This window comes from Ammospiza nelsoni, chromosome 10, assembly GCF_027579445.1.
Source record: "Ammospiza nelsoni isolate bAmmNel1 chromosome 10, bAmmNel1.pri, whole genome shotgun sequence".
NCBI classification, from domain to species: domain Eukaryota; kingdom Metazoa; phylum Chordata; class Aves; order Passeriformes; family Passerellidae; genus Ammospiza; species Ammospiza nelsoni.
In genome coordinates, this window is record NC_080642.1 from 9,079,911 (window position 1) to 9,365,865 (window position 285,955).

Sequence of the window (285,955 nt, forward strand, 5' to 3'; positions counted from 1 at the left end):
ACCAAACTTGGCACTGCTGGCTGGCAGCTCTGGTCAGGCAGAGGGCTGGCAAAACCCAGGTGGCTGGGTGCAGCTGGGAGGAAAAATGGTGGAGACCCACATTTTGCAGTGGATTGTGCCCTGACTGGGGAGGAGGGGGCTGGGGCTGGCTTTGCTCGCTCCTGCAGGAGCTGGGTGCCCTGGGGCGTGCACCACGCGTCCCACGGGATTTATTTACAAACAGTCGGAAGCTGGCACAGGGCAGCCTGGCACCAGCGGGACCCAGAGGCCTATAATGTTAATTATCACCACGTAATTAAAAGCCCATAAAAAGCCTCACACTTCATTAAATTAAAGCTTCCCCTCACTGTGCCCATGGGCTCCAGCAGAGTTAACCTTGGCCTAGCCAGGCACCAGCACCTCTGCAGGCAGGGTCCCGGGGCTAGGGGTGCATGGGAGCCCAGGCTCAGGACCGTGCAGCCCCCACAGCGTTGCAGGGGGTGCAGCATTGCCCATGCATGAGCACTCTGCAACACCATTCATGTCACACCTGAGCCACTGTGCCTGGGCACATCCAGGGCTGCTGTCCCAGTCAGAGATGCCCACACAGAGACATGGACACGTGTGCCCATGGCACTGCTGCAGACACACTGTCACACACCCAGTGGCCCGGGCAGGGGCTGACACGGGCACGCACAGGCACAGCCAGGTGTGTCCGTGCAGCATCACGGCCGCTGCAGAGGCAGCACCACGCGCCCGCGCCGCGGCTCCGGCAAACCAGCTCCGGCACGCACCGCCCACGCGGCACACACCTACACAAACAGCAGCTTTCCTCTTTCCCAACAGCCAGAGGTGCAGACAAACAGCCAAACTGACACCCCTGAATCTCCTCCAGACTCCCACCCATTGCTGTCTGTGCCCAGAGGGGATGGACTGTGCAGAGAGCACCCATCTGTGCCTGCCCCCTCGGTGCCTTGATTTCCCCGAGTGCTGGGCTGTGCTGGGGTAGAGCCCAGTGAATGGGTGACCCCCAAACCCTCTTGGTGCTCTGCATCAGGGGTGCTATGCCAAGGTCTGGGGAGGGATACAAAGTGCCCACCAGCACATAAGCAGGGATGTGTGTATGTGTGTAGATGTTCAGGCAGGGATATGCATAAAGGAGGAGAGTGTGTGTGCGTGTGCACATGGGAGGGGTGCTGTGCTGGGGACTGTACACGTGCACAAGGGCTGTCTGTATGTGCACACATGTTGGTGTGGGTGTATATACCCACCCCTAGGTGTGACACCCTGATGTGCACACAGGGCTCCAGGAAGGGGGAGCCAGGGGGGCACGCACCCTTGTGCATTCGGGGTGTGCAAACTGACACATGCATCTGCCCAGAACTCCAGGACTCTGCTGCCAAGTGGGGCCGTGGGCAGGGGGCTGCGGGGGTGGGTGCCCATGGCCCGGCCCTGCGAGGGTGGGCAGCCAACAGGGCCTCGGCTATTTCTTGGAAATTTTGCAGCATTCATTTCAGTGCAAATAAAAGCTGTCATTGCCGGAGAAATGATACTGATCGGGGTCTGAAAAGACAGCAAATTACCCGCCTGAAAATGCACCGCTGGAAAAAAATGCATATTAAACACACAAAAAGGCACTTTGCCATCAGCCGCGCTTCCCCCGCCGCTCCAGAATAACCACACTTTACATAATTCTCCCTCTCCACCTCCGAATTAATTTCGCAGACAGAGGCAGAGGCAACCCTCTGACAATAGCGGAGGGGAGACGCGGCGGCTGCGGGGGGAGTGGGGCTGGGGGCTGCTGGGGGGTGCCGTGCTCTGAGCTGGGGGCACGGCACTAAAGGGATGCCAGGTTTGGAGCTGGGGGAAACCGAGGGGTTTTGGGGGGGAAGGGGACAATGACGACGACTGAGGGGTTTGGGAAAGGTGAGTCCACGGGTGAGGGTTGTGCGTAATGGGTGGATGCACCCAGCTGTGGGGCGGAGCACTCTCCTACTCCCGCCTTGGGTGCTGGGGATGGGCCTCCTTGGGGTGGGACTTGTGGGGTGATGCCCACCCCAAACAGGCAAGTCTTGGGCCAGGTGTTTCCTATAAGGGACAGCCCCTCACTGGTGCAAACCTCCGCCAGCATGTGGATGCACCAAAAGGCCGTATTGCCCACCCAGGCTGACACTCCCAAGCTAGCATCCCTCTAAGAAACCCCCGGGAACCTGCCCTGCTTTATTGGGCGTGAAGGCACCATCCCTGCGCCCCAGCGCTGCCGAGGGAGCACAGCGGGGCTCTGGAGGTGATGGTGGGGGGTTCATCTGGCTGGGTGCTCAGCGCTGAGGGGCTGACAGAGGTGAGAGCGGGTGGCGGAGGTTGGCACCGCGCTGCTTTGCATTTTCAATGACAGACCCATGCCGGGTGCTCGGGAGAGTGGAAAAATCTTATTTGTCACCTGCTGGCGATGCGCGGAAGCTCCCGCGCCGCGGCTAATCTTGGGGAAAATGAGGATGCCGGCGGGGTGGCCCGCGGGATGGGCAAGGCGGAGCGGGGCTGGCGGGCTGGGTGATGATGAGCGCCGGGCCACGGGATGCTCACACCCACCTGGAGATCTCTGGGTGTGTTGGCCCCATGGCACGGATCCTGCTGTTGGGTGTGTGTGGGCTGGGCAGCGCTTGGCATCCATAAGCAGGTGCCCTGTCCCCCAGGCCAGTCTGCAAAGGGGTAAATTCTTTTCTTCCATTCCAGCTCCAGCAGCAGCTGCTTGCCTTGCAGTGCCAGTTCCACAGGTTGGCACTGCCTGCACATCCTCTCAGGGCACTCAGTGGACCTTTTTAGGGAAAGTCAGGGTGCAGGCACTGCCTGATGCCCCATATTTACCCACAGGTGCCCACCCCACACCTGCTGTACCCTGGCTTTTTGAGATGCCAACACCTGCGGGACACCGCAGCGCTCTGCGGCCAGCTCAGATTTATCCATTATTTTATATCCACACGCCTTTAATTTTTACAGCCCTGTTGGAGCAATACCCAGGGCTGTTAATAACACCAGGCCCTCCACGCCCCCATGTGCATCCATCATGCTCCAACCAAGGCACCAAGCACATCTCAGAGCTGGGTAAGTGCAGGCATGGGGAGTTCCATGCTCCTATCTCCCTCATGAACAGCAGGGTGGATTCCCTGTGCCCAGCCTGATGGGGTGCTCTTGCATCCCACTGGGGTTGGTGATACCTGGCTGCTTAGGGTGCCTGAGCCTGAGCTGCCTCTCTTGTGGGACTCATGATTCTCTCTGCTTTGGTGTGTGCCCCATGAAAGCTGAGCTGCAACACCTGAGCTTGTGTTTAGTGTGCCAGGGTACACGTGGAAGGCAGTGAGTCCTTGAGTGTGAGAGCGTGTGTGAAGGCACAGAGGGTGTGTCTGTGCTGGTGCATGTCAGTGTGTGTGAGTGTACACGTGATGTACATGTGTGCCACTGCCTGTGCAGGTGATGCTGGGCCTGGCTGCTGCAGAAGGTGCTGTGCCCGGGCCATGCCCAGCAGCCCAGCACAGACAGAGCAGCCTCAGCAGCCCCAGGCACCGAGAGCTGTGCCTGGGGCCAGCCCACAGTACCCACAGGACGAGAGAGCAAGTCCCACAACACTGAGCCACCTGTGCCATGACAAGCAGGGCCCCATGCCACAGCACAGCACATGCTGTCCCTCCCCAGCACCCAGGAGACTCAGAGTCCCCTCTGAGCACCCAGGGATGCACTGGCACAGGAGGGTGAGGGTAGCAGGGCACCCCTGAGCACGACAGGCAGGGTGGCCACAGGGGGCCAGAGTACCCAGGCACTGCAGGGGGCCACCGTGGGAATCACTGGGCTATAAATCTCCTTGCTGGGCCCCCCCGTGGCAGAGCAGCTCACGATATTTATGTTGGGGATTTATCTGCAATGCAGTTTAATATTCCCGGACCTTTGCCTGTGTGCTCAATGCACGGCTTCCTCCTCGTGCCACCCCTGCCACCCCCGTGCCTGCCATCTCACCCGGAGCCTTTCAGGCTCTGTCTCCTGCCCACCCGCAGTTCTGTCCCCCTGCACCCACTGTGGCAGAACGGGGCCGGGCCGGGCTGGGCCCCCGGGGTGCCCGGGCAGGGAGGGGGTGCCAGGATGCCCCTGGCACAGGCCGTCTGCTGTGCCCACTCGTGCCCCTCGGGGGTCCGGCTGCCGGGGGTGACGGCACGGTCCCCGCACGGGGAGTGCCAGGCGGACTGGCACTGCCAGCCCTGTGCCAGCCCCCCCCCGGGGTAAAGGGGCCCAGGGACACCCCTGCCCTACCTCCCCGCCGGCGAGGATGAGGTAAGGCTGGCGGGTGGCACAGGGCTGCTTCTTTTGCATAATAATCTCGTTAATGGAGCCTGGCCTGCGGGAGAGCCGGGCTGGAGACACCACCCCCTCCCCGCCCCGCCGCCTCCCTCCGGCCCCGCCGCTCCGCCAGCCGCGGCGCGGGGCGCGGAGCGGAGCGCGGGGCGCGCAGCCGGACGGGTGGCGCGGGGCTGGCCAGCCCCCGGCAGCCTCCTGACACCCCTTGAGAGAGCCGCTGAGCACCCCCAGGGCCCCCCGAGCATCCCGGACGGCGTCCCCGAGCATCCCGGCAGCGTCGCCACGGCATCCCGGGAGCATCCTCCAAGTATCTCGGTGAGCTAACCACGAGCGATCCCCGAGCACCCGCGTACTCCCGGGCAGCAGAACGAAGATCATCCCCCCAGCATCCCTCGAGTACCTCGGTGAGCACCCCGCGAGCAGCCCGGGGAGCAGTCCCCGAGAATCCCCCGAATATCCCGGGAATCATCCCGGGGAGCACTTCCCGAGCATCCCTCGAGCAACCCTCGAGCATGGCCCCGAGCACCAAAGGCATCATCCCGACCGGCATCTCCCTAGCACCCCCCGAGCATTTCCCTGCCATCCCGGCAGCACCTTCCCGAACATCCTGGGCAGGCGGCATCCTCCGAGCATCGCGGGCAGCATCCCCCGGGAACCCCCGAGCATCCCCTGAGCATCTCGGGCAGCGCACTGAGCAGCATCCCTCGAGCTTCCCGGACAGCCCCCTGCCCCCCCACGCTTTGTCGTGCCGGCTGCCGGCCCCGCTAACTTTCCGACGGCAGCAGCTCCCTGGCACGGGCACTGCCGGGCTGCTGCGCCGGGGCACAACTTTGCCCAAGTTGCGGAAGGACGGGGCGCGGGGCAGCCCCGCTGTGGGGATGCCGGCCACATCCCGAGCGGCTTTTTGTCCTCCCCCACCTGCAAATCCGGATACCATTCTTCACCTAGCAAGAAGCAGGGTGTCCCTTTGAAGACCCCTCCTCACACTCATCTATGTCCCTACCCTCCTTTCCCCATGGGCAGACCCCTCCTCCCAGCGTGTCACCCTGACAGACACCCCTGCCTGTCGTGCACCTCCCAGTGGAGAGGGGTTGGGTGGATGGTGGCGATGATTGTGGGGGAATGCTGTGCTGTGTCCACGGGGTGCAGGGTTCCCCCCAGACTGGAATTAACTTTGTTCACACGTCACGCACTGCTCCACAATTTGACACAATGCAATGCAACACGGCGCAGCACCACCCCACACAGCACAATGCAACACCGCCCGCCATGGCGCAGCACCACCCATGCAACCCAGTGTGGGGCCACTCAACCTGGCCCAGCCCACGGCTCCCCTCACAAATCTCCCCAAAGCCCCTCTTCCCCAGTCTGCTCACCCCATCCATACCCCACCCAGAGAGACTGGCAGCCTTCTGCTCCCCCTTGTTGCGAAGGGTTCTCATGGTGCTGAGTTTGGGTTCATGGAACACCTTGGACATCCACCCATCATGGGTGCTCTGGCTGGAGCACTGTGTGGGTGTGGAGGGTCTGAGATTAGCTGTGCCAGAGACTGAAATCTGCCATCATGCAGGTGTCCTGCATGCAGATGACCTGCCCTGTCACCAAAGGAACTGGCAGAGAGGACAGCCATGGGTAGAGGTGCCACCAAGCTCCTGGCGCTATGGACAATCTCAGTGCCAGCAGTGGGGCACACATGGGGATGGATATACAGGCAGCAATGACGACAAGAAGTAACCCCCCTACCCTTGCTCCTCCCAATCCCCCCCCATCCATCTCCTCTGCCTTTTCCAGGAGCTTCCTTACTCACCCGGACATCACCAGTTCCCCGTGGCAGGCACGGCTCCGGCATGAACTGTGGGCTGCCTGAGCCTGCCCTCTGCCTGCCCTGAGCCCCTGCACCAGCGCTGCTGGCGGGGAGCCCCATCCCCGGCCATGGAGAAGACCTACTCGCTGACAGCGCACTACGATGAGTTTCAGGAGGTGAAGTACGTGAGCAAGTACCAGAGCGGGACGCTGCCCAACGGCTTCGCGCTCCAGCTGGGCGCAGGTGCCAAGAAGCGCCGTGGGGGGCTGCCCCGCTGGAGCCGCCGGGAGGTCTGCCTGCTCTCCGGGCTGGTCTTCGCTGCGGGGCTCTGCGTCATCTTGACGTGCATGTTGGTCCTCAAGTACCTGGCGACCGAAGGGGACAGCTACTGCCTGGAGGGGTGCCAGGAGAAGAAGGCCTTCCTGAGGGCATCCCGCTTCCTAAGTGCCAACATGGATGCTACCATCGACCCCTGCCAGGACTTCTACTCGTTCGCCTGTGGCGGCTGGCTCCGGCGGCACGGCATCCCCGAGGATAAGCTGGTGTACGGCACCATCGGGGCCATCGCCGAGCAGAACGAGGCCAAGCTGCGGGCGCTGCTGAGCCGGCCCGTGCGGCGCCGGGCCCGCGCCTCGGCAGAGAGGAAGGTCAAGGAGTTCTTCCGCTCGTGCCTGGACCGGGCCGAGATCGATCGGCTCGGGCCCCGGCCCATGCTGGAGGTCATCGGGGAGTGCGGTGGCTGGGACGCCCCTCCGGAGCGCAGGGACATCAACGAGCTGCTCTACAAGACACAGGGCGTCTACAGTGCTGCCGTGCTCTTCTCCCTCACCGTCAGCCTGGACGAGAGGAACACCTCCCGCTACGTCATCCGGGTGAGGGCACCGTGCCCCTGCGGCTGCCCCTGCCCCGGGCACCCAGCAGTGCCGCTGACACCTGGCGGTGTCACTGTCCTTGCTGCAGAGGCACCTGCGCAGGGGCTGGGCTTGGCTGCAGCAGGTGGCTGGGGTGGGGACCCCTCTTGTCCCTGGGACCCTCCTGTCTTTCCAGCATGGGACCCCTGTGTCAGGGGCACCTCCAGGACAGGGTTGAGGACATGGGCAGAGGCATGCATGGAGTGAGGCAGTGACACCTGCCTGGGTGCTGAGGACAGCCCAGAGGGCACCAGGGTCTGCAGAGTGCTGGCAGCCAAGCCCTCACCTTGGCATTGTGGCTGCCACTTGTGCACGGGGACAAGCCCCAGACAGAGGCAGGGGGATGCCCACCAATCCCCCAGCACTGTGCCAGGGCATTTTCCCATGGCTTTCTCAGTCTTTCCCATCCCTGCCAGACCATGTCACTCACCCTGAGGTGCCACCAGAGTACAGGTGGGCTTTGTCTGGCTAGCCAGGTCTCCTGGTGGGTGTGGGGATGCAGTGGTGGGCATGGAGGGAGCACAGCAGTGGCACAGCAGGGATGCCGTGGTGGGCTCGGTGATGGGCACGGAGGTGGGCATAGCAGGGAAAGAGTGAGCACGGGTGGGCGTGGTGGGGACGAGGTGGTGGTGATGGCGAGGGCAGTGGGGGGACACAGCGGTGGAGCCGAGCCGCCCCGTTCCCTGTGAGGTAGTGGGGCTGTGGGATGTGAGTGTGAGTGGGTGTGCGGGGCAGGGCGGCTCGCTGCCGGCTCCGGCCGCGCGTGTGCAACACTAGAGGGAGCGTCGGTCACAGGGAAAGGATGGGAGGCTGAGCGGGACCGGGAGTGCGCGGGGTGGGATACCGGGGTGAGGGGGCAGATGGGTGTGACAGCCAGGGCTAAGGGTATCGGGGGTGTGATTGCGGTGGGTGTGCGATGGGTGTGAGTGGACAGGGTGGACAGGGTGTATGGGGGCTGGGGGGTGTGTGGGGGCTGCAGGTTTCAGCGCCCATCCAGGAAAGCAAAGGGGGCAGGGGGGATGAGAAAGATGGGGAGGAAGGCTGGAGGTGCCCGTGGGTGCGCGGGCAGTGCTGTGGCTGTGTGATGGGAGGGGGGCTGGTGCAGTGAGCTGGGGGGAGCTGAGCCAGAGAGAGAGAAGGAAGGAGTGCACGTGTGTGTGTGTGTGTGTGTGTGCGCGTGTGTGCATGGAGCAGGGGTAAAACAGAAAAATGGATGTTGCTTGTGTAGGCATGTGAACATCCATAGGTGTGTGTCCAGAGGGGTGAGTTACCTGTGTGCTTGTGTGTGTGAGTGTGCAGGCACGTGCAAGTGTGCTCAGGTGTGTGTTTGGCTTGGAGGCTGTGCCTGTGGTTGCAGCCCAGCAGGGCTGTGTGAGAAGAGCGAGGGTGTCCATGCAGCTTGCCATGCAGGCTGCAGCACAGCAGTGGGGCTGCCCATGGGGCAGGTGGGGGACACCAGGGAGCAGGGACGGGGCAGAGAGTGCTGGCAGCATAGGGCAGGCTGTGGGGCAACCCATGTGCCAGTCAGGCCATGGAGCAGGGGCCTGCTCTGTGCCCAGCACTCCCAGCCTGTTGCATGCTGCCTGCTGCAGCTCCAGCAGCCTCCAGCAGGAGGGAAACTGAGGCAGGGACGTGCCCATTCCTGGGGCTGCTCCAGCACACTGCCATCCTTGGCTCCAGGGACACCAGGGCCATTCTGTGATATGGGGAAGGTGAGGGGAGCCTGGCCCTGCACAGGGCCCTCCCTCTGCTCACCCAGTGCTCATCTCTTGCCACAGATCGACCAGGACGGGCTGACCCTGCCCGAACGGACCCTCTACCTGGGGCAGGATGAGGAGAGCGAGAAGGTGAGGGGGGCACAATGGCGGCCTAGGGACAGCAGGAGAGGGAGCAGCAGCCAGCATGGCTGGCAGACAGAGGGCACCCAGTGCCAGCAGTGCTGGGGAATGGGGTGCCACAGGACAGTGGGGGGTGGCCCTGAGCATCCCTTCCCTCTGAACAGATCCTGGCCGCATACCGAGTGTTCATGGAGCGACTGCTCACCCTCCTGGGGGCTGAGAACGTGGAGCAGAAAGCCCAGGAGATCCTGCAGCTGGAGCAGCACCTCGCCAATGTGAGACGGATACATGCCATGAGCCTTGGGGTGCCCTTGTCCAGCCCTTGGACATCCCAGTCACAGATTTTGGGGGACATCCATATCTGCTTCTGAGCAATCTCATTCCAATCCCTCCATGGGGACTTCCTCTCCCAGCCCTTGGGTACCTTCAGACCTAGAACTTGGGGATCTCATCCTCTTGACGACCTCATGGCAGAGCTTCAGGCACCCAGTCCCACATCCTGAGAACCCTCAGTCCCAGCCCTACTCCTTGTGAGGCCACTCTGGGCCCTTGTAGACTCCACATACAGGTCTTAGGGACCTTAGTCTGGACTATGGAGGAATGTGTGTGCCCATTCCTCAGATAACCCAGTTCCTTGGCACCTTCTGACTAGCCCTCAGGGTCCCTCTGGCAGCAGAGGGTTCCTGGGGCAGGGAGTGGGAAGGATATGGGTCAGTACCCACATTAGCGATGCCCAGAGCACTATCCCTGTGTCACCCCAAGGGGGGCAGTGGGGTGGTGACAGCCATGCCCACCCTGTGTAGATCACGGTGTCCGAGTACGACGACGTGCGCAGGGATGTTGGCAGCATGTACCACAAAGTGACCCTGGCCGAGCTGCAGCGCATCACTCCCACGGTGAGTGCCCCCGGTGCCAGCCTGCTCCCATCTGCCTGTGCCCCACACTTGTGCTCGTCCCCCTCCTCCATGCCCTTAATGCCCACCACCTGTCCCTGTCAAATCCATCTGAGGATAATGCACTCCTCTGGTGGGAGGCTGGAAAGGCTGAAGGGGGTCCCCTTCAGGGTGGCATGGAGTGGGGGTCCCCATGCCCCCCTGACAGTGCCTGCCCTGGTAGCTCAAGTGGAAGCGCTTGCTGGATCGCATCTTCCATGACAGCTTCTCGGAGGAGGAGGAGGTGGTGCTGCTGGCCAATGACTACATGCACAAGGTGTCCAACCTCATCCGTGTGACACCCAGCAGGTGAGGGGGGCTGGCACCCCCTGTGCCCCTGGCACCTTTCCCAGCCTGGCAGGGGGCACAGGACAGCTGTGCCTGGAACCTCCCACCATCACCCTCCTCCTGGTGCGGGAAGGCCGTGCTGGGCACAGGAAATCTGGGAAAGCTTGTGGGAAAGGCTCTGTTGTGAGCCCCACAGCATCCTGGTCGTGCCTGGACACCTGCTGAGCCACCCCCGCCAGAGGTCACCAGACTCATGGCACCTCAGGGAGGGACGTGGTGCCGGCCTGTCCCTGTGCCCCACCAGCCATGGCCCCTGTGTCCCCGATCAGGGGTGTCCCCAAGCAGAGATGTCCCCGAGCAGGGGTGTCCCCATCCTGGCACATGCTCCCACTGTCCCTGTGCCTGGGGACATGCTGAGGGCCGCCCCTGTCCCTGTCCCAGGATCCTTCACAACTACATGCTGTGGCGCATCGTGGTGGTGCTGAGCGAGCACCTCTCCACCCCCTTCCGTGATGCCATCCACGAGCTCTCCAAGGAGATGGAGGGCAATGAGAAGCAGCTGGAGCCGGGTAAGATCTGCCTGAGCCAGGCTAACAAGCACTTTGGAATGGCCCTGGGAGCTCTCTTCGTTGAGGAGCACTTCTCCTCTGCCAGCAAAGCCAAGGTAGGTGATGCTGCCTATGGGCGGAAGCCACCCCGATCTCCCATCACCTTGCCAGAGTGCCCACTGCCAAGGGCTGTCTGGCCGGTGGTGGATGGTGGGGATGCCATGCCAGCACCATGGTGACCCACCATAGGTGCAGCAGCTGGTGGAGGACATCAAATACATCCTTGACCAGCGCCTGGATGAGTTGGATTGGATGGACGAGGAGACACGGAGAGCAGCCAGGGCCAAGGTAGTGGCCCCTAGCATGCACTTGTGTCTTTGGCCCCATCACCAGCACAGAGGCACACAGGATAGGGGCCTGAATACACCACTGATTTTGCCCACAGCTCCGGTACATGATGGTGATGATTGGGTACCCTGATTTCCTCCTGAAGCCAGAGGCCATCGACAAGGAATATGAGGCAAGGGATAGCCTGGGAGCATGTGAGGACATGGGCACATGGTGGGGGAAGATGGTCCCCACATCTGCATCAGGCTCTGTGGAGATGCCACCTCAAAACAAGCCCCCTCCTGGTGCTCACTGCTGGCAGGGTGCCCCACACTGGCAGTGCCATACAGTCCCTGGAGTCTGGGATGGTGCTTCCTTCCCCACATTGCAGCTCCCAGAGCTCAGCCCCATCCTTGGCAAGGACTGGGGGTGCCAGCGTGGCCCAGGGACCTCCCAGAGCTGGCAGAGAAGCAGCTGCCCCTGTGGGCACCCAGCATGGGACATGAGAACACACTTGTGACATTTCCACACAGTCACCAAGGCTCACAGGGGTGGGAGGACACCACAGGCCTGCCCTCCACACTCTTGGGGCTGGCATGTCCTCTGATGTGGCTGTGTCCCCCCAGTTTGAGGTGAATGAGAAGACCTACTTCAAGAACATCCTCAACAGCATCGCCTTTGGCATCAGGCTCTCAGTGAAGAAGATCCGGCAGGAGGTGGATAAGTCCGCGTGGGTATCCCCTTGTCCTGGGGGGACATGGAGGGGCCCAGCATGGTGCTAGCAGCGTCCCCTGTTCCCATGCCCGGATGCAGCCCACAGGCTGTAGGCAGAAGGGCACAGGGATGCCAGGAGTGCCCCCCTGTTCCCCAGCAGTGCAGAGGGATGGCACTTCCATGTGCTTCAGTGTTGTGCAGCCCAGCACTGCTGTCTCTCCTTGCAGGTGGCTGCTGCCTCCCCAGGCACTGAACGCCTACTACCTGCCCAACAAGAACCAGATGGGTGAGCACTGTCTGCCCTTGATCTGCCCCCAGGGGGGAGTGGGGAGGATCTGGGATGGGGACAAGGCCCAGGGTCCCGTGGTGCTGGGTGATGCTGTGGGTGGGTACAGGGCAGGGTGACACCAACTGCAATGTTCTCCTGTGTCCCCAGTGTTCCCTGCTGGCATCCTGCAGCCCACGCTCTACGACCCCGAGTTCCCGCAGTGAGTGTGGGGCTGGGGGATGGCTAGGCATTGCCATGTCATGGGGTCACCCCCATCTCTGCCAGCATGGTGCTCTCCATCCTCTCACCTCTGTTCCCCATCCAACAGGTCGCTGAACTATGGTGGGATTGGTACCATTATTGGGCACGAGCTGACCCATGGCTACGATGACTGGGGTGAGTGTCCCTCCTGTATCCTGCCCGGATGTGAGGATGGGCTGGGGCAGCCAGGCAGGACGCCTGGGTCCCTTGGGACTCCTGGAGGTGGCGGTTGCCTTGGCAGGGGGACAGTATGACCGGCACGGGAACCTGGTGCACTGGTGGACGGAGAGGTCGTACAGCAAGTTCCTGAAGAAGGCGCAGTGCATCGTCAACCTCTATGACAACTTCACTGTCTACAACCAGAGGGTGAGACCCCCTATCCTGCCAGGCGATGGCCAGCAGGGCACAGCTGCCCCATGGTGGGGTCTCTGCTGCCCCATCACTTAGGGCTGGGTGCCTGCAGGAGAACTGACTCTGCCCTGCCCAGCTCTGAGACCAGCAATTCATCACCCTAAGCCTGGAAATTCCTCAGGGCATTTGGGGAGTTCTCATCCCCTCGGTGCCAGCATGGGGATGGGGACACCTCGGTTGATGCTGTCACTTCTCCTTTGGCAGGTGAATGGCAAACACACACTGGGGGAGAACATCGCTGACATGGGGGGGCTCAAACTCGCCTACTACGTGAGTGTCCCCCCACCCTGGGTGTCACAGCCATGGGCATCTGCTTTTGCCATCCCTGTTGATGGGGAGGAGATGCCCCAAACTCTCCTTACAACCTGCAGCAAGGGGTGGTCAGGATCCTGACTGCTGCTTGCTGGGGGCTTGGGGCTGGGTCCAGGGTGGGTTTGTGGGAGTACCCAGGCCATGGTATCCAGGCATCCCTTGTTCTCCAGGCCTACCAGAAGTGGGTGAGGGAGCATGGCCCCGAGCACCCCCTGCACCACATGAAATACACACACGACCAGCTCTTCTTCATCGCCTTTGCCCAGGTGAGCCCCTGTCCTCCTCACATGTAACAGCTATTGGGGCAGGAGGGTCACCTTGTGTGGGGCCAGTAGCCCAAAGGGATGAGGAGAGAGCCTTGTGGAACACATGGCCAATGGCCAGGAGCTGGGCTCAGCTGCATCAGCAGGTCCTGGGCTCAGGGTAGAGAGCTCAGCCCTGAAGGAGCACCCCCAGAGACCCTACAATAACAGACATGACTCCATGCTCTCCCAGCCCACCATGTACACAGGCTCCTGGGAAACCCTACACTAACAAATTCAATCAGGGCATCACTGCCCTCAGTCCCTAGCAGCCAGAAGGGCCACGGTGTCCTGGTGGTTGCCAGGACCCAGGGTGCCCCGTGTGGTTTGTCCATGGAACTTTTGTCCCCTGCAGAACTGGTGCATCAAGCGGAGATCCCAGTCCATCTACCTGCAGGTGCTGACAGACAAGCACGCCCCGGAGCACTACAGGTACTGGGTGCTCCCAAAATGGGGGTTTGGGGGCATGGTGGGTGCCAGCCTTCCCCACAGATGTCAGTGCTGCGCAAAGTGGGATGAGCACCCTTTGGAGTGCTGGTGCCAGCAGATTTTGGGTGATATCCCTGGGGCAGGGGTGGGGTTCTGCTGGGGCGAGCACGTGCTGTGAGTGGGGTGTGAGGCAGCAGTGCAGGGGGTGCCCAGCTCTGAGGTCCTCTCCTTTCCTGGCAGGGTCCTGGGCAGTGTCTCACAATTTGAGGAGTTTGGACGGGTCTTCCACTGCCCCAAGAACTCACCCATGAACCCAGTGCACAAGTGCTCAGTGTGGTGAGGCTGATCCCCTTCAGCAGGCTGGGACCCTCCATCCCCTCCCCTACCCAAGCGACATATTGTGCCTACTCCCCAAATTCCCATCTCCCTTCTGATTCTCCAGATAAAGGGGGCACCCTCGGGTGTCACGGGGGTCACCCCAAAGGCAGGCAGCTGCCATAGGGCTGTAGGCAGCAGAGACAATTGGGCTGGGCAGCTTCCTCCTGCCCATCCCTCTCCCATCCACTGCCCTGTTCTGTGAGGGATCCTCATTGCCCATGGAGGAACAAGGGCACACCCAGGCACACCTGTACCCCATTTTGTGTTCACCCAGCCCAAACCCTTCACCCAGGCCTACCACATCCATCCCAGCATCAGTCAAGGAAGGTGGAGAACTTCACTGTCTCCAAGGGTCTGCCCCATGCCAAAAGCCTCCCCTGCACGGTGCCCTCCCCATGCCAGCCCCCTGTCCACGCACCAGCCCTGCCCGGGGGGGCACAGCGGCGCAGCCGGGCCAGGCGATGCCGGCCTGCCTGGGAGCGCAGGCACACGGACACTGCTGTATTTTCCGCTGCTGTTTCTGGTCAATAAAGCGCTGGATATGCTGGGTGGCTGCCAGGGGCCATGGCCAGGGGATGGGAGCAGTGGGCAGCACCCCCAGCCCTGCCCACATGGCACAGGCACCCCCACTCCATGAACACGCCTGTCCCACCAGAGTCACACTGCGTGTTTATTTAAGCCCCCACTGCCCGGGATTCAATGTCCCCATGGCTGCTGCGTCCAGAGCAGCGATGCTTCAGAAAGCTGCCTGCAGGTGCCACACCGTGGGGAGGGAGGGGAACGTGAGTGTGTCCCGTGGGGTGCGCTAGGGACACGGCATCAGCGGAAGAGGGGCAGAAGGAGGGCAGGCAGGAGCAGGGCCAGGGGGCTGCCGCGGATGCCGGGGCTGGAGTTCCGCTGGCGGCAGTCAGTGTAGGGCTCGATGCAGGCGGCGTAGGCCATGGCATGGGCTACATAGGTCTGCTCCTGCACTCCGTGGAACAGGTGGGCCATGGGGCCCTTGGCTAGGATGGCCACGTCCTCACCGCCATGGGTCTCTGAACCCAGTGGCACAGCTGCCTGTGGCAGGTATTCATACTGCACTGTGGAGGGGAGAGAAGAAGGTGAGGGGGGGCAATGATGGCCTCCAGTTCCACCCCACCACCCAAGCCATGGCATCTGTGTCCTCACTGGCTGTTTCTGGGTCCACGTTAGGCCGTATACCGCCGGGATATCCTGGCCCATTCCCGTAGAGGATCGATGTGTAGTTCTTCCCATCAGTAGTTTTCTTTTGGCCCAGAGCTGGGGAAGGGGCAATGGAGGAGGAAGATGAGGAGGAGAAGAAGGAGGAGGATCATCCAAGGAACACCCATATCACCCCTCTGGCCACAGTCAGGGTGGCACAGGGCTGGCAGTACCCAGGAAAGGGCACGGCCCTACCAAAGATGGAGGAGCCACGCAGGGTGTAGCCCCCGAAGGCGAAGACGTGTGAGTGGTCAGCAGTGATGACGGTGAGGGTGTCATCCTCGTCTGTCATGGTGCCTGCCCGCTCGATGGCCCAGTCAAACTCCACTGCCTCCGTCAGTGCCTTGTGGGCTGCACCATCATGGTGGCCGTGGTCGATTCTGCCACCTGCAGATGGGCACACACGATGGGCTGGGGACCAACAGCAGCACGCACAACTCATATACCCACACCCTACAGCCCCCTGTCACTGGCCCCAGGGACAGGAGCCCCAACTTATCTTCCACAAAGAGGTAGAAGCCATTGGGGTTCCTGCTCAGGATGGTGATGGCTGCCTCTGTCATCTCGGTGAGTGACGGGTCCAGGGTGGTGTTACGCACCAGGTTGTACTTTGTGTCCGCGGGTTCAAAGAGACCTGTGAGGGAATGTGTTGGGGACAGCATCAGTGCCTGAGTGTCCCAGCGCCTCTTGGGTCCTGGCACAGGGGTCATTTGTTACCCATCAAATAATTCACGTTGGGGTCGGCAGCAGCTGCCAGCATCTCTGTCCTGTTCCAGACATAGCGGGCGCCCTGTGGGCAAATCCCCCGAGGGGTCAGTGGGTGCCTGTCCCTGTGCCAGGGCCAGTGGGCAGAGGAGCGTCCCTGACGCGTCACGCACCGGCCGCGCCTGCAGCCACATGTCGATGAGGTTGTTGCCATCCTCGCGTATCCCATTCTGGCTGCTGTCGGCGGGGTACTCAGGGTCCGGTGTCCCCACGGGGGTCATGTATTTCCGACCACCACCCAGGATCACCTGGAGGGGACGAGGTGGACAAAATGTTGTTAGTGGGGGTGCCCTGAGAGGGGTCTGTCCCTGCTCTCCTCCTGCGTGCGGCGCTCACGTTGATGTCGACGTTGTGGACCAGCTGCCAGGCGATGTCCTTGCAGCCCTGCTGCCGCGCCTCCTGGGGCATGCTGGCATCTGCGTACCACTCCCGGTTCACCACGTGTGCGTAGGTTCCCGAGGGTGATGCGTGCTGCACCCGCGTCGTGGTCACGATGCCCACTGCCTTCCCTGCCAAACCCCGCTCATCAGGCCCCACCAAGGACCCCAACACAGAGTCCCCACCACCGAGGGAAGCCCCCAGTGTGGCACCCCTTGTTCCCCCAGGGCTCTCCCGAGCTCTGCATCCCCTGTTACCAGCTCTGCGGGCTCGCTCCATCACTGAGATCACCTCGTTGCCGAACGTAGTGCTGCACTGTGAGTGGCGGGCGGCTGCGCTCACCCCTATGGTCTGGTAGTTGCCCTTCACCCCACAGAGATAGGCTGTGGCTGTCCCTGCACTGTCAGGGACCTGCCTGTCCACATTGTAGGTCTGCCAAAGATAGAGGGACTCAGGGCAGGGGTCCACAGTGGGGTGTCCCCCCAGCAACCTGTGCCACACTCATTCACTCACCCATAAATACATTTGGCATGGGGAGGTACCCCATACACAACATACGTGCAGCTCTGGGCTGCCAGCAGCCCCATGCCAGGGAAAACCTGGCCCCATGCCCAGGATCACCATGGCCCCATGCCCGGCATGATTGAATTTACCTTAGAAAGAGCCACGTAGGGAAAAGCATCCAGAGCAAGAGGGGTCTCAGGGCCGAGCTTCCCTCGCTGCTGTGCCTTGAGGATGCGGGTGGCTGTGATGGTGGGGATCCCAAATCCTGGGCAGAGAGAGGGTCCTGGTCACCCTCGGGACCAGGTGCCCTGCACACATCCCACTCAACAGAGTACTGGCCATGTCAGCCTGCTTGCTGGGGTGCAGCTGGACTCACCATCCCCAAGGAAAATGATGAGGTTTTTGGCTTTGTGTATCCTCGGCTGGAGTTCTAAGGAGGCATCAATGGCTGCAGCTGCCTGCTTGTACCAGAAGGATGGATTCTCCTCCTCCGCTGGGACAGTGCAAACACCCATCAGTCCCAGCACAACAGCACCTGCATCCCTGGGGCATCCCTGAGGGGTACCCAGAGCCCAGGGATACTTGTTCCCTGAGCACTCCCATGCTGGGGCTTCCTCTCACATGCACCAGGTGGTTTGGGGCTGTTTGGGGTGGGGAGAGACCGTGCAGGCTTGCACTGACTGCCTGGCCCTAGGGTCCTGGGGCAAGGAACAAGGGGGAACAGCAAAACCAGACATGATGGGGAGTTATCTGGTGAGGGGGACAGAGCCAAACCCATGGTAGGGAGCGGTGATAAGAGGATACAGGCGCTTCCCCCAGACCAGCCCCCAGCACAGAAGCAAGTGAAAATCTGGGGGAAAAGTGGTGCCCAAGAAGGGCAGGGGTGACAAAGCCCCATTGATTCTTGTTCAGCTGGGCAGCCCCAGCTCCCCTCCCCAGGCCCTCCTTGTGGCCAGCCTGGCTGACACCCTGCTTCCCTGGGCACCCACCGCAGCCAGCCGGGCCCCAACCCCGTCCTTGTGCCCACCTGGAATGACAGCGGTGCCGAGCCCTGCGCAGAGGCAGAGGCTGAGGGATGCCAGGAGCTGCATGCTGAGATCTGACAGGCCAACACTGCTGGCAGTGTCTGTAAATCCAACAGCTGTGGGAGGGACTTTGGACAGGGATCAGCCCTAGCAGGGTGTGTGGAGGTGTGTGTCACCACATCTCTGCCGAGTGCAAAGGCCGCGGCCTGGGCTCGTGTCACCTCCTTGGCACAAGGCCCTGTGCCTGCTGGGCACACATGGGCTTGGGGCACAGGCAGATGCAGGGACAAGAGGAAGTGCGGTGACAGCATTAAATCCTGCCCTGGGCACCCTGGCTGTGGTGCCAGGCAGGGCCACGCCCTGTCCCAGGCCGCCGTGGGCAGCTCTCAGCTGGGATAACGGTGGGGATGGGGAGCACCTGGGGTCACTCGTGCACTGAGCACCCTGCTCTCTTCCCAGGCTTTCATGGGCAATAAATCCATGGATGTGGACTACAACTCTGCTCCTTGCTCAGCCCTAGATAGGAATGTACCAACCCTTGTGTACAGTGCTCCAACCAGGCAAAGCTGGGCAGGACATTGCCTCTCCTCACCCGCATTTCATCACCTCCTGCACCCCAGTGCCTGCAGTGCTGGTGCAAGGGTAGAGCCAGGAGGCACAGCCAGCTGGGGAGGCAGGCACAGGGCAGCACCTCAGGAGGTGACGGCCCCTGAGAACTTTTGCAGGGCAGATGGAGACAAGCAACCCGTGTTTATTGCATCCCTTGGTCCTGCCCACAGTGGGACTCAGCCAGAGCCTCTCAGCCCCTCCCTGTGAGGGCAGCCATGCAGAGGGCCAGGAGGGCCAGCAGGGGCTGTGGGGAGCACCGTGGGCCATGGGAGGCCCTTCGGGCTGCCCTGCACCCGGGCTCTGTGGCATAGGGCTCGAGGCAGGCGGCGTAGGCCATGGCGTGGGCGATGTAGTGCTGCTCCTGCACCCCGTGGAACAGGTGGGCCATGGGGCCCTGGGCCAGCACCACCACGTCTTCCCCACTGTGAGACTCTGTCTCCAGGCGTAAAATTGATGTTGCTTGTGTAGGCATGTGAACATCCATAGGTGTGTGTCCAGAGGGGTGAGTTACCTGTGTGCTTGTGTGTGTGAGTGTGCAGGCACGTGCAAGTGTGCTCAGGTGTGTGTTTGGCTTGGAGGCTGTGCCTGTGGTTGCAGCCCAGCAGGGCTGTGTGAGAAGAGCGAGGGTGTCCATGCAGCTCGCCATGCAGGCTGCAGCACAGCAGTGGGGCTGCCCATGGGGCAGGTGGGGGACACCAGGGAGCAGGGACGGGGCAGAGAGTGCTGGCAGCATAGGGCAGGCTGTGGGGCAACCCATGTGCCAGTCAGGCCATGGAGCAGGGGCCTGCTCTGTGCCCAGCACTCCCAGCCTGTTGCATGCTGCCTGCTGCAGCTCCAGCAGCCTCCAGCAGGAGGGAAACTGAGGCAGGGACGTGCCCATTCCTGGGGCTGCTCCAGCACACTGCCATCCTTGGCTCCAGGGACACCAGGGCCATTCTGTGATATGGGGAAGGTGAGGGGAGCCTGGCCCTGCACAGGGCCCTCCCTCTGCTCACCCAGTGCTCATCTCTCGCCCCAGATCGACCAGGACGGGCTGACCCTGCCCGAACGGACCCTCTACCTGGGGCAGGATGAGGAGAGCGAGAAGGTGAGGGGGGCACAATGGCGGCCTGGGGACAGCAGGAGAGGGAGCAGCAGCCAGCATGGCTGGCAGACAGAGGGCACCCAGTGCCAGCAGTGCTGGGGAATGGGGTGCCACAGGACAGTGGGGGGTGGCCCTGAGCATCCCTTCCTTGCTGGTCCTGGCTGAAAAGGATGGAGGGGGTCTCCTTCAGGGTGGCATGGAGTGGGGGTCCCCATGCCCCCCTGACAGTGCCTGCCCTGGTAGCTCAAGTGGAAGCGCTTGCTGGATCGCATCTTCCATGACAGCTTCTTGGAGGAGGAGGAGGTGGTGCTGCTGGCCAATGACTACATGCACAAGGTGTCCAACCTCATCCGTGTGACACCCAGCAGGTGAGGGGGGCTGGCACCCCCTGTGCCCCTGGCACCTTTCCCAGCCTGGCAGGGGGCACAGGACAGCTGTGCCTGGAACCTCCCACCATCACCCTCCTCCTGGTGCGGGAAGGCCGTGCTGGGCACAGGAAATCTGGGAAAGCTTGTGGGAAAGGCTCTGTTGTGAGCCCCACAGCATCCTGGTCGTGCCTGGACACCTGCTGAGCCACCCCCGCCAGAGGTCACCAGACTCATGGCACCTCAGGGAGGGACGTGGTGCCGGCCTGTCCCTGTGCCCCACCAGCCATGGCCCCTGTGTCCCCGATCAGGGGTGTCCCCAAGCAGAGATGTCCCCGAGCAGGGGTGTCCCCATCCTGGCACATGCTCCCACTGTCCCTGTGCCTGGGGACATGCTGAGGGCCGCCCCTGTCCCTGTCCCAGGATCCTTCACAACTACATGCTGTGGCGCATCGTGGTGGTGCTGAGCGAGCACCTCTCCACCCCCTTCCGTGATGCCATCCACGAGCTCTCCAAGGAGATGGAGGGCAATGAGAAGCAGCTGGAGCCGGGTAAGATCTGCCTGAGCCAGGCTAACAAGCACTTTGGAATGGCCCTGGGAGCTCTCTTCACTGACATGGGGGCGCTCAAACTCGCCTACTACGTGAGTGTCCCCCCACCCTGGGTGTCACAGCCATGGGCAGCTGCTTTTGCCATCCCTGTTGATGGGGAGGAGATGCCCCAAACTCTCCTTACAACCTGCAGCAAGGGGTGGTCAGGATCCTGACTGCTGCTTGCTGGGGGCTTGGGGCTGGGTCCAGGGTGGGTTTGTGGGAGTACCCAGGCCATGGTATCCAGGCATCCCTTGTTCTCCAGGCTTACCAGAAGTGGGTGAGGGAGCATGGCCCCGAGCACCCCCTGCACCACATGAAATACACACACGACCAGCTCTTCTTCATCGCCTTTGCCCAGGTGAGCCCCTGTCCTCCTCACATGTAACAGCTATTGGGGCAGGAGGGTCACCTTGTGTGGGGCCAGTAGCCCAAAGGGATGAGGAGAGAGCCTTGTGGAACACATGGCCAATGGCCAGGAGCTGGGCTCAGCTGCATCATCAGGTCCTGAGCTCAGGGTAGAGAGCTCAGCCCTGAAGTATCACTCCACACTCTCCTGTTGTTCCCGTGGACCCTACAATAATAAATGAGTGTGTCCCTCATGACTTCCAGAGCATCAGAGTGAAAAACACACTCAATCCCAAAATTCTAGGAAAAGCTGCAGCCAGGCAGCTTACAGTCAAGGCAGGTGGAGGACTTCACAGTCTCCAAGGGGCTGCCTCATGCCAAAAGCTTCCACTGCACGGTGCCCTCCCCATGCCAGCCCCCTGTCCACGCACCAGCCCTGCCCGGGGGGGCACAGCGGCGCAGCCGGGCCAGGCGATGCCGGCCTGCCTGGGAGCGCAGGCACACGGACACTGCTGTATTTTCCGCTGCTGTTTCTGGTCAATAAAGCGCTGGATATGCTGGGTGGCTGCCAGGGGCCATGGCCAGGGGATGGGAGCAGTGGGCAGCACCCCCAGCCCTGCCCACATGGCACAGGCACCCCCACTCCATGAACACGCCTGTCCCACCAGAGTCACACTGCGTGTTTATTTAAGCCCCCACTGCCCGGGATTCAATGTCCCCATGGCTGCTGCGTCCAGAGCAGCGATGCTTCAGAAAGCTGCCTGCAGGTGCCACACCGTGGGGAGGGAGGGGAACGTGAGTGTGTCCCGTGGGGTGCGCTAGGGACACGGCATCAGCGGAAGAGGGGCAGAAGGAGGGCAGGCAGGAGCAGGGCCAGGGGGCTGCCGCGGATGCCGGGGCTGGAGTTCCGCTGGCGGCAGTCAGTGTAGGGCTCGATGCAGGCGGCGTAGGCCATGGCATGGGCTACATAGGTCTGCTCCTGCACTCCGTGGAAGAGGTGGGCCATGGGGCCCTTGGCTAGGATGGCCACGTCCTCACCGCCATGGGTCTCTGACTCCAGTGGCACAGCTGCCTGTGGCTGGTAATCGAAGTGCACTGTGGAGGGGAGAGAAGGAGGTGAGGGGGGGCAATGATGGCCCCCAGACCCACCCCACCACCCAAGCCATGGCCTCTGTGTCCTTACTGGCTGTTTCTGGGTCCACGTTGGGCCGGTCAGGGCCAGGGTATCCTGGCCCATTCCCGTAGAGGATCGATGTGTAGTTCTTCATGTCACTGGCTTTCGTAGGCGCCAGACCTGGAGAAGGGGCAATGGAGGAGAAGAAGGAGGAGGATCATCCAAGGAACACCCATATCACCCCTCTGGCCACAGTCAGGGTGGCACAGGGCTGGCAGTACCCAGGACAGGGGAAAGCCCCACCGAAGATGGAGGAGCCACGCAGGGTGTAGCCCCCAAAGGTGAAGACGTGTGAGTGGTCAGCGGTGACGACGGTGAGGGTGTCATTCTCGTCTGTCATGGTGCCTGCCCGCTCGATGGCCCAGTCAAACTCCACTGCCTCCGTCAGTGCCTTGTGGGGTGAACCTTCGTGGTGGCCACGGTCGATTCTGCCACCTGCAGATGGGCACACACGATGGGCTGGGGACCAACAGCAGCACACACAACTCATATACCCACACCCTACAGCCCCCTGTCACTGGCCCCAGGGACAGGAGCCCCAACTTATCTTCCACAAAGAGGTAGAAGCCATTGGGGTTCCTGCTCAGGATGGTGATGGCTGCCTCTGTCATCTCGGTGAGTGACGGGTCCATGGTGGTGTTACGCACCAGGTTGTACTTTGTGTCCACGGGTTCAAAGAGACCTGTGAGGGAATGTGTTGGGGACAGCATCAGTGCCTGAGTGTCCCAGCGCCTCTTGGGTCCTGGCACAGGGGTCATTTGTTACCCATCAAATAATTCACGTTGGGGTCGGCAGCAGCTGCCAGCATCTCTGTCCTGTTCCAGACATAGCGGGCGCCCTGTGGGCAAATCCCCCGAGGGGTCAGTGGGTGCCTGTCCCTGTGCCAGGGCCAGTGGGCAGAGGAGCGTCCCTGACGCGTCACGCACCGGCCGCGCCTGCAGCCACATGTCGATGAGGTTGTTGCCATCCTCGCGTATCCCATTCTGGCTGCTGTCGGCGGGGTACTCAGGGTCCGGTGTCCCCACGGGGGTCATGTATTTCCGACCACCACCCAGGATCACCTGGAGGGGACGAGGTGGACAAAGTGTTGTTAGTGGGGGTGCCCTGAGAGGGGTCTGTCCCTGCTCTCCTCCTGCGTGCGGCGCTCACGTTGATGTCGACGTTGTGGACCAGCTGCCAGGCGATGTCCTTGCAGCCCTGCTGCCGCGCCTCCTGGGGCATGCTGGCATCTGCGTACCAGTTCCTGTCCACCACGTGTGCGTAGGTTCCCGAGGGTGATGCGTGCTGCACCCGCGTCGTGGTCACAATGCCCACTGCCTTCCCTGCCAAACCCTGCTCATCAGGGCCCACCGAGGGCAACACAGGGTCCCACCACTAAGCTATGGGATCCCCACTGCAGGGGAAAGCCCCCGGTGTGGCACCCCTTGTTCCCCCAGGGCTCCCTCCAGCCCTGCATCCCCCGTTACCAGCTCTGCGGGCTCGCTCCATCACTGAGATCACCTCGTTGCCAAATGTGGTGCTGCACTCGCCGTAGCGGGCGGCCGCGCTCACCCCTATGGTCTTGTAGTTGCCCTTCACCCCACAGAGATAGGCTGTGCCTGTCCCCGCGCTGTCAGGGACATGTCTGTCCACATTGTAGGTCTGCCAAGGATAGAGGGAGGGGTCTCCAGTAGGGTGTCCTAGCAGCACCCCCTGCCACACTCCTTCACTCACACATGAACACATGTGGGATGGGGAGGGATCCCAAACACAACATACGTGCAGCTCTGGGCTGCCAGGGCAGCACATATGGGATAACCATGGTCCCATGCCCAGGATCACAACGCCCCATTTCCAGCATGCTGGAATTTACCTTAGACAGAGCCATGTAGGGGAAAGCATCCAGAGCAAGAGGGGTCTCAGGGCCGAGCTTCCCCTTCTGCTGCCCCTTAAGGATGCGGGTGGCTGTGATGGTGGAGACCCCGAATCCTGGGAAGAGAGAGGGTCCTGGTCACCCTCGGGACCAGGTGCCCTGCACACATCCCACTCAACAGAGTACTGGCCATGTCAGCCTGCTTGCTGGGGTGCAGCTGGACTCACCATCCCCAAGGAAAATGATGAGGTTTTTGGCTTTGTGTATCCTCGGCTGGAGTTCTAAGGAGGCATCAATGGCTGCAGCTGCCTGCTTGTACCAGAAGGATGGATTCTCCTCCTCCGCTGGGACAGTGCAAACACCCATCAGTCCCAGCACAACAGCACCTGCATCCCTGGGGCATCCCTGAGGGGTACCCAGAGCCCAGGGATACTTGTTCCCTGAGCACTCCCATGCTGGGGCTTCCTCTCACATGCACCAGGTGGTTTGGGGCTGTTTGGGGTGGGGAGAGACCGTGCAGGCTTGCACTGACTGCCTGGCCCTAGGGTCCTGGGGCAAGGAACAAGGGGGAACAGCAAAACCAGACATGATGGGGAGTTATCTGGTGAGGGGGACAGAGCCAAACCCATGGTAGGGAGCGGTGATAAGAGGATACAGGCGCTTCCCCCAGACCAGCCCCCAGCACAGAAGCAAGTGAAAATCTGGGGGAAAAGTGGTGCCCAAGAAGGGCAGGGGTGACAAAGCCCCATTGATTCTTGTTCAGCTGGGCAGCCCCAGCTCCCCTCCCCAGGCCCTCCTTGTGGCCAGCCTGGCTGACACCCTGCTTCCCTGGGCACCCACCGCAGCCAGCCGGGCCCCAACCCCGTCCTTGTGCCCACCTGGAATGACAGCGGTGCCGAGCCCTGCGCAGAGGCAGAGGCTGAGGGATGCCAGGAGCTGCATGCTGAGATCTGACAGGCCAACACTGCTGGCAGTGTCTGTAAATCCAACAGCTGTGGGAGGGACTTTGGACAGGGATCAGCCCTAGCAGGGTGTGTGGAGGTGTGTGTCACCACATCTCTGCCGAGTGCAAAGGCCGCGGCCTGGGCTCGTGTCACCTCCTTGGCACAAGGCCCTGTGCCTGCTGGGCACACATGGGCTTGGGGCACAGGCAGATGCAGGGACAAGAGGAAGTGCGGTGACAGCATTAAATCCTGCCCTGGGCACCCTGGCTGTGGTGCCAGGCAGGGCCACGCCCTGTCCCAGGCCGCCGTGGGCAGCTCTCAGCTGGGATAACGGTGGGGATGGGGAGCACCTGGGGTCACTCGTGCACTGAGCACCCTGCTCTCTTCCCAGGCTTTCATGGGCAATAAATCCATGGATGTGGACTACAACTCTGCTCCTTGCTCAGCCCTAGATAGGAATGTACCAACCCTTGTGTACAGTGCTCCAACCAGGCAAAGCTGGGCAGGACATTGCCTCTCCTCACCCGCATTTCATCACCTCCTGCACCCCAGTGCCTGCAGTGCTGGTGCAAGGGTAGAGCCAGGAGGCACAGCCAGCTGGGGAGGCAGGCACAGGGCAGCACCTCAGGAGGTGACGGCCACTGAGAACTTTTGCAGGGCAGATGGAGACAAGCAACCCGTGTTTATTGCATCCCTTGGTCCTGCCCACAGTGGGACTCAGCCAGAGCCTCTCAGCCCCTCCCTGTGAGGGCAGCCATGCAGAGGGCCAGGAGGGCCAGCAGGGGCTGTGGGGAGCACCGTGGGCCATGGGAGGCCCTTCGGGCTGCCCTGCACCCGGGCTCTGTGGCATAGGGCTCGAGGCAGGCGGCGTAGGCCATGGCGTGGGCGATGTAGTGCTGCTCCTGCACCCCGTGGAACAGGTGGGCCATGGGGCCCTGGGCCAGCACCACCACGTCTTCCCCACTGTGAGTCTCTGTCTCCAGGGGAACAGCTGCCTGCTGTCTGTAGTCCTTGTCCTCTGCCAGGGGAAGAGGAGAAATGAGGCTGGGGTCTGTCTTGCTGACATGTCACAGGGCTGGGGGACAGCTCCCATCACTCCTGCACCAGCCTGATTTCTGTAGTGGGGTGACTCCTGAGCCTCACAGTGGCACCAGGACTCTGTGTGGCATCCATGGCCATGCCAGTGTGATACTGTCCCCAGCCAGTCTGTGCCTCCACCCAATCCCCCCATCAGACTCACTGGGAATCTGTCCCCAGCCACCCCATGGCTCTGCCACCTCCCCAGCAGACTGGTACCTGCAGCAGGGAGGCTGGCAGCTGGACGGGCCCCATCACGGATGCTGTAGCCAGGACCGTTGCCATAGAGGATGCTGGTGTAGGCTCGCTTGTCCTTGGCTTTCTTGGGGGCCAGCCCTGGCACAGGGAAGGACATTGTCACCCCCTGTCCCAGCTGCGTACCCCTCCCCAGCTCCCTGCCTGGGCAAGCTCAACCTCCCTTTGGAGCAACAGGGTGAGGTGGAAAGAGGGATGCTCACTGCCCCTCTCCAGGACCCACCAAAGATGGAGTTGCCTCGTGGTGTGCTGCCCCCAAAAGTGAAGACATGGGAGTGATCGGCCGTCACCACGGTCAGGGTGTCAGCAGGGGACGTGAGCTCTCCTGCCCGTGCCACCGCCCGGTCCAGCATCACGGCCTCCATGAGCGCCTGCTTGGCTCGGCCACTGTGGTGGCCATGATCAATTCTGCCACCTGCACAAGGAATGTGGCTGTCACCCTCTCCCTGGTCCCCTTGCATGGCCACCTACTCCCAGGACCTACATCCCACCTCAGCCCCAGCCACACTGCCCGCCTGGAGCTACTCATCTTCCACAAAGAGGAAGAAGCCCTTGGGGTTCCTGCGCAGGATGCGGATGGCCTTTTCCGTCATCTCCACGATGGAGGGGTCTGTGGATGTGTTGCGGTTCAGCTCATACTTCATGTCCTTGGGCTCGAAAAGGCCTGGGGGAGGAGGGTGAGGGGGTCCATGCCGGGGCTGCTTTGTGCCTCTGCTGACATGTCCAGAGAGGGGAGGAGGAAGCATTGCCACTGGTGCAGCCAGTGATGCTCCTACCCATAAGGTGGCTCACAGAGTCGTCTTTGACCGCATCCAGGCCCTTCTTGTCCCAGACATAGTGGGCACCCTGCCAGCGAGAGCAGAACCAGTGCCAATGACACACACCCTGTGCCCAGGGTTCCATCTCCTCTTCCCCCACACACTACCTGCTTGGCACTCAGCCACTCAGCAATCAAGTCCCGACCGTCCTTCCTGGTGCCATTTTGATCCGGGTCCTCTGGATACTCGGGGTCCGGAGTGTGCCTGGGGGTCATGTACATCCTCCCGCCGCCCAGGATCACCTGTGGGGAGCTCAGCAGACCCTCCCAGTGTTCCATGGCCCCTCCCTCCCGCTCCCGTTCCCCAGCTCACGTTGATGTCAGTGTTGTGGACCAGCTGGAAGGCGATGTCCTTGCAGCCGTCCTGCAGGGCCTCCCTGGGCATGTTGGCATCAGCGTACCAGCTACGGCTGGCCGAGTGCGCATAGGCTGCCCCGGGGGACGCGTGCTGCACCCGCGTGGTCGTCACGATGCCCACAGACTTGCCTGCAGCGTGGCCAAGGGTTTACAGGGAGCCCATCCAGCCCTGCATGGCACTGGATGGCCATGCCCGGCTTTCCAACAGGGTTTCCTGCTGTCCCATACCCGCCAGCCTGGCCCGGTGCAGGACAGAGTCCACCTCGTTGCCAAAGGTGGTGTGGCATTTCCCATAGACGGCTGCCCCGCTCAGGCCCAGGGTCTTGGCGTTGGCCTTCACCCCACAGAGGTAGGCGGTGCCCGTGCCAGCGCTGTCGGGCACCTGCCGGTCGATGGTGTAGGTCTGGAAGCAAGATGGGTGCAGTGGGGTTTCAAGCAGGGGCAGCAGGAGTGTCCCCCCAGCCCTGCCCCACTCACCTTGGCCAGGGCCACGTGGGGAAAGGTCTCCATGGCCAAGACGCTCTCCTCGCCCGAGCCACCGGCCAGCTGCCCCTTGTAGATCCGAGCTGCTGACATGGTGGACAGCCCCATGCCTGTGGGCATGTCTGAATCACTGGGGGGCAGCGGGCCGGACCAGGGACAGCCCTGCCCTCCCCAGGCACTGCCTGAGGGCTTGCCCCAGCCCCATCTTCTCATCAGCCACATCCCCTGGCTGCTGGGGAGCCGCAGGGCCTGGCAGTGACCCGGGGCACTCACCGTCACCCATGAAGAGGATGATGTTTTTGGCCCGCTGTGCTGCTGGCTGCAAGGCCAGAGCCAACTCCAGCCTCCTCCTGGCACCTTTATTCCAGTAGCCCGGGGTCTTCTCAGCATCTGGAGGTGAGAGCAGAGCTGGGAGCCTCCAGGTGCACCCCTGGGATGTCCAGCATGCTCATCTCTACCCAAGGTGAATTTAGCTGCTGTAAGCCCACCCCATGGAGGACCAGGAAGCCCCAGGAGATCAGCATGACTTTTACAGACCAGCATTGCTCATAAACTACCTGCAGAAAGGAAACTGAGGCACAGTTTGGCAGGGAAGTCGCTTGTACCTCTTGGCAGAGTGGATGAGGAGCCTGAGGATCAGCCACAGCAAGTGTGCAATGGTGGGGTAACCACGGCTGGCTGTGGCTATTGGGCCACTTATCCAAAGTCAGGAATGGGGGTTGGGAGCAGCAGGGACAGGGCAGGGGGGGAGCAGAGCCTGCTCTGGGGGGAAGCTGAGACAAACCCATTCAAAGGTAGTGGTATCAGAGCACCCTGAGTGGCAGTGAGGGTTCCCATTTGCTGGCATCCCAAGGGGAGGTGACATGGTCCCTGGAGATTCCCAAGGAAGTGACACCAGCCCCAGCATCCCCCACCAGAGGTTCTTACCCCACTGTCCCACACGTGTCCTATCACCAGAGGCTGCAGTGGCGACCTGGGCGAGGAGGTAGAGGAGAAGGCAGAGGAGAAGGCACGTTCCAGAGGAAAGCGGCCGCCCCATGCTGCCCACCGCGGCTCCTCCTGGAATGCTGCCTTAGTCCAGGCCCAGGGACAGCCCTTTATGGCTCGTCCCCGTCCCGTGAGATGATGAGCTGATAACATTCACCGGCTATCTCCCAGCCCTCTCAGGGCCCTCCCAATGCCAGCGCCCCACCCTGGGGCCATCCCTGCCCCCACCAGCAAGGCAGGAGCTCCAGCCTGTCCCTGAGGACCAGGGCACCTCTGGGCCCCAGCTCCCATGGGGGCGGCTGCTGGGGGACCCTGGGGAGTGGGAGGGAGAGCACAGGGCAAAGGGCTGTTTTTGCAGACAGGCTGAGCTGGGCCAGGCTGGATTTGTCTGGTTTCTCCTGAGACAAACCCGAGGAGGGGGACACTGGGCTGAGGGGTAGGGAGTGGACATATTGGCTTTGGTGTCAGTGTTCTCTGGTCCCCACTCCCAGCAGAATTACACGCTGCCTACCAGCTCCTGGGACAGCTGGTGCCTGACATGCTGGTGCCCTGGGGCAGCCCATGCCAGCACACTGCACAGTGGGGTACTGCTGTGGGCAGGAACAGCCCCTGCCACCAGCATCAGGTGACATCCACCCGTGATTGCACCAGGCCATCTGGAAGGACACTGCATGAGCACAAGTCCTGGGGACTACAGGTGTCACTGATGGCTTCACCAGCTCCTAGGAAGTGTGCAGTGCCCAGCCCTGATCCCCCATCCTGACCCAGGCAGTTGAGGTTTGGCCAGCTCCTGGCTCCTGCAGATGGCTGACGTGCTGGTGCTGGCCATGGCTGTCACCACAGCAGAGGGATGCAGGGCACCCTTCCTGCCTGGCACAATGGATCCATTCCTTCTTGCCAGATGTCAATCCCTTCACCAGCCACTGCTTTGGATGATGTGGAGGCTGCCAGAACAACCCACGCCCCCAACACATGCTCAGAGTGTGGGTGGGGGACATGGGGACAGAGCAGGCAGAGGTGGCTGGAGATGGCAGAGGTTAGTTGGTCAGTGAGGCACTGGATGCAAGGACATGGTGCCATAGCACCCCTGAGCAGGGTTAGGCTCGAGGCCAAGGTGTGAGGGACTGGAGCAGACACACAGGAACTCCTGGTGAAGTCAGAGGGACTGAGGGAATACCTGCAGGATCAGGAGCTGGGAACACCTGCCCTGATCTCACATCTTCTGGCCAAGCATATCTGAGGCTGGGACAGGCAGTGAGGCCAAATTCCATAACGCCTGGGAAGTGGCAGGCATGGGAAGGCAGGGGGCTGCCCAGAGGTGAATTACTGCTGGGAACATGGAGGGCACAAAATAAAACCTGCACGAGCTCCACACACAGCTGCTGACCCGGCTTTTATTACATGACACACAACCCTGCAAGAAACCCTCCTGCACGGCCCCATAGCTGCATCCCCCTGTGTCCACATCCCACCTGGGATGGTGGAGCCAGCCCCTCTCTGCTCCTGGGGACACATATCCCCTCTGTCAGCCCTCACCACGGGCACTGAAGCTGCAGATGGACACCACTGCCTTAAAAAAAAACATTAAGAAAGCATCATGCTAAAAATACCCAAGAGTAGAAATGTTCTGCCTGGGGCAGGCTCAAGCCCTGAGCCCTGCTCCCAGGTGGAGTTAAAATCCAAACCAGAAATAAAACCACAATGGTTTTAAAACTCAAAACCCCAAAGTCCTTGTGGGTCCCTTCTGCCTCCAGCAGGTGCTGGAGCAGGGCCTGGGAGGTGAAGGAGCATCAGCAGTGGGGAGCACACAGAGCCAGGGCTCTCACTTGTCCAAGCTTGGCCTCTTGAGCAGGGCAGTGTACTTGAGGGGGCCACCATCTGCCGTCAGCACCACCTCCACCAGCGTGAAAATGGTGATCACCTTTATCAGGGGAGAGAAAGAGAGAAAAGAGGGTTTTCAGGCAGCCTGGAATCACACCAAGATTTGCTTAAAGCTGCGTTGGCTTTTGCTGCCTCCATCAGTGCACCCATGAGGAACCAAGAATTAGGGCAGGATGGATTCAGACAGCTCTGCTGGGGTCCAGGATGCTCCTAGGGCTGGAGACAGCATCCTCAAGGGCAACACCACGAACTCTGACACCACTCAGGGCATCCAAGCCAACCTGAATGAGCCTCCCAAAACATCCTCACTTATCCCAGCATGATCATGCCCCACTCTTGCTCTCTACACAGTCTGGGAAGAATTGTGGGCATTTGTGTCCTTGGCTTTGGGTCCCAATCTCCCCTCAAGGCCACCCGTGCCTCCCCTCTCCAGCCACAGAATCACATCACCCCTTAATGGAGCTTGGCCAAGAGCCAAGGCTGAGCTGTGCTGAGAAGGGTTTCCACATGACTTGAGCATTTCATCAGCATCCCACAAGGAAGGAACAATGTGCCTGTGCTCCCACAGGGAGAGGAGACCCAGGAAGGGAGCACAATAGATAAGAGAGATGCAAGGGAACGCAGACCCCAGAAAATCAATCCCTCCTGTTCAGGAACTGCACTGCTGCTGCCCTCTCCCCGCTCCTCCGAGCCCAGCTCTTCCTGTGATTGATGGATTGGAAAGTATTGATCTGGTCTGTCCTTGAGGCACAGTTAAGGGGCTGGCTGGGACATTGGGAAGGGCTGTCCTGGGGTCATGCACAGGCATTTGGGGACTTTGCTTGCTGGAGCCTGTTCCCTGTGCTGTAGCAGGGCTCACTGGGGCCATCTGCTCAGGGCTGGCCCCACCAGAAGCAGGCTCAGAGCTACTGGTGTAACCTTGTCCAACCCTTCCCAGCTCATCCAGCACCAGCTGCTCCAGATTGATCATTCAGACAAGGAAAATCTCATTGAGACTTAAATGTACCAAAGTGGCCAATGAGGAGCAACCTGCAGGAAAATCCTATCACAACTGGCTGCCAGAGAGCTGTGAATTACTGAGCATCAGCTCCCGCCCGCCCCAGCTAGCTGCAGTGCAGGGGCTGGTGTTCAGGGGAAAGCCCCCACATATGGGGGAGTCAAAGGGGGAGAATCAGGATCCTCCCTTGCAATCCTGCATTATCCCTTTGCTGAACTGCTGTGAAACAGCACAATTTCACATCAAATCCTCTGAGTCTTAGATCCACTTCTTACTCCACCCCTGAGTGATGTCCACTGAGGCCCTGGTCATCTCGTGGAGATCAGAGAGAAATGGGGGCAACATCTGCTCTCTATAGCAGGGCCAAACAAACAGCCAGACCCCAGCACACCTCCTCACTTACAGCCTTCCCTGATGCTCCCACTGCCTGGCCAGGCTCAGCTAAACCAGGAAGCAGAGACCAAGGGCTGGGGCCAGCTGGGGAGCTGGGGCGCTGTGGGGTGTCCAGGTGACATCTACCAGAGTTCAGCATGGCTTACAGGAATCTGGCTCATCCCAGGGCTAGAGATTTATAAACTCAAGGATATGCTGGCTTGGAGGGCAGCTCAGAGTCTGATCCCATGGGAGAGCTCCAGTGTTTTCTTAGGAGGTGTGGAAGGTTTGTGGAGGAGTTTCCTCTACCAACTGTTTTCTTAACCAAAATGGGCCCTGCTCATGCTGGGGCATCATTTTTCATCAGTCCCCTGCTAGGGTGTAAGTGATCCCTGCTCCTGTAGGAAAGGGGGAACTGAGGCCACTCCAGGTTGCATCCTCAGGGCTTCTCTGAGCCAAGCTGAGAGAGGAAAGCTCAGCTTCAAAGGGAGGGAAGCCTGCAGAAATGTTTGCAGAGCCAGATCCAGCTCTGATCACAACATCCACCCTGGGAAGGGAAGGACTCTCCAGCACATGCATCACCCCAGCTGGGAAGGTCAGCCCACTCTGTGTCAGGAAACCTGAGCGGGCAAGGATGGGATGTGCTGGGCTTGGATGGAACTGGGGCTCAAGTGCAGAGCCCCTGGAGCAGTGCAGGGAGAGGCTGGGATTCAGCCCTTCAGGCAGAGATAGCAGCAGTCAACACAGCTGGGGTTTTACAGCCATGCCAGACAAAAGCTGGCAAAGAAGCACCACTTAATCAAGCCAGACAAATGTGATTGCTCCCTTTGATTGAGTTACCAAGTTAATAGATGACAGGGACACAAGAGAGAGATTTCTAGATGCTGTTAAGCCTTTTGAGACTGCATCTCAGTAAGTCTGATTTAAAAAATTTCTCCTAATTGAGGCTCAACCCTGTCACAGGGATGGAAACCCCAAGAAAAAGCCATGTCAGGGACAAAGAGTGCCAGGATGGGGGAAGGGTCTAGACAAGAGCTGCCTTAAGGCTGATTTTACTTAACATCTTAATTGATGATCTGGAAGGAGGAAGTAAACAGCATGTTAATTCAATTCCTGGAAAAACCTGAACTGGGAGGCAGGGCACACAGCAGGCAGGGCAAAGACTGAAGGCTGTGGAGGGGTCAGATTGTGAGGGCAGTGATGGGACTGGAATGGATGGCACAGGAGGCTGAGGTTGAAGCTGGGCTCGCTGGGAAGGGGACACAGCAGGACTGACACCCTGCGAGGCAAGTCCTGCCTCCCAGACCTGTCCCTGCAGACATCACAGCACCCACATGTTGCCCACAGCCTCCCTGGTGTTGTGAGCCTGTCCCATGCTGTGGAGGTCTTACCTGGGGCACAGATTCCCCCTCCAGCTCCTCTGGTTCCCACAGGAGTGTCAGCTCTGGCTTCTTCCCTGCCTTCTGGTAGCGGAAGTCCACCAAGGGCAGTGCCTGCAGGCAGGGACAGTGTTGGGAATGTGCCCCCCCAACTCTCCTCCAGCTCCCCTGTGGATGGGGCTGAGGCTGCTTCTGCCCAGCACAGCCCAGCTGCCTCTGCAGCTCTTCAACAACTGGGATGCAGCAGCCTGTGAGCCTGAGCCTAGCACGTAAATCAGGGGCTGCTGCCATACACTACCAGCCCATATATCATGCTCTATGTCCTGTTTAAAGATGTCATTGCCAGACATATAACCAGGTTATTAAGAGAGGATGCTGTCACCAAGTGCAGGTGCTGGCCCACAGCACTGCTGTCACAGCCCCAGATAAACCACCTGATTAAATGAAATGAAAACCAGCCTTGCTCCCTGTCCTCACTTCAGATCCACACTTATCTCTGTTCCCCTGAATCTGGCTTTATTCCCTTTTACCCAGCATGTCACAGGGAGAAGCTGATCCCCAGAGACTGGGCTGATCCAGACCCCCCAGTCCCTTGTGCCTGCCTGGGCTGAGGGATGGAAGGCAAACTCCAGGAAGGTTCCCTCCCCTCTGGCTGGCCCAGCTAGGGCACAGCTCTGCCTGTTGCAGGGCTGGCACAAAAGGGCACCGGGACAGCCACTGCCCTCAGTGATGCCAGGCTGCTCTGGCAAGGCAGGGTTGGCACTGTCTCACACTGGTGAGGTACTTACATTGCAGTAGATGCGCTTCTGGACTCCAAACTTCAGCACCAGGACATCAAAGGCCTTGCTCAGGACACCCATGACCATGGCTTCTGACTCCAGAGGACCACATTCCTGTCAAGAGACAGAGCTGTCACTACACAGCAGATCTCATTCAGCAATCCCCAAGACAGTGTCTCAAGGTCCTGGGATCCAGCAGTGGTGGCTGCTGAGTGTGTCCTCTCACTGTTTGCTTTTCCTAAAGACAAGTGGGCAGAGACAGCCCCTGCCCATGTAGGCTGGGCCTTCACAGGGAAATCCACAGATACCTTGGGAGACAAGAGCCTTGGGTCTTACCCTGACAAAGACAGAGAAGAAGAGGTCAGCACTGAGCTCCTGCACCCTCTTGGAAGCCATCTTCCGGTCATTGCAGTGATCAGCCTGTTTCTGGATGGCCTCCTTCTCCATTGTGATGGGGGATCTGGCACCTGCAAAGGGAACAAGTGACAATAACATGCCCATGGTCCCTCCTGCTCCAGAGCCATGCATGGCCGCTGTCCCTGTCCCAGCCCAGCAGGGGAGCACACGCACCGAGCGAGGCGGAGAGCAGGCGGTGCACGACGATGTCGGCGTAGCGGCGGATGGGGGACGTGAAGTGGGTGTAGAACGGCACATTCAGGGCGTAGTGGTGAAAGAGCCTCTCGTCATCCAGGACGCCAGTGCAGAAGTAGAGAGCCATCTGAAACGGGGAGAAACCAGGCAAGGCTGTGAGCAAGGCTGGTGCCATGAGGTCGGAGGGGTCTGGCTCTGTGAGACACAGCGCCAGAAGCCAATGGCCCTCCTGTCTGCTGATGGTCCTTCACCTGCTGCTCAGTTTGGGCTGCACAGGCACTACAGAAACTGAGCACAGAATAAAAGGGGCAAAGCCACTGCCAGGAGCTGCTGGCTGCCAGCTGTCCCTGCCTGGCCCCAAGGATTGCATCAACTTTCACACCATCCATGGGTCTGAGCAGCTTCCTGCTTCTGTTCAGGCCCTAGGGCTCATTTGCCTTCCTCTCATCTTCCAGGGGAGAGCCCAGCTTGTTCTGTGCCCACATCAGGTGCTCTTTGGTTCTGAGTCTGGCTGCAGGCTTTACACACACACTGTGCATGCTTGGAGAGCACTGGGGGCAGGTATGACTGGCTTCCAAGGAGGAGAGAGAGCCCTGTTGTTATCCCTGCTGCTCCATCCCACCATGGCAGCTGGGGAGCTGAGCAGCTGAACCGCCCATCTAAACCAACACCAGGGCAACAGCGGCACCACTGCTCAGCAGCCTCTTACAGCAGGAACTGCTCCTGTGTCACCCCTGTTATCCCACAGGTTACAGCTTTTATTTTTACATCTGTGAAACACCAGCTCTTGGGGCTGGGAAAACACTGGGGGCTGGGCCCAGGCGGGGAGGGGAGGCTGTGCAGGTCAGGGGGGTGGCGGCAGGGTCACGGCACAGTGGCGATTGAATGAACTCATTTAAAAATAAGAGCAAGTGATTTAAAAAAAACAGGAGTAGCCAGCTCTGATTACAGAGCCGTCCTGGGATCCTTGGTTTGGGCAGCTGTATCCTCCACTCTCCAGGCCAGTGGCGCAGCCAGCTCCTGCTGAGCAGCAACGCACTGATCCGGGCAAGTAAATAGAGCAGGTTAAAAAAAGCAGCATCAGTTCTAGCCTTATTATGAGACCCAAGAGCTGGGATAGGAGCTGTAGTGGCTGCCAATTTCCACAACCCAGAATTAAATTGTTTCTGATGGACTCCACGAAGTATGGTCTCCACTCAATGAGCTCAGCTCCCACAGAATGAAGCTGGGCAGGGAGACACACCGAGCTCCAGAGGCTGCTGTGGGGGAGGATGAGTGCCCTTGTGCTGAGAGGCAGCACAGAATCACAGGGAGCTTCCAGCCACTTGTGCCAGGCTTCTGGGCAGAAGGCAGGAAGGTCCCTACAATGCCAGGCAGGCAGAAAGCAGAGCACCAGTCAAAATCCCTGCTCTGAGAAAGACAATGGGAAGAGCCCATCCCTGCCCTATGCCTAGCAGTGTTTCGAGTTATACCCCACCTTGTTTAAAGTCAGAAAAGATGCTGAAGGTCCTGTGCTGCTTGCTGTTGTCTTCATTGATATACTGGGGCCACTGTGGGGTCCAGCACCATTCTGGACACCCTTTTGGCAGCCCATGGCTCTCACTGACATTTGCAGCAGCTTAAGTATCCCAGCAAAAATACTGCCCTAGGCCATGGAAGGGCTGCAGCCTGCAGGGAGCCCAGTCCAGTGTGTATCTGACACCCACCCTCACCACTGACAGCACAACCCAGTGACATCAGCCTGGCATGAAGCAGATGTTTTCTCATTAACAGATTTGACTCACAAGAGGTCTCAAATCCCCAAAGTTTGCTGCAATCCCCAGAGAACTGCGAGGAGCCTGGAAATAAATCAGCCCCAGCCAACCAGGGGCAGCTTTGCTTTCATGGACAGATTGAATCCCCGAGTGACTGAGCCCCTGAAAAATGATGTGTCACTGCTCCTTCATCTGTTACAGGGCTCCTGGCATGCCAATCCAGGCATTCCCTCAGGCACACCCATTACCAGTTGCTTCCCATCTCCCTCCTCCTCCCAGAGGCTGATGTCTTGACCACCAGCACTCAGTGAAGAGCGAAGACACAGGCTTGGCACAACCAGGGGTTAAATCTGTGGACAGGTTGTTTAGGCTGATTTAGCTGCAGCCTTGTCCCTGAAGCATCAGCTTTATCACTGGGAGCTGTGACATGTGCAGGGACACAGGTGACTCCTCAGTGCCCCGACCAGACAGTCTCGCTGCACCATCTGCCAGAGCAATGGCCCAGCCCTTACCACCAGCCTGGGCCCCTCAGTGCCTGTGCTCTGCAGCTGCCAGCACTCAAATCTGTCCTCTCCCCCATAAGGGATCACGACATCCAGCAGGATGGGGCTGATTCTTCCATCTGCTCTCATGCTGGTGGCAGACAGCAAAAAATTACTCCTCTCAGGGAAAGCTCCTTCCTTCCTTGGAAGCTGTTTGCCCCCTTCCAAATGTTTTGCCTATCATGGGAGTGTGCCAGGCAGCAGGTTTGCCACGTATGGGTGGACTGAACAACACACCTGAACACACAGGCACCTTTGTCTTCTGATGATGGAATGAGACTAATTCCTGGCAAAATCACATCTTGTGGAGTATCTCCTTTAAAAGTGCCTCTTTCTCTGTCTGGTATCTACTCTGCAGAAGACTTCATCCCCAAAACCTTGACAGCTCTTTCATGTCATGAAATCTAACATATTCACAAGGCTAAATCTTAATGAGACACACTGAGTGGTATCTGAAATCACTCCCACTGCTTCTCCAACCACAGTCTCAGGAGACCATAACAGCAAGATCTCAGCAAGTCCATGGGTCCCCAAAAGCCCATCTCCTCCTTGGTGCCACTGCAGAACTTTCTCCTTGCTCATCCATCCTGGCCAGCAGCCAGGCTTGCTCCATGTGCTGCTACTGGCAAAGGCAGGCTTGTGCCACAGTCAGCAGGACCAGAGAGGGAATCAAAGGAACTCATGTCATCAGTGCACCTTCCACCAGAAAAGGAGGATGTGACAGAAGGGACAGGATAACCCAAAGCAGGATACAGGATCTGGGACAACACATCCAGCTCCAGAGGACACTTCCTGCCCTTTACAAAGCAGCCCTCCTGAGCTGGACCCATGTGAGAGGATGATTTACCAAACAGCCTCATAGCCCAGCGCCGTTTGCAAACAAGCAATAAGTCCCGGAAACACAGCAGGACTTCAGGCACTGCTAATGAGTAAATGAAGCAAATAAGCTAATTACAAGAGTGACAGTGAAATGAGTGATGTTGGGAAGATGATTCATTCCTGCAGTGATAAGCAGGCCACAGCAGAGAGATCATTTCAGGAACCTGCCCCTTCTCCCCACGGGGTAGGACTTTCCTCAGAAGAGGTTGTGCCGTGCCCAGCTGCAAATGCAGCTGATGCCTCACAAAAACTTTTCATGATGGTGATAAACACCCAAGTAAGTGTCCTGAGCTACAGATGCACTAAACATGACAACTGGTGTGAGCAGCACAAGCCTCCACAGCAGAGACTGTCAAAGAAAGCCACCTGGGCTGGAGGGAGACTGAAGGGTTTCCAGAACTTTCCTTCTTCCAAGAGCAGGTACCAGACTGTGCCTATGGCCAGCTGCACACCCCTACTCTTAATTCCTTCTTTGGACCAGTTGGGATACCATGATGTGAAGAAATGACACAAACATGAACCATGAAGGCCACCCCAGCTGTTCACAGGGCTGGGTCCTTGTGAGTCTGCTAACAGCCCTCATGCAACTTCAAGGGTGAAATATCCCAACCAGGAATAACAGGGACACTGTGGGCAGTGAGGAAAGACTCAGCCTGACCTTGCCATCCAGTGAAGCTTTGTTGCTCCAGTGCCTCCAGTTCCAGCTGCACAGGGCTGGAGGCACTAGAGGAAGCTGCTGGCAGCCCTGGAACACCACATTCAGTATTCATTCTCTCCTTCTGTGTGCAACAACCAGCCTGGTAACTCAGAAGGGACAAGGATTGAAGATAAAGCCACAGCAGAAAGCTGCAAGCAGACATGCCCAACAGCACAGCGTTGTTCTCACCTGCATGGGCCTGGAGAACATGTAGGTCAGCACTTCTTTCCTTGCTCTGGAATATTTGTCAGCACCAAATGTTTCACTTAAGCTTTTCTGGAGGAGAAAAGAGAGAGCATTCAGTGTTGACATGTTATGGTGGTAAAGGGACCCAGGCAGACCTTACTGATGGTAACAGCAGCCTGTCAAAGCCAATTTCCCCTTCTTCCTGAAAATCCCCTTGTAAGCCAAAAGGTGCACATGAAATTGGGCTTTGCTGTGGTCCCAGCAGCCCCAGGTAGGACTGCACACACAGTCCTGAGCACTGGCTCTCCTCCTGGGGTCAGTGGCAGGGAGCACCAGGGCATGGGGACTGCTGGCTCTGCCCCAGTTGTGCAGTGTGACAGAGAGGATGCAAACCCTCTCCTGACTCGTGCCTGGCTCCCATCCAGCTGCTGAGAACTTCAGCACAGGGACTAATGGGACTCTGGGGAGACATGGATATGGGAGGTCACTGCCTGGGGGTAGCAGTGAGGAAGGGCTGGAGGGTTCAAAGTGCAGGAGAGGAGCTGAGTGAGCAGCCTTGCCTCTGCTGATATAGGCTAGGCACAGCAATCAGGGAAAGCAGTCCCAGCTGCTGGAGGGGCGTGCAGGAGCCAGCAGGGATGGGATTAACAGAGGATTATCCACAGTCCAGTTGCGGTGAGTAAAGAAAATTCTGGAAGCTGCGCGGTGCTGTTCAGCTGGAGTTCAGCCTCAGGACATGCTCAGCACAGGAGTGGTTGGACACTTCTTGCCCTGGCTGCATCTGACCTTTCCCAGCACTGCTTTCTAGTGCTTCCCAGTCAGCCCACTTCCCACCCTGCCCTCTCTGAGACCTGCACCAGCCCAGACAGAAACAGCCCCATGCAGAGCTACTTTTCTTGTGCTATGGAGCAAATTCCCTGCCCACAGAAGGAAATCTGGGTGTCCCAGTGAGTGCTCCTGCACTGAAACATCCTTCCCATTGCAGGGAGGGCAGTGCAGGGGTCACTTGCAAGGTCCTTCCCACCCTGCTCTAATCTCTGTGCACAACATGGCTGACCAGGCCAGGTGGGCCACCCCTGCCCAGTGCTAATGGGATCAATAGTGGGTGAGGGAGGTGTTTTGTTTTGGCATGGCATAGCTGTCAGCTGTGCTTGGGCAGAGAGGGCCAGGGAATGAAGCACACACTGCCACGAGCATGCCATCACATAGCTGCCCACTCTTGTCCCCACAGCCCTGGGGGACTCACATGCAGGGTCCCCGCGCTGCTGAAGTCGATCTCGAGGCCGACTTGGTTGCAGAAGTCCATGAGGTCTTTCAGCAGCTTGGTTTGGGGCGGGGGGTGGCGGCGCAGGAAGGCCTGCTCGGGGAAGGAGCGGTAGATCTGATGGGCCACAGCCATGTTTGCCAGCAGCATGAACTCTTCCACCAGCCTGCGGCACGAGAAAAACAACCCCAGGCCCAGGTTAGACAGGGGAGCCCCTGGGAAGCCAAGCCAGTCCACAGTGATGGGAACTAATATGACACAGGGGACAGGGGAGCAGCTTGTAGTTGCTGACATAAGCACAGATTAGCTGTGAGATTGCAGCAAATCCCCCCCAAATTCTCACTTTCTAGTGGAGGTTTCCCCAGGGACTCAGAGTAAGCTGTCCTGCTGGCGCAGACAAGCAGAAGTCAGTGATAAATTGACAGCTTAAATTAGGATAAAATAATCTCCCTTTAGGTCATTTTATCTCCTGAAACGGTTGACAAGCAAAACAAACGCCGTGCGAGAGATAGCACAGAAAACAAACACACATCTCTGTCTTCCTGGGCCAGAGCAAACAGCGCCTCGCTTGCTCCCCATCCCCAGCTCCACATGTGTGGCCAGGCCCAGGCTCTGAGCCCTGCCCCACGCCAGGCTCCCACCCACAGCTCTGTCCCCAGGCAGGACAAGCCACCAGCGCTGCTCCAGCAGGGCTGCCTTTGGCATCCAGGGACTCCACAGGCTCCTCCATACAATCTCCAGAGTGCTGGGGTATTCCAGGCTGGGCTGAGCCCCTCACTTTCCACTCTGAATGTTCATGCATTGAATGGAAACCTCTGGGGTTGCACAGTGCTCAGGAAAGCAATCCCAGCACTGAGGATCATCTTTGGCATCTGTATGGGCTGTGCTACCAGCAGCAGGGCTGTGCCACGGGGGACTTGTTTAACTGGGCTTGATAAGCCAGAGATGTGCTTAACTGGGCTTCCTGCTATTTCCTGCACATATTCCCAGGGCTCCTAACTGGTGCTAATTGCCAAAAAAGATAATAGATTTACAGAAGCAACCTCATCCCCCCAACAATGCCTGAGTGAGCTATTGCTGGTTGTGCCAGCCCAGCCCTGTTGCTCCTGCAGGCAAAGCAGTGATTTTGCAGGGCTGGTTGGGGGACCAGGGCTGCAGCCAAGGGTTCCTGCAGCTCCCAACCCTGGCCACTGCTGGGGAGACTGGCCAGGTGAGATGTGCAAGGTGCTGCACTCCTGGGGTACTCCTACAGCAGTCATACATTCTCAGCCTGGGAGTACTTGCCAAGAACTAGAAAGAGAAAGGAAATAAAGGCAAGCCCAGAGGAGAAATAAGCACCTGAGAGTGATCATCAGCAGTAGAAATATTAGTCTTTAATGGGAAGGAGCTCCCTTATTAAGAGCCCTGTGGATTCTCACAGAGGGTTTTGTGCCAGAGGCCAACACTTGAGGCCCCACAGGGAGGGCAGGAGGGACAAGGGCAGTGTGGGCAGGGCAGGAGCAACACGGTCTAAATGGGAATGGGCTGCCTGCCCTGTCCCCTGGAACACTGGCCCATGGGGACATGCTGCCAAAGGCCAAGGGCTGGGTCGCAGGTGGGCAATGCTGAGCAGGATCAGGACAACTCCTGAGGGGCCACTTCAAGGGGGCTGAGCCAGGCTCTCGCTGCTCCTGTGCAGCAGAACCGGCAGATGGCAACCTCGGTCCCTCTACGGCCACTGGCTCCGGGGGGTCCGGGGTCCGGGACAGTGTGGGACAGCATGGCCCGAGGGCACGGGGCACCCCGGCCGTGGGACAGCTAGTGGCAGCCAGCGGGTCATGGCATGGCCATCCCCATCTCCTGAGAGTGGGGGTCACCGAGCAGCACGTGGGGAGCACGGCCTGAGGACAGGTGTGAGGCTGGGCCAGCCCATGCTCACACCTGGGAAGCCCCTTCTGCCCGAGCCAGGTCACAGCGAGGTACAGAAAACGGGGCAGGCTGCAAAAGGCTGCAGCTCTCCTTCCCATGGGCTTTGGTGCAAGCAGAGGGAGGCACTTCCAGCATCAGCCTCAGCTACACAGATGCACACTTGGGCAAAGGTTGGCCATGGAGTCCCCCTGCATCTCCCTTGAACTGCAGCCTCTACAGAAAGAAGATGCAAGCCCATTTTTAAGGACAAAGCAATAAACACCTGTGAACAAAATCTCCTCCTTGTCATAGGCAACATGTGCTCATTGCAAGTCTCAGAGAAGAACACTGTGAGCAAATGCTGCAGCAGACCCTGGTGTGTCTGTTCCTGACAAGCACGGGAGCGTAAACCCTTCATCTCCCATCTACAGTGACACTTTTGGCTGGATGCAATTTCCACCTGATTATTGACTTCTGCATTTTGTTTTATCATTCTGTGGCTTGGGCTTTTACAATTTCCAGGACATATCTTTGTTCTGATGTTGGAGGTACTAAATGGAAGCACATACCTGAGCACCCTCCTGCCAGGGATGCTTTTATTGTTGAAGTAAAACTAACAGCACATACTACCCACTCTGCTCTGCAAAATCTCTTACCCTGGGAAGCACCCAGGAGCTTTGCACCCATGACAGGGTGTGCAGGATGCAACCATGGATATTCAGAATTGAAAAGCTATTCTTGCTCTCTCACCCAAAGGCAGAGACAGGCTCTGGGAGATGCATCTGCAGCTCAGGCTTTCAAGGATCAGGTAACACGGATAAGGTTGGACACTCCTCTATCTGGGAGGAAAGGAAGCCCCAGGATCTGATGGGTTGGTTTGTGTCAGCTCAGAGTAACAAACCAGAGTGCCCTGGGAAGGCTGCAATGCCCTGGGGGCTGATGCCAAAACCCCCTGCAGGGACAGAGGGTCCTTCCCAGCTCTGGATCACTGCAGGGTCATGGAGCTGCTCCCCAAATGTACCCTGCTGCAGCATTCCTGCAAGCTTGAAAGGGAAGAAGAGTGTGGGGCTGCTCTATAATTCCTAGTCAGATTTGCTCTAAACATCAGGAGTTCAGGAAGAGAAAGCAGCTTTCAGTAGGCAAAGTCACAGCTGGGGTAATCCAGAGCATGTGAGAGCTCACCAGGGTCAGAGGGAACAGGGAACAGGAGACAGTGAAGGTGCTGGCACCTGTGATGGGAGTTAAGCCACGCTACCTGTTCCAGCAGAGCAACAGAGTCTGGGGTTCAGGACACAGACAGGAGACAAGATCTGCATGAAACAGCTAAATGTGATGACCTCAGTGCACCTGAAAGGAAAACCTTAATCCCGAGAGGAGCTCACACTGTGACTGCATGGGATGTTGGTGACTCAGGAGGATGAGCCAGGGATAGGACTGCCCATGAAGCCAGCAAGGCTTCAGGTGCTGAGGAGCTGGAGGGCACAGCAAAGCTGCTGCCTTCCTGCCCTCCCCACGTGGCCTTTCAGTTGCACTTTTAGCTCATGTTTTCACCAGGGCTTCAACTAAGCAAGCACTACACTGTGGCTTGGAGAAAAGCAATGAATGCTGGGCTGGTGGGAGCAGAGGTTGGCTGGCAGAGCATGGACCCAGCCCAGTGGCTGCTGCTGATGCTGCTGGGAGCTGTGCTGAAGCCCTGCTAACTTGTCAGCAGGTCAAACGACAAGAGGTTTTGGGGTTTCTGTGGGTTTTTTTCTTAAAACAGCCCAGCTTGGAGTCTGGCTCGGTGCAGCTGGCAGACAGGAGTACAAAGAAAAATATTTAATGGCTAAAAAAATGGAGACAGAAAGACTGGTCCATCTGAACGCGCGCTGAATGAATCCCATGTGAAATGCATTCTAACGCCATCGCTACAGTTTCCTCTGGATTAGCTGAGCTATCCTTGGCTCCTGGCTCCATAAAATCCCATAAACAATCTGATCTGAACTTTTGCCCTTTCTGTGCTGATGTGAGGCTTCCTCGGCCATCCCACAGACAGGGCTAGGGGTCAACAGGTGGCTGTCCCTCCATAGGTGCCTGCAGATCCCAGCTGTCCTGCTAACCAAGCTGCAGGAGGGAGCATTTCCAAACATGTTCCATGCATCATTTAACACGTGAGGGCAAGGAGAGGGAGGGATGGGATGGCTTTTGAGCTCTCTAATATGTACATCTCCTGTCAGCTCTTTCAATATCCAAATTTTGCTTGTGAGTTATGTGGATGAAACTCATCCTCAGCCTGCCTTATGCAAGAGGTCAGCTGGAGTGTATGGGCTCACACTCACCCAAGTTTCAAATGTGACCAAGGCATGCCAGTGCCTACACCTCACCAACTTCTGGGGAGATTTCAAGCTCCTGAGATGTTCTTAAACACAAGTCTTGGTGTTTTTCAAAGTATTTTTGATAGTCATAGCTTCTGTAGGGAAACAGTCACCTATGAAACCATTCACTGAAGAGGACTGATGATATCTTCATTACATCCCAAAACTTAAGCTAGTGGGCTGTAATTCCTCTCAGACAACTCCTGCCAGTACCAAACATCTATGGGATGTGGAGAGAGGAACTGCACATTCAGACCCTTGACCTGCTTTAGTATCAGCATTACTATTTGCTCCATTAAATGTTAGGTAGACCCTTCCCAACCTCCAGATAGCAACCTTGAAAAACTACTGATGTCCTCAGCAAGTTGTTTGGTTGATGGCAAATAAAATAATGTTTTTTCATGGCAAATCTGCAAAGAGAGGCAGGGCAAGTAAAATGCCCGTTTGGCTGCTTGTCTCCATGGCAATGCAGCTAGGCTGCACAGCAGCCATCCAAGTGTCCACTCTCCCTGATTAACTTGACAAATGACATTAGCTAAGAAGGGTTTGCTCAAAGGGAGAGACAAGGAGTACTTTGTGTGCAATCCAGTAAGTGCAGGAAGGAGGCAGGCAGCTTCCTTAAAGCAAAAGGACACTAAAATACCTGCTGTTCCAGCAGGGTAACAGACCCAGGACTTCAGAGCAAGGGGCAGTGAGGTGGGGCTGGACAGATGAGCCCAGCTGTTCCCCCATAAACCCTTCCAAACCTCCATCCTCTCCTGCAAGATGTAACTGATGGGTATATCCAGGTGTTGGAAGAGTTATCACAGCTGAGGTGTGAGAGATAAACCCAAAACACCACACAGCCCTTCCATGGCAGGGTTCTTTGCTTTTGATGGGCTGGAGAAGTGTAGCTCATTGTGGAAACCTGCTCCCAAAAGGACGCAGCTGAACTGTTCTGAGCTGGAGTCTGAGCCCCCCTTCCAATGGTGGTCCCACTGGCTGGGTGAGCTGCCACCAAGCAAATCCCCAGCATTCTTCCAGCAGTTCAGACTAGAGCCAAATGTGACCAACCTCTTCTGCAAGGGTTACCAAACTTCTTTCTCCTAACCCATCACAATATCTCATCTGCTCCTCTCCATCTTGTCTCTCTCTCATAGCACGCACTCCCTCCTACAAAAGGAACAAGATTTCTGCTGTTCAAATTTCTTCCTATCTACAGATAGATTTACCATCCCAGATCAGCATGGGTTAGTGCTTCAACCTGCAGTCAAAGGCATCCTGTTTCTCAGCCCATATCTATGTGCATGCCTCAGGTGTGTCCAGCTCCGTGCTGGGTCCAAGCAGGGTTAGGACAGTATAGCTTTGAGAGCATCACACTTGAACCAAACAGTGTCATGGAAAGCTGGTGCTGAGAAAGGCAGCCCTGATGTGTCTGTGTGTGTCTGAGAGAGCTCTAAAGACACTGATGGATTTATGCTCCCTTGCTAAGGGCAGTACACTGCTGGGAGCCCCTGCTCTCTGCTGGCTTGGAAGGGATTATTGTTACAGCACAATCTCATACCAAACAGGAGATCTACAGCCACCCCCTGCGAATGGGACTCTAAATCCTGCTGCATTCACCCACAAAGTCACCTTCCACAGAAGGCTGCAAATAGTCCTGTTCACATCCAACAGGGGCAGCATCAGCTGAAGGAAAACAGTAAAGAAACAGCAGCAAGGCTCAACCAACAAACCCTCTCCCAAGGTGTTAGGTCCAAAGATGCTGGATGTGGTATGACTTTTTCTTCCTTAAATCGCGTTCGCTTATTTTTGATTACACCTCTTCCATGAAGCAGAGGAACTTGAGAGGTTTCTATAAAAGCTCTTCTAAAACCAACATTAGCTAATCCCACATCTCCTGAGAGTGCAGCCAATGACACAATTATGCTCTTTGGTGAGTAGATGGGCGGGCACTTCCAATGGCTCTTTTCCATGCAAAATTATGCAAGAATAGTGTGCTGTTTTCTTGGTGACACTCTGCCTATCCAACAAACAGGAGCATCTTCAGCCATCCACTCTGGAATAGCACTGCTGCCTGAAGAGCCATGAAAATCAAATCTGCTATTATCCAAAAAAATTGGATTACAGAGTTACATATGAGCCTTGTAATGTTGGTGTGGAGCTCCTGTTGCCAATGACAGTTGCCAAAAGACCAAAAGATCTACTTTTTTTTTTGAAAGAAAAAGTAGTAAAAGGCAAGAATGCTGGCGGTTCCTGGCTTGATGAAAGTCATTTGTGCTCCTCTCACAGCTAGCAGTAGCCTTGTACAAAGCATAGCTGAATAATGGAATTACTCCACTTTCTGAGATTGCTCAATTAACTCTTGGTTAAAACTGCTACCATTGAAACTTGATGAGAATAGCAGCTCTGAGGCAGTTTTAGATTCATTTCTTACTAAGCTAGAATGGCTTTTCCCTATAATGAACACCCTTTCCGGGGTATAAAGAATGCCCTTTATATTAGCTATGGTGCCTTCCCAGTAATAGATGCCTACAACACAAATGCATGGGAGGGTTCTCTGAATACAAATGTCACTTATGGACCACTCTCACACCTTGAGGCTGGAAATGCCACAAGACTGCTCTCTTTGCTTTATCCAAATTATCTGTGGTACAGTGGAAAACTGTTTTAAGTTCTCAATGCTGACGCTGGGCTCCTGAAGGCATTTGGCATGATTACGAATTAATTGCTTAAAGCCTGATGTACTGGTCTGCACACAGGGATTAAGACTGCTAGAAAAACCTCAGCCATTTGACTGAATTTCTTTGAAATTATCAGCACCACTTTGCAGCCCTGTTAAATGAAATTGCTGAGTACATCTGGCAGCACAGCGTCAGGCCAGACGTCGCAGTGCTGGACGGCACAAGCGGCCACAGAGCCTTTGGGACCTCTTGGCTCTCAGCTATGTGGGTGGAAAAGGCCCCTTGCCCAGCCTGGAGTTCCTCACCCTCATCTGTGGTTCATATGGAAGGGATAAAGTCAATACCTGCCCGTCCTATCATCCTCCCTCCTGTCTGGATTCAAATGGCAAAGGAGGCATCCTCGGACTGAAGCGTTGGTGTTGCAGAGGATGCAGTCACTGCGGGCTGTGTCTCTTCATTAAAGGTTAATATGACTGCAGTCTGCTCCTTTCCATGCTAATTGGTGACAACCTTCAGACTCCTGGCATGGTGCTCAAGTGCTCCTCTGTGCCAAAACAGAGTTTTCAGCTGCTATGGGCCAGGGATGAAAGCTTAGACCTGCATGCATGTGCTGGGCCACACAGGATGGGGAGGCACAACTTCAGCAGGCTCCCTCAGCCTCAGCTCCACTGTTCTCCACAATCTTCTCACAATTACCACATTTTTGAGCCCAGGGCAAAGGACTTTACTCTCAGCATCACACACAGAAGAAGAACTCCATCCAGAAATGGCCTTCCTAGATCTAGACATCCCTTTTTTCATGGGCCCCAAAGAAGCCCCTGGAGTGCTGCTCACTCACAGTGGGCACACAGTCTCATATACGTCCCCTTCTAGGAATGTCTCCAGTCCTCAGGGCTGCCTGGCACTGCCACGCTGACCTCCTACTTGTGCTGGGTGTCAGCATCAATGTGACAGCAACGTTAAAAACCCTCCCTGAATGCACAACCCCTTCACCTTTGTGGGGAAGACAATGGGAAAGAGTTTGCAATCCTCCAGAAGCTGTGCAGTTGGGAATCCCAGTCCTGCTTTCCATAGATCTGTATCAGATCCAGTTTGTCTTTCCAAGGAGCCACCAGGTCTCTAAGATCTCAGCTCTCAGAGGCAGCTATGATGCCAAGAGCCCTGCTCCCATTCTGCAGAGTCACAGGGAAGGGATAAGGATGGATCACTAATGCACAGTGCTGTCCTCAACTACCAGGTCTCACGAGAGCAATGACACCTGGGCTGGCAATCCTTACATCTGGGAATGCATTAAGATGCTCCCAAGCAAGGGAGTGCCCAGCCACCTTGGGCCAGAGCAGGCACCTGAGACCTGAGTTTTCTCCAGCCCATGGTAATTTCGGGTGGGTGAATGAGCTCAGAGCCAGGCTGGGGCTGGGATGGGGCAGAGGAGAGAGGAAATACCTCACAGCCAGTGTCCAAGCTGGGCAGTCCACATTCCTGAGACGTGCAGTCTGATATGCCACTGGCTCCCAAAGCACAGCTTATGACAAGACACATAATATTAATGTCATCCAGAGTCTGGCTAGGAGGAGAATGGAAAGAATTCCTGAATGAATGCAGACAGTCCCTCTGCTGACGGGAAAGTCTCCAGCCCCACACATCAGGCCAGCACTGCCTGTTATCAGACTGCCTTTCCCACTGGAAGGAGGAAACAGGAATGAAAGGCACTTTTCCTCACCATTTAAAGTTTATGCAAGTGATTTATGGGTCACAAAAATTAGCAAGTGCGTTGCTGAGTGCTCCACACAGCAGCGTGTGTTACGTGGCTGCTGACCAGAAATGCCAAGACCCATTAGGTGGAAGCAAAGGGCAGCATGATGGAAAGTTAAAGATGCTTTTTGCCGATTTAATTAATTAGCCAGGTCTTTTCTCCATCCCCTGCAGCCTTCATTAATGTAATGTTGAAGTGAAGAAATATTAACAATTCAGACAACACATTAATATTAACACAACACCTGCAAAATGCAAGTGTAAGTACATTAGGTAAACATGATCTTAAGCCATTGAGGCAGAAATAATATTCTGACATTTCCTAGCCTAAGTATCCTGCAGAGATACTGTCCATCACTTATGCTGCCTTATAAGCCATGGCCCCTAGTACATGGGGGCTCTTCATCTGTTACTAGTCCCTGAAATGATGAGAAAAACTTACATTTCCATTAAGATATTTACCCGTTCCATATGGAAAGTGTCTTACTAAAGCCATGTCATGAACCAGAAAGATCAGAAGGGATTTTTAAAAGGATTTTATCTCTGTGCCAGCAAGGGATGGAGATAAAACCTGAACCTGATAGCTTGTAAATATTAACCTACACTTGGGAATGCTCCAGAACATCAGCTTTCTATTATGGTGGTTTCATCTGAGACAAGTTTTCATTAAGGGAGGAACAAACAGTTAATCACCCAGAGAACTGATAGTGCCACAGGGAGTCACAGACTGCTAGAACCAGCCTTCCTGTTTCACATTCCCCATCAGCTACTGTTCTCCCAGACATTCCTGCTGAGGAGATATTCACATCCTGTGTGTGCTACACCCTTCAGCCTTTGGACTTGCTTTTTCCTAGTTTACCTGGCATCAAAGAGTTGATCACTTCCAAAGAAGGAGATAATCTGATGGTCAAGGGGGAAATAAAGAATACTGGATGAACATTCCAGACTAGAAGCATACTCTGAGATAGTCAATGACTGGGAGAGCATACATCTCCCAACCAGGATGTGACCCAGGGACAAACAAGGAGTCTGCAGAAACTCATTGAGAGATTAACAACAAAAGATAACAAAAAAAGTGTTCAAAATACCAAACCCACGGAAAGTAACCTACTTAATCTGGCAGCCAAAGCCAGTGGTGGCACAACAACTCAGCATACACCCCTGATGTTCATGAAGTGGAAGTCAGGCAGTGACTTGCTAAGTAATGCCCTCTTCTGGTGCAAGTCTCTGATCCAAGCAGTGCAGAGTAACTTCAAAGTTGCATTAAGCTGGCCTTTTACAGTTGAGTTCTAGCAATCCCCACCTTCAACTTTCTCACAGCCTCTCTGGGTGCTTGTTCCAGTTCTTAACCATGCTCACAAACATTGTTTGGGCTCTTGGGAAGGGACCTCCAGGAGAAGCAATCACCCAGACTGGCCAGCCTTCAGCAAGGGCATTGCCATTGCTCAAGAAAAACGCTGCAGATCAAGGCAATCAGAACGACCACTGGGACCACTGGTTCTGAGAATATCTGTGTCAGAAAAACACATGTAACTTAGCAAGTTCCCAAGGTCCCCAGCAGACAACACCCAAAGGTAGCTGCTCCCTGGCCATGGGATGCTCTGCTGGGGGTGCTGCTTTCCAGGCTCACAGCATTTCCATGGGTTAGGGCTCACAGCACTGCCCAGCATCGCTCTGGTTCAACCTCAGATTTGCAGTTGTAGCACTGAGTGTGGGCAGGTTAAGGGGAACAGTTGTATCAATACAGAGCGAGGGATCCAGCTGGCTCTGGCTGTATTATTCTTGGTCTGAAATGATTGCAAAGCAATCATGAACCTTCTGGTTACCAGGACTTTCAAAGACATGGAAACCCGAGGGGGAGGGAAGCAAGGTATGGGGGAACACTAACAGCAGATTGGGGTTAAAACAACTGATAAAAATTGGCAGGGAAATGAAAGGGAAATGGGCCACAGAGAATTTGGGGGGTGATGTTTTCTAAATATGCTACTGAAATACTCTGGATAACTTCTGCTTTCAAGCAGCCTCTTGGCAGATTACAATGTCCCAGAAGGTTTTATATCCAGCTCCTACGATCTTAAACTAAATATTAGGTGAGAAAAACATGCTTCTAAGGAAAAGTCAAACATAGCCCTGAGTGAAAAACAATGATCAGGAGAATGAACATATTGGGTTTGCTGAATATACAACCAATATCCATTTTCTTGCCCAAAAAATAAAGCCAAGGGAATAAAATGCAGAGATGAGCAGAATGGAAAAGCTGCAGGAAATTCAGGCAGTCTCCCCTCACCCCACATATTTCCCCAGGCAGGACTCTCACCCTGTCTGGCCTCAGCCAGCAGGCTTGGAGCTTTGCCTTGAATTCCTCAGAGAGCCTTACCCACTCTGCAGCAGGACAGGCTCAAGGTACAATGGGTCTTTTCCATCTGTAACTTCTCTCCCTTGACTTTTATGTGCATCGATTCAAAAGCTGTTTGATTTACTGATGCAGGGGCTGTGAAGAGTCTAGTTTGGTCTAAGGACAACCTGAGGTTAAAGGCAGCAGTGCAATTTCACCACCCTGTCCATTACAAGAAAATGTTCAGATCTGGATTTACAGTCATGTTCCAGTGAGCCCACACATCATGGCAGGCTAAAATTAGTCTCATTTTCACAATGGGATTGAGTAAAAATGGATCAACATCCCACTGGGGCTGGACACCCCATGGAGAAAGCCATGGGAGCAGGTCCTGAACGGCACCTTGGGGGGTGTGTGGCTGTGGGTGACAGAGAGCTCTTTGTCCCCAGATGGAGCTACTGCAGCCAGATGGCAGATGAGGATAGACGAGGCAGTTTCAATGAGACCATAACAAGTGAGGATGAGTGGCATGGGACCTATCACTGTAAGCAAGGGAGAATTGTATCCTTCAAGTCCAGAGATGGATATGATGACTCTCCAGAGCAGCACTGCAAGAAAGGACTTTGTAATGTGTCCCAGTCCCTCTAGTGTCTGCAAAGCATCAGATGCTGCTGGGTGAATTTAGCAAATACCTCCTTCCCTGATTGTCACAGTCATAACCTGGTTATTCCAGCTAGTTCCTCCACTGACTTTTATGGATCCCTCAGCTCCATTTAAGACCAGAGAAACCAAATCTAGATCCATGATGATATGCTGGAACTGCTCCTTTGGGTTAGTGTTTTATTAGACGAAAGGAAGCTTGGTTAAAATGAAGACCTAGGTGCAATGAAGAACTCTTGCAATGTTACCTTGCAGCTCTTCCAGAGTTCAGCAGCACAGATCAACCTCCTGAAAAAAATCTACCATCACAAGAAAGCAGACACACAGATCTGTCAGCACATTTGTGCTGCTGAAACTTACGGATCTCAGCACTGGATCATGGTAAGATTTGCAACACTGTCATCTTGCAAAGCCTTGGCAGTGCCTTTTAATCCTTGGAAAAGGAGTACTTCAGGCATCAGTTCTTGACTTTGCATTTGAATGTTGCAAAGCCAAAACAAAACGTCTCTTGGAGCACAGGGCATATCCTAAGATGCCCTGGAGCTTTCTTGTCCTACAGACATTGAGTAGCAATCTCCAAATGACAAAACAGAAATAAAACCATATATCCTCATGCTTTGGTGAGCCTCCAATCCAAGCCTGACAGATACCTGGCTATGAGTGCTGTGTCTCTCAGACTGCTTAGCACTTGAATAAACAGGGGAAATGTACATTTAGTAGAAGCCCGGGTTTATCCCTTTCTCTTCCAATGAGCCCTATTAACTCTTGGGGAAAAATCCTTTTTCCCCTTTGAGACGTGTACCCTGTCTGTCACCAGCAGGCCTGGTGTTGTGTAAAGTAACCAATGAGCAGGAAAAGCCCAAATTAAACCCCAAAATCTTCAGTGACCCCAGGCCTGGAGCCAGCGATTGACCTGCTTGTTCTTACTGTTTCTTCCCTTATCATTTCCTGTAATTGGAAGAATAGGGATGATATTGCCTGTTCTCCTGATCCCTTAGTCATCCCAAACCATTGAAGTATCTCTTGAATGCCCTTGGACTTGTTGCAACATCATTGCTGCCTACGTGAAAAATCAATAATGGACCATATCTGAGGGCCATACCAGGTGGGAAGTTTTCACTTTTATAACTTGGCCTCAGGGAGACAGCAGACTTCCCTAAGGAGTGGGTCTAATCTATGTATTGGGCCTTTGGCTCTCTACCAAAGGTTACTCAATAACATCCAAGTAAAAGCTTTGGAAGCTTCCTCCAACTGATCAACCTGTTGAATCTGGACAGTTGAGAAGGATGGTGAAGCTCCATCAGATACCCTTCACTGACCACTTTCAGCAGGGGACAAACCCACTCAGAACCACTGCCTGCAGCAGCAATATGACTGTGCCAAGAGGTGTTAAGAAAGGTGACACACAATAGTTAAAACAGACAATCCAAGTACCTGGAAAAGGGAAGGGATTACAAGAATCTGGTAACCACCACAGGGGATACAACAGCTTCTCTTACTGCCCACACTTCATGTGCTCACTTACTGCTGTCTGGACATGATAGACCCAGCCGCTTCTGTGGATGCCTGTGGGAGCATGTCCCTCCACAGCAAGGGAGGCACCAACCCCACTTCAGCCTGGCCTTGCTCCATATCACACCAAGACAGATCCCATATGGAAAGGAAACAGTTCGGGAGCGAAGCATGGATGGGCTGAATGTCAAAGCATGGGAAATACAGCTTAGGGTACGTGCAATCCAGGCACATTATACCCTCTTTGAAACTCACTCTCCCATTGTTATTTAACATCCTGAAGTTTCAGCCAGAGACTCCCATCCGCGCCCCAAACTGGCCTGGGTATGGCTGGGAAGAATAAAGGGAGCTTGAAATGAACTGTGGAAAGATTTAAGTGCTCTAACTGCTGCTTTCCAATACAATTTTCCACTTGGGGCAGGGGAAGGGAAGGAGGAAAGCCTGACAGTAGTTTAGAGCCAGTCACAATTGTGACAGGTTCTTCTTTTCCATTTCCAACCAGCTCACAGGCAGGAGGAGCACTTTAATTTCCATTAATTATCACAGCCTTATTCCAGCCCAGGGTTTCAGAGCAGCAGTGGCAAACTCTTAGGACCTGTGAGGAGCAGGTCCTGCCTCAAAGTGTGCTATACTACCCAGTGCACTAAAACTCTATAATTCATGGAACCAAAAGCTACTGCAACTCTTCCTAGAGTACCTCAGTTTGCAGCTACTGAAGGCAGTACAAGGGCATCTCCTGTAGGCAGCACCAGTTCTGTCAGAGAAGAGGGTCACACAAACAACTTCTTGCACTCCAGACTCTGAGAACAGGTTAACAGCCATTTAACAGATGGATCTCTTGCACACCCAAGCTGTACACACAGAAAAAAAGGAGATTAACAGAGGAGTAGATTACTTCTGTCTCCTCCCTGGCAACCAGAGACTCCTGTTGTAACTCTACCGCCACGTGAAGTTTATGGCATTTATCACTACTGATCACTGGATACACAGCCTCAAAGTGCAGGCGTGGTGTTTAGGGAGATGCAGGCAGCTCAAACACACAGTCCTCATGCAACTGGGGCAAAACTCTTATGAAATATTGCTACGTGGTTTCTCCCACTTTTTGGCTTCATTACAAACTATCAATGAACATTATTTAAAAATAGCTGTTACATTATTTAAATAGCTGTTAACATTATTTAAAAATAGGGACTAAGATGCCCTGCACAGGCACATGCTGCCCCCTGTCCCTTCCTGCTCCTCTGCCAACAGGATCCATCCTCAGCTGGTCTTCCCTGCTGATACCCAGTCGCTGCTTCTACCCAATCCCAGCACCCAGCTGCAGGTACCATCCCCTCATGCTCACTGATGACAAAATGTGCCATTCTCCATTCCCCAGCTGACACCAGACCTTTCCAGAACTGCCCCCTCTGACACTCACAGGTATTTTGGCACTGAGTAACGAAAGCAGGGAGATGCTGCTGCTGCTGCTGGATGCAGCCAGACCTGCTTCCCAGGGACCCCACAGTCACCCCAGCAGATGCTGGTGAGCATGAGGGATTCAGGTGCTTCATGGCTCTGAGTGGAAAATGAGCCCAGCCACAAGCCCTGTTTCCCTGCCTGCACCACCTGAACAGCTGATCCCTCCAGCTGTGGCAAATCTACCAGTCTGGAGCAGGTGAGGGGCAAGCCTACATCTGCATGGACACATCCAAAAGGAGGAAGGAGGACTGACTATGAATTAAAATTTAGAGTGACTGGGATAGCTCACACAGCAGCTCCACATTCAGCTCTGAGTCACACAGGATCCAGCCTGGGGAGCAATTACTGGTGCACAAAAGCTCTTGAGCTGCAACAAAAGAATGGCAAGGAGCTTCTCATCAAAACCCCTTGAAATCTTTATCTTGCCCACTTAGGCTTGGGAGGATACTTCCTTCTGCTAAGAGAAGTGAAGCCTCAGCAGAGCATTTGGGATGCTGGAGAGGAAATGTCCAGTCAGGGGTGAACAGCAGCCATTGCAGCACAGCAGCAATGACAGCCCTGACAACATCATCCCATTCCCATGCCAGCACTTGGGACTACAGGAACTACACTCCATTAGGAACAAGCTGTTCCCCTAATTCAGTCCTCCTATCTCCTCTGTTAAAACATTTTCCTGAAACTGTGTAGGACTTTGACTAAGCAAATGCACTTTGGCATCTGAATTCAGCCCTCTAGCTGCCAGTGCATCACCCCCTGCAAGCCCAGCCTGGGCTACTGAGAGCCACATGGCAAGAGGAAATCCCCAAACCACAGACTGCTCCCAAATCAGGTCTGTAGCACCAAGGAGCTCCCCACACTTCAACCCTCCTCTCTGCATCCTCACACTCAGAGCTTTTTACTCTACAAACCTCACAGACTGCTCTAGGACTGAAAGGGAATTACATTAGAGCAAGCACACGCCCAGCTGTTCATTTAGTATGTGCTGACAGTCTCGTTTTGACTCCACTTTCTACGTTTAAGGTGTTAATGGGAACCTTGATGCATTTCAGAGGGAACGTGCACAGATAGAAGACAGATGCATGAGGCTAAAACCTGGCTCCCAGATTTCATATCAAATGCTGGATTTGTTTATATCCATATGATGCAATCTCCATAAAAGCAATCAACTACCACCAAAAGGAGATGTTTCAATATCTGCATAGCCTTCACGCACAAGGCATTAGGGTTGCTTTTATGATGCAGAATAATATAATGGATTTCTTCCACAAGTTCCCAAATGCTGTTATTAAGTGTTGCTTCTCTAATAAAATATGCTGCAACATACAGCAGTACATGATGTGGCATTTACACTAGCCTTTTCTCCATATAGGACTTGCTGGCTTTTAACAAATCTGTCTCTTCTATACACTACAGAAGCACAAGATGAGTAATTATGTTCTCTGCTTAATAATGTTTTTGCACTGGCCAATTTAACAGCTAATCTCCACAAACCTATGAGATAGTCCCCCAGCAGCTAAATTTGCATGTTGTAATCAAGTCTTGCTATTAAATCATACTTTGCAACAATAGCTGAGCTGCCAACGACAAGCAGCAGCTCTTGGCTCTTGCACTGGCACCATGCAGGCAAAAGCCCTGGATAAACATGCACAAAGCCTCACTGCTCTGCCAGCTAGGAGAGCATCCCTTTGCACTTTTGGGAGCTTGGAAATGGCTACACCCATGACAGATCTCAGGACAAGCATCCTTTGTCTCGCTTAGCTCTCTGGTCAGTCAGCTTGCAAGCTGTTTTCTCCAGGCCTGCCTGCTGCTCTCTGCACTGATGCAAAGCCAAACTGGTTTGGCTGTGGTGTGCTCTGTCATACTTCTCTGACTGCTTTTTATGGTGTCCTTAAAAACTGAGCATACTGTGTGCAACAGAGAGTTCCCTTGTGGTAAAGGTCCTGTCTTGGCTGCATGGGCAGAGCAGCTTGTGCAGCCAAGCTGTGATCAGAGCACTGCACCCTTCAGGGTTAGCCATGATCCTTGAAAATGCCCTGCCCGATTTTCCTATTTCTTTGCTGTCCTTGTTGATCACAGTGCAGCAAGAGGATCAGAATCAGTTCAGTTAAATGTCCCTGTTAGTGTCATCACAGTTTGGATGAATAGCTGGTGTGACACACACATTAAACAGATGTTTGATCTCCCTCCACTGGCTTTGACCAGGGACTGATCCCCTGCTCTGTACTTCCCATTTGCCCTCACAAAACCTCATCCCCAAAGAGACCCACATAAACTCCAGCTGAGCTCAGCACCATATTCTTGCTCCTGTACATTCACTGAAGCAATGTGTCCCTTCTCCTCTGCTTTCCCACAACCTCAGTTTTCTCTCAGTGACTGTAAATATCTGAGTGACCTGAGTGCGTCTGTCAAAGAACAGCACCAAGAGGCAATTCCTCTGAATTCCTGCAGCAAACATCACTGCTCTGGTCCAGGCTGTTACTGGTACCAAAAACTCTTGCTCTGAACCATATTCTGACTCTCTGCAAAATGCTGCAAATGTGCAATAAATAGCATAGTCCTTTTGAATCCTGCCTTTTGCAGTACCTTTACCAGAGGCAGAATTTCAACACATCAACGTGGATCAGCCCCAGCCTGGCCACATCGATGATGTTTTTCTGTCCTAATGATTCTTCCTAGGCATTAGCACAACATTTATTTCTACCTTGCCCTGTTCTTCCCATTTATCCACAAATCTGACAAGGTCTCCTTCCTTTTAAAACACAGGGAAAGGAGAATTTCTCACTGGAATAGGCTCACTCTGTGAAAGCAGAAAGATCAAGCTAGATTCAATCTGTCTCACTAATTGTTGGAGGCTGGAACTGACCTGGGGCTGGCCTGGCTGTGAGTGAGCATGTGAGCAGAGACAGCCTGCTCCCAGCTTCTCCTGCTTTATGCTGCAAACAAGTCACACCAGACTTCTTTGTGCATGGTGGACCCTGTCTGCTCCTGTTACCTGGACCCTTGTGCCCAGCCACATGTCACCAGGCAGTGCCTGTCTGCCAGCAAGACTGCAAATGAGCACTGAGCTTAAATAAAGCATGAACCACTCCTTAAGGATGACTTATCCTCACCTCACTTTAGATCCTATTTTACTACAAAGTCCTTCCCAGGAGTACTTCCAGAGGGGCTAAGCCAGTGTGGTCTTCCTTGAAAGTCAGGACAATTGCACGTGTAGCTAAATTGACTATGTTGTCATTTTACTGTACATTTACATTTACATTTACAATTTACAAAACTAAATTGATTATGTTGAGATGAGCAGAGTTTGCATCAACTCTTTTACTACATCAGACTGTTTAACCTGGACTGTCTCAGCAAAATGAGATTATGCCAGAGATGCAACATGTACAAGAGCTGTGCTAGGGCTGGTTTTCACCACAGGGATGGTTGATGAGCAGTCGAGATGTCGGTCTCTGTTCAGCTCAGTGGAGACGGAAAGAAATATCTGTGAGCAGCCCAGAGGCAGGCAAGAGCTGTGCTGTACAAGGCAGGAGTGAGCAGTGATCTGATCAACCAGAGATGTACAGGAACAGTTCATCACTGCTGTGCTCAAGTGTCAAAGTTACTGGAGGAGCTGAAGGGCAAAGAGCAAGGAAAGTAGGAGGGGAAGAGGGGGATCCTGCACTGCTCAGCTCACCAGGCCAGTGCCCAGAGTAGTGTGGCCATGCAGAAGCAGGAAAGCCAGACAAGACCTGAGCCAGGCTAAAACCCAGGCTGGGCTCTGCACCGTCTGTACCAGCCAAACACCATGTGCAGGTAATCGTGCCCACAGCAGCAGAGCTTTGCAAAAACTGAGAGTTGAGTGGCAATGATAAAAGTCCACTTTTTTTCTATTCCCTTCTTTTTGATGATGGCAACGTGCTTTATAAATGCTAATAAAAAAGCCCCCAAGGATTCTTGAAGGATTCTTGCTCCTTTTTGCTCTACAGAGGGTGGTGGAGCAGAAAACAGAAAACGTGACTTGCCAGAGACCATGCAAGGAACAGCCTCTGAGTTGGGAGCTGATCATGGAGCTCCCACCCCACGTGAGCTGGTGAGGGGTCCAGTGGGATCAACAGAGAACTGGACATTCCCAGAGGCAGAAAAAGCTTGCAGCACATCTTGGCCAGTAATGAGGCTGCTCATTTAAGAGTGCTGCATTTCAGATGAGACAGGTGAAGGACACAAAATTTAAGATGTTCAAAGCTGTTCTGAGGTATTTCAAACCAACTTCCATTAAAATTAATGGAAACATTAATGCAAAGTACACTCAAATCCTCAAGCAGGTTCTTTTCAAGCAAGATCTTTCCATTAACTTGAAAGGAAGTTGCGCCCAAATCCTCTTACATTGCTGGGAACATCTGAGACAGGCAAAGTCAGGTTACAAATCCATTAGGCTCCAGACTGAGTAATAAATGGCCAGTTGAAAGAGGTGAAAGTGCTAAGCTGTGAGAGGAACCCCACTCAGGGTGACCTTGAGTGAGGGGCTGAGCACACAAAACATGCATGTGACTTGGAGTTCCTTTTTTCAATGGAGAAGAAGTAGGGAGGTGTGGAGAGAGTGGAATCCATTGCCAGACTGATGTAGCTGCTCTGAACCGTGGGAAAAAAAACATTGAAAAAGCAGCAGGACCAAGAACAACGCTCAGCAGTAGCTGGAAAAATAGAACTGGGACCTTAGCTGCTCAAGAGAGGGTAAGAAGAGATAGTTCCACTCTCACCCTCTAATTTGTGAGGACATAATTTCAATAAGGTCCATGGAATGCCCAACTCAGCAGAGTATATGGAGAGAGGAGTAGTATCAGTGCAAAATTGGTCTTTTACACTAACACAGAGCAACGTGTCAGGGATTTAAGACTGGAAGGATTATTTCACCAGCTGATGCTGTGTGCCTGGACGCCTTTAGGTAGCTACTACTCCATTAAAAAAGACTTGCAGGGTCTAAAACACGTTCCAGAAGCATTTGTCCTTGAAAGAGAATTCACTGTTCCTCTCTTGGCCCAATTTCCCAGTTAATCTCTCTTGCCTTTCAAATGTGTGCTTTATTTCTAATCTGAACCCTTCAGCTTTCAGCCAGTAGCTCTTTAAGAGAGAGCAATCCCAGCTGGCTGACAATCCACTGGGTTACTCCAGCTCACACTGCCCATGCCCTGGGGAACCGAGGCACTCGGTGCTGCACAGACCACAGAGGTCCTGCCTGTGGCAAACCAAAACCCTGGCTCCCTCTGGGCAGACAGCACAGATCCAACAGCAGGATGCTGAGCAGGGATGGCAGGTTTATCCCCAAGCAGAGCATCCCTCAACACAGCCAGCTCCAAGTACTCCCTTCATCACCTTTGTTCTTACCCCACTGTCTGTCCTTGCAAGGAACTCTCCATCCTTTGTACCAAAGCACCTCCTGACAAAGCAAAAGAAGGCAGCACATCCTCTCACCCTCTGATCCAGCTTGTAACATCCCAGGGTGGCCACCAAACATGCTACTGGCAGAGAAGTCACTCTGCACTCTGCCTATACATTCAGTGACACAGAGACCAGGCCAAAACAAGGACACCATTTCCCTAATCATTAAGAAAAAGACATAGAAATCCTACTGGGAGAGGGATAGCTAGGGGGTCTGGTGGTTTTTCTAGCCAGATCCCAGCTCAGGAGAGTGCCTTCCTTGACACAAAATCAATTCTGCAACTAGGGTTCATGATGAAATTGAGAAGTGCCTCTTGTGGAGGGATGATTATTCATTCTTTCTCACATCACATCTGTCCTCTCCCATGTTCATAAGGGCTAATCACAGACTCATCCAATTCAGGGCTGCTAAGAAACCCATATGCACAGGCTGGCAATTCAAGCCCAGATATAGCTCACTGCCTTGAGCATTAGTCAGACACGTACAGGCCAGGGAAATGGTGCCGAAATGCTGCTGAGGGCTGTAAAAAACATATTGTTAAACAAATGGATGTGTAAACAGAGCTCTGGGATGACACATGGAGACAGCACCTCTGACTCAATTACAACTGCAGCTGATGGTCTCACCTACCTGACTGCCACCAAATACCCAGACACCTAACACCGACACAAGGAGGTTTTACAGCTCCTTCCCAAGCAAACACTGAAACAGGTAAAATAACAAACTCCTTTGATTCAGTCTAGGGAGAGAAGAGAGGTCCCACACTCACTGGGATGTGAGAGCCCAGTCCTTCCTGCCTCTTGTGGGTGGGAGCACACACTGACTGCTCTGGAACCCTGATGAGGATTTAAAGAGGGCTACTGGTCACTGTGGGATACTGTGTAAGTCCCCAAAGAAAGCTTCAAACATTTGTTTGTAAGGGATAAGTTTATGTTCAAATCCCATCTGCCTGCTCAAGAAGAAGGCAGGTTTCCTTGATCACCTTTTCCATTTGCATCCTCCTCATTGCACTGACACTCCAAGGATTTGGCAGTTACTATTTCTACAGCTCTGATGGACTGGAAAACTATTATTAAGCAGCAGGGTGGCAGGAGCAGACAGGTCTGTGTCAAGAAAAGCAGCTATGTAGTACCTGGGCAGAGCCTTTTGCAATAGTCATTTTACCCCAGCTAGGAATGGCCACAGGGCCCCTCTGGAAGGAAAGAACAACTCTCTGCTCCTCAAAGTCTCAAGTGACAAAGGCTGCTTTGCAGCTTATGTCCCAACAGCCTGTGGAGGTGCAAGACAGAAAACCCAGCTCATGCCTTAGGCAGGAAGGATTCCATATCTTTCAGTTTTAAAGGTCAACCTCCAGACTTATTCTCCTGGACAATTTACCCTTCACTGAACCAATGCCAAAACCAGGAGGACTGGTTTATCTCCATGTACAGTGACAGAATAATTCACCAGCCTTGCTGGCAAACTCCAATGCTCACCCTCTGGCAGGTGAAGGGAGTACTTGTGTAAAGTTTAGTGTCAACAGAGAAATGGAAAACAATACATGGTATAAAAAAAAAAATTCCAATGTGCTATCCTATCCTTTATTTTCCTGGCAATTGCAATGATTTTGTTTTGTTCTGAGATCTAAACAAAGCATTTCACAAGTTTCAGGTGAATAACTGCTGCAAGAAAGCATCTGTCCAAACCTGTGACATCAAGGGACATGCAGACATGCACATGGATTCTCCCCATGAAATTCCAGTCCACCTCACAAGACAAACAGGAGAAGATGCCACTTTCAGAGACTTCTCTAGCCCTGCAAGTTGGAGTGGGGCAGAGCATGATCACTAATTGGGAAATCAGATGCCACCAGGGGAGATCCTTTACACCAACAGAAGCAGTGCTCATTCACTGGGATGTGTACCATGAAACAACCATGTAATAAGGTAGGTCAGACACCCAGGGACTGTGTGAGCTGTGCAGCAGCTCCTTGTGCAAACAACTCACTCTGCAAGCCCCAGTTTCTCAAAAGGAACAAAAACACGGTAAGCCTGCCAGCTCATTGCAGAACAACCAGGTCCATGCTAAAGTCCAACACATGAGCTGTACACCTGGGAAGTATCCCTGAAAACAAATCAGCAGGCTGTGTCAGCTGCTGTACATGTTTTCTTCCTAGCACTGCCAGTCAATATCTCTTCTAGCAAAAAAGAATAAACTCCAAACAATTCTGCTTTGCTTTTTCAGTAAAAACAAACCCTCCCAAACCTCGACCCAAACTCTGTTTACACCAAAACTGCTTCAGTCCTGAATAGGAGCAATAAATGGAGTGAGCTAAAGTGTTAGTGACAAATAACCCATTCAAACGATTCCAGCATAATTATAGGTTGGCTCTCTTGATGTCACATTGGGTACATCACTGCAGATATTACATTCACCTTGTGAAAAGATTGCACAGAGCAGCTCAGTTGGTAACCCAAACAGCATTGTGTATCATGAGTCTGTCAGCATCAGGAGTGCATGCACCCTGGCATTTGAAGTCCTGGTGTTTCAAGTGATAATCCAATGTACCAGACATCACTGATCTCTATATAAAAGGGGGCACCACTTTTCCTTTCAACTGGAGCTGTTTTTCACTTCTCATTCTGAAGAGTTGTGTGGTGCTGCCCGCAAGTGGCTACACTGCACAGCAGCTCAATCTGCAGCACTCTGGGTCCCCAGAGAGAAGAAGTGATCAATACTCCAGTGCTGCTTTTGTATGAGGTCTCTAAGTGCTTCCATGCAAGATGCTGCTCCTCTGGGTTTTGAAATTACTCTGAAGAGAATGTGAAAGCCCCCACTGCAAATTCATAATCCTGACACAAACTGCAGCTGCGGTACAGAATGAAAATGAAATTCATTGGTGAGATGCAAGCTGGTCTATTGGCAAAGGTGGAATCTGGGATGTGGGGAAGGGACCTCAAAAACAGACCCAAACCTCGACCCTGAGGGAGCAGGAAAATCATATTAGAGAAGTACCAGCTGGGGACAAGGAAGTGTCATACTTGACAGGGATTTACACCTCTCTGGTGGATCTGGGATGGCAGAGACCCCGAGCCATCTGAGAAAGGTGGCAGTAATCAGTGCTGGGAGGGAAGACAAAGGCATTTGAAGGATCAGACCTGCTGTGGGTAGATGGGCAGAGTCTAGAAGGTCTCCAGAGAAGCATCTGGATAGTGATGGTGAGTGCAGAGAACAGATTGCATTTTCTATTTCTTGGATACAGCCAAAAGACACTGAACTTCTTGCAATTAATTTCTTCCAGGGGGATCTTGAATTGGCTTTGGCTCTTCCTGCACACAGGCTGGAAGAAGTCTTTCATGCTGAGCTGTAACATTTAGGACTTCATCCTTCCTGCTGCCTGCAGCCCACAGGAGCAGGACCAGGCACGCCAGGCAGGCTGGCTTCAGAGTGGGCAGCTGGAGCTTCCTCAGCACAGCCCATAACACATTCCTGGAGCAGGGCCTTGGTGAGGGCAGTAAGACAGGATTCATGAGCCATGGTGGGTGTGAATGAACTTGATGGTCCTTTACTGCCTGGCTGGGTTTTGCAATTGGATCCTGTGCAGGATCAGAGAAATCCAGCCTGTGTCAAGTGGCAGTGAAAGAAAGCCAGTCCCACTGTCAACACCTGATATGCGCCATGTCAACACCTGACAGGATGCCTGGCAGGGCTGTCCCCTCCTTGATGTCACTGCTCCAGGGCCATCTGAGGGTTGACAGTATGCTCCTGTTCCAAGTGTCACCCAGCACCTGTCACTGTCTGTCTCTGTGTCACAGCACAGTGCTCCCCTCACAGGACCTGGGGCTCTGGCCACCACACTGACTGATCTCCATTAGGGAGAATTTAAGCAACATGACTTAAAAATGTGAAAGCACATTGCTTGCTTCCGTCAGGTCAGGCCACTTCCTCTGGGGCCAGGAAGGACTGACAAGCTGGAAAGGACTGGATGCCCAGGGGATGAAAACACCTAGGTCTGAGCAGGAGGAAGGGGAGAAGTGATGTCCCCTGGTCTCACCCCTGCGACTGCAGGAGCAGTAACAGCTCTGTTCCTCCATACAGCTTAAGGCTGCCACTGGGACTATCAAGTGCCACTGGATACCTATCTATTATACCAGGGGTTGGAAGGGCAGGGCAAGCAGCTGGGGGCTCAGCACCTCTTTTGCTCTCAATCCAAGGCTTCCAAGACTTCCAAGGTTCCACTGAGTCCAGTCCACCCAAAGTGCTTGGCATCCAAGGTGGCACTGTGCCCATGAATGTTCCTGCAGACAGGCAGGCAACACACAGCTGACTGGAGGAGGAACATATCCTTGGAAGGGTTTTATCATTTTAAAGGGAACAAATTCCAATTGATTGCCCTTGTAAGAGCCTGCATGGTACTTGCACTTCTAGCCTAATCAATAGAAATTTTAATTGCTCTGGTAATTACACTTTCAGCAATGCTGCAGTCCTTTGTTCTCCAAGTGGGAGATCAATATCCGCTGTTCTCCGGTGGCCCCATCTGGCTGCAGCCTGGAACAGCATTTGCCACTTGCAGGGGAGGGGACATTCCATCAGTGACCAGGGTGACACCAAGCCTTGACACACACAGCCTGGCTGGTGCAGATCTCTGGGGCACAGGGTGCACTCCCCAGGTCAGAATGGGTTTCTGCCAGAATCACCTCAGAGTCACCTCAGCTTTCTCCTGTTAAAGCTGCTGCTCAAGAGCTTCACACATCTGCATGCCTGCCATAAGTTTTTCCCTGGAGCAGGTCCCAGGTCTGATGCTTTGCTGAGGGCACTGGGCTCTAGGGTGCACATTTCCATGCATAAGCTTGCAGTGTGTCACCAGTATTTCTTCTCTGGGCTGTAAATGGTTCCAAAATAGAATGTAGACACCAAGGTTATGTTGCTTTAGCTTCTGACTACATCTTCAGCAGGCAGAGGAACTGTTCCCCCCTGAGTCCTGATGGGTACTTTTAAAGCCTGACTTTACAAGTTACCCTGGAAAATTACTATAATGAAGAACCATTGTGACAAGTGCCATGTTACTGTATGGACATCAGATTAACCCTATGGCAGGCCCAGTGCTTGAGAAGAACAGTCTCTGCTTTGCTGACCAGGAGCCACGTCTGGTGCTTCCCAACACTATTCAAATTTAAAGTTCTTGTGCTTGGTTCCAGAACCAAGCACATGTTCAGCTCAAGGGTGTTTTACCGGCAAGAACACGTCAGCTGTAGCACAGACCTTCATGCTTCAGCTCCCCAGCCCAGGACTGCCAGAAGCACTGGGCTGCACAAAGGGTTTGGGGGGGCTAAGTGTGTGTGCCAACCTAGCAAGGCTCTCCCTGGGAAATGGGATCCTGCTCCCCACAGCTTGATCAAGCAAGCTATGAAATACAGACTATTGCATGAAGGTGTAATTGCAGTGTGGATCTGTCAGGCACACACAAAGTCTGGATTTACTTGCAATTGCACTCATCCTGCCTACAATGTATTTTTTCAAGCCATGATGCTGGCTGGCATGGCCCAGGGTGGCTCAGCTCCCATGCCTGCCAGAATCGCAGGACACAGCCATACATCTCTCAATCAACAGCTGTTAATGTGACACAGCTACTTTGGGCCTCTCACAGCTAACAGCAAGGTTTCCAAGAAGAATTGCTACTGGCCTTAGCACTTAAACAAAACAGTTCTACTCATGTCCCTGGAGTTTGCTCAAACAATAGCAGAAAACACCCACTGGAGCCTGAGGAGAGGAGGGTCCGTGGCAGAAAAACCACAGCTGCTGATTTTTGATATATACACCACACAATTAGAAACACTGGTCTATAAACATCCTCAACAAAGCCTAGCACGTCTGGGGGGGGTTTCTTTTCCTCACTGTCCATTGTGTGCCACTGCCTTTAAAACCCGCAAAAACAGAGGCTCCTCCCTTGGTGATTTTATGCTTTGGTGCTGAACTGCACGTTGCCCTGTGAGCTTGGTGGTGCTGGAGGCACCAACTCTGCCCACACAAGGCTCTGGGCCTGGGATACTTGGGATGGGACCATGTACCATGGGTGCTAATCACCCACCCACAGGCAGGAAGGAGTCTGCCACAAATGACCTCCCTTCCTGTTTAAATATTAAGATTTCTCAGCTAAGACCCCGCTCTGTGCATTTGCAGATGTCCCTCTTCCTTGCTGGGACTGCTCTTGTTGGCCTTTCTGAGAAGATCTAATTACAGGCTGTTCTGTTCATTGACAATTTCATATACTCTCGTTTTTTAGGTTAACTTGAATAACTGGCAAGAAGCAGAACTCCATGGGTGGAGTAACAGGCCATGGATTTATGACATGCTGGTATTCAGGGCGAACACAGAAATATCCTGAACTCTGCTGCTGCTGTCAATTTGATAATGAGAATGTGATTTGAAATAAAAACATCTTGGGTGCCAATTCACTACAGCAGCTAGTAAAAATAGGCAGAATACCTAGAAATAGAGGACTCTGTGCTCTAAACACATCCAAAGCTTGAATATCATATAGTATCTTACAAAAACAGAGCACGTGGCTGCACTGGGGCTATGGTACCTCCCAGGCCATTCAGTGAACCCCTGCATGAGCCCCAGCAGAGAGAACAGGATGCTCTGTGAGTCCAGCTAAGCGCAGGTGAGGGCTCTGCTTTCAAGTGCTCTCAGCCTTTGGGTGCTTTCCCCCAGGCCATGCTCCCAGAGCCACCCCAACAGTGTAGAGTGTGAGTCACAAACACCCTTGTGCAAAGCCTGGGTGAGCTCTGTCAGAGCTCGAGGTACCCAATAGCAGGCCTTTTAGACAAATAAAAGCAGCTTTTAAAAGCTAGAGAAAAAAAAAAAAAAACAACAAAAAAACAAGGGGCTGCAGGGCCTCGTGCATTTTAAAGAATCTGGCCTTTACAGGAGTGTTCCCAGTTTCAGGTCAAGCCTGGGGTCTTCTTTAATCTACTTTTAAGTGGTACAAGCAGTTGAAGTAGTTGTGATCCTTTTTCCAGGAGGCAGGGCAGTCTCCTTTCACTGCACCTTCCCGTGTTTGCTGTGTGTAATCTTCCACAGGACTTACCTGTTGCTGTCCCGGTACTGATAGATATAACAGCCCTGAGGCATCCCACTCTCCTGGTCCAAGGCAAACGAGAGCTTCATCTGCACACAGGAGAAGGGGTGTGGGACAATGAAAAGAGAGAGAGAAAAAAAAAGGCAACATTTTAGGCTCTTGATAATTACAGCAACTTCAGGCAAGGCTTGTGGGAGAAAGCTTAACTCACCAAGGCTGACACGCAAACACCGTGGCCTGGAACATACTGTGGGGTTCCAAACCTCAGGGAAAAGTCACATGCATTGCAGAAACCTCTTGCTTTTTCCACCCTTTGTTACTATAAAGTGTTCGTGGTTCCTCTGAAATGCACGGGTTGTAACAGCTGAGCCCTCCAAACCCACCCACACACAGCACCCTCAGCAGCGCGGCTGCGGTTCCCCTCAGACACTGCGCAAACGACTTTCTCCAGCGGCAGCTGCAGTTCCCACGAGCCTTTCTCTGAAAACCTTCCCGGCTCCATCTCGTTCCTCCAGTGCATTAGAACAGAGGAGAAACCACAGAGGGAAAGGTGACAGATTTTTCCTTCTGTGCAGAGTTATTAAAGAGCTGTTAGAAGGGTTTGCAGTTTGGATCCGCCTCCGGCAGCAGGCTATAATGGGACCTGGAAGCTGCTTTGGTTGCAGCTCCAAGAAGGCATTCAGCAAGGGTTTTTGGATTTCAAACACAGCTTGTTTTATTAAGGGGGAAAAATTAATCCTCTTTCAACAAGCAACAGAATGGTTCTGTGGGGAGACTTTTTTGCTGAAAATGTCTTCAGTGATTTTGTACACTGAGCTGCCTAGAAAACAGCATGGAACTGAGTTCTGCAACAGCCCTGTACATCCAAGCAGGTCCTCATTACCCTGGGGAAGGCTGCTGGCCCCCAGGTCAATGTCCCACCACTCTCACAGCCATGACCCCTGGGCTCAGCTAAAGAGCTGCAGATCTTGACCAGGAGCCAGCAGGGAGAGTAAGAGGGGCAGCATCCTTTAGAGAAGGTAGCTGCCAGTCTTCATGCATGTTTTTGGGGTCACAGAGATTACTATCAGCAGGGCTGTTGCCAGTGCTGGATTGTGCAGGACTCCTGAAATGGTCTGGGAAGATCACCACATGGGCTAGAAGTCAAAGGAGATTTGTTATGATGAGCCTGACCTTTTTAAGCAAAGAAAGGAGGAGAGCAGTGTTGAGCCACTGCATTTGATCCCAGACTCCTCTCCTCTGCGCTCCAAGAAAATTGCTAACTCAAATTAATGGCTTATTCAGGAATGAACACAGAATTAAAACATCTTTCTCCTCTAGGCTGTAAAGAAACCCTGTGTGCTGAATCACTAGATGATGCACTGATTTTCCCTTCCCTAAAGAGTAGCAAAGTCACACACTGTGCTCTCACTGACCCAAATAAAACTGCATGCCAAGAAATCATTGAAAAATTCACCACCTTGAATACTGAGTTAAGAACCAAGTACTAGGCTGAGGCCAAATTCAGCTGAGCTGCCTTGACATCCACAGCCCTACCAGTGTAAGGCACTCTGAAACAAGCTCGTGAACACCACAGAACATGAGTGCCCATGGTACACACATCACATTTATAGCACTGTCAAGACAGCGAGCTCTTAACACTCTCCACAGCTCCCCCTCTTGCGAGCCCTGATCTTGCACCAAGCAAGGTCACTCAGAGCCACTCTGGAGAGCAATGTTCATGGCAGGACAGCAGGGCTGGCTGGGGATGCTGCTTCTGGCCAAGACCCATGAAGCCTGGCTGTAGATACAGCCTCTCCAGATGCTAGGATGGCTCATGGCAGCTACCACATGGGAGCAGGAGGTCAGCAAGAAACAAAGGAACCTCCCCAAGACAGACAAGCAATCACCTTGCTGGCCATATGTGCTCCATAAGCAGAGTCCCTGGTGCGGGGAACTGAAGGAGAAACTGGGAACTGCTTAAAGCCATTTTTTCTGGGCCAGGTTTTTCCAAAGCTTTCATGCTAGGATATTAGGAAGCATCTCTGAGTCCAAAGGGACAGCAATTATTGCAGACACAGATCCACCAGATCCTTTTCTCTGTGGAAAAGGCGCTGCACCAGAGAATCAGTGGAGACGAAGCACAAAAGGAGTGCAAAATTTGGCAAAATTGTGGCTTTGGCAACTTCCAACAATAATTTGATCAGGACAAACTCAGGAGTGCCTGAACCTCTTGCAGCTCTCAGCTAAGTGGGCTGTGGGGTTACACGGACTGAGCATCTCAGAGCTCACCTGGGCTCTGGGTGCCCAGCACAGCTCAAGGGTGGAACCACCTCTGTGCAAGGACACAAATCCAGGGGGAGGGAAGAAAGGAAGGAAGGAAAAAGGCTGGGAAGGAAAACAGCCTTGTTTTGACAGGCTGCTAGGGAAAGCCTTGGGGCAATCAGGTATGGGAAGGTGACCTTTCCACTATCTGGGGGGGATGAGATCCCATGGAACCTGCCTACCCCAAAAGGAAAGATCACAGTTCCCAAAGATAACGGGTTTTCAACTTTCTGTTATTTCAATCCTTCTTTGTCTGCTCATGATATTCCAGACAAATAAAACACACCCTGCTTGGCAGGCTCAGCCATCTCTGCATCATCTACCAGCGCCAGCAAGGCCTGGATAGTGGGGACTACACATGGCTTGACCAGCTGGGTCAAAGCTGTCAGGCAAGAGGATGTTGCCATCACCCACAGTGACAAGAGGACCACACTCAGAGAAAGGTCAGGGTCAGGCTGTCACACAGAGAGGTGTGTAACTAAAGGTCTGTCCCAGCAACCAAAGCTCAAGGCAGCTGTCACTGATTCACAACCCATGCTTTTCTGTCGATCTGCCCTGCTCATGCACTGTCATGGTCAGCCAGGAGGGGGAAGACCAGGAGTCCTTACAGACCCCAAATGAACAGTCAAGCTCTGACTGTGCAGCAACCAGCAATGGTCTGGCTGCCTTTGCTCCTTTGGTGGTATTTGGCCTCTGCAGAGAGCACAAAGCCCTCAGGCAAAACTCATCACAGCAGGTAAGGCAGCTAGGGAAGGACTAGCTGTGCAGGGAGCACACTGGGAATGCAGAAACTATAAGCTTCCTGCTAAGCTTAACAAGGTTGTTCACACCTACTCAACATCTTGCAGTTGGGTCCTCTCTGGCACTGGAGCCTCGGGAGAGCTCCACTGGCCAGACTCTGTCACTTCTGCACTGCCCTGCTCACTGTAAAGGCACTCATGCTTCCCAGCACATCAGTGCTTTGGAAGGCCAGCACAGATTTTTCCTCTCATGCTAATGCTAATCTATGAATCTAATCTGTGGCCTGCTGCCATAGACTTCTGAAAACAGAACTCAAGTGTCCTTTCCCAGCTCTCTGCACTCCTACAGCGCTGCTTCTCTCTGGTCCTATCTTCTCCAGAAGATGCCCTTTCCTTGTGCCTTCACTCACAACACACAAAACCTCTGGTTACTTCTGAATCACAGAAGGCTGCAGGGCAAGGCTGGGACAAATGTCAAGAGCTGATTGACCACTTCATCATTCTTCTGACTTTTGCTGCAGCAAGGTCACGAGACATTGAGAACCTCCTGCATACACAAGGCCCTACAAATCCAGCAGCCTTTTGCAATTACCCCTCTGGCACAGCTTTAACTCTTAACCAATTTGACAGCATTGCTCCAACACCACATTGCTGCTTTGAAGCTCCTTTTTGTGTGTGTCACTGTTCCTTGTCAGAAGGGGCTTGCTTTAAAGCCAGCAAACAAGCCAATATCACAGCACAGGGAAAGGCACTGCTCTCAAAAATATTGCATTTTATACCTGCAGGGGCAATGGGGGACTGAAGTATCTTAGAGAAATGCAAGTGCAGGGTGACCCCCATCACAAGGGAGGTTCATCAGATCAAGGAATCTTCACCATTAGACATATGAAATAATTTCATTTTACAAGACTCTGCTGTGCTTCCCTGGGAGAGGAGGGGGAGAGCAAATTTCCAGTGCTGAACTCTGGTGTGATTTGGCTTGCACTGCCCCCTTTGGTAGTGCAGCCCTGGAGCTCACATGCTAATAAAGATCCCTTTCCACTCCAGTGGCTGTGCGCATAAAGGAGCGTTCGGCAGGGTGTGTGCATGAACTCAGTGGGAAGGGGAGCTGGAAGGCAGCCATGCTGAGAACAGAGTGCTGCCTACCAGGAGAGCCCCATCAATAATTGAGACGTCAGAGGCACAGGGAGGTGTGTGAATAAGAGCTGTCAAAAGGAGTAATTTGAGTCTCTTTGGATACAGTGATGGATAGGCTCACTCGTCACCACACACAACTGCAATACACCCGAACAGAAGAGCAGCAGAGCACTGAAATTCAAAGGGGCTGGGGCAGGTTGTTTGATGGGCAGGATGCTGCTGACTCCATGGATGGGAGTATCTCTTTTAAGGCACCAAGCAGGTGTGAGCACACTATCCTGTGACTGGTCAATGGAGTAAGAGAATGTACTCACAGCACACAGAAGGCCTCACAAATCCTTGGTGTGGTTTGGTGGCACGGCATGTACAGCAAACTCAAGGTGAAGGCAATGCCACCTCCTTGAGGAAAACCACCTTAAGGAAAGGCATCTCCTGAGCTCACATAACACTTGTGAGCACATAACACTTGTTTGTACAATTACTCCACTCTTTGGATGAGTAACATACTCCCACTCTCTATCCCTACATCCTTAAGCCAAGGATGCAGCTGGCTGACAGCAGGATGCTCCTTGTTTCCCCATGTGCAGACACTGATGTGCTTCATCTGCACCCAAAGAGCTCATCCCACCCTCAGCATAGGTGAGCAGACTCTAAACCAGTGCACAGATATGAGACACCAGTGAAGCAGAGAAGCAGCTGCCCCTCAGTGCACTCTGTGCTGCCTGAGCCCCGAGGGGATCCCATGCCCTGCTCAGGCAGACAGGCCTTGGTGAGAGTGTCAGGGAAGCTCCCCACATCTTGTGGCTTCTTCCACCAAGGCTAAGAAGAGATTTTTAGAGAGAGTGAACAGTGCTTCACATCATCACGGACCTCCAGATTTGCCTGGGTTTTGGTGCAGCCAGCAGCCATCCTCATTTTAAAGAATGCTTTAGACCTGCAGCAGCTGGGGGCTCGGCCATGCAACAAAGCCTGGTGTAGCTCAAGAAGAAAAGAGCATGAGGAGCACTCCTGGCTGCTGAAACACTGCCAGTCTCCATATTGACCTGACTGGGCAAATTCTGCATGCCCCCCTTGAGTAAATGGCTTGGCTTGGATCCTCTGTTCCCAGCCTTGGCTCTGAGCACCAAACCTTTGTCATGAGATGAAAAGTTTTCCCTACACATGCACTGTGTCAGAGAGGTATTATCGGTTCAGCTGGGGAACCAGGTCAGACCTGAGCTGTCCCAGTCACAGGGCGATGTAAGGGCAGCCTCAGTTGGAACTGGTCAAGGTAATTCCACTGATGTAGGGGGAATTCAAGCAGAAAGAGTTCACCCAGGGCAAGGAGGCGAGGCAGAATATGAGCCTCTGAGACAAAAAACAGGGAACTGATCTAAAGATCACACTGAAAACAGTTTCCTGAAAGGCAGGGCTTCTTTTTCACCCCGCGCATTTAACCAGTTTTAACCCCATTTGCATGGAAGTCCAGAAAGACTGGTATCTGCTCTGAGTTGGAATAAGGCTCCCCTCTCCAGCAAGCTCTAGAAAGCTTTTTAAGAATAAACTTAGTCATCAAGCAGGTTTTTATGCCCCGCCCAAACTTTGGTTTTGACCCGAAAAAGAAATAGTCCTGAAGTCCTGACACTCACTTTTAAAACCACAAAAAATGAGCCATGCTCCAGTAACGTAATCACAGAGTTTTCTGGAACCTCATCCCTTAAAAATACATCCATCTGCCTCCACGCAGGCCATCAAACTCAATCTTGTTCACAATGGATTTCCCAATTCCTGCGTGCTGGAAGCACTGCAGCGGTGCTGGCTGTGCCGGCTGGATGAGCCCTTACAGCAGCACAGGCTGCAAACCTCACAGCTGTGTTTTCACTTAAAGAGGCTGCTCTGGAGACCAAAGCACTTCTTCCATGAGCTTTTCTATTTGTGCTGCAGCTCAAAATTGCTGGAGAAAGACCCTGGGTAGTGGATGAAGAACATGTGGTAAGGACAGGATGGGGGTAATAAAGGACAAACCAAAAGTCCTACAGTGGAAAAAAGAGGAAAGACAAGGAAACTTGCTACCAGCTCAGCGAGTTACCTCTCACACTGGGCTGGAGCAGTCCTTTCCTTTTGGCTTTGTAGACAGCAAATCTCAGCATCTGATTATGGGACTGCTGCTGCTACTGGTTGAAAGTCATTAATTGGTCCTAAGCTGGTACATCACACCTACACTACCTCCTCAGTGAGGCTTCTTCTCTCCATCCCTACAAGCACAATTTCCAGGTGAAGGTTTAAATTCTCTAAGAGGTCCCTGAAGCTGTCCCTGCTGCCCCATTTCCTCAGCACATTAGCCAGCAAAGTGCCTTTGTTAACAGGCTACAAGGTCCATGCGTGTGGCTAAGGACAACGTCAAATCAAATCTCAAAACAGTCTAGGAGAAGGAGATGAAACACATTTGAGGTATTACTCTGGTCTGAATCCCACTGCTTACTTTTATTTTAAAATTCTATCATTCACTTAGTTGCTGTCTGCATTACACAGCTGCATAAAACACAGGAAAAGCCAGTGAATTCTTGACAGGGCAGATGGAAGACAGAAGACAGCTCTTCCCTCTTAAATTAATCTGGAAACCCAAAGGTTCCCAGCCTGGGACCCAAAGCCACAATAAGCTATTACTAAATCATCCCACAAGCTGCAACAGCTCTTTCTCTGCCAACATCAGCCCTGGGATGCAGTGAGGGGTCTCCCTGTCACAGAAGTGAAGTCACCAGCACATATTCCCTGGCACATAGGAGGACTGCCCCATTGATGGCTAGTGGCCCCCAAAACCTCTGCTATGGGTGGCTGGGCAGCACAGCAAAAGCAGGAAGATCTGTCACTGGATCCTTTGCAAAGACAGGCAGATGCTGTCACCAAAATGACAAGCTGGCATCACACCTTTGGCTTTTACATCACAGCTGCAAGTCAAAGCTGAAGAGCCTTTCTAGAAACACAGGGCACAAGAAAACTTTCACCACTTGGCAAAAATAGAAACTGCAAATGAGTTTATTTTTAAGCATTCACACTTGCCTGCATTGGAGGTTTCGGATGCAATCCACAAAGAAATGGATCCAGATTTATTTAGAAAGAAGAGCTGGATACTTCCGTTCATTTTATAAACTGGATGAGCTCATTCTCTACATGCACAATTAGGAAACCACAAAACTAAAATACAGATTATACAATTGTGAAGGGTTTGAATTTGTGGATTAAAAATACCTTCTTCAAAAACTAACAAACTATGACACTGCACTGCATGCCCTAGACCACTAGGGAACTGTCAATGAAGTTAAAAGTATTTTCTACACATATACCAATTTGAAAATAGAAGCAAAACATCCCTAGGAAATGCCACATTAAAACAATGTGACACTAACAAGACATATGCCAAGTTTCACTGCTTGGCTGTTTCATTTTCTGTTATTCTGAGAGCTGCCTCATGCCAGGAACAGAGCAGAGAGCAGTGGTTACCTGGAGGAGGAGGTGACACTGTGCTGTCTTCAAATTGCTCCAGGCACAGGGAAGGAAGGGTAAGAGCGGTGGGTGCAGATGTGTCTGGGTATGTGGCAGGAGGAAGAAAAGTTTGGTGTCTTTTACTGCACCTGACTATAGCACAACTTTCCCTCACCCCAGGAGCCCTGGAGGATGCTGATATATGTTTCACAAATCAGCCTATTTTGTGTCTTCCCCATGACTACTTTGTGCCTTCCCATAATGTGCCCAGTCTTTGTCATTGCTACTGGGAGGATACAAGGAACCGAGGGCAGATCAAACAAAGCAAATCCTATTTTCTTAAGTTTGTTAATGGAAACTGCTTCCCCTGCTAAGCCACTAATGGAGCTGTGAGAATCCAGAAGCACAGATTAATTCAGCACCCAGGTACTGCCTCATGCCTGGAGGGATTTCTGTAGAGTCTCACTGGAAGACAGATAAAGCTTGTAATACCCTCCATACAAGAGATAAATCCATTAAAAAATGAACAGCCCCTGTGCTGACATGGGAAGAGCTCTACCAGGTAACAAGAGCAATCACAACAGTATTTCTAGGTTCAGTTATATCTGCAATCCCTTAACTGGGACTGTGAAGAGCAGAATACCCTGATTACACCACACTGATCTCAGTTTGACAGACACACCATTCTCCCCCATCCCTTGGGGTGCTGCTGTGAAATACCTGGCAGTCCTGAAATCCAGACCTAGTGCTGCTGACTCAATTTTTGCTCAGTCTCTGGGGACAATGTGGACTTCCCTGCAGGCAGCTGTACCATGTCCTTGGCCTAAACCTTTTCCCCCTGACACTGTTACAGCATGGGGATGGGAAGACATCTCCTGCCATACACACAGAGCTGCAGAGCATCTTCTCCTAAGGCTGCATGCCACAGAACACCGCTTCACATCCCACCAGGGCAGTGCTGGCACCCTCCTCCATGGGCACAGGTCAGCTGCGTGCCATGACCTCCTTTCCCTGGCTTCACCAAAATCCCGTGGTATGTCTAAGCACAGTTTCTCAGTGCATGAGTAGGGGATCCAAAGCTTTCCACAGACATCCCTCTCCATTCCCACGGACAGCACAAGCTGCTGCTGTGAGCCCAACTGCTGGGCTCCCCTGGGAAGAGACTGTTTGTGGCGTGGTTGAATTTTTCTGGCAGCAACCTGCTCCTGCCCACATTTTCCTAGAGGCTCCAGGCTCCTCTGTCACAGCAAAAGAAGGAAGCAGGAGTGGACAGTGGCCAGGAGACTTGTCCCAGCAAGCCCAGACCCCCTGGCAGTGGGACAGGCACCCGGCCCTCCAGTCCCAACACGGCTGTGCTTCAGCAGAGAAGCAATTTCTGCATGCAGGCACTTCAGAAAGGGCTCTGGCAAGGTTCACACTGAAAAGGTGTAAATTCTATAGCATTTTTGTAGGGCCAGATTCATTTCAGAGCCTGTGATGGTGCTGTGGATCTCTGGGTTAGAATGTAGGGGGTAGGATCAGGGAATCCTCTTCCAGTGCTAATGCACAGCAGGCTGTTACAACCCTCTGTTCCACACTGTGACTAAACATATGTAAGGGGCTCAACATGGTTTATGTTCAGTAGCTGTGGTTTCCAAGCAGTACTGCATTTCTTTAAAATGAAGATACATCATATTTTTAAACTATTTTTAAAACCAGCCACAAATCTGCAACCTTTTACATCATTCCTCCTTCCTCCCACCAAACCTAAAACACAGCACACAGTCAGAGAAGATCAGCAAGCTCATGTGTGAGAATTTGGCTGCAGGGATCTCATGTGTGCCCATGCACACTCATACACAGAGGGAAACTCAAAGCTGAATTCAGGTACAATCTATGTTTAGGGTTACCCAGGATGTATTCCATTATTTACAGGTGTGAATACCAGCATGCTGTACACAGGGTAGGAGAATCCAAGAGCTAAACCAAAGCATGAGGTCGTTTATTTAACAATCTGCCTCAGCAAGTGTAAGGTTTCCTGCCTCTAGTTCAGCATACAAGCAACCTGATTGTGTATCACCCTAAAATCTCATCACAGCCTTCCCTTGCCAGGACTGCTCCCATCCACACCTAAAGCAAGTCACAACACAACTGAATCTCAAATTTCCATTTTTAACATAGCCCTCCACAGGACTATGTTCAGTTGGAGCAGGGAAATCTTACCAAAATCCTTAGAAATTATCCTTAAAAGACATTCTGCAAAGGCTGCTCCCTAGAAATGCCTGTCTGCTGTGAAGTACAGCACTCTTGCAGAGCTCTCTGAGTTTTGCAGTAGTCTTGCATAAATCAGGCTTTTCAGTTACCCAGCTTGATGGACTTGGGTATTTGTTGGGTTAATTTTGTCCAGTCAGTCCTGGAATAGGAGTTGTCCATACCAAAGCAGTAAGTTTTAAAGGCAAAAACCAACACCGTATTTTACAGACAGATTCAAGTTCTTAAAATTAGCTATTTATTCCAACAATATTAAAAGGAGACACACCACTTTCTCAGTCATTTTTCCATTCGTAGTATTTTTATTTTTTTTAAACCCATAAGCCTAATCCCTAATTTTTCTATGGAAAAGCTGGAAGGAAAAGATCACAGGGAAGAAGGATCAGCCTGCTAGAGCATCCAGCGTGCTTGTTCTCCCTTTGGAGAGGTTGTCGGGCTTATGGTTGAGATTATATTTTTAAATACTTTCTGAAAGTAAATAAATAAATAAAAATCTCTCCAGGCATCAGTATTATCTTGTGAAGGAGACCCAAACAAAGCATGGGAGGCTAGAAAGGAGCCAGTAAATTCTAAGGGTGTAGAACAGGAGAGGGGATTAAGCCTGGTGATTAAATTAGGCAATGCATGAATACATTCCAATGCACAACATCACTCAAGCACTGGACAAAACATATGGCAACAATGGAGAGCGCTGCCCACGAGGTCACCTTTAATATGATTAGCCATGGACGCCTGAAAGGAGATCTCCTGAGTACCAGCGTGGTAACCCTGCTTTGTGCAGCCTGGAGGAGCTCCCTGTGAAAGCCTTTGAGGCTCCCTGAAATCACACAAACGGCTGCTGTGTGCTCAGGGATGTGCCCAAGTCCACTGAAAGCAGGACACAGACAAAAAAAGAGCCTTGAGGCCGGGCGAGCTTTTTGTTCCCCACTCCCAGGGCAGCGTTGGGCCCGGTCCCCAGGGTGTCCTGCCTGACAACTGGGTCACCACACGGGCTCCCCTGTCCCACTTGGACTTTTCAACTCTGCTGTGCCGCATTCACCAGCACCGCTCCTCTCTTTGAAGGGGGAGAAAGCGCCTCATCCATCACTGACACGAAGGCAGTTAATTCACTTCTTTACAACTGGAAAGGCTTTTGCTGTGAGCAGGAGGGAGTGCAGGAAGAGTAATGAAATCCAAAAGGGAGCCAAATGATGCTTTCCTCTGCTAGACGCCAGCGCTGGCAGTGCTTGCTGCTGGCACTGTGTGTGTGGGTGAAAGGAGACTCTTTTGTGGTATGCCATTAGCTACATCCAAGGCCCCAGTTCATGTTTACCACAGCCACTGCCTTACTTCACTTGGTATTTTTTTCCAGTCCTGTTGATCATACTGCAGAACTGACCGAGTCCGTTTGGAAGCCTTGCTCACAGAAAGCAGAAACAAATTGCTTTTTGAAAAGATTATTTTTTTTTCTTTTGTAAACCAAACCTCACGCTGCTTTCCATAAACCTAACCTAAAGCTGAAATCCTCACTTAGAACTGAAGAGCAAAGGTCCGTGCTAGACTTGCCCACACTGGTGGGCTCAGCCATACCACTCGCCCATGGAGATGCCACAACCCATGGGAGCATCCAGCTCTGCTGCCCAGACTGCACAAGAGGGCATCTCATACTCTGGCATTACTCTGCAGCCCCAGCAAGTAAAACTCCATCACAGCTGCAGTCAGCAGGTTGTCACAGGATCACAGAATATTCCGAGTTGGAAGGGACCCACAAGGATCACCAAGTCCAGCTCTTAAGTGAACGGCCCCTAGGGGCATCAAACCCACATGATTACCATGCTCTGACCAACTGTCCTGTCAACTGTAATGGGAAGAAACACTCCATGACATCAAAGATAATCTTGTGTGAGTCACTCTGCATGACAACCTTGCTGTAATCAGGTGAGCCCTTCAGACTGCTGAACTCTACCCCAGAGGACCTTGGCACACTCAGCTGAGTTCCCAATAAGATTTCTCCAGGCCTTTGGCATTTCAGATTCCAGGCAATGACTAACTGGGGACACGTGAGGGACAGGTCCAACGACAACTTCTTTCACACACTTTGTATCTGCATGGCTGGAGGGTGAAAGTCATGGAGACAACCCCAGGAGCAATTTGTTCTGGCTCACAGGTCCCAGCAGCTACAAATGCTCAGTGACAGAGCAGCAACAAACACAGGACAGGACTGCTACCAGCTGAGCTCCTGCTACTGCCAGGAAAAGGATCATCTCCTAAAGCCCTTTCCAGTTTTACATTTCCAGCATGCCATAACTGCAGAGCCTTGACACAACACACGCCAGGCACTGCACTGTAACAGCTGACATTCAATAAGCTGGGAGATTCCTACCCTCTCATACCATAGAGTCATCTTTGATCCTTCTAATAGATCTCTTAGACTCTCATGGAATCTGCCAAGACTGAAGATCAAGCCAGTTTCTAATGAGACAAGGCAGACCGTGCAGCTGCACACTAGTTCTAAAAACATTTGGGGGCAACAGGTATATTAAAGGTTTGGGGGTTTTTTTAATTTCAGACAAACAAAAAACCCTTCTACAAACCCTTTCCTCTTCCACAATGAAAATTAATGAGGGCTGGGACAAAAGCCTGGGTAGCTCTTATTTCTTAGCCATTCAAGCTCTTTTCAGTAAATCTTCCTCCTCTGAACTGTGTTTTGTACCCATTGCTGTGCTACCACTATGACAAAGGCTACTTGAGGCAAAACCACTGATCCTCAGTGTTGGGTCTAAAGTAAGTTACAGACAATTCTCCTGAAGGGATGATGCCCAGGTGATGTTACTTTGTCCAGCTGCTTGGGGTTGGGGCAAGTCCTCTGTCCCCTGCAGAGCTTGGCTGCAGGTGGCAGCTGTGAACTCTGAAGAAAGAAGGTCATCCAGTTCACTCCTGAGGAGCATCCATGCCCTATGAAGTGGGCACACAAGGACAGGTTTGACACATCTCTGTCTGCTGAATTTCTTCATGCCAAGAAAAATGTACAACATCTTGTTGGTCCCAGCATGTGGAGACCAACTGGCTCCTGTGCTGGGCCTGGCCTGTGGAAACTCCATTCAGATATTCCATATTTCTACCTGGCATCTCCCAGTGCTCACTGTGTGCTCTATCTTTATCTCACAACTCCTGGGATTCTCAGCAATAGCATTCTTCCAGCGTGGAGAACCTCAGAGTAGTCTCTTACACTCTTTAAGGAAAGACACACCTGTTTACTATCTCAGCTGGTTGCAACAGCACCATATGCATGGTCTTTAAACTGATTTCAAGGAACCTCTATAAATGCTTGAGAATCTGAAAACAGATGACCACACTGCCAAAGGATTTCAAGGTTGGCCCCCCTGGGTAAAGGATATTTGTCAGCAGCTCCCCCTGGAACAATGTTATGGATCTATCAATATATTTGCCTTTTACTCCTACCTAAACATGAGAATTCAATAACTCCCCAGCTCATTTAACCACCTGCATGTTGTCCATTGTCTTATTAAAAAAAAAAAACAAGCAAAACACCTAAACAGCAAGGCAATGTGAGCACAGAATTCACTTTCAGTAATGCTTGAAAATAATAAAAAACAGAGAGCTGAAGTGAGAATTCAAAACCTCAAAGTAATTTCAACCATACATACACGAGTAGGGAAAAGTTTATACATGATGCAACAGAAAAAATTACTCACTTTCTGAAATGCCAAAGCCTGTTTTAGTTCATTTTGTCTTCTATACCTGCTAAACACATCAATGACTGAGAAATCATTTAATAAATTGCATTTTTTCAAATCCCATTTTAGCTATTTAAGCATTTTATTTCCCAGTATTGTAGGTCAGGTTCTACTTCTAACATGCTAATCAACAATAGAGTGCAAGCTGGATCAAGGGGTTTGCTCCTCAGAAAAGCAAGGATAGTCTTGAGATTAAAACAGAGACCTTGAAATTGAGGTGAAACTACAACCCTAAAGTTAATGCAAAATCTCCTGCTGACTCATGGGACTGTGAATTTTTCAGCATTACCATGAGACACCCAATAAGCAACAGCTCTGAAGCTCCCCAGTTCTGCAGGATCACACAGATCAAACCCATGACAGGGCAGGTTTACTTCAACTGTCAAGGATGGTACAAATTAAATTTTGTTGCATTCAGGCTAGGCTGGTTTTTTACGAAAAAGGCTAAGCAAGAGTGACTGCTTGGTTAGTTTGTATTTCTGTGACAGAAACAAGTTTTTCAAGCCCAGTTAAAGGAATTGCCCACAAGAACCCCTCCACAGTGATTTTGCATGGCTGGTTTCTTCCAGATGTCTCAAGTCCCTCATGCCACTCAAGTCCAACAAACTCTTGAGGCTACTTTCTCACTGCCTCTTGCTTAGTTTTCAAGTGACCACCAATTTAATGGCAGCCCATCACAGATGGTCAATGGACTGTGGCCAGCTTGGTTGGTAACTAATTAGCACAAATGCAAGATATTAGCTGCCAGATGAGATCCAAAATAGAAATATGCTTCCTTCAGAGGGCAAAGTTTAGCAGTGTTGGCAGGTTTAAGGTGTGACAATGCAGTAACTTGTGAATACATATCATGGGCACTCACATGATGTGTACTCACAAGCTGATGGGAGCGACGGGTGTTTGTGCCTCAAGATGGAAGCAGGAAATAACAGGGAATGTGTCCCCCAGCAGTGAGACACAGAGCTGCACAAAGAAGGAGCACACTCAGGGAGAAGGTCGTCCTCAAATCCCAACTAAGGAAATAAGTGCAACATGGACCAACAACCTTATCTGAGATGTCATGCCTCATGCTCCCATTTTACACAATTTCATATTGAGGGGAAATCCATACTCTGAATTATGTTTGTTTGCTTAAACAACTTCCCTGTTACCACATGAAGATGCAGAAAAGGGCAAGATAAATGATCCAGAATACCCAAGACAGATTCAAAGCCACTTGCTTTCAAAACAAACCCAAGAGGTTGCTCAACAAAATGCACTCCAAATGAATCACTGCAAACTTTAACAGGACATATAACTTCAGAAGATGTGAGCCTGCACTTGGAACATTTAAAGATAAACCCAAAATTGGACTTCAGCAGGCACTGGTTTCCTCAGATGGGGCAAGATCAGCTCTGTCCTCACCTGCTGGGATCTTGGCTAAAATCTTGGCTATGCTTGGATCCTGTAGTCTCATTTCAGAGGGCTATGAAAACCACAGGTACTTTCTGAGCTTCTTTGTACTTCAGCATCCGTATGCTATGAATGACAAAAGATAAAATACCCCAGGACTCAGAAGGAGTGATCATGCCCAGAAACACCTGATAAAATGAGTTGTGGCCATGAATATTTTCCCTTCTTACTTTGGAATTGAAATGAGAAATCACAGAACTGTAATGTCAGAATCTTTCATCTCCTTCCAAACGTTGTCTTTTGTTATTATACAATTAGCCTTTCTTCTATATACTGTTGGGTGAAACTGAAATGGCTCTGACAAAGAGCTGCTACATCTTCACCTATGGCAGATTGATCACATTTGCAGCTATATCAGTCAACACCCAGTGACTCCATCTAAAGAGGATGATGGATTAGCCTTGCAGTCAACTATAATTAATGCCTGAAAAAAAAAACCCTTGTCAAGTCTTTGTTCAAATACGTGATAAACAGAATCTGGAACAACAAGAGACTTTCTGATGACGTCTGTTCATCACCAGGGAAGAAAAACACCATTAAGTGGAGGGCAGGAGTCTCAGAGCAAGGATTGTTCCCTCAGCAGAAGATGTAAAATAAGAATTTCCTCCCAGCACTCACCCCACATGCACCTCTACACAAACGTGTTTTCCTGGGTTTTATTTGTCTTGCTATCAGAGACACTGAAGAACCAGTTTGTTTCTGCTTCATCAAGAACCAGTTTTTCCATCCTGAACCTTTTTCAATATAGCCAGCAGAAGCCACTACTCTCCCTATCAACCTCAAAAATACCAGAGAACAGCTTTCTCAGCTGGATCAAGCACTGAATCCTCTGTCCACCTGAGCTATCAGCATCACATTTGGGACACATTCCACCACACTAAGCCAACACAGATGCCCTCTATTTCCCCTAGACATGCTATTTGGCACTGTCTGAGCAGATGACACCAGGCTGTCTGTCACAAGGCAAGGGCAAGACCCATGTGTGAGCAGTTAATCCACAGAATCAAGAGATGTGTACTTCATGTGTGAATTTGGAGTGCTTGCAAACACCTTCAACCTTGCTTGCAGGTCAGCATGCAATGACTGCCAGCTCATCCCCCTTCTACAATGGCTGATCACCAACTGGATTCAAGCAACAGAAAAAGCCAAGCAATTTGGAAGGTCTAAGGATGTACTGCCCACTGCAACTCTGTCCCAGGCAAGCAGGAGGGACTTCCATGGGATAGCAGCCCACTGGCTTGGTCCTGGCACACATAGGCAAAGCCCAAGAACTGAAAAGAATGGGGAGAGAGGCTACTTGTGAAACACACCAACTGCTTCTGCACTGCTGAGATGTGCTGGCCACAGTTCAGCCCTCATGTTTCTCTGCTCTGAATTGTGAGATGTATCTGCTGGGGAAGCAGGATAAAAACGCCTGTCCTTAACTGGGCCAGCAATAGACAGCAGAAACAAAGAAGCACCAGTTCTTATTCAACAGGTGTCAGTAATAAACATGAGATGAAGAGAATGGTCAGCATTGGCCCAAGGCAGTGGATTGGCAGGGAAATCAGATAAAGTCCTGTCAGCTCTGCCACCAACACACCATGTGAGCTTGGGCAACTGTTTCACCTCTTCATACCATTCCCATTGTCTGGAAGGATGGAGCCAGCCTCCCCTCTGATACTTGCTCTGAGGCTAGTAGGTGAAAGAACAACTAACACTTCTGCTGTGTCACACAACATCTCAAAATTAAAGCAAAAGACCTGGTTTTTACAGGGAAGTTTCTCAGCTTGCACGTCTGCAATAAATTTATTAAAACTCAAGGGTTAAGCTGTGTTTGTTTAGAAGAAAACCACTCGTACACCATCAGAGGTCTTGAATATCTGAACAAGTGGCTGGAATACTTTCTCCAGGAAGAATAAAGTCATAACCCACTCTTGCATTACTGATGGTAAATTAATGCCAGAGCACCACTGTGTGGGGAGCTCCTTCCTGGCTGTGTTTGCCCAGACATCTGGCTGCAGTGGCTCCCAGCACGACGCTCCACAGCCGAGCCCTGTGCTCCAGCGCCCGACTCCCCGCGCGTGCCGGAGCCAGCTCGGCCATTGCCCAGCTGCTCCTGCTGGGACACTGCTGCTCGGCTCCACCGGGGAACGGCGGGACGCGCGCGAGGACATCAATCCTACTCACACCCCTGGGAAGACTTCATTAAAATCCCAGGGCAAAAGACTAGATTCGGAGAGCTTTCCACTCAAAATCCTAATTTAATCAAATTATTTTAAAACCTCCGGGCAACGCAAACATCTCTATGCAAACAGAGAGATGCTCAGCCAACACACATCCCCTGTATAACACAATCCCAGAACTCCTCCATCCCATGCGAATCCTCGGTGTGTGTGCAAACTTCCCGACCTAAGCTGTAGCTGCTCCTGACCACAGTGGTGACATCTCATATTCTCCTGCCAAGCACCATGTTCCTCTGTGGTATGGCAAGGAAGACATGCTGAAAATCCTCCCTATTTTTCTGACACACCTTTGTACAGCTTTGTACATTTTGAGTACTCCTGCAGGAGAGTACCATTCCCCAGGAGGAAGCTGTGGCCTCAGATGCTCGTTTTGATGTATTAACTGGGGCTACACAAAAGACACAAAATCCCCAAAGGAAATTAATCTCCAAGTACATCCAACATTCCCCCAGCTGCCTTATGTATCACACAGTATAAGCAACTATCCATAATGATCATATAGCACCTGCTGTCCCCATTCTGGGTTTCAGTGATGTCTCTTTAACCAGACATCAAAGAGAAGGAGCAGACAATGCTGGAATTGTGATAGGAAGTGAATAGTGAAAGCTCCTTGTCAGTCTGAGTTTCCATTTATCTCACAGCCCCGTACATACTGCCCACCCTGCCTCTGCTGGCATGTTCATGCACTTTTGCTGTAACAGCCTCTTTAGGAAGGTAAAGAGGCAGTTTTCAGGCTTTTATAGATGGGCCTTTTGGATTTTCTCTTGCACCAAAGCCAAGTGCCCAGCCAGGTACCTACACCTCAACCTACCCTGATGGAACCAAATCCGAGATGAATTTGGTACTGTCACATGCCATGCAATGAGCACCACGACTTTCTTTTTGAGACTGACCAAGAGATGCAGCCCCTGCTCCACTCAGGGGCTGCAGAAAAGCCATTTACTCCTCCCTTGAACAGTCCACACACTCAGTGTGCCGGGGAAGCACATACAGCAGCCTTGGACAGAAAACTTAAGGATCACTCCAGAGAGTAGCCAATCCAGGATGAACCTTTCTGCCCCAATTGCATTTTGAGACATAAATTCAGAATATGCTATTAAAGAAAACACATCAGATTGAAGTCTGTGCAACATTATAGCCCTTTTCTTTCAACCCTAAGTCTTCCATTCATATACTAATTAACTGTATTTTGCACACAATGACTGTTTAACCAGGGTAGAAATATTTATTACTTTCACAAAGCAAGAATAAAAGACGTGAATGCTTACTATACAGATATGAGGCAGGAAATATGACAAAACAATTTTCCATAATTATTTCCAGCAGTTGCTCATATTGGAAAATGTTAATAATTAGAGTAATTCATTTGTGGTTCGTGAGATTTACAATTAAACAGCATTAGCAAGGACAGTTGTCTAAAAATACATGTTTCTGCTCTATCCCATTAGCTACAACCAAAACCGAAATTTCCCAACATACAGTGCCCCACGCAGTGTCCTTCCTCCCCCTCACTTTCCATGTGTGAGTGGCTTGAGTCAACTTCTCAAAGCCATTTGCACCAAGCAGGCAGACTAGGTTCTGAGGGCTTCAAAACCTATATAGAGCTGGCTACTAATTCCCAGATGTCACATACCTGGGTGGTTTGGAGCTGGCACTCTGCACACATCTTGGTGTTTGGGACCTTTGTGCTTGTTTCCCTATGTTTCCTGAAGCTCTATTAAATGCTCTCTTACTTCAGCAGTACCACCAGTCTTAAATAAACAAAGCTATTCTCAAAGATCACTGATTTCCTTATCCTCAGCAGCCATGGTACAAGACCATAGGTCTCCAGCGTTCTACAGAGCTACAACAACACAATTTTTACTACCTCTAAGTTACTCAAAACAATACAGACCCACAGGGAACAGCAACCCTTGCTCACATGACAAGACAATGGCATCCTACACAAGCCGGGAACAAGCACAAGTGAGACCATTTCACTACCAATTCAACACTTAAATTCGTGTAACACTCTCATCTTTGTCATTTTTGCCCTTTTTTTCCTTCCCTTTTCCCACACACCTGCAAAGCTAAATGTCTGTTTTGCAGAAAACAAGGAGAGAAGCTATTCTAGCAAACAATTCAGTGCCATTAACTGGTACAATGCAAATGCACTTTGGGTTGCTCTCACAAGAACTTTGGTCAATGCTGATGTTTTGAGCGCCCAGGTGTAAATGTGCTGGTAAAGGTAGAATCACTGGCACAACAAAAGGAAATGCTTAGCTCACAGAGAGTTGTCATAGAGACAGATCAGCATCCCGGGGTATTCTCATTTTAAAAAGGCACAGAAATCCTTTTTAACCTGTCTTCCCGTAGGCATCTGTCCTCGTGATTCATTTCTAAACTGCTGAGGCCAAAAGAGAACCATTTATCAGCACGTCTCCTCTAGGCAGGCTGGAGCTAAGAAGCTTTTCTGCAAACTTGATGGTTTTTGTTGAAAGCAAGTTTCTATCTGATTCTCTGGCTAGTGTTTCTAAAAGCTGTGGGCTGGGGAAGTGATCCAGCTTCAAAGTAACCTGGCCAGGAAAAAAAAAAGAAAGCTGTGGGTTGTGCTCACTTTGCTTTTTAAACCAGGTCAGATCTCTGCTCCAATTTATAGACTGGCTACACCAGGAGCTGTGAGAGGACAGCACAGAGGAGGCATTTCATGGTCCTGTGCGGGAAGGAGGTGTGAGGGGGAAGACAATATTGTAAATACCTGAATATTTTTTCTGAGTCACATACAAGACTTCTTTCCTTTGCACCTAAAAGCTGCAGCTCTGAATGAGAAGGAAAAGAAATACATTAATCTCTGTCTGTGTGGACAAAGTTTCATAAGCTTCTTAGCTGTTGAAGGTGCAAAATCTTTAAACCTTTAAAACTCAGCTCAACTGCTTTTTGGAACTAGGAAGCTGGCAGGCAGCAGAGGAAACCATATTCTAGGGAAAAAACCCCAGAAGGGGCCTATGGGGACAGCTGGATCCCCACGGAATGACAGATGCGTGGCTCTGGTTGCAAACATGGTCCTCAGACCCAAGGTCCAATGCAGCAGGATTCTCGGCAATCCCAGCAGGATTCCCAGAGCTCAGCAGAGGCATGACAGGAACTGGAGAGTGGGGGGAAAGAGGGGTCACAGGTATGTGGGTTAAAGTCATGGCCAGGATTAAACTAAAGCAGGAATTTAAAATTGCACACCCCCAAGAGGCACACACATACTGACACTGAACCCACAAACTCTGAGCTTTCCAGACTGTGTACTATCTCTGTAATGTCTCATGGTCTTTTGTGTGACACAGATATGTAATTCCTAAGTTATTAAAATATATATATCTGTATATTCTTCATACGTTGAGCTATGGAGATTCTGCTTCTAAAATTGCTGCTAAAGGATAAAACTATGGGCAAGCAGATGCTGCTCTCACATTAGGTCATAAAAATTCAGCAGTGACATTCAAAGAGGAAACGTTCTTCTCATCCCAGCAGGACCAGCCTGACACTGCTGTATCCTACTGGAGCCATTCTGTGTCATGTCCAAGGAGCTCCCTGGCCAGGCAATATTTCTGCTGTTATAAAGATATGCCCATGAATTGCTTCATCTGAGAAATGTTCTTAGTTTTGGGGAATAAATCCTAAACTGCATGGATACTATGGGACACATCAGTATCAGTCCACAGAGAAAACTGAGGCAGACAGGGAGAGCACCGGCCCAAAGCCACCACAGCCAGTGGCAAAGGAGAACGGGAGATTCTTTCCCCCAGGATTTTCTTAATACCAACAGGAAGCACATGAACACTTCACACTGAAAAATGGCAGGGTGGAAGTAAACAAAAAAAGTTATCATTGTTCAATCAGGAGTTACCCCATGGCAGAACTCTCAAACATAACACAATGTATAGGAAGAGGGCTCACATCCCTTGGAAAAAAAAGCACAGAAGTCATCCATGCTCAGCCACCCCCTCCCTTAAGACTGTGAGATGATCATTTCCTTCACTCACATATTTATTTGGAATCCGATAATTCATTGCCCCAAGCTTCCTGCTGGAGTTTGTCTTCCATTGTTCAGGATTTACATTACTCAACAGGAAATCAGTGAGAGGTCCAGTGATTAGAAAGGTGTGTTTCCCATTTGGGCCCACCCTTGCTTGCTCATTTGGGGCTGGAAGTGGGACATGGCACACAGCTGTGCCCATGGGAACTCAGGGAACTGGGGAAGCAGGAGTAGAGGAGTTTGTCCCCTTCTATTAAAGGACAGATTGCTTTGTCCTGCCATATGCCACTGGCCACGTCCTCAAACCTGTCCCTCACACACTGCTCATATTCAGGCCTTGGAGCAACCACTTCCTCCATGGGCTGGGGAGGGTGTAGTTTATCAAAATAAAGCTATCAGGGCAGTACTTGACTCCACTAAGTGTGGTGAAAGTGTCCCTTGATCTAAAATATGCTTCCTTCTCAAAGACCATTACTTTGACATTCTTGCCAGGGGAGAGAGATTCTGCACAGTATAAAGTGGCATTTGTGACACATAACTCAGTTTATCATGATGGCTGGGAATAGGCTGAGCAGGAATCAACGGCCCCTGGTGCCCTTAGCTGTGGCTTTTAATCCCAATCTCACAAATGATGCTCCAATATGTTCTCTTTAATGGCTCCTCTGCAGGAGCACAGAGCAAAACAAAACACAGCTAATCTTTTATGGCCTATCACTGGAACAGGATGCTTCCCTGGCCAAATCCTCCCATTGAAAATGTCACAGCTGGTTTAAAACATATTTCCCCTGAGGTTAGCTTGATAACAGGTAACTCAACTCGGGGGCACACAGCTAGCAGTCAGCACTACACTGTAACAGTGACTTGTGGAAAGCAGCTGGTGACCTTTCTGGGCCACAGCTTCCAGTCACCATGGACTCTTTTTCCAAGCCAGATACCTCCAAGGCTTCCCAGGCAGCTGATCTCGTGCAAAAGCTGTGATTTTTATGTTTCTCTAGCATTTAGGGTGTGCTTGGGAACAAAGGCCCAGTTTATTAGCCATTGTGCACTAAGCCTCAAAGAAGGAAGTCTCTGTTCCAGAAGAGGTTTCAGAAAACTTCAAAGTGGAATTTGATTTCCAAAAATAGTTTTCAAATTAATTTAGGGAGACCTTAAGCAAATGACCTTGCTCCAGGCTCACTTATGTGTGCTGAACCAGTCCTCTGAGACCTCCTACAACAGACGTAGGCAAGACAGCCCCAGACACTTCACTGCCTATAGCAGAAGGTTTATCCTAAAATAAAAACTCCTCTGCTGAAACTCAAGATACAAATTTGTCATTCTGTCCATCTCAGACATGGGGGAAAGCACATTGCCTCTTCTTCACAGCAGCTCCACCAGAATGTTGAGGAAAGTCACAGATTAGAGACACCTCTTGCTCCTGTTGCTCTGCAATGATTTCTCTAAAATTAGACTTTCCTGCAACTGGAGACAACACTATAATGCTGAGTAAAATGGAAGGGTTACAACATATATCTTACATACAATAGCCCTGTTTACACCACTCCTAGCTTATTTCTCAGCAATATCCTTATGTTGACTCACACTCATTTTGCAAAATGAAACAATAGAGCTTCCTTATATTAAAAGATTATTTTATCTCCTGCTCAGGAAGACCACTGGGTTCTACAAATTACTGGAACCTCCTTTCCAAAAAAACTATCAGAAGCCACCTCAGAGCAGCTGAACATCACGCAAAAGTATTTTTTGCTGTGATAGCCTAATATATCTGGATCTTCTTGTAAAACAGAAATGACACATACCACTACTGATACAAGATTATTTAAATCACCCCAGACAGAAAACCTCCTCACTAGCATTTTTTCCTCTGAAACACACCCAACACTTGCAAGTATTAGCTTAGATAACATTTAGTCATTTTCCCAGCATAGAGAACTGCTGTGAAAGCTGTGGAAAACAAGAATATTGCAAGCACAGAAAGAAATGTGGAAGATGAGCCTTTCCCAGTGAAATGTGCATTAATATCTGAACTGCACGATAATGAATGACATTGTCATGATTTGTTTCACTGCATGAATTACTTACCCAGTCCAACAGGGTTTTAGGATTTTGAAAAATGTTAGAAAATGGATCACTCCTTAAAAACCAGGGATTTTTTTCTTTTCATCCTACCTACTGCTTAGGGTACATAATTTGATGCCGCTCTTAAGACAACACTGGCACTCAAACCTGCCTTTCTATTCCAGCCTTGATTTTACCCTTCAAGTTTTTAGACTGGTCAGAAAATCCTTAGAGAGCACAAGGTGAAACTGCTGTGGTGAAGCCTGAAGGGGCTGGACTCACTCACCTGGTCTAAGTGCAGGGCGCCCTCGGTGAAACGCTGCTTGCGCAGGCGCTGCGCCACGCGATGCAAGTTCAGCACAGCCTCCTGGATCTCAGCTATCGAGTGCTGGGGTGAGACAGGGGGGAGCTCTTCAGGTGCCAACACCTTCCCAGGGCTGTCAATCATGCTCTGGGCATGGTCATAGCTGAGCTTCACGCAGGAGCAGATGACCGTCCTCCCAAACCACTCATCAAGGATCTGCAAAATTGCCAAGTGGAAATGGATCTGAGGACTCATTCTTCTGGTGCACAAAAGCTTGGGGAGTTCCACAAACACTGGGAGGAATGACAGCAGACTTCCCCACTACCTGTGATCTCTGGGTGAAGATCTTGTCCTACTGAGACCTTCAGGCCTTTTGCCCATGCAGATTCTCTGGCATTTAGTAAGGTGTATATGCAAGCAACAGGTAACAATGCACTGTGCACATACATAGGAGACTGCCTGGATCTCCCTCCTCTACCTGACTTCCCTCCTCCACAGAGCTCCAAGAACTACAGACCATCTGGGAGCTGAACCCAGTCTGTTGACTCACAGGTTACCAGGTGCAGGAGTGACAACAGGCAGATACACACATGCCAGAGAGGTTCTCCTGCCTAAAACACAGCAGAATGGCTTAAAGTCTGGCCACCAGAGCACAAGAGACTGGCCTTAAAATCCTGTTTTCAGGAGTACTGCAGGAACCCCAACATCTGACTAGCACTTGTGAAAGTGCCTGAGTAGGACTTCAGTGGGTCTGGAGGAGAGATGGGACAGCCACTGACCCCTTGCTTCTCTGATCATGTCCATGGTTCTAGGTCCAAACTCAAGCCAGGAACATTTCTGGGCTTCCAAACTACTTTGGAATTGAGAGGAAAATATTCAATAAACTGCTTAAAAATTAATTTATTTTAAACCAGAAGCCACTCTCATTTAGAACTCCCTAAAAGAATACTGGAGTAAAAGTAGGAATTCAGAATCATTTCTAAAGCAGACAGGAAAACCTATTTTCAGCTGACATATATAAGAGAATCAATCCAACAACTCATCAAGACAGTTATAAAGTGCCAAGGGACATGGGCAGAGGGATTTTCACAAAAGTAAAGAGCATTGGCATGAGGGCTCTGGAGACAGATGCAGTTTGTGATAAACCATTCAAAGCACAAGTGGTCAGAGAATGATTGAAGAATTGTAATTCTGCCTTAGCTGCCAGTGCCACCTTACCCCTCCATCAGCCCAACAGGACAAGGTAAATTCTGCAAGTGACAGAGTCCAGGGAGAAGGGCGAGCTCTCTATGACAGCCTTATCAAGGACACTGCTTGAGAGACAAACCTTCCTCTTAATAGGAAGGGACTGATTCCCAAAATACCTTTGCTGCCTCCTTCCCTAATGCATCACAGATGTGCTGTATAACTCAGCAACCCAGAGCTCTGAAAGTCACAGGGCTTTTAAGGTTATTTCTACTTCGAGAGTGCTTTAATAGCAGAGATGCAGCAAGTAGCATCTTGCAATATAAAGTGCAGCTCATGGTTATTCCCTGCATCTCTTCTTCTGTGCTGTGGAGAAAGAAAGGAAGAGAAAGAAAAAACAAGAAAACCAAACCAAACCAAACAAAACAAAACAAAAAAACCCAAAAAAAACCAAAAAAAAAAACAACAAAAAAAAAAACCTGGAGATGTTGTGACAGTGGTGAGTGGTGGCAGCACCTGCTCTGTGTTCTGCTGCATCTGTGCAATGCAGCTCAGCTTCTTGTGGTGATGGGGGATGCATGTCCAGTAGGTCAGCAGCCCCTGCTGCTTTGGAAACCCCCCCAGAGGAATGGGCAAGCTCCCATGGGCTGGCCCATGTACCATGGCTGAGGGATGGGCAAGGCACAGTGGAGGAGCAACATTTGGGGGTTGTGAGCTGGGACCTAGAGATTACAATGACCAGCCCACAAGATGAGTCTGCAAAGTTTCCCCCATCACAGCAAACCTGGTGCACCCAGAGTCCACAAAGAGCACCAGCATCTAAAGGATTTCTAAAGTTATGATAAGGTTTCCCCAGTTCTGCCTGCTTTTGAGCAAAACCCATAGTCCTGAGCAGCATCCTGTCCTCACTGTCAGTGCTCTCAGGGCTCTCCACCAACAGCTGAGGTTCAAGGGCTGTGTTGGGGCCTTTGACTCACCCCCCTTTCACCCAGCAGAGTGTCAGGGAGCATGTGATCCTGCTTGCACTGAGAAACAGGTATACTAACACCTAGAAATACCAGCTTTCAGAAGAATGCCCTCCTGGGCAAAAGCCCTACAACCACTCTTCCCTCTTGGAAAGAATAAATTCTTCTCCAGCCTTCACCTGACATCCACATCAAGTGACCTCAAGTAAGACTGTAACCCTGAAAGGCCTTGTAGGAGAAACCAGTTTGCTGAGATGGCCACGGGCAGTCTGCTCTCCCAGGGACAGCATGGCCACAGCCCACACCACTCCAGAGTCTGCTCTCTGAGCTGAATGCTACAGGTCCTCTATTTTCTCACTTGTCAGACAGGGTTGGACTGAGCAGTGCTTGAAACACAACCGATATATTGCATGGAACAAGAGACAAGATGTAATTGAAAGCTTATTTTAATTAAGACTTGACTTTTAGCTGTTCAAAGACAACTCAGAGTCAATAAAAGGTCTACCTAGTAGAGTCTGCTCTTAGAAGGTCTCATGAGCAATCATGCTGTTGCTACAGGAAGGTGAACACTTTTCACAGCAGACAAATACAACCCACTTCAATGCCAGAGCAGGGATTCACTGCAGAAATACAGAATCAGGACGGCAACTGTATTTTGCTAAGGCACAAAGATAGATTCAGCATCCTTTAGAGCAGCTGGGACAATAATAGGGAGGTGAATCTTTGTGGAGAATTACCAAATTGGCACAAGAAATACTGTCTACAGAAAGATTTGTAAATATAATGACAATGGTTAAAAAAAATCTCTGAGTACAAAAAGTGTATTTTGCATAGACTAAAGTGTGCTCTGGTACTGCCAGTCTTTAGCCCTCCCTGATTAGTAAGGGGAGATTACTAAGGGGACCCTGTGATCACCAAAGAGAAGATTTTAGGGTAACAAAGAGTGTGGGAGAGGAACAGGGAGAGAAATGAAGACCTGGGGAGTGGTGGCAGGCAGCTGCAGGCAGCTCAGTGCGCCAACAGACAGCCTCCACTTCTGCTCCCTGGAAATAACACATGCAGAGAGGATGGAGCCATGCCTTTGCTGAAGGGCTATCATGCTTTATTTGGACTGATGTAATTTGCAGCTCTGAAGAGGAATTAAACAGCCTGTTTAGCAGAGAGGCCACGGAGGCACAGTGCCGCATCTGCCGCACTGCACAACTGCCTGTGAGCTCCAGGAAGGCCTGGAGTCAGGGGCACAGCTCATCCACCCAAAGCATCAGCTCTGAATTGCTGCTGGAGGTAAGACATTACATGGTTGGGTGACCTGGCAAGGAGCAGGACATTCTCCATTCCTCAGATTCATACAAATGTTCATCCTTTCCCAGCCATACTGAGAGATGGTTTCAGTTAGAAATTCCACACTATGTCTTCAGCAAGACAAGACATAGGGACAGTCTACATCCTCCAGTATTGTTCACCTTTGCTATCCACCTGAGTGTTGAGGGATGACATTTTTACCATTACAAGAGAAGGGGCTGGCCATGAGGAAAGATTGATTAGCAGGATGATTGCCTGCTGCCTAAGGTACCTTGCCTTCCGGAGTCAATTTCCAAATCACAGAGAACGTCAGTCTGTCTTGCATGGGATTGAGACTGCAGAGCTCCTCACAGAGCAGCCTGGGAAGCATTGGGATCACCTGTAAGAGAAGAGAGCCTTGGTGAGACACAAGCTTTTAGTATGGACAAGCTTCCCTGAGCAGCTGGTGAAGAGAAAATATGTTAAGCTGTCAGCATCACATTCTCTGTGGCAGGAGTGGCCACGTCACAGCTCTGGGATGCATCACCCATGCCAGAGCCGTATCACATGGCAGAGAGTGTGCTGGCATGGAATGAGGAAGAAAACCAAATCCTCTGAAATGAGAGGATTTCAGACATGGCTAAGACCACCAATATCCACACCAGCCCCATCCCTCAATGAGACCAGAGGCAGTTTTAAGTCTCCAACCTGGGAATCATTCCCAGTGCTCCTCTCTGAAGAATGGAGTAAGCATCCTGGAGTGATCTGCATCCTTGGTTATGCAAACACTTACACTGCAACTTTTAAGGTCACAAAGTTTGCTCTTTTCCACTTCTTTGCCACTGGGAAGAATGAGGAAAGGCACATCAGGAAATTTAATGTTGAAGAAACGTGGTCCTGGCAGTCAGGAGCTGGAGAGGTTGGATTGGGGAACTGCGTTTCTTGCTTTCCCACTGAAAACCATGTAACCAAGAAGTAAATCCAAGTCCGCTCTCTGCAGAGCATAAATGAAACTTCTCCTATGCAACACAGGAGACTTGCTTGGCTTCAAGATTGGATCATGCTTTACAGCACAGACAGGAACTTGTAGATGCAGGTGAGTAAAGTAAAACAAAAGTACCTGTGTTATGACTATTGACCATGCTGTTTGCAAATGGAGAACAATTACTTTATCATACTCAAAATTTGAACAAAATGTCAGCCAGCATAAATTTCTGCAGGATTTTTTAACCCGTGTCCTAATTCCTTACAACTAATCAACATTTTTGCTGCTGAACGTTGAATTACCAAATTCCAAATTACTCACCTGACTACATCAACAAAGCTAAAAGTTTTTGAGCATATTCATGCTAGAGCAAACCTGAGTAGCTCCGTTTCCACCATCCCTGAGTTATTTCCTAAGTGAAGTCTGTATTAAAGATAATCTTTAGCAGCTGCTTAATGAAGCAAAACTCATTATTTGAGTTTCACTTCTGACTTCCCTTCTCATTATTTACCTTTGTGAGGAAGCAATAATTGCCCTCAAAAAACCACTACACTACTCCTCTAGTTTATTTTGAATGGCAACATGGAATGGTGCTTTTCAGAAAAACAGAGAGAAATGCTCTACTTGTGTGCCATAAAGTAATTTAGCTATTTAATTTAGTTTCCGTTTTGACTGCTCTGTGTGCCAGCCTGTAAATATAGGACCAGCAGGAAGCTGACTGGCATACAAATCCCAGCTCTTCCAAACTCTGACACCTATTTAGTGATTTCACAGATAACTTTCCTACCTGGAGGCAGGAGAACCACTGTTCTTCAAAACAGTATGAAAAAACAGTCTCAGGTGCCCATTTTCTCCTCAGGTGCCCACAGTTTACACTTACCTTTTGCTCTGAAGGAAAGACTTAAAATGTTTAATCACATTTGTGGTTTGGCACCAGAAAATGACTATAAATCTCTTCTAACTGCGGTGCACACTAGTGCGAAAAGGTTAACTGCATGGTCTGGGGCTCTCAGGGAGTCACACCATGAATCAGCAGCCCTGGTTCTCCTGGCAGGTCACAAGGGCACAGCCTATGATAAGCTGTTTCCCACAACACAAAGCCGCCAACTCTGTTATTGCAGTTGCGAGCAGAACGTTAACAATGCTGCTACATTCATAACTCACTGCCCTGGTACGTGAGCCTGCCCATGCTGCCTGCAGGGACCCACAGGGGTATAAATTCAGTGTAAGTGATGCCAACCCATAGCAGAAAAGAGAGAAAATAGCTTTATAGACTCTCGGAAATCCCTGCCTGCTCAAGATCACCCATGGCCACCCTAAGACCCCGAAGTTCAGGTCACAGTGAACAAAGTGCTAGCAATTTAACAAAAGCTCCCATGCCCTTTCCCACCCAAATTAAAAGCTGCTTTTCTCTCTCTCCCCAGCTTTGATAATCTGATAATTGTCTGTACTTACTGAATATTTGTGTGCTTTTGCACATCCTCTTTCCCTTCCCATCTCCTGGAGCAATACCAGTTTGCTAGAAAAATGCCTGCGTGGAACATGAAGGCCCATGCTCGCTTTAAGTGTACTTGAGCAGGATTAATATCCAATTCAAGTGGCTGTAATTCAGTGGAAGGGCTTTCAATGATGTGAAACACAAGCAAAGCTTTAACTCAGATCATAATTACAGCACGAAACACTCACCAAGCAATTAGCTGTAACAAATCTACTGTTAGGGAAGCATCAGCCTGTGTTACCTTTGTTTTACAGGAGAGAAACTTTAGGCGAAGTAACTTAACCTAAGCCATGGAGGAAGTCTCATGGGAGAATAAGAATGCAATCAACCTTTTCCTGGGCTCAGCAAACACATACATAACATAACCTGACCTTGCACTGAAGGTATCTCAATTTATTCTACCTTACTGAATTAAAAGAAACCTGTTTCCAACACCACAACAGTCTTGCCTGATTGCCTCCTGCCTTAACATCACAATTCCTCTTCACCCTCTACATGGAATAAAAACCCACTGTCACAAGGCACAGGAGTTAAAGTTATAAATACACATTTCCTTTTTCCCTAACGTGATACAGTCACAGCCTGAAAGGATTCCCAGGAATTGCAAGCCCAGCATTTAACATACAAAGATGTCGCCATTGTATCACACTCAGAGAGTGAGATGTTCCAGGAGTGATCCCAGGGGCTGCCCGGAGGAACTCTGGCCAACAGGATTATCTCCATCTCTTTCTGACAGAGACACAGAGTGAGAGATTTCCCTAAGCACATCTTTAATGTCCAGATTTGCAAAATACCAGAGTTGTGTAGAATTGCCTTGAATAATCCAGAGGTTGCCCAGCACCTTTTTAATGCTCTGCCCTTCCCGTGACTGTCTGCCAAGAGCAGCAGTGGCTGCCAGCTGTCCTGTGGAGTGCCAGGGCACACAGGAATCCAGCCAGTGAAATCCTGCTGAGGGATAGCACCTCCAGTGGGAAGTGGTTTCCTTGGCAAATTGCTACGGATGTGCCTATGTTGGGGATCACACCATTCAGGCTGATTTTACTGCAGATGGAAATCAAGTCACCTGGGCTTATACAGGGGTCATAAACCTGGAATTAAGGGTTTATAAATGTAGCTGAATCTAGAAATGCAGTTGGAGAGGCCCAGCAAGGCTAGGCAAAAAAATTTCACAATGTAAAAAAGGAGCTACACTCCCCAGGAAATCCTTTCTAATGAATATGTCATAGAAACCAGGGCTTGGGTGGTGAGAGCTTGTCTGGTTTTAATCCCCCTCTATTACTCAGGCTAATAAAAGACATCATCTCTCCCCACAAGCCTAGCAGTGCCCAAGAGATACTGGAAAGGGCACTTCTTTGAGTGGAAGGTTGATATCAATGCTGGCAGCTACAAGTCTGCATTTCAAATCAAACCACAGACATCTCCCTATTTCCAAGTCCTAAATGCAAAATCTTCAGCGCTACCCATGAGACTCAGTTGTCCAGCACTGCCTGACAGCCTGCTCCATGCCACTGGTTCTCCCTGCAGGCAGCCCCACATCCCAGAAAGCCAAAGCAATGGCACCACTGGAAAACCACAGTGAGAGAGGGCACTTCTGGGGCTGGGGAGGTCCTACACACCATCATGCTGGAATTATAAAACAGATGGACCTGTGGCCATGGCTGGTCACGCTGCTCAGCAACTGGCTCCTCTGTAGGGGAAGATCCAAACCCCTGCTTGTGAAAGCCCAGGGGTTTGTTTTGTTTTGTCTCTTCAACTAATAAAGTGCTTCCAGAAACCAAATGTGAGTTTCCAGTCTCAGACTCGTTCCTAAGGAGTTGGGCAGGGGAGGGAGGAAGCACATGCATGCTGAGATGACAAAAGTTCTTGCTCCCTATAAAATCAGAAACATCTGCTGCAGCCAGGACTAACTCACTGGCCAGGCTCAGAGTAGGTTAGCCCAGAGCAGTTCTGATCAGTGAACTCACTGTAGCAGCTTTTCAAGGAATAGAAGGGGAAAACTGGTCAGCCAGTCAAAGGGAAAAAGGAACAAACCCTGGTCAAGCATAATCCTCTATCTTCACCACAAAGTTACATGAGCAGTTTTGCTCCCTTCAAAATTCATTCTGCTGGCATCCTGCTTTGGCTGCCCCTTAATTCTTGGTTGGTTATGACCACCACTGACCCCCAAGGTGATCCTTCTCCCACAATCAGTCCAATGGGGAGGGATTGTATTAACCAAGAGCTTCCACTAGAGCTGGTAGGAGAACCCTGAAGTTCAACAGTGGAGTGGGCTCAGCAAATCTCTTGCTTGTACACTGAAAGTCACTCAAAGGAAATAGGCGATTTATTTATGAGCCAAGATTTCTCCTCAGGAGTTGTATCAACGCTTCCATGAATTCAGAGTTCGAGCAACTCTTTGTTACTCAGCCTGAAATTACCAAAATATCAACACCCTGACAACCTGCTGGTGTCAAAAGTGAATGTCTTGAAGTCCTTGGACTCAACATGAAGACAGGCTTACAGTTCTGATCTTTGATCTCCAGTGTAAAATAGGACCAGTAAAATATTATAGGGATTTATGGCTGAACTCTCACTCAAGCTGCTTCACACCTAAAATAACACTGTGAGATGTGCCAAAAAAGAGGAAACTGTTTAGGTTTTCTTGCTTCTTAAAACCTGATACATTCTTATTTCAAAAACTTTTGACTTGTATTAAATAGACCACTAGCAATTACACAATAACTCCCCTTCTGATTCAGGAAAATTAAATATGTGGCTTTATTTAACTTCTTTTGGAGGATTAGCATGGTGCTAACCTCTTGCAGAATCACAGCTGTCTTAGGAAACAGTTTCATCAAAGGAAAGCATATTTTCTACAAGAATCATGCTACCATCTTGTTTCAGACAGCCTGGCTGCGTTCCTTTGCCCATCCCCTTGTTACTTTTCATCTCTTGTAATTAAAATATTGAAAATTTCATCATGTAACCTAGTTTTGTTATTTTTAAAATGTGTTTTCTGCAGGGCAGAAGTGTGGCTAAAACACCAATCCTGACTGCTGGGCCATGGTGGGTGAAGATGAATTGAAGATTAGGAGCAGCAGGTAACTTATGCTGGCATTGCACAGGACTGGCAGTGCTGTAGGGAAAAGGCACTTTGAAAGAAAATTCAATTTGCTTTGCATCCAACTAGATTTTCATGAAAAATGTCTCCTTTCTTTATAAAAATCTTCCTTCTTCCTTGACTAAAAGAATCACATGGCCGCAAACCACCAAATTTTGACTTGGAAATGCTGCCACAGGATCCTCCTGGAGGACAGCTCTGCTGCCCCCAGTGACATCCCCCCTAGGCCAGCCCACACCTCCCACCATCGAGTCATCCATCAGAGAGGGAAGCCAAGGCCTTATCACTGGAGAGACTGCAGGATTGGGAAGACTGGTGCCAGAACTGCTGTTTCCAGGAGATACACTATATAATATTCCATTGCTTCCCACTTGTGGAGAACAGCAAGCACAGGAACTGAGCTCTCTCAGCACAGAGCAACTCTGTGCTTTTGGTGTCACTGCCACTCACCTGGAAGAGACTCTGGCATTGCTTTCACAGTGGTTCCACAGGGAGCTGAAACCCACCAGACTCCCTGGGACCCCCAAAGCTGTGCCTTGCTGCTTCTACCCAAAGAAAGCTATGGAACAGCTGCTAAAGGTAACAGCTTGATATCAAACCATTAGTCTGATTCCACTAGTGTAACATAAATCATTTAATCATCCAGAAAGTGAAGAGAGGACACAGGAAGCTACTGAAACAAGCATCATTACAAAAACCTCCCCAGATAACAACCCTGAAAACATCCAGGAAGGGAAGGGACAGGAAGAATCACTCCTAATCCTGAATACCAAGTAGGACATGCTTATTTATTATAGAAAAGACATCCTGTCATTCTACAAGAGGCTGTGGAGACAAGGACTTCAGCCTGACTGAATGGGAGTGTGGGGATAGGTAGATAATTCTGCTCCATGAAACTGCTTCAACACTCCTCTTCATGCAGCTCATGCCCCAAGCCTGCACAGACACTGACAGCCAGGTTTTCCAGCTTCCCTACATGCACAGTGCCAGTGGTATCTGATGGGCCACAAAGTGTTTCTTCACATTCAACTGAAAATGAGACAGACACAGACAAAGCCTACATATTTCCTTTCCAACAATGTTAAACCTGAACCTGCTCATTTGTAAAGCTGAGAAGTCAACTTCAAACTTGAGCTTAACATTTGATTCTGATAAGCTAAAATCAGTATAATTTCAAGTATCCTTTCACTGCATGATGAAGGAACACCATTCCTCCATCATTTGGGATATCCAGATAAAGTAAGAGTGTGAACCTTTTGTTTTACCTCAAGATGTATGTTTGTTTGTTTGAGTGTTTACACCCTATTCTGACACAAAACCATTTCTCTGAGGCATTAGTTGGACTCTTGGACCAAAGGCAAGACAAAATCCCCCACATCTGCCAATCTGAAGCCCCCAAAAGCAAAGCAGAGGATCCAGCTTGGATGGGTAAGGCTTGGCTCAGGTCAGCACTGACCAAAGTTAGAGGGTTACAAGCTGCTGCTCCACCCCAGCCTCTCTCCATAAGCTCCAAGGTAGTGAGCAGCTATACCAGCTTCTGTGTTTCCATCAACTTACTCATTTTTGTACATGTCCTGCAATTAACAGCCAGATTTTGATTGTGAGCTTCTGAAAACTAACCTTGAAAATGAATTTATGGTAAATGGAAATCACAGTCATCAGACAGACAAAGGAAAAGCTGTCTTACCTTCTGCACCAGATAGACACTGGTGGCCCTTTCACTTGCTACTTTATCCAGGGCTGTCTCTTCCAGTACGAAGTAGCTCACATCTGCAATGTGGACTCCCACTTCCAAGTTCCCTGGAATTGCACAAGGAAGTCAGTAGGCTGTGAGCAGAAATGAACTGATTACATATTTAACCCTGACTCCTCTCCCCCTCCCCCAATCTTTTTGCTTTATGCCAAAATCTCACAAAACCAATACTTCTTTCCACTTCTTCCACCTGGGATGAAAACCATGGTCTCTCAGGACACTCTCAAATTCACCACCATGGTGGCTACAACATATAAATGAATGTACACAGAAGTGAATCCTCAAGTACAGAGGAAATGTGAAAGCCCTTCAAAATCATGTGGATAAATCTTTCCAGTTAGGAGCTTGTCATAGTGAGCCCTGTCCCCATCCCTTTGCTGCCAGACAATATATGAAAGAAAGATGGAACCCCACCTCAGAAGCACATAGGCAGTGCAGGATCCCATTTCCCTGGTATGGAGCAGTCAGTCCCACACACTTTTGGGTTACCAGAACTGCACCAACCTGGTTGAGCCCAGTTTGCTGCTGGGGACATGGGAAGTCTCCAATTACTTTGGATCAGGCTATGCAGAAGTGCAGCTTTCCACTAGAAGAATATTTCCACCATTACCCTGCCTTTCCTTCAGATATGGCCTTTTATTCTTTAATTAGAGTCCAGTTTAAAAGCATCTTAAGTCAAAGTTAGGCTGGAGAGGAGTACTACTGAGGTTTATCATGAGGTTTTGGCAGTAATTCGGTTTTGGAAGTAGTGATCATCCTCAGCTTTGGAAGTAATTAGTACCTGGGTCCAAGAAATTCGGGTTTGCTAATCCTCAAAGCAGCCTATTGACCTTTGTTTTCTCTGGAAGGACTAGGCTGGATTTGAGGTGCTTATTTGTAGAATACTTCTAAGTGCAGTGGGTTCCTAATTATAACACTTGGTTCTTTAGAGGAATTCACTAACCTCTTGGTATCTATAAATATTTTTTCTTTCCTTAATTTTTTTTAAGAGACAAAGTAATAAGATCCCACACTGGTGACAATCCTGTTTATTTATATACCTTGCAAAGAACATTATCAAAGGCCTTCTCTCGAGTGTCACGTTTTTGAAGGATAAATGGTTCATAGCTGTTGTCATTAAGCAGTCCATATGCCCGTGTGCCCTTCTGATGGATACCAGAACAGGATTTCAGCAGAGTAGGAGTGGAAACAGATGAAGAGGAAGCACAAGAGGGTTCAGCCTCCTATTAGTGGGAGACACTCAGCCCACTGTGGCCCAGCTGGGAACTCGGGGAAATGAGTAGCAGCCCACCCTGCAGAGCTGCCTGACTTCATAATGATTTAACCTCATTAAGCCATGTTTGCACAGCACTGTGAGCACGTAAAGCATAACCTTGCCTTTTGAGCAGCCTTTGTGCATCAACAGAGCACAGATGTAAAGGCAGCAGAAACACACACAGAAGGCAGGAGGGATGGGGTTTAGATGTGCCCACATAACCTCCAGCCACTGGAAGGGCCTGCAGAGACTAAATATGATGGCAGCAGGGAGAGAGGGCAATAATCCCATCGCACACCAAGGGACAAATTCCACCACTTGTCAGGAAGCTGGGAGCAAAGACTGCAGAGTAAATGGTTCACCTCAGAAAGCTGCCTACAGCTGTGTTGTGATATTATCACATGCCTTGAAAGCTGCTCTACATGGATTAGGCATGCAAGCCTGAAACTACTTAGACAGTAAGTCTTAGACCAACAGTTCAACCAACAAGTTTAATATTACACACACTCGAAGCCAACACACTCAGAAGGTAAAAAGATATTGAATACTTTGAAGTCAATATTGTAACGTATTGACCCTGCAGGCAAATATTGACTAAAGGAAAAGGAGAGGGGGGTCATTACATCATGCCTTTAATCGCACTTTAATTCAATATGTGCACTGTTACATACATGAACTTTTTGTCCTCGATAGAAAATCGACAAACCAAGAAAGATCTCATTGCATGAGATAATAAAACATGGAGTCAGCCAAGGAAAACACACTGAGCAGAGTTAAATTTCATTCAGGTTTCCCACCAGAGCTTCTAAAAGCTGGGGTCAGAGTGAGCCCCTTGCTTTTGAACTTTTAATGGAAATTCTATCTAAATATTTTCTTACATACATTGACATAATGCAAACTGGCAGCTCTTGGGTTTGTCTTGCTCATGTATGAATCACCCTATCTCCCTCACCCCCAAAATATTCAGACCAAGAGAACTTGAAGGTACAGCACAGTGATCAACCAATCTGATTTCTCTCAAATCATTGCTTTTGAATGTGCTAGACAAAATACCAGCCTAAGCCTGCACAGTTTATTTGCTAATTAAAGTGAAAGAGCATTGTGGATAGAGAAATACTATTCACTAGAATTCTGTTCCAGGTCCACAAATTGTTTTTCTAGTCTCATTAATTTTTATGACAAAGTCACAAAAGGAACATTTCACACTGTAAGTCTCATGTTATTTCCCAAGGGAAAAAAAAAAGTGGCCTGAAAGGGAAAGCGAATTTAACCAGGAGTCATGGAGTAAAAAAGTCTTGTCAAAGAGATCAGATGAAAGGAGTAGAGGGCCAACACCACATGGTCCACACACCATAGGCCACTACACATGGTCTACTTGACCTCCATTTTGTTGAAAAAAATACACTTTTCCAGCAAAGAGAGGCTACAAACCTCTCCACAATGTAGTTCTCCATTGTGACAGACTTTTTATATCCTAAATTTCTTAGAAATACAAGTACATTTACAAAATACAGATTTTTTTCATCCCAAATTCTCTAACAGGGAACTTAAGGCTGCACAACAACTCCTTATGCTAGGTATACACTACCAGTATAAGGTTAGGGGTTTTTAAAAGGAATTTACATAAAAATGTACAGAAGATTAAGCCAGACACTTCACATGCTGCTATTAAAGCAATAGCTGCAGGGAGCATCTATTGCAATGAAAAATGCTGAAGGCACTTGGATGGTTTCTTTAACTCAGGATCTCTGGGACTCTTTCATTTAAAATAATTTAATCTGAAAGTGGATGCAAAACTGTTGTGCCATTCAAATTCTACCACTGAAAAGCTGCTCTTGGGAGATGTTTAGCAACAGGGAATGCAGTTTAGAATCAAGCAAGGCATGTTTTATTAACCAGCTGAGCCCTGTAAGCTCCTCTCTGCAGCCACAGAGATGGAGACAGGAGCATTGTCTGAAATCACACCCCAGTGAAGAGGCCCTTGGCAATGAGGAGCTCTCCTGAGATCTGCAAGCAGAAAGGGAAAGGGATGGGCACTCAGCCACCCAAACCCCCCTTGGGCCAATGCTCTGTGCCACAGGGACAGGATTTGTCACCCTACTGCAAACAACACAGCTGTGAGCCACAAGCAGAGAGGATGATTTTCCTTTCATTTACCACCACGGGGCTGTGAGAATGGCAGAACAGAATGGACCTGTGTCTCACAAGCTCTCTGGAAGCCTGGAGCCCCTTCTTGGAGCTCACCAAGTGACAGAGCCATGAAAGGCAGATCTCCCCCAGCACAATGGGCACACAGTGGTTTTGGAGAAGGTTCAGCCCCTTGAGCTGAGGATCCGGCTTGCTTGAACCCACCCCAAAATCTCCTGTGCGTCAGTATGATGCTAATATCAAAGGAGAGCAGTGGCACCTTGCAGAAGAACAAAGAACAGGCTGTTTCTTTTTTTTTTCTGCTGATGATCTCATTCTCTATGACAAAACAGCTCAGAAAACTTATTTCCTTCTTTATTGAAAAAATTATAAACAAAAAGGGATTAGTAAGAAGGAGCTGGAAGAGAAGGAAAAGGCATTTTCAGCCTGTAAATGCTTCATAAGAACTGTCAACCCAGCAGGGCACGTCAAGCACTTGCCCCTGGAATTAGAAAGTTGAGTTGAATGCATTTGAACAGTATGTGAGGGAACACACTGGAAGTAAATCCCTCCTCTCTCTCTTCAGCAACCCTACTCAGTCATAGCACAAATCCAGAGACAAAGCAATTTCACTTCAAACCCTAGCATATGTGAATTTTAGGGCCATATAACTGAAAAACACAGCTCTTCAACGATAAAACATCAGAAAGTATTTCTCTACCATGCAGACACTCCCCCATTTATTTCCATCTCACCTTCAAGCATCATCATTCTCAGGAGGGAACTCAAACATGAGCAAATGTGTGAAGTCAACTTAAAATCAAATGCCAGGGTTTTTGGTATATCACTGCTTCCCACACGGTCTTCACCTTTCAGTGAGACAGAGAAGAGTTCAAAGCAAATTGCAAAGTGTTTGCTGTATCCAGAAAACAGCCAACTCCCCACCTGCTGCCAGCAGTTCAAGGCAGTCCCAAGCTGTTCCCTGGTTAGACCAAACTCTTGCAGCAAATAATTACAGCTCTTCCCATTCCACAAGCCCTGGGGGTTTGATGCGGCTGCTCTTATCTGCTATGCAATACTTAGCACCTTGCAAAAGTATGAAAAGCTTGCATAAAGAGAGAGAAATGAGGCCTTTAACCTACATGCACATTTTGGTGCTATTGGCAGTGCTGCAGAAGATCAAGAGTCTTCATCAAGTGGCAGGACAGTGTCTGCTACAGAGGGTCACAGTTACAGAGGGGACAGCCAGAGGGGCTGCACACCATAAGGGGGTGGTCATAAACCCAGTGTAAGCTGCACTGAAGCAGAAATTGGCACCAGGACTTGGGGAAGCTGCTGGAACCAGGAAGGGCCCATCACAGACCTTCAACACACACACCTTTAAATGAATGACATGACCCAAATATTTCTGCTTCTTTTTGGCATATGTATGAACACATACAGCTCAAGCGTTATAGAAGTGAACATCTTGGGATAGAGAGAGAAGAAATGAGAGAAAAAAGAATGACTGGTAAGGAGAGAAGAGCAAGTGGGAAAACCAAGAAAGTGCAAGACAGAGAAGTGGAGGAGAAGAGTTTAATAAAAAATAAAAGTGGAACCGTGGAAAGAGCAAGTTTTTTGTCTGCTCTGGAGTCTGAAGACAAAGGTGGGTGGCTTTAATTCTCAGTTGAGGTTACTTTTCCACCAAAGGAAGCCAAGTTGTTGTTCAAGAAAGCAGACTGTGTGTTTTACTTATTTTGAAATAACAAGGAAACTGCTTAAATTTTACTTTGCGTGCCCTAGGGCCATTTTGCTTTTTGAAGACACAGTGCAACTGAGCATAAGAAACCAAGAAACCAAATTTTTAAAATTATCACATGATGGCCCTTTAGCCAACTGAAATGCAACCAATTGCACCCTTTTTTGGGTAAGCAACAGCTTTTTCCTTCTCTAAAGGTCTCTTCCTTGACATAACCTCACAAGAAGACTCTGGCAAAAGGATCAGATCCTGTATCTTGAGAGCAGGACAGGTCCCCAGAGCACAGAGCAGCAACTCCATCCAAACATTTCCATCCACTTTGTAAATGTTGCAACAATTTCAAAACTGAAAAACTGTCTGCCCAAACAAACAACAAATATCTCTAAAGGGTAACAATCAAAAAAATGCTGCATGCTATCAAACCCCTCTGCCACTGGTTTGTGTGAAAAATGTCCCTCAGAAATAACCAAATTCACCTACAAGTGACAGAGAGACTTAGACCATCAGGAACAGCCTGGCCAAGGTTTCAAGAAATTTCAACTCTTCTTTGAACTATGCTTGGTCACTTTTTTGGGGTCTGTAGCACCTGGAGAGGTGGCCAAGGTCAGACCCTTGACATTCACATGGCACACTGTGGGACATGCACTGTGCCAGCATCAGGCTGCAGAGCGCTGGCTGGGTCTGGAGTTTTTCTTTGCTTCTTAAATCACAATTAAAACCTTCAACCTTCATCCTCTCCTTGAGGAGCTAGGCTGATAATAAAACCTGTGACTTTTCTTATTTAACTGCTCAAACTCAGGAGCTGGGAGATGGACCAAATCCCCAACATGGGCAGAACTGAGAATGGCCCCAGTTACTCCAAACTGAGAAACAGCACGAGATCACAAGAGAAGAGAGGAAAAAACCCAAAAACATCTTTACATGTTGACTCTCCCATAAAAGTCTAGGCACTTCCTCAACTCCCACAAGCATCTGAGAAACTACTGACAGGAATGGCGACGTTGCAAAGTGATGCTTTTAGCAGTTCTAAGAGAAGAAAAAAATATTTGTTTTTCTCAAAAACAAACCATAACAGGGTATTTGTTACTTTCTTTTTTTCTTCAAGTTAAAAAGTCAATGTTGGACATCATTGAAACTAAAATCCAGAATAACATGATTCTTAAGGTACTGTTTTATTCTGACCTTTGGCCGCATTGTCCCTTGCATCAACTGAATGTTACAGAGACAACTACAATTGTACAAACCAATTTCTGACTGGCTCTAGGTGAGGTCCAAAACAAAACTCATCTGTTCATTAAGTGCAGCAAAGGACAAGTGAAGATGAAAAGCAGAAATATTTTCTAGAGTTCTCCATGAGCCATCAGCAATCCTTAAAACAGTTTCAGAATTATGAGACTATGTCTATTACTAAATTAAATTCTGGAAGCAGGTCTTTCATGTGAATTGCATAAAATTTTTGTCTGCAGCAGCTAATAAATTCAGCAATGTCCTAAAACCACTTTATATAATTTTAAAGCCACATTTTATACCTCAAAACAAAGCCAGGACACCTTCACAGGGTGGCATTTCATGCACTATGCACTACAGAGCCCTGAGTTTTACACACAGACCAGCACAAGCCCCCGCAGGAAAGGTGACTCTCCACATCTGAAGGGGATACTCAGAGATGGCTCTTGGTCAGCATGAGGCTCTCTCAGGAGTGCAGGAAGGTCAATCCTCCCATGGGAACACAGGGCAGATCTTTGTGCTGGTGGTGTTCCCCGACTTCCAACCTCCCATGAGCTGGAGACGCCAACCAGCTCCAGACCTCACGGATGGTATCACACCACCAGGCAGAGTAACACAACGAGCTGCTTGGTGAGCAAACCCACATCAGCTCTTCCTCATCTTGTGACAGAAGATGCTGCCACCCAGAAGGCACCTACTACCTACACCTGACCTGAAAACTACTTTAAAAACTGATGCAATAACTCTGGAGAAGAATGAAAGAGCCCTTCTGTGCAAGCACTACTACTGCACCATTAAGTTGGATACTTACACAAGGAGGGAATTCTCCTGAGGGAAAACCACTAAATTCTCAGGACAGAATTCACAGAGCATGTACAAGATAAAACATTTAATTGCAGACTGAAGGACATAGGCAATGATATCTAACGGAATAAGCATACTGAATAAGGATTTTTTTCACACTGCTGAGCAAGATACGAGCAGGAAAATACAGATACAAATGCGGCACAAGTATTGCAACAGTAAAAAATCAGGAAAGAGCACAGAACAATTGGGGACAAACAGTATAATGATGGAAAACAAAGGGAACGTGACATTCCTTTGATGTATCGAATGTGTCCATTGGAAGACTGAGACCAGACACAGTGGTTCCAGCAGTGCCTGTGTCCCACCTTCTGGCCATGCAGCTTTTGTCCCCATTCCTGTGCTGGCACCTGCTTACATTGAAGAGGTTCACAGCAGAGCTGATTTCCTCTGTGCCTGCATGAGTGCTAAACAGACCGTGTGAGGTGCCAAAGACAAAAGTTCCACCATGGTAAACTGTATCAACTTCTTTGCAAGACTCAAGGAATTAACAACTTAAGAGAAGCTACAAATCCCAAACACATCAGATTTATCCACTGAATGCCGTCACTAATTATATGGTCACATTTGGGAGAACCTCTAGTTGACTACTTAAAACTTAGACCCAGCATGAATCTTTGTCATGCAGACTCAAATTCAACATTTGGAGGATGGATCTTCCACCCTTCATCAAGACAAGATGTCAAGACATCAGCACACACAGGCAATGGCTGTGCTGCTGTGACTCAGGTTCCTGGCTCAGAAAACAATCTCTGCTGGTGGGGAAGAGTGACCAAGGCAGACTGTCCTGAGGTCTCTCAGCAGCCTCTCAGCAGTGAGGTTTGCAGCCAACATGATGAAGGTAAAAGGACAATTTCTGGCATTCACATCATCAATTGTTTGTATTCCAAGACTGATTTAAGAGGCTCTATCAGGAAATCAGCAGTCTTTGAATTTAAAGAGATGGGAAGTGACACTCAGCAGCTTTGAGATGTATTTTTGGGTGTAGGATATCATCCTGTTCGTGAAATTAAGGTTTAGAGTGGGGAGGGACCAGCCTTTCTGTACTGCTAGGTCAGTCCCTTCTGTGATATCTCTACTGTACTCAGTAATCCAAGGCTGAGTGAGCATTCCAGGCATTCAAAGAGACCTTGGGATGCAGTGCTAGGCCAAACACATACAATGTACTTCCACAGAACAGCCTTGACATTTCTTCAACTTCTTTGGAGATAGAATTAAGCCACTGAGATTTCAATTTTAGCCATCTAACTGTTTTGTTTATTTTTGGAAAGATTTCCAAAACATTTCCATCTGCACTTGGTTTTACATCTTTCTGTGTATGCAGCATAACAGTCGACTGTCAAGAAATACCGTAATGAATTACAGTGTAAGATGTTTTTTCTGTTCCTCTGGGTTCTGAAACCCTGCACTGGAATACATAACAAGTTAAAACAATATCCCAGTGATTCTGACCGATCCTGCCATTTCATAAAGTTGATAATGAAGATAATATTCAGCAGTAACTCCTTTGCTGCCTACATGTAACAGAACATGTGACTGAAGATAACCATGTGGGATGTACTGCCAGCTATTTGTACTGTTCTAAAGTTTATCTGCCTCACATAGCTTCTGTCTTTCTTTTGATACATTCACTGAAAAGTCCTGTTCTCTCTACATCTGTCTGGTCATCCCCTATCATTTGTGGTTCTTCTCCAAAGACTCTCCTGGTCCTTGGAGTTCTTTTTTATGAATGGAAATCGTAGGCAAAATGCTTTTAGATCTGTTTGTGCTAAAATTTCTGGATCTTCTTTCCATTATCTATCTACTTAAAGGCATTCTCTTTTTTTTTTCTCTTCAATATACAATCAGACACTCTCTTTTTTTTAAGTTTTTATCCACAAATACCAATGAGATCCACCAGGACACAAAATCCTGCGCCTCTAAATCTTTGGGGAATTGTCCCAGGTCCTGAATTCATGAACTGAAAAGATCCGGAAGGTGGCTTTGCCCAGAGCATCTCTCCTCCCTGCAGAAAAGTAAACTCACTTTTATGAGTAATTCTACTGGTATTTGCACATCTGTTTGTATGTTCTGCAGCCACAGTCTTTGTTACCTTAGTCCTTCTCACACAATATATCTTTTATTTTGTTTTAATCCCATGTCTCTTTGCTACATGGCTTTCTTTGCATACCGTAAAAAAAAAAAAAAACCAAACCCAAAAGCCACAAACAACTTTTGGGATAAGGATGAAATATTTATAAAATATTTATATATGGATTACTAATCACAAACCCTGCCCAAATTTTGCTTAACCAAGCTTTTAATCAACCTCCTCACAAGCAGCTTTCAAATACATGCAAAAAAAAAAAAGTTTTAACAAATTATGTTCTAGCAATCAATGCTCTAACTAAATCCAAACTTCCTTAATCACCCCAGTACCTTAACACCCAGTTTAATGCACTTGTCTGGGGATTTGGCTCAGTCTATTTCCCTTTCAGCCACCAGCAGTTTGGAGCAACCTGCCCTATTCCCAGGGGAACTGAGGGGAGCCCCACGTCATTAAGTTGTCCCACCAACTTCAAGAGAGATATTTGATGGAGAAAAGCTGACTCAATTCAGCCCTGATTCCATTCAACCCTGCACTTGGAAATTGGAAGTGATGTGTGTTTCCTCACACAACCCCATGTTACCTCAAAAAAAGAGACAGAATATACTGCACACACTGCAGCTCCCAGCATTACACATGAGCCTGCTGTGGGGCACAGCAGGGATCTGCATTTGGCAGAGAGCTGAGAGCATTCTGCATATTTCAATGAATCTGCAACCACAAGCCCTCAATAGGAAGAAAGAATATGTACCTCTTTCTAATCACTGCAATATGTCTTTTTCAATCTCCTGGTGACACAACAAAACATCCCCAGATTAACCAGCAGGTAACAGGAGAGATGAGCTAATTACATCTGATACTAAAGTAAAATTTGACCAAATGTTACACACAATCCCACTCCTGGCAGATCTTATTTTACCCATATTTGACTCCTGCAGTAAGCCTAAGCAATTTGCAGTTTATGATCATTTAACATTTGAATCATACATCAATGTGTTTCTGTCATTTTCTCTGCAGGTCTGGTGTCTGTTCAGCTTAAATAGCTTACAAAGAAGGAAGCATAGTAATTTCATCAATTATTTTTGGTAAATAAATCCATGCTCATTTCAAAAGTAATTTTTGATCCAACACTAGTTTGTTCTTCGGTGTTTATCTTAAGCAAAGATTTACAAACTTACAAAAATATTTACTCCATTTACAAACTCTCCTGAAACTCTGTCCTGCAGGGACCAAGGGGATTTGCTGAAGGGTCCTGTACCACATTTTGCTAGAGCAAATACCACCCTGCAGTCCTTAAGTGGCCAGGGAGACAAAGCTGAACAGAGGAGGGAATATTTACATCTTAAAAGTAAAATATAAGTGCACAGAACTTTGCAAAATTAAAACATCCTAAGTGTTTGCAAACTATACAATGAAAGAATGAAGGTCAAAGGAGAGGAAGAGCAGATGGCCTCCTGAAATGGTAGAGAATATCTTGGGGCTACCAGGGCTCTACAGGTATTTTTCAAGCGCAAGATTCTGGAGCTCACACACCAGGAGATGTCTACTAAGCTGTCCAGGTCTAAGAAAGGCAGCCCCAGAGCCTGGAGGCCTGCAGTGGACAAGGGAGAATTTTAACAATATTTGGCAAAACATTAGTGGGCTTTACCAAAACATGTGAAATAGGCTCCTTGAACAGAGATCTAAGTCTCAATCTCTGCAGATCTGTTCCCAAAAACCACAGCTCACAAGGAACTTTGTGCTAAGCAGAAAGGTCATGCTGCTCTCTTCCCAGGTTTGGGTCACAAAGAGGAGTTCTCTTCTTTGCTTATACTCCATTATGACACCTACAGAAACATAATGTGTTTGCTGTTTCTATCCCATTTCCCTTAGGTACATCAGATTAAAATTCACCAACAGATTGAATGGATTTAAGGAAAACAGAAAGAAAGAGGGGGCTGCAAACTGCAGAAGCCTCATTTGTTTAGGTCATCAGGCAAACACTGGGAAGAGTCAATGATTGTATCTATTTATGGCCTCACTCCAAAATGCAGACAGCTAAGGAAACCAGGGCAAAGAGTCTGCAGAATATATTTCTATTCTGCAGCACAACAACTCCTCCTAAAAATGATGTAAATTACTTGAACTTAAATTACTTTGTAAAAGACTGTAAGAATACAGGAATGAAAGAAAAAGCACAAGTGAAAAGCATGTTAGTTATTAATATACAAATAAAAGATGTACAGAGCTCTGTCAGTACAGCCCAAAGCACTGCTTTGAGATCAGCAGCAAAAGACAAGCCCTCAGAAATACCTCCCCATAATTTCTGCTGCATCTTTTCCCATCATTGCCTGACCTTTCACTAGAAGGAATGCCTTGAAATGTGCCAAATTCCATTTCTACTCCTACCGGTAAGCAGCCTTCAATCACGACTGCATCAGTAGTGTACATTACCAGAAATACAAGCACCACTGGCAGAGAATGCCCAGAAGAGGTTTGGAAAGTGTGAGAAACATGCCTGGCATCACTGGGACTCACAGGTCACCTGTCATGCTGAGATCAGAATAAATCTTTAAACCTCTGCACCATGGGTGAAAACATTCAGGCTTGAAAATAGTACAGCTGTTTTCTGCAACATCCATACGACCTGAGAATGGTTCTGCTGTGCCTTCCTGGCTGCAGCAATTTGCTAGAAGACGTGCAGAAAGGATCACAAAAGAGCATTGACTCAAATGAACTTGTTTAAAACCTCAAAGCTCTACAAAGGCTGTAGAAACTAGGTGCAGGCCAGAGCCATCTTTTACTCCAAAGTTATGCTGAATCATCTAAATGAAGCACAGTTTGTTCATATTTCTGCAGCTGTTACATAAATAACCCTATTTTCCTTCTTTATTGGAGCTGATCTCTTTTAAAATATACACTCACAAATGTGAGCAGCAAGCTCACCTCCCTACTGCTATCATTAAACAATAACGAGGAGCACGGCTGTTAATCAGAAACAGACTCCAATATAAAATCCTCTCAAAACCAGACTGGCCCACTTAAAACATATATCCCTGGAAAAGTTTCCAACTGCTGCAATATCCTACTGCAAGCTCCATTAAAAATACAGCTCTTCCCAAAGCCATCCCATGCTTCCTCTGCTAGTGACACCCTGCTACTGGGTAGTGCTTCATGATAGATTTGTGAACTATTTCGGCAAAAAAATTCCTTTCCACCTTTTACTGAGGATGTAGCACGGGTGAAACCTCCATCCATTGATCAGATCTGATAGGAGGAGGCTGGAAACTCCACAAAGGTGCAAAGACAGTGGCTTATCTCTCTGCTTTTGCCTAAGATCCTTCAAAGCAAAGAAACTGTCACAGTCTTGAATAAATTAGCAATGAATGCTCAAAGACAATTTAATTCTCCAAAATCTTCTGAAATGCCCTGATTTAGCTGTCTGATAGAGGAAGTGTGGGCAATTAATGTGTTTTTTTGTAGAAATTCAGTGTGCTATACACCAACAGAGAATTCTGAATTAGGTTCTGCAATTTCTGTTGATTTTTGGAGATCTCCTGACATCATGAGGATGCCAAGATATGTGGTTTGCTCATGTAGGGATTTTTTGGTGAGGTTTTTTAAAGTGTTTTACATATGGGCAAAAGGGATGGAAAAAATAACAATTTCTTGTAACCACGTTTACATTTGGAATAAAAGCTGCGTTAACTCTTAACACAACTTTGCCCTCATGAGAGATTCAGCCTTGCCAGACCTGGACACGCTCTTAACTTCTAAAACAGCTCTTTGTCATAATAATTGCAGCCATCATAGCAACTTTTAGAGCCAAAAGTTCACAGGGTACCTCCAAAACATGTCAAAAGGCTCTACAAGCACAAGATCGAGGTTCCCAGAGGGGCTCTCCTAAACACTGAAGAGCTGCAAACAGCCCCAGCTTTTCAAGCAAGTGAACACAAAGAAGTGACCCCAAAGGACTCCCAGCACTGGTTTTGGACCTGTCTAAGTCAGGAAACTGCTGAAAAAATTTTAAGTCAAAGGACAGATACCTTAGAAAATTTCACTAATGCTGATGGACTTATTGCCCCTGCTTTCTCCAGCCACATTTCATGGGCTTATAATAGTACCCTACATAGTGCCACAGAGGCCAGTGGACCACAGACTGAAAATCACTGAGCAAGAAGTTAAATTCACACCAGGACAAAAAAGTAACAAGTGCAGAGAGATTCATTTTGCATGCAAGAAAACGTCCCAGGAACTTGTGATAGGAGATAGATCTGGGTGTCTTCAGCCAGCTGCAGGTCTGTGGGCTGAAGTTCCCTGTGCCAGAAACTGAAGAGAAGCATGTCCCCAGCTAGACAGAGCCCAGTCCCAGCCAGGAACAGGCTGATGGAATGAACATTTCTAAATTCCCCATCAGCATGCAAATTAAGGACTGTGGCCACATCCCTCATCATCACTACCTATACCCACAATCCCCAAGCCCAGTGACAGGGCTGCCATGGCTTTGCAGGTTTTCTGGCAGAAAGAATTCTGAATAATTCTTGTTCACACTGATACTTTCTTTGAACACTTTCTCCAAATGGCTTATGGGTAAGAGAACAATGCAGATGTGTGCACCACAAAGCAGCTCACTGAGTGGTTCCTGCAGCATCTAAAACCTACATGTATGTGAACAGTAAATGGTCAGAAGGCAGAGTTTCAACACTTTAGATCTGAGGACCTGTGGGATCACAATGCTGTCATAAACCTCCAGTGATTCAGATGGCAAAGTGACAGAGCTCAGCTTAGGATCTCTCAAGAAGACTCTCAATTTTCTGTGAAACAGAATGGCATTTTTTCCTTAATCTTACCTCAAAACGGCTATTGCAGAGTACAAGTAATTTTATTAGCTTCAAATTGTCTTTCACCTCTGTTTTTTTATCCATTTTATATCACTGTTATAGTACTCTGTACTTGGGTCTAAATGACATTACAATTCATTGGCCACATTACACAGTATGAAATCAACTTTAAAAAATGGAAATTATGTCTTGGATGTCATCATATTGTGATGATAAGCAAGAGCAAGAAACCCTAAATCCACACCAAAAAACCCCACCAACCTTTATCTTCATTATTAGGGGTGGATAGGTTAATATAATCACGCAATATTTCTAACCCAGCCTGTTACTGGATCTTATCAAACTAAATGAACTGAGCTTGGATGGCAAAGTAAGATTACAGGAGAAAAGTTCCTTTGGTCATAATCATCAAGATTTGGCTTCTGGAGCTTTACTTTCTGTTCTGTTGGCTTACGGCATAGTAAAAGTACAAATAAGGCAGAAGAGAAAGCTCAAAAGGCGATGAGAAGAAAAACACAACTTATAAGGCACACTGTGCTCATCTGACAATTCCCAGCATCCCATAAACACCAAAAAACAATTCAGGCAGTGACCTTCAAAAGACTGGATTCCTTTACCCACGGACTGTGTACACAAGGTCAAAGTTCCACTCGACTTCAGCCTGCAGAAGTGGTGTATTAGCTATTCAGCTGTAACTCCCATAATGACAGGAGACAGCTGAGATCTGCTCAAATCAAATTACAGCTCTGATTATGCAAAACACCGTGGCTCTGCATTTTCTAACACCAAATCTGAGTGCAATTTGAAGATGTCTGCTCCAAGATTTCTAAAAACAAGCAATTAAAACAACTGGAGAATAACTAGTTTATTACTGTACTTATATTTGGCAAAGAATACTTCAGGACAAATTATAGATACAAGTGTGTCAACAGCTGAATACAAACACTAGAAGTATTTTGTAAAATATATCTCATACCGTCAGGGAGTTGTTTACAGGACAAAGCATCATCAAGATCTCTGGCAGTTGATGGGTCGATGGTGAAAATGCATTCTTTCCTATCCAAAGAAAAAAAAGAAAAATTTATCTCCCAGTCATGAAGAAGGTATCAAAACACAGGGTCCATCAGAGACATCCAGACAACAACAACCATGTTTTCAGAAGACTCTGCTGAAACATATTCCAATCTAATCTGATTTCTAAATCTAAACTATTTTTTAAAAAACAGTTTAGACAAGTGAATCTCCTTGGGTATTTTTTCATTTTTCTTTGTGGTTTAACTGCTTGGTCTTAGTAGCTTTCATTTCATTACAGATTTTCCCTCACAAAAACTAAACAATTTAGCCCATCAAGTTCACTCCAAAGAAACAAGCAAGAAAAAGTCTAGATGCCTTGCAGCTAGAGTAAAAATAGATTGTTCCTAATTGCTAAGTTAAATGGAACACAAATAACCCTCATGCCCATGCCAAAGAGTGGATGTCACAGCATCTGACACTCCATGAGCACAGCTAGCACAGAGCAGAGGCACTGAAACACGTACAAACTGAGCTGCATGTGACAAAACTGAGTGAGAGTTTTAGTCCCAGTAAAGACACCCAGGAGATGCAGGACTTTATAAAACCTACACTGACAATTATAGACCAAAGGGAAAAGCAGGTTCAGTAGGAAAAAAATATGAAAGTTATATGAAGGGCAAGCTCCAAATCAGCTCATTAGGTCTTACAAATCAACTTGGTGCTCAGGAAAAGCTGAGCATCCTTTTGCATGTGCTGTACCAGGTGGCACCTGGAATTTGCAGCCCTGCCCTGGAAGGCTCACATGTGTATGTCCTGTAGCAGTGGGTGGCAGAACACTGGGAACACACCAAGCAGGACCACAGATATGGTCTGTGGCCACACAGATGGGACAAATAAAGCATCTGACTCAGGAACCATCACCTTTAATAGAGCAGAGCCTGGCTTCAGTGAGACACAAAACCTGAAGCATTCAACAAATAAAACTTCCTGAACTCCTCCTTCAGGGCCTCCCTTCATCCCAGGCTGTCCTACAGCAACTTCTTTCCCAGACCTCTGGACTACAGCAGAGTTTTCCCAAGCACTGTGAGGAATGTGAGACCAGAGCTGAAGAGCAATGAGGTCAGTACAGTAATGGGTTTGCTGGCTTATTTTACTTTTATCTTAACTTCTAGAGTAAGTTCAGCCCCTCCCTAGTTAAAAGATCCCCAAGCACAATGGTATAGGCTGAGAGTGCCATGGAAGAGATCAGGCTACTGCTTTTCTTTTTTTCTTTTTGCCACAGAAAGACTCATATCATGATGGCAACTCCCTTCTAGAGATGTATAACGCAAACACGCAATATTTTTCCTACAGCATAACCACTGGTATTACTCCTGGGGTAGGAGAGATTGGAGAAGAAAATTACAGTGAATTCTTAAAGGAGCAAGTGTACATGCAATTAGAAAGTGGTTTTGTATGGGTGCTATCACAGTGAGAGCACTGTTCCCAACTTTGCAGACCTATCACTTCCATACTGAAATGCTCTGGGTGGTATTTGCTGGTGTCAGACAGCTGGCAGCATCTATCTATGTAATTCCACCAGGCACACTAAATAGAGATTTTCAAACACATAAAAATCAGTAAAGCACTTCACTGCCTTCTGAGATTTTGAAAATCTTTTGGAATATGCTGGCTTTCAGATTGGATAGCAAAGCTGCCTTAATCCCCAGATGCACATTAGTTTCTGATCCTTTGCATGCATCTAAACAAATTAAGAGACTGTGACACTGAAAGATATAAAATCTTTCAACTACACTGGGACTTTGATCAGTTGGTGCCAGCACTAAAAATCAACCAATTTTTAAAGGTTTGCAAACAACCTTAATTCCATAAATATCTATTCCTTAAAATTCCACCTAAGGATGGAATTTCAGGATACCACCACTCCAAGGCACCATGCAGTTCACTTTAGGGAGCTGTGCATATGCAGACAGACACTCCTATACTACAAACAGAATGGGGACACACACACATGCCAGCCTGCATGTATTTACACCAGGTCCCATTAATGCACAGGGTACAAAGTGCCCTCCCCAGACACATCCAATAAACCTTTAAGTTATTTCATTAAAAAGAGTCAACTGAATGAACACAATTGGCTTGCTTTATCTAGCAAGTGAGCAAGAAAAAAGTTAAGACCTGCTTCAAAGAGAATGAAGGTTCCTGTGTCAGGGGAATACAGAGCTTATCCCAGATGTTCAGGGCCTGCTACCACAAGCATCTGCCACCCATTGTGAATTGTAGCTCCAGGCAGTTAAAAAATTAGCACATTGGTTTCAACAAAGTGCATATTTGCAGCCTGCCCTAAATAAAAGTGAGCAGAAAAACAGGGTGCCAAATATTTTGCCACATTTATACAGTGGTAGCAACTAATGGGCTGTTTTGCTGAGATGTATTTGGCCAGTCAAGTCCCCTGCAGAGGCCAATGGTGCTCCTAGTTCAGAGCATTCAAACCTGTGAGTCTGGGGGCAGCCCCAGCCTCCCTTTGTGCTCAGCCCTTGGGGACATGTGGCTGGCTCTGAGCTGTCTCTCAGCACAGGCATGGCCAGCACAGGCACAGCTCACAGCTGTCTGAGAGCCATGAACTCACAGAAGCAAAGCTGAAGTGAGGTCCAAATTCTGATCTAGCATTTCTCACCAGCTCAGATATGTTTAAGCACCAGGCTCAGATCTGTTTCTCCTTTAGAACTATTCAAAGGACTTGGACCTGTAGCTTGTCACAGGCCCTTTATTCTGGGCACAGACTGCAAGGTGAGGTAAGAAAGTCACTGACCAAGTAAAACAAGGCAAGATACTCCTTGGCATAAGGATACTGCAGAAGTGCTGCAGAGCCAACGGCCAGGTAGTCAATGGGACAAGAGAAGCCAACCTCAAAGCAGAGCTCCAAGCCCACAGCAGTCAGATAATCCTGGCACACAGGCCTACACCTAGATGAAATTTTCTGAGTGAATTCAGCTCACCAGTAACAACATTATTAAGTGTGACAACATTATGAAGTATTCTGGTTTTCAGGTTTTGTTACTGAAGAAGTTTCAGATAGCCATAGGAACAAGGGCTGGCATGTGGGATCCATGGAATGATGGGACTGTAGCTCTGAGGGCTGCACCCTGCACATATGTTCCTTCAGGGCAGGGTGTCATGTTCCCAGCTATCTCCTCCTGCTTTTCCTCCAGGCCCAGTGGAATCACTTTTATCTCCAGGATGCTGCAGAGAGCTGTCTCTCATCCTGGAGAACCAGGCAATGCAGTGGAAGCAAGGGTAGGAAAGGCTGGGTGTGGGCAGCACAGCCTGCCCTGCAAATTGTCACCTCCCTTGGCACCTACACCAGCCACCCCTGCACAGCTGAAAAGAACACCTGGGTGAAGAAACAATACTGCTCTCAGCTATGTGGCAAGTATGCCCTGTGAAGGGGAAGGGGCTGACCAAATTCCTGCCCTGACCATGCTGTCAGGCTGTGCAATACCCCAAAGGCTGTGGCAGGAGGGATCTCAGAGACATCAAACCACATTTCTGACTGTAACCAGTAACAAGACCAGCCTGCAGCGAGTTGATTCATTAAACCACAAGGGACAGAATGTTTCATGCACCTGCTGAGGAAGACGTTACTTAAATCCACAGCTACATGCACACACATTTGCACTGATTGACTATAGGTATATACAAACTGGCAGCGTTTCCAGCTTCTGAAAAGCCACCAAGGTGACCTTGTGGGTTAAGAAGTTTGGTCATCTCCCTCTGTCCCTTCTTTCAGGGCCTCAAAGGAAGCATCTCTCATTGTCATCAGACCTAATAAAAACCTGGTTTATTAATTTCAAATTGTCAAAACATACTTGTAAAAGTAATGAGACTATCTAAGTCCACTTGTTCCAACATACACACAATTTGGTTAAAAGAAAATGGTTTAAGAGATTGAGACACACAGAGTTAAGAGATTTTCTGGTCCTCATGCTGGAAAGGACTGGAGATACATATGTGCCTTTAAGAATCCCTCAGCACTGGTCAAAAAAAAAAATACAACCAAAAACGGCAAAACATTTCAGTGTGGAAACTTCCATTTTTTACAGGACCACCATCAAGTAAAACAGATGTCAAATACAGGTTTGCAGAGGTGAACTTGCTCTGGCATGGAAGAACAAAACCTTTCCTCCCTTCTCCTTGTTTCACAGGTTTCAAGCACCAGAGCAAGGCAATGTCTGCAAGACTTTGGGAGGATCAGGGGAACTACTCACAACTGACCATGGTGGACCTGCAAGCAAGAGTCAGGAAAGCAGGAGCCACCCAGACCCTGCCAGCCCCCAGCAGCACTGGCCAAGCCACCTCCAGCCCCATGGCAGTGACAAGGGCCCTGCTGAAGCTGGCTCTGCGTGGCATCTTGCAAATCAACCACCTGGGGAAAAAGAATTATAGAATAGAGCCTTTAGTTTATTACACAGTAATGACAGTGTCAACCTATACAGGCTGGTATATCAATCCTAATTTAAGGAAAGCTAATTAAGTGCAGTGCTCTTTGCACAGCTTCAGGAAGACTAATTAAAGCAGACAAGCATGTCTGCAGAGCAGTTAGTCTTTTTACCTTTAACAGGACCTAAAATAAATGGCTGGTGCAGCAGTAGAGGTAAGATAAGTAGTCTGTTGGTGAGCTGGAATTACCGTCATGGTAATTAAAATGTTCACAGATCACAGGATTGCAACAGCAGTTTGTTTTACTTTGTGCAAATACATACATCTAAGTATACATCTATGCTAAGGTATTCACAGGCATCAGCAGAGAAAACACTGCACAGTTGGTGCAAAGACTGGTACAATATATTCATTTTTGCCAGTTAAACTGTTCAGAATTAAATATACCACTTAGTTTAACCATAAAATATGAACACCTACGACATCAGGAGATTACAAATTCCAGTGGTCAGGGCTGACTCTTTGCTCAAGACAGAGGCTACCTGCATCAGGATGAAGCATTGCAATGGCAAGCCATGGGCTCAGGCTGTATTAGAGGCAAGGTTTTTGACATGACCACCCAGCTGGGCAAAGCTTGGGTGTTAACAGTGCCATTTTCTTGCTGTTTGGAGAAAAGTCACAGTTTTGTACACAGTAACAAAGCAGCACCCTACAGATCTTCCTGTATAACTCAAAGATCTTTCCAAGCAGCAGCACACAGATGAGTCAACTCCCCGGTGGAGACATGGAGCCCAGATTTTCACCACTAATAAATGCCAACCTGAAATACCAGTCCAGAGAACTGCATGTACCCACTAGAGCATCAGAAAACCCTTCATGAAGCAAGACATTGTCCTTACCAGCTGGTGTAACCTCTCATGGCAGGCAGAGGCCTTAAGCAGCAAAGGATGACCCAGCTATTCAGGAACCAGGCAAAGCAGAGGATGGAGGAATTTCACCCCAAGCAACACAAGCACAAGTCAGCTGGCAGCCAAACCATGTCCATGCTGCTGTGTGACACAGATCACCACTCGTCCTAGTCCTGCAGCAGCCACCACCATCTCAATGCAGTTGGGCTGAAGCCCCAGCTTTGGCATTTGTCTGAACTTGGACTGCTCAGGAATGAGGCTGTGGGCAGAGTTTAGACTGCCAAGTCTCATGAGAGAAAAAGAGAGATTCTTTGCAAGAAAATCAAAGCACCTAAGAAAGGTGCTGAGCAGGGAATCACTGGAAGTCTTCCAACAGGAAACCTAGACACAGGGGCTGGAGTAGAAGGGAATGGAAGGGAAGTGAACAAAGTGGAACAGAACAGAACTGTTTCAGTTGGAAGTGACCAACAACAATCATCTGGTCCAACTGCTTGAACAATTTAGGGCTGACCAAATTAAAGCATGTTGTAGTTAAGGGCTTTGTTCAGATGCCTCTTAAACATTGACAGGGTTGGAGCATTGACCACCTCTCTAGGAGACCTGTTACAGTGTTTGACCACCTTCTTGGTACAGAAAGGCTTCCTAATATCCAGTCTAAACTTCCCTGGTGCAGCTTTGAACCATTCCCACATGTCCTGTCACCAAGGAGAAGAGATCAGCACCTCCCTCTCCACTTGCCTGTGTTAGGAAGCTGACAGAATTAAGGCACCTGAACTTAATTATTTAACTTAATTACCTTATTTATCCCCCACCATTCTGACTCCCCTCCCATGGGCAACTTTCACACCAAAGCAGTCTCCAGTGATGCTCACTGGACATTTACAAAGACCAACACACCAAAACAACTACAAAAGAGAACAAAGAACACACCAGAAGCCTGAAGGTGTTTGTGAATTCCAACATTCAAGACTCAACTAGCTCATTGTCACCCTGCCCCACTCCAGGCTCAGCTGTCATGGCCCACAGTCCCTCCAGTCATCCAAAGGCTCCTGAAGCACCAAGCTGAATCTTTTGCAGAAGCATCAGCCCATTTCCAAAGTCCAGACTGCTTCAGCCGGAGGTGAGACAGGAATGACCATTGTTTATTAAAGTTTCAGCAGTGCAAGTCTTCTTTAAACTTGAGTAGGTCAGTGCTAAGACACTCACAGTACGACTGACTGCATGTCTAGACACTTGCAGTGCATTTACATTCTTCCAGGGACTCCTTAGAGTGTCCTGTTCTCTCCACTTTGTGAATACATACAATAGCCTGGTGGGAGTGAAAGCTCAGCCTCCTGGTTTACCCTTATTAACTCCAGCTCAAAGCTGGCATTTTAAAATTAAGCATAGCAAAGGCACTTTTAGAATCTTAAAGCTCTTCAGGTCATTTCTAAGACCCTGCTGAGCACCATCTTGCAAAAGCTAAGTAGACACCATTTCTCAGAGCTGGAAACAGTTGTTTTAATTTGAGAACAGGCATCCTAGAGCTGTCAACTCACTCCAGTGAATGCTACTAACATTTTTTCACACAACAATCCCATTGTTATGGCAACCACAGAAATCAATCTCATTCTTCAATCACAAGTAAACCCAGCTTGACCACAGTGTCAGTGCAGGTTTGTTACAAAGTGCCAATAAGCAAAGGATCAATCTGCCAATATTCATCACCCAAATCAGGACAAAGTACCCTTTCTCCAAGAGAAATTTCAGAGACCAATCAGTGCCTGAGCATTTGAGACTTCAACATCTCACTCCTAAAAGCACTTATTACTTGTAGTGTCTACCACATTTGTCACACTTGATGCTGGCAGATTTTAGTTAAAACCCAAGAGTGGCTGCTTCCAAGACAGCCTCTTAAAAGGAATATATTTAAAAAATATGCCTGCAAGAGAAGTACCCTGACAAATCTCTGATGGCACTCTGAATGCCTTGTAACAGACTGACAAAGATACTTGACACATCACAAAACTCTTTTGGCATGGTGCATAAATTTAAAAATGAACTATAATTATAAAATAATTGGAAGCAAAAACTAACCTCTCCAAACACTGAGCATTATAAACCCCCCAAAAATCCAGCAGAGCACAAAATGCATTGAAAGCCCAACTTCAACCCAGCACTACTCTTTTTAATTTCTCTGTGTTTATGTTTTAGCTAATGTCCTGTCCTGGTTCAGAAAACAGACCTCGGTCCAACAGAGCAGCTGACAATGACTCCTGGTGTATTACACATCTACAACAATAAACTTTTACATTTTCACCAGGGACTGCTCACTGGATTGCTGAACCAGAACCAATTATTCCTTCTATTTATCCTTCTATTCTTTCCTCCATATTTATGGCCTCCAAGTAAGAGGGAAGACAGAAAAAAAAAAAAAAAAGCACTGCAGTCTTATATCTATATAGCTTGAAAAACCAAAATATATTTATAAAGGAGATCAGAGTCTCTGGGAGGCCAAGCACCAGCAGTATTTCCTACAAGTCCTACAAGTCATCTGTAATTGTGCCACAAGTATAATGAGTTCTGTGCACCACCACCATCCCACGCAAGAAAGCAAAGTGTAACTGAAAATGCACTGCATTATATAAACTGTTTGAATCACAGATGCACAGTGCAAGAGACACCAAGTCATCCAGCCCCCACAGGTCAGAGCCAGGCTGCTCAGGACAATACATCTGCAAGGACTTTCTCCTGTATGGCATCAAGCATCTTTAGTGATGGAGTTTCCAGCCCTTTAGCAATCTCCACTACAGTCCATTTTGGGCTGCACAGGAAAGGCTTCCTCTTTGTTTTACCTTACTTGTCCTTATAACACCCCTTTCTACCCTCCCATCATCGTAAATGATCCTCATTTTTTTCATTTTGGTCCACATATTTTTAACTATCAACTACTATATCTTTCACAAATTTCTAGTTTCAGTGTTGGCAGATACACATTGAACAGTTAATCCTTCCTTGTAAATCAATCTCTTATCTCCCAGAATATTTTTGCTAGTCTTTTCCAGACTGTCCCACTTCTAATCCATGCTGTGATATCTCCAGGACAGCTCTGCCTCATACACTTGCATTTGGGCCATCTATGTTACAATTTATGGTTTGGCTGGTTTTTTTATGGAGAATAATCTGGTAACAAAGATCCAATCACCCAAAAAGTGAGACAGACGGACAGGTTAAAGCATGTTTCAGATCGCACCATCAGAGTGGAACCCAAGGAAAATACTGTTCCTTATAATGACCAGCCTGTCCTTGTGATCAGCTCTGAAATACCACAGCAGGGACACACCACCTCCCCAGATGGAGTGGTGCTGGGTCTCTTCAGCTACAGCACCAGAGACAGAAACTTGGGTTGACACCAGGACCTGGACACTTCATCTCTTGTCCACCCTGTGCTATCTGACCTACAGGGAGAGCAGGGCACCAGCAAAGCACTGTGATATCAAGTAAAGGGGCAGTACTTGGCACACCTGAACTGCCCCACTTAACATACATAAACCATAAACATGAGAGGCTATGGCACTTTCCTCTGCTCATCAAACCCCTACCTTGTGATCCAGTGGAATCCAGTAAGAAACACAGACACTGTCAGACTTACTTAAGATTTTATCCTCATCTCCTTCTGTTATTCCCTCCACTTCTCTCCATAAAATAAATATCCAGGCAAGGACAACACTGTATGTATAACAATCGAGGTGCAAAAATTACTGTTTTCCCCAGCTGAACAGATTTCTAACAAAGCAAGATTAGGTGTGATGGCCTACAAGATCAGAAAGCAAAAATTCTATCCAACCACACACCACCAATTCTGTTTGAAGCAGCACTTCCAGTGATCACATGCACCTTACTATAAAGAAAAAGGTGAAGTTGCCCTGTGTCTCTACACCAGGCACTGGTAACAGCATCTGAGAGCACACAACATGCATAATTTTATTCAGAACAGGGCCACCATAATTGCTGTAGCTATACTGTAGTAGAAAATATTATGAAAACAGAGAGGAGGACCAAAAGAAGCCAACCAGAAGCAAGGAGCTGAATCACATCACTGGCAACAGCACCTTGAGCATATTTACTCCAGAGCTTTACTTACTCAGCTAATGGCAGAGAAAGGAGCCAACATGAGCTCTCCTCATCAGTCCAAGAATGGTACAGTTCCTCAGACTGCCTGGAAAGCAGAAGTAGCCAGAGCAGGTACAGTCACCATCACCAGGTTCTGGAATCAATCCTATTACAGAGGAACTGGATCTGATATGCTTAAACACCACTGAATAATCCTTTGTAAATCACCTATGTATCTAATCCAATGTATCTCTCTATGGAGAACATTTAATCAGTCACAGAACAGCTCAGTGAGAGCAGAGATCACAATCTGGCCCTTTTTGTGTCTCCACTCCAAGATAACAGTCAGTTCTGAAGCAATGTTGCTTATACATTTGCTAAACAAGTAATTTCTCAGTTTCCATCAGAAACCAGAGCATATTTACATATCCTATTATAGCTGAGTAAGACTTGCTTTACTTAACACTAGCTTTTTGTAGTGGAAAATCTCCAGGAAACAAGCTGTTTAACAATGTTTTATCTGCCCTGCACTCATTCCTAACTGAAGTTGTCCACCTGCCTTGGAAAGACATCTGTTTCAGAGGCTGACTGCTTTCCTCCAACACCCCTTGCACAGCTCAAGGCTGCCATTTTTACCATCACCTCTAATTTTAGCAGCCAATAATCTCCTTGGGCATCTACAGCAAAGACCATGCTGTCAAACCCTTACTGTACACAGTGCTAATCCCTGTTACCAGTTGTAACACTCCTTGAGAAAGAAATAGAAGCAAAATAGAGCTGCAGTGCAAGTACCAACAGTGCTGCAGAGCCTCCCTCCCCAGTGGGCAGAGGGACACAGCAGAGCACCTCTGCTCTTCTTCCCAAAGGAAGGATGCCACACTTCTGAAGGGGCAGCCAAAATTACAAATTTGGCCTTCAACAATTTGGATCAGTTGCAGTTGAGGTCCTGTGCTGAAATAGCAAGATGCAAATTGTAACTGAAAGCTTCATTTGCCTGCAAGAGCAAAGTTCAGCAACTCTGCCCTGCCAGGGAAGCAAGTGAGCTCTAATTGTCTCCTGCCAATGCAGGGGATCCTGCTGACCTCCTCTGCTGCCCTTTCAGCATTGTGGGAGGAACAGCCCTTCAGAGGGACCTCAGCAAAGGAAGGCTCTGATGGGAATCTCATGAAGCTCAAAGGGAAAAACAGAGTCCTGCACACAGGGAGGAACAGCCCCATGCACCAGCACAGACTGGGGAAGGACCATCTGGAAAGCAGCTTGGCAGAAAAGGATGTCCTGATGGACAAGTTAAACATGAACCAACAAAATGTCACTGTAGCAAAGGTGGCCAAGAGCCTCCTGGGCTGCACCAGGAGGAGTGTTGCCAGAAGGCCAAAGGATGCATTCCTTCAATCCTTCCCCTCTGCCTGGCACTGGTGAGATCACAACTGGAGTGCTGTGTCCAGTTCTGGGCTCCCCAGTACCAGGGAGATGTCAACAAAGGGCTGCAAGTTTGCTGAAGTGCCTTGATGATGATTAAGGAATCAGAGCATCCAACCTACAAGGAGAGACTGAGAGAGCTGGGACTGTTCAGCTTTGAGAAGAGAAGGCTCAGGCCGGGAGATCTTTTCAATGTGAAAATACTGTCAATGTGATAAAGGTGTATTTTCACCTTTAGGGAGTAAAGACAGCAAGACAATTTCCAGTGGTATCCAACAGGACAAGAGACAATGGGCACAAAACACAGGAGAATCTACTTGAAGGGAAAAACACATGTTTTTCTGAGGAACATGTTCCTCAGAGGGGCTGTGGAATCCTCATCTTTGGAGCTATCCAAACCCCAAATGGGCACAGCCCTGAGCAGCCTGCTCCAGCTAACCCTGCTTTGAACAATAGGGTAGGAGTAGATGATCTCTAGATCTGCCTTCCAAGCTGAACAATCTGATGATTCTTCAGAGTTTAGCCCTGCTCAGCTCAAGTCAGTTTCTGCTCCTCAGAACACATCCATCTTGTAGATATTTCAGAGTTCCCTGCCACAACACCCTTTCTCTGCTCAGTATTTTTAGCTCATTGTTTTGTATTTTGCCAGCTGAGAAACTGCAGTTTGTAATTTTACCTTCAGCTTCATATTTCTTCTTAAAAGTGAATACAATGTCCTGTTTATAATAATAAAATCACTAGTTGGCAGGATGACATCAAATGGAAAATGAGAAAGCAACTGGAAAATTTAGAGCAAGCAATTTTGAGTGCCAAGTTTCACATTTGTAATAGTCCAGCGGAGGTCAACGGGCTCACTTATTATTAGGCAAATGGTAAAGAAATAGATATCCTCTAGTTCTTCCATGTTAGACTATATAAACCATCTCTACTTGAACAGGTTCTAACACTTTCCAAAAAAGTGATGTTATACATTTTCCACAGTAACACCAACAATGGGAGACAAGCAAAAGGCAGAATTGCTTTGCAAAGAAAGACCTTTTTTCTCTGTCCAATATTTAGGTTTTTGTTTCCCACTATGATTGGACTTTCCTGGCTTTACTTTCTTGTCCCAGTTAAGCAGTAAAGGAAACAAAAAGATATGAATGAAATTAGAAACATTTGGAATGAGTCTTAGAAATAGCTTTCGGGTTTCTTAGATTTCTGGCTAGACCTCTTCAAATGGCCTCCTCCTCCTCCTCCCTCTGCCTCCAGCTCCTGTACCCATCTCTGAAATTTGTATTTCCTTCTTTGCCCTCACCCCTCTTTTCTTCAGGGGCTACATTTTGTCCCAAAGCAAACACGGAAATGAAAATTACATGTTATAACATTGGAAAAGACCGGAAAGTGGTTGAAACTTTGCACCCATCAACATTTGTCTCTATGACATTAATCCTCCAAAGTTTCCCTAAAAGCAGAAACCAAACACTTCTCAAACTTCTAATGAAACAAATACCATCTCCAGTCAACCTGAATAATAAAATGATCACTCCAGTCCTATCTGTATTATCATATTTTAAGTCTCTGGAAGGGAAGTTTCCTCAACCACACATTCTGATACTTCATGAACCTTCCTGTTCTCTCAAAATTCAACTGCAGGATGCAATGCCAACACCTAATACTTGCCCAGTGCTTTTCATTACAAGTTTTGGGTGCTCTTTAGAAACAAGTAAGTTGGGAATGCCTGTGAAATACTTGTCTAATTTTACAAATAAACCCATGCAGGTGAGAAACAGATGTCCATGGCAAAACTGTGTAAAAATGGCAGAGCAGAGTGCTAAGCCAGTCAAATCATGACAAAGCCATCCACAAGGTTTGGATCTTTTCTGCCTTAAGTAATATTGAAATATTATGTAAACCTTTCTTTGTGAGCTATTACTGGAGAAGTGAAGGAAAAAAATGATCTCTTGGAAGCAATTCTACACAGGCTGTGTAGGTGAAATCACACTTGCTATCCAAATAGAACATGCATGGCAAGAACAGGCTTCCTGTAAAACTGGAAGACTTGCAGGAAGATCAAGGAACATATTTACAAGATGGCATGGTTAAAATGCCTTTCCCTCTTGCCCAGCCTCAGCAGCTTGGTGAAAACACATTGTCTCAGTTCCATCTATAACCACACTGACAAACACCTCTGGTGCAGGGCGCTCTCTGCACGCTCCAAACTCCCAGACCACACCTCGGACACTGCTCAGCAGAACACACAAACTGCCTTTTGAGGAGGAAAGGGTCATTTCCCAAGGTGAAAGGAAACAAGGAAAAGTTATCTTAGGAAAAGGAAACACACAAAAACACAAGACATTTTTTGGGTCTCAGTTCCAAATCCAACTTTTGTACATGACACTAGAAAATTTACAGCCCTATGTTACAGAACTGCAGAGGATTTACTAGAGGTGGAAGTATTTTAAGCTAAACTCTAACATGTATTTACTCTAGTCAAGCAAGCAACCTGTAAACTGAATTAGATGAGGTATTTACAAGTGTTAACATGTTTTAGGAGAAAAGATGAGTTTTTATTTCACTGTAATGAATTTACATCATACTTTCAGACTACTGTACAGTAGTAATCTGGGAAGCCTGACAGACCACCATGCACAAAGTACAGCAAAGATGGGCACTCACAGAGGCAGGTGTGAGAGATCCCCTGGGAAACAAGGCATAACTCAGATGTGCACCCAGAACAGACACCCAAGTTCAGGTGTGTTCCTCTGGATGCCATCCTGGCCTGTGTGTACTGGCCCTTTGTAGGACAGTGCAGACCACAGCACACTTACTGCTGACAATATGAAAGCTGATATCTAATAACAAGTTAAGGCCAAGCTACCTTGGGACTTGTCAAAAATAGTCTCAAGGTCTTCTGGTCTCACTCATCAGAGATGCCAGCCAGATCTCCAACTACCTGACACCACCTCCCTACAATTCACACTGCATTTACTAATAAAATTCATCTTCTTCCTGGGTAGACAAACCCCTTTCTGTGAGGAAACAACAAGGAAAACTCATATGTATTTTATTTTCCATAACCAGAAGTCTCATGTTATCTCCATATGTGTTTAGACCACAGACTGGTTAGTCAGCAGTGTGGCAGTTGACATTAAAAGGATTAGCAAATTAAGCTCAAATAATTGTCTTAAAAATTTTGACTGTTAAATGTTTATATTTGAGAGGATCAAAAGGAAATCTACTTTGTAGTGTGCACTGCGGTCAGGAAGGGGCAGAGAGGGATTTAAATGGCTTAACCGCAGAACTGTTATCACCTTGATAAGCCCCAGTGTAATAATTCAGCAATAAAAGCAAGAAATGCACTTGGAATTTGTTTCCAAAACTGACTGTCTGACTGGAGACAAGTCAAGCTCTTTATTTGCTTAAAAGAACTCGGTCAGAAGAAACAGAGAAGGCTACTGAACTGTAGTCAAGAATATAAAAATAAGCACTTTCAAGTGACATCTGAACAGCAGCGTTCAGTGTCTACTTTTTTTTTTTTAATGCTACCTGAAGCCTGCAGTCTGAGTCTGGTATCTGAGTGTTAGCATTAGTCAGTCAGGAGTGTGATTCTCTGCTGAATTATTCCACTGTAGGGCAGTGGAAATCCAGAAAGCTGAAACAGTAAGGAGGCTGCAGGCTCCAGAGCAGAATTAGGTCCAAAGTAACACCTGGAGTACAGGCACAGATACAAATATATTTTCAGCCTTGAAATAAAAATGGCTGCAGTTTATCAGTTTATCTGCTCAGATTGCTAATGTCCATACCACAGATAACACAGATAAATGAAGAGGAGCTTACTGTTTCTCCTCCAATAAATACAGGTGTTTGTACCAGTGCAGTGTCCAGAGGCACCAGCCTCCTAGGGCTGCTTCACCTCAGCATTACACAAGACAGCAGTGAATCTGCCAACTGAGTCAGGATGCTCCAACATAAGCAAGGCTGGAAGCAGAACACACTGTGTCTTCTTAATAATGTGTTTATTGTTTGCCTGCATCATCCTTTATGGCAAAGTGAGGTTCTAAACAAATATTTTTTCTTTGGTCTTCAAATCTTTTCTAGTAAGGATGTCTCTAAAATCTGACACTTAGAAGTGTAGCAAATCCACTAGTTTTGGGTAGTCTAGCAATGTCAAGGTCTGCCACTCAACAGGCTGTGAAGTTCCTGAAAGCTGGCTGGAAGCACCACTGAATTGCAGGGTTGGCTGATGTGAGGTGGACAGTCTTTATCTGTCTCAAATCCCAGAGCAACGGCATTCAGAAAATCTCTGCTATAAAACTACCACTAAAATGCATAATACATTCCAGACAAAATCATAAAACTTTCAGATTAAGTGCCGAGCACCAAATTTTCACATTTTCAATAGTTCTTTTGAGAAAAAGCCTCTCTGTCTCACAAAATACTTCTCCAAGTAACTGATCTTCTGGGTTTGTCAGTACTTTCAAAAGTAGTTTCTTTCTATGCTTTCTAGCACAGCTAAGGTATAACATGATACATGTTATAGTCAGTGCCTTTACAAAATGTGATGAAAGCAAAACAAAATAGCACAACTCTGCACCAACCCAAGGAGTGTTAGACCATGCTTTTTGCTGTTACCTTAAATCTCTTCTTTTGGCCAGCTCTTCTGGTGAGATAACCCAGGGCAGGTTCTGGGGTAGACATTCCAGGACTTCAGGGGAAAAGTCAGAGAAATCCACACCGTACTCCGTCAGGATCCCTTCCGATTCCGGCTCGATCTCTCCGGCCTGTCCAAGACTTTTGCACAACTGCCTGCAGAAAGAAAGGGATGCTTTTTTAAAGTGTATAACTACTACTGTCATGTTGTTATTGTCCCTGCAGAGAGGCTGCTGAGCCCTCAAATACACTCTTTCACCCATTCACTTCTCCCTGAGTTTTGGCAGAGGACTTAGCAGGAATTCAAGCCACACCATGCATTGTATCTACTGGGGATACAAAACACTCACCAGGAACTACTTTGGGCTATTTTTGTGTATCTCATTTGAAATAGATGTGTTAAACTCTTAGGTTTTTGTGAAGGTAAAAAGTTTCCAATTCTAGAGAAAAATGCATCCAACAGGGATAAGAAAAGCACAGCCATCCACACAGGCAGCTCTAGCGTTACACATGGCTGCCTTGAGACCTTCGCTCCTCTCCTCACCCTCCTCACCACTGAAAAAGGTGACTCACTTCTACTACCAAAAATGAAGAACAGATTCACACCAGATACCAGAGAGCTCCACAGGGAGCTCAGTACACTGCTCTCCATCCCAAAGGATACACAGCTCTGCCAGGCAAACACATGCCCTGTGAAGACAGAGGTGTGAAGAACCCACGCTGGCTCCCTGACAGGAGTCACACAACACGCCCACAGATCATCTTTCCGACCATTTTCCGGGCTCCTTAGAGAATCTCAGCATTCCCAATCATTTGTTCCTGCTCTCATGGCTAAGCAGAAGCCTCTGAACCCAGAGCTGACTGGAGAGGAGCCAATGATCTAGAAACAGGGGATTTCCCGGACAGGGGAAATTGTCCCCCTCCATGCTAACAGTGCTTGATGAAGTACTCTGCACACGTAGATGAAGTTGCTGCTCTATTGTGCTTGGAGAAAGTTTCCATCTGCTCCAGTGCAGACTCCAGCATGGATCTGTCCAACAGCTCTGGTGTCAAACAAGGCTCAGCTCTGGACACTGTGCAAAGCAGGACTCCAAAGGAGCGAGACATTTGCTCCCCCTCCAGCTGATTACAAATACCCCATGAGAACCCATGTCATACGGTGGCTCCCCCTGTCCCCTTTCTCACCTTTAGATTGCTCTACAGAACACAGAGTTAAATTACTTTTTATTTTTTTAATATACTGCCATTAGGCCAATGCACATTACAGTCAATAGAGATAATGTTCCTGACCCAAGAAGATTACAACTGAAATTAAGGCGAATCCATCAAAATATGACACAAAAGAGAGGGGTAATAACACAGCACAAAAACAGCCACTCTAATAAGTGTCTTTCCACTGCATAAAATACACAATCATTACATTGATCCTTCTGCTTTAATTCCAATGAGTGAGAACAGACACTAATTACTTTCCTAAATTAGGGCCAAAACAGTGCACTTGTTATTTGGACAAGCAAGACGGTCTCAAGGCTTCAAATGTGCCATAAACCCACAGAACAAACCCCAAACTCTCAGCACAAGCGAGCCCATCTTCTTTATGGGAGCAAAGCTCCTTCTTCACAACGGGAAGGGCTGTGTAATAAACCTGTCACATTGTGTAATATGCTGGAAAGGATTGCTCGCTTCATGGTGTGGTAAATTGTAGAGTTCACATTGTCTAGCTTTAAAATAAAAATGAAAACAAGGATAAAAGATATTTCCCTTTATTGTTTCAATTTTATGTACAAACTGTATGGCAGAAATACGTGCACATTTGGCATCGTGGCTGAATTCTCTGTTCCTGCAGCTGGGTCCCAGTCTAATCCTTATTTTAATGTAAATAAATGAGGCATCAGTTTTATCTCACTCTCTCTCAGCAGTAACAATAAAACAGAGAAATCACCACTTCATTTCCAACGTCTGGTGCAGAGCTGGGACTGAGCAAGGATGAGCCTGTGGGTCTACAGACCCACCAGCGCTGCCAAGGATGGAAAAAACAAAACAGGAAAAGAGAGGACACATTGCCCTATCCAGCAGAAATGTCAAGGTCTTGAATCTTAGGTGTCCCTTCCCTTGGCAGGGCAGATCTGGGAAGTGCACTGGGAGGGCGGCTGGACATCTACAGGACAAGCCATGGAAAGCACCTCTGAGTGCCAGAGTGCTTTCCAGCTCACTCCTCAAACCCATGCTCCTCTTGATCCGTTTACTGAAATTAGATTACGAACCATAAGGGGTTTACCCAGAGGTTTGATATAGGACTAATATTTTTTTAATAGTAATTAACATTTGATTTACAGTGTTCCAGGGAACATTTCTCAAGTACCTTGAAATAAAAAGTGTATAACTGACTTTAATTGGGGCCATGTTACAGTCACCAAGGCATGATGACTTGCATCAGAGCAGAATCTGACAGGACTGCATGTGATCAAAGGTAATGCATATAGGATCACCGATGGCCCCAGAGTAACAGCCAGGCTGCAAAATCATTCCTGGGGCTCCGCGGCCACCAAGGGTAACAAGAATAGTTCAAGAGGCTTATAAACAGCCAGGGGCACTGGGCCCAGCAGCGCTCAGACGTTCACTCCCAGGAGTCACAGTGTCTGTGACACCCTGGGCTTGCGTGCATCTCCTTTCTTTTTAAATGTCAAAAGGCAAAAAAGAGTTACAATGGTTACAGACGTAAACATTTCTTTTCTGTGACGCTGATGGCAGAACATTACCTTGAATTCCCTGAATACCCTTGGATTGATGTCAGACATGGTGCAGCGTGCACTGACTGGAGCATGCCATGGTTGGGGCAAAACAGGCTATTTCTCCAAATCAGCCATAGCTGCAAGATTGCTGAACTGCTCCAAGGTGCCCACTCACCAGAGCCAGGATGTGCACCAGGGGCAGAGCCACCCCCAAGCTGCCATCTTCCCCCTCATCATTCCCCCATCCATCTCTAGGAACATTTGAGCTCACTCCACGGAGCTGAAACTGGCCTGTGCATTCAAAGGTTACATGATAAAAACTCTCCAAAAAGACAAAGCAGGATTACATAAGGCCTGTTTCCTTTGAAAAGCCAGGCAGGCTCCCACATTGAGTGAATAACTTCCATTGGGAACTCGCTCAGTTTCTCCTGGAGCAGATTTGTCCACACTCATCCTACATGGAGAGTTTCTTTCAGCAGCAGAACACTCCCCACATAAGCCACCAGTCCTTAAGGAAGAAGCCCCACCAGGATGCTCCCACTGCCCAGAGCTCAGACAGAGCTGCACAGGCTTGAGGAAGGCCACAGGTGCCAGTGGAGATGGTGAGAGGGCTGCAGGGCTGAGCATCAGAGGGACAGAGAGCTGTGCCATGGGAAGCCCAGTGCTCGAGAGCACAGTCCAGCCCTGTTCCACATCATGGAGCTGCCTTCCTGCAGCTGCCATTACATTTCATTTTATTCCCATCAGAGCCCAGGAGCAGCATGGTGCTCCCAACACACATGGAGCCGTCCCACAAGGTGGTTATTTGTGCCAAGGGAACAAAGCTTTACTGAGGGACACTCCCATCTGCAAGAAGGTGTTTTTTCAATAGAGCCACACTGCTCTGTTGAGAGGATTGGACCTTCCCTTGAGCCTTACACTGAACTACCCAAGGTATCTCATTATTACCCCTCACACAAAATACACTTTTCAATTAAAAAAAAAAAATTAATAAAATGCCAGAGATGAAAAAAATTCCAGCCACTCAAGTGGCTTTGGAAACAGCAGCAAATGAAGTAACATCCTGCAACATTTAATTTTATTGCAAAAGCTGGAACAAATCATGTCACCTTGACAGACCAATATCTAAGACCCTGAGCTAGAATGGTCACAAGCCCAATGTGACACAGAGGAAGCCAGTGATTCCATGCTTTTCTATTAGCTGTTTTTTTTATATAGTCTCATCCATCATCATATGTGGGGACAAAAAAATTCCACCTTAACCATCTGCATAAGTGCAGAGACATCTGGACTAATACTCCAAATAACCCTGGACTCCAACACTGAAATCAGTCCCCAGAAAATAACAGTACATGGCAGTACTTGCAATATTTCTCTGGAAAAGGAGAATGTCTTGGAGCTAATTTGCTTTACCAGTTACCTGAAGCAGGTACAGTTATACAGCATTTCACTGCCAAGGTAAAGTCACTTCACATGCAGGAGGGAGCACAGCAGCTCAACTCAGGGCATGGCCAGCATGACCTGGAGCCATGAGTTCCTCCTCACTCCTTCCCAGCACAGTCGGGGTGACAGGGTGACCTTTGGAGGGGACAGTGTCACGCTGGTGACCACCAGGTGGCAATCATGACACAGAAACGCACCCCCCCCTCAAGGCACCTCCAGGGACTCTCAGGTTGCCCCTGTGCAGGTTAACACTCTGGGCAGCCAATGCCACCATCAAACTCTTGGCAGGGGCATCTCACTTCTCCACCCACACATGGTCACTGTGAAGGCCAATCTGGGTCATTAACTGTGCTTGGAAACCTGGCACTGAATTTCCCAAGGGAAAAGGAAAGCTGAGGAAGGTGCATGACCAGTCTGGGAGAGTTCAGCTGCAGGATGGAGAGTACCTAGGAACACCCAAGGCATCCAGGGGACAGGACTGCCAACTCTGGAGGGAGTTTCCCTTGTCCCGCTTCCAGCAGACAGTGCAGGGCAATGACCAACAGGCTCTCTGTCCAGACACCTTCAAAACCATGGTGGTGGTGCCAAAGGCATATCAGGAACTTTGTGAGCAGAAGTAAGGGGTGCACAAAAAAGTTCACAAAACAAATCTGCAGATCACCTGCTCTTCTCCCCTTCAGGGGGGCCATGACCAGTAACACAACTCATTATAAACAAGGCAACATGGCTTATAAATGAGCTTAAAAATGAGCCCAAAAGCAAACAGAATCCTTTGGGACATTCAAGAGGTTTCCTTGTCGAGTTACTTATGGTTAAAAACAAAAGAGGTCACCAAGGTTTTATGCTCCCATCTCCACAAGGCACTTACTGAAGTGCAACCAACTCCCAGAGGAAACGATTATGTATGAACACAATCATGGACATTTTCTTTCCTGACAACACCCTTTACATCTTGGAAACCATCAAACCAGACAGATGAGAATATCCAATATTGTCAGAAGTACAGACTAAAGACACACACATTAGCCAATAAAAAATATATTAGCCCATCCTCCTAATTTCCCGTTTCTGCTGAAAGGGGGGTTGTTCATGACCAGAAGCCAAGCACTACAATCACCCTCCAGTCTTTTCTCAGTTGGAGTCAAAGAAGACAAAGCAAATATCTGCCAGTAAGAAACTTATTCTCAGTGAAGTTTACATCACAGCCAGACCCAAGTTAAGTGGGGCTCAAAGGGAGGCCACTGCAGTTCATGCACTGCAGTTTATCTAGGAAACACTGAGTGATTTCATGGCTCACGTGGCTCTCAAGGAGCACACATGAAACTTGCTATTACTGGGCACACAAATCAGCTGCAACTGATAAACTCTGTGAAATGGGGACTCGAGCTTTGTTTACTCTTAGTTCTAGGGCTGATAGATTTGTGGCATCATACTTACTCTGATAAAAGTTTTCTCTAAGTTTCAAGCTTTACCAGCAATTTGAGCTGAGGACTCCCAAACCTGCAGTGCTGATACTGTACATCAGCTGTGCTACCCCATCAGAACTGCTTTGCAAGGGGAAGAGAAAACTGGACTTTATGGACAACTCCCACTATTGCACATGCTCCAGATTACATCCAGATGCACCTGTAAAATCTGATCACAGTATGGCCACAGAGTTATCCACTCTGGACTACCAACTAAACCAGGACTACTAAGTATTCCCAAGAAAACTGAATAGATTGACCAACATCCTCCATTTCTTATTGAGACCTATTCAATAGAAACAGCATGGCCACTCCAGGTGGGAGTTTGTCACCCTACAGCAGTTCCAAAGAAAAAAGTGAAAATGCTGAAAACCACTGTCTTCTTCATGGAGAGGCAAAATAAACTTGCAGTCTGGATCCAGCCCAGCATAGGCCATTTGTGTAGCACTGGCTTAAAATTTCCTTCTTCACAGCACTGCCAGCAATTTGAACTCTGGACAGTGATGACTTTACACTGCCTGATGAAACACACATCAGGCAGTGTACAACTACCTTCTCACATGCTTCAGGAGGGAATGAATCTTCTCTTGATTCCTCCTTGAACCAATGCAACTTCAAAACCACAAAAATCTGTGACTTCCTTCTAATTCTTACCAGCAAAGGTGTAAAAACTGAAGATGAGCCTCATAGCCACTGATCTTCCCCTGGCAGAAAGGAAATGTCTGCACACTGTGTACTACTCTTCCACATAGGGAGGAAAGACAGGAAGGCTGCCAGCACCCCATGGTGCTTGTGCTGGTCAGGCTGAGCACGTGTGCTCCCCCTGGACCATGCACTCATCAATGCTGTGAAGCAAGCACTCAAGGAACTTAGCATTTATGAGATTAACTAATGATGAGCTGCCCTTCATCCCAAAAGAATTTATCCACCAGAGGGACACAAAATAAGCAGTTTGTTAACAGATTTTTGCCTCTCCAGTTTGTAACAAATTAAGTGAAAACAAAAATTCCAACTAGAAACATCAGTCATCTCTAGTTCTGATGGCAGCCACATACCCTGATGCAAAGTTGCTGTCTTCTTTCCAGTCCACGATGCGACAGATGAAGAGCATCTGGGAATAGGCCTCAGGCTTGCTCACAAAGTCTGCAGGGCAATCAGCCAAGGGCACATAGACCCTGGGCACCCTGTGGTCCACAGGTGAGAACATGGCACACCTCTTGAAGAGTTCACTGTTCCTGTCAGCCAGAAGTTTGATGAAACCTGTAGCTGCTCGAGAATGCTTCTTTTCCAAAATATACACCACCTGGGAGAGGCAAGTTTCTACAATTAATACCTTCAGAGAAACTTACTTTATTTAGCAGAATGAGAATACCCAAAGGCTCAGCAGAGTAACTGGAAAAGTCACAAGGTCTATATCTTGTTTTCCCTGTATGTGTGTGTGTGTGCATTTTTTAACTGAGTACCTATTTACAATGTATTTTCCTTGCCATCTTGCTCATGGCTATAGAAGAGCTAAGTGCTTTCCAAGTGCTAGTTCTCTACAGCAATTTTCTTGATTACAGAACAAAACCAGACAAGAAGCAGATGCTTCCAAATGCAGGGAATTAGCCACAAAATACAAGCAACTCCTGTAAAATGTTTCATTTGTATTCTCGGCCTGTGATTTCAACAGTCAGCACAGACCAGGCCAGTCCAAAAACGGTGCCGCTGGCAGATCCAATGCTAACCACAGGAAAGGATGTGCTGTTGGGAATTTGGCAGTTCTCTCCTTCTCTCTGTGCTTTCTGAAGTTAGGGGTTATTTTACCTTTATACAAGATGGCTTTGAAAAGAATAATAAATTACAATATCACTAAATAATTGTTCCAGAGAGGTGTTCATCCGGGCTATATTTTTGTAGACCATAATAAATCACTGGATAACAGAAACATTATAGCCAATTTCCTAAGCTTATACAGAGGAGTCCTTCCAGAAGGTTTCAGGAGCTGCACCCTTGCACAATTCTGAGTGCTGGAATTGCCACACTGGATGAGACTAGAGCAGCCCAGCCAACAACAGGACCAGAATCAGAGGCTGCAAGGGAAAGCACAAGACGTGGATGAGACCTGACCCAGTCTGACCCAGCAGCCCTTTTCTGGTACCTTAAAATTCAGAGATTGACTCAAATCTTGAATCAACAGTACTAGCAGCCTTTCCAAAGTCTGTAAGAATTAATTCTGACAACTTTGGATATCCTGACACTCATATTAATATCCAATCTTTTTCCTGAATCTTGCTAAGTAATTTTGCATGACAAACAAAGGGAATTTAACCTAGGAAAATTGGTAAAAATAACAAGTCACTTGATTTTTATCAGATCAGACAATTACTCTCTCTGAAATGGAGAATGAGACTCAAAGATCAACAGATAGAGTCTGTTGAGGGAGGCCAGGCCTGGTCTCCTTCAGCCTTTGGGAGCACACACGTGCTTACTTGTCACTCTCCATGGATTTACCTTGGCTGTCCTTTGAAGAAACTCATCTGGGAGGAGCCTGGGATCATTGGCCTTGGGTCCATTATCTTGCTTTGTTCTCTGCACACCAGAGACCCCAGCAGCCTTCCCTGCATCAAACACACAAGACAGTTATTGCAACACATTTCCATGGCAAATCTGTCTCAGGCATTTGCTCTAAAGTACAATACAATATGCATGTAGTAGACTTATTTGAAAGGAAAAAGATCTCTCAGGTGTTAGAATTGCCAAGCATGAAGTAATTATTTCTCTGGACTACAACAGACAGCAGATACATGTTCACTTACCATGCAGATGTGCTGAAAAACAACAAAAATCAAAATAAATCCCAACTTTGAAAGGAGGACTATATTAACAGACAAAGTGGTAGAAACAAGTTCTGTTTATTAAATACTAAGGGCTAAGAATTTTGTGGCATTTCTTAGTTGGAGTCATTAACATTCCATAAACAGTCCTTTCCTACATACATTCATTTAATATTTAATTTCCTTTAAAAACATTATGCAGGGTTATAAAATGTGTGCTTATCTTTGAAACTGAAATCGTATCTACTAAGCTGACCCTCTTAAACTGTGGACCAGGCTTATGAAAGGCCTTATAGAAGTAATCACTACATATGACCAAGAGCTTCCTTCCCCTGAGATCTCTGGACCAGATGCTGATAATATTAAAATCAAGTGTCAACTAATTTCTAGTTTGAAATTTTCAAATATTCAGGTATGTGAGTTTGGGAGCATCTGCTACAGATGGCTGGCAAACATCCACAGTGATCTTAGCCATGGAGAAGGCTGGGACTGGGCTGTTGTTGAGCTGCATCCCTGCTGAGAGCCTCTGGTAACTGCTCTGCCAGAATTTTTGGGATGGAAGCATCCATGTGCTCTTGTCTGCTCAAGAGAGATGGCTGGCTTTTTCCATTTGTATGGTAATCACACCCATCTTGAGCACATGTGCTAAAATCAGGCCTAGAGTGTTCAAAAGAAATCTTGCTTTCCTAAAGAGAGACCGTGGCACCGACTGCAAGTTCCAAGGGACGTAGCTGTCACTGCTTCCCTTAGAAGACACGAGATAAAGCAATGCTTTGCTGAAGCCTGTGCTGCAGGAGGCCAGCAGCACTCACCCGTGTGACAGAGGCTGCAGAAGCTCTGTGGTGACACGCAGACCCTGGTCCCCAGATGGGGGCTGTCTGTCCCACAGAGCCCCAGGCTGGCTGCTGGTGACATGAGGGATGGAGGGTGGCAGGACCAGAGCTCAGGAAGGGGGGCAGTGGGACAGCAGCTTCCCCAAGGCTTTGGCTGTGCCCCACCACCACCAGGGCACGTTCACAGATGGCTGTGTCCCCACAGAGGGACACTGCACTGCCTCCAGGCAATGCTACCCCAGCTTGACAATGAGGCTTTGCTCTAATGACACACTCTGGTTCTCATATGCTGCTAATTATCCTCAGCTTTGCCTTCTGATATGCTCTCCTCTCCCCAGAGATCTTTTTCTAAGTGACTTTACTTTTATTTTATCTTCATTGACTTGCTAGCAATGCTGAGAGGAGAATGAACAGGTATTCAGGGGTTTAAATAAAAACCTACTTTTCTTACAAAAGCCCCAATAATAGAAGCAGCAAAACCATTTTTTATTTACTTCTACTGAAATGAACTCAGACTTGCCAAAACCAGCATTACTACAGGATAAAACCACCCAGAGTTTCATGGTGACAAACAAGGTAGGGGAAAAAAATTGCTTGTAAAATTGTAAGCAGTTAAAAAGTGGGGAATACCAAGGTTACCTGATTTGCTTGCCTCCTCTAAGGTTTCTGCCAGCTAAAGGTCATACCAGGCAATCATTTAGCAAAGAATGAAAGCCAGGAGCCATTTTGTTTTCTTATAAATTTTCAAGCAATCAGTTTATGGTATGCCAATCATAAAGACAGCCTGGGCAAAGAACAAAATGATCTGGAACAGAGGAAAACTGGACAGGCCAGAGGACACAGGGAAGTTGGGAGCCTTCCAAAGGCCATGCCTCCAGCCACACCTGCCACAAGCCTAGGGCTTAACTGCAGTGAACCCTCCCCAAGGAACAGCACATACTGGTGGGAAGAGAAACCAGAACTAAACGTGTTTTGGAAAAAGCAAGAGCTGCATTCACTGCTCTCCCAGCGTAGCAGAACAGCAGCAGTGACTCAAGGTTCAGCAGGCAAGAAGGAAAAAAGCACCCAGAGTCATGTGAGGAACATGTCCTTGTTAGCACTGCCTTTTTTCCACTTATCCTTCCAATGCCCATCTCCCCAGAAAGTCACTTAGACATTTCCACTGAAGCACTTTTCTCTGGTGAAAAGAAGCCAGCAGGGGTGTCCTGGGGAAGTCACACATGCACACATGCAAAAGCACAGGAGCACCAGGATGCAGCTGTCACAGGAGAACAGCAAATGTGTGGCCAGGCTTTCCTGGGCCTGGGCTGGGGCACTGCCCCCCTTCCTGCTGATGACAAGCCTCATGTGAACCCAGTACAGGTATTAGAAAGCACCCAAATTCCCACCATGGCAGATGATAGGACTTGCCTTTTCCTTCATGGCCAGCATCAACCAGGGCCCTCTGGCTGGCTGGAAAGTGTCTCCTGCAGTGGTCTCTCCAATTTCAGCATCCCTCCCAAAAAATCCTGGGATTATGAGACTCCAGCAGGCAGAGTCTGGGGTCTACAATTACTTCATCAACAGCAAGAAAAAAGGAAGTAATCCCAGCCATCTACTTCTTCTTACCCCTCTTTTTTAACCAACTTCAGTATCTTAAATACCACCGCACACATTTACTAAGGGCAAATGCTCCTGAAACAAAGGACAGGGAAGAAGAGACATGAGGAACTCTCTATTCCTGGAGCTAAGAGATGTAGACTTCCCTATAGCTTGTAGCTGCTCCTTTTGAAGTCAAAATTCTGTTGATATCAGGGCTACATCTACTGCTCAAGGGTGTACAGCAGCAAAGCATCAGCCATGAGGAATCCCCGTGACAAAACCTTCAGCTCAGAAGAGACAACAACCCAGACCCAATGCCCACCTGGCTCAATTGTCAAAGTGCTGCCCAGGAATCTCTGCCACAGCAGCAATAATCTGCCACCAGAGTATGAAACCTGAATACATCTCTGACAGTCCCTCTCCCTCATTACACATCCTCCTCCCCTTCAGTGGGGCTGAGCACAGAGGGGCTGTGACAGGGCCCCACTAGAGACTGATGGTCTAGAAAAACTCAGCTGGGAGATACAAACATCTCCCACAACAGGGCAGAGGCATGGAGGCAATCCTAAAGGAGGGATAACTTGTGAGAGGACCAGGATTTTGTGCTGGGAAGGTGGGAAGAAATTCCTTGCAATATGCCAAGCTAAAAATGAATTATTCTGACCCCTTTACTGCAGTGGTTATCCAATGACCATTCAATATTTCCACCCTAGGCAAAGACATGTTTTCTGAGAAAGATTTACTATGTTAGCTTGGGCAGTACTTCATAAGCTTATCTTACAGAGAAAACACACTTCAGCAACCAGGATCCAGTGAAACTGCATTATAATCTCAGTGTTTTCCTTTCAGCAATTATCTGACAAACCAAAACTGTAATAGCCTTACTTTAAAAAAAATTAGGCACTAGACACAAAAAGCAACTCAAATTAGTTATGTTATTACCAATGAACAGATCCAGGACACTTGGAATTTGCCTCCCTCTGTAAGAGATCCATTTAGGCAGCTTCAATACACACTTAGATTTGCCTGACAGCCATTCCTAGGTCAAACATTACTTTTTTTTAAAGCCCCCCAAAATTCCTTCTACAAATCACTTACCATCACATTAAAAGGTGGCCAAAGTGGACCAAAAATCATCAGACTAGAATTCTAATTCCTTATGACAGATCCAAAATTATTTTCACTAGGTTTGCATTGGTCACTGTGGAAATTTGCAATTCTGTCCAAAAAGAATACAATTAAAGATGCAATATCCACTTGCAAATGAAAATATATCATAGTTTCAGATCTCAAACACAACTTACTGAAAAAAAAATCTCCCTCCCTGAATGGAAAAAGCCAAGTTTTTTAAGAAAATACTTCAATGTTTGCTACTTCAACTAGAAAAAAAAAATGTACTTGAGAAGCAGGGTTACTCTACATGGGAGTATTTAAGAATCCCATCAGAAAATACTGCTCTTCAGCTCAGTGCTCAGATACCAGCAGAGCTGTAAACCTTCCAGTGGCAAAGCCAACTACTTACTAATGAAGCAACAGCACTCAGGTTCTCTGATCTCTGCTTCAAGGAGCAGCTTTCAGGATATTGTGTTTTGGTACCAAATTCCTGAGTGGTGTAAAACAGACTGATTTATTATAAATATCTCCTGACACTGTGTGTCACAGGCACAAAGGATGTGTTTTTGCAATTCTGTCTATATCAGCACACAACAGGCACTAGGAAATGATACTCCCTTCAATCCAAAAGTGATACATGCATACCCAGAGATTTGCTCTGGGCTACACTATTCTGCTACAATCTTAATTTTTAGGGATAGCAAGAAGGAAATGTTGCTGTTTACAAGAAAGTACAAGGACTCTTCATATTCTGCAATTGATGGTTTCTTGGCACAGAACAGTTTTTTTCTTCAGAACACAAACCTACCAAAAGGTAGGGAAGAAGAAAAGTGCAGTTTTACTTGGTACCAGGTACAATCCAAAACTGGTATCTATTTTAAACACCCTGTAAGTAGGATCACCTAGCAAAGTATCACAGAAAAAGCAGTACTTTGTATTTATACCTCCCCACCCAGAGCCTTCCACCTGTGATGGAGGAAAGACAGATATTTCACTGCAACAAGACTTAAGCCAACAGCTTTGGAATTTAACACATGCTGCCTGTCCAAAATCAGCCTAACAGCTCCCATGAGCAATGGAAGAGGGCTCTGCAGTAAGAAGGAAAGCAGCTCCAAACCATGCAGCACTCCTGAGCTGTCTCATTGTGTCTAGTGAACAGGACTAACCTCCTCAGAGATGTTTGTTTTTGAATACTCATTTAAGCAAACTCACCCTGCCACAGCTGTTCATGTCTTAACACCTGAGCACACACACCTGCCTGCCCAAGGGCACACTGAAGGGAGGACTGGGAGACTCAGACGATTAGCATCAAGATTTTTGGAGATGCACAGGCAGGAAGAGACCCTCAGAGAGGGAGAGGGAAGGCTTAATAACAGATGTGTAGAGCACAGACAAGGATCTGCAATAGCAGAGCAAAGGCAATGTGAAGAGGTGAGTACAGCTGGCTTCCTCAGACATGCAAGGCAGCCAAGCATGTAATTATTTACTTATATTTAGCCACCTCCACAAGGAGGGATGGAGGAGATGGCAGAAAAATGAGACAAGAGTGTCACTTTTTCTTAGAACCCTTCAAGTCTGATGCACAGCAAAGACCAACATAATTTTGGGAAGCTGCCTTCTAGCCCAGCAGATAGATCACAGAAACATTGCTACAACCACAGCATGGCTGCACAGACCTCCTGGCCCTCCCATGTCCTTGAGAAGCACTCAGTCAGCAGAGGGGTTGGAAGCCTTATGGCAACAGAATTAAACCTATAAAAATTCAGGTGTTGCTGCAGCGTACAGAAATGCAGTTCTATTACATTGATAACAAGCAAAATTAAAATGTTACAAAAAGAATTCCATTGAGTATTTTGCCTATTTACTTAATGTTCTTCCTTCCTGCAGGTGCATTTGTTCCTGAAGTCTGTGTATCCAATATTACTAGTTCATGGAAAATATGTTAGCTGAATGAATCCTAATCTGCTTCATCCTGGAAATCTTGCTGTAACAATGACTATACTCTGTTTATCTCCACACCCACCATTCACTCTCAGTATCATGCCCTCTCATTCACTTGACCTAAACATGTAACTCAAAGGAGAAACATAGGTGAACTCAGGAACATATGGTAATATGCTGAACTTAATCTAATTCCTGTTACATAATTGCCTAAGTAATTTATTTTTTCCAGTACTTAAGAAGTTATTTAGGGGTCAAGATAACTTGCTAGGGAAGAACAGTGTAAGGAACTTTCCCAACATTAACTTCCATTGCAAGGCTTCAGCTTTACAACAGAAGAATAACTGGAGCTTTTTCAGCCCATAGCATTTAATCAATGCAACCCTAAAGCCCAATTTGTTCAATACCAGTAGAACACTTCTCCTCAGCGCTATACAGTTTATTCTGCTAGAAATGTATGCTGTCATTTAAGAAAAGTTATAGCAACAAGCAGAAGAGCTACATCCAGAGAGCAATAAACATGAACTTAGGATAAGCTAATACAGAGCTGTCTCGAGCAGCTGAAACTGCTCCAGCTTCTCTGCTGGCTTTCCAGGCTTCAGCAGAGTGAAACTGATCCGATTTTTGACAGTTCCACCTCAAGGATTTCTATTAAAAGCCATGTAACTGAGAAGATTTCCTGGTGAGCTTTCGCTCTGCTGTGGCCTAGAAATTTTAAGAGCTATGCAGTGGAGATGATCCATCTCCAGAAGGCTGCAGGCTAGGAAAGAACAGTGAAGCTCCTTAAAAGCACTCAGAGTGAACAGAGCCTCTGCAGAGGACGGAGAAGAACACTTGTTCCTTCCAGCAGCCAGTGAGGTTGGTGGACTCCAAATATGCCAGACTTCATGGCTGCTAAACTGAAAGGGTGAGCCTGAGCAGAGCTTCAGCACGTAATCCAGATTTTTGTCACCATAATTTCATCTACCAGACCTGGCCAAGGAGAGGAACAGCAGTAACTCTCTGAACTCTGCCTGGGCCAATAGGAGACATTGGTAACTGCAGGACCCCAGATGCCAGAAGAAGGCACGAAAGGCAAGTAGGCACCTTGTCAGGGTTAAAAGGAGAGAGAGAGGACACAAAAGCATGAGAGGGAACATGGAAGTGCATGAGAAGTGCAGAAGTGCAAAACAAAGACTAAACTCTGCATTATAAATACGTTTTTCTATTTTGCTAGAAAGATCCAAAAACCCTTCTAAGCACTGACCCTAGAACATCATCTGGAGAAAAGAAAGGCTTGATGCCATTATTACACAACCATACAGTGAACTTACCAAACACCACCATTTCAGTTAAGTCAAGCAATACTGAAATACTCAAAATACAGCCTCCAGTCAGCAGCAGTGTGGACACCAAGCAATTTTAGGTTATCATTTCTGATCTTATCAGGACTACTAGAGACTGACAGTCACATTTGACTTGATAAAGATTGACCTCTCCACCTGGTGAATGCTGGACAGGGAGACATGAGCAAATTCTGCAGCAGCTTCCAAATTCTGTTGACCCTACCCATTATCCATTGGTTATTCACTTCATGTGAGCCTACTCTGCCTGTAAATGAGCTATTTCTGTTCAAACTTCATTACATCAAGGCAATGAGCAAGCTTCATACATTCACAGATCCAAGCTCTGATTTGCAGTAGGGTAGGTGTAAGTGGAAATCCTGAACAAACACAACTCTATGATTGCTGCCAGGGCAGCCAGTCCACCAGCTTGATGACTTCCACCCCCGTGGGAAGCAGGATATTTTGTGTATCTGGTGGAGTAAGATCTCCCGTGAGAAGAGTTGAAAAAAGCTGAGCAAACGAGTTTGACAAGGATAGCTTCTAGCATAGTGACACTGCTTTACAAACTTTTATTTGAATATCATTTTGCTAAAGAAGGGCTGAGGCACTTTTATGAGAACAGCCGCCATTCTCATGAGCGCAAGTAGCTGCTACTGTTCAATTTCTGATGTTTCTTTATCAGAGAAATCTGATTCCAATATTTAACAAGAGACAGCTCACATTTGTAGGAAACTCAAATGACTCACAGTCTGTGTAGGGATACAGTACCATAAACTATTCTGTACAGAACATTTTGCACTTTTCTCAGGTTGAGAGATACAGAGTTTCCATTTTTTTTATTACATATTGAAATGGAATATAAAGAAAATCCTTTTACTGCAGTGAAAAGTCACAGAAGTAATATATTCTAGGTCAGCAGTAAGTGATAAAAGTTACATGACCTCCTTTGCAGTGGTCAATGTGAATGAGGATTAAGAATTACAGACTTGGCAAAGGTAATTTTGACTGGTGAATGAGTTCTGTGGACAGTAGTAACACAGGATAACCTGAGGTCTCAGGGTACAACACAGAGGACTTGGATGTCAGTACCAAGCACTACAGGGAATTAATTTTTTTCTGTGTACACATGGGTGATTCAGACTACTGCCAGGATGCTATTGCCTTGTTCTCTTGCCACATTTCAGTAGGGAACAGAAATCCCAAAGAGGGCTTGAAGGACACTACTAAGGAAGCTGAGAAACTTTATTCCGGGTGCTCATTCTTACTGTCTTTTTAATGAAAAAAAAAGCAAAAAGTTTGTTCAGCATATAGATATCTACACTTTGGAAATACATCTGAAAATGCAAGACAAAAAGATATTTTCAACTTTGCAAGACCAAATACCAACATTAACATTGAGACAATTTAACTGTGGAACAGGACAGTATTGGTCTTTGTGTAGAACCAGGTGCTGGAGAGGAGGAATGGCTGTCACTTCCTCAACTAAGGACTTTTTGAAGATGATCTTTAACCCCAACTCTTTGCAAGAAAAGTCCAGATAAGCAGAGCAAACTCATTTGACTAGGACATCTTCTGGCAGAGTGAAACCAATTATGAATGTCTATTTAAATATCCTTGAGCAAAGCAAGACTGACTCACTTTTATGAGCACAAGAAAGTACATGGGCTGAGAATGAGGCTGAATGCAATGGTCTCTTCACTTCCATGGACTTCCCTCATGCTTATCCCATCCCTTCTGGGGACTCAGGAATAGAAAGGCAGGAAGCACAGCTCTCATAACAGCAGCGCTTAGTGAAGACAGATCCAACATGTGAGTTTAAGGCTGCAGACTTGTGCATAATAACAATTTCTACCAGCTTGCCCTAAGCCCCACAGAGGCACAGGAAATCCAAGGTACAATGACTTCAGGGAAATTCAGTCCCTCAAATCTAGGCCATAATCAGTGTACACAATGTTTCATGCTTCAGAGCTTCTGACAGTGAGGGCCAACCCCAAAATTCTTTGCCCCAGCGTGTAACTGGAGATGGAGAGGGTGACTGTGCTCTGAAGAGGAACAGAGCCGTGAGAAGGGATGGGACACAGGCCAAGGAAGAAAAGACATCAAAACAGTCTGTGCTCCCAGAGTGCTCTTATTCAAATGACACATCTACTTTTATTCTTCATGGTTCATTCTGACCATGGGCATCAGAACAAATGAACCAGCAGAGATATTGTGCAATGCTACTCCTACATCAGGAAGGACAAAAGACATCTTGCAATTGAGAACAGAAAACTGCAGGGCTTGTGTTCGTGAAAAAAGATTTGAGCACAGTGTCAACCTGGCTCTGGGTTTTTTGCCCAGAATAAGTAAAATGTCTTTTTGATTCCATTACAGTAGTTATGAATATTTTTCACCTCCAAAAATCTTCTGGGTTTTTTATTTAGTTTGAATTTTGGGTAGGTCTTATATATATGGATTTTTTATAAATATACACATACACACACGTGTATGTAAGCAAATACATACCATAAGTGCACATGAGAACATGACAGACTGTTTCTTGATTTTGTTTCATTAATACATTATCTTTGATAGAATCTTTGGCCAGTTTGAAACCTTCCAAAAACCCTTCCAAAAAAGGAAGAAAGGCCATCACAAGTGTTCATTTAAGACTTGTGCTGGCCACACAAAATTCCTCCTGCTCCCTTCCATGCATAAGGCCATGCAATGGGACTGTGTGATAAGCCCTGCAAAGCAATGCTCTCAGGGAAGAAGGAAGTAAAGCACTGAGTTTGGTGGGCCAGGAAGAAATCCCCCTATGAATCCCAACTTCCATCCTGCCTTACTGCAGTAGGTGTTTCCAGCAGAAGGGCTGTAACACGAAAGAAAAGGCTCACATGCAGGAAGTTCAGCAGCAGCAGCAGCCAAGCAGCTCTCCCAGGAGAGGCCCAAGGGCACCTGCACCCACCACAGCCCAACCCTGCAGTGCTCTCCACCTCCAACACCAGCACCACCTTCCAGTGCATGGCCTTAGCAAGTCCAACTGATTTTACCCTCTGAGGTTCAGTTCTACCTTGAAAAAGTGTATGTTTCATGCTTTTTAAAAAGCTTTTTGAGCCACACCTGTGAAGGCTGAATTTGCCAGGACTGTTTTCTTCTTTTCATGACAGTTATCAGTGATGCTAGAATAACTATAGCTGTTTTCCAGGCAAGATTGAAAATCTGGATAAGTGATGATATGAGAAATTATATGAAGGACAGGAAACAAGCCAAAGCAATCATCAACTGCTCAAAAACACCTTCAGAAAAATCAGCATCGTAAACTTTATATGTATAAAAAAGGGATGGTATTAAAATGCAGAGAAAGAAGAAAGTAGGGAAAACTCCATATGGGTTATATGGCCAAAGAAGCTGAAGCAAATATTAAAAGAGGCGATAGCAAAACACAAACTCAGCAGAAATCTAACTGGCACATCCACACCAGCCACAAAGCTTGTTAAAGATCAACATGGAAAGACCTTGAAAACAAAAGAAAACAGTTGGCTTAGGCAACTGCAGTGGAAAAGTTGGATTTCAACTGTGAGACAATAAGCTGATCTCACAAATATTCTCCAAAGACAAAATCAAAGGCAAAACCCTCTCAGATGGCACAGATTTTGAGAGATGACTTGATAACTTCCAACACAGATCACTCTAGAGCATCTTGAGGAACTATGATGCACCAAAAAAAAAAAAACCTCTCATCAACTCTTTAAACTAAAGAACAGTCACACAACTGAAGTAAAATACTGGCTCAAGCCTGTATTTATTTTAGATGCTGGTATCAAGCTAGAATGTACTTCTACGACGTTTAATTTGGCACTGCTATCAGAAGCAAAAAAGATGCAACAGACACAACATGTGACTCAGGAGAATTGTTGAGTCAAAGCTGCCCAGTGGTGTGCAGCTGCAATAGACTGCAAAACAGCTGGTGTTAAAAACCACCTGTGTACAACATCCACAGACAAGATGAGTAACTCCCAAATCAACTTGTATCCTGGAAAGGAATGGAACAAGACATGAGTTGGTTCATGTGCCTTGGCAGGAACTCAACAGTGGAGATACCCAGAAGGAAACAGCATCACAAACTGGTAAAGTGGCAGGTCCATTCATGAGGTAAAACCAACACTTTGTCATAAAAACTACAACACTTTCATTCAAATATTATTTCCTGTTTTATTAACAGATGGGTGTGAAAAATGGAAGTCTACCAATAGTACAGGCAGGGGTCTGTGCATCTTCAAGTATCTCAGGAAAACACGAGTTATTAAATGGGACACCTTTATAACCACCACCAAGATTTGTCAGAGTCCAACAACTTACTTGGTTCTGAGTTACTACCACCTCTTCTGGACAACTGGGGCAAGCAACAGGAACACACCAGAATATCTGCCATGTCAAACCTTTCATGGCAGGTTAAATGTGCCAATTGTCAGAATCCTTTCAACACACAGCTCTTCAGGAAGGGATTTAATACTAGAAAGAACATGCAAAGCGCTGCATAAGCGTTAGTTTTGGGACAGGGGAGCGTATTTTATTTTGCCCTAAGCAACACTTGATGGCTTGGATGGAATTCAGATTCAGAATAAAATAGGTTTGCCTTCAAAATAGATCACATAATTGGCTTTAGGTTTTAGCGCAATTTCTTTTTAAACAGACCAAATCTTTAAGTTGCTCATAACTCAACTGTTTGAAAACAGCAACAAACTTAACTGCCCCCAAGGAAATATATTCTTATCCCCAGACTGAGACACAGAGATTGGCCAGCCAAGCTGCAAGGAAGGAAACCGCTACAGCAGCATCTTCAATTGAACAGCTACCAGCAGTCCCCAGACAGCCCCGAGAATTGCAAATCTAAAGGTGTGACTTCTGTTTCGCAGATTTACTTTGCATCAATCAAAGCTACATAAACTCCAGCCATTAATATCCATTCAAAACCATGAAGACAGTTTAGCAGAAAGGGATAGAAGTGATAAGGCATTAAGCTTTTATGCCTGTATTTTATATCTCACAGCAAAGCAAGGCAACCAAGTACCACTTCAACGGTTTGCTCAAATAAAGGCCTAAAATCAGCAACTTGATCTACTCACCCTTTTCACCAGTATCCAGGGAAAGTTTCTTAATGTCATCAGTCAACATATCCTGCAAGTGGTCTTGTCCATGCTCTGCATCATTATCATCAAATTGAGCTTCTATAATGACATCCGGACTCTGAGCATCGCCTTTCGCTGTCTCTTGCCGAACGCAAGTCCCCAGCATGTCCTCAGGGACGTCTGATTCATGTGTGACTTCTGTTTCTTTGTCACTACCATCTGGCTTTATTACCTGAAGGAACAGGGGATTAAAAAAACAGAGGCAAGCTAAATCACTGGACTGAAGAAAGAAAACATTATCTTTCCTTTTTCATTTGCATCCCCAAGGAGCTGACAATGAATTGTGGGTGGCTGGTGGCACACTGCAATTGCCGTGTAATTAGCCACAGATATTGCACAATCAAAAGAGGTACCTCAGTAGGATAAAGACTGGAACGGCAGAGCTTTTGCAATACCTCAACTGTGACAATAATGTATCCAAAGTGTATCTAGAGCATAACCATACAGTTCCTGCCAAGCCTCTAATCAGCTCAGCAGAAGTTAGGAGTAAACACAGGCAGGGAGGAGGATACACTACAATTTAATAGGTTGCTTAGACCATTGTTCACCAAGATACACTCATCATCCTGGGATGTCCCAAAACTTAAGCAGTTCCAGTGAATGCTGGGATCATGTCAAAGCTCCTCCACACAATTAGGAACAGACTGAAAAAGCAGAGATTAGAGAACATGGTGCCCTGTGACCTGTGGAAGAAGTGGACTGTGGCAGCTTGGTAATGCACCAAGTTTTACATTTATTTTAGGCTGTGTGTTTATTGTTAAAGGCAATATTGCCATTACTTATACAAATTTCCAAATCAAATTACTGAAGAAGAGCCCAACTACCAGTGAAGCAGACACCAGGCCTTGATGGCATCCCTCACTGCATGCGACAGGGGCAGAAACTGTTCCAGCTCAGAACACAATGACCAAAGTGGTTGATACCTTGGACACACAAGGCTTTACCAGCATCCTTCATGCAACCAACAGTGAGCTGCAAACACCTACGCAGCTGGAGAACCTAGATCCAGGTTTCAGTTTCCGAAATGTTTATGTTTCACTCAAGCTATGGTACTTCAGAGTGAGATGAAAATCAGTACAGAATAAGAAATAACCTGCTAAATATTAAAATCACAAAGATACTGAATAACTCCATAACAGTGCCCTCCCGGTGACTGAGCTCCCCTCCAGCTGGTGTTGGTGTTTGCCAGGCAGATAATTCCCCAGAGCTCCTCCAAGGTCCCCAGTCCTCAGCATCAAACCCAGTACATGACAGCAGCAACTCATGCCGCCAGCAAGGCAAGTGAAGGGCCCTTTAAATGCAATAAAACAAGAGAAACAACTTCTTGGTAACACACTTTATATGATCTATATATTTGCTAGAAATAAGCATAAATAACTTCAGCAGGTGCTACCTGAGGGCAACTGTTCCAAGTAAGAAAATAGAAGTCAAAAAAACTCCACAGATTATTCTTTAGTAACTAAAAAGCAAATAAATCAAAATCAGACCTGTACAGGGAATACTTTTACAGCTTTACATACAAAGAATGTATGCAGTCATGCTTTCAAGCAGTATCCATTTCTTTGTAAGCTTTTCACAATACATAACAGAAATAAAATCAATTTTAAAATGGGGCTGAATTCAAGTCTTTAAAAATAAAAAACTCAAATGACATTGCTTCGAACTCTTGTTACCTTTTGTGACTCTTCTTTCCATCTTTATTTTCAGTTTTTAACATGTATATAATTTGTTACCATAGCAGATTTTGACTCAAACATTAAATTGTGATAAAAAAAGGGAAAAGGTTTGGCAGAAGGTGGGAAAATGGCTGATTATTAAAGCTGGCTACATTTGGTACATAAAATACTGACATACAATGGTCTGGGCAAGAACAGTCTATTAGATTAGAGAGCTGACAAGGCTCCACACGCTATGACTCTGCCAGTGTACCTATCCAAAAAGAAAACCAGTGTCAACAGTAATGTTTGGACCCTACCATGGTCAGATGTGGATCTCTTCAGCTCTTAAATTTCAATTGCACCAGATGTGTGCAAGTGTGCAACTGCAGCAGGAGTTCATTTCCTTCAACCCCTTCAAGTTCAGCCTGCGTTTTTTTCTCTCCTAGTCTCTCTTTGGAGAGTGTGAGATCTGCTTTGGGTCCTAAATTAGTATGTTTTCTATATGTAAAGCAGCAAATAACATCAAACAGATCTTAGGAAAGGAAACACTTCTCTAAAATGTGGCACTGGAGGGGCTGCGCTTGAAGAGTTTATGTGGTTATTAAAGAAGGCAGCAGATACAGATTTCATTTTAAATGCTCTGTGCTAAAAAATCGCTGTGATTCCCCCAAGCTAGAGGACACACACTGCTGCCACCAGCAGCACCATGATACCCCAGCTGTGACTATCTAAATCCCCAGTCACACATTTCCTTATGGATTTTCAAAAGTATTTTTCAGTAAAAAAATAGAGTCCACAAAACCATAACCTCCACACACAGTAGATCAGCAAAATGTCCAGATGCTGGCAAGCCTGGTTGATAGGATTTGTTTTCTTTTTATGGCCAAGACAGATCATTAAGGCTGACCTCATACATAACAGAGCAGGGAACTTCACCCAAAATTTCTCATATCACACCAAAAATTTAGAGAAGCTGTACATCAGAAGACTGGAAAGCTGCATAAGACTCTACAAAATCAGGATATCAGTGGATACAATTACTCCTTTAAGATGATCAGAGCTGTTGGCCAGCATGAGCTCATCACACAAATTCCAAAGAGCAGCTCTTCTGTCTATGAGCAGCAGAAAATCCAACCATGGCATATTAAGCATTTCTTACAAGTGGCATCTCAGATTCAAGAATCTGATGATATTGCATTCTCCTGTTTCCTTTAACATTATTGCAGCTTATCCATGGCATAATGCACACAGCTAGAACAGGTCAGTTCTGACCACAGACACAGAGTAAAGCAAATACACAATTGGCTCAGTCTATCCTGTGGTCATATGTGCAGTACAGAGTCCCATTCCCTGGCAATGCAGCTGACCCTGCATGGACCTAGAAAAATGGGATTCCCCCTTGTTACATATGCATGATATGTATGACACAAAAACATCATTAAAGCCCTTTAAAGGACCTTAACTTCCTGATCTGCGAAGTAAAATGTCAACCTTAGTTGTTATTTTTACAGGCTCTTCAACAATAATTTAAAAGAAGTTTTAATAAACATTTTGAAGAAAGCCAATTGTTTGTTTGGATGCCTGATCCTGAAGACAGTGTCCAAGTATGTTTTCTTCCAGCTTAAAGCAAACATCCCTGAACAAGCGTCAAGTAGAAACTTGATGCCCCACTGGTGACTGGTTTAGATTGCAAAGCCATAGCTGACAGAACACAAGATATTTGAATCAAAGCTCCATTTCAACCATAAGTATAATAAAAACCAGCTAGGGGGCAAAGCCACCCTGGCATGGACCTGTACAATCTGGACAGCAGAGCACCCAGCCCAGTCTTGAAGTAGCAATTGAATGACCAATTGTCCTTACTCAGGAGGAATTTGTTCCAACAGAAAACTGAACTGGGAATCTGTGCATCTGAAAGCATAGGAGTTACCTCCTGTGCTACAGAAGAAAAGGCCTCTTCTGCCCGAACCAATCTCATCTCTGTCCTGTTAGATCCCAGCTTTTCACAGACTTCCTACCTAAACCTCTACACAAAGTCCAGGCCTGGTTAATCTCAGATCAGGTACAGAGATTTTGCTGCTGCCTCCTCAATGTCTGTAAACTGAAACAGCTGAACATGACCAGTGATTTTCAATAATCTTTGAGCTATTAACCCCAGGCTCCTTCCAATAAATGTACCAAGCCCCCAAAGTGTTTAAGCCTGACACTAATAATTTTGAATTTTGTTTTTATTCACCTCTGATCCTTACAAGCAATCCATGAATCCTCATAGATCTGAAGAAATTACATGATTGCTGGACTAGACACAGCTGGACGAATGCACCTTGCATGGCTAAAAACTGCTAAAAACTTTCCATGTAAGGTCACTGCTTTCAATGGACCCTTGTGCAAAGAGACCTCCTTTGCTGAAAGCACCTGGCAGGTAAGGAAGCAGAATTATCTTCACTACAGGCAGTTTGGACACAGATTCAATAAAAATCAAATTCTTCATCTCACTCAAAAAGCTGATATTAAAAAGAGTATTTCCAGAAGGATACTGAGGCAGAATGGAGATTGTATTTCTACATAAATCAGTCAAAACCCTGTAAAGTGACTTCTAATGAGTACTCAAACTCAGAATGTGTAACTTGCCCAAAAGATTTTAGAATGACAAGGTATTAATGGTAACTCTCTTCACTAGGGAAGACAAAGAGGCTCCTCATGCTTGTACAGAAAGGTGCAGTCAATTCATCAGCAAGTGGGAGCTGAAGAAGGTTCACAGCACACAGAGAACTCACATTAGACAGGGAGGACTGAATAGGGGAACAGTTAGAAGAGAAATTAAGGTGTTAGCCCAAGTCCACCTTGGCTTGCAAACCAAGGTAAAATGCCTTTCTTCTGAAAAATACTTTGATAAAACACAACTTCTTCTTTACTCAAATGAAGTCAGTATGCTCTGCTGCTGATCCTCTCTGCAGTTGAGCCTTAGTTAAGCAACAAGTCTCAGAACCAGGTTAAAAGCAGTTATTTCAAAAGGAGGACAGCTGAAAACAGGGGCTTTGGACCAAATTACCATCCCCTTGTTAAAAGGGCCGTTGCTACCACAACACTGATACAAACACCACATTTCATACCAGGGCTGTGAACACCTGCACCTATTCCTCTCCCAGCTTCTGCCATATGAAACAGGCTCCACTTAAAAGCTGGTTCCCTAATGTTCCCTCACAAGGAGTGGGAACAGAGCCTGGCTAACACAAGGATGTTGTCACAGCTCCTACATAGATACCAGAGCCAAGCTACCATAAATACTGTGAGGAAGAGCTTTGATTTTCTGAAAAGAATAACCAAACAAAGGCTGCCTCACTCTAGCTCCTTCTTGGACAAAGAAAGGATGGCACTTACAAGAAAAGAAACACCTGTCCCAAGCACCCTTCCTTCTTTTCGTAATCCCACATACACCGAACAGTACTGGGAAGACAACAACTCAGTAAAAGTGACTAGTCTCAGTAGGAGCAATTATGGCATTACTTTTAAAATAACAATAATGTTATAGTGAGGAGGTTTGTTGAGATTTGAGATTGGATTTTTTTCATTACAATCATTTAATTCTAAATCACTGGAAACACTTGCTAACAGCCCCCAGGATAGCTATTTTATATTAACAGCACATTATGGTTTGCATTTCAGACATCACATTGGATGCAATAATCATACAAACATCCATATTAAAATCTCTCCCTCTTGCATAGGAAAAGACTACTTGTTCCTCCCTAATGGACTCTGTTGTTCCCAGATGTCTCATACAGTTTTGTCATAGCAGTCACTACAACATCATCCTGCTTGAGGATTCAAAGGGTAAATGACCTGAGTACACAAAGGCTTCTTGGAAACAGTGACTTTTCAGAATCTGCTCTGACTTGTACCCACTGCAGCAGATGAGAAGTGGAAAGGAAACAAATTAAATCTAAGGCTTGTGTTTTGAAAACAAAATATTGAGACAGATCTTCAGTATGGCCATCAAACCTGCTGAGACCCCAAAGCCATCCTGCCTGCCCTTCCCAGAATTCTGCAACTTCTCTGCTCAGACTAACCTGCAAAGTGAGCTTTTACTGTAGTGTTAATTCAAATAATCAAACTGAACATCCATGTTTAGTCCAACCTGAGCAGATAGCCCTACATCCAGGCTTGTCAGTCAGCTTCATGAAAAACAGATTTAACTGTAGAAAAAACCCTCATACCTCAAAACAGCCACCTCAACTCACTACTTCTTTCTGCTTCTACCAATAAACTTCATTCCTGAGCTGTTCACTTATCTCTCTGTGCTTCAGGCTGTACCAAAGCAATCCAGGTTACAGCATGCTCCCTCCAAGTCCACCTGAAATCCTTCCCCAACCATCTTGCACAAATAACCAGAAAAACAAGAGGAAAAGCATCAACAAGGAAAATTCTCAGGACTGACCTTTCTGAATCCTAAAGCCAAAACAAGAACTGTCTCCTCACCATGTATTTCCACTCCTTATCTGGTCTCTGACCTGTCATTTGCCTCTGAAAGCTCCCCATTCCCATTCCCTGGCCCTCATCCCACACCTACACTCTGCCTCCACACATGTTTATCTACACCTCATTATCACTGACCAGGAGACAGCTGCCTCTGCCCCTGTCTCTCCTCAGGTCTACGCCTGCCTTCACCCCCTTCCTGCCACTTCTCTGTGGTCTCCCTGGACCCACCTCTCCCAAGCCTGGCTCTTGCCCTGGGATCAGGACCGTGTTGCCTCAGGTCCATTTCATCTGGTTCTCCTAACAGATAAACAGCTCCATCTGTACACTCCTGCCTTTTGTACTCTGTAACAACTGCTGAGAAGCAGGAAAAAGCTGTCAGAAGTAGCTGTCCCTGCTCAGCACAGGTATCCCACATTTCATGGATCAACCACTGCTGAGGGTAGCAGTGTCAGAGGTATGGGGAAGGACAATGTCCTTGATTCCCTCACAGGGAACACTCTGCCACATCCTTTGTAGGCAAGCCAGCCCTGTTGGGAGTTGCTACCAAAGAGTTGTGTATTTCTATAGCCAGAGCAACAAACTTGTTCCACACTTTCCACTCCTGTTGCCACCCCCGAGATTTGATTTGGTGCAAAAAAACCCAGCCTCTATTTTCAGAATACCTCCCTATATTGCACTGACCTTCCCACACACATTTCCCAAGGTGCAGAAGTCCCTGGAGCAGAAGTGATCCAGCAAACACCTCTTCTCCCAGCTTCCCAGCCCACATGGTATTCTGTACAGCAAGATGTCACACTGATGAATCCTTAGCCATAGCCAATCTCTCAAGTGAGAAAAGTTTGACCCCAGAGGAGCACAAAAAGTTCACTTCAGCACCCAGCCTTTAACAACAACCAGGAATCAACCTCCCCCTGCACACTCACAAAATTCAAAGAAGCACAAACAGCTTCTTCATCTCCTACCAGCAAATTATTTTCATAAAAGAGGCCCTTAAAACTGGCAGCCTCCCTGCTGGACCCCAGTGAAATGTTCTTTGTACCTTGGGTCTTTGCAATGCCTGCTCCTCACAAGACCTCCCACTTTGGTGCATCTCATGAGCTGAGTGTTGCACTCCAGGCCACAGCGAACTGGAAACAAGAGTGCAATGCACAGGGCCCAGCTCTGAGGCTGCCAGAACATATTGGTTTGAAACATCACAGAAAATATTCAGCTCCATATTTTCAACAGTAGCCAGGAAGAAAATGCATGGAACAGTTTTGAGAACTGTTTTTCAAAAGTCATTTAAATCAAATTATGCCCCATCCACACCGGCAAGCAAAACCCTCTCTACTAACTGGAACTGCTTTTCTTTTCTTGTGTGTGTGTTCTTTTCTTTTCGGTTTAACTTTTTTTTTTTTTTTTTTTTTTCAAAAACTGTCTCCAAGCCATCTTTTTTCTGGTAATGTGCACAGGCACTGCAACACTACAAGAAGGGGTGCCAGGACAAAACCTATGATGCACAGACCCTAGAATAAATCACTCAAGAGGGGGGAATTAGAAGAAGAGCGTAACATAAGGCTACATCTTCAAAAGTACAATTCTCTGAAATCCCTGCATTGTCAGCACATTACTGCAAAAAGATACCCAGTTTTCATCTGATGTAAAGAAGCAGACAGGCTTTTGGATCATTTGCAACTTCAAGACAATACCATGAATCAATACATATTTTAAAAGATGCAATAATTACACAGAGCTTGCATGTAATCAGAAAAGAATCTACTTGTGCTGAGCGTGTATAATTTGAAAGCTGCAATGCCAAGCAAATCCACACCGTTGGCTTGCACAAACCAAAGTATTATCCATTACTGCCTTTTTTTAAAAAACAATACAAGCATGTATGAAAAACATATTTCCTGGAAACAATGATACTCTTTGAAGAGTTTTTCAAGATTTCACAAACCAAACAAGCCTGTACCTGCACGTGCCCGTAAGAAGAAAGCGGGCTGACAATGCAAACTAATCAAAAAGTACTGGAAGGACTATCCAAGATATTTGCATACCTATACTTCCCAAGGCTTGGAAGTTTTCTTCAGAACTGTATAAAATTATTTCCCATGTGTCTAAAAAAAACCTCCTACTGATCAACACTTTAACTCACCAAGGCAGGAAACAAATCAAGCAAAGATCTACATGTTGGTGCTGACACCCTCAGCCTCTCACTTGCAGCTTTTGTTCCTTTTCACTGGACTCTTAAGTGCCAGCTCCCAGGGGTCTCAGCCCCAGGCATGTTGGGACACACTTTCAAAGCCCAGAATGGGACACCTGGGACAAAGAACATACTGTTCAGGAAATCCACAAGGGCCAAGAAAAGCAATAGAAATTTCCACAGTTAGCTTGCATTACAAGTTGCCAGTAAGCCTCTTATTATGAAAACCCATAATTGGAAACTGTCATATTATAGAACAATTTATGGAAGTTTTAGGACTATGTATGCCCCAATGGGAACTTCCTTTGACTGGTGTGTTCCATCAGCCCAGGTCTGCTTATTTATTCACACAGTGGGATAAGAGCACCAGGAACCTAAACACGTCATCTCTGAAGCGTCACTGAGACTCCCACTCTTAGAAGTGCTTCAAATAGTTCATTTCTTAGCCTTTCCAGTCATCCATCTTCAGGCTGCATTCAGTCAACTGCTGGACTGTCCTGTCTTTATTTCTTTTCATCTTCTACAGGAACATTCTTGCACTTGTTTTGTGTTCCTCTGCTCCTCTGAAAATATGGAAGGCAAAACACAGCTGCTCTGGGCTGAGTGCATCCGACCATGCCCATCTCAACCCCATCAAAAGGGCTTGCCAAAATCAGTTCCTACTCCTATGGTCTCTACCTTATCACACCAGCGAAACTGGCATGTACATTAATTTCTAAATCAGATTTGAAATGCATTAACATATGGCTCCAGCCAAGAACAACAGCCTCCCCCACTGCCAGCACGATACTGTTAAAGTCACCCACACAAAACCACCCAGTGCTTCCTTTGCTAATAGTCACAGTTTGGTGTGAAGGTAAGGAGATCTGGTAACAGGTGATGGAGACACATTCCAGGAAACTTGTAGCACAGAAGACTGTAAATCCACTTTAACACTGTATTTTCCATGCAGAAGCCAGCAGGTACCATCTGACAGAGTGGTTCTAACCATGAGCAGCTCCATCCTCTAGAAATGGGCTGAGCCATAACTCCGCCTGTGTCCTGCCATGCTGTTCTGCTGCCACTTCCAGTCATGCACGCCAAGACCTCGATGAATCCAGCACCTTCCCCATCACCCCAGGACAGGCTGGAAAAGATTTGTGCTCAGGGGAAGCTGTGGCAGAACAGGGGCAGCCAGGCTGAAGAGGACCACCCACAGATGAAAGGAACTGGAGGAGATAATCCCTGCAAGCATGGTAAGTGAAGGAAAAGAAAAACAGATGATTCACTGAGGATTGAAAGAGAACAGCTTCCTCAAATGTTGAGACCTTTCTGTGTCCCTTTAAAGTTGTTTCTGAAGAGAAGACAAGCTGTGAGGTTAATGTACTGTTTCACTTGACTTGGTATCAGCAAATTCTGTCCCTGGACAGAATCTCACTGCAACATAGAGTACCAAAGGACTGTGGAAGAGAAGAGAGAGATGACAGTAGCACAGTTTTGCTCCAAAATTCCTGCAAATACAGGAAATACAGGCTGGGTTATCAAACTGGGAAGCTTCATCTGTGAGCTAAAACTGCTACAAGTCCATTTATTTGGACAAGGAGTCTTTGAATGCCAGTTAGAACGTGCAGGTGGGACTGATTTCATATTAAATCACTATTACTGGCAGGAAATCCCAAGCTTCCATATCCATCTTAGACTTTCAACAAGTTCCTTACAAAGTACATAAGGAAAGTAATTTTGTTCAAGGAAAATAACCCTGCTCTCAGCTGCCCATGAATTTGGAAACTCACTCAAGCCAAGTTGCCCAGTTTGCAGCACTTGACACTGTGCTAGGCAGACCTGCACACTCTGTCCTGAAGATGTCACACCTGAATTTCGCACAGCTGGCAAGGCAAAGTCCAAGTGTGAAAAGAAAGCTGAAAATATCAAAGCATGCACATGTGGTAAGGCAACAAACACAAATATCTAAATAATTTTCATATATTAAGTATTTTAGGTCACTCTGCTCCATAGGTACTAAAGAACAACAGGCCAAAAAAAAAAAACACATTAGGCAGTTGGAGGAGGCAGGTGTTCCAGGAAAAATGAGGGTGCATTTCCCCACTCAGAAAATGGGGATGATATTTGGTTTACATGCACATGTGAGGATTAATGTTTTCAAACACTTCAAAGCATAACTTCACTCCTGAGGCCTTATCAGAGACAATAACACATCAGTGAGGTTTCTACAAACAGAAGAAGGCTTTCCCTCTTCTTCTCACCCAGAGACCAAGGCTTAATCACAGATCCTGATCAGGGTTTCAGAACCCCAGATTTCACAGCAGGACTCACATAATTAAAGACCTGCATTAGTTTACTTACAGCTGCTGCTTGAAATCAAAACAGAATAGAAAGAAATGTCACACAGTTCTAAAACAAAACACCAATTATATTTTATGTTGGAATAAAAAAATATTCTTATTTCCACACAAAGCTAACAGGCTTATCACTAAACAGAATAATTATTGAATTCCTATTTAAAGATGACCTGAGACATCATTCAGTTGTATCACACCTAGAAATTAGAAGAGCAAAACAGAAGCAAAATCATGAATGACTCCACACTTATAACCATAGCATAGCTATCTCTTCATAATATTCAGGCACTTACTAATAAGAATTTTTGACAGTTTGATTATCGACGTCTTTCCAAAATTAGTTCATACCTTGGACAAAACATTTCAAACCAAAATTTTAGAACCAAATTATCTGGTTCCAAAATGTTTAGACAATTGTTACAATAACAAAATCCCTTGCAGTTTTCATTAAAATTTATTCACTGAACTTGCCTCCAGCAGCAAAACTAGTTCACCATGGTGTTCTCCAGAACCTGTGTGATTTTTTCTTATTATGCAGCTTCATCAATAACACACAATAGCAATGGTACCAAAAAAACTGATCTCATTTTAAAAATGAGCACAAAACCTGCCACAACAGAAGACATTCTAGAAGGAAAGGCACAAGAGCACCATCATTGGTCTGTCTCCAGGGAAGTGGTATGTCTGCCTATTCCTGCTGGAAGGCACAGGTTCTACACACCCCTACCTCTGATAAAATGCACCCTTCCCAGGGTTATTTGTTTTTCAGTTGTGCTTAGCTGTCCCAGTCAGAACCAGGCACACACACCATGCTGCACCAAACCATACACTACATTGTGGATGCTCAACAGAACTTTTAGGAAGCTTCTGTTAACAACAAAGCACATTAACAGAGGAGAATAGAGGAGCACAAGGTGACACAAAGATTGCATCTGAAGGGAGCCCATCTTAGTGGAAGTTAAAGCTAACTAGGACCTCAAGGCACAGTAAAGATGAGTGATGCTCAACATTTTGCTGAGAACTTATTTTGCTGCAGTGTTTCTTCTCCTTCCAGTGAAAAGAATCAGTATCACCAGGTGTCCTCCTGAAATAGGGCAGGGAATGACTGCTGGCATTTGCGTCACCAGGATCTGCTCACATTACTCGGTGACGAATCTCATTAACCAGCAGCACCTCAAGCAAAGAGTCTACAGCTCAGTTTGTTTGCATTTACCTTTAGCAACATGGCACACTTCATTAAATTTTGAAGCAGTGTTTATTAGAAGAGTAAAATGCATCAGCATCCACCACCAGGCTTCTCAGCATATTTTCATGACGTCAATGGTCAGGTTTATTTAATCCAGTGAAAATATACATTGATTGAACATGGTCTCGGAGCATCTTCTGCAGCACTGAAAAATGGACTCAATAGGAATGGCATATTTTTATTGCTTTCCCTCAGAAATAGATTTGCCATCACCATAAAAAAAGCCTTTTCCAGTGGTGGGAAGGGCTGGCCACTACAGAGTTCCCTGCTTCTTAATGCCAGGTACCTTCTGGTCTGTTTTTCCTGCCCAGCAACGAATGCTGTTCTGTCAAAAGCTTTTCCACAGAATGAATCAAAAGTTACACTCAATTGTTATAACTCAATTTAAAATGTAATGCAGGACATGGGACTAACACTGAGGGTTTCTCTTGTGCTACTTCCTTACAAGCTGAGTTTTGTTAACAAGAGATTTCAGGGTATACTTTACCTGTGTAACCTCAACTTACAAAGCAGTTCAGGTTTTCCTTCCCTCTCTCAAAATTCATTAAAAAGTCTTACTTGAGCTGAGATGTTGTACACAAGTTCTCTGCCAAGAACAAATTTTTACAGCTTAGTTTTAAGCTCCTTTAAAAAAATCCAGAAATTTATAATGGAAACACTGACAGTGCCCATAATCACAAGTACAGAAACTTTATTGCAATAGGTAGTTCGCATTCCATCCAAAAAGAAAAGTTGGTCTCTCAATCAAATTCCACATGCATTCTGTAACAATGGCCAATTATGAGATCAGTAAAAAGAGGTGCAAATAAAAAAATACTGGGGATTTAACCAGTGACTATGGCAGCATAAAGCCATCACCTTGGTCATTAAACTCTGATTGCGCAAGAGGCTTTTTTTTTTTTTTATAAAGTCTTGAATTACTTTATAACTCACTTCTCCTGGGCAAACTCTTCTCCTAGTGATCATCAAAGGCTAACTTGGCAAACCTTTGAATCATGCTTCCAAGTCCTAACAGCCTGGCCATTCCCAGATATTAGTAATACAGGATTTATATTCAGTTTTGTCAATTATGCCTCCTGGTTCAGCCTGATGAAGCCCACCACTACACATGTGCAGCTCAGTCACACAACAGCCAGATATTCCCACTGACAGACTCTACCCTACAACTTATCCTGAGTGCCTCAAGAGACCTTCTGTGTGCCAGTAGGAAATGGATGGCTGTACACTGCAGCAAACTGCATCTCACAGGCTATGCAAAAGCAGTGATGAGCTTCCTACATGCCCAGAAGAGTTAGTTGTACTCCAAGCAGAAAGCATAAGGATTCACCATTAGCAATACATTCCTCTCCATATTCTGAACACACTTCCAAGTCTCTTAAACATGCAGCAAAGACTGAAACACAAAACGCAGAAATACAAGAAAAATTATGCACTTGGTTACATTAAAAAGGTACAAAGCCAAGGTGCTAATGGGCCACGTGGGGAAGCAGAACAGCAACAAATGTTAAGCCCATTCAACACGCTTGCAAAATAAATCTGAGAATCACAAAATTCAGAAACACGGCTCAAAAACATGTGACTGTGAACTAGCCTTGACACCTGCTTATGTCATTAATAAAATATTTAATATATGAAAAACAGTGGGTTTTCAAAAGTGCCTTAACCAGCGCCGAAATGCGTTAGTCATCCAAGAAGAACTCTCACTTGAGCACTGGAAATTACAGAACAAGGAAATCAAACCTTCACAAGAAAGCCAGCTCAAATGCTAAATCTGGACTGTGCTTACCTGCAAACATTCATTACCAACAATGACAGATTGCTAATCCTTTTAACCAGAAGGGAAAAGACTATCCCTCCCCTGCAATACATTGTGTACAATTATTGGATCTGAGACAGGCAGCTACACTGGACTTTCAGTACCTTCATTAAACAAGCCCAGGAAATTCAAAGCTGCTTCATACAGATCAAATGAACTCAAAGCAATCTTCACTTCTTCAGTCTTTCCCACTGGGTAAAAGTAAGTATGGGATGACATTTAATAATTTTCCTTACCTAGAAGTTGTTATTTGAATAATACTTAGAAATTAAACTGCAATACAGTAAATGTGTTAATGATAAATTGTTTAAGCAATTTGACAAAAGGAAAAATGCACCCAGCAAAAAAGTCAGACTGTTCCAAGAAATTAGGAAAGAAATTTATGTTCATTACAGCTATTTAAATATAATTTAAATAAACTGATTCCACAACAACTTCTCCCATGTAACTTAAAAGGTCTTCAAAAGTATATTCTTGAAACTCCACAAGTGACAGCACTAAATCTCAGTTTCACTTCATCTCAGGGAAGTTTGGAAAGCAGCCTCTGGAAACAGTACTGCTGCTCTGCAACTCACCAATGAGTTTATGTTTATCTTGTTAAGAAAGAAAAAATTAGCCCTTTCATATACACATACTTTTAAGATAATAGGATTTTCTTCACAGCTTCAAGTTAGGCACTGAAGTACTTTGTTATGATTAGTTTTATCACATTGAATCCAAATGCTTTGGATTATTAACCAACTCTTCTGACAGGTCTCCAATAATGAAACACACCATACAGCTTACACTGACTCACCATTCATCTTAGCTGATAAAACAGGAAAGGAAGATGGCCAAAATCTCAGAGCCTACCCAGGGCAGTCCACAGCTTTAGGAACCCCCTTTCATTTGCTTTCTCACCAGCAAAAGCAGTTTATTTGTTGGCTTTAACATGTCAAACTTCACACTTGCCTGCTCCCATTCCACCCATCGATGGCACGTACCACATCTAAGACTATCAGTACCCAACGCACCTACATTGTCTTAAGAGCTAAGGACATGTGAAAAGCAAGTTAATGCCCTCTCAAGTAAAACATTAGGTCCACCACTTCCTTGTTGCTAAAAACCTCCTTAAATTCCCTTGTTTCGAAATACCTGTTGACCCTTGAAGCTAATTTGCTGGTAAAACATGTACCCTGCCACAACTGTGCCATAACACCATCAGGAAAACCCTTCACACAACAGTTTGTCCTCAGGCTGCTGAAGATGCAAACTGAAATCCCACTGCTCCATTTGGGACCCAAGTTACCACTTCCACCTCCACAGTTTGGCCATGCTGGGCCCTGGCACTGAGGGATGGAGGACGTGCAGAGTCAAAATAAGTGAAGGAAGTTACAGAGGGATGGAGATTGGCAATGTGAAGGCTGAAACATGCACTCCCACCTCAGTCTACCCATCGTCACCCACAGGCTGTGGAATAAAGCACTTCATAAACCCTACTGCAATTCCACACACTGGGTGAAATCCAATGACACGAGGAAGTTGCATGTAAGCCATTGGGGGCAACTGCATTTCTTGTGATTGAGCAACTCTAACAAGCTGGGGAATACTCGCTCCATCCCTGCAACACCCCCCTCCAGACACCAGTTTTTACAGTCCCTGATCCAAAGCAAATTCAGAGGGACACAAGGTACACAAAATCATCCGGTGATAAGCATTTGTTCACAGCGAAACAATTGAGCGGAAGGATTTGTCTCGTTAAACACACAAAAGGTTATCGAGGACCCACCAGTTCACACCACCTCTTCCAGCTCCAGGGAGGGACAGGATCCCACCCCACAACAATCACCTGCGCCGCCAGCCATCAGCAGACACGGCCAGGCACCTCCACCAAAGGCATCCTTCCCCTAAGGATTCACACATCCAAACCCTCCCAGAGAGGCTTCTGCAGAACAAAGGCTATTGGCAAACTTCACATCAAGTGCATGATCAAACCTGCTTCCTTGTAAAATGTTAACAGCACTCCACCAAAATAAAACTAAGCAAGTTCTCAGTTCTTAACTAATAATTTTCCTTCTAATTTGACCACACTGTAAAGTTGCCTTTAAAACCTCCCACAAGTTATTTCATTGCACCTTGCAAAGTCCTTGGAGTATAATTAAAATCTTCTACCCAAGCTCTGGGTTTGAATGGGTTTCATAATTTCTTAACAGAATATTACTTGATTTGCCTAACACAATCCATACAGCCCCTATTTATCAAACCTTTAGTCTAGGCTTCTTAAAAATAAAGCAAATACTTTATAAACTGGATGAAAACCAGTTTCACTTCTCACACTATTCAACTGTGTGCCTCTTGTTTTCTTCTCTCATCATGGCTTTATGAGCTGCTCCCCCAAATTACACTGCAAATGACACTGAAGAAAGTTACAGATCTGTAATTGAAAGATGCAACTCAGACATTTAACAGCTTCAAAACTACCAAGAGTATTCAACAATGAGCTAGGATCCATCAGCCCTAGAAGCACTGAGACCTGACCTAAAGAAAAACAGAAAGCTGCTATGGTGCTTTAGAGGTTAAGGTAAATTAATACATAGAACAGTCTCACTATAGAAACTTTCTCACCAGTATATTTGCAACAAGTCATATAAAATATATGGATATTGCAACTGAGGTACTATGAAACAAGTATGCTGCAATCCTCCCAGTACAAAAAGCAGTCTTTGTTTAATGGTAAAACACTGGATTTTTAGTACTGCAAGTTAGTACAGCATACGAGCTCAAAAACTTGCAAGCTTCAGTTCATCTAATTATGCATTGTTTAGGAATTTAAACCACTATTGTTTTCTTGGAGCAGTCACAAATTGCCACACAAACACCAGTGTACTCTTGACCTCCACAGGGAGTGGCTCATTCCCATCTGACATGCCAACAAACCGCTCAGGATGAAGTTTCCCCATCACTGGCCTAACACGCTCATCTCTCATATCAACACTGTCACGTGCATTTGTATGATTTACTACATCCTAAAGGTATCCACCTCTAATGAACATTAACTTTTCCAAAGTAACCTCCAAAAGTTTAAATATCTCCTAAAGACTACGACTATTTCCTTCTCTTCTCTTCCTCCCATAGCCAAGTGCAAGTACATGTGTTAAAATTCCACCCTGCAGTCACCAGCTGCAATCTCGTAAGTAAGAGAAAATTCTTCAGGTAAGTCCCTCAACAGGTACAACAGGATGAAATGAAACATTTCAACACACAGCATTTTAGTTTAATTTGAGAAAAGTCACAGAGTGGACTTACCAAACTTTGTCCATAGAACACTGACTTCAAAACAAACCTCTGAGCTCAGTTTTCTGCCCCAAACAAGCTTTACTGTAGACCTGCACTCACCTCTCTAATCTTGTAACACAAAAGGTTGACTAACCTCAGCTTTAACTATAGCGTTAACACAAGCATGAATATCCTGCAATGTGTAATGCAGTAAGGCATGATTTAAACATTGTTCAGCAAAAATTTAAAAAATAATTTCTGTCTATATTAGTTTTGAATTATGAATGATGCATGAACAGTTCACTCATTTATTTTGTATTTATTTCTGCACAGCGAGAATATCAGAGCAACGGTGCTTGGAAAAAATCTGACAATTTTGGGGTAGAACTTTTTTCACAGCCATGGATGAAAAACAATTAATGCTTGGGAGAGTGTATTTTTATTGTGAAGAAAATGTTATGTATTCCCAGTAAAGAAATAAAGCAACTTCCCCTGGCATATCTTAAGGAAGAGCAGCGATTTTGCTAACATATTACTTTTCATTTCAGAGCTGAGGGGACACAACACAGACAGGACAATACTTACCCCAATGCTGTTCTGACTAACTCTGAAAAAAAGACCTGAAAAAATTTAAGAGGTGACAGCAACTAATAAAGAAACACCTATGGCAAATTTTAAATATAATGCTGATGTTTTTCATAATTTGTTTTTTAGTCATGTAACCCTATAATGTACAGTACATCCAGCTGTACATTCAGCTGGAAAAACATTTTACACTAGAAATAGTCAACAGAGTTGACCATAGAGCATTTCCTGGGGTGTCTTGCTATCCAGGACATAGGAACCATGCTACACCCTCCTCCCATCTGCAAAGGGCAAGAGGTTTTTTCTTTAATAGAGTCAAGGACACAGAGCTGCTCATCAGAGGCAAGTACTTCCTCTCATGCTGGTCCCTCTCCTCACCCAAGCGACATGGACCAGCCTGTGCAACCAGCTACTCCTATGCAAGAATTTTAGACTGAGGCACAGTGCAGAGCATGGCACTGGGGCCAGGAGGAGGGGTAGGAGGGAGCACACCCAGCCTGCTGAGAAGCAGAGGTGTTGAGGCAAGTCATGAAGACAAAAGGATCCGGATGTCAAGTATCCGAAGGAAGAGTATTTGACAAATACTTAGTGCTTTCTAAAGTAATCAACCCTAAGCTGGTGAAATCACAGCGTTTAATCAGAGGCTGATGTGCCAGTGTTGGGAGCTGTATTTCCTAATACCTCAAAGCCCTGCACAAAGAGTTATGTCTATTTTGCTGTCTGTCATTTTGTACGACGCCCTTCCCTCAAGCACCGGTCTTCAGAACGCATTAGACATTGTTAGAGGAGATTAATTTAACTGCAGATTATTTTTTGATTATTTTTTTCCTTTCTTTCACAAAGCACTTAACAGAAATCAGTGCTTGGGAACTGAAGCTGTGAAGCACAGCCTATCCGTTTATTTGTGATCATAGCAACTAATTGCTCAAAGAGGAGCCTCGGGCCCCAGGACCATTCCCACGTCCCTGAAGCTGGCTGCTGCAATGATGTGCCACTCATCCCCAAAAAAACAGTGTTGTTAAAGTGCTTGAGTGGCTTTGCAGGTCCAGAGGGCAGACAGCTGGATAACTGACCACTGGATAACGCTGACTCCTTCAATGGCAAAAGACAATGGCGGGAAAAATAAAAAATCAATTCTGACATGTGGTAGTGCTTTTTTGTTAGCAAAAAGTTTGTCCAAGGTCTCAATCAGCTCATAGGAAATTCCTGTGTAGCTGGAGACACTGCCCTGACAAGGCCAGCCTTCCCCTCCCAGTTCTTCCTTGATTTGACAGCCACAGCTGCCACCACACCTAGTCTTTGGACTCCGTTATATCTCAGCACTGATAGGAGTCACCCCATGGGAAAGTAGGATAGTGGGACTGATGTCAGGTACTATGAAGAGCATTTTCCTTTTCAGCTTCAAAAATTTTGAACCTTACAGGAGCCACCCGCTCCTATGCTATTTTTTGAGTTCCTACAAATGAATTTTAACAATGCATATCCTGCCAGGAAACGTTACCATGCATTAGTGATAAACCATTAGATAAAAAAGGTAAATTAAGTTTCCAAGACACGAATCTCAGCTGATAAACATATTACATCCACAGCTTAACAATTGTGCAGAGAAGAAAAGGAAGAAAGCATTTTTAGAGAAAGTTTCGGAATGGGGGGGGGATAGAAGAAAGAGTAGATAAAGTAATGCCATCCTGTCAAAATACTGCTCAGACTATGCATGAAGCACAGCTATGAAATTAAACCAGATTAAACTAATGGCCATCCACTAACCTTGGGTATGTCCACATGGTACAACACAGACCTGAAGAGCAGCTCAGGCACCACATGTCTTGCCAACACAGCACTCTCTCATGGCACCAGCTCCCTGCTCAGCTGGATAAATAAACTAGAGCCAGACAAGCCATTCATTCTCCTTCAGTGGTGATGCTGCACAGCTCTGCAGTCCAGGAGGCAGCAGCTCTGCTCCCAGCCAGGTGACACAGCCAGGCACAGTCACCAGAAAGGAGCGCTGGGACATTCCCCCTGGATGCTGCTCTAATATGGAGATAGTGCAAGGAAGCTGCCTCTCTAATACCAGCAAGGCAGTTGTACATTTAAGGGCCAGCTGCAAGACACAGGCTGAGGGGAAAAGCATTGCAAAGCTTTGCAGCTGCCAGACTGCTCTGCCCAGAGCACGAGCCTAAAGGTCAGGGCAAGAAAGAGACTCTTGAAATGGGCAGAGAGCTGTTCCCAAGGCTGTCGAGCTGTGCAGGACATGGGTCCCACAGGATTGTCAGACACAGCTGGGCTATGCCCAGATCTGTTGTTCACAGACCCTTTAGAAAGGATGCTTGTCAAGGGATAAGCTCTCAGACTTGCACCAAAGGGAGAAGAGCTACAAGTCCAAACCTAAGCCAGACCAGCACAGCAGTTGTAATTACTGCAAGAGGCTACAGCTGCAAACCTAATCTTCACAGAAGAAAAAGAACAACCTAACCAATCTGACATCAAAAGGAGTGATAAAACCCGGCGGAAATTTACTTTACTGCAAAAAAATTCTAGGACGGCACAGAGGTGAGCGACCTAGCTACCGTCCTTGAGACTTTTACCAGAACTCCCCACGCCCTGAACAGTCATTAGGTCAGGAAGAAAGAAAAGCTGCTGAAATATTCCTTCCACTTCACACAAGTCCTTTGGACTTTCCCCAGACAGCACCAACCTGGCAAACATTACACCATGAGGGATTGAAAGAGATCACAAGAGAGATGCCAGTTTCTATAGAGCTTGCCAGCAAAAGTAGCCAATGTTCATTCCAACAAACAAGCCAAAAGCAAGGAGACTGAGAAGAAAAGGACGTCCTGGCAGCTAATTAGTGAAAGCATAACAGTCAGAACTTCCAAGCACCAACAAGAACTAAGCAGGATATACAACTTTATGCAGGATTATTTTCACACAGAACAGAGAACGTGTCTGGGGAATTCTTCACCAGTCACTTTTTGCGACCAAAATACACAAGCACTAATTAGATCATGCCAAGACTTCATTTTCACACTTCCAAAGCTGCTCAATTAAAAGTATGTGTTTTGGCACTGCTCTCTGTTTCAAAACAATTTAGACAAAGCTAAAAACAAAGAAATGCTTCAACCCCAGGAGGTGACACAGCTGAAGATGGATGAATCAATAGCATACTGGAAACCTAAAAGGCTCATAAGCAACACAGACAGACCTACTTTCATGAAGCAGATATTGCCTGATATGACAGAACACAGAATACAAAAAAACCCCAACAATTAAAAAGAAATAAAAATAGTGAGAAAGTAAGGAAATTATTTTTTTCAGCAAAGTTGGTAGATCAGCTCTGCCTTGCAGTATTTTCTTAGATCATTACCAACATTTTTAAAGAGCCTCCAGGTAGTTAAGGCTAGGGTAAAAACTGGAAAGGGCAGGTAGAACCAGGGACCTTCAAAAACCCACACCAGATGTCTTACCAGCGAGCACATGCTGGGGAATGATGTCATGTCCACAGCTACTGAAGCTGTGAGGAATTTGTGGGAAAAGATAATCAGGAGGAATTTTAATTTCTCTTTCAGTGTTCTGAGTGGCATTTTTTAAATATGAAACTTGATTCACAGTATCAGCTGCAATTCTTCAAGATACTACAGAAACAGAGACTGTCACAGCTACAGGTTCCAGGACATTGATTTGTATATTGAAGGATAATCCCAAATAGCAAGCAAGAAAGACTTCCTGTGTTAGCAGTGTTAAGAAAACTGCTATTGATGCACATAAATCACTGACCACCTTGCACTGCATGATAGTGCACCAAGACCAGACTCATTCCCAGTTCTTGTGATGCACAGCAGTTAGGACATAAGTTTCAGAAATCTGGGGAGAAGGGATCCCCCTCAAAGCAAGTAACATCACAAAGCCAGGCCAGGAGAAAGTGGGGGGCCAGGAGATCTCCTCAACCTGGCTGCACTTTGCCTCATCGGGAGGATGACACAGGAACAGTGTCTGGGAGAAGGCAAAACTGTTCCAGCTCTCTGAAGGAGCAGCATGCTGACTCAAAACCTGCCTATTAGGCTGCAGATACCTTTATCTTAGATGGTTACAAATTACCAACAACAAATCTAATGCATCCCATCCCTGATGACAAATATCCTTCTTATCTCTGAGAACCACGTGGTTACAAATGAGGTTCCACATCCTACCCCAAAGAACCTGTTGTAGAAAAATCCCTGTCACTCCTCCAGCAGCTGCAATTCTTCATTTACATAAATCACCCCTATTTTAGATTCCTTGTCCCTCTGATTTATGGCCTTAAGAAAAATAAACATGAGTTAAGGAAACAAGGGAAAAGAGTTAATGAGCCAAACTCAGTAGTTTTGACCACATGTAAATACTGCAGCCAACTGCTGTTTCTCTGACAGCCAATAACAAGAGCAAACATGCAAATAGATATGTAGAAGTTTTCCTATTCCTAAGAACTTAGGGATACAGTCCAAAACCACATCACCTCAGGACTTAAAGATCATCAGGTTTTTAGTGTCACAGCAGCTCATTTCACCAGCTATCAAGCTAAATTAGGAATATAGTCTACTTTAAAAAAACAGAGTATGACATTCAATGTACCAAGTTTAGGCCAGATGATGCTTTTAGTATGAGTACAGTTGATTTAAATTTATTCCTAATTATGCAGATCAGAAAGAAACCCAGACTACAGAAAATCTGGATAGTCTCTCAAGAAAGCATTTATAAAAAGTTAAGTGAGTTTAATGTGCATGATTTTCTAAAAACCAATCCCATCACAACAGGTATCCTGACTCTTATAAGGTGCAGGCTCCAAATACTCATGTGATATCACCAAATAAGTCTCCAAACTGGCAAAAAACAAACAGTTCTAAGAAATACTAATTCCACAGGAACCAAGAACTAAGAAAAGTCCAAAATGATAGTGGTTATATAAGAGATTGGATTAAGAATAATCTACTGTGATGTGTGCATATTTACAGAAGACTTGGAAGAACAAAGTTTAAAACAATCACTTGAAGAAAAGTTAGTTGTTAAAGGAAACAATTTGCTGTACTAGATTATATTTATGTGACCAAGAAAAAAGTAGTGAGCAGGAGCAGACACCAGGTATTAAATGCTGGCTTGACTCCTCTTCTAAAGTAAGATCAGATGCTCCAAGAGCATTTCCCTCAATGCAAGATGAAGCTCTTTGAGCAACACACACTGAAATTTAGCAGTATCTCACACAGCCTAAACTCACTCCCATCTGCTATTATTACACTGGGGACGTAACAACTGACCACATGTCATGAATGATTATTTAATGTTTAATTGTTCACCTAAGAGAAACGTTTTTATCTTATTCTGTGGCTGTGCAGCCAAACCACAGCTGCAATGTGACTCTGTCTGCACTGGTAGGACAGGATGCAGACAGTCAGTAAAAAGAAGTTTGTCTTCCGACCTAACCAAACAATTTGCCTTTTAATATCACTCTTTCTCAGCACAGAATGAGGAAGAATAAAAAGAATATTAGACTCTTCAAAACCTCCGCCCTGTACCTTTCTTGTGATTTTATTATTCAGAATCCTGGTTTTGGCTTTACCATCTGAGAGAGAGGCAGGAAAGGCACTTCTCAGGAAGGCAAGGTTGCTTGCAGCATCCAAATGGCTGGTGTTTCTGCCTCCTTGTTTTGCACATGCAGGGGGAACAAGGGCTGAATGCAGCACTGGGTCATGGCAATCTCACAGAATCCAGATCATTACAGTAATTATATCATTATATACCATAAAGAGCATGCCAGTGCTTGCTATTAAAACTGGCTGTGTTAAGATGTCAGTTGATTCACTTCAAGTGATATTTGATTAACAAAATGTCATAATGACATCTGTGAGAAAGCAAATGCAATGCCACATGTCTCAGTGAGCAGCACCTCCTATTCTCTCAGCTTTTCTGCCACCAATCTACTGCACTGCTGCTCCAAACCCAGTGAGTTTGCAGCTCAGCAAAGCCTGGGAAGAGCCATGCCAGCTCACAGCAAAGGCCCAGCAGTGTGGAACAACATGTGGCCATCCAAAGAACAGCACAATTAGAAAGTTAGCATGTAATTAAGCTTTTCCAGATTCCACCAATTTGTGGTTTGGGGATTTGCCAAGATGGGGAAGGATATGCACACACTTGTGTGTGACCATCAACTTACAGCCCTCACTGTAAAGCCTACAGCAAAACAAATTAAAAAACCAAAACAACTGCCCTTCCTCCCTGAGGGCATCCATCAACCTTTCAGATTTGCTAGAGCTCTGCTTTTCTGGACATCTTCCTAGCTGGCTTCTTAGGCTTCCCACTTTACTCCTGAATATCATGAATTACACTTGAATGCTTTTTGTGTGCCAGAACACTTACTATTTCAATAATGACTTCTCCAGAACTTTTTTTTTATTATTATGAATGTAATGTTTCCAAACAACATTCTTGATTGTTAGACTCAAACAGCCTTGCTGTGATAACCCTCTAAGAACCTCATCTCCTCCTGAGTTACTGTTATCTTTACATTAGCTGCAAGATTTTGAGAAGAAACTGAGTCTCAGAAGAATTTGGTTGAAATGAATTATTATTCAGCAGGACAAATCCAAAGCTAGCATCCCCTCTGGACAACTAATGCTTCATAGGTTTTCACCAACAGTGGGAGGCAGTGACTTGCCAGGATACGTAGCTCTGTTCAAACTATACGTGGTGATATTTGTGATGACTGTTTAAATCAAATTGTTCCTTCTTCACATTTGTTTGTAATTATGCCAATAATAGTCACAGCTGGGAAAAGTGAATTGTACTTCATATCTTCTGTACAGAAAGTGTTTAAATATTTATCTGTGATGTATGGCTCAGAAGAGGGAGCTTGAAGATCTCCTGCTGCACTGCATTGCATCTGACAGCTCAGTGTTGAACAGAACATGTGCTTTCATGAGCTATGAAGCATTACTATTTCTATCATTGTTGGACACTTTATGGCTAAAATGTTGGACCCATTATCCTATTATCCAGCAACACACACTGTACCTAATGAACAGCTCTATATCCTTGGCCTTAGAGACCTTCTGTCAAGATCAAAGGAACTGGAAACTGTGCAAAGAAATACTGCAAACTGATAAGGAAATTATTCATAAAACAACAACAAGAGAGGCACTCATTTGCACTAATTTCTAAGAAACTGTAGGTTAATCAGGAATTATTTTATCTGCATATACAGTATATTTATGCAAAACTGGAGACCTCACTGGCATATTGTAGCAAGCAACAGGGAGTTAGACCCCAAAATTCTTTTTTGTAAGTTTTGGGCATCACCAAGGCCTTGTCTGGGTACTATTTTCAGACTAAGACTAAAATTTCAGCTGTAGCGTGCAATACATGAGACGGTTGTCATGAAAAACATTCCACGTTATAAACTACTACTCTAAAAGCACCAGGGATTGGGCCAGGAATCCAAGCCCCAAGTGATATCAAATGACTTATTATGCTATTTCCTTCCACAAAAGAAATTACATCTTGCAAGAAAAACCAAAACAGATACCTGAAATTAAACAAATTCTGTCTGGCAATTAAGCAGGCGGCAAAAGAGCAAAAAGAGGCTGTAAGGAAAAAACAGGTTAAGTTTATCCTCTATACTGACACACTGCTTCCCTCCTTAATGAGCCTAAAAAATATTGCTGTAATCATAATATCAACATTTTCTTTGACTTCAGTAATTATACACAGTATAATTGAAGCTTCTGAAATTGATGTATGCACAACTCCATAAAATATACTAAGAACCCAGGGGTAGAAGTTAAAGCAGTAAAAAGCAGTCAAGAAATAAAGCACCATTTTTCTTCTTTATCAGAGTAATTAACAAGGACTGAGGTAAATCCTGTCACTGGCTATCTTTTATTGTGATGTTCTTCCAGGAGATAAAGGCACAGACTCAGGGAAACCCTACAGCTTGAAGTCAGGAGACAGTCTTGCAAACTGCAGCGATACTCTGACTTCATTCGCTAAGAGTAGGTTAAGTACCTGGAAAAACAGCCTAAGTCAAATACCTTGCTTTGCAAAAGCTAAATATTTGAAAGTTACCATAGCACCTCAATATTCCCAAGATGTAACACAAGAGGACAGGAGAGGAACTTCTGAAAGGCGGCCTCCAAATGCGGTCACCGCAACGCAGACCGCTCAAGCCTGGCAGGAAGCTGATGGCCACCTCCTTCAGGAGAGCAAGATAACAAGTTCCAGGGACAAAAAGTCTCTCCGTCAAGTCTGTGGTGCCACACTGAAATTGCTGGCCCTTGATCAGAACTAATAGTAAGCAGAGAATTATGAACTGACAAACTGATCATTGCTGAACAGAGCGCAGCTCTCAGAGTGGATGTGTGAACAAACAGAGCTTTAAGAGCAGACAGAAAAAGCACAGGGAGGACAGGACCACAGTAGTTCATCCAAGCAATTGATGCACATGCTGGGAAGGACACAATGTTGAGAAATTCAAGCCTGATAAATTTCCCACCACTGAGCCAAGAAGTAGAAGGCTGGAGAGAGAAAATATTGCTGTCTCTCTCAAGAAGATATTACATAAATTATAACCACACATCCAGAGTATTTCACCATCCCCTTACATTTCACTGTGGCATTTATACCTGTGTGTAGGGTATCACCATTACTGCTCAGTGGGACACTGAAGTCCCTGAAGAAAATGCTCTCCAACTGGTGTCTCTTCCCTCACAGGCACTTCACCTGCAATGAACAACTCACCAGGGACAGGGCAGCTCCTAATTTTCTCAGCAATTCAAGCAAACACACAGGTTTTTCTGTCCAAAATCCAGAGCTTGTTACCAGTCACAGGTTTTCCCTTTTCCTCCCATTTACACATATAAATTGAACTGAGGTGCCAGCTAAGTCCTGCCTTTACTGGAACACAGCAATACACTGTGACTGCAGCAGGAGAAGGTGCATGAAACCACCTGCTCTAGCAACAGGAAGATCTTCCCTCAGAGCATCCAGAGGCCATCCAGGGTGCTGGAAACCCAGAATACACAGACTGAACACATTGCTGAAATAACAGCCTTATCTTGTGCAAGAAGATGGTACAGCAGCAAAAGCCCAGCTCAGTTCTCAGTGGAGCACTGGGTAATGTGTTGGGAATAGAGAACCATAAAAATAATCAGCACACACATCTCAATCCTAACAAACCAATATGTACAGAGCCTGTAAAGCCTCCTCTGAGAGCATCAGTTATACCATATATCTGATTTACATTTTTCAGAGAAACAACTGAAGCTCTTCAGCTTGTTACAAAGGCCCAACGGGAAGGAGAAAACCCTCAATACACCTAAGTGGCAGCTTTGCAGCAGCATGAGACTAAACAAATGGAAAAAACTAAAATAGCTTCTGACAGTTTATCATTAATCAGTATGAATTACTTGGCAGAAGGCAGTATCTTTCAGTGCAATTTAGTGGCACCTTTCCCAAAGAACTAATACAAACATGAGCACATAGCAAGAGATTTGGGGAGCAGGGGAAAAGGAATGTCATCGTTGATTGAGTTGTTGATGGCAAGAAACAAAAAATGAGACTACACAGGGCAGCACCTGTGTGGCTGAAAAACATGACTGGCATGTTCCAGCTACTTCATTTGGCAAGGGTAAATTCACCACAGAAGAATCATAATCATATTACAAAACACTGAAGTCTTTTGAATAGCTTCCTTGCAGTCAGATACCACTTCTCTAACAGTTCTATTTATTCATGCATTTTGCCAGAACAGAGATAACATTCTGAATGCTTCCTCTTGTATTCATAAAAGATCATTACTGAACATATGAAGGTATGAGAATAGAAAAGAGAGGGAGAGGCATTATCTTTGTTTAGAAATGGATATAAATGGAAAACTGCAGACAAAGCTTCCAGCTCAGGCAATCTCCATCAAGCCTACGAAGAAGCCCTTGTGCTGGCAGGTCCTAGCAAAGGATCCAAGCATCCAAACTATTCCATTTTTCCATCTATATGAAATGGTTTAATACAAAAGATAATTTGCCTATATGGAATTGATGACTAAAACACATAGTTATCAACATAATTTTAATGAACTTGAAGTCTTGAACAGCTATCGAAGAAATTTTGCTTTGACCCTCAAAACTAGTTCTCAGAGATTACTGAGATAGCAGCAGACCTCTTTCTTTTATTTGTATATGGATATAACTGTAATACCTTAGAAACCACTTATGATTGCCTTTTGTATTAGGTTTAGTTTTGTACTTAGGTGTGTCAATAAACACTCAGGTAATTCACTTATTTTAGGCATACTTACTTAAAAGGAAGAGACAAATTCTAATATGTCTCAAACCATCATTTCAATTGTTATTAGATTTAACAGTACAGGTAGATGGTTCAGCAAATGACCAGACTTGGCAAGAAGTCTTGCATTTGCAAGTCTAAAATCACATAACTTCAAGCAAAGACAGGCAGAGAAGGTAGCTACACTAAGTAAAAGCACCAGGCCAAAGTAGTTCAGACCAGGCCCCATTCTGCTGGAAATATCCTTTTGTCCAAAAGATCTATGACAGTCTCTAAACTCTTTAGAAGAGTTCAAAAACCATGTTTGGAAAACAATTTGTGGTGATTCTGTCATGCTTACATGTAAAAAGCCATGATAAAATTGCTAACTGTATCTTCATCTCCCATCAACTTGAGAAAGGGAGCAAAAACTGCCCTTGCATAGTAGTGTTTAAAGATAAACCTGCAAACAAGATAAAATTATCCAGATATTTGAAAGGACAAAGTTTGATTGGGGAATGAAGTTTTATCAGCGGGGAAAAAAAATCCCAGACAGTGATCTTACTGAAATCCTCAGACATGAAAATGAAAGCAATTGTCCCATATTTGCATTGCTTCAGTCATTTCACACATGCTTCATTCATATTAAGAAGGGTATTACCACAAAATCTGGAGCTGTGACAAGATAAGCTTTTCATGGACTGAGGATCCAAAAATTAGAGAGAATTAATCATAACTAAAGCTTTGTGAACAACACTTGTCAAATACATAAGCAATTGCAAACACCTACACAGTGCTATCCAAAACACCACAGCATGAAGACAGCCAAATAGCAAATACCAAAAGTCACCTCTGACAAATGTGCTTGGAATCAGCCTCATCATCAGACTTTCCCATACAGTGATAATGAAGGCCATTCCATGCAAAGGATGAGGTTTGAACGCCTCAGGTTATCACTTCTTCCAAACATTGTAATGGATAAAGTATTTTAATCAACAGCAGCATAAACTCAATTTAGCTAATGTGATTTGTAGGAAATTCTCTGTTGTCTGTCTCAGGCCTTACAAGTTTAGTCATGAAAATTGTAATAAACTCTTTCTGTCAAATCACAGCAAAAATATACTGAACTGACCTTCCACTGATCTCTGGGAAGCAGCTTCACCACCACGATGTCACTGTTCAGGGCTCTGTTGCGAGCAACCACTCCATCAATAAAGATATCACGGCTCCCATCCTGGTCAAAGAGGAAGAAGAGTAAGTGCCAGACCAAAACATATGAAATCATGGTTGTTATGAGGTTTAAAACACTGTCATCAAGAAAGACACACACTCTGGTAAGGCAAACATCCTGCACTGCATTGTGTACAGGAACAAAACAGATTCACCATATGCCCTTTAACATAGAGGATCTTCTAGCAAATGAGCACCTTTGTATGGATGTGCCAGTACAGTAGTTCCACACTATGTACACAAGACAGAGCCAAGCCCTCAAGATGTGCTTTCTCAGTTTCTCCACACAGTTACTCCTGGGAACAGGTAGAGAATTTTCTGCTGTCACAGCTCTTGACAAATTAATTTCCCACCTCAAACATTCAAAGCCAGCACTGAGAACAGACAAGTGTTCAGAACTGTTCACAAGGCAATCTCTGCAAAGTGCTCCATGCAGAGCTCCTGCTGCTCTCCTGGTGAGCTGGGAAAGCAGGGACATGCAGCTCCTGGATCAGCAGGGCACTCTGTGAAGGTGGTCTGGATTGCAGTTAGGGATGCAATCTCTTCTTTTTCAAATCAGTTAATACCATATATTCTGCATTTGGTACGATTTATGTTAGAAGGTATCCCAAATAATGACAACCACAGATGCCAACTGCAAGCCAGGAGATCTTTTACTGTAACAGACATGTCAGGACACCTTCTCTGAATATTCTGGATTAGCATCCTTGCACTGCACAAGAACCTCTACTAATTGCACACATCATGAGTATCCACCCCAGACATGTTTGGCATTTGGTTACTCTAGATTTAGTTTGGGAGATTTTCTTCATGGGGTGAACAAAGTTTCCTGAAGATGCCAAAACAAAGATTTTAGTTTTTAAAGGACTCTGAGTTTTGTCTTTTTTTTTTCTTTTGATAATTATTGACCGTGCTCTTGCTGCTTTCATTTCTGCTTGCCCATAATTCAGTATACAAAAAATTCCATGTGTCTGTTTACAGTGCAATGAACATGTCAAGCAATGTGAGCATTTGGTATCAATATGACCAGTTTAAACAGTTTTTCTGAGGAGAGTTAGCTTTGCATGGTTTTGAGGTACAAAAAAGGAGGTTGAGTTTCTTCAGATTAGTACTTCATTGTCTTTCAAAGAAAAAAACAGCCTCACAAGATTTAAAGTTTTAATCGCAACTTCAGCTATTTCTCAGACACTCCTGAGTTTCATATGCATGAATAAATCCAATCAGAACTACCAGCATGCTCAGTGTCCAAGAAAAACTTCTTTTATAACCTGAAAACATGAAGCCCAAATATCACATAAGTATCTTACTCTGCTTAGATACCAAAACAATAAAAGGAAGAATCCTGCCATGATGTGAAACTAAGGCTGTCCTCCAAGAGACCAAATTACTCTTAGAAAGAAAAGCAGCAGCAGCAGCAGCAGCTCAACAGCTGTGTGAAAGCTGCCTCCCATGACAAGATGCAGAAAAATTGCAAAGCCTCTTGGACCAACATAATTCAAATTGGAAACCGTTCTCTTCAAAAAGCCAGATTTTTTACACATGGTCTTATTCCTTATTTCTCCCCACCCTTTCCCTTCAGCTCTAACTCTTTACCTAAATCCATCATATACATAAAAATGAAATGTTCAAAGTCACTTTCTAAGGCAAATTCTTGGTTTGGGTTAGGGTTTTTTTTGGTCTGTACCTGTAGCTGCTCTGTGCTTCAGGACACAGGCTGGCACTCACAATAATTTGCTCTACACTTTTTCTCCTCTTTTCATGTGTCCGTGAAAATACAAGACATTTTCTTCCACTCCCTGTAAAGGTGCCTAATATATCACACCATCTGGTTAAAGCTTCATCTCCACACTCTGCAAGTCTTGCCTTTAACTGCACCCACACCCTCTCTTTACAAACAATTTGTGTATATGTATATATACATATATACAAATCTAGATATGTGTGTGTACACCTATTTTACAGCAGTTAATTTCAACATCTGCAACAAAGCTGTAATCAGAAAATTGCCATCAGTTTTGGCTTTCTTTCCAAAAAGAAACACCTTTACATCTCGAGCTCCAGGCTCTCAACTATTGGGTGAACTTACACACTTCCAAGAAAATTTGTGCACTTTTTCCTCTGCACAGCTGACACTTCAGATTACTAATGCAATTAAAATGGCACTGAATGACAACAGAACACAATCACTTGCAAAGTCTCAGCTGTCCCTGGGGCGCATCTACTCTAACAGCCACAATGGCCTCAAGACTTCCCAGCCCCCTCCAGGGAGCACGGGGCTTTTTCTCTGCAAGTATCTCCAGCGGTACTCCCTATCCTCCTCACAAGAGACCTGCAGTACTTCCATCTGCTCTGGAAGTGTCTCCCACAAGCACAGCACAACTCCAGCCACTGTCACTCATGCTCAGCAGTACCATCCTTCACACTGACACCTCAAACCACACCACCCTGCACAGGGAACACATGAGATGCGAGGCAGAGATTTCAATTCTTGGGGTGTGTTCTCTGGGTAGCTTCAAGAAAAAAGCCCTGGGCCTTCCCCTCAACAATTCATGCAACAATGAGATGAGCAGACAGAGCACATGTGCAGCAAGAAACATGCAGGGACTTCTGGTGTCAGAAGGTGAACAGCTGTTGCATTGAACTCCATGAAGGCATGGCCAAGTCATAGCTGAAGTGAAAGGAGTATAATGCCCTCATCAACAGCAGAAAATAAAGGGTGATTTTTCACAGCTGCAGCTCTTGCAGCATCTGGCAATGATGGGAAGTGCTGCAGAACACCAAGGCTGCAACCCCCCCATTATGGTAAATCATGTTATACAAAGGATAAGCTTCCCAAAGCATCTTTCTTAAAGGACTGTGCCTACATAAACCAGAGTCATCTTCACCCAGGTGTTGATGCTACTGGTTCTGGTATTCATCTCCACAAAGAACAGAATAGTAGAAAGATAGTAGAGAAAACCACCTCTGCTAGCCCTCCTTAATGTATGCATTCCTGCACACAGAACAGGCACAAGGCAACAGCTGGACACCAGAGGGGCGATCAGGGGTAAAACCTCACATCCAAATAACTCATGAGAGTAGCTGAGCTTCTCTTTTAACCTTGCATTTTGTAAATGCAGAGAATATATTTAACAGCTTACACTTACCACACCTACAAGGACACCTGGCAGAGGAAGGATCAAAGTTCCTTTCACTTACACATTTCCTTCCTGATGTACCAGAGAGCTGCTCTGTACTTCTTCCTCTAGTTAATGCTAGTGTACTCTCTGCAGCCCCAAACTTTCCCCATCCCTGTAATGCCAACCTTCTCTAACAAAGCTCCAAAACATCGCCCCGAATCAACAACATAAACTAAACAACACCATGAATTTCAAGGCTTTCCCAAGCCCCAAAACAATAGCACTGTCAGTAGTAGGGAGAACAACATAATCAGTGTTTGTCTCACTGTCTCAGGGCAGGCTCTGCCTTCTCATCCCCACACCAGCAAAACATTTCAATATAAAACTCTCTCATTAACAGCAACACTTTGAGCAAGTCAGTTCCAGATAAAAAGCATTGGCTGTGCCAGCTGTGAGGTCACCTTCCCAACTGGAAGGCCCTGAAATTGCAAGAGTCCTTCTTTTCTGTCAAAACAAGGAAAGAAGAGAGAAGAGGTGCAAGGCAGTCCCATGTGGCAGAAGCACATCCCAAGCCAAGCAAGATCCAGCCCGTGCCAAAGCGGGCACATGAAAAGGAATCACGCATATTATTTCTGGAATGACTTTTCAAATTAGCTCATGCAGCAGATCAAAAATGGAGGGCATATTTGTTTAGGGAAGATTAACTTAAATCAGTGGAAAATCTATAAAACCTCTGCAGCCATAAACCAAGGGTTTCTGATTACACTATCTGGTGGTCCTCAAACCTGACTTCAGCTGGCCTCTGTGGGACCCTGCAGTATCCCCAACTTCAGCACAAGCAAAGCATTTCTTTGAGGTATGAGAAAGTGGGATTTGGTTGGGAATATTTGGTATAAAAGAAAATCCAGAATGTGTTCATTTATTCTAACTCATTCACCTCTGAGTAACCTTCTGTGCACAGCATAACTCCTATCTTAATGCACCTTTACTTATGAACTTTAAAGCATTATAAAATTACACTTACTGGAGATGGAATGAAGGCTTCATGGTACTTCTTGGGATTTATTCTCAAGGGTCCCTTAAAAAAAAAAAGGAAAGAAGGAGAAAGATTATGCCAGAATCTTATTAATTTTATTTAACACCAGTTAAATTAGAGAGCTGTGGGTAATAGATCTGCAGTGAAACATGAGAGATACATCTAAATTTCCATTATACATTTCAAGTCTTGACAACTTAGCATCCAAGCAATTTCAAGCCAAAAGGCAGTTTCATGATAGGCTTAAGCTGATCTATTGCAGTCTGTCATCAAAGAGATGTTGAATCATTAGTTGTTGCTGCTACTGGGTGAACTGAGGATCCAAGCTCTCCTGTTCCTTTCACACATTTTCTGCTGAGCATCCACCAGCTTCGTTAACAACTGGATAACAGAAACAATTTAGCTTGCTCTGTTTTGGAAAAGGAGAATGTTGGGTTTGCTTATTTTGGAGGATGCAAGGAAAGAGGAAAAGAAAAGCTGAGCTTGCATGGCAGCAGGTATCATTCTTATGGGGCTCTGGCTGCTTAGGCTGTTCCTGCAAACAGACAGCAGCAGTAGCTGTGATAATAAAGTACATTTCCAAAAAAGAATTTAAAGGATTTTCCAAAAATAAACATTTAAAGTCTACAGGATTAAATTCTGTTTAAACATACTTAAAGGCAAACTATCTTAAATACATTTGAAAATTCCATGGTCTATCTATTTCTGCATTTTTATCTGCCAACTTAAAGGCCAAGTCACCTGCAACAAATTCGTATCAACCTTCCAAAGTAAACCAACCAGTTTTGCTGCTTGCACTCATGTCCATCCAAGAGAAAGGCAGAGCCAACCAAAGCCTTATAGGCTACACATGTGCATCCCAAAAGTATCCTGGAAATTGGGATTCAGGTGACTGCAGCTCAAACTGACAGCATTTGAATCTTATGGGAATACAACTTAGCTATCTGCCTTCCAACAGGCTTCTGCTCCGGGAAGTAACTTTAGAAATTTCTCCACTTGTGTATTTGAAGTAATTTTAGCCAATTTATTATATGAACAGATTCCATCTGTTTGCACTTCTGTGTTAAGCAATCATAGGAGCATCTCACAGGAATTGCTTCATTAAAGCTTTACTGCAGCAAATAATTTTTTATGTATTCTGAGAAACACTCAGACAATAAGGAAATCGAGCTGATTACATGTGAAAGTTTTGCTGCCTTGAAGAACTCACAGATTTACAAAGATTTTCCATTGCACTTATTTGCTAAAGTTTACCAGCAAATACAGAATACCAGATTACCAGCAGCATGTATTCCATACTCTTTAGATACTATTTGAGTACTTTGCTGCACTAATTTTATGTCTCACATAACTTGTACTAACAAGGACACTTGCCCGCATAGCAGGCATAACCCAGGACAACAGCATGGAAAAAAAGATGACCCACTGAGAGAAACCCTGGGGTATTTTATCCTTAAGCAAAGTGAGAGCTGACTTGCTGTCATCAGTTTCTATTAGCATTGGTACCCACTGATGCAAAACTCTCAAAGGTTGTCCCTCATTTATTTCCCAGAATCAGTCATCAGAAGCTGCTACAGAGAAAGGAAAAACTGGAGAGGGATTGCTGCTCTGTTTGACAATAAGTCAATTCCTATATGTGGCTCTACCTACCAGCACTAAGCAGATATGGGGATATCCTGTTGTCCTCTGCACAGTCCCCTTCAATAGTGTGGGACAGCTGTCAATCAGTCAGGTGTAAATGCCAATCATGCACATGAAAAATCAGGGTTTGTGTCCATGGCCCAGAAGGCACCAGAGCAGCAATGTGACCATGGATGCCCAGCTCCAGCAAACACACAGAGGAGCACAGTGTTACCACATTTACTGTGCAGCCTGTTTATCTGCATTTTATATGCACTACCTAATTATGATCAGCATTAGAATTCTTACGTCAAGTAATATTAAAAAACTTCAGCTCTTCCTTTAAGCAAGAAACTCACAAAATTTATCTTAGAAAGCAGATGGGCCCTATTATCTGTGCCCATGAAAATCCTATTTACAATGTTGTACATTTCACGCTGTGATATCATATCTGGAACCAGTCACTCTCCCCATCTGCAATGAACAACTGTTCTCATATGTGTATTAGGGGGTGAGGATCTGGCTGCAGAGTCTCATGATGTCACACTAATGTTGTATTATTTTACAATAGCTTGCAAATAATGGCTGCTATATTTATCAGTGTTTTTCTGTCATTAGGGCTTTTGTTATGAAAGGGAAGAACAAGGTCTGCAGGAAGGTTTCTAAAACATTTTCTGATGATTCAAGGCAGCTTCACAAGCTCTTGCCAATAAAGTTTCTAACCTTACTGAACTTTCCCAGTGAAACATAAAAGGGTCACGATTTCTCAAGCTGCTTTGCTAAATGCAGGGCGGGCAGTACTCAGACTAAACTTGAAGCATCCTAAACCAAGCAGTTTATAACAACTATTGTAACACATGTGCCTGGGTTCATTTGTATGTACAAAACACCAAAAAGAGGTCAGGGTTCACAACTATCTGATTGCCATCAAGGCTTCCTTAAAAAAAAAAACAATTCATGAAAACCCGGGAAACCCCAGCTTTCACATCCACAAAAGAACAGCTTTCCAAGGAAAAACACCCTTTTCACAGCAAAGCAGGCTCTGCATCTCTGTTTGCTCCACCTGACCCCAGCAGCCCTGCAGGGAGGGTGTGGGAGACGCTGGAGGCGTGGAGCAGACATGAGTTCCTGGCTGATGCTTCAGAGGATGATTGGAGTCCTTTGGGTCCATGCTCCTCCATACACAGCCTGATTTCATCCGTTGTGTATAACCACCAGCGTGTGCTCACGGCAGGACACAGGAGTTGTTCAATCTTGTTTGCCTTCAGGCTGCCCGGTGTGATTCCAACCAACCTGACACCCCTGGGGTTTGCTCCCTGCAGTGTGAAGGGCAGGGAAGGGGGGAATTCTGTGCACTCATAAACACCTGAGCTCAGATCCCTTTTTTTGCAGAACGACACTTCCGGACACGTCACACGACAAAATGAATCCAGGAACCTGCAGGTCACACTTCTGCTACTCATCAAACATGACTTATGTCAGCTACAGCACCAGAAGCCATTAAGATCACTATTACTGACACACGTCAGCACCCATAAAGATAACCTTTCACTTTTCCTGATCTAGGGCTGCCTAATCATGGCACTTGTGTCATCTGAGCAATCTTCAGGTCTGTCAGGAGTTTCTGTGGGTTGGACTTTCAGGAACACTTCATTGCACAGCTGCCTTGCCAAGGTCCAAGAATCTCAGTGTTATGGTAGGCTCTTTTCTCCCTGACAGAGCACTCAAATTCTCATCCAAATATTTCCAGGATGCTCCAGGAGACAGCCCACGTTCAGAGAGTCATGCTGCCTGGGAGTACTCCAGTTTCCTCAGGACCATCAGATTCAGACCAATAGGTTTGTCTTCCCATTCCATGGGCTCCTGTGGAGCCTTTTTGCAGATCACCATGCTAGAACATAATGCCCTCCTTTTGGGGATTAACACAACAGACACATGTTCATTCTGTCTCGTGCCATTGTAGCAAAAACAACCGAATATTCCTCCATTCACTAAATGGAGGATTTGCTCTCAGGATCTGACCTATCCTGGTTGAGACTGCAGTGATGAATGGTCTTGATGAAATCATAAGGATGAATGAACTGAAGATGAGAAATACTGAGCTGGAAGGCCCATGATCTAACACTCAGCTCTGAATTATTAAATCTAGCTTCTACAGTCTCCATTGTTTCCCTGAGATGTGGAACTGGATGAAAGAAAAATAGACAGAGCCTAAGAAAGCACATATGACTCTTCCAGTTACGCAGCACATGACCTGGAGTAGACACACACATTTACAAGAATTAGGGATTCTTTTGCCAGGGATCATGCAATCACAGGTCCGTGGGGACTCAGCATTTCAGTGGGATTCTCAGGTAGTAATCACAGCCTGATGTGCCTCATCTGCAGCTGCACTTGACCTCATAGACAGTCTACACACACTGCACTTAACACTATCAGGCTGTGTTACCAAAAATGGTGCCAAAAACACTGCTGAAGGTAAGGCAGAAGCTTTAGTTGATGCCATATGCCAGTGCAGCCATGAGAGAAGTCACAGCCTAAGGCTCCCACTTCCCCCCTCACCATTTGCTTCCCATTGCAGACATCTGTGATGGTCTTTAAAAATGCACTGGCCTAAGGTCCAAGTAGCCCAGTGGACCACGCTGATCATCAGCAGGGATATGAGTTCCTCAAAGCTAAGAGTGCATGAGATTGGTCTTCAGGATGCAATCAGGCAGTCTTTTATGTAAAATCCTCATCACACCTACAGAGATTATGCCATTATAATGATATACAAGAATTATTATAAAATTATAACAAAAAATCAGACAAAAATTGAGGTGATGTCATTTGAGACTCTAATCTATTGATGAAAGTTAAGTATCACAACCTCACCAGTACTACTAATTAAATGGCAATGGACCTGTGTGTGTTTGGGTAAACAAAGCCTCAGTGTGGATGTCATGCCTTCATTGACTTCCACCTGCCCCTTTTCTCCAGCCAGACTGATCTCACTGGGATGCCAGGTGTGTCCTGAAGAACATTACACCATGTTGAGGACTACTACGAACATGGTGCATGGAAGTTTTCTTCTTCTCCATCTCAGCCCTGCCAACCTCCATGTAAATCTTCTCTATCCAGCAGATAGGACAGCAGGTCCATACCCACATTCTTTAGAAAAGAATTGCTGCCTACTGATGGCTGCAGTTTTGCTGCTTCAAAACCAAGCACAAACATTTTTGTGAGAAATTTCAGAGAGGTATCTTGCTAAGGGCATTTGTTTTTGCTTATACTGACACAGACAGAGGCTGCCAGCAACTGCTGTTGTTTTGAGCATCATTTGTAAAAAGAAGTGTCTCCCCAGTAATCACCATCGTGGCCAGGAGACTATTCCATAAGAAATCTGCAATTTATCACTAGAGTGGATCAGGAATTATACAGAACATTCAATCAAACAAAGAACTACTTCAGAGGAATGTAGGAGATTCCATCCCACTTGTAGAACACCCAGAGAAAGGGAAAATATCTTCCTCTGGCATCTACAAGTGCTACATCAATTCCCTGTCATCAACTGCTGCTGATTTCCAACAACTGCCTGTGGTTTCCACACTTATCACAAGAGCATGGACAGTGTACATTTCAGGCACCTGAATTAGCTCTCCCCTTTTCAGTCCTGCTGAAACATCTTCCTTTGATGCGTAGGCTTCAAATATACTCTTCTTCCTCCCTCGAGTGGGTTTATTTAGATTCTTTCTGTCACCTGATGTTGGGACAGTGGCAAAGGATCCTCCTGCAAACAAAAATTCGTAAGTGTTACCTTGCCCACCAAACTTGTCTGTGTATCTTAACAGAATCTGTACAGAAGTTTTATGTTCAAAGTTGAACTTCTGAGAACAGTTTGCCTAGAAATACTGGCACCCGACTTGAGAACACTGAAAAGCCTGGAATAATCATATTTTACAAATAATCAACAATCTTTTACAGCTCATTTTAAAGTCAATAGCATTCATCCCAGCCCATCTTTTAAAGCACAGGCTTCAAGGCAGCTTATTCCTGAAGCGTGTACACACACTGCTTTAATACCTCTGGGAGTTCCCAGTTGTCTGGGATTTATTCTGCTGTCTGAATTGTTCATTGTTTCTGTCTGCGATTCAGAGAGTTGCCTCTTCCTATCGAAGTTCTGGGGAGTTCTTGCGGATTCAGAGTTGTTTCTGGTCCTTGCAAACCCTCTTTTTTCTGCACCTGAAATCAAATACAGGTTTGAAATGACAAGGAAGGGAAGAGGAACCCCAGTGCCAGCTTGTGGTCCTGGTGAAGCTCACGGTCTCTAGTTCTTCAGAACAAGTTACAACCATGAGTCACAGCCTTTATCCAAGAGAAACAATGTCTTCATTAGTTCATTTGTAATCTGTTGGCTCTTTGGGCCTCATAACACAGCACTAACTTATTTTAGCATAAATAAAACGCTGGAAATTACGATGCTGAAGTTGGATACAACCCTTCCAAAATCCTGGGAAATTCATTAGAGCATATAAAATGTGAAATTGTTAAACTGTTTCCAAAGTCTCCACCCCATTAAGCCCCCAAGTAGTGAGAAAATATAACCTCCCTACAACTTAATTAAGCAGGTCAGGAATCAAGGAGGCAGAAAAAAAATTAACAACTCACAGTGGAGTAATTAACATTGGAGCTACCAGAGGCAGCACGGTACACAAGGACACCAGAAAGAAGTGCCAAAGCTCCAAATGTCCAGCCTGCTCAGAATAGTCCACAATCATATGAAAATATTCTGCAGAGACTCACCCCTTACTTCCCTGCCATCACCTCAGCCCCTTCCCTACAGCCAGGAGAGCAAGCAGCAGCTTCCAAAGCGTATGCCAACGCTGTTCCACGGATCAGCACATTGGAATGCAACCCAGCGCCGCGCAGCTGCCCTCTTGGCCCTCCACCTGGATACTGAACATGTCATCACAGCTTTGCCTTCCAGCCCCTCCTGGCTACGCTCCCTGGGTCCAAGCTTGTACCTGCAAGTCAGAAAACGTGCAACGCCAACTTATTTGCTACGGTGCTATCCAAGTTACAAGGCAAATTTTTTACCTATGGTATCCTTCTCAAATGAAACAGCAGATTGCTTCACAGCAGCAAGGAAAAAATGTTTTAAAGGCTGTACTTAAGCAGAGAGCTTTAAAAAAATATGGTGCAACAAGAGAAAACTGCTACTTTGCCCAATCACAGAGAAAAAGTAATTTTCATATATATAAAAAGAGGCAAATCAGCAGGAGGGAGGGATCCTCCTGTTTCAGGAGGGAAGACATCAAGACAGGCAGAGGGACAACTTAAGGTGCCATCTTAGACTAGTCTAGGAAGAGATTACATACCACAGCAGTGTCTGCAAAGGGGAAGCTGAAACAAAGGGGAGGCTTCTGTTTTCAGTCACAATAACACAACATAGTTGGGCCTTTTTCTACACAATCAAGCTTTTCACACTCTGAGGGTGCTTCCAGGGCAAAGTCTGTTTGAGGGGGCTGCAGCTGTAACATGGCAAATTTAGCACAGCAGCAAATTCAGTTTTCAGAGGAGGCAACTGAGGCAACGCAACCTGTATGGCTCACATAATGAGATGGAACTAAAATTAACTGATTTGCAACTGCCTAATGAACTGATTTACAAATGTCCTAAGGGTCAAGTTAAGTTTAAAACAGACACCAAAAGTAAAAGTACAGACTAGAGAATTGGCAACACAATTTGCTCCTGGATATGTTTTCAGAGACATTCTGGTGAAGGAATCTGACTTCAAGTGCAACAGGCAGGGTTTTAGGCTGCTCACAGAGAGGTCATGCAATCTGCTTCGTTGGAGGTTCTTAAAAATAGGTGAGACAGACGTCTGCCAGAGTTGGTCTAAGAAGAGTAGTTTTTTCCTTGAGGTAGGGAAATGGATTACACGAGCTCGTAAGGTCCCCTAAAGCCCTCGTTTCTATGACAGCAAGTCACAGAAAATACTACTATGAATTAAAGAGCCCAGGATAAAAAGGAGGCTAAATCTTAACATATAATTAAGAAGGAGCTGAAAAAAAAATAAGAGAGCATAAAACTAAAATGCAGTGGGGGAAAGCAAAAAATATCTCATGAAAGCAAAAAATATCTCATTAATTGGGCAGCAAGCTAAGAGCCAGAATTAGGCACTGCAGAGGAAAGTTGTCCAGCACTTGGCTTGTTCAATGGTTCCAAAAATCTGGGGCCCCTACAGTCAAAAATAATGTACAGCAACAGCAAAGGGTGGAGAAGCATCTCTGTGTGATAAAAGGTAGACATGCAGAAAGGCATCTGCACATTTTCAGCACTTTAACCTTGGGCTTGCTCCGTGGTGGGATTTTTCATTTGCTCAAACTCAAAAACAAAACTCAAAGACAAAATTCACTCAAAACTACAGACTCTGCTTCAACATGGCTGGCCTGCATGGCAGTTTACACACAGCCACTTTGGATAGTATTTGACCCCCTTGGCCATGACATTTATGGCTAAACAAAGCCACCCCTGTTACAAAGCCACAGGCAACTGTCACAATTAGCATTCAACTGGAACACATCAAATTCTGCATGACTGTAATCTCTTGTATTTCTTCTTTTAAAAGAAAGAGACCTAACTACAGGTCACCATCTGTTTCAACTAGAGTCGGTATTTTTTTCTGCCATGCACCTGTCCCCTAAAACTGGAAGTTAAAAATACCTCTCAAGATGGGCTTTCCTGCTGCCCCCACTGCCCAGCATTAATATTCTGATGCATAAACAGACATCATCCCATAAAGCAAAAAGTAACTTGACTACTCTACAGCATAGGATATATTGAGACTATTCTTTCTGAAAAATCTATCACAACTATGGTTAAACCCTATTCCAGCACCACATGTGTCAGTTGTACTTTTTCCTTGGTGTCACAGTTGAGTGATTTGTAAGATAGAACAAAATCTCTCATGGTAGGACGTCACACAAAGTACTAACATATTCTAAGCATTAAAATAACCAAATACTAAATAAATTATTAAGCAATTAATACAAGAAAAAAATTAAAATTATTTCAGTGGATGGAAGACTAAAGAGCAGAGCTGAGGTTGGCTGATCCATCCTAACAGGAGACTGGAAGCAACCACAGAGCACCAAACATCTGCTGTGCAGAACCACTCAGGCCTGAACACAGAGCAAGTCTAGTGCACAAGATGTAAATATTCACAACATGCAGCAAATGCCACATGTTTGGGTGTTTATCTGGCTGCAGAGATGCTCCCTGTGGATGCAGCCAACACTTGCCTGGGATTTCTAGATATTCTGCCATTTTCTTGGGATATGACAAAGGACTAATAATTTGAGGAAAAGTGGTTGACTGTTCCATACTTAAAGTCCTCTGGAGGAAGATTTGGGTTGAAAAAATCCCAACACCTGCACCAGGCATGGAGGCTCCCTACAAGGGCAACAGAGGGACACCTAAATGGGACCAGCAGTGCCGCCCAGGGAGCAGGGAAACCCTTCAAACCAGCCAAAGGGAAGCACCTGTGGGAAGCAGAAACACACAATTCCCACCTCCACAGCAGTGAGTGCATTCATGGGCTTTCAGGACTGTTCACAATCAGTCATTCACATTTATTCTCATCAGGAAAAGAAGATGAAAGGATGCAGGGGCTGGTTGAGCTCTGCTGGAAGGACAGCACTGGAGCTTCATCTGAAATCCAAACCACCTCACTTCATCACAACAATGACATCACACAATGGCACATTTTGGTCTTTAAACCTAAGTACCTATTAATCTTTTCTTATTTGGGGTGAAAAAATGCATGCAAGCAGCTTCCCAGAATAATTGATCTGGCTTACAGTAAGAGAGGAGGCGAGATGTTTTAAATCAGCTTATTTGGACATAATTTATACAAAATCACTCTAGAGTTTAGCTTTTGAAAAGTACAGCATTAAATTATATTTACATCTATTAGTCAGTTGATCAACTAGATGGTCAACTAAATCAACTAAAATGCTCAACTAAACATGAAGTTAGCAAGGCCAGAAAGTCTTTAATTTTATATTAAAATTTGCATATTGCTTTACATAAGAAAGAATCAAGACCCTCAATTTTATTTCCCAAAAATAAAACATTCTAACTGCCCTCTCACACCTGACAATCTCTTTGATTACTGCCAGCAGAGCAGGAAAGTATTGCTGAATCTTCATCAGCACATCCGTGACAACTCCCGTCCAGAACCCAGCAAGAACCAGTTTTACTTGAGAGATCCAAGTGAATTTCAAGATAAGGAGATCTTGGTTTAGTTTCTCCCATTCCTACCAAAGGGCATCTACACTTTCACCAGACATTTTCACCTCCAAACTTCCAGCTTTCCATCTATATCATTCATGTAGACACCTACAATAGTTAAGCAGCTCCCTGGGGAGGGCAGGACTGTGAAAGCATCACAGTGGTGCTGGGAACACCTCTGCAGTGTCTGAACCCCCCAGACACTATCTCAACATGTAATGGTTCCTTTTACATTAAAAAAAAAAGGAATTTATGTTGAAAGCATTGGACAGAACAATTTTGTTACAAACTTTTCCAATACAAAATACTTGCATCTGCTATTTACTTTTATCAGTCCATGACTGGACACCAACATGTACACTAACTCTGCTATTGCTAAAAGGATTTTCCATTGCTTCCCAGCTTTAGATCATGGTCTAGATATGGCAAGGAATCTTTGGAAAACCCTGTTTTCCAGTTAGCATAAGAATGAGAAGAAACAGAAGCATACCCCCAAACTGGTAACATGCAATAGAACAATTTGTTATCAGTTAATGAGACACTCTTAACACAAAGTTCCTAAATATTTGTCCATATTTCTGCAATGTTCCATTTCATTGCTGACTCATTTCAATGACTTAAACCAATTTCCTTCAAAACTTCCAAGTAATTCTTCAAGACATCCCAGATGAGCACTTAGTAAGACAAGATAAGGATACACCCATGATCTTGAAGATATGGCAGCTACCAAAAGAAGGATCACCAAACACTGCCCTAGCCCCAAAAGCAGAAATTAACCAACCAAAGACAACAAGAACTACCCTGATACCAGCCTGTGGTTAGTCCCACACTCCCATTTAAGTCAGACTAGGTTAAACACAGCAAGAAAGTTAAAGAAAGCATGTTCCTGCTCATCTTTACTAGAGATTTAATGAATTAAGTGTCCAGCCACAAGGCAGCCCAAGGCATCACCTCACAGATCCGTCAATTCAAGTTGGCCCTTGACTCCTGGCACAGCTGACAAAGCAAATTTTAGAAACCATCAAATTTGGTCTTTTAGCAAAGGAATACTCTCCAAGAGCTGCCAGGAAGTTCTATCTGCAACTTTATGAGGCACTATGGATGCTGATGTGTAACAGGGTGTATTTATAGTCTCAATACCAAAGTTCAGCCAACACAAACTCTGCCTTGTTTTGGAAAGACATCTGGGACATTAAAAAATCCACAAACCTACATGGCCCCTGAACAACTCATCTCAGGTACTTTTGTGAATCTGTCTCTGCACAGCTTTGATGAGCTGGGGGGATGCAGATCCTGGCTGGGAGCTCTGGACAGGCACAGACCTACTGCTGGCACTGCTGCACCAGGCAACTGCCCCTCTCATTCTCCAAAGGCAAATCAACTCTGCCAGCAGAAGATGCTGTGCCAGTACAAACTGCATTGACATCAGGGTGGTTTTGCTAGGATCCCTGTGTCTGTCCCTTTCATATACTTAAGCAGGCAATTTCAAAGCTATTTGGTATTTTCTGCAGCTCAAAGAAGCCTCTAGAATAATTCCCCCTCAAAATTTAAAAGCCAAAATGTGTTTGCTAGATTGTTTTGAATTTCTGATGCACCAGTGACATCCAGTAGATGCCATATTATAGAAGTGATGAAGCCAAAAATCTCCAAGCACTTAAATGACTACTACAATATCCAGGATCAAATTACCACACACAAGCAAAAACAACAGGCAAGACCAACAAACACCATTGAAGTGATCTCAAATGTGAGTTATGTCAACAAAAACACTGGTCACAGGCAGGCCAGAAGTAACAAGCTATTTATGTTTTGCAAAATATTTTGCGGATTTAAGAGATTAAATGCCCAACTAATGGTAACAGCCAAATCCTTTTTTGTTCTATTTAGTTTTAAAAGGAAAAACACAAAGACAGCTGTTGGTGTAGTTGCTCAGGGAAGGAGTTCTGTACCAGCAATTAAAAAGACACTCCTTGGAATCAATCTCTGTGCTAGAGCCCCAATAATACACATACAGGACCAAACCCCATCCACCACACTCACTGAAAACACAGCTCTGCTTCAACCTATGTTAGGAACAGTCAACCTTCCAAATTTCTCTAAAGATGAAGTAAAAGAGTTCAGAATTCTTAGACAGCCTTGGAACAGAACCACCTCCATGCATTTTACAGTATCTTGAAGCCAAGAGCTTAAATAAAGTAGATGGCTCAAGATTAAAGACAAAGCAATAAGACAAATGAGGATGTCACGGGAAGGAATTCATTAGGGATGTAGGAGTGGAAAGGCAAGACTTGGTGATATCAGTTCAGTGATGTTTCATTGCAACAGAGACCTGCAGGAGATAAACATGGTAGGCAATATTTCAGATGCTCAATCTGGAGTCCAAGAGAAAATCTGAGAGTGCATTCTCCTTATCACAAGCAACTAAAAGAAGATCCTTCTTGTCTCATGAAATGTAAATTCAAAGAATCTTAAACTGGAGGTTCTGCAGCACATTCCTCTGCTTGGTCCAAGCCAGACCATGAGCAGCTGCAGCTTGATCATGATTAAAGCTAAGAGTTTGTACAGTGTTGCTCTGAGTCCTCCTCAAAAGTAGCCAAGGAAGTGAACAATTTGAAATTCTCTTAATAATTGAAAAGGAGGGAAAACTTCCAGGAAAGGGAATATCTTGGTGGAACTGGAAAAGAATGGTAATACAACAGCACTGTAGGGATTTAGGCAGATGGCAGATTGCATAATTAAGTTTAAAGTTAATTAAACAGTCATTCAAAGAAGAGAGACAATGCAAACCTACATTTACATGCATGGGCTCAGCCAAAATGCAAATTCTATGCAAATGTCCTGAACTGAGTGGATGCTGTCTTGAAATCCAGCTGTCAGAAGTAGCTCCCAGGCCCCCCAGCCTCACTAATTGACCCATTATGATAGGCCACCAGGGTCCAGTCACAGCATAAATCTAAATGTAACTTTCCACCATGAAGACAAATCAAAATAAAATGAGAAGACATCCTGTCCACACAGCTCTAAAACGAGCTCAGCAGTAATTCAAAGGACTGGAAAAGCCCAACTGGTTACCAGCAACTCTCTACAACCCAACACAGCTCTGCCTGAGCCAGCCAGCAGGATGTCTATGGGCATGGCTGTGTTTGTGCACCAGCACCCTGTGAGCCATGGGTGCAGCCATCCAGGAACCAACCCAGAGAGCTCTCTCACCTGCCTCTTTGGAGAAGGTGATTCTCCAAACAGCTCTGGCAGAAAGTCTGCCAAAATCTGCACAGAAGAGCTGAACGTCCAACAAAAAATGAACAAAGGGAATTCTTACAACATGGGGAACAAGCTGGCCACAGACAGGCAGCCTATCCCCCAGCCAGTGACTCCAGGTGGGGAAACACAGGATGTCATGGTTTGTCAGGGAGTTCTTAGGGCCATGAGCTGTCTTTGGAAGTGATTGTGCCACTGCAGCCAATCATAAAAGATTCAGATATCCAACATTCTTAAAAGGAAATACTGAGGAAGAAGCACTCTGACTTAGGAATGAAGGTAGCAAAAAAGTGGCATGTCCATGGATATTAAGGAAAGTGAGGAATAGAGACAGATGCTCATTTCCAGACTCATGAAAACGAGGTAGGAAGGACACATATGGTGGAAGGCACATGTTGCCACTGCTCTTTTGCTTTAAGCTGCACATACTTATTAAAAACTCTTGTGCTGCATGTCCCCAGACTTCAATATGGAACTAGGGAAAATGTTCATGCTGACTTTGGCTTTCAGAAAGGGCCTAGGCTTTGAAAAACTAAAATGAAGAAAAACGCACAATGGATTCTTTCTGCTGCTGAAAACAATGCTGTGGAAACTGCTCCTGATGGCCAAGATCATGTGCTCACAACACCATGCTTCCGCTTCCAAAACACTTCCAAGCATCCTCATGCTTGCAGGCTTTTGACTTCAGTAACTCTGACAGTAATTGCAGTTTTATTCAATTCCTCAGCAGGGTTTGTGTTGTAGGAGTACTACAGGAGTGCAGGAGCCAAGGATACCATTCCAGGCTCTGAACGAAGGGCTGGTGACGAAACCCATTTAGTAGCAATAGACTAAAAGTTTATCAAAATAGTTCCTGTGCTCCAGCTGCGTGCAGCAGCACAGTGGTGTTGTCAGGGAGGGGGAACATCTCTTCTGGTTTTCAGGACTCTCTGTGAACCTGCTCCACCCTGCTCCTGACCTCCTCACTACCTACTCCGCCTGATGACTGCACTCCTCCAGGCTTCCACTCCTGCCTTGGGATGTGGGTCAGGGCTGCTTCCACCCCCCTCATCCTTCCATCTTCCCTAAACATACTCCAAAATGCCTTTTGCTCTTTGTTTTATCCAGCACCTATGCTGTGAAAAGGCTTCTTCAAGACTTCAAGGAAAACACTTTAAAAACATAATATTGTGGAAGTTCTGGCTTTGATTTTTCTGGGCTTCAGTAGTTTGAGAGAAGCAAGTTGCTCAAAGATCAGAAGCAGCTAAGAGGCTTTGAAAAGCAAAATACCTGACAGGAGGTGCTAACATACTAGAAGACATTAACAGCTGAAGAAATCAAATAACTGCCTTCAGATTCCTACATATCCTGAGGTAACCCAAGGTGCTGCTGAATGTGTTCTGCTGATGAACCATTCCCCGTACTATCCATTCAGCACAGTAAGTACATAAATCACAATCCCTAGCAGTGGGGGAAAATGCCTAAAAACATACAAACTGAACAAAACCACATTTTGGCCGCTGGCTTTTATTTGCAGAGAGCCTGGAATATTCTCCAAGGCAGGACATGCCCCATACATACATCTGTGGGCTGCAGCTGCTAGTGTTGACATTTTCCTTCAGCACCCTGGGATTTTTTTTTCCTTTTTTTTGTCACAGAAGACATTATTTTATGCAATAGATCACAACATTTTGTTTTCCACCCTGCCCCAGCCAAGTCTCGATTCTCTGTAGCTTGGCTTTCCCCACAAGAGGGAGTTCGGGACATGCAGCTCACAGCATTTCATGGTGGCGGTGAGCAGGGGATTGGCCAGGGAGGGCAAGAGATGGGCAACAGCATTTGGGACAGGAGAGGTAGGAGCAGAGCTGGAGAGGAAGGCAGCAGAGAAAGTCCACAGCAGCCACAGGCTAGAGAGGAAGCACAAGAGCCACTGAATTCAGCTGCAAAGAACCTGGCAAATCTACCTGGATATCCATGGTGAAGGAGACACTTGGACAGTACCTGAATAACAGGCCAGACCTGACTGGGGTGCATGGCCTGACTGACTTCATGGATAGCAGAGCACAGAGGGCTTTTGCAAATTTCCTGTTCGAATGACAGCATTTTTCAAGGGTGGAAATTGTTATCAGGGCTTCTAAACGTGCTGGTGACAGTCCACATACCACAAGCCTTGGTAAAACTGTTCCAATGGTCATTCACCCTCACTGCTAAATTGTGCTATATTTCAAGCCTGGATTTGTTTAGTCTCAAATGCATTATATCATAATCTGTTCAACTGAGTAGCCTATTATTGAACATCTGTTCCCCATGTAGGCAATTTACTGCAAACTCCCCTCCCCCAAGCATCTCTGTGATAACTAAAGCAGGGTTCCTCCAATCACTCACTCACGATCCCAGCGTTTCATCTTCCCTATGGCTGTCCTCTGAGAATTCATCAATTCATCACCATCCACCTCAAACTGAGGGCATCACCACAGGATACAACACTCCAGGAGCTGCTACTGCCGTGCCAAAGTCACACAGAGTCCATACTCCATCTTCCAATTCCCATGCTCATCCATTACCCTTTTGGCCACATTTCACAGGAGGAGGACGTTCAGCTGATTAATCCATCAAGAGCTCAGAACTTTTTTCCAAGCTGTTGCTTCCCACACCAGGTTCCTCACACTGCTATCATGGCTCTGTGCTGGCAATCCAATAAATGGATTTTGTTTTGCCTGCTCCCAGTCCACCAAGTGATCCTGATGGCTGCCAGTAACTACCCCCATTATTCAAAACTCTGCAAGTCATCAAAAAAACCCTTTTCAATCCTACTTATATATTTTCTTCCTGATGACTGACAGACATATTAAACAGCACAGGGTCAGGACATGACACTGCAAGAACCAGACATACCTGTTGGTAACAATTCTAAATTTACTGCAGCATTTAATTAGTTAGACTAAACAGGTTTTAAACCATTGCACATGTGCTGTGATTTAATTAAGTTCACACACTAACATCCATATTCACACCTTTGGCATCAAAACCCTAATCTCCTAAGAAACTGACACTGAAGAGCTCAACAAGACCTTTATTAAATAAAATGATGACAAGTCACACAAAAGAAAATATTTAAAATTAATTAAAAATCAATTCAATTCTTCTATGAGCCTATTATGTCCCTAGGACCAACACCACACTGACAGGCATAGTTACCTGCACTACATAATGGGGGCTAGTGAGTAGAAAAAATAAGTTAAACAAAATAGCAGGTTAACAGCAAGAAGTATTTCCACTGAGGAACATTTTCACCTAAGCACTAGTAGGTGAAGGAAGCTCCTTCATTCACAGGGGTGAGAGCTTTGCTGCCAAATGCAAGGTCCTGCTGCAGCATGGTGTGCTCAGAGCTCTGGTAAATGGCATGGAAGACAGTTATTAGATCACATATAAAAAACACAGTCCCTGCAAGGGCAAGATCTCATCTCCCCAAGAGAGGATACATCAGATATTAACTCACATACTATAGCTGATGTTTGCCAAAAACATTAGTTGCACAAGATTCAGGAATGCAACATTTTTTTCTATCAAAAGCAAGAGAAATTTATGTCTGCGATGACGTTGCTAAACCATTAGAGAAAGGAGCATTCTACTTTTCATGTATTTTTCATATTTTTCATTTCTCAGATGGGGCCATACAGTAAATCCAGTTTTCCCTTCTCTCCTGTATCTTATTACTATGATTAACGTCATCTAAGGAACGTTACATTGAACCTGGCAAGATTAGCTACATTTTAAAGATTTCCACAGCAACCAACATTCTCCATTTACTGAGCAGTTTCCATGGCCTTCAGTAGATTGCTGGCTCATGTTTACTGGTGCCAGATAGGAAGATAACAGCATTCTTGAGAACTGAACTTCACCACACAAGAATTGGACCACTAAAAAGTATCATTATCCCAGATTAGCATTACAAGAAAGGAAAAGCAGAAGCTGTGGTTCTTCCTCCAAAGTCCCTCCAGAGAAACAAAGGCAAACACACAATTACACTGCAGCCTACCATGGGAAGACAAAATACCTGAGATTTTGCCATCTTATTAAGGCTGATATTCTTGAGCAGCTGTGCCCATCAAATACATAGGAAAGCCAGTCCAGGGTATTTCCTTTACCTATCCTGAACCTTTTAAATGTCAGGACTGCAGCCACAAGCACAACACCACCATCCAACAGCAACAATTGTTTTTAAAGCTCTGATGCTAAACACCAGCCTGCTTGCCAGCACCACTCCTCCGTGGAAGCTGCCCAAGTTGGTTAAGTACCACAGGCTGGGCAAATAAGTGCCAAGTGTCAGACAGAAGATAAATCAGAAAGGGCTGTGGAAATCTTCCACTGTTTCATGTTGTTACCCAGGAATTGTCTGCTTCTACTGAGTGGGCATGTTGACCCTAACAGATGGGCAAGATACCTCCATCACATCATAAACCTATGAAGTTTTTAGTGAGAGGAGCCTCAGGAGGATACCTAGGGAAGCTGACAGTGTTCTTCCCCAGGAAGCTGTCTGCAGATACTGACTGAGACAGTAAATCTGAACCTATTTCACAGCAATCAGCCTTGACCAGCATCCTGCTCCACCCAAGTTTCAACATCAACAAAACCACCTCATTCCCAGGTACTCCAGCTCCCAAGATCCTCTGAAATCAAGCATGGCTGGGAGATGGTATTCCACATTTGGAGGACAGTCCTTTCCTGAAGATGTCTGGTTTCTAGGCTTTCCAGCAGACCTGGGAATGTGCTATCAAACAGCAATTCTCCCTCAAAAAACGGGCTAGCAAGTGGATGTCCTCAAAATGCAACTGAAATCTTGCTGTTCCAAATAAAACACAGCACTTGTTCTAAACTTCTTATTGACAAAGCAAAGCACCACAAATATTGAAGTTCCACATAGCAGCCATGCAAATCTCAACTCCCAGCATGTGACAGACAGATGCTGCAGAAGGAGTCAGCACTTCTGTCCTCAAGAAAAATGAGGTTTTAAGCCCTTTTATAACAACAATTTCAGTCAGCCTGAAAGAAGATTTTGATTACTGACTATGGATTGAAATGGAAAAACCTTAAGAGCCTTTGATCAAAGTCAGAAAACAACCCAAGGGACTTGATAATTTTCTGTTAAGAAAGTTTAAACCAAATTTTAGCACCCAAAGAATCTAGAGCATTGGAGATTTGAGGGAAAATACCAGGAGGAAAATTGTATTAGATTAAAAACTTTAAGCATCACAATTTAAAGTGATATTTTAGGATTATTTTCTGGTTTACTGGCTTTTGTTTGGGAAGAAACCTGAGAGCAGGAGGTTTTACAGTGATTCTCCTTGCAGAGGTTAAAACTGCACAGAAGGGAGCAACTGTGGGATTCCTTTATTTACAGCTTTGCTTTCCCAAATCCAGGAGTGCTGATGCCACAGAGGGAATCCAACCTGCAGTCTCCTGACTATGTCATGCAAACCTTCACCCCAGTAGACATTATGAATTCAAAAAGCATGGCTATTAGCTGATTTAAATGAACACAGAGTAATAGCAACCAAAATGCAGTCAAAACAGGGTTTTTCCACTCTCTCTCTCGCCCCACGTTGGGCGCCAATATTTTGTCCTGGTTTAGGGCAAATTTGTTAAAGAATCTGCAAAGGAGGGCCCCTCCAGAAAGCAAAACCCACACGGCCCCTCCCCCCAACCGGTTCGGGAAAAAATTCCTTGGAGAGAGGTGGAAAGAACCTGTTTATTTCAGGCGCAGCACCCCCCAGCACACAAAATGAACAATACCCAATGACACCGCTCTGAGAAAGATGACAAATCAGAAAGTCTCTTTCGGGGGTGGTTGCTCTGTTCTCAGTCCCTCCGGCGCTGGGGCAGCTGCTGCAGCCGAACCTTCGGTGTTCCCGGGTCCCAGTCCGGAGCAGGTTTGAGATGGTCACAGAAACAGGAGAGGAGAAACAGTCCAGGAAGGAATGTGGACTGTTTAGCTAGAACTAGCTAATAAGCAGAAGCAAGAGCAGAAAAGGGAGCAAGCAAAGCAGCAAGCTGAAAGCAAGAAGCCAAAACAGCCCTATGTACTGCTCGTCTCTGTGTCCCTGATAAGAGAAACCCAAACAAAACTTCCACTCTTCAGAGCCGGTCTTAAAGGCACAGAACAGATGAATGGGGATACAAGCATCATAACGTCACCCCAGGACACACAGGGACAACAAAGTTCTGTTCACACTCAGCTCTCTCAACTGCAAAGCCTCCAAGAGTTAGGAAAAGCAGTTTCATTATGAAACTCCAGACAGGAACATAGCAGAACTGAGCTCCAGGGCTCAGAGATACCTGCCTGGGGCTCCATAAATCACTCTGCTTTCCTCTAAGGCCACAGCAATCACTCTGCCACTGAAAGGACACTCACAGGGAGCAACCCTTGCTCCCTACAGCCTGCCCCAGGGCACCCAAAGGGTTTTCACTGATCACATATCTGCCTTCACTATTAGCTCTGTCATTGCCAACCATGGCTAAGCCTGAGCTGAAGAGCTGTTAAGAAGAGGACAATGAAATGAAATGGTATAAAAAGAGATGCTTGCCTTTGAGATTAGCTCAAAGAGCCTTTTGGAAAGCCTACAACAGTCTGAAGAGAGCTAATTTGCGAGGAAATGTCACTTCTGAAAAGATGATACTCCTTGCTCTCATGGCAGAAGCAATTCTTGCCATCACAGCTTCACAAGGCTTGATTTAAACTGATCAAACCAGACACCTGCCTATGCAAAATAATATGACTTATATCAGCATCAAGAGAGAAATACAAGCTTTGAAGTGAGCAAATATAATCTGATACTGTGATGTGTGAGTTCTTATACCTAAGCACTTGCCTACTGCAAAATCTTCATTTCACTTACACAAGAGTCCTAAAATACACTCAGACTGAACAGCAGAAAAGACATTTCTCTGAAACAAGTGACATATTTATTTTTTCCCATTTCTTTCCCCCCCAAGAAACTGTTTTCACATCCCTGCAAGTTTTCTGGAGGGTAACCAGCTGCAGCTACACAGGAGCGTGGCTGGGGAGGCATGCAGGGGGAAGAAGAGGAAAGGTGTCACTGCTGAGCAAATAACTTTCCAATAATCTTTCCCACAGTGTGAGTTTTCCACCTGGGAAGTCAAACACAAGGGTCAACATTTTCTGCTTTAGGTGTTTACACTAAACAAACATCCAGTTTTTAAAGGGGTTGTGCAACCCCACTTCCAACCAAAGCAGGAGGTCACTGGGGGTGTTTGCTTTTGAAAGCCAGGCTATTTTTACTTTATCCATGTGGGCACCTGCAATTTTCCTGGATATAAACTCTGTGCCTTTGAGACTCTTCATCTGTCATCTGCTCTTCCTACACTTTAAAAGCTGAAGGAAATGAAGTCTATTATGACAGGCTAGCACAACAAATAGTGTTACAATGAACCATGTCAAAAAAAATCCCTTCCAAAAATCAAGCTCATCAACAAATTTTACCATAATCTGCATCAAATCTCTATCTGTGATCAGTCTTGCAAGCACTCATGGAAGTTTACCAACTTTAGCACATTATGTATTGCCACATCTCAAAAATAACCCAGAAAAAGCATATTACCTCCCCCTCTTGAGACTTAGGGCTTAGTTTTTAAGACTGATTTAGCTAAACAGTTATTTAATTTTCAATTTAAGAGTTGTGATAGGCCTCAGGCTGATCTTACCCAGCTGAGAAATCCATCTCTCTTGTACTTGTTACAGAGAATTTAACATGGTGACATTTATGTGTTCCTTCAGTAGTAGTGCATAAGATCAGGCTACCAAAGTATTTCAGCATAAATAACATGCAGAGAAAGTTTTAAACCATTACACTGAGAAATGAAATTTAAAGTGTCTGGTTTTGGTTCCTTGTTCATGCTGTGTTCTGAGGTTCTTTTAATAAAAATTTTACTTATGCCCCTAAGTAGGCTTTTTGCCTTAAACATCACATTTAAGAGGCACATTCACTTCAGTACTGCAAAATGTGGCCTCTTTGTTACTAACAGCAAAATTTCCTGGAATCAACACTTTCTATCAGGAACTGGCTATTATACAGACATCTTAGCCCCTGAGTATTGGATTTACCTGGACCAAAAGCAAACCAGCACTCCAGATTCAAAGAACCAATGCAAAGAAAAGCATGATTGTGCCCTGAGTCAGCTCAGATCCAGTGGTCTTATTAATTTGGACTCTACACCACAGAAATTGGGCTCTTCTAGACCTGAGCTGATCCTGGAAGCAGCACAGCCACAGTCACAGAGTTTAGGCCAGGGAATTAGGTCCTGCCAGCACTGAGTTGGCTCCACATGAAGGCATTTGCACATGCCACATGGCTTACTTGTAAACCAGGACAAAGCCACCCACAGGTAACCAAGGGCTGACTAACTTGGACAGAGCAGGACTGGCTCCTGTTAACTCATTCATGACTAACACACTGCATTCAATTCCACTGTAATTGTAGCAAATGGACCAAACAATTCATCAGAGTGAACTCACCTTGGGCTCGACCTGGAGACAAGTGACTGTTTTTTCTGGCATTCACTGCCAGCACATCCTCACCAAACTGTTCAGTCAACAAGTGTCCAGCTGCTGCCTCAGTGTTAGCAGGATATCTGCCTCGTTTCTTGTGTTTCTTCCTCCACAGGTCCTCCTCCTCCCTCTCATCAGAACCAGAAGATTTCTGCAGAGCCCCTCGGTGTCTCAGGCTGTTTGATGCTCTCCCACCAAGGCTGTCACTCACATTTGACAGGCCATATGCAGCTCCACGCTGATACACATAATAGTCTTCCTCCACCTCCAAGTCTCCCCCTGGACTAACAATGGCATTTTTTTTAAGAGAGCATCTGCTCAGAGCACTTTGGGGTTTATCGTTCTCAAACCCAGGCAGGGGCTGCTCCAGGTGAGATGTTCTGACTGGTGAATAGCTGTGCATGTTTATCCCATTCCTGACTGGATTATCCTTCACCAGGCCTCTCCTCAGAGGCAGGTCCAGATCCAGGCTGGGGTCATTGGAGAAGCCTTCCTCCAGCTGCATCTTCTGTGCAATGTGGTTCAGGTAGGACTGGAAGCGGCCGCTGTGGTGCTTTTGCACCAGCCTGGCGTAGGCGCTCTTCTGGGAGGCAGCAGCAGCCTTGCTCAGTCCCTCCTTGGCACCCTGGGCAGGAGCTGAACTTCTCACGTGCCCCAGCTGATCCATAGCACAGTGAAAGGCCCAAACTTCTGAGAGTTATAAACAGATACAGAGGAAAAAGGTTTATTTTCGTGAAACAAAGAGTCAAATAACTGATTACACCAAATGACACAAAAGTATAACATTTTTGCTGAAAAGGAATTCTGGGTTTATAAATTATTCCAGTGTGGGGAAGGGTTTTCACAATGTACTCAACATCTGCCCTGCACCAAACCCCTGTCCATAACCTGTGAGTGACCACAGCCCATAAGCTGTACCTGCTCACACACCACATAAATACACACGATTCCTTTAATCTGCTCTTCCTTGCCTTTGAAAAAGCCAGGAAAATTAAAGCAGCAACTGACAGACTGACCAGAAGCATCAGTTTAGAGGTTATCAGAAACAAAATCTTGTCATGTCCAGCCTGGGGTCCTCAAAAATAACTGCATCCTTACTGAAGCTCTTCACTGCTGCTGTCAAAAGCAAACACTGCCTGTCACCTCCCTCCACTGACACTTCTCCATAGCACAGGACAGTTCCTTCAAACACCAGGACTACCCATTTCAGCTTGTCTTTTTAGCCATGAACTCCCTCTTAGTGCCATAGAAGTAAAACAATAATTGTCTTGCAAGAGCTCCTAATTCTTACAGACTGAGACACACTGCCTGCAGCTCCATCCAGCACCACTTTCTGTAGATGGTGTCACATCTCCACCTTTGCTGCACAAGTGTGAAACTTAAATAGATCAAGCGTTTTCCAATCCTTTTTCAGGTGCTTTAGCTTTTAAGCATTTGAAGCAAAACAACCTACTAAATTATGCTCAGCTACTTTGAGGTAAATTACAGGTATAGACAGGACATAGCAATGATTTTTGCTGTATGTAAAATCAAAGAAGAATGTAGGAATTTCTCAATAATGGGGCCCAGTGCAACTGCTGGCTTATGCATGTTTTCATAAAAATGCCTCTTTTCATTTCAGGACAAGTTTGAAGCTGAACAGCTGAATTTCACCCCAGCTGGTACATGAAGAATTTCAGGGCTCACTGTCATCTCTGCTATCCCAGAACCATGGGGCACTGGACTCTTAAGTTTAAATAAAGGATACTGCCCCCCATTACACCTCTCCATTCCTTTCTCTAAGCACAGGGATGTTGGCAGGATGGAATACAGAGATCAGCAAAAGTGAAATTTATATTCACTTCCGTACTCCCACCATGCTTGGAATTGTTCTTTGCCCTTCTCAGCCCCCTTCTCCCTTTCACTGTTGTTGTACAGAGGATGAGCACCCAGGCATTCTCCTCCATGCCCACCCTGCCTGGGAATGGGGCATTGCCCAGCAGGGCCAGCTCCTCCTTGGCATGCCCACTGCAGCCCTTTGGGAGAAACAATGCACACTGCACTGGGATTTACTTCGGTAACTGGGCACGGATGTGAGCAGGCTTCACAATGCAAAGCAAAAATTAAAAATCCCTGAACAAATAGGAAAAATTCTTTATGTGGTTTGTGATTTTTTTTCCTAAGATTTTCCATTGGTGCTGGCCAATTGCTAAACTCTTCTAATAGACTGACCTGCCACCGAGCTGTTACCAAACACACAGGTAGGCCTACACCAGCTTGCTTCGGACGTCACCTTCTCCTGTTGCCAATGCAACAGAAGCAGATAACATTTATAAAAGCCAGTGAGACTACTCTTCAAACAATGGTTTGGTTCCAGGAGACAAGAATTTGTCATTTTCCAGTAAAGAACAAACATTGACAGCATGCCTTCACTGTATTTTCTACAGTTTTAACCACGTGAGCAGCCAACAACTGCAGCACTGAAATACACAAGCCCTTGTACATTACAGTTTCATTGTTGTCTTCTGCGGGCAGCCAGGAATTGAAATGCTCCCAAAGGCAGAGGTGGGTGCAGGTACAGCAGAGATGGGTAGAGGTATATCCGCCCTGCCTGGGCACGGAGATGAGGGCGAGTGAAACGCCGCGATGGACGCGCAGAGGGAGGACACTCTCAGGGCCGGGCCCGGCATGAAAGCCGCCCCTGTTATTGTCACCCGGCTGCCTCTGGGGATCACCGCTGGCCTCCGTCACACCACCCCGGGGTGTCCAACTCCCCAGGCAATGCTCCAGCTCCAGCAGCACAGAACCCCCGGCACCCTCTCCCGCCGCCTCTCCCACCACGCGTCCCCGGTCCCTCGGGAGCGCGGCCCGGGCCCGGACCGGCCGGACGGGACAGCGAACCGCGGGGCCCGGCTGCGGCAGCGCTGCCACCGGGCTGACCGGGGTTGGGCGCCGCCGGGCCGGGCCCCGCTGTCCCCCCTCCCCTGCCCGGGGCCGGTCCCGGTCCCAGCCCCGCTGCCGCCCGCCGCCCCGCTCACCGGCACCGAGGCCGCTCCGCTCCGTTTGAATGTCCCAGCGCCCCGTCCGCTTCCGGGGCAGCGGCGCCTACGGACCGCGGCAGGGCCCAGAAGGGCGAAGCGCGAAGCGCTCGCTCTGCGCCCGGCGCGACAGGGCGGGCGGGGGAGCCCCGCTGAGGGCTCGGGTGTCCCAGCGCCGCTGAAGGCTCGGGTATCCTAGCCCCGCTCCCGCTCTGAGAGAGATCCCCGAAGCAACGGGAGCCAGGCACAGCCCGTGAGGCGGGCGGCCCACCGCGGGCTGAGCTGGGGCATGGCGGGGCCGCGGGAGGTGCTGCCGCCCGGCCCGGCGTGTCCCCCACCTGCCGGGTTTGCACCACCGGGATCCCGGGGGTTTGGCAGCCACTCGCTCCTAGCCGGGGCCAGCGGAGCCTCCTGGGGTCGGTCGCTCCAGCTTAAGGGCAAGGCTCCAGCTTCATCCAAATTACTGCTCAGATCAGTGGAAAAAGCATAGATTAGCTGATCTGATATTGTAAAGATCTGAGTCTGGTGTTGTTCCCGAGGAAACTCAGCTTTGCAAGCACCTGTACCTCCAAAAGCCCATGGGGAAACCTCCTTCAGCACCTACATGGGCTCACCTGCACTGCAGAGAAGAGCAGGCTCCAGGATCCCCTTCCCTGAGCTCTTTGGGATCCCATTCATGAGCTCTTTGGGATCCCCTTCCCTGAGCTCTTTGGGATCCCATTCCCTGAGCTCTTTAGGATATTCTTCCCTGAGCTCTTTGGGATCCCCTTCCCTGAACTCTCCGGCTCCCCTGGCACTGGAAGTTGGGCAGAGCCAAACCTGCTGATCCCCTGCTCCCCCACACCACAGCACCCAAGGAGTGACCGAGCCCTTGGTGCTGAGCAGCAGTGCTGACCTCCTCCACGATAAGTCGGAGCCTGTGGATCAGAGGGTGTCATTAAAGCATGAGACCAGAGTCAAGCGCTGGCACTTTTATTACCTCCTCTTTTTGTGACCACAGACCTCTCACAAGGCTTTATAGCAGAGTCAGAGCCAGGCTCTGACTGACTGAGAATATGTCATTTGGTCACCCTGGTGTTACCTGCAACTCAGGCTGTGTTTGCCAAAGAATTTCAACCAGGAAAATCTGGAGTTCAATAAACTGTCCTCATGGCACCCCCAGTCCCATTTGAGCTGTCTGCCTGGAGAATGCCCTCACTAGATGGAGGAAGGATCCAAAGGGACCTGAGCTGGTGTCTCCAGGCAGGGCTCTGATGGAGAAAGTCTCTGTTTAGTCTTCATTTTGGCAGGAACATCTGAGCAGGCATCCATGCTGCTCCTTCGCTCAGGGTGGGGAATACACCAGCCCCACAGTCCTTATTCTTCATCCTGCAGATCAGGGCACATTGCCTGGTGTCAGCCACCGCTAAAGGCCATGAGGCCACATCTGCTCAGGGTGCAGCATCACCTGTGGCTCCCAAACACCAATTGCCCCTCAGCATTCCCACAGCCAGCACTGCTGAGCTTCCATGAGGCCAGGGCAAGCCCAGAGCCCTCCAGCTCCAGCGCTCGGCTGGGTCGAGGGAGCTGCCCTGAGAAAGCACCAGGCTCTTGTGGGGACCAAGGGCAGCAAGCACAGACCTGCCTGACAAGGACAGTCACATCCTCCCCAGGGCCAGGATGCCACCAGCAAAGGCAGTGTCTCATTTGCAGGAACCATGCAGAGCCAGCAGCCTCTGCCCACGACCTGCTGGCACTGATGCCAGCTCATCAGCTGCCCCACCCTGGCAGCTCTGGCCACCTCAAGGAGGAGAGTGAGCACTCTGCTCTGCTCTGCCATGGCTGAGAGGCCCCACGCTGGCCAAGAGGCAGCGAGCAGCCATCCTCTGTTTGAACAGAGCCACCAGTCACACAGCAGCTGCTCCCATGGGACACAAAGACAGAGCAGGGAGACCATTTCTGCTGGAGCTGGCCCCATGGGTAGCATGGCCACACAGGATCACCCTGTCAGGGGGAGGATGTGTGCTGCCCTTCTTCCCCCTGCTCTCCTGGCTGCTGATAAAGCAAGGAGGTTGGTACTGGGAGGGTGGGTGCTCTGAAGGCAGGGTGGTGGCACAGCCCCCCCACAGCTGCTCAGGGCTGCCCCATGCCACCCATTCAGGCTGCCCTTGCTGCATGGAGGAGAGCAGGGATGGGGTGGGGGCACCCAGGACCTCCAGCCCCACTGTCCCCCTCCCTGACCAGCCAGGTGGGAGCAGCAGCTCCTCTCCATGTTGCTGAGTCACTCTGTGTCTCTGCTCCTCTTCACTCCACTGGCGATGAAGCCGAGCTGGGAGTTTGGCCAGGCTGCCCCCTGCACCAGGTGGTGCCACCAGCAGCAGTAGCTTCAGCACGCCCTGGTCCTTCCACAGACAGGAGAGGAAGAGGGGAGGATTCTGTGCTTGGTGGTGCCACTGCCAGCATTGGGCCTGGGGCTTGCAGGGATATCAGGTGTGGTGAGAAGGATGTGGCTCCATGGCTGGATGCCTCTGTCACCCTCACCTCCTGCCTCCAGCTGGGCCCTGCTGCACAAGGGGCCACTGTCTCCAGGAGGTCAGCAGAGCACTGCTCAGCCCTGCTCCCCTGGTAGCAGCTAGGAATGTGGGAATCTTGTCTGCTCCATGGCACAGGGCCTGTGTCTGTGCCCTCTTTTGCTCTACCCCATCACTGACCCACATGAATGGGAATTACAGCAAATCTGTGTCTCCCTCCCAGTGCCCTGTGGGCACACAGAGGATTCTGAGTGTCTGGGACCAGCTGCATGCCCATCCTTCACACACTTTGGAAGAGGTCACAGCAAGTTGGTGCCTTATGCAGGATCTCAAACACAATCCATCAGGGAAGGGCTGCACTGCCTCAGTCTCACCTTTGGCTCCATCTTCCATCCACACCATCCTCGTGGCTGCTGAACAGAAGGGAGCCATTGCCTCACTGCTGCTTCCCTGACCCTCCATGGCATCTCATGGGCTTTCCAAAAGGGAAAGGTCCCTGAGCAGATTTTTCCCCTGCACTCTCATTTCCTGGGGTCCTGTAGCAGCAGGCCCAGCCCGGTGCCCTGGCTTGCTTTCCCACAGCACAGGATTATCTCACCATCTTCCCCCAGGCAGTAACTGGGAGCTGCTTCCCGGCTGGGAGGCTGGAACGTGTTGTGGCACCTCGGCCGAGGTGAGAGCAGCGCTCGGCTGGGGCTGCTTGGCCGGGAGCTCCCCCGCTTACGGAGCCTTTGGCTGCTCTGCCCCGGTTCCAGCAGGGCCGGCCCGGCCCTCGTTTACATCAGCGTTAATCAGCAGTGACTGGCCAAGGGGCTGGAGCCACCCCGAGCTGACTCAACAGGGGAACCCTGCATGGGAGCAGAGCAGCTCCTCTGACGCTCCCAGGCGCTTCCTGCAGCCCACCCGGCTGAGCAGAGGCTGCACTTGGAAATGCCCCCTGCAAACCCAAATGTCGCCTCTCACAGTATTTCGGGGTGCAGAGGGTGCTCTGCCTCCGCCTCCCTGCTGTTGTCTGCAGGAGAAACCCACATGGCACAAGAATGTGCTCAAAGGCAAAGCAGGGCTGTGAGTTTGTTCTGGAGCCTCTGAGCGTCGTTGGAAATGTCTTGATTGCAGCAGCACCACCCAGCATGAAGCCTGAGTCTGTGTCCTTTTGACATCTCTCAGGCACTGGGAGTCATCTGGGCACTTGGCTGGGGGACATGAGCCATGCTCAGGGAGGATAAAGGGGAATGTGACAGATTTATTACCATAAATAAGCTAAAAATCATCTCTGTCCACAGTAGATACCATCTGCTGTGTCACAACACTTGTGGTCTTGTCCCACCTGTCCTTCAGCTTGTCCAGTCTTCTCCTGAGCCCTCCGTACCTCTGCTTGGGAAACATGCCACCCAGGATCAGGACTGATGGGTTCCCATCGCCTTCATTGCCTGGAGGAACATCTGCAACTCACCCCAGGCAAGGGGCAAGGTCTGCCTTGCCTTTGTTTGTCCAGTCAAGGAAGGGAGAACGAGACCCCAGCAAAGAGGGACAGGCAGACCAGAAGCAGGTGAAGGAGGCAGTGGAGGAAGGAGGTGAGAAGCCAGGGTAGGAGCAGGGTTAGCGCCTTGCAACTTTAATATAGGTCACCTAGATTTGTCTTTTGGATATCTTTAAGTCTCTTCTGCTTGTTGTAATGGTCAAATCTCTTTTATAATATATCCCTCAGTTTTCAGTGTGGAGGGCCTTCCAGTGGCAGGACTGAGCCTCCCAAAGGTGCTCAGAGTGGCTATAGATGACACCAAAGCTCCACAGGTCACATCAGGGACAGGAGTGCCCTGCACTTAATGAGCTTGTGGGCAGCAGGGCTGGGGGACAGAGTGGGTCAGAGCACATGGGGCAAGGGATGTGCAGTGACTTCAAACCCCTTCTGATGCTCCCAGGGAGGTGGAAAAGGTACTTTCCAGAAGGGCAGGAGCTAAGGAACCACACTGCTTTGCAGTGCCAGGGGTAGGGACTCCCCCCACCAGCCCGGATCTCCATCCTGCATCTCCCACTCCACTCACCAGGATGGGACTGAAACAGCCCCACGGGGACGGGGTGGGGATGGGTGATGAGTGGGGACAGCACACCGAGGGCACGGGGGATGCTGCGGTGGGGACCACGGACTGAAGGGTCGGTGGGCACGTCCCAGCCCCAGCGGCCCGGGAAGGCAGGAGGGGCTGCTGCGTCGGGCAGGCGGGGCACCGAGTGAGAGCGACTTATCAGTATTAGCTCATGTGAAAGCTCGGTGCCTTTGTATCTCAAGCAAACACCGGCCATTATGCCTCAGCAGGCCGGCATTGTTATTCTGTCTGGTTGCTAAAGGTTAGGGCTGTGGAGCCCTGCACGTCCACAGCGGCTGCCTGGGGTGGCAGCGGGGCCACCGTGACCCCCTGCAGCCGGCAGAGCTCCCCGGGCACGGGAGCTGCCACCTCTGCTGCTCCCAGGCATGGCCAGAACCCAGCCAGACCCTCATCGTGTCCACAAGGCTGCCCCACCACTCGTGGTGCTGAAAGCTTCCTCTTGCAGTGCCAGCCCCCTGCCCCAGCCAGGGTCATGCAGTGCTCCTCAGCTGGCACCTGCACAAACTTCCTCCCAAAAAGAAAAATAAAAATATGCAAAAAGCCCAAACTTGGCTTTAGTAGGATCTCAGTGGGATCACTCCCTTTTAGGAGGCCAAAGGCTTGACCACCAGCACTGCCAAGGACAGCACGTTTGGCTGTCTGCCTCCCAACACTCCCCTGGGGTTTCCCACACCAGGGGCTCCAGGGTGACTCTCCAGAAGCCCAAAAGTTTTGCCCTGAAGAACCGATGCCAAAGGGACTTCCCACCACCTGGAGTGGGTTCCCAGGAAGCCGGTTCAGAGGAGCTGGAGGATGTTTGTGTCTGGCAGGGGGGCTGCAAGGGAGCTGATGCTGATGCCTTTTTCAGGATTGACAGGGGTTTGCACAGCCAAACCAGGTGGAAGAGGCTCCTGCCAAGCCAGGATGTGCTGCCACCAGAGCTGTGGGGCTGGTGAGGACGTGCTCTCCAGTCCTGGGGTGCACATAGCACAGGAGGGCACAGACATCCCTCCCCTGAGGCACTGGTGGCATCTGGCTCCACCACTGGGATGGAGATTCCCTGGATGCAGGCTGGGGGTCCATCCCCACAGGCCTGTTGGATCTCTTTTCAGGATCTGCACACAGCAAGGCTCCCTGCAGGGATGAATGGGATATCCATAACTCATTCTGGGGCTTTTCTGGGCCATCACCCCTTTGGGCAGTTCCTATTCCCAAAGGGATGCTCAGTGCCAAAATCAACAAGCCTGGGATGATGTTGGGACCCCAAAGCTGTGGGTGAAACACTGCCAGACCCCCATTTCTGGAGGGAAGGCATCTGCAAAAAGGAGGAAAGATACAACTGTGGCATTTAGCTTGGAAAATCCCAGCAACCTGCCCCTAGATCAGCTGCAGACCTGAGGCTGCCAGGAGCTGGAGGCAGTGCAATTCTTATCCTCTGAGGACTGATGCAGAGGGAGGCTCGTGGTGTGGAGTCACCCGTGCGTTAGAATTGCTTCATTTTATTGACATTCAACAAAACCCTGAGACATTGTGTTCCTGCTCCCACCAGGGCAGTGAGGCATCCCAGCTCCAGAGCACAGATATCCCATTGTAGCCCTGGGAAAAACACCCAGAATGTCAGGAGGAGACTGTAGCATCCTAGGAAGCCCAGGAGGAATGACAAATCCCAAAAGGCAAAGCCCTGGGAGAAAAACACACTGTGCCTGTGAGGATATCAGCACTTCTCTAGCAAAGACCCGTGAGTCTCTGCCTGGGGCTTGTCCTTTTCTCCTCAGCTTTGCCACTCTGGGGGGTTTTGGGAGGGGACAGAGAAGCCTTCTTGGTCTCTAACCCTTGCAGCACGCACAGCCCCATTCTTGCCTGCCCCATCAGGGCAGCCCTGTGGGCTGTCTCCCCATCACCATCCCAGTTTGGGGAGAGGGGATATTGGCCATGCCTGTACCCTCAGCCAGAGCCCTCTCCCAGACCCAAAGGAAACGGGGGAAATGCAAAATCCCGTAGTGTTTCCTGTAATGCCTCATTCAGCAGCAGCAGCATCCAAAACAAACACCAGGGATGTCAAACAGGCCAAAATCTCCATCAGTGTTTCAGACCCCAGTGTGTGGAGCCACCCCATCCCCAAAACAGCCTGGTGGCTGCTGGGACTGGGGGCTATAATGGCCAGGTCTGAGCTGCCAGGCAGTGCTCCTGCCTCAGGGGCTACAGAGTTATTCCCCAGAAAACCTTTCTTTAAAGCATCCTCAGGAGGCACATCACCACAGAGGTGGGACCAGATAGTCCCCTGCATGCACCAGAGGCTGCTCATCCATCCCAATAATGAAAATTGAAATCTCTCTTCAAATTGCTTCTCACTGAGCTGGCTATCATCAGACCCCTAGAGAGGTACTCTAAAACCTGAAAAAAGAAAACCAACTGTGAAGAGCTCCTGTTTTGGCACATCAAACCCTTGGTGACTTTCTCTTGGTGAACACAGCACACATCATATTCCTGAGGGCTGGTGGTTGGTGGCGGTGCTGGAGGGCAAGCAGCTCCTGATCCTAATGGCTGCTTCATCTTTGGACCTCCTCCATCCCACCGCCTGGGATGGTTCTTGACCAACAGCTCCTTGGGTTGGCCACTGGTTATGGGAAAACATCAGGCCCTCTGGCATCACCATCACATGCTCTCAGCCTCCTGATGTCTTTTTGCTAAGGGATGATTGGCCTTCACATGGCATCAGCTGAAAATCCTCATCCTAGGCTTATCCATCTCTTGGGCAGGAAATGCTCTCCTGGCCCAAGGCAGAAGAAGAGACATAAATCTGGTCAGTGATTTCCCAAATCAATAAGGAACAGGCTCCCTAAGGAGAAGTGAATTGAATAAGAAGGAGATCAATCGCTGGCTGTTACTGCTACAGTAGCAGCTTGCTTCAGACTTGAGTCCACATTTCTATCCTGTGAACCTTCTTGACATGATCCTCTGGAAGGTGCCTGGAACCTGGCTCCTGATTTCAGCCAGCAGAGCCAGGGCCCCACTGCTGCCCAGCAGGGTGCAGCCTCAGCCCTTCCTTGTGATGGGGCCAGAACACCCCATGCTGCTGTCACACAGATCCCCATGACCCATCTCCTCCCACTCTCCACATCATGCTGGCACTGGTCACACTTGGATGAATCCCTCTCCATCCTCAGACAGGAACGTGTGTCCTCTCTCACACACAGCACAGTCTCTGCCCCTTCCCCACTCCCTACACACACCAAAAGTCTCCATATTCAGGGCTCACCCCACTTCACCAAGATTCAGCAGCATCCCCACAGCAGCCCATTCCCCATAATCCAGGTTTGACACTGGTATTCTCAGGGACAGGCCAGCCCTGGTGCCCCTCTCTCCTCCTGGCTCTCTTTGTAGCCCTGGTGCAATAGGGAGGGGTGTCACCCCCTCCATCCCACCCCACAGGTGTCCATCCGTCCTTGTGCAGCTGTGCAGGATCCTATTTGCTCTCCAGTGCCTGGAGAAGACCCCTGTGAGCCCGGCCCTATCTCTCCACTTCTCATTTTCCACACATGCCTTGAGTCTGCCAGTTCTCATCCTGGGTGATCATCCTACAGGGCTGTGCACTAATGAAGGTCCATCCCTTTAAGGGTTAAAAGCTTTCAGGCCCGCACCCCACCAAGCAAAAGGGTTTCACACTCTTAACCCCTTCCTGCACACCTCTGCTCCAGCTCTGAGCTTTTGCCACCCCAGCGGATCTGATCTGGTTTGAGTTAAGTCTTTGTGTGCGCTGGGTTCTGACTTCGGCAGAGTAATTTGAATAACAAGACTAATTGGATTTATAAAGCACAGCCCGCCCTCTCCCCCCCCAAACCCGAGGCTCTGCACAGTGTGACAAAGAAAACACACTAATGAAAACCACGCTAGTGAGAGCCCAGGGCAGGGACAGCCTCCTGCGGGCGGGCACTGGCTGGGACCTGACCGCCCTGTGGCGTTTGTGGGATGCTCTGATCCCGCGGCCGAGGGCAGCTGGAGCAGCTCCGGGAGCGACCCCGACTGGCAGCGTGCGAGGGGGGCTGGTGGTAAGCGAGGTGGCCCTTCCTGCCCACACTGTGGCATTTCCCTGCAGCCTCTGCCCGTCTCCTTCCCCACCCCGGCTCCACCGGGAGAAGCCAGGGGACAGGCTGCCCGCAGCAGCAGGGCAGGAGCCAGCGCAGCCAGAACGCTGATGGCAGGGCTCTGTGGGGGTTGCTGAGCTGCTGGTGGCCTCGGGCACCCCGACATCCCTGGAGAGATGTCATCTCTCCGCCTGTGGAGACCCAGGCTCAGCTGCTGCTCCCCTTTCCCCTTGCTGATGGGGGTGGTGGTGCAGAGCCCCCATTCCTTGCACCCTGGTGAGGCTGGCTGCAGCATTCCAGCCACACTGTGTGGGACAAGGACTGGGCCCCGAGAGAAGGGGCCTCTCTCTGCTCTTTGCCTGCACCCACGGCTCTCTGGCACCCGGGGTCGGCTCTAATCCCGGCTCCATCACTTCGCTCTGCCTGCACACAGACAAATGCCCAAGCACAGCTTCACACTCAGAAAGTCCAAGTTGTCTCCACCTGGCAGGCACAATGGAAAAAACACCGAGACCTTCTCCTTCCAGCTCCCATTCACATGGAGCTGAAAAGCTGATCTCGTTTGAAGTGTCCCGTGCCCAGTAGCCTGGGCTGTGGAGGAGGAAACATCTCCCTGCTCCTGACCAGGGATCCTACAGACCCCCAAAGAGCCATGGTCCCCCAGCAGGGACAGCTTCCCAGAGATTTGTGGAGCAGCAGAGCCCAGAAAGACCAGGATACAGAGCAGGAGAAAAGGACCAGACTGAAACAGACTCCAGGGACAGAGGGAAGAGCAGAGAATGTTTCCCTGGTGTCAAGGAAGGGATTTGGGGTGCAAATCCAGCTTAATGCAGTTCAGCCCTGGATGCTCCTGCAAAGAAAGGGGTGTCTTTCCTCATACCAATAAGAGCATTCCTCCTGGACAGAGGGCCAGGGACAATGCTCAGCTCCATCTCCAGCAGAGCTCCAGAGCCACCCATCGCCAGCCCCAGCAGCAGCAGAGGCACAAATCCTGCCCTGCCAGCCAGGGAAGGGGAAGGCTGAGAGCAAGGGGCCTCCTCAGAGGCCCTGGGATCCACTGGGGTCAATCCCAGGATCACACCTTTCTCCTGTACCCTCTAGCTCCGGAAGCAGGGCAGAGGGAGGCCGGGCTGCACAGGGGTCAGCCAGTGAGGTCCTGTCCCCATAAGGGACCCTGTGACACTGACTGTGCCCTGCAGAGGACATCCCCAGGGTGCTGGAAAAGCCCCATCTCCAGGGCCAGGAATACCCTCAAGGTCCTCCCAGAAGCAGAGGGAGCAGGTCAGGGCCCCGATCCAGAGAGATCCTCCCAGGTGCCCTCAGGAAGCACCGCTGCCCCCTCCATCCCTTTGTGTCCCCCATGTCCCTGTCATGGAGGGCAGTGGCCCTGCTCCTGCCAAGCAGGAATCTGGGAGGCACAGTTTCTGATTTAATCCTGGATGTGGGGGAAAAAAAAGAAAAAAAAAAAAAAAAAAAAAAAAAGGTGCTTTTTGCGCTTATTGCTGTCTTTTGGGATGAATCCCTCACCGGGACCACCCCCCGCCTGGTCCGTGTCCTTCCGCGGGAGGTGAGCGGGGCAGTGCGGGAGCCGAGGGGCCGCGGGGCAGCCGGCCAGGGAGGGCAGGCAGCTCCAGGGGGGCCAGGGGCGTTTGGGGGAGGCGGGGGCATCAAGCCAAATGCCCCCCGCTTTCCCTTTCGGGTCTCCGGCTCCCGGAGCTGCTTGTCTGGTGTCATTTGTTACTGCCAGGGGAGAGGGGATACCACTACCCCCCCTTTAAATTCCTGCTATTGTGGAGTGCAGGCCGGGTTGGACCTGGGTATTTAGATGACATCACCGAGCAGGTTGGGTTATAAAATGAATGAAGCAGAAAGCAGCCCAAGTTCACTAGCTCGGCACTTCGCAGGCGGCAGGAGGGACCTCGGGGCTCCGCTCTGAACTTTGCCTGCCGCCTGTGCCGTCCTCTCCCCGGGGCTGCCCTCGGCTCCCCGCTGCCCCCCCGGCCCCCCTGCCGCTCGGCCCCGCAGGATGCAGATCTCACCCTTGCTGGCTGGTGGACTTTTACTCGCGCTGCTCTCCGTCAGGCTGGAGGCGAAGCCGGCGTCTCAGCTCCCACAGAAGGTACGGCTGGAGCTTTCTCTTTTCTCCGGCTCTTCCTCCTCTCCCGGTCCCGCTCAGAGCTCTAAGGGTGCAGGGGGAATGTGGGGTGCCTGTGGGGTGGCAGACTCATTGCAAAGAGGAGTTTTTCTCTCCGCATGGGCTGTTTGTCTGCAAGGGGGACTCCCTGCTTCTCCAGGCTGTCCCGAACGTCCGGGGACATCCGCCCCGAGCCAGAGGCTGGAGTGGGACGCGGTGCAGCCCGCGGGATCGGGGCAGGGGAGGCGGCAGTGCGCTCCCTGCAGTCACCCTGGGACCCCTCCGTGCCGGCCACCGGGAGGGGAGCAGAGCCGGAGCGGGGCAGCAGCAGGTGCACGGGGGACAGGGTGCGGGAGCAGAGCCCTCCGGGCAGTCCCGGCCAAACAGGCCGGGCAGGGACACACAGGTGGCTGTCCCGTCCCCGCGTGCCCCGTGGAGAAGGGGCGCCCCAAATGAGAGTGTGCCAAGGACCTGGTTGTCCCGAGATGCTGAGGACGAGGGATGTGCCCGAGGCCACCGACACTGGGTGGTGCTGCCCTGAGCTCTGGGCACAGAGATGGGGACCCGGTCTAACGAGTGCCCCAGGGCAGCAGTGGGATGGGAGTGGCGGTGTCCCTAAGGCACTGGGGTGCAGGCTGAAGAAAGTGTTGATACAGGGGGATTTTGGGAAAATGAATGAGGATGAACATTTCCAGGGCTTGGTGGGCAACAGCTCTGAGCAGGGAGAGAGATGGAAGGCCTGGGAGATGGGGGAACAGTAAGGAAAGAGGTGTGTCCCTCTAATTGTGGGTCAGAATTCGAGGATTGGGAGGACACAGAGAGCATTAACTGGGGGAGGGAGCAGCAGGGAGGAGGATCCCTGACCTCCCCACCATTGCTGGGGACAGTCTGCAAGGCAGTGCACGGGGACCCCTGCCCGTAATCTGAAGAGGTCTGTAAACTGGTGAGGGATGCAGTGACCGAAGTGATCTGAAATGAAAGGACCTGCCAGCTTTCAGACCCCTTCAGATTATGGCTGGGGGGAGGACGGGATGGAAGGGGACGACTGGTTAGTGACAGCAGCACAGCTGAGGTGTGCAGCACCACCAGCCCTTTGGTGGATATGCAGTGACCGGGACAGGAAGACACCGCTATGGTGTGGGTCGGGGGGATGCTCTGACCCCAGGGAAGGGAGCACAGATTTCGGGAGGGGAGAAGATGCCGTGGGCACAGCCGCGGGGTGATGGACTGCCCTGCCGGGCACAGACGCAGTCGAGAGCTTGCATCGCAGGGGGGCTACACCGACCCCTCTGCGCCTCCCTTACGGGAAGTCTCCAACACTGATGGGGATCACTGGGGACGGCGGCGCTCTGACCCTCTCCTCCCCACAGGCCTCCCGCGGGTCGGCGGCAGCGGCGGCAGCGGCGGGTCCGCCCGAGGCGGCGGAGCGGGAGAAGGAGCGGGAGAAGGAGCGGAGCGGCGGCGGCGGCGGCTCGGGCCCGCGGGAGGCGCGGGAGGCGCGGGCCGAGGCGCGGCCGCGGGCGGGCTGGGCGCGGCTGCTGCAGGACCCGCCGGGCCGCCGCCACAAGGGCCTCCACAAGAAGGGCCTGGGCAAGGGCTGCTTCGGGCTCAAGCTGGATCGCATCGGCGCCATGAGCGGCCTCGGATGCTGAGGGACCCCTGGCGGTGAGTGCGCGGCCGGGCCGGGCCGGGGCCGGGGCCGGGATGGGGCCGGGGAGCTGCGCTCCGGTACCGCGGGGGATGCGCAAGATGCGCTGCCCTGCGAACGCGGGATGCCACCGGGCGGGACTGCAGGTGTTCAGCCCGCTGAGCCTCGCAACCCCCGGCTTTGCTGGCGGGCAAAGGGGAGGACGCCAAAGGTGGCCTTATTCCACTCCCGTCCGGAATCCACCGGCCCTCCTTGCCCTGCAGAAGGGTCAGAGACCCCAGCTGCTCCTGCAGCAGCTCAAGCTGGATTCCCCCTAATTTGAGCTAGACCCGGGCAGGATGCAGGAGGAGCTCTGGTGCAGCCACATGTTCCTAGTTGCCCCCTCTGCTCGACACACTTAGCAACACTACAGATAGGTGTTGGGAGGGCAGGGTACCCCCTGTGCGCCTGCAGCTGGAGTGTCAGGGAGGCTCCTATCCCAGCCATGCTCCAGTGCTTTTAATTTAAGGAAAAACAACACATAAGTTCCCCAGGTGTCTTCTAGGTGTGGTGACAGCCACGAGTAGCACTTTCCTAACTGCAGCTTTGTATCTGAGCAAGTTATGGGAAGCTGGGAGGAGTTCCTCCCACGGTGCTTCACAGCCACTGTGCAGCAACCAATGGGTGAAGGAGTGCCGCTTCTCCAAAGTGATGGGTTTGGGAAAAACATGGCTGTGCCTCCCCTGCCAGGTCTCCCTGTGTGTACTGGGGACAGTGAGGCATGGTTGTGGCCTGGCCCTGCCAGCAGGACACACACAGATGAACTCACATTTCGGGAAGCACTTACCACTGCTGCCCAGGCCACTTGTTCTTCTTCCCATGGCACAGCACTGCAATAACATAACTGGGCACAGAGGGGACTGGATCCAACATCCTGCAGCTCTGCAGGGCGATGGGAACAGCACAACCCAAAGGTGCCTACAGGATGGCAGTGCTGGTCTATGACCTGTCCTGGAGGGATGGGTGCTGATTCTCTGCTCCCTCATTTAGAGACTCCTCAGTATTACCAAGTATTGCTAGCTTTGGGCTCCAAGAGGAACACACACACCCCATGTAGGCAGGGCACATCCCTTCTCTCTCACTAAACCCATCAGAACAAGAAAAAAAACTCCAATAGACACAAGGCCAGGAGGAGTAGCAGCTTCCCTCAGCCTCTCCCCTGAACACCAGCCAGAAAGCAAAGGGTGAATTTCCTTCTTAGCTTTAGCACAAGGAAAAAGCTCAGGGATGGCTTCTGCTGAGTCCAGCATCCCCCAGCCCCAGGCCACAGATACTTTGGCAGGGGTTTTGTCTGGGGATGGGTAAGGGGTGCTGCATGGCAAGTACTAATGGGCACTTTGTTCTTGTTCCTTGCAGGGCTTTGAATCCGTAGTCCACTTTTTCCTACCACACACGGCCAGACACGGCCATCCCCCAGGCAACACCTAGAGAAGCAGAGACCCCCTTGGAATGGACAAAAGATGTGGTTGTGTTTTTCTTTTTGGTACGAGGAATCATGGCACCAACTGTTTTGGTTTTGTTATTTTTTTAACAAGTGCTCTCTATCTTATATATATTATATATACAAACACTCACCGAGACAAGGGACAGTGCTTTTCCAAGAGACTGATGAAGCCAGCTGTATAACATTGCTGTTTGTAAATTCATGTCATGCATAAATGTATTTATGTTGTAAAGCTATTTATATATTGTTTATAAAGAGATATTTATAAGAAAATTATTTATGTAACTAAATGAAAAGTCAAGCATTGTAACATTTTTTTGTCCTAAGTAGTTGAAAAACTTTAAAAAAAAATCATTCCGTGTGGCATTTTGTAACCTGTCTTTATTTATCAAATTCACATACAATTTAAATGTCAGATTGATTGATTTTAACAGAGCTAAAGAAGAAATTGTTCAGATGTTTTAGAAAAGTCAGGAATGAGAGAAAGGCCAGCTGATATTTTAAGCTTTGATCCCATATGCAAAAGTAAACTTGTGCCCAATCCTGTGATGCTGTGAGGGACTGAATCCTGCCTGGCGCTGCAGGACTCTGCAGACCCCAGCTGAGCTCCCTGCGAGAGCACACAGCTTTGGGCAGCACATCCATGCCCAGATCCCAAATGGCACCCGTGGAAATGAGCCCAGCACGGTTAACAGCCGAGCCCTGGATCCACAGCAGCGTGACAAGGGCAGCATCTGTCCCAGACGGGCTTTAACTGCTCCCAGCCCAAGCTCCAGCCCAAAGCTGCAGCTCTGTCACTGCTGCTGGATGGAGACGCCGTCCCTGCTGACAGCAACAAAGAGCCCGCGCTGGACCTGCCCCCGGCTGTGCTGCTGGGAGCAGCTTTGTGCCAGAGGCACTGCTATTCCAGGATCCAGTGGCCCACTAAGTGTCTTGTTGATATTCCCATCCGCCAGCCCTTTGCCACTAAGCTGTAAAGTCCCTTCCTCCAGCAGAGATTTATTTAACTGAGCCAGGGACAATACACAGACAGACCAAAATATACCGAGGGCTGCCTGGTAAGGATTCATGGACACAGCTGTTGCTATAGCTTCTTGCTACGTAAAGTGCATGAAATAAATTGTTAAAATGACTTGGAGCTCTAAAGGAAACAGCAAGTGAGGGGGCGGGGAGTGCAGTAAACACACAAACTCCTGCTTGAAGGCTCTTTGGTCTCATTCTTCAAAGAGGCCTTAGAAAAAAAGAGAGTGGCAGGCGCCCAGCCCAGCCGTGACAGGAGTCACAAATTATGCCCTGGCCATTGTAGTGGGCTGGGAAACAACGAGCATTATGTTCTGCTGGGCTCCAGTGCCTAGGACAGGGCAAAGAGAAAGTCACCGAGACCCAGAGGCAGAGTGATCCTTTTCCTTAGCAACCAGCAGGAAACCATAGAAACCTCCAGCCAGACTCACCCCAGCTCTGACAGAACACTGGGTGAACAGAACAAGAGGATTCATCCAGACACCCACAGCTCAATCATCAGGTTAGGAGTGCATAGGGGACATTTCTGACCTCGCATGAGCATGGGTACCCACCTCGCAGTGCCCACAGGATCCTGCTGGACAGGGAGCAGCAGCTGATGGACCACATAAGATGTTGCCTATGGAGAACAAAATCAACACCCTGGCAGGGAGGGAGGCAGGATGGCCAAGTGGCAGCTCCCATAGGGAATGGCAACCCACTGTCAGGGCTCTGTAAGGCAAATACACCTCTGAAGGTCACCCTTCCAGCTCCACACATCTTTAGAGGGAAGGAGGGGCTGTATCAGGAGCTCCTAAAGAGATGCCCAATAGAGGGGACTGTCCACAGTCACTCAGGAAACCCGAAGGACAACAAGGAATCGCTTACTGTACAGACCTTGCACAGCCAGGTCTGAACAGAGGTGTAAGAAGGTGGTGCTGCAGGTGCTGTTCAGGGTCCTGGTCCTTGAGCATGAAGCCAGAAAAGTGACCATGATAGAGTGACAGGCTGGGACCAAGGTGGTGACAATTCCCCTTCCAGTTTTGGCTTTTTGCTGCAAGCCAGAGCTGAAATAAAACCACCTGCCTAGTGACAGAGGGGTTGTCCTCAACACAGCAGCAGAGACTCAGCCTCAGGAATTTAATCCACACAATTTTACCACATAAGTGAGGCAGAACCTGAGATAAGGTTGGGAGATTGAAGATCACAGCCTGGGGTCATGTACAGTCTGGATTCCTGTTTCTCCTCGGCACCATTGTCCAAGAATAAAAGCACAGCCCACAGCATGGGTCCCTTCCATCACTGGGCTTCCTGGGAAAAAGCAAGCCCAAGGAAAAGGGCAAAGCTGTACAGCAAAAGGCCATTAGCTTGGCAGAGAAAAGCAATCAGAGCTAGAGCTCCTGGTGCAGAGAGAGAGGCTAACAGCTTGTTTCCTCACTTTCCTGCTTCTGGTCTGACCAGGGAGCCACCTGTGCCTTAGGATGTGGATTCTCACCAGCAGGACAGGAATATGTGCCCATGTGTGGTGATGATGTGCAAGAGAGAAGGCAGCACTCACTTGGGAAAGCTCAGATCCACCCAAGCTCAGCCCCTCTGTGGCACAGCCAGACCAGTGGGTCTGACAGGCAGAGTGGCACTGCCAGCAGAGGTCAGTTCTCAGAGCACTGATGAGCACTTTCCTGCTTCACTGGACAAGCAAGAATGGGAATCAGAAGTGGCTCATTAGAACACAGCAATCACCCAAAATGGCCACAACTGGGTCTCCCTGACAGGGGCTCAGTAGAAAACAAGGACAGCAAGAAAAAGGGGCCACAGGAATGTAATTAAGAGGCAAGGAGGCATCTTGTGCAGCAAAAACAAATTCATCTCGCATCACTGCCTCTCCTGATGGCCAGCTAGGTCAGATCCTCACAACATCCCATTAAAGGATCCATGGCCAGCCCTGGAAAACTGCCCTGCTACATCCCAACCCAGACAGCATAAGTGAACAACAGCTGTCCTGGATGCAAGGTGCAGCCTCAGGAGGTGGCATCTGATATCTCAACCACAGTGTCAGAGAATGGCCTTTAGCAGAGGTGTGTGCACACACTTGGAAGTGAGGGGAGAAGGAGTTCCAGGGTCTCCTGTCCATACTCAGGTCAAATTAGCACTCATGGGACCTACACATTTCCTGCACCACCAGCTGGATGAGCAGTAGCCAATTTAGCTTCCAAATGGGAACACTTGTGATGTGATGTAGGAACAGCCTTGATTTCTCCTCTCCAGGAGCAATTCCTAGCAGGAAGTGAGCCATCAGCCCCCAGCCTGAAAAGGCACACAGCTCTCTAGTGGAAAAGGAAAAAGAGCTCTCTCCAGTGCTGCAGTACAAGTGCCTGGCAAAGCCCAAACAGGCTGGAGCAGACCTTGGAGCACTCACAACAGGGACACTGTTACCTTCTCATGTGTGGGAAACCTGTTCTGTTCCCCCAGCCCATATTCCACGCTTTTCCCTGGTACCATTGATGCAATTCTTCCCAGGTACTTATTGCTGAAGGGCTACAAAGCCCAGCTCTGGTGAGAGCAAATCCCAAAGCAATGAAGAAAAAGAGATGCCCAGAGTCCCAGAGCAGGAGAGCAAAGGAATTTTCCATCTGGAAAGGGACTTGAGGCATGGAGCAGGGACTGCCAGGGGCAGCAACAAACATGCCCCTGCCACTTGCTCCAGGACTTCTCCAAGCATGGGCTGCTTCCCTCAGAATGCAGAAAAACAAAAGGGAAGGGATCACAGGGCAACTTCCAGAGGGAGCCTGCACCTGACACAAGCGTGAGTTAAAAACAAGAAGGGAATTGGATCCAGGCCCCTTCCTGTCAGTCAGCAACTAACCTTGTCAGGAGGGATGGCAGCACTAACTGAATCAGGCAATTCATTAGGTTGGGGCACACAGCAAAAGCCCACGCTCCCTGGAGCAGAACTACAGTGAAAATCCAGGGTAATGAGTTGCAAACTGCCTTTGTAAATGACACTTCTGCAGCAACTCTGGCAGGATGGAAAAAGAGCTAATAGGAAAATCATTAGGTGGCATCCCTTTGATATTGTTGAAAACTGCACAGGCTATTTTTCCTGCCCCCTCCATAATTAACCTGGTACATTACCCATAATAGTCCAGGCTGAGAGTCCCACAACGGACCACCTTATCTGCATCAGGGGAAAAGAAAGGTATGCTACTTAAAAGGAAGACGACTCCTGGAAAAGCTTAAAAGGTGTTTAGATTTCCCCCCTACTGCACACACTCATCTTCTTCAACTCCATCAGCAACCAAGCTCTGCCCAGCCAGACCAAAACCCTGTCACAGTCAGCAGGAAGGAGCAAGGCTGTCCTGGGAAATGCAGCTGCAGAGGAACTGATCTGCCCAAGGTTGCTCTCTGCAGCTGCAGCAGGAAGAGGACACAGTTCTGTGCTTTGCCCCTTATTTACAACACTGTCCTTGGCCTTGATTTCCTTTGTGCTAAGCCAGGCTACAGCCTGTGCCTCCTGAGATGCAGAACAGCTCTGAGGAGCAATGCCTACCCACCTGGCCTGTCTGCCAGCAAGGAGAGGTGTCATCTCAGAGTCGTGATGTAAAAGGTACAGCACCACAGCTGGCAGGTGATCCTGAAGGAACTGGTGCTCTCTAACAGCTGTGAAGGTGACAATGAAACACCGAGACGTTACTGACTGCATCAGCACAGAGCAGCCTTAGGACTGTGCTAATCATGAGACACTGAGTGAACCACGAGGGCTAGCGAGATAAACAGCATCTTTGGGAAGAATCTGAAGGGCAAGAGAACACTACTTCCAAACCTCATACCCATGAAAATACAGCCTATGGTCAGACAAGCTCCAAATACCACAAAGAGGCTGACCCCTGATGGAGCAAGGCTCTGCTTACCCACCCCAATCAGCTCTTCTGGAAACACAGAGCCTTCATGTGTGACTAGGGCATTTCAAAAACACCCTAATGATACAGATCCCAAAGGCTCTTTGGAGATCAGGAGATGTGGAAGTGTGTGCATCTTCTACTAGAATTAGAGCAAGCAAGGACTACTGGCACAAATTATTTTGTGCTTTGCGGGGAAGCATGTATTTCAGGATTGTTAAATGACCTTATGGCATCCCATTATTGCCTGGAATTTCCAGTGTGTAAGTATGCACATTCACTAGAGCAGGGACATGTCTTCTTATCAACAAGAAAAAACTGTGGTCAAGCTACCACACTCAGGCAGTGGGGCATGTCATGAGATGTGCACACTGCACAAAGGAGCCTCCGTGCCTGTGGATTCACTGCCAGGGAGCAAAGTGCTGCCCTGCCCATTCCTTTGCCTGGCTGACCAATGGGAGAGGGGAGTAGCACCCCGGGGATGCTGAGAGGCAGGGTCAGCCCAGCCTGGGGGGTAAACACACACTCTCTTTACAGTCACTTACCTCTGGGAGCTCTGAGGGAGGGCCAAACTGGAGGAACTATCAGCAAAATGTCAACAGTCCCTGAGAGACACGGACATTCTTCATGGAGCAGAATGAAACAATGACATATTCCTAAAAACTCTGCTGAGAAATTCGATCACACTGTCAGGCTAAAATTCCAAATTAACAGTACAAGCTTGAGGTTACAAGGAGGAACTGAGATCTCTCTAAACTTTAATTTACCTTTCTTGATGCCCCTGGGTTACTCTCTTTCAGATTACACAAAAATATGCTATGCAGACTCAGGTTTTGGTTCCCTTGCATTAGGTCAGGTGTTATAGAGGACTTAGTGGGGTGGAAAAAAAACAACAGGAAACTTTGTGACCAGGTGCCTGAGATAGGGCTATCTGGGTCTATTGTGTTTGTTGGGCAGGCTCTTAATTCCCCCATTATTTAGAATAATAAAGAGCAAGGTTGTTTTTCTGCATTGCAGTTTGCAACAGGCTCAGACCAAAAATAGTAATCCCCAGCACAACAGCCCCATGAATGCACAAGTTTGGGCTGCTTTATTGTGCAGGGGTGGGCTGTGTGTGGTTTCTAGCTTAGCTGAACTCATATAACCCTGTACAGAACTGAAAGTTTAGGAAAAGTCTGGTTTGCCCATGCAATTTATGTTCTAATACAGCTATCAGAGATAAGGGCACTGTTTCTTCTGTCTTCCCTGAAGTGAGTAAGCACAAGTCTGCTTGGCATACAGGGACCAATGCATTTTGCCCTCATAGGATAAGAACACTAAAACCAAAACCACCCTCTGGGGTCTGCATCCTTTTACATTCCTTCAGGAACTGAAAGATGTTCAGCAAAATTCACTTTGCAGGGCTGGTGGAAAAATTGCCACTTCTTTTGACCACTGTCTTCTGTAAGGAACAAAAGCTTCACTTTCTGCCCAAAAGCTTCACTCTGGAGAGCAGCTCTGCAGGTCCTACTCCTTTACATGATCCATGGAGAGAGACCTGCAAGCCTGAGAGCAGCTCCACAAGCATCCATAAGATTTCTTAGGGCTGCACAAGATTGATTGCAGATCAGGTCTCAAATCTGAAGACAGAAGGATCTGTCAGCATCACTGATTTTCCCTCCTGCTCTCAACACAAGAGTAAGTTAGCATTCAACTTACCTAAGAAGGTGAGGAGGGAAGTAAAAGAAGAAGAGATTTTAATCCAAAACTTTTTTTTTCTTCTTTTAGAGACTGACATCAGTACTGCTTTATTGTGTTCCAGAACTGTCTGATGTTAGCTGGTATCAAGCGAGTCTCGGCAGGAGTGCCAGGGACATTTGTTAGCATGAGGCACAGCTTTAGGGCCAGGGCAGCCTACCAGCACTGCAATCAGCTGAGATCCTCTCTTCCATTTTCCAGCTCACTGCTCAATTCCATATTAAACAAGCACTAGTACAAGTGGAGCTGCAGAACACAAAGCTAGACAATAAAGCCCTGAAGAGCAGAGGGAAGGCAGTTTCCATCCACTTTCTTTCCCTCTGGGTGGAAAAGGCAAACAGAAGTTCAATAGCTCAGTCTGTCCTGCTGCAATCTCTGCAGCTGGAGCATCCCATTGCTGCCATAAACCAAAGCAGGGCAGGATGCTCACCCTGCACCAGGGAGCAGCTCCAGCAGGGCTCAGACAAGCTGTGTTGGCTGCCTCCAGCAGGCACAGGCAATCCATGGGAGTTTGCATCAAATCTGCCTCTGCTTCCCCCTCCCTCTCGTCCCCATAGCAGTTCAGCTCCCTGGGCACTCCCCACATTCAGCCCCTAATTCACACAACTCTGCTCTGAGTTGCTGCCTCTCCTGTAGTCAACAGGACTCAACACAGTCTTTGTCTGTTGTTGTTCTCAAAGAGCACAGCACCTCCTGCATCCTTTCCCGTTAACAACTCTGCCTTCTGCTTCATTTCTGGAATAGCTTCTAACTCTTTCCTTCAAGCCAGATTCATTAACCAGCTGCTGCAGAGCTGTTTGCCTCCCCCAGGTACTCTGTGCATGTCATTTGTTAATGACTCATCTCAGCCTGGGCTCATTGCAGACATGCCCCTCCTTTTGCAGCACCAAGCCCTTTGCTGGCACACTAGGAAAGCCAAGCATGCAAACAGCTCCATCCCCTCCAACACACCAGTCCCTTCCCTGTCCTCTGTCACCAAAAGACATGGTACAGCTCTTTATTCAAAGTGCTATTTCCTCTCTTGCTGCTTTGCTGATCAAAGGCAATGTGAACCAAAGTGTAAATAAGATCCTCACCCCCAGCCAGACTTTGAAATCAGCAAAACCACAAGAACAAACTCAAAAACTTCCAACCACAAAAGAAGCTTCAGTAAACTAATGTGACTCCTGAAATTGGCAGGGAATAAATATCAAGGGCACCAAACTCACATCTACCTCCCCAGCAGACTGTGGCTTGATGAGGAGCTAAAATGATTCCCAAAGGCATTTGTATTCCCCCTGCCACTTTGCAGGACTGATATGGAAAAATGGAAAGAGGACCATAGAGCCTCACTACTCAAATCCAGTGAGGAAATGGACGACCAGCACATGGCAGCTGTCCACACAGCAGGCTAGAAACAGACACAGTCCATCTCCATCACAGACTTGGGAACACAAGCTCCACCTGCACCTCCTGAGATGATGTCAGCTGAACACTGTGAGAAGCTGAGACAGGAGCTAATCCTGCCACTGCTTGGGAAACAGTTCCATTGAGTTACTGGTGAAGGCTTCATGCTCTGGGCTTATCCACTTAACATCCTTGTTGCATTTCTAGGGGGAGAGAGAGCTGGTAAAGAATCAGAAGCCTGACCAGAATCAGAAGTGTCTGGGATTTGACTCAGAGGAAGCTGGAGGGAGAGTATTTTGATCCTCCTCTCCAGACTGAAAGCTGGTGTGCCTGCACTGCAGGAGAAGAAAAGGAGAAGGATTTATTTTCACAAGTGAGCAAGTCCTGTGACTGAGGACTGCAAACACACAGATGGCAGAGAGTCCTGGTAGCAATAAGAGGAAGGCACATGCATTGCACGAGCAAATGCAGGTGACAGCTGGCTGCAGGACTGGAGCATTGTCACACTCCTCTGCTTAAACAGCTCCCCTGCCTGCCCAGGAAAAGAGCTTCTCTTTACAGAAGTGAAATGTAGGAGCCAAACTACAAAGCAGCACTCTGCTAGATGCAAAGGAAGGAACTGACTGGCCTAAGAGCACAACTCTGAACCTTCCACAACCAGGCATCAAAGCTGTTTAGGCTCAGGACACAGGGCTCAGCTACCAGCTTTGCCACACATCCTTCTGCACAAACCTGGACAAAGATGAACGACTGACAAAACGTGAAGAGGCTTCCCTGTCTCCCAGATGCATCAGAGAGATCAGTCAGACTTCAGTCAACATACACCAAGAATCAAATATGCTCAAGTGAACAAGTGCCATTGGACAACAAGCCTAAAACAGCCTCCAAGTCAAGACTCCAGACTCTGACATTAAATCACCATCCAGACTCTGACATTAAATCACCATTTTTAATTTTTTTTCTAAAATGTACTTTTTTATGAATTGCTGTTCCAATGCTTCCCCCTTAAAAAAACCCCACACCGTGCCAAACTAGGTGCAAATCACCTGAAGTTAGTTTGTAACAAATAAAAAAAAAAAACCCACAAAACAAAGGCTGAAATGCTTTAGAATCACAACAATGTACAAAAAAAACCCCAAAAAAAGGAGGAAAATACAACCTGAAAGTGTTCAAAATTCAGAAAGACTCATCAAGTCCATTGCTTCAGCAAGGGGATGCTGCTGCGACCCCTGCCAGTGGGTCCTGGGCCACCAGCCTGCCTCCATGCCAAACAGGCTCCTCTCCCACTGCCAGCATCCAAGGAAGAGAGAATGCATTACCCTTTGAAGGTATCAATGGGGGAAACAACTCACAAGCAGCTCTGGGAGATCACATCACATTCAGGAGGAATAGTTTCTAGCATGCCCCTAACCACCTGCAAGGTCTGTGTGAAAGAGCAGCCTGCTTCCTCCTTATTGTACTGATGCCTCAGAGATGCAGAACAGTGCTTTACATCTGTGAGAGATTAAAGGGCTTAGTAAGGGCAGTAAACAGACAGTTAAGTAAACAGCCCAGCACTGGAACTCATCTTCACAGAGCGAGGTAGTGTGAATTTCACCCCAGTTTAAAATAGACAGGGGTAGTGGAAAGGCTGAAGGCTTCCATGTAAAGCAGTTCCTGGCCTAGAAACCTTCCTGTGCTCCCTTTGGGAATGAAAAGATCTGTGCTGATGGCTTCCTCACTCCCAGCCTGGCTTTGGTAGCCACACTTCAATGGGATTCACATGCTTGCTAGAGAAGCTCTCCCATGATCTGATTCAGTAGAGCAGCTTCCTCAAGGTTAAGCAGCAATGAACTGGCTGGGAGGGAGCAAAACGGCCCACAGATATTTTGGTTTTTTCCTGCCCCTTTTGGTTAGTCCCTCTCTTTAAAAGTCCCTCTTGACAGGACCACAGCAGGGACACCCTGAAAACTCATAGGAGCTGCACAGTGTAACTTAGCCAGGTGCTGCTAACTGGGAGCTATTCAAACAGGGCTTTTACTTGCCAGCTGGGAAGGGACTGGCCCAGAACCCACTGAAAAAGGAGACGCAGGCCCTTTTCGCTCCTCCTGTTGTCATTCCTGACTGAATGACATTAGATGGCATGTTCTAGTGACGGCTGGAGACCAGCCCTTTGACTTTGGACATCTTCTTTGTGGGCTGCCTTTGTTCTGTGTGTGGAGGGCACTCTCGCTCTACCAGCTGCTGTTCCATCTCCTGTGCCGACGACGAGGCTGTAGCTTTTAATGTTTTCTTTATGTTTGTGACCTGGCCAAGAAGAGACAGTGAATCAGCACCTGCTTCTTCCTCCCCTCACAGCAGACACTCTGTTTGTTCATAAACATATTGAAAAACCCCTGGAGTATAAGAATGGAGATTATAGAAGAGACTCTCCCAGCAGTAACATGCTCTCCATTTGAGTTTAATAAAGGTAATGTTTCATCCTCATTTACAGACAGAGCTGATAGTATTTCCAGTCTGGAATAACTAGGGATTACTTTTTTCCTAAGAGACAGTGGTACAATATTGTACCACCCTTCTATCTGGCTGGAGAGACGTACTACTGCCTTGGTGGAGAAGGAGCTACCCTACCATTCTGTCAGCCAGAAGCAGGAAGGGGAAAGGAGACCATGAAGGAAAAATTTACTCTCAGGACAGAACTCAAAAAGCAAAAATGCCATTTGGCCTACCTGACTACCTGAGACACAGGTATTTGCTCAGAAGCAGGAAAAGAAATGGGTTTTGTGGGAAGTGGCAGTAATGTTTCTGCTACTCTGGCTGAAAAGGAGAGATACAGCACTAAGCACCATCCTTGATTCCCTGGAACTCTGCAGGACTCATCACAAATACAGTGAGCAAACCTTCAAAAAACCCCCAAGGTTTGGAAGTCAGGTGTGCCAACTCCAAGCCAAAGGCATGTGGCAAACCAAAAGTGCTATGGATACGGATAAGGCCTCCAAGCAGGTGCAAACATAAACCCGCAGGGCTGATAATCTCTGATGCAGCGCCATCCCCGCCTCCCCAGCGGCCGGGGCCGAGGTTCAGGGCCGGAGCGCGGGCTCGTGCTGCCACCTAGCGGCGGGAGCGCGCAGGGCCGGCCAGACGCGGGGGAGCCGCCGCGGGCACCTCCTCCAAGAGCAGTTCAGACTCCGGAGATTTTTAACTACACTTCCACGTTTTACAGAGAAGTGGCTTTTACCCCCTGCCTGCCTTGTACGAAGGGAATAGAGTTGCAATAAAGATTTGTGGTAAAATCATAGTTTTCCTAATGAATCAATACAGGAAACCACAATTAGTGCAGTCACCCAGCCTAAATGTATAAAAATTTATCAATAAAAGGTCCACCCTGCTAGATGCCTGATGTTTGTGGTCATACTAGCACTCAGAAGCAGATGTGTTTTCTTTCTACCCCATGCCTGATTTGCATGATTGTCAGCCTTCTTCTGAGAGCTGTGACCATCAACCAGGTGTTTATTATAGAGATTATTTCCTTCAGCAAACAAACATTTATCCAACAGCATAGAGGCCTGAGATGACTCTGTACCCACCTCCATCTCTACCTGCTGCTGAGTTCGGTGGTGGTTCTCTTTGTACTGGTTGGCTCTAAGTACTTGCTGCTCAATTCCTAAAAGAACTGCTTCACAGCCATCACACCTGCAAGATACAAATGATGTCAAACAGTGTTTACAAATTCTCCCTGGAGCAGCTCAATCAGGCAATCTGAAAAGTCACGCTCATCTAAAAGTTTAAGAGATTATTAAATTTATACTTCCTGCTTAGAGTTGCAAAAAGCTGGCAAGAAAAAGCTTTGCTGTGTACTTGATGCATTTCTCAGCACTCTCTAGAGAGTCTGTGTTACCCTTACCATCAGAGAGTACCTGCAGGTTCAATGCACTTTCATTTTCCTTTTCAGAGAGAATTACAGCTTAAACAGGATGCAACACAGTATTCAAACACAAAATTTTAAATTATAGAAAAAAATAATATTGATATAATCCTCCTGCCTGTTAAGTGTTCAAATGACAAGAGCACTCAGCATGGAACTCGGAACTGGAAAAGACAAAAAGGGAATTGGCAGTGGGTTCACTGTTACCTTCCAAACAATCCTGCAAGGTCCTGGAAGCTGTCAGAGCCCTCCCACCGTGATGGGACTGAGGGAGTTGGAGCAGAGAAGCAAAAAACCTGCCCCCACCACAGGACAGCATATTTGCCCAGCAGTTTAATTACTTTTTATGCACTCATTACCATAGCAACTAGGAAGCAATTCCCAGTCAGCTCAGGACCTGCAATGGGCTCCACAGTCTATGCAGGAATGTCTTTAGGTGGGAAGGGAATCCTACACAAAGATGAGAAACAGCTTCCTGGCAAAGGTACAAAGAGATAATGCCACAGTCCCACTACAGCTGCAGACAGGCTGCATTTGCAGGAGCAAAGAGAAGACAAAGCCACCTGAAACTTCAAACTTGAAGAAAGAAACATCCCATCCAAAGAGCTGTGATTCTTGAGAATTTGCCCACATAGTTCTCAAAAGAGTGAAAAAGGCTGAAAAGTAACAGCTCTGCCCTCATTATTAAGTGCTGCAGCTCCCACCACAGAACCATGAGTCCAGTTTGGCACCTCGTTCTGCAAAGTCCTTGACTCATCACTGGGGCTCTGCCATGTAAAAGCTACAGTGAGAGCAGAAGCTCACAGTGTGGTAGAGTTTGGCTTGATACATAATACAAACTGAATCCCAGATGGGATCTTGGAAAACTTGCCCAACAGACTCCTCCTCCAGGTGCCTACTTATAGCACAAGACTCCTGATTAATGGAACATGGTGAAATTGAGCCAGCACTTGAAACTGTGAGGGGGAAAACAGGACAAGCTATGTACAAGAAATAAGGAGGGTGGAGAGACTGCCTCACCATTCCTGGAGTGTTTTGACAATGTTACTGATGTCCTTCTTCTGAATGTCTCTGCCAATACAAAAATCCACCTCTAACACCTGGTTTCGCTGATCCAACTTCCCCTGGATAATATCTGTGTAAACTGCTTCAATAATGAGATCTTCCAGCTCCCTCAGATTCCTCATATCCAGGTCCTTCAGCAACACAGAATAGGGAATGCACTAAAAACAGCAAGATCAAGAGTAAGTTAACAGTCCTAGAGCAAAATTAATGGCTAAGTCTCAAAAGGTTGAGACTCAAATGTTTATTGTATCCTACACTTTGACCTACAGGTGCAGCAGTGACTGATCATGGCAGAACAAATGCTTGCCAGGCTGTGAAATATTCTGACACAACTTTGGTAATTCCTGAAGCTTTGGTATAGTATAGCACATTCTAGAAGAAAAAAGGTAAATGGGATTGTAGAAGAAATTAAGAGTGTTGCATAATTTTCTCCATAACAAAAAGTCAGTGTTTTAAAGAATCATTCTCCATCTCCAGCAGTGAAAAAAGCCATACAAAGTTCCCAGACTTTCCTCGCCAATCTGCATGTCAGTTCAGACACCCCCACACTTCACCCATGGAAGTCCACTAAGTCAATATCCCAAATGCACAAGGAGAGAACACTGTACCCTACATGTACCTTCACAGTACAGAATTTTTTGTGAGTACCCATGCAGTCTGATACAACTTCAGTGCTCTGGAATGGATGCCATTTTCTAAAACAAAACCAAGAGACAACAGCTGTCAAACCCCACACGCTTTACCTTCATTCGGGAAGCCAGGCTCACGATCGTCAAGTGCTTCAGCTTGTTTTTCTGAGTCACTGTTAATTCAGGCAGGTTATCTTTGTTTGCTGTTAATGTCAAAAAAAAACAAGATTCAGGACTTCACTTTGAAAATTGCATAATCCAGGCTGCAGAACTCCAGGCTAGTTATGCTACACTACACCCTGAAATACTGAACACCTCCAGCTAATGTGGGTGCTGGCTGGTGAGCAGAACGTGCTGCTGCAGAAAAACTGGCACAAACAGGGAGAGAAGGGGAAAAGTTAAGAACAACTTGGCAATTCCATTCTTATCTGCTTCTTTAGTAATTCTGGTTCTGGAATTATAAGGTAATTCATAACTGGTGCCCTGCTGAAACAGTTGGTCAATGGCTTTGTTGCTACCAAGTAATTTTTGTTTCATTAACAAGCTGACAGAAAAAAATCTTCCCCCTTTGCTGATGTGGTTGCAAATACAGCTGGTTTTATTTTTCTGAAGAGCTGCAGAATCTAAACTGCAAAGTACCAAGCTGAGGAAGAGAGCAGAAATCATTAATCTAGATGGCCACACTGTCACTGTATTATATCCATGTGCCTCATGAATATTTAAAAAGAGAAAGGAAACTGGCAGCCCTCCAAAGCCAAGAAACTCTTTAAAACATCTACTTTAATGGAAATTAGTGTTTCAGGGCCACTCAAGTTCTCCCATCCATCCCACTTCATCCAATGCTCTTCATTTTGACTGCTTTTCCCCCTTCCTCTTTCTTCACTAGAAAAGGAAGAATGAACTGTGCTGTCACACAGTGACACAAGAGCATGGACAGCAAGCACATCCTCTAATCAGTCACAGAATTCATGAGGCTCATGTTGCTCCACAGACACTGGAATTTCCAGTCCTTGCACTTACAGATGCCACTGCTCCTTACAGGAACTAGATAGCTCATCCACCACCCTGAGAAACAGCACTATGACAGAATTATTTGTCACACTCTGTAATGGTGTGGATGAGGCTGCTACCCACAAATGAAGCATTAAATTGTAGCAGAATGGAAGCATAAGCACTAGAGATAAAAGCACATTTCAACAGATACAAAGATGATTCACACATAGTCTTTCTAAAGCTGTATAAAAGTCATTATTTCAACTTGTATTCTAGCTAAGAAATTATTCACTTTGTTTCAGCAATGCCGTCACAGAATAAAAGGTTATCTCACAAACCATATAGGTTTTTATAAATAATGCAGAACAATTTTGTCTAAGTTTTCTGCGGTTTCCATAACTGGTATTATCTAAATTTCCATAGAGATGTCTGAAATTTCCCTCTTCAGAGGTAAGTGGCCTGTGAGTGAATTCTGCTGCAGATGAATTCAACCCAGCACTGCAGTCCCATCCAAAGCAGCAGCACCCCGGAGTCTCTAACCCTTCCTTTCATTTTTAGCAAGGAAAAAGCACACATGACCCAGACCCCCTACAGACAATTCTCCTCCTAAGCAACTCCTGTTCCTGGATGCTTTCACCCAGCCACACTACACCAGGCATGTAAGGAAGCCAAGAATTGCCTCTGACAGTCCTAAAGGGCAGCCCAGTCCCAGCCTCACCAAAGGGGCAGCAGTCTCTTACCCACATAGTCCCGGTAGGTTCCGTATGCAAACAGGTTCAGCAGCTGGAAATAAGCAGCATTAGAGCCCTCAGCAAGCTGGATGGGGAGAAAAGAAACATCACATAAAATGGGCAACACAACCCTGAAAGGCACCTTCTCCAGAGAATGGCTGAAGTCTGCACAGGACTTAAGCAGAAAAGCAATTATAATCCCAAGCTGGACCCTTCCCTCTTAAGGCCTCAAGAGCAGCAAATTTCAGGAGTTTTAGAGTCAAGGTGATCCAGCCATTTCTATGCACTGGAACTTAACTCCAGTTTGGACTGTCAATGCTTTGTGTGGCAACTTGGGAGGTAAAAGAAAAAAGCAAATCTTAACCCAGCTGACAACCTACAGGGCCACTCCTCTTATCAGGTGATAAGCAAGCAGGTGATGGTGATGGCTGGTGAGGATCCTGTGAAAGCTGGGACAGTTTACCTGCAGAGCCACCACAGCTTCAAGCAAAGCAAGCTGGGACACTGCACTGGAGTGCACTTGGAGGTAACAGCTCCTCTCTTGCTGCAAACACTTCACTGGAATAATGGCAGCACCAAGCAGTGATTTTTATTGATTGGGTTTTTAATACCATTACCTGCACACAAACCCAGGAAAAAGCCAGCATTTGTCATTTGATACTGAATAACCATTGAGGTGCTTTTGTGCATATTTAAGGGCCTGTTTGGAAAGCCAAACTTGCTGTGCACTGTGTTACTCCAGCTGCAGAGACACTCAGCTTAGATTCCTTCATTGTAGAAGAGGCAGGGGCTGGCAAAGCACTCTCAGCAAGAGCTCTGGAACTTGCTTTCCACCTTGGTTTGCAATGGTTTGGATTTGGTTACCACCCAGGCCTGATACACTAGACATCTGTTCACAAAGACTTTTGGAGAGCACTGAAGTTCTGCTTTCCAGGACAGTAAAGAAGTAGAAAGGGATTTTTTCCTTGTTGGCTGCCAAAGTGCCTTCTTAAAACTCCTACTGTGCTGCTGCCAGGTTTTTGCTGTGCTAGCAATTGCCTTAAGGTAGCAAAGCTTTCTATAGGTGTTCTTTAACACCTAACATATAAAGGCAAAAGCAAGGTCAGTCTCTTATTCAAAAACATCTCTCAACCCAGGTAAATTGCAACAGGCCTTCCTGGCACAGAAATTTCATCCACAGGCTGCCTGTGGAAACTTCTGGAGATCCCTTATGCCAGTAGTGCAGAAGGGGAAATAGAATAAAAACTCAACTCTTACCTCTTTCACATTTGTTAACTCCAACAGCTCTCCAAAGACATAAACCCCAGGAGCTTCCAGCACTTGATTTATAAGAGCAGTCAGAGCTGAGCCACTTGTTCCTTTGGCTAGTAAAATGAACTGCTCTAGAAGATTGCAGGATGGCTTCTGTTCTCCTGCCATTCTAGGTTTTCAATCTGTCAGTAAAAGAACATAATATTAACACATCCTTTCTCCTCTGCCGGGCTCTGCCTGCCAGGGGATCAGGAGAAGCTCAGCACAGCAACATTTCAGCTGCCAGCCTTTTCTTCAGCATTCAGGGGGCAGGCCAAAACCCAGCAGGTTCAACTGCTGATTTAGCTGGGGAGCAAGGATGAGTCCTACAATTTCTAAGCAAAATTTCTGTCTGAGCAGTTCCCTAAAACTTATAACACAAGAGTTTAGATTTCATGCTGTTTTCAGACTTTTCCTTCTAGTGATGCTGCCAAACAATGCCAACTGTAAAGATGCTTATTGCTACACTTGACTGACTTCCTCCTTCCTCATCCTCCAAAGCAGCAACGAACAGAACTCCCTGTGAGGGACTGATGCACTCTGCATGCCCACACACCCACCTTTTCCCTTGACTCTGCCTATTGATACAGTGTGAATTCCACAGAATTCCCATTGCTTCCTGAGCCCAAAAGGCAAAAACAACTGTGAGGGGCCTGTAAGCAGCTCCCCTGTCTGCACTGGGCAGTTCAAGTGTTTGGGGTTAACTGGGAAGCTTCAGTGACAAAAATTTCCTTTCTACAAAGGCTCTATTTTAGTCCCTGTAAAGAGAATCTTTGTCTTCTGCTGCTGCCTGACATTTCTGGTGTGCATGCTGTCTCCCAGCACCAACATGATGCTTTTGAAATGTAAACCACTATTTATTAACAAGTTTCACAAAATGAGCTGTTTGTTTATAAACAACCAAGACAAAACTTCCCAAGCATGTTATTCAGAGACCAAACAAAGCACTGAGCAGATAAGGGAGGTTTTGTGTTCTGTTTGTATGGGATAATTATCAAGCAGAGGGCACAACCTTGATGAAACCCAAACAGCAGAGAACCTGTCTGGCTCTGTGTGACCCACGTGGGCTGGGCCCACACCCACCCTTGTGGGGGCAGCACAGTCACACGGGGGCTTTGCTGTTCCACCAGGCCTAACCAAATTAAGGCTTGTGAAGGCATCACAGCTTCCTGTGTTAGTCAACTTCTAAAAATACACTTCACTTTGTTCTATTGCACCTGCAGGTACAAACGGTCTGAGCTTTAGAGGGCAGCCTTTAACACTCTCCACACTGAGACATCTCAGCCCCCCAAGTCTCTCTGGGGTTGTCTCCACCAGGGGCACACGTGCAGCCTGGCTGAACAGCACCTCAGCTCTGCCAGAAATCCCTGCACTACACAACAGTCAGTCTGCCTGCCTGACACATCAGCGTGCTCCCTCTGCTCACAGAGAGGACAATTTCCTCACGAGACAATATGGATTGACTGTGCTGGGAATGAGATTCAGATTTCACAGTTCTTTTGTCCTCCCTCATAGGTGATCAAACCACACGCTGGTGGGTGAGGTTACAAAAGACTGCCTGGCTGTATCCATGCCCTAGTAGGGAAGAGATGCCAATTCTCTGCCCCTTTCCAAATAAATGTTCAAACAACTGCAGTGTTATTGCAAGCTGTGTGCACACCCGTGTCACAGGGAACACCTCGCTGCTTCCAAAGCCCATTCACCCCGGGGAGAAGTGACTGAAATACAGCACACCCTCCAACGTAGCTGTCCAAAGGCTACAACAACCCAAGCAGAGGGACAAGCCGGGCTTCTCTCGCGGCCAGGCCTTTCTCAGGTAGCTCAAGGAGTTTCAGGGCGGGAAGCGGCCCGCAGACCCTGCAGCAGGAGGGCGGGGGTTTCCCGGCCCTGCCGTTCTCCAGACCCCTGGCAGAGCCCTCGGGCCCCACCGGGCCCCGCCGCAGGGTGTAATTTACCGGGGGTCCCCCACGGCCGCCCCTGTTCCCGGGAGGCCTCTCCCAGCCCCGGCATTACCTCTCCGCTCCCGGCCTCCCGTCCCGCCGCTCCCGGCGCCGAACCCGCCGCGCCTCACGCCGCCATGATGGCGGCGCCGGTGTCCGCGCGCGGCTCCTTCCCCCCGGAACGCGCGGGCCGCGCCGAACGTTCCGGCCCATCCCGGCGGCCGCGAGCAGCGGGGACCGCGGCCCGGCATCCCCGGGGGACCGGGATGGGGACCGGGATGGCGGTGCTGGCACCGACACGGCCGTGCTCCAGCAGCCACGGAGCAAACTTCATGAGCTTATGCTGCAACAGCTGCTCCGCTGCGTCCCAGCAGCTGTTCCAGCATAAGCAATAAAATTCCTGCATCTCTTTTAGGGGACGCGAGGTCCTGTGGCAGCATCACAGGGGTTTGCACCCCAAAATAACCTGTGCAAAGGGCTGCTGTTGTAAGGCCACTTCGCTATTAGAAGTGGGGCCATTATTAGATTGGATGGAACAGACTCCCCAGGGAAGTGATCACAGCCCCAAGGCTGGCAGAGCCCAAGGAGTGTTTGGACAGCACGCTCAGGCACAACGTGGGATTCCTGGGGCTGTCCTGGGCAAGGACAGGAGTTGGGCTCGATGACCCTTGTGAGTCCCTTCCCACTCAGGATATTCTATGATTCTACCAGCTGAGCCTCTCAGGCCAGTCCTCCTGGGAAATGGCAAGAGATGGAGTGAAGATAGAACTGATTTTGAACTCCATAGAAAAATGGTCCATACAAATATAAACCAAAGGGCAGAGCTCTGGCTGTGACACGGGGGTGCAGGGAGGGAACTGGAAGGGTTAAGATCCTCCCCAGGGGAGAAATCAGGAGCCAAAAGATGCTTGAAAGGGTATCACAATAAGGGTGGAAACAAAAGGGAATTGGGGACTGTTAACCTCCCCAAGGTTTGTAGGCTCATCCATGCCATGTTGTGAACAAAATGTTAAAAATCCTTCAGCTGAGAGCAAAGTGCTTCTGCCTTTCAGTCAGCAAGTCCCTGAAGATCATCAAATCATGGACCAGCATGGTCAGGAGGGGGGAACTTTCAAGGAATGAACATCAGAAACTATTAGGGAAACTGATGGGGCTTAGCCTGTGTCTCAGAGCCATCTCCAGCAGGTCCCTGGGGTCCCATCACCCAGCAGAGAAGGGGTGTCAGACAAGGGCAGAGATGCAGGTGTTGGAATGCTGTTGTGACACTCTGGGCTTCAGAGCAAATTGGATGTAAAAAACCAAGCCCTGCACAACAAGGGAACTCAGCCAGGGCTATAACAAGCCAGCCAGTAATTTACTTAAGCCACACTTAGCCCTCATCTGCACAGGGAGGGAGAATTACCTCTTTAATCACATCCTAACCAGGCCCATGGTTCATCCTGCAGACAGACTGGAACAGTTGCCTTGGACAAGCAATGTGAGGCCTCCTTTTTCCCAACACTCACCACAGCTCGAATTCCAGGCTGAAACAGAAATGGAAATATATGATTGTGAGCTATTTTCCATGGATTCTGCAACCTTTTTCCAGAGCCTGAGGGTAAAAATCATCTGTTAGCCCCATGTAGGTCAGCCAGGAGTCCCTGTCCTGATACCTCCCAACTGCTGCCAGCCAGCCTGGCTGACCTGGACTTTGGAGGACAGCATCAGCTAAGCTCAGCTTTTGGGATGGATTTTTGTTTTTAAGAGGAAAAATATCAGGATGTCCAGCTGTCTCAGTCCCTTTTAAACAGCTATTGCAACCTCTTGCTCCACCCACACAGCTCTGTGTGTGCCAGGAGATGTTAATCCATTTTATCTTTTAATGTTGGCATTATCTCTTGACTCACCCCACCTCTTCCCCTTGTGATTCTGCAGTCCAGGTCCCTTTTAGGCAGCACATAATTCATTATTTCCCTGCACTGCCACAGTAATGTCCCCATACAGTGGGGTCCTGGACCCCCAGAGTCTGAGGACACCTGAGCTCCCCAAGGAGAGGGCCAACAGTGAAAACACTTCTGTGTTTCTTGTATTTTCCCTTGTATTTCATTGCTCACCTTGTGGGCTTCCACGACCCTTCATCCATTCATCCCCATTCCCTGCAGCTGCCAGCACACAACTCCAGAGCATGGTGAGGGGGAGCTCCCAGGCCCTGCTGAAAAGTTTCCAACCTCTCTTTATTTCCCAGGATGCAGGGACTAAGCTGCTTGCTGGACTCTCATCTCAGCCAGGCAAGGAGTGATGTCTGGGTGGCTGCAGATGTGAAGTTGTACAACCTCTCCCATCAGGTGTGGGGAGGGATGAAGCCCCAGCTGGGGCTCTGAACTATCTCCCAGTTACTCTGCTCTGCAGAAACACCAAAGGAACTCCTTTACCTGCACCTTGAGAACAGCTGCTGCAGAAGCAGAGAGCAGGCTGGAGGCATCTTCTCACCTGCAGTGGTAGCTCAGAAGCTGCCACACCTGCCAGAGATGTGAAGGAAAGGTTTTCAGTTCCAAGTGGCACCAAAAGACAGAGGGATTTGCAGCAACTTTCTTGCAAGGAGGTTTTTAAGATGATGTGCTCAAGAGTGTTGTTTGTGTTAATGCAGCCCAAGGACTGTGATAGATCCCAGGGTTTTGTCACCCTGAGTTGTGCTGCCACGTGTTCCACAGCTGCCTGGCCCTGCACTAGTGACAGGAGCCTCACACTTCAGCTGTGAGCTCTTCTGTGATGTTCAGGAGCTCCTGAATGAGAGGCCTGTGCCTCCCAGCACAGCAAGGTGACCTTGGGAATTCTGAGACTTGGCCAGGAAATGCAAAGGCTCCAACTTGAAACTCCACAAACATCCCTATCCCTGTGCTAGAGAAGCCCTTCAAAGCTGCAAGAGTTCCCTTCTATGAGATCCACTTGGTCTCTGGCTCCTTCATCTCTGAGGAACCTGAACAAAGACAGGATAGAGTTTCTTATGACTTCTGTAAACCAGCATGTCCTACTTCCACCTGGCAGGCTCATTTCCTACATACAACCAATTGTTTCTGCCTTTTCCAGGTCTGCTTTTGTCTTGCTTGCCTTTTCTCCTTGTCACTCTTTTCTCCTCAGTGATCTTTAGTCCCTCCTGTTTAGAAAGCATGCAATTCCACAGCCTAGCTAAAACCCAGGATGGACTCTTAACAAAATATAGACATATATTGGCACAGCTCACCCCTGGCACTCTGCCCAGACTCAAAATGACCCCTCCATACACTTAAACTGATAGTGGGAAATTGAGCATGGATCACATACATCAGGAAAAGAAATGCTGCCTATTTTTATTATTAAGATCTCTTGTCAGTGATGCTGGCAGTGGCCTTGCCCTTATGCATTAAATGGAGCCTTTATTAACACTCAGTCTCCACTTTTGCACAGTGGGTGATTTGGAGGCAAGTGGAGCCATGAGTGAGTGCATTGATGGCACCCTGACTGTTCACTGGTCCTCGTTTGAGGACTGGGTTACAACTGCTGGCTTTATTTTATCCATGACTTAATGCTTTTATCAGTTGCACTCAGATTGTTAAGAGAAGGGTTAATTAGCTCAAGTTAAAGAGCAGACTGGCTCCTGAAATGTGCTAACAAATCTGAGACTTTCCCCTCCACAATCAACTCTGCTACACAAACATAAAGGCTATAAAGATTATTAGAGGGCTGGGGCACCTCTCTGATGAGGAAAGACTGAAAGAATTTCCATTGTTCAGCCTGGAGAAGGTTCCAGGGTGACATCATGCAGGCCTTTCTGTACCTGAAGGCGTCCTACAAGAAAGCTGGAGAGGGACTTTTAACAAGGCAATAGAGTTCTAGTGATAGAACAAGGGGCATGGCTTCAAAATGACAGAAGGCAGATATAGGTTAGATATTCGGATGGAATTCTTTCCTGTGAGGATGCTTAGGCACTGACAGGTTGCCTGGCAAAGCTGTGGATGGCCCATCCCTGGATGTGTTCAAGGCCAGTCTGGATGGTCTTTAAGTCCCTTTCAACTCCAACTGATCTGTGATTCAAATTTCTGCAGCACAAAGAAGGCTGCCTTTGTTCCAGGGGTAGCACACTATTTATCTTTAACCTGCTCCACAATGCTGGTGCTGTTGGCTCCGGCCTCGGAACACGCAGAACCTCAGAACGGCGAGGTTTGGGAGGGAGCTCTGGCGATCAGCCAGTCCAACCCCTGCCAAGGCAGGGTCACTTGGAGCAGATGACACAGAACTGGTCCAGGTGGGCTCTGAAGGTCTCCGGCAGAAGCCGCTCTGGGGCTGAGTCACCGGGTCCCCACATCACCCGAGCTCACGGGCGGAGCTCCGCGAGCAGCCCCAGAGACGGAACCTCGGGACCCCCACTGCTCGGGAGAAGCGCCAGCCCAGCTCCAGCGGCTCGGGGCCGCTCGGCCGCCGCTGACGAGGCCCGGGGCGGCTTCTCACCCCCTCGATTGCTCCCCGCTGAGGCCTCCCGGCCCGGGGACCGCCCGGTCATCCTGCGGCGCCTCCATCGCGGCCACGTCAGGCCCAACCGAACAGTCTCGGCGACCGCTGCGCACCCACCCTTGAATGAGGGAGAGCGTTGCCTGATTGGTCAGTAGCGCTGTCATTCCTGCGCCAGAAGGCGGGGCGAGGAGGGGACGGCAGCGGCTGATTGGTCGGCGCTGCGGCGGGCGGCCACTGGCGGCCGCTGGGGTTGGTTGCGCCGGGCAGTGGCGGGTGCGCGGGAGGGAGGGGCGGGGGGTCCTGAGGCTCCGCTGTCACCGCCGCGCTCCCGCCAGGCCCGGCCCAGCCCCGTCCGCCCGCCCGCGGCGCGGCAGGACCATGTCGGCCACGGACGAGCGGGCCAAGGAGATCCTCCGCGGCTTCAAGCTGTATCCTCCGTGCGGGGGCCGTGAGGCGGCGCGGGGGGCGCGGGAATCGCCGCCCCGCTGTGGCGAGGCCCCTGGGGCGGGAGGGGGGTTGTCATGGCAACGCGGGTCTCCATGGCGTCCTTACCCCGGCGGTGGCGGGAGGGTCCCTCGGGGCTGGCACCGGCCCTGCGCCGGCCGGGGCGGGGGCACGGGGAGGGAGGCCCGTCACGCCGGGCCGGGGTCCCGTCCCTGCCCTGCGGGTGAGGGGTCCCCGCGGGCAAAGCCCTCAGCCGGGTGGCGGCGACCACCGCCCCTGCGGCCCCTGCCCGGCGCTGGGAGCGGCTGGGCCGGGGGCGGCGGCCCGGGCAGCAGGAGCCCCCCGCCCGCAGCGAGGACAGCTTACAGAGGGCAGGTGAAGTAGCTCTGCGCCAGGAGGATCTGATCCCCTTCCCTCCGGCCTGCGCTTAAGCACCTCTGCTTGGAAAGGAAATACCTGGTGCTCAGGTCCAGGAGCTGCTAAACACCTTGTTCCTTGTCATACCGTGAGGTACTGGCACATGTCTTGGTCGTGCAGTGTCTTTTATTGCTGACGTATTCTGCGTGTAAATGCCTTTCTGTGCAGCTCGTTTAAAAACTTTTCATGTTGTGGCTTTCCAAAAGCAATTCTGATTTTATGCCTGTGGTACCTGGATGTGAAGTTAAAGCTGATGAAATGAGATAGATCTGAGCTCGGAAGAGAGGCGAGAGCCTTTGTGCACCAATTCCAACCCAGCATTTCAGCAAAGTAGAGAAAGACTCGACCTAAAGGCCCACGTTCAAACTAAGGGTGTGAGAAATAGTGTAGCTTTATTTTACATGTGGAATATTTTACTGAAGTAAATTCTTCTAAGCTTAGAAGGCAATTGCAAGCTTGCTGTCTTGCCCTTTAGACATCAGAATATTGTGAGTTGGTTTATATTTCTCTTTTTATAATAAAAAGGACAGAAGTGAAGGAAATATCCTCTTGATCAAAACCTATTATTTCTAAACAGGGTGGTGGGGCTTTTTGTTCTGTGAGATGTTCATAATCTCTATGCCAGCTGTAGCAGGATCTGATTTTCTAGGTTGGATTTAGACAGATAGCTTTTATCAAACTATAAGCAGATGTTTTTCTTAACTTTTTTATAGAATCATTGCAGTCTCCCCCAGCTGTTAGTACTGCATCTGGTTCCTTTGCCTCTGTGCTGGCACTATTGACAGTTCTTTGTATCTATGAAGATGTAGAATTTTAGCTGTCAAAACATAAATTAAAAACCTTTTGTGCTGGCAATTAGAAGAATAAGCTTCTGACAAGACCGGACTAAGCTGTTGGTAGAAGTGAGGAGTGCCTTGCCAGTTAAGCCTAGGGAGCAAACTTTTAAGTGCTTTTTGCATGTGTTTGTACATAGTCTTTATTGGATAGCAGAATTTACATAAAGGTCTTTGTCCAACTCTGAATGAAATAATATTTTTGTTGTTTGCTGTCTTAAAGAGAAAATGCTTTTTGCTCTTTGAGAGGAAGGATGTCAGACAACAAACTATGATCTCAAGCAGCCATAGCATGGACAGAAATTTTATTAGAAGCACTCTGCAGTCTGTGTTGAAGTCCTCAAGTCTAGTCTTCCTTTTTTGTCCTTGAAAAAAAAAAAAAAAGTTAATTTACTTCTGGCAGGACAGCTTAAGTCAAAATCTGGACCACACTTCTCCAAAAACATGCTAGAGTACCTTGATAGCTGCCACAGGGGCTGTGTGGTGCAAAGTCTGACAAACAGGAAAGTCTGGAGAAGCATTTCATAACTGAAACTCTTAGCAAGTTGAAATAGTTGAGAAACATCTCTGTTGCCTTTAGTAAACCAGAAGAGAGGCTGAGCAGACATTCCTCATTTGTGAGGAAGCCTTGAGACACCACACCATCCCCACAGGAAACTGCTCATGCCCAGCTGTGACCACGCTCCCTGCAAGGGAGACATCAGCTCCATTTCCCTTCCCTGTCCAAGGGCAGGGTCTGTTCCAGGGACAGTTGCAGTTTAGAGATGCTTTATCTCCCAGCCACCCTATTGTACTCATTTCATTAACAGAAAGGAAGAGAGAAATGTGTTCTGAAAAACTGTTCAGTTTATACTTTGAGCACCTGAAAACTTTCTCCTCTGCTCCCACAAGGGAGGGAGTTGAGCTCCACCACCTTAAGCACATCTGCAGCCTTGGCACTTCAAACTGAACTTGCTTTTAGCACAAGAGAGGAGCATGGCATTGCCCCCAGGGGCAGTGTGCAAGGGATTCCTTGGGAGGCAGGAACAGTTGCTAGGGCCAGAAGCATCACTGAGGAGAAGCAGGCTTCCAAAATAATCCCTGATTTTAACACAACAGCAGACACTCTAGCTAGAAGTCCAGTTCACATTGAGTAATCAGAGTTTCCTCCAACAATTGTGTTTACTTGTGGTTCCTGAAAAGGAGTTAATTACAAGCTTTCCAACTCATTGGGGCATGCTGGATGATTGGGGCATGTGGAAATTAAATTATAGACTCAATCCACCCTCTAATTTCAATTGAAAGATAGGTTTTCCTTCCTCTATGACACCAGTGCAGAAACATGTTGTGACTAATGTCCCAAAATCCAAGCCAGGAACATTTATTCCCTCTTCTCATGGATTTTACTATTTTAAAAATATTAAAACCAAGGGAAATATATTTGATGCTTGCAGGAAAATGAGAATATTATACGTTATTGGACTTATCCTAAGAATTTCTGTGGCACCAGTGAATATTGAACATTAACAGTCCAATAAATATGCAGCAGAAAAATTTTGAAAGCAGACAACAAACAGAGCTCGTCACTTGTTCAGGGACAATATTTGCTAACAGAGCTTGTAAGTGTATTTATCAACAAACTGCTCTGAAGGCACTGCTGTTCTGAACAGCAGTTGTTACACCCAACACAATAGCTACAGGTAGTTTAGTGCTGTGAAAATGCACTTGTTTGGCTACAAGCAGCATCAGTCCAGTTGGTGACTGAAGATCCATTTGTGAGAAGTATTAGCCAAGTCTTATTTCTGCAAGTATTTATGCCCCTCTGGTCCTGTGATCTCAAATGTATGAAATTCAATTATGCCTTGTATTTTTTTTCCTCTGGAAGATGGGAGAGTTACTCTGTCAAGCTACAGAAGGGCATTTTACTTGGCCCTCACTCAGCCTTTCAACACATTCTTCAGATCTTGTTCTGTCATTTTATCTTCAGTGTGTACTATTAAATGCATACATTTAGCATCCTTTATCAAAAGAAAGTAACACCAGTGATGTACTTCCCCAGCAGTTAAAGTTCAGGATTGTTTTATTTTGATGGCTCCCCTTTAACCATTTGTGGGTTGCCTCTTTACCTTTGTTCTGAGATCAACTAGCACAGAATTATTTTTTCAAAATGTGGTAGAATAAGGACCCTGTAGATAGTTAGTTACTCTGTTTAGTTTGGTTTGGTTTGCCAGCATTTGGAAAGCATCCATGCTGTAGATTAGAAATGTCCAGTCATGGTTTGCAGCAGCAGATTCACATCCAGCTCTTGAGGGACCTCAGTCCAACTTCCTGAAGCAGTTCTTTCTGTGAGGTTTCAGTCAGAGCAGAAAGGAGGAGAAAACCCCAATGAGTTGGTTGATTCTCAGGATTGTTAAAGTGCCATGTCTTGCCTCTCCACACAGGAGTAAGGACATCTTTCTATCTTAAATCTTACAAGTCAAACAAGATATCACCTTTTATTTGCTTCTGTACAGAGAAGTCATATCAAAATCTCTGTAGGATTAATTGTCCTGTAGCTGTTTATCAGTTTAGGATATGTTTTTCCATGAACTTCATTTTAAGGCTGTGTAGTGGCCTGTTCTTCAGAAGTCTCCTGAAACAAGGCAATACAGTGAACATAAGCAAGAAGAGAATATTAACTGACAGTATTAACTCCAGAACAATTACAGAGTTATGAAACTGAGTTTGTGGTCAGTGTAAATATACACCTGTAGCTCAAGCACTCCAAACTTGCAGGCAAAACTCTCATGTCAAAGCCTGGCCTACTTTCCTACAGTCCTCAAGTTCCCTGTGCAGCATCTTCCCAGCTCCCAGAGCTTTTTCCAGCTTTATTCTCACCATTGTTTTTCTTCCTAGGAAGTCTTTCTCTTTGAAAGATGGGTAGAGCTGTAGTGAAAATACAGTTACACTAGAATCACTAGGAATATCTATGAGCTTTTATATTATTCTGCAGACAGGGAAACTTCCAACTTCATCCTGGTCTGCTGTACACACAGGAACTGAAGTTAATGACAGTCTTGTCCATCAGTTCCTAGAATAGTCACTGTTCACTGAATAGTTTGATGCAGCATTCCAAAGTTGAGCAATCTAATTAGAAGCAACATTGAAATAAGTTTCCAGTTTCATTGTTAGGCTGGTAGGTGTTAGGCAGGTTATTCATTTGAATTTCTTACCTGCTCCTGTGTTTACAAAACTAACAAGGGAGCAGCTTTAATTGGCTTAAAGATTCCCTTTGGTTTTGAGGTTTCCTTTGTGCTTCCTCAATTCTCACTTTGTATAAATTCCTTGCATTGGAATAGAAAGACAAACCATCAATTTCATGGGTTAAAAGGAGACACTGGCCAGCCAGAGATGGAGCAGGAGTTGCCAGAAGCTGGGACATGTACTCTGTGGAAACCCAAAGCAGAACTCACATGTAGCTTGCTCTAATGCAATTTTAAAACACCCTGGAAACCATGAGTTTGTTCCCTCTCATCCATATTTCTGGTTTTTTGAACCCTCTTACTTTCTACAGAACTTAAAGTACTTTACAAGCAAGAGTTGTCCACATTCCCAGTTAGTCTGACTGGAACAAATTCCCACCCTGGCAGCATTGAGAGATCTTTGTTTCAGAGACCAGAGTTTCACCCAGAAGCTTTAGGCTGGTTGTAGTTGGTAGTTGAATGTCATGGTAGCCAAGGTACCTTTATCATATCAGAATTATTTCCAGCATTTGCAGAAGTTCTGCACTATGCAATGATCTCTAATTCTGGCATACTGGACACAGAGTCATCATGTTTCTTATGACTGAGTCATGAGGCACATCTGCAAATAAAGCAAGAGCAATTTTACCAGGTTTGGTTTTGCCTGATTCCTGAGTGAACACCAAAAACTTAATGTCCTCCCCTTGTTAACTCTCATTGAAAAAAGTGTAAATATTTAACTGTGCCTAACCTGTGATTTGCATTAACTTGATATCTGAGCTACAGTCAGTTGTCTACTTGTCACATTTAATGCAGTCCCTGTGTAGTGTTGGAAGTGGGGGTTTGTGCCCATGACAGTGGGAGGGACATCACAGGATACAAATGAGTTGCCAGGTGCCACAGAGAACATGTCTGGCATCAACTTCAAAGTGGAGGTTGACACTGGAGTTCAGGTTTTTCTTTTTAATCTTCAATATTGCTTTAGCACTTTGTAGTTACAAATTTATACCTAAGATTTATCCTTTGATCTCTCCAAAGCCTACCCATCCAGCATTTTACTGGAATTATGGTTTCAGTATTTTTAATTGCTTGCTTAGTGCCAACCTAATGAAGTACTTAAAATAATGCAGGTGTCATTAGCAAAATTATTTTCCCTTGTTTTCTTTGTATCATATTAAGATATCAGTTACTCTTTGCATCCTTGGAAGTCGTTGGTGCCTTATTCTTCAGCTGTTGTTACAGTATTTGAATTTCCACAGAGCAGAAGATAGTAATTTAATCCATCAAGTGAGAACTGGTAGAGCTTCTTTCCCCCCACCCCCTGCATTTTCACAGCCAACATACAGGATAAAAGCCAAGCTTACACACATACAGAGAAGTAGGGGAGATATCCAAAAATCCTCAAATTAAACAGATAATGTTCAGAGGAGGGTTTTTTAATATAGATATCTGATGTGGTTCTTGTGTCTCTGGCAAAAAGAGTTTTCTCTTACCTAGAGCAGCCTTAGTGTGGAAGCTGATTTGACTTGTTCTAAGGTGTTTATCTCTGAATTTAGGCTGATCCCAGAAATAAAGTTGAGTCAAAATTTTACTTGAAATTTGTAAGATAGAGGCTACTATATATCTTACATTTATGTAAAAAAGCCTCTTCTGTTTCTCTAAGCTGGGAAGTTAAGGCAACTTCAAATTTGAGCTCAGAGTCTGTTAAAGATAAACCAGTGCTTTGCTTACATCCAACAGTCAATGTTTGTGTAGAAATAGGAGGTTGCTGCATTCCCAGGTACAGGGAACAAGCAGAAAGCATCATGATCTATTAAGGTCCACATGGCAACATTGAATTTTGTCCTTTTTTTCCCTGCATATTAGTATCACAGAGTTTATAAAATTTAGTTATTTAAAAGGTGATTTTTGCACATCTGTTGCTCTCACATCTTAAGGAGCACATCATATGTTTATTCTAGATATGCAATAAACTGCAGTAGCCAGCACAAAATGTGTAAAGCTTTTCTCAAGTGCTGCCTTTTTGTGCTGAGAATAATCATAATCAGGAGCCCTCACAGAAGCAGGTTTGTCATCTGTGTAGCCTCACTCCCTGAGCAGTTTGAGGGAGTATCCCCATGCACTCACTGGGCATTGCTGTGAGGTTCCAAAGCCATTCAGCCTCATGCCCAAGCAGACACTGCAGGACTATTGGGAGGCTCTGTCCAGAAGACACCTGACAGCAACCAGGGTTCTCATAGGAACCAGATCTCAACTGCACATTGCTAAATTCTAGTTGGCAGCGAGGATTTTCAGCTGTGATTATGAACTCAAGATTCCATTGTCATATTTCTCCTGAGCAGAGTTCTCATTGTGACAGAAATGTTATGTGTAGAGAAGACTTAAGGGAAACAGTATCAGATTAATTCAGTCATGAGTGAGTCTTTGAGTTGATTGTGTTCATGACTAGAATTTCAGGCAACATTCTTCTGGAAGAATGGCAGGCTTAGGTAAAAGGAGGAAGGAAAATACATTGGTTTTTTATTTCAGTCAGCATTTGGGATAGCAGTGCACATAAGAATATTACTAAATTTATCCTGTATTGAAAGAATTGTCTAATTAGGAGCAATAGTTTTCCATTAGAGATTGAGAGTGCAGGGCCTTATACTCAGTAATTCTACAGAGGACTGTTTATATGGGTTGGTCTGTATGCTACACTGTACCTAAGCTTCAGCTACTCTGTAGCAAGTCAGAAGCTTATTTGGTCCTTGGGACAGCTAATTATATCCATCTTTTCTTATTTATCAGGAAAGCAGGGAAGATCATACACTTTACTCATCAGTGAAAGCAGATTGCCTGCAGGCCTCTTTCCTCCTCTTCACATGACCTAATTTAAGCCTTTTGAGAAGGAAGGCTACACATTCTGGGAATCAAGAGTTCATCTGATGTTTTAAGTGTCAGAAACTTCTGATCAGGGACAGCCTGCTGAGGAAGAAGAGAGTTAATGTCAGGTCACTTTGGTTTGGAAGATCAAAGGAAATTGTATTTCAGGAGGCAGTGGAAAAGCTGGCTATTTGCATGACTTTAAATAAAAATTTATGTTTGGGAAAATTCTTAGAGAAACCCTCACTAAGGGGGACCCAGTTTTGATTCAAGTATTGGCATGAACTGTTGCTAACTCTGCTTAAGGGAGTTCTGCAACACCCTCAACTGCTCTTGAAGGAAGTTTTGCAGAGAGAGAAGGTAGAGGAACAACCATTGTCCCCATTAATGTACTGCCATGTGGTGAAATGCCAACCCATCTGGAAACTGGACACCAAGAAATACCTACCAGCTTTAGCACAGGTGTACCTTCTGAAGGTACTTTAGACATTTCACTTCCAGTTTAACTCTTTAAAGTAGATTTGAGTGCATTAGAATACTGGCCTGTCAGAGTCCAGCTTAAGATTTCACTGTTTCTCTAGTAAAGTTACTTTCTTTCCCAGAAGCTGCAATAAAGAGGGGAAAAGTCCTTCTGTTTGTTACTTTGCTTGAACCTTAGTTCAAGCCTTAAAGTGAAATTTAAAAACAGCTCAGTCCAGGAAGTGGCATCCTGCTTCTGAGCAAAGAGACATCCAAAAATACCTGCTCTTGCATTCTTCCTGCCCCATGCTTCTGTCACAGCAGCTGTACAGAGCCTGGGTTGCCATCCCCAGCCACTTGTTGCCTCATTTTCAGAGTCACCAGCCAGGCTGCTCAGATGAGCCCTGCAGCTTCCTGCATGGAGGCTTTAAACAACCTCAGCAACAGGCTGAGGAGCAGGAGCTGTGCTGATGGCAGTTCTACCAACTGCTCAGCTGTTCAGCTTGAGGGAGAAATGAAGCAGCAGCTGGGGAGGGCTGTAAGCAGAGTCCTCTCCAGGCACTGCTGCTGCTGGGTGTTATCCCCACAGGCTCAGATCAGATCACTCAGTGCAGCCTCGTGCTGGGTTCTCCAGCTCTCAGCACCACCTTACCTGAGGAGGCTTCTCACACACCATTTTAGTTATCCAGCACCAATTCTAAAAACCTAGCTTACCATTATTTTAGTTTTAATTTCATTTAAGAGAAATGCATTTGAGGTGACCTCAGTAAGGTAGTTATTTTCTCTTTGCCCTTGACCTGTGCAAGAAATCCTTAGCATTACTGTGCTGTGTGAGCAGTTCCTGCCTGGTCACCAGGCAAAGTCACAAGCAGGGTCTGGAACCATGCAGCAAGTGCCATTAGAGGCTCTATTCTGTGCAGCTCTCAATGGACCAGACAGAGGAAAACATTGGCTAAAAGCCCCATGCAGCCTTGGAGAGCAAATGCTTGTTGTTTTTAAATGCTCTTTCCAGGAAGAGACAGAGAAGCCAGTACATTTCTCAATCCCATTTGGGCTGCTCATTTATGGAACCCTCATTAATCCACAAGGCATTGTTACAGTTGTATTGTTGCCATTAAAACACAGTATTTAAACAGCTCCAGAAAGGAATTCTTCTTTGTGTTTTCTCCCATAATTCCTTCAAAGGGAACTGCATTATTCTACTGCCACATTGACCTGAAGGGTTGGCTTCACAAGAAGGAAAAAACACTGGTTCCCTGGTTTTCCAAGCATCTTCCATTCTACCACTAGAATGTTCCTTTCCTCTCACCACTGGCAATCCCTCCATGACCACCTTCTCCCCATCCACACAAATGACAGGGGAGGCATTAACCAGCTGTAGCACAAACCTCTGCTGCTGATTCCTCCAGCCATGCTTTAAGGTTTTCTTTAAGGTTCTCTTTCTCATATAACTACAGCCCTGCCCGTGGCCAGCTGAAAAAGTTTCACAGTTCGTGATGGTCTCTTGCGTTTGTTTGCACTGATAAAACAGTACCTTGTTTTCCTGCTTAGTAACATTGTCTACATCATCCCTAGTGTTGCCTGTTCTGAAATAGTAAATGCAGTGAATGAGGCAGTAGAATGAATGGAGAGGTGCAAATTCAAATAAAAAAGGACTATATTTTAATGTAGGCACACCTGTAAAGGGTGCAGATAATGGCAGTTCTCCAGCTTTTTCTGTCTAACTTCTCCATATTAGCATTCGCCTTAACATGAATGCTAATGAATGAATGCTTATGAAGTCCACACTTTGAAACGCCAAAATAATATTTCATAAACATGACATTTGTATTCTCTGTAAGTCTAGCTTTCCAATAAGTAAATTTTTATTTTCTTGTTATTAATACCTATATTGAAAGAATCAGCTTGTGAATTACAGCTGATTGTATTTATACATTCTGTCCTTTTTCACAGCAGAAATAAGATATTCCATTGCTTTAGCTGAAAAATATATTAATATATTTTTACTGAAATTGCAAAAATCTGATTTAATGTATTCTCAAAATTTAACATACAGCAACAAGCATGTTAAAATAATAAAATTTAAACCTTAGTATAAACATGACTGTAGATTTTATTGACAGTGAAAGCTGTAAGAGCTGCTTGGAAGCAGAATAGAGTAATAGAGGTCATTGCCTTTTTCGTTGTTTCAGTGGAAGTTTCATTACTCTGTCTCCACAATAATGTTGTTTTTTTCCTTTTTTCTGAATTCCAATGCATGCTAAAATAGAGATGCTGGTTTGGGCACAGACCCTCCATCTTCCAGATCATGGTGGTCCTGGTGACATGCTCAGAGGTTCACATCAGTGTAGGTCATGTTACTGGAGCTGTAGAAGTTGATCAAAGTACAGCATTCAGAACAAAATAATTTTGGAGAGGAGGTATTTTACCTCCTCTCAGCTGATTTGAAGCTGAATTGTTTCCTTGTACTTTCCCTGTTTTGCTGTAGTGCTTTTCCAAATAACTCTCTCTCTTTTCAGACTGCCATACTGTTGAACACTGTAAAATGTTGGGATGGTTAAATTGTCAAATCACTAGTCCACACTGCCAATTGAAGCTCTTCTCATATTCTGGACATTCCTAAAAAAGCACAGTGGTTCTGATATGAAGTCCTTGTTTTTTGGAAAGTTCTGCTTCAATCTGTATAAATCCCCATTTATTCTTCCTCTTTACATCCACTTTGAGCAGCCTCTGGTCCATTTACAAGGTTAGTTTCCTCCTGCAACTGCCAATCATTCCCTCCTGACTATATTTTCATTTTGCTTTCATTCTCTACATGGTCTGTACGCTCTTAAGTTTTCCTCCCTTCCTCAGAAGAGACAAGATAATGAACTTGTTTTCCTTGAATAATCATAGTCCTGTCAGTTTTAAGTGAAAAACCAAAAATTGTTTGAGCTGTATTTGCAGCATGGGATCCTGCCACATAGTACTCCAGAGGTAAAACCACTTTAGTGTCTCAGATCCATGACTTTTCTTTCTCTTACACATTAAATTATTATATCTGATTCTCACTTTGGTCTTGTCCTCTGAGTCTAGAGGGCCACTGACATCCACCTAAGTATTCACATCCTTACTGACTCCCTCAGCTTGGTATTGAGGTGTTCATAATCATTTGCTGCCCATTTGTGCCTGGAAAAACAGGGTAACTGGCAGTGAGGGTGCTGTTTTGTTTAGTCAACTCTTCTGGCTGTGAGGGTTGTACAGTTTGCAAGGCCAAAGCCTGCCCACTTCTCATGCAGACACAGTCCAAGTTAAAAAAACAACAATCAAAACTGAAGTATTTGTAGCTCCAGTGACATTCAGGCCAATACTCTCCACAGAGACTGTATATCCAAGGAACCATTTGAGCTAATGCCAGGAAAAGTGTGGCTTGTTCCTCTGCTGTGCTGTGTCAGCAAATAGGAGATTGGCATTTGTCATTGTGGACTTCATGAAAGTGCTTGTTGTAGCTGTTTCTCTGGCTGATTTGAATTTTTATTTTGTTTATTAGATGTAGAGTGTGAGTACCAGGGCTAAATGCTGTTTTATAAAAAATCTCAATAAGATTAAATCCCCTTGCCATTCTGTAATTAATTTCAAGGATATTGTGTTGTTTTCCCAGAGAATTTGTGGTGGTCTCTAGATGCATTCCTGGTTACAGAACAATTCTGGACTGAAACAGTGAGGGATGTGCTCTGTGTGACATACTGTGGGGCAGTTAAAGGTTGCAGAGATTCAAAAAAAGCATGAAGTGCTTTGAGTAAACCACCTTTAGGAGAACTGAGTGACTTCTGCTCTGCCAGCTCCAGCATCACATTCCTGCCTGCACAGGTTCCACTGGGCACAGCTGGGAGACTGAACAAAGCAGCAGTTCTGTGCTCAGCCAGTATTGCTTCTGCTGCAATAGTTAGTTTTCACTCCTGTCATTAACAGAAACCCTTCCAGACTAATTACCAGATGTACTGCAGCAGTAGCACTTGTCCCCTGAAGGCTGCAATTGGCATTTGCTTTCAAAGCTGTGTAAAGAGGATCTTTTTGGGATACCGTTCATTTTTGTCTTTTTCCAGCATTGCTTGTGAGAAAGGGCAAATGAGCCCACCTGGAAAAGGAAGTTCAGTTGTCTGACCTATTTTTGAGTAGCACACAGAGCTGTAATCTCACCTTGAGGGAATACACACCATCTTTATGCCAACTGGCTTGGGCAATATGGAATTTGCTGGTGCCAGGAGTTCTTGAACAGATGTAGCTCCACAGTGTAAATGTACTGCACTGGATAAAGCACTGTCTGTACTTTTCTTCCCAGTGTCAAAGTGCCAATGTTGGAAAAAGCTCTACTCTAGGCAAAACCACATTGTTCATATGCTTAAAATTTACCCCAGTTTAACCACTTCTGCTTGATTTCCCCCCTGTAGATACCTTTATCCCAGTTCCAAGTCACTTCAAAGCTTTGGAATTGGATTCTCTTGGTGGAGAATAAAAACATTCAGGCAAAGGTTAAATAAGGGATGGTCAGCTCAACTCTAAATTCACTTTGTGCATTAATCTGGATTGACTCGACTGGAGTGACAAATTCCCTGTTAATTCAACTGCCAGAGAAAGGTACTGTTTAAAAATTAACATTGTGTTCAAAAGGTGATCAGTAAGGGGAGTTCAGACAGAATCAGTGTGGGAATGTGAGAGAAATCCAGTGCTTGACCTTCTGTTCCTGCTTTCTCCTGAGAGTGCCAGCAAGAATCTCTTTAAGTGCTCCCTTTACAGCTGATTTTGGTGGTGTGAACACCTGCCTTTTAACAATTAGGATAAAACTCACAGGCTCATTTCCTGGAAGGCAGGAGCTATCAGACCTAATGACTGCAGGCTTTATTGATCTGATGGGGAGGATTTGGAGTGCTGACACACAGCCTGAAGTTTCCATGGCCCAATAAAAATCTCTGGGTCCCTGAAGTCCTTTGCACAAATGAATTCTTCCTCTTTTACAGACCTCTCTGAAATTGAGACCTGTCTGTCTGAAGACTGAGCTACAGATTTTCCCTAAATGTTTTTACAAAGTCTTTTTCAATAGTGATTTTTTTGCTTTGTTCTGTATAGGTGGAAACACTACTTGACAGCAACACTGAAATCTCCCCTGGCCTAGTTTCTGTCCTCAGCAGCACAACTTAAAGCACACTCTCAAACACAGTTTTATTTCTGCTCTTTCCTGATTCCCTGGAAGACCAAACAAAAGCAACTTTATATCAGAAATGTAAAAAGTCAAGGGCAGAACTCTCTCTGTAGGGACAACTCTCTGTCCTTCCTATGAAAGACACCATTGAACACCTCTTGGTAGGAAGATGCCTCCTTTCATGTACCAAACATTCACCAGTTATATAAGATTGCTGGAGAACAGCAGAGTGTCATTTGAATCCCTTAAAATGATGGCTCTTGAGGACTTCTGTGGTAGCTGCAGTTGCTTATATATCCTGTGCATGGAGGGGTGTTTTAAGGACAGCTCAGAACAGGATCTCTCCCCAGTAACAGTGCAATGTTCTTGTAGCCTCTTCCAGCGTTTGAGCAGTTAACATGAAGTAAGAAGTCTTTCAAATGTACAAAATCCTTGATTCTGCCCTGGCCAGTCTTTTGCTGAATAATATTTTTAAAAATCACAATTCCTCCTGGTTGCTAAATTTGATGTTCAAGGACCTCTGTCAGAGTCCTTGCCAATGCAGCTCTAACTGTTGAATTGTCATGTCTTATACACTAAATCTGGGGGATTGTTTGCTTGGGTTTTGTTTCATGAAGACTGAGAAAAAGAATTCCATTAAAAGATGGAATATGTATTTGTTCTTTGTGGAATATTTTTTGCCAACAGAAATTACAATCAAATTCTTGAGTAAACAGTATCCACCTGAGAGGTAACCAAGCTAGCAGGGCTGTTGACTGCTGACACACTAATCACCTACTTAATGTTAATATGCAGCAGTACAGGAATGATTAATAGGAGGCTTTACAAGCATAGGTGTCTGGGTAGTGCATGCATCCTGTGTGTGTGCAGGACGTGCTGCTGATCTCTGGCACGGGCTGCAGGCCAGAGGAGCAGCAGGAAGAGCCTGATGCTGCTGACCTGCTGGACATGCAGTGGTGCTGCTGTACTGTGCCTTTTTTATCCTTGGAAATGGAACAAATAAAGGCTCTTTACAAAGAGGAAGCCTGGTTGAGTTGCTTGGAATTCAGGCACAAAGAATCCAGAAGAATTTTTGCACTATTGAGAATGGCAGCCTGGTAAAATAGTGGGTTTTGAAATAGAACTCTTTTGGATTAATAAGGGAAGCCTTTATGCAAAGTATTACTGTAATTGCAGCTCATGTTCTGATTGCCTTATCAGGGGAGATGCATCCTCAATGGCATCTTTGTTTGTCTTACAATGAAAAGAGATAGAAAATAAGCAATTAAAGCAGACTTATTGAAATACCATAAATCTGAGCATTCAGCTATGCACTTCTAGCTAAGATTGTTGGTTAGTTTTTGTATTTAAAAAAAAATAATAAATTATTGCTGTGGTCTGTACTTGCTTTGTAGTATGGCCAGACTACTGACAAAGAAAAATTTTCTTTTTTTGTTTCAGCTGTGATCTTTTCTCTCTTCCTGCTTCTCACCCTAAAGCAGTCTTTATAAATATGCACATAGAAATTTGAGGTTAATTAACTGTTGTATATTTGGGATCCTTGTTACTGCAATGAACCTTGTAAAGAAATACTACAGAATCTGACAGTGGTAATTTTGAAAATAGATGGACTTCACTCTGATTGTGTATCAGCTGATATTTGAGTAATGAATAGTGTATTTTTATTGCACTTTATGAAAATGAGCAACAAACCCCTTGCTCGCTGTTTTGTGGTCTAGTGCCACCTAGACATGGGCAAGTCCAACATTAAATTTATTTCTTCCAGGAACAGAAGATTCCCAGGGAAAATTCAGCAGACATCTTTTATATAGTGATAAACAAATATATTTTCAGAAAAAAAATGGCCTGGGTTTATCCTGTAATATCTCATAAGAGCAGTCTAATATTAGTAGAAGATTAATATTGTTCAGTCATTTAAATGTGAAATCTTTATGGCATAGATTTTGAGTTAAATCTCAAAGACTCTTGCTTTCTAGTTGTGTGTGTGTGTCTGTGTGTTGCTTAATCTCCCTGGCCAGTGCAGGGGATGTTGTGATCTCCTCGTTAAAGACGTCACACTGAGAAGATTGGAGTAGAGGAATAAATAGAACAAGTGCTAGAAAGCCAAGCAGCTCATCCTGGTTGAACTAAAATGCACTCCACACAAACCATCTTCCCCATAGATTTGTTTCTCCTAACTAAAACTCAGTTCCCATTTTGTACAGTATGAAACCAGCTCATTTGAGGCTCTGCTATGTTGCATGGGTTTCTGAAATGTTGCTTCACCTAACTGTGCTACTCAGTAGCCAGTGTGTTTTACAGGTTACTCCTCTGGTGGAGAAAGCAGACAAGGGCAATAGCTCCCAGAGGGCAGAGAGGCTCAGAATTGGGCTGGTGAGGTTCAGTACAGAGCTTGAGCACTTAAAGGTCTGCTGTATCTGAGCTGGCTGTGTGCAGCCCCATCTCATTATCATTAGCCTGTTTTCCTGACCTGTGCACCAAAATTAATCTGGGCAGGGGCTGCCAGACCTGTCCAGGCTGACTCTGTCTCTCCAGGTGCCAGGGGTGCAGTCAGAGTGTGTGTCCCTGAGACAGGTCTGCTGCTTCTCCTTGGAGCTGGCCTGTGTGGAGCAGCAGGGCTCTCAGATGTTCAGACGCCCTTCAAAAGTGACAGGTAGATAGCTAAGAATTGAAGGATGTCCCACTGAAATGTTTTAATTGTTTGTGATAATAAATTGCATTAAAAGAATTGTGCATTGCACAAGAATAAGTGGAAAATGAATCCTTGCCCATGCTCAGCAGGATCTGGTGAGGCTGGAACTACTGGCAAGTTTTTCAAGCAAAGTTAGGTTAGGAAAAGCTTGCTGCTGGAAATTACTGCTTTTTTCCAGAAGTTTTTTTATTCCAGCACTGTGCTTAGTCTTTGTCCTCCTCTGATCCCAATAGATTCTGAAAGAATATAATGAAAAAAGGAAACAAGGCAGGATGCAACAGCATGGACATTTCCACACAGTCACTGCTTGCAATCCAGCTCTGGGAAACTTTGGTGGATGTGGAAACAACAAATCCCAAAGTGTAATTCCCTTACAGTGCAAGGGAATATCTCAGTGTCACAGGGCCATCTGTGGATCCTTGTAGAGCTGCTTGGACATTTGTTCTGAAAGCACAGCTGCCTAGCACGGAGTTTATTTTTAGTATTTTAACCAAACAGCTTCAAGAGTTGGAAATTTCTCTAAAATTTAATTACTCAGCCACTGTCATTCTGTGTTCAAGGAGTCTGACTTGAGGCTGACAATGGAGTAACACTGTTTGGACTTACTTAACCAAAATGTGTTTACATTGGTTCCTCTCTAGGAGTTCTTTAGACTCATAGTCCTCTCTGGATGTCATTCTGTGCAAAATTGATGATCTCTTTGTACAAAATGGAGCCTGCCTGTCCCTGCCAGCAGTGAACAGCCACAGAATTTGTCCCAAGACTTTGTCCTTTCAGATTTACTGCTGGCTGCCTTTTGCAAAATTGTGCTGCAGTTCCTGGAGCTGGCATTTGTGAGGACAATTTGAATACAGGGAAAAGTGCTGTGTTTCCACCCATTCACTGGGCCCTCTTTTACACCTCATGAGCTGTGGAAGGAAACCTTGTCTGTTAAAGCACGTTAGAAACTTTGTATCAGGGGCATCACTAGTTTTTAGAGTAGTGATTTTTAAGCTTATGTGGCTGCTTGCCTTAAATCAGCAAAAAGAACTTGTGGTGCTGAGCGTGACGTATACGCTGAATTCATTGGAGCACTTTGAGTTCATAATATACTTGAGTGTCCAGACTTAGAAAAGAAAAAGGAAAGAAATTTTTCATAGGAGCTCTAGTTGAATTAATATGAACTAAGGCAGGAACAAATGCTATATTTTCCCCCGTGACTTTCCTGTTTTGTATTTCTGGTGTTTATTTAAGTTGTCTTAAAAAAAATATATTATTGATAATATTATTGATAAGTTTCAAAGGCTTACACATGTTTCTAATTTAGAACCATTTTGCTTCTGTTGGTCAGAGGCAATACAGCCATTTTGCTGTCCTGCTTTAATATGGCATTTTAGACACTTAAAAATCCTTCTAATTCTGCAAGCAGTCTTCTTTATTTCCTTCCTTCTCCCCACTTCCATTAGTAATCCTTGGCAGTGATTCAGAACCACCCTGCATTTGAGATAAGGGTGACTGAGAAACCAACAAAAGCAAGAGAAACAGAGTGAAGGAAACCACTGGCACCCACCCCACAGCATGATGGCAGCAATCTGTGCTCCTGCAGCACTCCAAGGTACAAGAAGAGTTTCCATCAGCCAGCAGGCACAGTTCCTGGCTGCCTAAAGAGAGAGGCAGTATTGTCTGTTGAAGCACAAGTCTTGAAGCCAAACACCTCCTGAGATGTCTTTGCTCCTCTCTTACTGATTCCTTGTGTGGCTGTGGGCAAGTCTCCATGCTCATTTCCCAGTCTCTGCAGCAGGCACTTATTAAAAAGCTACTTTGAGAACATGAGTTGAAGTTTTTGAAGCACAGTGTAGTACTAGGTAAGGTTGAAGTTATTGATCAGTGAGCTGTGCTGTATTACCTGTTCAGTGGGGTGTCCTGTCTCTCCTGTTAATTGCTGAGGTTTGCCTCTTGTCTGGGGTGGCACTTGCTAGATGACAGTGACAATGACAATGTGAAGCTGTGCACACTGATAGCACAGCTCACGCCAAAGCCAAATCTCTCACCAATTTCCAATCTGCCTATCTGTTCTTAGGAGTACATGATATATTGGTGTCTCCAGTAAATTACATATTCTTTTCTAATATGTGGAACTGATAAATCTGGACTATCAGAAGCAGTCTTTGGAGCTCAATAGGCTGGTGTGCTGGAGAGCTCTGTATGAAGAGATGAAGGAGAAAAATGAAGGTGAAATGAAGGAGAGAAAAAAGAAATTAAAGACCAATGAGGGGGAAAAAAAAGCACATAGTCCCTACATAAGCACAGGCAGTTGGAAATCATGGAGGCTTTTTGTGTTGTCAGTTGCTTATTTTACCAGGGGACACTTTCAGCCCAGGATGCTGCTTGGAGTTGGATGGATGACGGGAGCAGCAGGGGGACCTGCTGATGCTCAGCTTTGCCATTCTCAATAAACATCACTTTGCTCAATAGAGAAGTTATTGCAGAGGCCTTCAAGGAACAAAGGCATTGACTGGCCACAAGCAGTGCTGATAAAACTGCCTCTTTAGAGCCTTTTAGGTTTGCTTTTTCTCCACTTTTCACACAAGGCTACAGGTCATTCAAGTGAAACTGTATGAAAATGCCAGCTAAGCAGCCATGTTTATCCCTTTTAAAAATTTGGTCAAAGAAGTCATTGTTCCTCTGCTCAGGTCTGTGCCCTTTCAATATGAAGAAGTGTGAAGATCCTTTTAGACATAAAAAATCCAATCCTCCAGTGTTGCAAAAATGACATGAAATCAATCCAAGCTTTCTTTTATAAGCTAGCCAATATATTGCATATTTTAAAGCAGCTGAATAATTGTATAAAATAAAGAGGCATATTGAAGTTTAAAATGCCTCATTCCATTAAAGCTGATTTTGTTGCATGACTGTCGTGACATTGGCTCTGCAAAGAACAATAGTCCATAACAATTTGCAGGGAGATAAATTCCTGTGAGGGTGTCTAGCTGCAACCTTATCTATGAAAATGAAGTTAAGCACCAGAACCCCTTGATAGATTGTTTCCATGAAACTCCCTCTCATTCACTTATTGCTGAGAACCTTGAAATGTTACCATAATAGTTTAGCTGGGAAGAAATTTTTGTTTTGAAGTAGTTAAGACAAAATAAAGTTATTTCAATTGCTGAATCACTTTCAGTGTTCACTTGCAGAGAGGAAAATTGTTTGATGTGCTAAAATTAAAAAGTGGACAAACAGATTCCAATTTTTGGGGGTTTAAAGAATTTAACATAATTTTAAGCATTCTGGATGTGGCTCCTCAGTCTGTTCTGTAACCTGTCTTACCTTTTGATGTAGGCCAGGCATCTTCTCTAAGAAGTTCCAGTGTTTTAATTGTATTTTTAGTTTCTCTTGTATACATGGTGTCTCTGTTAGCTTTCTCTGTACTTACATTCAGTTTTGTTCTGAGCTACAAGGAACCCACTTTAAAATTATGTTCTGATAAAGCCCTATGGATTTTAAAGGTCACATTCTTTTCTTGGATGAATACATCATTCCCATTGACTCACCTGCTGTTCTTAAAAACTCGGAGTATTACTGATGACATTAATTATGTTAATATTCAAAGGGTTCTTAGCACAAGCTCAGGCTTTTCTAACATGCTAATTTGTGAGATGTATTTAAAATGCAGGGAAGATGGGAGGAGTTGGGTGTTACTGCACTGGAAAAGAGAAAACAATTTTCTTTGTGCAGTTCCTGGTCCTGCAAGGAATTATGAGTTTTTCCAAGTTATTGATTGTTTTACTATCTAGACTGTAAAGCAATCTCCAAATGTGATCACATGTTGTTTTTCCTGCTGAGGCATTGGTAAAGGAATTCTGTCAAGGCTATTGAGATAAGCCAAAGAAAAGCTTAAAAAACACAGGCAGCAGAAAACAGCAGAAAGCCTCTACATTGCTTCAGCTGCTTTTGTTTTGGCACTGTTTTCTGGTTCTAGGAACCATTTTAACTTCTGTCTCTAGAGGAAACAAAGCACATTTTTAATAGTATCAAACAGATCAGGCACAGAAGGCAGCTTGCTTGCTCTGACAGGGGAATCTGCCCCCCAAGACAGTGATGTGTGTATAGATTTAATTTGGAGCTTTCCCCCACTTTGAACAACATTATATTCATTGTACCACAAGTATATTTTGGGTTTTACTTAAATTTTTTTGTTAGGGATATCAAATCTTAGGGTATTGGGTTTGGGTTGGGATTAGAAGTGGTTTGGTCTCCCTGGATTGAGTTTAGTTCCCAGAGAAGTGCCTGGCATGCTCTCCAAGAGCCTTTTCTTGCAGGCTTTGCTGGTGTGCCAGGGTAACAGGGCAGTCCCTCCACCTGCTGCAGGTAGGAGCTGTTCAGGAGTGTCACACGTTGTTGCTTTTGTCTGAAGAAATCAAAAGTTACTTGCAAATGCCTAAATCAGTTTCTGTTGCTCAGCAGTGACAAAAATTGCTGGAGTTTCTAAGAGTTAAGCTTCTTCAAACTAGACTTGTCTGAACTTCATCTGACTCATCCTGAAGCAATAGTGTCTACATCCCTGATCAGCTGCTTGCAAACCACTATAATTTATTCCTTTTTCCCTTTTTCCCTCCTGATGACCCTTAGCTTCATCTTCAGTAGGTCTGTGACTCTTTCCTTTATATTGTACATCCATTTGTTTCTTGCTCCTTTGGTTTTAGAGAGAGAGGCAGAGTAAGTGAAATGGAAGTTTGGCTTGGTTGGCAATTCTTGTGGGTATTACCAAAGAAACAAAACATTCTCTCACTCTGCCTGCCCATGCTGGACACTTCTCCTCCCAGAGTCTAGCAGCTCTCCATCTTCATTGTTTTAGTACATGTACCTGCTTTTGTTAAGACTACTATAAGTGTCGCTAATTCTGATTTAAATATTTAAGATTTGGGGAGATTTCACTGAATTTTTTCAGACAGTTAATTGCCAACAGTGAAAATTAAACATTAATTTAAATTTCAACTCTGCCTTATTTTGCTACCTGATGTCACTAGGATGCTGTGGCGTAGAGATGAATGTTAGTTGTTAATTTTGATGAAAGTGTTGAATAATATTTTTGTCTTTCAACCTAAAGTGTTTGAAAACACAGATTTTTAACTGGATAAAATTTTTATTAGCAAATGCTGGAAGTAGGTTTACTTCATTTCCAGTGTTTGTAGAGGTAAACAGGTTCTGTACTTGTCTATTGGCATCCCATTGCAGCTGATCTGGTTGTGAACAGACCTAGGCTGCATTTTTGTTGCAGACTTCTGCATTGTGCCTCAACATGAGCCCTGCTAAATTGAAATGAATTCAGAGATTCAAGCAGGAAATACTTGGTGTGGACATAGCTCAGCTTCAAGATGGTCACCCAAGGTGCAGGGAGGATGTGACAGAGCAGGGAGCACTGGAGCTCCACTGCCCCGTGGGAATGGTCAGAGCTCTGTCTGCTTTACACAATAGAAGGGAGCAATAATAATTTCTACTCTCTTAGCATGATCTGTTGCAGCCAAGGTAAGGTTGGCATGGTGTGCAGTAACTTGTGTAACTGTCTTTCCAATATGGGCCAAGAGCAGCTTAATCCAGAGCTGTCTGATGGATGTTAGATGGAAATTCATGGTGTGATACCAGATCTGTGCACAGACACACAAAGATGTAAGGCAGAAAGTTTAAAGGGAAGTACAAAGTATACAAGTATATGGTATTGTGTTGATCTTTTCGCTGTGATGCTGTAGCTGTTAAATATATCCCTCTGATTACATAATTTGCTGTGAAATTCCTTTGTTGGTTGCTGAGGATTTTTGCTGCATTTTGTCATGTGGTTCACATTAATCTGTGGATCTCCCTGGCTTCTGTTGTACAGCAATTTGTTTTGTACAGGAGACTTTAAAAGCAGGCTCTTTTACAGCAAGTGAAGGAGTGCCAGGAGTGCTTTGAAGGGATAATTGGCTTCCTTCCATTTAAGGATTTAATATAGCACCTTTCCAGCACCTCCCATCATTTTGTGAGCACAGTAACCTGTATCTTGTGCATCACTCTAGGAAAGTTGGTTTATAATAGATGAGTTTTTTAAAAGTTCTGCCCCTGTAAGAACTGTCACAGCATGTTTTCTGTCTAATCAGGAACTCAGCAAAGTGTGCTGCTTTCTGAAAGCAGAAGTTGACAGTACTATACTCCAAGGCTCCAGTAATGCTTGAGGAATAACTTCCAGTTTTTGTGTTTTGGTATTCCTGTACACAGAATGGATGGATGCTCATTCAGTAGATAGGATATTGCTCTGAGTTTCATCCTTAGGCTGGGAGGAACACTGCCAGCCTGTGTTCTTGTGGCTTATTAAACAGCAGACAGCAGCATTTCTCATGAGTGTGAACAGAGTGAATTCAAGGACCTGAATCAGCAGAACATCTGTGCATATGCTTAAATTGAAGCACACAATTAGGAGTTCTGTGGAAGAGTGATTTGGGAATTGTAATAAAAAGTGGGAGTAGAGATGGCATAAATTACAGCATGAATGGCATGAGTGGAGGAGAAGTGAGTGTAAGGCCATTTAGGTGATCTGCTTTGTAGTCCTGTGGTTTGGTAGTTACTTTGCATAATTTATATTGGTCCTTATTACTCAAACTGGATTGAAACAAGTGAGATGAAAATGTACTTCTGGGAAAATATATCTGATATAAATATAATCCCTAAAGTCTGATCTTTACTTCCCTGTAAGGTAACCTGCTTTCCCATGCCATGGCTGCCTGGTTGTGTCTGCTGTTCACAACAGACCATGTAAAATCAGGAGTGAAGGTTGGTGAGTCCTGATCAGAAGCTTTTCTGGGTCTGCAGCAGAGATTGTTGTCTGAATTGTTCAGGGCTTTCAGCTCCACCTTCTCCCAGAGGACAGGTCTCATTAACATGCTATTGTTGAGATGTTGTTTGCACCTGGCAGGTAGGGAACTGTTTTAATGTTGCATTTCATGTGGAAAAGAAAAAAAAAGCTGGCAGGGATGATGAAAGACCTTCCTTCTAGGAGTGGTTATGAACATTAGCCTTGTTTTTATTATGAAATGTAAGAGTACAGCAGTTCCTGAGGTTTTAGAATGGTGTAGACATAGACAGCAAGGAATAAAATGAAAAATTGATCATTTTAACAAGAGAAACAATATATACTGTTAGGCACTGCCTTTGAGATATTCAAGAAGTGCTAAAAATTACAACATACAAATAATAGTCAGGGAGATGGAGGCAGAACTTCTTTTAACTCCATACTACTTTAATGAGAAATTTTGTTCGTACTCATTCTCTTCCTCAAGGCTACTCTTAATTACAAGTGTGGTAATGCAAGACAATCTTTTGCAATGCTAATACACTGAAAGATAAAGGATGTACATTTTGATTTGTTTGAACCAAGTGATCTCTCTGACAGATATAAAAAAGAAAGAACTCCTGACATCAGAGGTATTAAAGAAAGCAAAATTTGAATTTAGAAATGCACAAACCATTTCCCTTCATCAGGCTAAGCAAAACAGGTCTGTGAGGGAGCTACTTCATTTAATGTATATAAAGCAAGTCAAGTTCCAGCTACTACAAAGCTTTTATGTAAGGCTTTGCTGACCCAATAGGTGGTGGAATATAAATAGATCAACATACACTCTTCCTTCTGCTGTTCTACCTAATCCTTTCTTGCCTTCAGGATTGAAGAGTATTTGATCTATTGAGTCTTAAATCAGATATCATTTCCAAAAAAACCCCACCCCAAGCCTCCAAAATACAAATGAATGAAAATGTAATGGTGTAAGATGAGAAACTGTATTACGAATACACTAATGTTTTTCCTTCCCCCCCATACAAACTTCACACAGCTGGAACTGCCTGGATTCCTACTTGCTGTTAGCCCTGTTAAATGGCTTTGCATGAACCTCTTCAAAAAGAGTAATTGTATCAGACCAATATGAATTTTCCTTCTCCTTTTCAATAATGCTTAAAATGCCCTGCTCATTCTGCCTGCAGGTCTCCACTGCTGCTCAGGAGGTGGAGCACTCTTTATTTTTAGTAACAATGTCTCTCCTGCTGGGGTGGAAGAATCTTAAACCAATTAAACACATTAGAAGATAATAGTGTGTGGGGGTTTGGTTCAAGATCTCAATTTTCTTCACTCTGGGGTATGTGTGTTACTAGCCTTCCTATCCAAGCTGACAGAAATAGTGTTGATAAGCTGCTAACTAGGTAAGCAGTGCAGCTGCTGCTTTGTCAGGTATTCCTGTGTCAAGAAATCACTTGTGATGGGGTTTGCCTCTTTTTTTTTTTAATTTCATTAGAGTTTTATACTTTATCTCAGTTTTGACTAAAACTTTTTTCAGATGCCTGCTTATTTTTAAACATTTATTATTTTTAAAATAACTAACCTCTTGTCCCTGAAGTGTTTTGTTTTTTTCCAATAGAAAGAGATTGTGTGTGTGTCTGTGCTTTTAAGATCTGATTATTTGTTCTTCCCTTTTAATAATGTTTAGTTACTGGGAAAAAACTTGTAAACTGGCTAGTGTATTCTGAACCCTTCAAATATGTCTGGGTCCACAAATTTTTCCTCTTTGTATACACTCTGACTAGCAGGTTGATTTTGTTTCTTCATTTGCAGAAGTTGGAGAAGCATGCCCTGAACCAGCACAGGGACTTGTCAAAGTCAGAAAGCCTTTGACTACACTGACATTAAACCTTTATTTATTTGATAAGGAATTTACACAGGCTAGCAATGTTCAAGTTGTTTAAATACAAGATATTTTCTAGGAACTGTGGCATGCATTGCTGATGCATGGTCTCATCAGCAGGGGTAGAGCCTTGAGCTTTTTATTTATTCTTCCTCTTGAATTTGACAGTCATAATACAAAGCATGGGACAGGCTGTCCTGCATGGATTTCCTTTTACAGTGGAACATCCATAAACAAAATAAAGCCAGATAGCACTTTAGAGATGTCCAACACCCCAAATGTTAACATACATTTTAAATGTTAACATTGTTCAGCTCAGCAGCATAATTTGTATCACCTTTCTTGGACTGGACTGAGACAATCCTGATAGGAAGAAGTTACAGAGGTCAGTAGTGTACAGTGGTGTTTTCTCTCACCAGAAATAGCAGGTCACTAACACTATAACTGTGTATTTCAAGTAAGGATCATAATTAAGTTTCAGGCTACTTCTCACTGAAGGGCACTTTTAATACTTTTGAAACTGGTGAATGTGATTTTAGAGTGCTCCAAAAATTGACAAGGGAAGAGGGATGGGAAGGCAAGGCAAGTCATGGCAAGGAAAAGGAATGGCCCATTAGTTAGAGTACTGAGAGGCTGGCTCAGTTCCTTTACAGTGCTGGCTTTGCTGTCCTGGTCAGTGTTTCATTTCCAGTTCAGAGGAACTCAGCTGGTGCTCAGTTTGGCACCACACAGCCTGTGGCCAAACCTGGGAGCTCATAACTCTGACTGATATTGATAGTGAACAAACAGCAAATAAATACTTGTGAGAGGACCATTTTTTAAAGGTAGTACAAGTTTTTGATAATCAAGTGCCCAATTTATTAAATTACTGTTCAGCTAATAGTTAAGAGTGTTTGTGTGGCAGAATGTTGGGAAGATAAATGAGTGTGTCAGTGAGATGCTCAGATTGTCCCATTTGTTATTTTCCCCTTGTACATGGCATTTGATAGATGGCACACTGCTTTCTATGCAAATAGCCTCACCCTGGCTAATTTGTATGTCTGTGTGGGGGAAGATGTATGGAAAAATCGTGGATTTTTTGGCATTTGAAATTACTCTTGGGGCAGTTCCATCCTGCATGTTGTGTTGGCTGAGGACTTGGAGTTTTTCAGCCAGCACCACATGAAATGCCCAGCTCTGCTGCACATTCTTCTTCCCATTCTGCTGTTCATTTTCTCTCTCTGACTTCCCTGCCAGTCCCTGTATCCCTTGGGTTGCTGGCTGGGGAGAGCTGCACTTTGCAGCTTCCTGCTAGGATATGGAGGTGCCAAATGGAGCCCTCAGAGGATGCTTTTCATCTTCTGCCCCTTTCTCATTTGCCTTAATCCCAGAACAAGTGGTAGATACATTGTGTTTGGAACAAGCCTAGAAGGACATGAGCAGGCTGCCCTGTGTTCCCTCTTTCCATTCTCTAAGCTTTATGTGAACAGACCCTGTGCACACATTTTCTTTGTCTTTTCAGTGGGGCGTGGAAAGTCTGACCAGCCTTCAGCAAGGGAAAGAATCCTCACATCTCTGCTGAAGCAGCCATCTTCCCTTCCCCTCCTCCACACACAGAATTTTAAAACAAATGTTCGTCTGTGATGCAAAATTTGCTAAAGCATCTGTTTCTTCCTGGGAGCTCTGGAAAAATGTGATCAGTGTGATGAGTTTGTGTGAGTCTGCCTGGAAACTGTGTGTGTTAGAGGATGAGTTCAATATGCAAATCTCCAACAGCTCCTATTTATACCCATGTCAGGGCCCATATTGTCCCTCTTCTGTCTGCAGCTCCCCAGGCAGTTCCCTGAGCAGTTGTTGTAGGCAGTCCTGACTGAGAAGGGTGTGCTGCCATAAAGCAGCCAAAGGCAGCTCCTGGAAAGGCTCTGGTTTGTGTGGGCTCACCCCACAGATCCTGCTCTGTTCAGCCTCTGGTGTTGAACTGGTGAATCCTCAGAGCGACCCTGAGGAGCTGCAGAGCAGGAGGGCCTGAGGCCTGTGGATGGCTGTGTCCCTGTTCAGGATGGCATCATGCAGGTGTGCAGGCTCCTTGTTCTGAGCTGTCAGTGGCTGAGTTACCCTGGGACAGAGATTTTGCAAAGGTGTACTTAAGATCATTATTAACTGTCCCTTTGGAAATATGAATATTTCCTACTTGCCTATAGATTTATTGACTGATTCACTGATCAGGCTGGCACAGCCTCACTTGCTGAGAGTGAAAAGAGAAGATCTCTCTTTGCTTAGCACTCAGCAGCTGAAGAATTCCCATGAATGGCAGTTACGAGGTCAACAGCAATAGAACTACCCTTGATACTAATATTTTGTAAGCTAAGAAAACAAGCTGGATTGGATGCTATTCTTTTTCTCATGTTATGTAGAAAGGACTCCTTTTCCTAGCCATTTTCAAATACTAGAGAAGAGCAATTGTTTGTGTAACAATCTGTTATTGTTAGCAATGTTCTTGCTTCTCCACAGCACAGTGACACTGCCTTTATCCTTTAGAAGCAGTGGAAAATGATAAATGAGGTTAACAAGCTCCAGTCTAAAGTGAAAACGAAATCTGTGGCTATATAACTCTTGTTGCATTCATTCTGGTCAGGGGTTGGTTTGTTTATTTATTCTCAAGGAAAAAGCATCTCTTTTCCTTGGCCTCTTGAGAATGAGAAACCATGACTGAAACTCAGCTGGAGTAGCCTATTTCAGAGCTCAGCAAAGAATACTACCCACAGCATTTAGGGATAGAGATAGCTTGTTTTCCTTATTTGCTTCCCAATCAGAAATTGGATGAACCTTCGGGATGCAGAAACAGGGAAAATCCTCTGGCAAGGAACAGAAGATCTGTCTGTCCCTGGAGTGGAGCATGAAGGTACTGTGTGACTGCATTGTGCATTTGGACTGGGTGGTGCTGCATGTCTGGGTCACCTGAGTTGCAAACATAGCCCTGCTTTGAAGGACAGATGTCACTTTTGTCACTTGGGCAAATCATATCACCCCACTGTGCCTCAGATTTTCATTGCAAATAAAACAAGAACTGTCATCTCCATCAGAGGAACTTGGGGAATTAATTAAAACATCCTCTGGCCTGAGATTAATGCCCATTGTACAAGGAATAGTTAAGATCCTATCTGGTACACAGTTCACTCATCCATCTAGAAGATGGATGCCTGCAAACTGGCAGATGCAGAGGAGAGCTATTAGGAGAAGCCACTGAAAAGATTACTGATGGGAGGATGCTCTTCCTTGGGAGAAGAGGCAAAAAAAGCAGTTCTTGTATGTCTTAGCTAGAAAAGAAATCTGAGGTAGATGGGTCATGCTTAATAAATAGGCTGAGAAGGGGGGAGACATCCAACAAAGCAGGGTAATCTGATGGTGAATTAAAAGGTGTGGGGAAATGCAGTTCTGCTACAGTCCTGCAGCAGAAGCAGTGAGGACAAACAGAATAATTGCTCTAAAATTAAATCCATATGTGTCCTAAAATCATTCTATAGTACTGGTGTGTGTGTATGTTCTGTGGCCATTCAGGGCAAATCACAGTCTAGACACAGTAAATGAAGAACCAAATACATAGCAGAGTGAATAAAATACATTTTCTTTAAACAGGACTTCTATTTGCTTTTTAAACATGACTTCTATTTTATTTAAGTACAAGTTTCTTTATAAAATGAACTCTTAAGTTTCAAATCATGGTACTGTATTACTACCTTAATTTACTATCACCACTCAGATGAAATAAAAACAATATTAATGTGGTATTAGATTGCTGCCAAAGTCTGAGCATTAAACTGCCTTAAGTAGTAAAAAACACAGCCTGAGCACCTGAAACTAGAATTAATCATCTAAACCAGCATCTGACAGCAGGAGCTTTTCCTGTCATCTCTGTTCAGTGACAGGGCATTTGAAACTGGGAGGCAATTTGGAAGATGCAAATCTGTAAAGTTTGGTTTCTTCCAATATACAAGCAAATCTTGGGCTAAGCCACTGAGGTGTAGCTCTTACAGAATCCCCACAGCCAGCTTTCATTCAAGACATACAAATTGTCCTTTCATTATCTAAGAAAAGGTGTAGTTTAAAATGTAAAATCAGTTTGGCTAAGATAACTTGCTTTCTTCAATGTCCCAAATATTTAAGGTAACTTTATTTAAATGAAATGAAAACATAATTATATGAATATTTAAATTGAATTTCAGTTTCTAACTAAATGGTTGGACCCAAAATTACCTGTAAGTAAATAAGATATGTGTCATTCAACACTTTCTAATCTAATCATCATTAAGCATCTGACTAAATGTATGTTAACCATGGAAGTGCCTAAATAAATGTGCAGGTATAGTACATACTCAAGTTAACAAAAAGCACTAGTAAATTTAGGATTAAGTCTATGCTTATCTGCATCCCAGTATGTTTTAAAATGGATTTAACTGATGAGAATCAAACTCCCTTCTTTTCTATTTTAATTGAAAAAAAAAGAGAGAAATAAAAGTAAAATGAGCTTAAAATAAATAATTGCAATTAAAATTTTTTCTTGATGGTATAAATGTAAATTAAAATGTCTTAAATCAGATGTTTAAAGACAACACAGTCCTACTTTTATTAAAAGTAACTATTTATTGGTAGTTTTACAATGTTAAAGCAAACATTCTCAGCACTCTGTCTTCGGGATGAAAGAAATGAAATTACTAAATCGCAGAAGAGTTTTAACGAGTCATTTTACACTTAACTGCAAAGGGATGTTTATCCACAATGGTGTAGTCTGTACTGGTGAGGGCAGTAAAGGATGGTGCCATGCAGGTTTCCATGGTGCAAAAAATCCCATTAAAATAATTAGAGAACTTTTACATTTAAAACTCTTGCCTTACACTTCTAATTTTCTTTTTAATATTTTTTTTAATTTTAGGGGTTTTTTTAATCAGGCTGTGTACTTCTCCTTGGGGTAGGATGTTGGCTTACATTCCCTAAGCCTCCAGCTCTGGAGATTGATGTTGTATCAAGGTCTTACTCCATAGAACTGTTCTACATTAGATAGATTTGCCTGGGGTTTGGGAGACTCCTGCATTTATTAAACACCAGCCTGCTCCCTGCTCATGGATGTCTTAATGTGCCGTCCATTTTGGAAGAGTTTGGCTCATAAAGCACATGCCAGCTGTCTTCCCTCCCCTCTTTATTTCTAAAAAAATTCACGTGAAACATTCTCTAATATGCAGGAAGGAATTATGCACAATCACACCACTGAAGTGTGACAGGCTTGGGAGATTTTTACTGATTTGCCTTCCCCCTCATGCTCTCCTGATCAGGACCCTAAATCAGTGCTCTCTAGCTGTCCCTTCTCTTACTCCTCCACCTCTAAAAAAAAATTAATCTTGTGAAATATCTACCAGGTACAGTTTGCCACTTGCTCTTGGTGTCTCAGCCATTGCAAGAGCCCAGAAACCTGGACTGTCAAATTGCTCTCTTGAACCTTCCAGTGTGGTTCTGGCTTTACAGCCTGGGCAGGTCCCAGCATTAAGGGAATGGCATTTACTTCCCAGAGCTCTGAGATGGCTCAGGAAGTGCTGCTGGGCTGAGAAACACACATTTGTGGTTTGCTCTGGGGATGCACAGTCTGAAAGGGAAGGAAAAGTGAGAAGGGCTAAGGAGCTTGGTGTGCTAAGCAGCCCTTTGGCTGCCAGTCATCTTCAGCACAATTCTTAAAGTAAAAATTAAAGTTGCATCATATATTTTCAACTTGAAAAATTACTAGTAACAAACAACTAAGAACCAGGAGTCTGGTTCTGAGAGATCAGTTTTGTATCCCTGGTTCTGTCATAAATTTCATTCTTGGCTGTGGGCAGGGTACTTAAGGTATTTGCATCTTGGATTTCACTCTTGCAAATGTAAAAACAAATGTAAAAACAAAGTCCTTTGTGTTTGTATTTTTCCTGCTGCTATGATCTTGTATTAGTCCTAATCATTATTTCCAAGTATAGAATAATAGTACCTGCAGAAGCTGGATTTTATTGTGTCCAAATAATGCTTCTTTATCTGTTTCACAGCTCGAGTTCCTAAAAAAATCCTGAAATGTAAAGCAGTATCCCGGGAGTTAAACTTTTCCTCAGCAGAACAAATGGAAAAATTCCGTCTGGAACAGAAAGTTTATTTCAAAGGGCAGTGTCTAGAAGGTATGGATGTGCTCTGTGTGCTGCAGCACAGGGACTGACCCCCAGCAGGGCGGGGATTAGAGAGACTAAAATGGGTTGAATGTGGTGATTTTAATTTTTCAGAGTAGCTCTGAAGCACTCATCTTGTCAGGACTAATGGGCCACAGTATTAAGGATGGCATTTCATAAGTGTATTAACACTTTGTTATGTAAGCAAAAAAGCTGGGTAATCATGCCTGAGGGCATAAATCCACCCCAGGCTGCCTGAGGCAAGGAAACAGGCTATTTCAAAGTCAGCTATTACAGGAATTCCTGGGTGTTCCTCAGAGTGCCAGGCTGGAGCCTCTGGTTTGCCTGGTTTCAGCAGTGCCAGTGACCCCACAACTGCACCTCTGACCCCCCTCAGTGCAGTGCTGCTCTTAGTCTGGGCAGGAGGGGCAGATAAAACACTGAGCTCCGCGTCTTTTGGGCAACCACCTGCAACTTAACCTCAGCTGGATCCCAGGATGTCTGCAGGAGGAGGAGGGTGGTTTCCTGTTCCCAATTAGGTGTGTCAGAAATTTTCACCCAATGCCACGGAAGTGGTGTGACCTTATCAGTGCCATCAGCTATTTTAGAAAGGGAGGATCTGCTCTGAGAGGAGGGTTCAGTGCAGTTTAAGCTGTACAAAGTAATTTAAATGTAAAATGTTGGCAGCCCAGCAGACAGTTTAGGGAGTTCCCCAGCCTATCAGGTGAAAAGGGCCATTTGTGAATTTCCTTCTTTCAAATGCCTCTGGATCTCTTTTTTTTCTTTTACTTTGCAGAATGGTTCTTTGAATTTGGTTTTGTGATTCCTAACTCCACAAACACTTGGCAGTCCTTGATAGAGGCAGCACCTGAATCACAGATGATGCCAGCTAACGTTTTAACGTGAGTGCCTTGGGCTTGCAGAGGCTGAGAGCAGGCAGAGCAAAAGCAGTGCATGGCATTTCCTTGGTGGGCAGGAGAAGAGGGAGCTGCTACCAACTCTGAAACACCTCACTACTCTTAGTCGTTGAGACATAAAAGGGGTTAAGCCAACCTCATTACCTTCCTTCCCACAGGTCCAATTTGCATTAATATAGCAATAAAGGTTTGGAGAAAGTGAAACTGATTCTTTAATAAAGTTGCTTAATTTTTTTGGAAGGTGAATCGTGAAAGGATTTTAAAATGTTTTACAACTTAATGCCTGTTATATCCAGGGAAGAAAAAACCCAGCAGATTTTTGGGCCATTTTTAAATCAGCTATTGATCATTGATTCTTGCCCAAAGTAGTTCAGTTGATGCGATATATCACCTGTAGCAGCTGCTCTGGTGTTTGTTTCATCACTGTAATACTTTGCTGAGCTTTGGGTCTTTAACATTGGCCTGTACAGATTTAGTGTATAGGCATACATACACATTTATGTACACTGTGCACAGAGTTGTATCTGGGGCTAAAGTACTTTAACAGGTAGGAGTCAGTCATTTTACAGTCACCTGCAGGAAGATTCACACAGCCTCCCCACAAAGTCTGCTTCTGGCTCTGTGTGCACAAGGGCTCCTGAGCAGGGCAGGGATGCCTCAGATGTGTGACAGTGACACGTGGTGTGGGCTCCAGCTTGGGGGGATGATGGAAAAGGCTCCTGGAGGGAGGCCTTGGGAAGGGTAACCATCCTCCCTGCAGTGCTGGATGGGTGCTGGCAAGCACACAAGGAGAGCAGTGCCAGACACAGAAGGGTTTGGGAACCCTGCTGCCAGCAGGAGGCAGGCAGGGAGCAGCAAGGTCACTGTGTCCTCTGGAAGATCTCCCTCTCCAGCATTTTCCCTCTCATTCCCTGTCTGGAGCAAAGCCAGTCACACAGAGAAGGCACTGGGATGGGAGCTACCATCACTGATTGCCATTCACAGCACGTTTCAAAGAGAGTGGGCTTGGAGGAGAGCACCAGTGTTCCAACAGTGCTCCTGGCACAGCCTGCTCAGAACCTTGGAGGTGCTGCACACACCTCAGCTCCCAGAGCTGGGCACTGTCAGTACAGGAGGAGCCAGATTTGGGAACCAGAATAAAGAAACAAAGACATCTGACAAGTTGCTTTTGATCATCTCAGGAATTCAAGATGTTTTCAGGACTGGGAATCAAGAGAAGTTAGTTTTCAAATGACCTTGAGTATTTTCCAATGTCCCATTTGTTCCCTGCAGTGGGGAGCCCAGATCTCTCTCTCCTGTTTATAGAGGTATCCTAAAGTCATTCTTGAGGCTTTTCAGTAGAATGCCCCAGCCCAAAGAAATCCAAAGGGAAACTTGTGGCCCAAAGAAGTCATTTTACAGCTGCCAAGATTTGGAGACCCCCCCTCATTTTTTAATATTCCCAAAGACCTCAGGTTTGTCTTGGTGTTTCCAAACCAGGAGAGAATGGAGATGTGATCCTTGGTGCTAACCAAGGCACTGTGCATGAAGAGTTCCCAAGATGAGCAAGTATCAGATTGAGGACATTACCTAACATTTTCAGTTCAAGCATTGTCCACACCACAACAAAACCTTACACTCTTAGCAGGTCCAGTGTTACAGACACCAAGAGCCACAGTGGAGGTAGAACTGCTGCTTTGCTTTTCAAGGTCCAGGTTGTTTAGATAAGGTCAGATCACACTGCTTAGGTGTCCAGGTGTTATAATGGTCCCAGAGTTCTAATTTTATGTACCAAAATCTCAGAAGTCAGCAAGTTAAATCTCCAGAGCTTCTTTCACACCCAAATCCACATTTCCATTGCTGTATAAAATATGCTTGTGCCTTTGCATTTAAGCACTTCTTCAGGGAAATGACATGTTGGTTGATGTAGCTTGCTCAGCACTAGAGGACAGAGAAGGAGAATAAAAAAAGAATTCCCATTGGTTTTCACAATTCCTGCAGGAGGCAGGGTCCTAAAGGTGCTGGGACTGCTGGTTTATTTTTAGCAGTGGGAGTGAGCAGGAGTTTGCTGTCTGAGCACTCTGCAGGGTGAGCAGTACCTGAGTACTCAGAGTGCTCGGACAGGGGAGGGATGGGTGGAACATTCCACACAGGAATGTGTTTGGGAGATCCCTGAATCCTGACCAACCCTGACCAGTGCTCCAAACCAGAGAAATGAGGTTGTGGGGTGGTCAGGGTGTGAGCCCAGGCTTGTGAGAGCGTGGAGAGGAGCAATCACTGTCCATGCATCCTTCTAACACCTTTCTCCTCCTTTCCTCCTGCAGTGGTAATGTTATTATAGAAACCAAATTCTATGATGACGATCTTCTCGTAAGCACTTCCAGAGTGAGACTTTTCTACGTTTGAGATGGGGCTTTTTGGAGCTGTTTTAGTTTTCCTCCATACAGTTCTTGGTGCAGAACCCCCCCGACTATCCAGTGGAAGACACTCCTGTAGGCAGTGACCCTGGGGACCAGCTCAGCGTGGGTTGTGACCTTTGCCCATCAGTTCTTTTGCTTTCTTCTCTGACAAGACCAGACCAAATCCTCAGAGACGGGGCCAGCTGCATAGCGATGCCCTCAGGAAGAGAGGCTGTCTCTGAACACAGGCAAACGGTGGTCATGCAGAACAATACTGTAAATTTGTGTTAGTCTCATCCTTTCTACTTCTCTGGACCCTGGTGTAATCTCCCATTTCCACTCACACCAAACTCTCAATGCTTTTATTTTGGGGTTAAGTTAACCTTTTCATTTTTCTCATGTTGTAGATTTTTATCCTTTCGCTGGATTTCTGTGTAACTGGTCCACACATCCTCTTACCCCAAACTTGTAAAATAGACTGTGATATCACCTAATGTAATTAAAACAAATTTCTCAATTAAAACATTCCTACCGTCCAAAGAAGGGAAGAAATGTCAGTTCTGTGTGTTTTCCTTTCTGTTACAAAAATGTACCTCAGCAGGCACAAACTCCCATCACTCAAGCCAGCAGCAGAACAGGGCTTTCCACTGCTCTGCCCCTTCCACAACCCCCCCTCTCTGTGCTCTTCCTCCAGCTGGCTTCATCAGAAAGGTGTCCTGACTTCTCTGACCAAGGCTTCTCCTTGGCCTCCCCTCTGTTAATCCCTTGGGGCCAATTGTCCCCTTGTCACCAGTTTCTCAAGCAGCACTGCACACTATTGTGCTTTTCCAAGTGCCTGGGGACACTCAAGCCCTTCTGGAAAACTCAGGTTCCCCTGAGCCCACAGCACCACTCCCGTGCTGGGCTGGGCTCCCTGGAGCTCCACTGACACCAACACTCCCCACGTGGGGAGGCTTCAGTGACAGCAGCACTTTTTCTGTGACACATTTCTCCAGCCCTGCTGCCACTTTTCCCTGCAGTTTGTAATCAGCTCTTGCACGTGGACATTGTGGGAAGGGGCATCTCCAGCTGCTGCTCCTGAACATCACAGGCAGCTGTGTAATCACTCAGTGCCTTGGTCAGCCTGTCCTGTTGCTGGGCTGGAGATCCTCAGAGCCACAGGGAAATGAAAGGCATCATTTCACATCCTGGATTCAGCCACTGGGTGTGTGTGGGAGGGATACAGAGTAAATATTGTTTAGGGGATTTGAAGTTGGACCATTAATCCCCATTAGCCATGACAGCAACTCTCACTAGACCTCACTGAAGGATCCCAGCCTGGAGCACCTGCAGGGCAGTGTCTTGTCAGCACTGTGACCATCCCAGGCCAGCCTTCAAACAGAGACACCAACCAAAACTGCACCCAGCACAAACCACAGCCCCTGAGCGTGGGACTCTGTCCAAGGGGAGACACAAAGGTATCCAAAAAGGAAAAGTGAAAAAGGTTGAGGGTCTTGAGAGCAGCTGTCTGTGTTGTAGGGCAGACACCCTGCTAGACGCACAGAGGAGGGGTCCAGCAGAGACAGGGAGCAGGCACCACCTCTGCCAAGCTCAGCTACAACCAAGGACTGACCCAGAGCACAGGGACAGATGCTCCCAGTGGGTCTGAGTCTACCCTGCTGCCTTTTCCTTCTCGTATCCTGGGCAGCATCCAAGGCAGCACAGCCAGCAGGTCAAGGGAGATGATTTTCCCCCTCTACCCCACTCTTGTGAGACCCCACCTGGAGTGTTGCATCCAGCCCTGAGGTGTCAGTACAGGAAAGACATGGACCTGATGGAGGAGGTCCAGAGAAGGCCCCAAAAATGATCAGAGGGAAGGGTGGGCTTGCTAGTGAAGATAGGCTGAGACAGCTGTGGTTGTTCAGCCTGGAGAAGGCTCCAGAGAGACCTTTCTGCAGCCTTCCAGTACTTGTAGGGGACTGTAAGAGACAGGAACAGACTCTTTAGTAGGGCCCATAGCTATAGGACAAGGAGTGATGGCTTTAAAGGAGGGTCAGTTTAGAATAGATATAAGGAAGGAATTTTTTAGGGTGAGAGTGGTAAAACACGGGAACAGGTTGCCCCATTTCAGGTCAAGTCAGAGCATCAGCACCTGACCCGGTTCTGATCAGGTGCTGATCCACTGATCCTGACCTGGTTCAGATGTCCCTGCTCCTGGCAGGGGGGTTGGACTAGGTGACCTTTAAAAGTCCTTTCCAACCCACATCATTCTGTGAGACAAACTGGGAATTCCCACACCCACTTACCCTCCCCGGCTCCCTGCGGGGCCGCTCACGCTGGAGGCTCCGCGGGGCTCCAAGCGGCCACCGACCCGCGTGGCCGAGGCTCCCGCCGGGCGAGCAGCGCTGGAAGAGGGTCCAGGAGGGACGCGGGGCCTGAGACGGCCCGGGGGGGCCTCCGGAGCCCCTTCCCCCCGCGCCCGCCCTGCCCGGGCTGGCCCAGTCTGCCCAGCTCGCCCAGTTTGCCCGGCCGGAGCCGGCGGGCCCCGCTATGGTGGGTCACTGCCGCCCTCCAGTGGCTCCGTGCGGAACAGCCGGAGCAGCTCACCCGCTCCTGGTCCCGAACCGCCTCTCCCGGGCCGGGCCGGGCAGGGCCGCAGGGCAGGGTGACACTGGGGAATGAGCAGCCACCACCCAAACCCAGGCAAAGGGCCCCAGGGTGTCCCGAGCAGGAGCCCGTTCTTGGCCCAGGCACCCTGCCCTGTGGGGCTGATGGGATTTGGCAGTCGTGGGAGAAGGGGCAAGAGACACGGGCATGTCCCGTGCCCAGGGCCCAAGCATGGCACAGTCAGATCTTGGCTCCCTTGCATGGGACAGCAAAGGTGCCAGTGAAGGGAAAAGTGGGGCTAGAAAGCGAGAGAGGGGAGCAGGAAGTCAGGGATGCATATGTCACCACTGCCACCAACCACTCATGTCCCTGTGGCAGCTCTGGCTGCAACCTGAGGGCATCCTCATGCCACCCTCTGCAAAGTCTGGGGGTCACAAGTGAGTGCAAGGACCAACACAGTGATTCCCTCTCTTACTTACCAAATCAGTTCCCATCTGGAAGTTCACAGGCTTGGCAGGCAGCTCTGGGCCACAAAGTACCCCCATGCCATCTACACAAGCAGGGCTCTGCATGAGGGAAAAGCTCCGTGGTGGAAGAGAGGCAACTTTGGCAAGGACAGGACCTGTCTAAGGCCCCTGAGGAGTCTCTCACTAGGCAGGGCCTTGCCCAAAGCTCAGGCCACTCACAGAGCCCTGGCTCGCTTGGAGCTGCTGCCTCAGGTGCCTGCTGGAGCCTTTGGCACGGCCCGGCCGGGTGTGGCAGCCACTGCTGCTGTGGTGACTCGCGGCCGGCAGCCGCGGCCTTCCCGGGGTGTTCAGCCTCAATGGCTCCCACAGCAGGCACTGGTGCCTCCCAGCCGGGGCATTTCTTTCTAGAGCCTCGGGGAGAGAACGTGCTCCTGCCAACTGGAAATCGCCGCAGGGGTCTCGACCCCACCTCGAGAGGGCCGTGAGCCGCCCTGGCAGCCTTGGAAACCCGGCGGTGAGAGCAGAGCCCGGCACGCAGTCAGGGCCCACGGAGGCACATCAGGAACTGGAGAGAGCTGAGCACAGTTCGGGGGGCTGGCACACAGACATTGGGGTGAAGCTCCATCCTCACCACCCTCCAGCCATGGCTTGGCCTGGGAGCACTCCAAGCTGGGCTGTTGCTCAGCAGCAAGGGAGGAGGGTGATGCACAACAGCCTTTTGGCTTCATGGGAGTTCCCTGCATAGTTCTGGGGTCCATCACACCATAAGGGTCCCTGAAGCACGGCTGATGGCAATGGGACCACCCCACGATAGGCTGCAGGGCTGGCTGTGGAGCAGGGCCCTGCACTGGGTGTGAGTGACCCTTCCCTGTGTGCTGCCATCAAGGTGAGGAGAACTGGGCCGGCTCTCCACGGCACTCACCAGGCTCTCACACCCCCAGCGCCCATGGCCAGCAGCTCTCCAG

At 47.2% G+C, this 285,955-nt stretch overlaps 8 protein-coding genes across 11 annotated transcripts; 3 read left to right on the plus strand and 5 right to left on the minus strand.

Annotated features, from left to right (window-relative positions):
• Positions 1 to 6,255: 6,255 nt before the first annotated feature.
• On the plus strand, positions 6,256 to 14,534 carry ECEL1 (endothelin converting enzyme like 1). Of its 2 annotated transcripts, none has more exons than XM_059479428.1 (17): positions 6,256 to 6,999; positions 8,817 to 8,885; positions 9,041 to 9,151; positions 9,680 to 9,772; positions 9,993 to 10,117; positions 10,538 to 10,760; positions 10,894 to 10,992; positions 11,090 to 11,164; positions 11,598 to 11,701; positions 11,913 to 11,971; positions 12,122 to 12,173; positions 12,282 to 12,349; positions 12,456 to 12,580; positions 12,830 to 12,895; positions 13,108 to 13,203; positions 13,595 to 13,671; positions 13,909 to 14,534. In XM_059479428.1, exons 1-17 carry the CDS (start codon positions 6,256 to 6,258, stop codon positions 14,006 to 14,008), a joined length of 2,286 nt encoding a protein of 761 aa, XP_059335411.1. In that variant the 3' UTR covers positions 14,009 to 14,534. The 2 variants fall into 2 exon arrangements, with proteins under 2 accessions (XP_059335411.1, XP_059335412.1); XM_059479429.1 differs by having other exon boundaries at positions 11,598 to 11,695.
• An 845-nt stretch (positions 14,535 to 15,379) lies between these two features.
• Positions 15,380 to 18,008, minus strand: LOC132077486 (intestinal-type alkaline phosphatase-like). Its single transcript, XM_059479244.1, has 9 exons — positions 17,945 to 18,008; positions 17,294 to 17,410; positions 17,067 to 17,182; positions 16,671 to 16,845; positions 16,372 to 16,544; positions 16,149 to 16,283; positions 15,988 to 16,060; positions 15,772 to 15,904; positions 15,380 to 15,659 (listed from the first exon to the last, which is right to left on the minus strand). Exons 1-9 carry the CDS (start codon positions 18,006 to 18,008, stop codon positions 15,380 to 15,382), a joined length of 1,266 nt encoding a protein of 421 aa, XP_059335227.1.
• A 3,762-nt stretch (positions 18,009 to 21,770) lies between these two features.
• LOC132077658 (intestinal-type alkaline phosphatase-like) lies at positions 21,771 to 24,906 on the minus strand. The gene is made up of 11 exons (XM_059479482.1): positions 24,843 to 24,906; positions 24,192 to 24,308; positions 23,965 to 24,080; positions 23,579 to 23,753; positions 23,262 to 23,434; positions 23,039 to 23,173; positions 22,878 to 22,950; positions 22,662 to 22,794; positions 22,356 to 22,549; positions 22,122 to 22,232; positions 21,771 to 22,033 (listed from the first exon to the last, which is right to left on the minus strand). The coding sequence occupies exons 1-11, from the start codon at positions 24,904 to 24,906 to the stop codon at positions 21,771 to 21,773; spliced, it is 1,554 nt and encodes a 517-aa protein (XP_059335465.1).
• Positions 24,907 to 25,639: 733 nt separating this feature from the next.
• LOC132077659 (intestinal-type alkaline phosphatase-like) lies at positions 25,640 to 29,037 on the minus strand. Its single transcript, XM_059479483.1, has 11 exons — positions 28,812 to 29,037; positions 28,171 to 28,287; positions 27,892 to 28,007; positions 27,643 to 27,817; positions 27,371 to 27,543; positions 27,166 to 27,300; positions 27,017 to 27,086; positions 26,766 to 26,904; positions 26,464 to 26,672; positions 26,205 to 26,321; positions 25,640 to 25,926 (listed from the first exon to the last, which is right to left on the minus strand). The coding sequence occupies exons 1-11, from the start codon at positions 29,035 to 29,037 to the stop codon at positions 25,640 to 25,642; spliced, it is 1,764 nt and encodes a 587-aa protein (XP_059335466.1).
• A 1,241-nt stretch (positions 29,038 to 30,278) lies between these two features.
• On the minus strand, positions 30,279 to 210,777 carry DIS3L2 (DIS3 like 3'-5' exoribonuclease 2). The gene is made up of 22 exons (XM_059479223.1): positions 210,737 to 210,777; positions 207,687 to 208,409; positions 191,705 to 191,863; positions 191,269 to 191,411; positions 186,011 to 186,064; positions 181,770 to 181,871; positions 152,728 to 152,962; positions 140,504 to 140,610; positions 139,066 to 139,313; positions 132,352 to 132,525; positions 116,841 to 116,920; positions 101,682 to 101,794; positions 94,704 to 94,811; positions 90,963 to 91,196; positions 67,318 to 67,397; positions 40,188 to 40,371; positions 38,945 to 39,031; positions 34,863 to 35,010; positions 34,629 to 34,759; positions 34,302 to 34,406; positions 33,526 to 33,627; positions 30,279 to 30,805 (listed from the first exon to the last, which is right to left on the minus strand). Exons 2-22 carry the CDS (start codon positions 208,384 to 208,386, stop codon positions 30,707 to 30,709), a joined length of 3,393 nt encoding a protein of 1,130 aa, XP_059335206.1. The 5' UTR covers positions 208,387 to 208,409; positions 210,737 to 210,777; the 3' UTR covers positions 30,279 to 30,706.
• Positions 210,778 to 221,441: 10,664 nt separating this feature from the next.
• Positions 221,442 to 225,046, plus strand: NPPC (natriuretic peptide C). The gene is made up of 3 exons (XM_059479373.1): positions 221,442 to 221,534; positions 222,920 to 223,214; positions 224,593 to 225,046. Exons 1-2 carry the CDS (start codon positions 221,442 to 221,444, stop codon positions 223,199 to 223,201), a joined length of 375 nt encoding a protein of 124 aa, XP_059335356.1. The 3' UTR covers positions 223,202 to 223,214; positions 224,593 to 225,046.
• An 8,589-nt stretch (positions 225,047 to 233,635) lies between these two features.
• Positions 233,636 to 244,747, minus strand: COPS7B (COP9 signalosome subunit 7B). Of its 3 annotated transcripts, none has more exons than XM_059479150.1 (7): positions 244,653 to 244,747; positions 241,278 to 241,453; positions 240,030 to 240,105; positions 238,411 to 238,499; positions 237,623 to 237,825; positions 236,265 to 236,370; positions 233,636 to 234,984 (listed from the first exon to the last, which is right to left on the minus strand). In XM_059479150.1, the coding sequence occupies exons 2-7, from the start codon at positions 241,437 to 241,439 to the stop codon at positions 234,826 to 234,828; spliced, it is 795 nt and encodes a 264-aa protein (XP_059335133.1). In that variant the 5' UTR covers positions 241,440 to 241,453; positions 244,653 to 244,747; the 3' UTR covers positions 233,636 to 234,825. The 3 variants fall into 3 exon arrangements, with proteins under 3 accessions (XP_059335133.1, XP_059335132.1, XP_059335134.1); XM_059479149.1 differs by lacking the exon at positions 244,653 to 244,747 and adding an exon at positions 243,324 to 243,397; XM_059479151.1 differs by lacking the exons at positions 241,278 to 241,453; positions 244,653 to 244,747 and adding an exon at positions 240,484 to 240,608.
• A 3,207-nt stretch (positions 244,748 to 247,954) lies between these two features.
• Positions 247,955 to 282,489, plus strand: PDE6D (phosphodiesterase 6D). Its single transcript, XM_059479201.1, has 5 exons — positions 247,955 to 248,145; positions 275,277 to 275,365; positions 278,529 to 278,654; positions 279,439 to 279,544; positions 281,863 to 282,489. Exons 1-5 carry the CDS (start codon positions 248,096 to 248,098, stop codon positions 281,942 to 281,944), a joined length of 453 nt encoding a protein of 150 aa, XP_059335184.1. The 5' UTR covers positions 247,955 to 248,095; the 3' UTR covers positions 281,945 to 282,489.
• The last annotated feature ends 3,466 nt before the right edge of the window (positions 282,490 to 285,955 follow it).

What these genes read in the sequence shown, in the direction of transcription:
- LOC132077486 (XM_059479244.1), bottom strand. Translation starts at nt 18,008, where the DNA reads ATGCAGCTCCTGGCATCCCTCAGCCTCTGCCTCTGCGCAGGGCTCGGC. An exon ending in GGAGCGAGCCCGCAGAGCTG is followed by an intron (nt 16,545 to 16,670) that starts GTAACAGGGGAT and finishes GGGGTTTGGCAG; the next exon opens with GGAAGGCAGTGGGCATCGTG. An exon ending in TGTGGCTGCAGGCGCGGCCG is followed by an intron (nt 16,061 to 16,148) that starts GTGCGTGACGCG and finishes ATTTGCCCACAG; the next exon opens with GGCGCCCGCTATGTCTGGAA.
- NPPC (XM_059479373.1), top strand. Translation starts at nt 221,442, where the DNA reads ATGCAGATCTCACCCTTGCTGGCTGGTGGACTTTTACTCGCGCTGCTC. An exon ending in CGTCTCAGCTCCCACAGAAG is followed by an intron (nt 221,535 to 222,919) that starts GTACGGCTGGAG and finishes TCCTCCCCACAG; the next exon opens with GCCTCCCGCGGGTCGGCGGC.
- ECEL1 (XM_059479428.1), top strand. Translation starts at nt 6,256, where the DNA reads ATGGAGAAGACCTACTCGCTGACAGCGCACTACGATGAGTTTCAGGAG. An exon ending in TGGAGCAGCACCTCGCCAAT is followed by an intron (nt 9,152 to 9,679) that starts GTGAGACGGATA and finishes CACCCTGTGTAG; the next exon opens with ATCACGGTGTCCGAGTACGA. An exon ending in CCATCGACAAGGAATATGAG is followed by an intron (nt 11,165 to 11,597) that starts GCAAGGGATAGC and finishes GTGTCCCCCCAG; the next exon opens with TTTGAGGTGAATGAGAAGAC.
- LOC132077658 (XM_059479482.1), bottom strand. Translation starts at nt 24,906, where the DNA reads ATGCAGCTCCTGGCATCCCTCAGCCTCTGCCTCTGCGCAGGGCTCGGC. An exon ending in CCTACATGGCTCTGTCTAAG is followed by an intron (nt 23,754 to 23,964) that starts GTAAATTCCAGC and finishes TATCCTTGGCAG; the next exon opens with ACCTACAATGTGGACAGACA. An exon ending in GCGTGGCTCCTCCATCTTCG is followed by an intron (nt 22,233 to 22,355) that starts GTGGGGCTTTCC and finishes CCCCTTCTCCAG; the next exon opens with GTCTGGCGCCTACGAAAGCC.
- LOC132077659 (XM_059479483.1), bottom strand. Translation starts at nt 29,037, where the DNA reads ATGTTATCAGCTCATCATCTCACGGGACGGGGACGAGCCATAAAGGGC. An exon ending in CATCCTCTTCATGGGTGACG is followed by an intron (nt 28,008 to 28,170) that starts GTGAGTGCCCCG and finishes ACATGCCCACAG; the next exon opens with GCATGGGGCTGTCCACCATG. An exon ending in AGTGGCTGAGTGCCAAGCAG is followed by an intron (nt 27,087 to 27,165) that starts GTAGTGTGTGGG and finishes TCTCGCTGGCAG; the next exon opens with GGTGCCCACTATGTCTGGGA.
- DIS3L2 (XM_059479223.1), bottom strand. Translation starts at nt 208,386, where the DNA reads ATGGATCAGCTGGGGCACGTGAGAAGTTCAGCTCCTGCCCAGGGTGCC. An exon ending in GTCTCCAGGTCGAGCCCAAG is followed by an intron (nt 191,864 to 207,686) that starts GTGAGTTCACTC and finishes ATTTGATTTCAG; the next exon opens with GTGCAGAAAAAAGAGGGTTT. An exon ending in AGGGGGAATCTGTGCCCCAG is followed by an intron (nt 30,806 to 33,525) that starts GTAAGACCTCCA and finishes CCCCTGATAAAG; the next exon opens with GTGATCACCATTTTCACGCT.
- PDE6D (XM_059479201.1), top strand. Translation starts at nt 248,096, where the DNA reads ATGTCGGCCACGGACGAGCGGGCCAAGGAGATCCTCCGCGGCTTCAAG. An exon ending in CCCTGGAGTGGAGCATGAAG is followed by an intron (nt 275,366 to 278,528) that starts GTACTGTGTGAC and finishes TCTGTTTCACAG; the next exon opens with CTCGAGTTCCTAAAAAAATC. An exon ending in CAAAGGGCAGTGTCTAGAAG is followed by an intron (nt 278,655 to 279,438) that starts GTATGGATGTGC and finishes TTTACTTTGCAG; the next exon opens with AATGGTTCTTTGAATTTGGT.
- COPS7B (XM_059479150.1), bottom strand. Translation starts at nt 241,439, where the DNA reads ATGGCAGGAGAACAGAAGCCATCCTGCAATCTTCTAGAGCAGTTCATT. An exon ending in GCCTGGCTTCCCGAATGAAG is followed by an intron (nt 237,826 to 238,410) that starts GTAAAGCGTGTG and finishes TGCTGTTTTTAG; the next exon opens with TGCATTCCCTATTCTGTGTT. An exon ending in GTCAAAACACTCCAGGAATG is followed by an intron (nt 236,371 to 237,622) that starts GTGAGGCAGTCT and finishes TGTATCTTGCAG; the next exon opens with GTGTGATGGCTGTGAAGCAG.